The 286,031-nt window shown below is 41.2% G+C and overlaps 8 protein-coding genes and 1 long non-coding RNA gene across 20 annotated transcripts; 6 read left to right on the forward strand and 3 right to left on the reverse strand.

The window, feature by feature from the left end:
* Positions 1 to 12,254: 12,254 nt before the first annotated feature.
* On the forward strand, positions 12,255 to 93,725 carry PRTG (protogenin). Its single transcript, XM_074917239.1, has 20 exons — positions 12,255 to 12,327; positions 12,974 to 13,276; positions 45,357 to 45,501; positions 46,471 to 46,604; positions 46,919 to 47,056; positions 48,223 to 48,381; positions 48,966 to 49,125; positions 49,758 to 50,005; positions 53,859 to 54,023; positions 55,072 to 55,377; positions 56,589 to 56,777; positions 81,416 to 81,511; positions 82,046 to 82,232; positions 83,946 to 84,073; positions 84,827 to 84,997; positions 88,599 to 88,781; positions 89,965 to 90,085; positions 91,000 to 91,165; positions 92,125 to 92,229; positions 93,323 to 93,725. Exons 1-20 carry the CDS (start codon positions 12,255 to 12,257, stop codon positions 93,710 to 93,712), a joined length of 3,567 nt encoding a protein of 1,188 aa, XP_074773340.1. The 3' UTR covers positions 93,713 to 93,725.
* On the reverse strand, positions 75,325 to 109,344 carry LOC141965519 (uncharacterized). Of its 3 annotated transcripts, XR_012634469.1 has the most exons (8): positions 108,856 to 109,344; positions 102,425 to 102,786; positions 101,905 to 101,996; positions 96,989 to 97,133; positions 95,250 to 95,299; positions 85,939 to 86,117; positions 78,186 to 78,309; positions 75,325 to 76,430 (listed from the first exon to the last, which is right to left on the reverse strand). It is a non-coding gene; the product is annotated as an uncharacterized LOC141965519 (long non-coding RNA). The 3 variants fall into 3 exon arrangements; XR_012634468.1 differs by lacking the exons at positions 75,325 to 76,430; positions 78,186 to 78,309 and having other exon boundaries at positions 84,928 to 86,117; XR_012634470.1 differs by lacking the exons at positions 75,325 to 76,430; positions 78,186 to 78,309 and having other exon boundaries at positions 84,928 to 86,117; positions 108,850 to 109,344.
* Positions 109,345 to 110,118: 774 nt separating this feature from the next.
* Positions 110,119 to 120,589, forward strand: PYGO1 (pygopus family PHD finger 1). The gene is made up of 3 exons (XM_074917171.1): positions 110,119 to 110,235; positions 114,660 to 114,745; positions 116,509 to 120,589. The coding sequence occupies exons 1-3, from the start codon at positions 110,187 to 110,189 to the stop codon at positions 117,628 to 117,630; spliced, it is 1,257 nt and encodes a 418-aa protein (XP_074773272.1). The 5' UTR covers positions 110,119 to 110,186; the 3' UTR covers positions 117,631 to 120,589.
* A 6,324-nt stretch (positions 120,590 to 126,913) lies between these two features.
* On the forward strand, positions 126,914 to 135,091 carry DNAAF4 (dynein axonemal assembly factor 4). Of its 3 annotated transcripts, none has more exons than XM_074917208.1 (9): positions 126,914 to 127,045; positions 127,578 to 127,725; positions 128,054 to 128,187; positions 129,177 to 129,417; positions 130,133 to 130,278; positions 130,945 to 131,054; positions 131,741 to 131,894; positions 132,862 to 132,967; positions 134,289 to 135,091. In XM_074917208.1, exons 1-9 carry the CDS (start codon positions 126,923 to 126,925, stop codon positions 134,396 to 134,398), a joined length of 1,272 nt encoding a protein of 423 aa, XP_074773309.1. In that variant the 5' UTR covers positions 126,914 to 126,922; the 3' UTR covers positions 134,399 to 135,091. The 3 variants fall into 3 exon arrangements, with proteins under 3 accessions (XP_074773309.1, XP_074773310.1, XP_074773311.1); XM_074917209.1 differs by having other exon boundaries at positions 134,297 to 135,091; XM_074917210.1 differs by lacking the exon at positions 132,862 to 132,967.
* Positions 135,092 to 136,418: 1,327 nt separating this feature from the next.
* Positions 136,419 to 136,772, reverse strand: PIERCE2 (piercer of microtubule wall 2). The gene has a single exon (XM_074916695.1). It carries the CDS (start codon positions 136,770 to 136,772, stop codon positions 136,419 to 136,421), a length of 354 nt encoding a protein of 117 aa, XP_074772796.1.
* Positions 136,773 to 138,178: 1,406 nt separating this feature from the next.
* Positions 138,179 to 160,705, forward strand: CCPG1 (cell cycle progression 1). 2 transcript variants are annotated; one of them, XM_074916782.1, is made up of 10 exons: positions 138,179 to 138,350; positions 142,938 to 143,009; positions 146,899 to 147,013; positions 147,955 to 148,034; positions 148,222 to 148,429; positions 149,441 to 149,536; positions 152,141 to 152,395; positions 155,460 to 155,581; positions 156,635 to 158,037; positions 159,970 to 160,705. In XM_074916782.1, the coding sequence occupies exons 2-10, from the start codon at positions 142,950 to 142,952 to the stop codon at positions 160,145 to 160,147; spliced, it is 2,517 nt and encodes an 838-aa protein (XP_074772883.1). In that variant the 5' UTR covers positions 138,179 to 138,350; positions 142,938 to 142,949; the 3' UTR covers positions 160,148 to 160,705. The 2 variants fall into 2 exon arrangements, with proteins under 2 accessions (XP_074772883.1, XP_074772885.1); XM_074916784.1 differs by lacking the exon at positions 149,441 to 149,536 and having other exon boundaries at positions 138,181 to 138,350.
* A 143-nt stretch (positions 160,706 to 160,848) lies between these two features.
* On the reverse strand, positions 160,849 to 169,768 carry PIGB (phosphatidylinositol glycan anchor biosynthesis class B). The gene is made up of 12 exons (XM_074916785.1): positions 169,649 to 169,768; positions 169,189 to 169,568; positions 168,925 to 169,042; positions 168,250 to 168,354; positions 167,941 to 168,071; positions 167,209 to 167,349; positions 166,803 to 166,854; positions 166,171 to 166,382; positions 164,979 to 165,043; positions 162,588 to 162,798; positions 161,699 to 161,879; positions 160,849 to 161,126 (listed from the first exon to the last, which is right to left on the reverse strand). The coding sequence occupies exons 1-12, from the start codon at positions 169,757 to 169,759 to the stop codon at positions 160,995 to 160,997; spliced, it is 1,839 nt and encodes a 612-aa protein (XP_074772886.1). The 5' UTR covers positions 169,760 to 169,768; the 3' UTR covers positions 160,849 to 160,994.
* Positions 169,769 to 171,298: 1,530 nt separating this feature from the next.
* RAB27A (RAB27A, member RAS oncogene family) lies at positions 171,299 to 205,294 on the forward strand. 7 transcript variants are annotated; one of them, XM_074916787.1, is made up of 9 exons: positions 171,300 to 171,699; positions 182,950 to 183,067; positions 192,427 to 192,625; positions 194,798 to 194,850; positions 196,674 to 196,846; positions 198,506 to 198,591; positions 199,357 to 199,460; positions 200,212 to 200,335; positions 202,979 to 205,294. In XM_074916787.1, exons 5-9 carry the CDS (start codon positions 196,694 to 196,696, stop codon positions 203,175 to 203,177), a joined length of 666 nt encoding a protein of 221 aa, XP_074772888.1. In that variant the 5' UTR covers positions 171,300 to 171,699; positions 182,950 to 183,067; positions 192,427 to 192,625; positions 194,798 to 194,850; positions 196,674 to 196,693; the 3' UTR covers positions 203,178 to 205,294. The 7 variants fall into 7 exon arrangements, with proteins under 7 accessions (XP_074772893.1, XP_074772894.1, XP_074772888.1 ...); XM_074916789.1 differs by having other exon boundaries at positions 194,801 to 194,850; XM_074916792.1 differs by lacking the exons at positions 192,427 to 192,625; positions 194,798 to 194,850 and adding an exon at positions 194,721 to 194,755 and having other exon boundaries at positions 171,299 to 171,699.
* Positions 205,295 to 210,212: 4,918 nt separating this feature from the next.
* RSL24D1 (ribosomal L24 domain containing 1) lies at positions 210,213 to 216,985 on the forward strand. Its single transcript, XM_074916911.1, has 6 exons — positions 210,213 to 210,334; positions 212,586 to 212,699; positions 214,989 to 215,061; positions 215,770 to 215,833; positions 216,305 to 216,390; positions 216,579 to 216,985. Exons 1-6 carry the CDS (start codon positions 210,254 to 210,256, stop codon positions 216,650 to 216,652), a joined length of 492 nt encoding a protein of 163 aa, XP_074773012.1. The 5' UTR covers positions 210,213 to 210,253; the 3' UTR covers positions 216,653 to 216,985.
* The last annotated feature ends 69,046 nt before the right edge of the window (positions 216,986 to 286,031 follow it).

The raw sequence follows: 286,031 nt of genomic DNA on the forward strand, positions 1-286,031 counted from the left end.
TGACCATCTCTGTCACGCCGTAACTTCATTGCTCTTAACACCCAGCAGTGCCAGATGAAGGGTAAGGCAGAAAATTTTCCAGGTAGGTAAGAGCTAAACATACCAATCTGCTGAAAAAAAACAAAAATAGGGTTGACACTTGTATGAGATTTTGTGCATATCTAGTTTATAATTATAGATCTGTGAAGAAAATGTCTTTTAAGGGGAAACTCGAGCAAGATGCTAATTCTGGAGCAGGGAGTGGACCATGACATGAAGGAGAAGATGGCTGCAGCGGGAATAGTTTCACTTTTCTCAGCTTTAAAAACACTGCACTGAAAATCCCCGGGTGTCTGGTGGTTGTTTTGGGCTGCTCCGAGCCTGAGAGCTGTAAGCGAAACGCTTCCCTGCCACCGATTGTGGCTTCTGCAGGTAAATACTGACTCGCCCTCAAACAACCCTGAGACTGCCCCGCGTTTCACCTCCTGCCTCGCAGCGCGGGCCGCGGCCCTTCCCGCCCGCCGCCATGTCGCTGCCGCCTTCCCGCCGCGCCGCCAGGGGCCGCCGCTGCGCCGGGCCGGGGGCCGCTCCCCGCCAGCCCACCGCGCCCTGGCGGGAGCCTGGAAATTGTTCAGCGGCTTAACTTCTCTGGGGAAGGGAGACCACGGCGGTTCCATGGTTAATAAGCGTGGTGGTGACGTTTATTTGTGCATTGTTACCATTCGAGTGAATGGTGTTTCCTAACGAGTAAATACGGTGCTGTCAAAGTGAATTTCTTTAGCCTAAAAAAGGTAATATATATATACATTAACCTCAGCGAAGGCTTGCACTGTGAGCTGTTTATAATTAAAAGGTCTCCTTAAACTGCTATGGGTGAGGTTTTCTTAGATTTTCAATCCCTGTCAATAACCTGATTTCTGTTGACTGAAAGGGGTTTGGACTGGAATTGTGTCTTCAGAATTTCCCTTTCGCTCCAAAGGTGATGGTGTATGTGGAAATGCTTTGCAGTCTGGTGTTACAGAAGTGAGATTTTTGGGTGTAAACAAGAAGCATTCAACAATAACTTGGAGGTTTGGGGATGCGGGGGTTTCTCTTCACAATTCACTTAACTGACAGATTTTTAGGCTGAGTGTTATTTGCACCAAATCTTAGACTTCTCGAGGTGGTACAGGTGATCCGTCAGCATTCTTGTCATATCATGAGGCAGAGCTGTGGCTTAGTGGGAAGCTAAAATAATAATTTATTTTTAAGTGCCACTGAGGCTTCACTTGTGCTGCTCAAAGGATACATGACTTAAATTCTTTTTAATTACTATTAATAAGTCACATCTGTAGCATTATTTTTTACTAGAGACAGGGTTGAGTATTTAGGTATCAATTTATGCAAAATAGATTACTGTAGGCTACTCATTTTCCTTCTCTATCCTATTTTTCCTTCTCTAACCTCGTTGTTTCAGATGTAAACTTACTTTGCAAGCTGCCTATTACCTTGGTATTTGATTTGTTCTGTAAATCCATAGCATGGTTTGGTGCTACTCCACTAACAGACGGTGTCTTTACAAAAACATGCACGTGTCTCGCTGAAACCCACAGATGCCTCTGGCGTACTCTGTGTGGCCTGGATCAGCACAGATTTGCTTTTTTTCTTATGTACTTTTTTGGAGTGCGACCTCAGTGTTGCTTAGCAAATACACGATACTTTTATCAGTTCCCTAGAGTGGGATGATACCATGCTAAAACACGTATGAAGTAATTAAAACTGAATAAGTGTAGTTTTAAATACTGTTTTTGTTTTATTCATTTCTTGCATGGTCAAAAAGAACGTCAGTTGTTAGGGGACCAGGCTCTTCTGTCATTCTTCATGTTGTCTGTTGATTTGTGTTTTCCTTTCTGTTTCTCGTTAATTAGTTTGTTGTGGTGCTTTGGTTCTTCACACAGGATCTTATCAAATGGTTCTCTTTGCATGAGATTCTGCTTTTTTAGGGCAGTCTGTTTATTTTAATATCTCCCCTTTCTAACAAATGATTTCTTTAAAGGAATCAATGTGTAGCTCTTATGTGACCTGAGAGAAGCTCACTTGTTTATCTACAGTTAGACCAACACCAAGAATCCATGGCTCTGGTGCCATAGAAGCACCTTACTGGCATGTTTAAAAGGCAGCCAACACCGACCATCTTCCACTGTTAGAAATGGGAATGAAGCTAACAGCTGCTGTATTGCTCTGCTGCATCCCCAAATCCGTAGGAGATGCAAGCATAAGCTTTGGTGCTCTTAACACTAAATCATTTTTCTTTGAAGTGGGGACTTAATTGCTTTTTCTACGTGGAACATATATCATTAGCAGACTAATCAGAATACAAACAGCTTGCAAAGGGGATAATGAGGGACAACTTCCATGTAATTCTTGGTTTACATCCACGTGACTGTAGAAAAATGTTTTGTTTTGCTGAGCTGTCCTTAATTTGAGGTTTCTTGCTTAATGAGACTTCAAACAAATTCTGCGTTGTAGGTTTCAGGTTTTCATCCCAGAGAGAGGCTTGGGATTTCAGGGAGAGGGGAGGCAAAGCTGCTTGGAAAACCTGAACAGACATTAAGTAAGTGAGCATGCCTCTTGAGGAAAGACAGATAAGGCAGTCTTCCTAAATGTGACAGAATGTAAAACTTTCTGTTGAAATACACCACAGTCTAAAAACATACATCACGGTTTGTTTTTCTTAAGTCCTTTTGAGTTTAATTTAATGGAAAATGTTTTCATAATTGCCTGATAGCTTTTCTGATACTTTCTACAAGCTGAAATATTTCTGACTCGTGTTTTGTTTTGAGGGCTGGGAAGTATGACCTTTCGGAGGCTGTGAACACGTATGTCCTGCTATGCACTGCTGCTTGGGAGTATGCAAAATGCTAAAGGTTTAAATCAAATTGCCCTGAGGACTGCTTACTGACCTTTTGAATGCTAAGTTGTCGAAACCTTCAACTAGGCATCAACTAGAGAAGAACACTTAAGGCAGATCAATGGAAATAGAAAACAATGTGGTTCTGACTTGGGGTAGTTCCTAGTTAGTGAGAAACAGTTACCGTGCTGCAGGAGCTGCCCCAAACAAACCCACACTGCCGTGGAGTTGCTGTAACATGTAATAGTTGTTTTTCAGGGAAAACCTTTTATAATCTACTTAAGAAATTAGAACTTTTCATTAATTGCTAAATCCTGATATAGTTATCTGAGCAGGATGCTTCGTTGACTTCAAAGGGATTTTTGTCTACTTAAGGAATGCAGGGTCAGGCCCTTAACTAGTGATAACTTTCTTCAGTGGGTTGTCAGATATGACAAACTATGCCACTTTAATAGAGGTTACCCTGGACATACCATGCCATCCCTTTGTCCTGAAAACCTGCTTTCTTCCTTTGCGCAGGTAATAGAGTTTCTGGGTGGCTGCTATATTGAAAAACTTAGAAATTACTCTCTAGCTGAAGCTGTGGTTTCTGTGAATATACTTTCTTTACTTTGAATAGCTATAATATTATTTTCTAGTTATGATATATATTAAATTCAGTTGTGGAAAGTGTTTGGTGGAGTGGTGTCCCCCCTCATTCTGTGAATTGCTGCCCGGCAATTAGTCATCCATCCTTAACAGATTTATTCCTAATTAGTTGTTAATGCACTATTGCTAGCTGTAATGCAGAGTTTTAAGTAAACGCCTTCCTTTCTACGCAGTCTTAGAGAACTGGAGCAAAACCCAAGAGATTGAGCAGCTGTTAATTCGTATGTTGGTATATTACAGGCATCCTGTGCAAAAGGTATTAAGTAATCATGTATATCCTGTGTTGAGGACTCACAGAATAATTACTTCACAGGTCAGTAAAAAATAATTCTCTGTGTTTTGTCAGTGTTCCAACTGCTCTTCTCTTAATGTAATTTAAGGTCAAAATATAGTTGAGGTCTATTAACATGTAGCTAAAAATTATGCTTGTTCTCAACATAATTCATTTATACTGTTCTCCACACAGAGAATTCAAAGTCTGACTGTAAACCACTCAAAGATCAAACTTTCGCTTATATAAATGTCTACAGTTTTTTTAAAGATAGAGGTGAAGTTAAAATTTTTTGCATGCTTGCGTAAAACCTGAATTAGGAAAGCAAACAACACTTGAGTCACGTAAATACTTTTTTGAGCTGGAAGAAGTCTAGCTAAATTGATTCTTAAGGTGCAAACAGGCTGGATCAGTTAGGATCTCACTGTAAATTAATCCTAATCACGGTGTATCTAACTTGAAGGCTTGAAGTTGATGTGGGGCTGTAGGCTGGGCTGCAGCTGCAGCAGGATGGACTATGACAGGGAGCTGAGCCGCAGGATGTGACCCGGGGTATCTGCACGGGGGGTGTTAACAGGGAGGGGGCTGCAGCTCACTCAGGATGTCTTGGAAAGGGCGTTTGTCCATCTCTGCCCCTCCTGAAGCCGGGAGGAGTTTTAATACTCAGGGGAGGATTTGGACTGTTCTCTGCATGCTGAAGGTTTTCTCTTCTCTGGTTAGGCAAAGGCATCATGCGTTCAGGGCTGCAGCAGCTTGCTGGTGCTGGGTGCGATGCCCCCGTGGCATCAGCTGCTCCAGATGGGGTTTCCACTCAGTGACTTGCACTGGCCTGGTCCTTAGCTGAGCACGTTAGCCAGTTTAACTCACTAACTTGTCATAAAACTCCCCCACCTCTGTGACACATGTTTTTTTGTCCTAGTTACTTAGGATGAACATTTTGGTATATACACGGTATGTATTCCATGCATGTGTTATTTTCCCAATACAAGTTCTGTCATGTGCCAGCATTTGGCCACCGTGACCTTCTAGAGGTATCTGAACAAAACTGGCAGTAAAATGTTTAGCATTTAGCAGACATAATCCTGGGGTAATGGTTAGATACTGGAGAGCAGCACAGCTGAAGCCAAGTTCTACTGTCAGCAGCCTTAACTGATGGTTGCTCTCCTGCTGCACTATGCAGGCACACCTGTGTATGCTACATACTAAACTGCACCAGGGACTTGATTCCAGAAAAAAAATACTTGTATTTCTCCCCCCCCAAGTTATTTCCATCAGGATCAGTTCTCCAATTCGTCGCTTGGCCACACAAGCTCTACACCAGCCCCACGCAGGCACTGCAAGTTGCAGAGCACTGAGTTGCATCAGACAAACGGAGGGTGGCAGTGGGGGGGCTTCCAGCAGAGCCCCTCATCTCCAACTCCTGCGGACGGGGACCGCAGAGAGACCTGAGCCACGCGGGTAACAGTGTGGGGGGGAGAGGAATCGGGGTGGGCTCCCCTCTCCCCTGGCTGTGCAGGGCCTGAGATCCAGCCCTGCCTCCTGCAGGGGACAGACAGCTCGGCCACAGCCTCTAAACCACCAGAAATCCCAGCGGCTGCAGCCGCCCAGCTGAGATGAAATCCCAGTGACTGCAGCCGATGGGAGCAGTAATTTTGGCATCAAAAGCAATCACCCCTGTGCTGCCCAGCTTTTGGCTCCCTCCAGTTTGTTGTGTGTCTCCCCCCCCCCGGCTTGTCCTTTCACCAGGGTGTTGCCTTTAGCGGTTCAGGCCCAGTTCTTGGTTGGAGCCGTCCTGGTGTAAGTCACAGCTTCGCGTGGCCCTGCCAGCATCGCGGTGGCCATCCCCAGAGCCGTCCTGTGCGTGGGGGCCTCTGCAGGACCAGCCTGTGTGCGTGTGAGGGGGAGGAGGTGCTGGGAACATGCCTTGAAGGCTTCAAATCTGTTTATCTTCACACTCCTGAGAGGCGATCGCTCTCCCGTGACAGGGCAGAGCGCTGGAGGGAGCTGCGCTGGCAGCCAGGAGATAAACCTCTGGGGCACAGGCTGCTTTGGCCAAGTGGCCTCTCCCTGACCAGCAATTCCTTATGTCTCTGTGAGGTGAAATGGGACAAGAGCAGCAGGAAGCCTCCTCCAATCCTTCTTTCTAATAGTTCCTTGGGATAAATTGTAGATAAGAGGAGAGACTGCATTGTTAACAAGCTGAGAAGGCAAAGACAAAGGAAAGGACTGCAATCTTTCACAGCAAAAATAAATAGGTATCTGTAGCACGGTACGCTCAGCAGAATGTCCAACTGCTAGGCAGCCTCTGACTTGCTTTGTTTTTCATTTCTTTTATTTCCAGTAATTGTTTCTTGATTGCAAACATGTAGAGGAAAAGAGGCAGAAATGGTTTGGCTATTTCCTGTTCTAAGAGCAGAATGAAGGTAACTTATACAGGGATGAAAGGAGACCATATTTCATGCCTGTTGCTAAACAAATAGCTGCTGAACAGTGGGTTGTCATGATAAGCAAGAAAGACACTAACAAAAAGCTGCCTCTGTCTGGAAGGTTCAAGAAATTCCTTTGTAGATTCAAACATAGAAAGTGGTAACCTAGGAGATATTTTCTTTCTGTTTGGTTATTCTTGGTCTGATACTTATTGTATCGACCCAGTGTATTAACACTTTGATTTATGGACGATAACATCAGCGTACAGTACTGCAGCATTTCTAGAATTTTGTTTTGTTTTCTTACGGGGGAAAAGGTTGAGAGAAGGGACCATACTGAGCCAATTAAAAATTATGTACATTGCAAATGCAGTTTATGGGGCAGCTCTTCTCCACCTGCTGACCACTTCTGCTCCTTGCTGTGATGTCCACAAATGTATGAACCCTTAATGAAGTTATTCCGTGTGTTTCAGCGCACAGATTCCAGCTGTGGCTGCCTGTCTGCTGTCACTTGGGTCCCAAGCCAGCCGATCCCCAAGGGCTTGCCTCCCAGGAGTGCTGGGCACCCCTGGGGCCCGAGGGAGTCAATGATGTTCGTGGCTGTTTGGCAGACCCAAGTCAGGGCAGCCACTGTCCCATGCTATTGCCATACCCTTCAGCTGCATGTTGCAACCCTTGGTGTTTCACCGTTCATTTTACACCACAAAGAGCCAAGTTACGGAGATAAACCGGGAGAAAATAAGCTCTACTGAAAAAAAGGAAGAGTTTTCTGTCGAGTTCTGTGTCCGGAGGAGCTCACTGCAGGGAGAGGAGTGTCAGCTGTGGTATGAGGGCCAGAAGAGAGAGCGTGGAGCTGCAGTGAACCCAAACCCCACACCATAAGAGCTCTACACTACGTGTAAGGGAAAGAGCCCATCTGAGATCAGGTATGCCCTCAGGTGTGTACTCTCTGATTCTGTAGCTACAGCTGTGTGGTTTGTTAAAAGTACCCAGAAGACCTAATGGCTTGCATCTAGGAAACAGCAGAGTCTGACAAAAAAATAGGTATTTTTCACACCTTCCAGCAGCAGCAAACAGGCATGGGAGAGTGAGGAAATGCATTTTGCCAGATCCCTGTGAGGTTACGCCTCCAAACTGCCTGTGGTTATCTCCAGGAGCTGGGGAGGATGTTGGTGTGTTTCTTTTTCTCCGGCTGAAATTCATGACAGGATTCTCCTTCATTCTGGTGTGATGAGCCTTCAGGGGTGGTGGTAAACATCTGGAGGCTGCCCCCGGGGCACTGTGAAACAACCTGGCCGAGCTGCATCCACCAATTTGGGGCAGTAGAGCACTGTTGTGGAAGGTGGCTGGAAGGAAAAACAACAAAAAAAAATTTGCTAGCGTGGCAAATAATTGTACTCCTTCCTCTTTGGTGCGTGTTAGCTTATAACCAGATGAGATCTGTGTTAAAATCCCTTTGTCGAGAAGGTCTGGTTTTGCTGTACAGGAAGGCTCCCTAGAGAGACAGTTCATTAGCATCCCCAGGGCTCAGCCCAAGGTGTGTTTGCCCATCTGCTCCTGGAAGGAGTGAATCTCCTTTGAGAAGGCAATGGAGATGGTAACTCTACACAGGTTCAAAATGAAGCAAGAATCCACTAAGTGACTAAATGTGCTGAAAGTAAACATTTGCATGGTGGGTCTTAATAGAGTTAGCTTAACATACTGTAAATCTGTGAATACAGTCGTGATTGAGAAACAAGCGTCTGAACATGCCTACAGTGACACCAGATCAAAACCACTTGGACCAAGAACTGTAAAGGAAGAAGGGGCTTTCCTGAGAAGGTGGTTAATGACGAGCTGCCGGGGTGCAGCGTGGTGGCTGCCCAGCAGCTGGGTTTGGAGGGTTTTGAGGGCTCTGCTGCTGAAGGCAGAGCTGAGCCGGTGCAAATTGCCATAATTCCCCTGCAGTTAGTGGGGCTCCAGCAATTACCACTGCTCTCAGCCTGCCCTGAAAAATGACCACAGCTCTAATACTGCTGCAGCTGCGCTAAGCTGCCCACGGTGATTGTACCCTCTCCTCTGCCCGGGGTGCCTGCAGCTCCAGCTCTCCTCAGGCCAGGAGTGACACACGGCAGCGCCGGCGGTGACCGGCCGGCAGAGCCAGGGGATGAGCTGGGACCTGGCACTGGTTGCAGGGAAGAGTTGAGCCTGTGGGGCTGGGAGCAGTGGTGGGGTGCAGAGATGATTATATGTAGGCTTGAAAATAGATTTGGGCTCCAGGACCTTACACAGGCTTCAGCTAATTGAGGATAATGTTGTGATTGCACGTGGGGCAAGGGGGACCCTTAAACTGCTGTAAGCATCTCTCTCCCCCCACCTCCTGTTTCCCACCCACGGGTGCTCCTCCCTGGTCTTTTCTGTCCCACAATGTGATGGTGTCAGAGCAGAGCTGAGTGAAGGCAAACAGGGGGAATGGAGCATGTGGGCAAAGCCACTTTCCCACCTCTGAGCTGCTTCGGTCAGGCGGGACAGGGCAGCGTGTGGGCACCTGGCTTGGGCAGTCTGTGGCCACACCAAACACCATCTGTGCTGTCGTGACGGCTTTTCCAGACCACGGGGCTAAGAGAGTTAATGTGATGCTAATCTTTTTCTTAGATAGAGCTGAAATACTCAGTGCAAAACTGACCACAGACTGAACGGAGCTATTTCTGGTTTAAGCTGAAAGGTGTTTAAATGGTCTCACACCAGAAAAATCTTATTCTAACCTGAAAAGAAACTGCATTTGGGCTTGGGGCTGCAGAGATCTCATAAATACAGAGTTCACCTTGGAAAGCTCCAGTTACTGTTGAATTTTCAGCTTCCATTTTCCTGAGGCTGCGACGTTCCCTCCCAGAGAACAGTCCTGCCTGCTAGTTCCTTTTCTAGAGATGTTGATAAACACCATGGTCATGAGACTTCATTCACCTTTGTGAAGTGTGTATCTCTCCTTGCTGGTTCATAATGGGACCAAAATTCTGGATTTTATGGCCCCAGCCCAATTGAGGAGTCCTGGATGGACTGACAGCTGCCCCCACATGCAGAAGAGCAGTAGAGCAAAGCCCTGAGCTAGATCTGTTCAAGTCAATCTGATTTTTAAAAACTCTATTTTTCGGGGGGGGGGGGGGGGAACCCAACAAACTGGGCTTGCCAGGGCTGAGGCTGAAATGCAGCATAAGGTAAATCAGGTTATTTACAGACTGCAACCTGGACAACATGCTGTTATTCCAGCTGTTGGTAACACTTCAAAGAGAGCTCTTACTACTGACTTTGGTTTTAAGGCATTGAGGAGCTGACTGCTGAAGCATTACAAGTTATTATTTCTTTGAATGACGTGTGCAGCTTGTTTGCGTACCCAAAACCCAAGAGAAAGCGTAGAAAAGGGGTTTATATGGGTCTGAAAAGAACCGGGGAAGTTTGCATAGTTTCCCACATGTGCCAAAGATGCAGATGGAGTCAAGCAAAAAAGTCTGTGTTGGTGACAGAAGAAAAATTGCTGCCCTGCAGCAAAGTAGGCATAGCTTTATGTTGGCTGGCAATGTCTTGTGGTCATCCTGGACTGCTGTTCTGGCTTACTCAAGATAATGTTTTTGTGGGATGGTCAGCCAAGTAGATAACTCTGTTTATTGGCTCCATATTTACTAACATGCCATATTTGACAAAATTATGGCTGGCAGTGACTTTAAACTGTGGTTCAGTGGGTTTATCAGCTTGCAGTGAAGTATGAATTTAGGTATGTTATCACTAGTCTGCACTATCTCTAATCCAATTAATTACTGGAAAATGTGTTAAAATAAATGACTTCTGAGAAATTAAGGAGGGAGCGTTTATGCCCACCTAGTTATAGGACTGCTTAATTCTAGTAAGGAATTTAATATTTGTTTGGCTCAACAGAAATGTGGAAATGGAAATACTGGCGTTCGCAGCTGCCTAGACCCAGGCGCGAGGAGTGCTCCAGCGGGAAGCACTTTAAGTCATTTAAGACAACTCTTGCATTTGATCTCAAGAGTCAAAACCTCCTGCTGGCACAGCGTAGTCCAGGGAGACGGTAAAGCTGTTTCCCCGCCACAGCAGAACACAGCAGTGAGCACAGATGACACGGCTAATGGAAACCATCCCACAAGTAGGACTACAGCTTGCTCTCTCTTGGCTTTTTTTGTCCCCTGGTCCGCTAGGACCAGCTCCTGCTTCAAAAAGGGTTGGTGAATTGGGCAAGGACGTTTCCCTCCTGGGATGGGTGGCATAGTGTCCAGTGCTGGCAGTCAGCCCAGCCGCCCACTTGTGTTGTGCAAGTTTGTGCCGTGAGTTTGCCGCAAGAATGAATATGTTTATCCTTAATATTCAAAAATAATATTGCTTGTGATACGCTTTTTTCAGAGTTCACGCTTTTACGACTGGATCAGGTAAAACACTGAGGAAAACTCAAGAAGATTGGGTCAAGTGGATCCCATTGCTGCGTTTGCTCTTCTTTGGATGCTGAACTGGTGTGTGTGCAAAGTCACTGTGAAACTCCCTGCGTGCCTTTTGGGTAACTGGTTTGCACGTAAAGCAAATCTTTCCTAATTACCTTTCCTGAAAACTCGTGCAAAGATCAGAGCAGCCTGAATTCTCCTCCTTGTGTATTTTTGACAAGTAAGGATGGTGATATAGGTCAAACTAGGGCTTATGTTGTGTTTAGATAGCTCTGATTTTCCCCCTGAAGGTTTTCAGGGGAGTCACTGACTGAGGCTGTAGCCGGTCCGGGTGATGATGCAGCAGAAGGCACCAGGTTTGGCTGCCAGCTCCCGGCTCTGTGAGCTTTGCAGTGCTGGCAGGAACAAAAAGCAGTAAAAACTTGCCGGTCACTGAAGTCAGCAGCTCTCACAATGAATGCAAACAGGGAGCAAATCTGCTGAGTAAGAAGATGCCTTCCTACATCGTAACTTTAGAAACTAGAACTCTGAACAGACAAAAAAGAGCTTAGAAATCACTGGCTGCAAGCATGCAGCAAAATCATGGGTGAAGCTGAAAGCTTAACTAATAGTGGCAGCATTTGATTTGATGATGTCTCCCCTACAATGCATCCGCAGGGGGGTGAGAGCATGATTCTCAAGCCCCGTGTTTGGAGTTTTGGTTGCGCTGGGGCAAGCTCCATTTTGGACCCGAGGCAGACGGGAGCTGATGGCTGCTTTCTGCTGGGGCCAAGCGCAGGGCAGCGCCTCCTCGGTGGCCCAGCTCGGGACGGGGCTCGGCTGGTGCTGACACAAGGGCCTGTGTCTGACCCAGTCCCGTCCTCCCCATCCACACTGGGGGGGAGCCGGTTTCACCGGGGGCTGGGGGTAACCTCGGCGTTACCGCACCTGCCCCGGGCCCTCGGCGGCCACTGCGTGGGGCTGGGGCCGAGCCCTGCCCCCGCCGGCATGCCCCGGGTGGGCATCTCCAGTGCTGGCACAGACCCCGGCTTAGGCCGGCTCTGGCCAAGCGCACGTTTAGCAGATGCTGGCCACGCCGGGGGGGGCGGCACGGCCGGCAGCTCCTGCCCCGCTCGCAGGGGCTGTCCGCGCCGTTACCGGAGCCCCGGCAGAGCCTCCCGGCTCGGGGCCGTCCCGGTGGCGGCCGGCGTCGCCGCCGTCGGGGGCCGGCGCTGTCCGCGGGAGAGACCGCGGCTACGGGGCAGCGCCGGCGCTGACCTGGGCGGGGGGTCGAGCCCGCCCCCCGGCCCATCCCCCGGCCGTGGTCGGCACAGATGGCGCCGGAGCCCATCGCCCCTCGTGCGCGGGGCCGGCGGGCCCTGCCGCCTCCCGCCCCCCCCGGGTATTGTCCGCCGCGGCCCGCCCCGTCCAGCCGCGTCCCTCCCTCCTCCGCCCCCCGCCCGGCCCTGCCCCTCGCCCCTCTCCTCCCCAAAGGCCAATGGAGACGAGATGCGGCGAGTAGGGCCGGGACGGGCGCGCCGGGGCCGCTCCGTCCGCCCCCTGTCCCCTCCCCTCGCCCGCTGACCGCTCGGGGTGGCGGCGGCCGGCGGGGCATGCCAGCCGCCCAGCGCTAAATGGCGCCGCTCCGCCGCCGGGCGCTGCCGCCGCGGGCGCTGCTGCTGCGGGCGCTGCTGCTGCCGCTGCCAGGTGAGTCCGAGGGCCCCGCGGGCCCCGCCGCCCGCCCCGGCCGCGCTCCGCCGCACGTGGTTCCGTTCGTGCGGGCACCGGCGGGGCCGCCCGCGGGCACCGGGCGCTTTGTTCGCGGAGGGGCTCCCGCCCGCCCCGCCGGCAGGGGGCGCGCGCGGCGGGTACCGCTCTGCCGCCCCGCGGGACACCGGCGGCCGGTCGGGGGTGCGAGGGGCCGCGGCGGGCCGGAGGGGCGCCCGGCGGGGCGCCCGGCGCTCTCGCCTCACGATTTCCTGTAAAACCAGCCTTTTTACGGCGCGTCCCGCTCCGCTCCTGCGGCCGGGCTTGGTAAAACGAGCGAGCGGCTCCGCGGGCGGCGCTGCCCCGCTGGGGAACGGCCGCACCTGTGTGGGCGCCGCCCGCCCCGCGGGGCTCCCCCGGCGCCTCCGGGGCCGAGCCCTGGCCGCGGCCCGCGGGTGTCGAAGGCTCCGGAGCTCCCTGACACAGGACGCCCGGGGCTTCGCTCCCCTCGAAGTCAGGCCCGCAGCTTCCCCCGAGTCTGGGGCCCGCGATACCGATGGTTTTACCTGGGTTTAGCAGAATGACTGGCAAGTGCACTTGGTAACTCGAACGCTTATACTTATGGGCGAAATCTCTTCTCTCTTAGGGCTGTGGTGCTTTAGCGAACTGTTTTTTGTGAAGGAGCCTCAGGACGTTACGGTCTCAAGGAAGGACCCAGTGGTTTTAGACTGCCAGGCTCGTGGGGAAGCGCCTATAACTATCACATGGCTGAAAAACGGAGGCAAAGTATCTGAAAATGAACGGATCTACACTTTATCCAACGGCTCCTTATATATCAGTGAGGTGGAAGGGAAGAAAGGAGAGCTGTCTGATGAAGGATTTTACCAGTGCTTAGCTCTGAACAAATACGGGGCCATACTTAGTCAAAAAAGCCACCTCACACTAGCAAGTAAGTTCCAGCTCTTGTTTGTTAACCCGTTCCCGAGTTTGTGACAGCAATTCTCTGAGCAGCACACAACAACCTGTCGTTTAGACTGTGTACCTGGAAAGGCAAATTACAAAGTCAAAGAGCAAGTAAATCTCACAGAACCTTTGTTGCTTTTTTAAATGTTTAAAGATAACCAGCAAAACTTGTGCTGGCCCCTTTTGGAGTGCCTGATGGGGCGGGAGCAGCACAGCCACCTGTGAGAGCTCTTGGGCAGCGCTGCCTCCTGCGGGCGGCTCCTCTGGGGCACCGGAGCAGGCAGTGAGGCAGAGCTGTGCTGACAACCTGCTACACAAGCCCTGGGTCTTTTTTCTCAAGTGGTGTTCGGGCAGCCTTACAAGGGCTATCTACAAATCTGATAAAATAATTATTCCTCGTTCAATAACTTGATGTTGTGTTGTGCCATCCTGAGGCAGGGCAGAACCATAATCGAGGGAAGAGGGAAAAGGTTTTCTGGGTAACTGTGAGGGTTATATGACCAAGCCCTCGGTTTTCTGACGCCTGTGTTCAGTCAAGCAGATGTGGGTGCTGCCCCTTTTGGAACTGCTTCAGGGTCCTCTGGAACCGACCATCAGGGGCTGTTAAGTGGTTCCACTAGGAAGCGAGAGTTGTGTTTCCAGGCTGACTCCCTACTACTGGATGAATGGTGAAGGAAACGGTTGTGTGTAAGTGCCTTTATGGCTTTAGCAGTCTGACCCCCAGTGTGTGTTGCCCTCCGTTTTCCTAGAGCCTTTAAACGTATTGATGTGTCTGGAGAACTGTGCCAGTAGGCTGCTTCTGCAACACTATCATTTTTTGCTTCCCAAAAGTACATGGAGTCATTTCAAAGAAAGTATGGCAGAGAGTGTGCAGTTTGTGTAGTCTTCTCATGTTCCCTCCATAATAGGACTTAACTGATGAACTTAATCTAATAGGAAAAGGCTTCCTTTGACCTCTTCAACCCTTCTCTTAGCAGCAAGTTGCACAAAACTGTGGTGCTGGTACCTCTATAGAAACTGGGCATTACTTGTAATTGCAAGTTTCATGAAATTCAGTCTGGAACAAGTTAATACAATTGGTACACTAGCTACATAAAAAAAATACCTGAATGTTAACGTTTGTTAGTTTTTTTCCTATGTGCTTCTGGCCTGATTCTAAAAACTGTCCATAAGATACCCCGGGAAGGTGTGAAATACTTTGTTCAGTGAGCCAGAGCATTGGGCAGTTGAAAATCAGCCTGGAAGCTGGGGCTCCAAGTAAGTGATAAGTTTTTCACATGCTGTGAGAGGCTGATCTGTGAACTCTTGATTTCAGAAACCTGGCTACGTATTACTTTGCACTGTGGCATCTTGCTTACATACAGGATTAATAGACCAAGCAGTTCTGGGATACTTTTGATAAAATGGTGAAAAGGGAAGTGTTAATAGTGTTGACATTTAAATTCACATCATTAGGTTTCAGCGTGTCAGCACTGTTAATAAGCAGACTGAAGAAAACCTTTCTTAAGAGGACAGGAATTTTTTGTTGTTAACAAATACAAAGCAAAGTGGTGGGTGATGGATTCTGTGTGTGGGACTTGTGGAAAATTCAGGGCCATTTTAAATCTGAGACGTTGCAGGATGAACTCTGTGCTCAGAACTCCTGGAACAGTACAGAGCACTGCAGTATAGCACAGTAATACACTTGCATCTGGTTTTATTCAGACAGTAGTGAACTTTTATGAACGTTTCTTGCATGCACATTATTTCACCAAAAGGTGTTTTAATTAATTTATTTATTTTTTTAATAATGGAAGTTTTTCACCAAGAAAGAGTTGTGAACCGATAGATTGTATGCTGTGGAGTGAGACTCTTGTTTTGCAGCCCCCTTTTTTTTTTCTTTCTTTTTATTTTTTTTCCTCTTGCCTCCCCTGTAAGACTCTGACAAAAGGTTTCTTTTTCTTCTTTGAAAACTTGAAAGGTTTCCTATGGCAGTTGGAGAAAACTGGAAGAGATAGTGGATCCATAATGATCACAGTAGGTGTTGTTGACTTAGTGATTAAGTGGTTAACTAGTGGCCAAACATGAAGTTAGCCTATACAGCAGTCTCTTCTTATTAGTCATATTCCAATCTGACCAGTTTCAGAATGTCAGCTTTACCGTAAAGCTGTGAAATAAGGCAGTAATTCATATTGATATATTTTGAAGCCCATAAAACACGTGCAAAAATAGTTTTATATCTCATTTTTTACAGTTTTTCTGCCTGCTGTCATGAGTTGATTGAACTTTGCAGACGTTTTAAGTGAAATAAATTAAAGTCTTGCGGGCGGATTTTGTAGGTTTATAATTTTGTTTAGAAGCAGTTGTCGGTTGCTGCGAAAGCAAATTACCTTGTGGTCAGGGTACAGAAGGAACTATACATATTAAACAGGTGGAGAATAGGCATTAAATGGGCATTCTTTCTTTAGAGGAAAAAAGCAAATGCTCTCTTCAGTTGCTGGTAGCAGCAGGGTGCGAGGATGTTCTTTTACTTTGCCTAGTCAGAGCTTTTGCCAGTAAGCTTATCTTTTGCTTCAGAATTGTAATGTTTAGTGTTGCATTTGGAAATCAAAAACTTTAATCTGTCCGAGAGTTTAAGATTTGAACACACAAGGAGATCAGGTCTTGGTTTCTAAAGTTAGGAACTGGAAGCTGAAGGTTGCACTCTTGGCAAGAATTCCATTATTCATGTGCAAATTAAGAATTCACAGGGTTAAAAGGTTAGAAACTGGCCAGGATGAGGTTTACCCTTGTGATAAAGAGCAGATGACCCTCATTCATTGGCCAAAGCTTTCATGTAGCTCCTCTGCAAAGTTAGTGATTGCCATGAATTGTTCTTGAGGAATGCAGAAATTCAAATGTGAGCAGGCCTTTCCTTAAGTGTCACTATGGAGCCTTATCTCCCGAGCACATCAGAGTAGGTCTGCAGGGACAGGGTTCCTCCCCAGAGGCCCCAAGGCTTTGCTTTCCTGTTGTTCATCCATGCACAAAAGAATTTGACTGATTTAGGGCTTTTTTTTTTTTTTTTTTGGTGAAATCCCCCTACTTTTTGAGAGGAAACTGTGGGGCTGAGGTGTTGCTTAGGTAAAAATAAATATTAGTTCCAGTACATGCTTGTAGTTGCTTCCAAAGCAGGCTAATTGGCTGGGGGGGGGGGGGGGGGGGGGAGATGAGGAGGTTCCTGTGTGGTTCTTTGTGAGGCAACATGTGGGGGTAAAATGCTAACAGTAAAGAGAATGTCTTACTCAAAATTGAATTTACTGCTGCCACTGAGAGAGGTCTCTCTTAACGGAATATAAAAGGAGTGCAGACTGTGGAGAAAGTATAAGCACTTTTGGTACAACTCTGAATCAGCCAAAAATAAGATGAGTTTTTTGCCTTCCTGCATTTTAAAATGACGACTGTTTAATCACAGTTAACTAAGATTCTGTCTAAAAATAAAGCTAGGCATCCAGTAAGACAGTAATAAGAAAAATGGAGAAGGTGGCTCATGTTCTGAAGCAGGTAACGTGGGCTTTGGGCAGGGATTGGACAGGATGGTCATCGTTTATGTCCTTTTCACAAGAAGTGAAAATTGAAGTTGTAAGATGGTTGGATGGGCTATATACAGCTGGGCAGGAGCGTTCCTGAGTAACCCTTCCTCCTCTTGTAACTTGGCTGGATTGGTTTTAATGTTTGTGAATTACAGGAAATGTAAGCCCAATTCCTCGTGTACAGGTTTCTGCGTTTCACAAGAGTGAAAGGTGATGCAAGCAGAAGGTTTCTGGGAACGTGCTCCTGGAGGGAAGCTGCGTGTGCTGGGGCGCTGCGGCGTGGGAGACGTTTCACACAGAGCAGCCTGGGCTTTGGGGAAGGTTTGCAATTTTGCTTACCTGCTGTGGCAGTGATGTGACTTCTGGTCCCGCTGTCGTGCCAATAATTGGCAATGTTTATGTTTTGATATCCTAATAACATCTTTTGCTTTGCTTTTAAAGATTTGCACTTCAGAGTGCATCCAGCTGAGCCTCATTCTGTACTGTGACAATCACGCTTCCTTAGCAGCTCCAGCTGTTTGTTCCCACTTTTGCATTGTGCCCTTCCTTGTGTGGGCACAGCTGCATGTGTGGCTAAGTGAACAGGGAACTGATCTGGGTTAAAATAATGGAATTAAAACAAAAGGTGATGTTTAACCCAAATGAGTTCCCTGATGCAGTTTGTCACGGAGCCGCTCACGAGTGATTGCACTGGTGTAACTGAGAGGAACGACGTGGAGGTGGGAAGGCTTAGTGGGGGCAGAGGAAGGCTGCTGAAACTTAGACTGTCACAAAAATAAATGTTCATCAAACTATGGCCTTTATGGAACATGTGTGTAGGCAAAATTTTTGCTATTCTTCTGCTATTAAATTTTTTAAAAATCCATTTTAACATCTTGCTTTAAATCAAGTTATTTGGCGGCTGTGGTCTAATGATAACAGTTTTCATATTGTTTGGAATCTCTCATTTTGTGTATCTTCCAAATGCATGTAGAGCTCAAAGGTATGTTTAATTGTTATCAATAGTAACGGAGAGAGGAACAAATTCTGAGATAGAGGTGTGGGGGTTAGGGGGCAGAACTGTTTTTTGACTGTGGTGGAAGTGAAATGGCAAATGGCTAGACAATGGTCTTGTATGAAAAGAGAGAGCAAAGCCTTAATGCTGTAGAACTGGCGTGGTTACAGACACTTTGAGGAAGCTCTTCTTTTAGGCTTTTACAAGTGCTGCCTTATTGCTATTGCTTAGAGGAGTTGGTTGGAATGTCCCAAGAGGAGAATCCGTTTCTAAGCTGAGAGTGCACATGGCTGATCCTCGGTGCATTTCAATTCCAGGATTTAAGGCAGGAGGAGGATGTTTAATGTCTCAGTTGGCGACATCAATTGATAACAGTGAAGAAGAGCAGTAAGATTTTTGTTCTTTACCTGAGATACGCTGAAGAAATAAGAAAACTGGGAAATATTTTCCTTCTTAACTCTTTTTCTTGTAGGATTTTCCTCTAGAACTCCCCCAGACATCTTTCGACCAGAGCTTCTATAACACCTTTACAGAAGAAATTGTCAACATCCTTTTAAGACATAACTGCTGCGGGTTCTAGGGGGATTTTTTTGGCACTAGGGCATTCCCTGGTCCTTCAGCAGTGAGTGGTCTGTACTCTTCCACAGACTAAGGGATGGGCTTTTATATTGTTGCCAGGACAAGAAATGTATAAAACTTCACCTAGTGCACATGAACAGCGTTTGTTTCCACTGCCACATTACTGGAGCAGTGAGCTTTTTATGGGTTTCCTCAACACCTCAGTTTCAAATTTGTCAAGCATAATGCCACATTGAGGCATTTTATCCCCTTGCTTTTTCTTCCTAGGTAGTAAGGCCAAAGCTGTTACGGTTTTTACTAGTTTTTATCACCGTAACTTTATAATGTATAAAGTTTTTAACAGCTTTTTTTTTTTTTTTTTTATTTAAAGGCACGCTCAGCCCTATTGGCAGTGTACTCTGTAGCTAATAAAACCTTCACCTACGTGAGAAATGTTGAAGGAAAACAAGGTACCATGCTAGAGTTGTTCCAAGCTGTGACTAGAGGCACTCAGTTCTTACCTGGTGCAAGCTCTACGTGTGATATATGTGGTAAAATACTGAGATCTCTTCTCTACTTGCAAAGCAATGTATGGCAGGAAAGGATACTGTTCTGTTCTTGCAGTGTGGTGCTCCCCCCCCGCTGCTCCCTTTCTTCCCCCTCCCTCCCTCTCTGCATTTCTTGGTGTAGAAATTGTTGAAAGGGCATTCAGTAAGGCCCCCTTTTGTCAGCCAGCTCTGATTATCCTAAAGAAAAGGATCTCGCTCTGAGCAGTTGTTTGCCTAGAGACTTGTTGTCACGTCTTCACAATTTAACAGCTGTGGCTATTGATGGTGTGCAGAACAATTTAAGACAATGACAAAAGAGAATCTTGGAGGAAGAATTTAAAAGTTACTAAGCATTTTCCTACAGAAATATGGTAATTTCCATTGTTGGACAAATTTGTGCCTAGTTTTTGTGTGTTTTCCTCAGGATTCCATATTTTTCCAGATCTTATCTCCAAAACTGTGGACATAATCTTTTGCTGAGTTTTGCACTGGGCTTTTTTGTTGTTGTTGTTTCATCAATAGGCCCAGCTGTTAAATTGGGATTGATTACTTCCAGTCTTTATAACTGGTAATCACCACCTAAGTGAAAAAATAATCAACAATGTCAAGTCTCTACATTTTGTTGAGTAAGTGTGGGTTGTATGGTCAACGTTAGTTACTAGGGTCAACCTTTATGTAGCTTTTAAGCAGCAGTATTTTTAGCAGCATCTTACATTTTAAAGTCGATTGTTTCAACAATTAAGTTAGAGGTGAAAAAAAAAATCACACTAGATGATCTGTATTGGGAGTTAGAAATCCATCTGGCAGCCTTTCAAAACCTACATCTGTAGTAGAAGCATTTTTTTATTTGTATGAATGAAATTGTTACTTTTAATAGATGGAGGTAAAGAGCAGACATAGGAAGGAGATGGTTGTGAAACCACTGGAGGGTGGAGGTTTGTCTGTGACTTTATTAAATTATTGTAACTTCCTCTTCTCTGTTGTTTTTTTCTCTGTGTAAAAGTTTTTTGGGGAATTGGCCTTCCTAATGTATTAGGGGGAAATGTAAATAAGCAGTAATAGATTTTCTTTACCGCTTTTACTTTGTTTCATAACTCAACAATAATTCTGCTTAGGTTTTTTTCAGTGACACTGAATTTGATCTCCTTAGGTGAGTAGAAGTTTCACTTTGTGAACATGAATGCTCACAAAGCCAAAATAAACCAAGTGGCCTCTGGATAATGCAGTTACCATCTCAAGGTCCTGTTCCAAAGTGCTCGTTTCTCAGTGGCCCGTCTCTGGGCTCCTGGTAGGAGGTTTCTGACACATGAGTGCAGCTGCAGCTTAGAGGAGGAGGATCTAGCTATCATTCCCCCTTGATGCACATAGGGCTGCTGTGGACTCATGAAGGTCACTTAGATCCTCATTGTGATAACACAAAAATGACAGGACGTGCAATCTTTGTATTTTATGGGGTAAAGATTTCAGGGTTACCCAGTGGGTTTTGTGCCGCCGTTACACTCAACAGCTTTTATAACTCCCCTTGTGGTCAGGGTATTGCCTGAGTTTGGTGGATGGGAAAACTGTCTATTTTTCAGTCGTTAAGCTTGAGGAGTTATGTTTGCTTCTACCCTGAACACTTCATTGTAGCAATTGTGACAGTATTCAGTGAATACATTCTCATTTACTGATGTCACATCAGTCAAATGCAATGTGACAAATGAAATACTGAAAATGAACATGTTATAAAAGACCTAGGAATGCTGACAACAAGCTTTATACCCAAAGCTTTACCAGAATTTAATGATGAATTTGAGACAGATGTTGCACTGTACCAAGATACTCCTCTGCCATCTCTGGAAGGGTTACTGGGGAGGGAGAAAGTCAGCAAGGAGTGCAGCTATTTAATCTTCTGTAATCATGGTTCTGGGGTTTATACCTGTACAAACTGGTTTCCTCTTCTGACTAAAGTAGTAAGAATACACACTTATTCTCATACATTATTTGAAAATTATTTTATGAGGTTGTTTCTGCACATAGGTGAAGTTTTGAGGAAAGGAATGACTTTTGGAATATGAAATAGCTGGAAATGCACTGATTGCAAAGTTCTGGCAAAATTGAGAACAGACAAGAACTTCTGTTATAAAACTAGAAAACAGGTAGAAAACTCATTAAGTAGATTTTCCTGCAGTTACGGGCGTGGAGGCTTGTGAGGATCACAGAACACATGATGCACTCAGTCCCAGCTCCTAGAAACTGTCCATTCGGGGCAAGTTTACAGTTCTGTCCCAAACTGGTAGGCTTGCCTGAGTCACAGCTTTAGGGGGGACGCATAGCTCCAGGCTACACTGAGTGGTATATTGATGGCAAAGCAGCAAAACTTACTTCGCGCTAGTCCTCTAGCCTCAGAACTTGCTAAAATTGTGATTTTGAATTTAATAATAGCAACTATCTACCTTGTCTTAGAAGTATATGTAATGGAAATCTGCTCTTTAGCTCTGAGGTGCAGTGGTTCCATTTTGAAATGATTTGCAGACAAGAGACAGTTTTGAAAGAAATAATCACCTGATTGAGCAGGGGTGAGGGGTCCGTGAAAGTTATTACAAGCATTAAACGTCATCTGGTGTTCTTTTAATACATAGCTAGGGGGCAGTTAAACTAAGCCTTTACAGCTTGTGATGTGTATCTTGTGTATAGTGATGCATGAATGTTGGAAACTGGAGGGGATTTTTGTGAACAGAAGCAACTCTGTATCTTCAGATTTGATTTCTAGCATCTTCAGATAATAATCCTGTTCACTGATTCTTCTCATGTCAGTAGATGAGAATTTCTTATGCAAAATCTTCATGCCTTATCACTGGCAAATTGTTAGAACTATAAAAGTGGAAAAAATGTTGTTTTTTTAATAGATCATTGTGATTTTACCACATGTGTACTAGCTCATCTTTGGACACCCTGAGGGATACACATGACTCACTTTTAAAATCTTGCGTTACAGCAGAGAGCTTCCTGAATCTTCCAGTCAAGAGGGTTTGGGGTTTTTTGGGGGTTTTTGTTGGTTCTCCTTTGAGCCATTTCAGGTTAAAGACAAAACAAGATGAAATAGGATTGGAAAAATAACTTACCCCTCTATATCTCCTCAATCTTTGCAGCCTGAGTTTCTCATGCAAAGTATCAACAGTCAGCCTTCTGCTAAAACTGTAAAAGTCCTCTATCGGCCTCTTTACAGAGTGCAATGGTCAGGTTTTTTAAGCTGTATTGAGACACTTCGGGTACACAAGTGGAGAGGAAAAAGTATCAAATAGAGAAGCTTTTAATTTATTTGTAGATATGTTCCAGTATTCAATTTTTTTCATCATTTGTGTCCTCTCCCGTGTTGGCAATCTTTCTCATGTCAGGTGCAGACTGATTTTGCTGCACGGGGTCAGTTGGTTTTTTTTTCCCTTTTTCTCTTTATAAGTTGTCACATAGGTGCTATATCATTGTTTTGGATTTGCGAAACTGCCGCTGGCGACCCCCGCTTTCTTATTCCTGTCTGATGACTGGAAGGAGGTACTTTCCAGTGGAGCTTATTTTCACAGCTGTGGCAGAGGAGGGAAGTGTCATAAGATACTTTGAGGTCAGTTTTGACCCCAAATTTAGACGAGGTAAAAATGATTCAACAGAAGTGTAATATCTTGTCTCAAGTGGTTTGGCTGTCAGTTCAAAATCAGACAATAATTATGATTAAGAAAAAGCTGTTTTGATAGCTATTACAATGTACAATAAAACCACTTCAGTGTTATACAGTATTGGGTTTTGTTTTGCAGTTTGTTACAACTGGAAGTTATCAAATAAGCCATTATATTTTCAAAGAAACTTTAAAATTAATCTTAAGGTCTTCGTACGTGCAGAAGAGTTTTAAATAGGTTTTTTGCTTACTCCTGCTTGTACAGTCTTCAGTGTAATAATTGTTTAGGTAACTTATCAGAAAAATAACTAGTGTAAATTGTTAAATTACCATTTCACTGTCCACATCAAGATCTCTAGTAAACCTCTAATAACTGTAACACATGCCTTAGGCAGAGCTGTGCATTATGTATGTTCTTTGTAACGAGAATTCATTGACTTTATGAAGCCATTGACAGACATTTATAATTTTGTTCATTAAACTTGTCTGTGACATCCGGCACATTGATGTAACTGGAAATATTCTCTGGGAGTTGTGGCACGACTCTGTCATTTTGCCTGAGGAGAGAGAAACTTTGTACATAGCCTGTCCAAAATTACAAGGGTGAAACTTCCTTCCCCTACCCCCTCCCCAAAAGTGTAGGTGAGTATATGACTTTTTTTTCACCTTGCTTTTAATGCTTATTTATGCAAACAACCCCGTGCCTCACAGTTTGCAAGCAGATTTACCATTGATCTTCACTAGGGGTTGAAAGTGGACACTGCTTTTGTTAGTTCAGCCAGTCTGTGCCAGGAAGGCAGCTCAATTTCATCACGCGACCAAACTGTTGTAAAAATGATCATAGTGCAGATCCACAGTGCTCTGTGCACAGTGCCTCATGGAACAGGTACATGCAGATGCCTGGCCTGTGCTCTTAAAATTAGTGTTTCGTTTATTTAAGAAGTGGAGACATAATTGGGTATGGGGATTTTTTTGTTTTGTTTTTCTTTTTCATTAGTAGAATTTGCTGTTTATTCCAGTTACTAAATTTTATTCCCTCCCGCCAAAGGTGTGAACTTCAGAAAACATAAATATTGTTAGAAATAGTGGTTGGAATTGTTGGATATACTAAACACTAGACGAGATAAGCTTTGATACAGTATACAAGAATTAACTATGGAATTCTTGATAGCACTGGTGGGAGCTCTGTGACATTCCCATCACATGGCATTTAGTCCTTGTTTTTAATGGTCATCATCATTGCCTGATGTTGCTTATTGCTGATTCTCATAACATAGATGGTAGGTGACCAAAGGCTTTGTTGAAAGCCTTTATAATACATGTTGTAGAGCAATGCTTCATTTGGTCTTTTAAATTGCTGTGTTTGGAATGATGAACAATATCTCATTCGTTCTGCTCTTGAGCACCCAGTGTGGAAAAAAACATGCACTTTTAACACCTGCCCGTGTTTGATTCCCGTGGATAGCTACCTAATAATGGTAGAGGTTGTTAATAGGCTGTCTGCCCACCTGCTAGTGTTCCTATTGTGCTACCTGAATCCAACTGTATCGGGGATCTTCCAAACAGGAATGAACGTACTAACAAATTGTGGCATAACTGACAAAAATATTCGTTAATGGGTCAAAGATAACGTTCAGATTGTTAGACCTTCCAAAAACTGAATATCCAAAAATCCATTACATAAAATTTTTGTCTTTTGAGAGAAAGAGTAGAGCAGTTGGGTCTTTAAAATATATTGTGTCTCACTACATAATAGTTCACTGGATTAAATGAATTTATTGATTTCTGCTTCTTTACTGACACACATTTATGAGCAGTTTCTTTGGCACCATGGCCACATGTCAAAGGTCATAACTTTCCTTCACTGTGGAAGAATAAAAGCTTTCAGATGGTGAATCCCTGAAATCCATACAGTGCTTTATTCCCCCCCTTTCCCCCCCAACATAATTATTGCATTACTTTATTTGAGATAAACAATAATAATAAAAAATAGGCACTAAACCCCCTACGCTATCCGTTGTAAAATCACTGCAAGAAACTATTTCTCTGCACAGAAGGTGACATATCTAATCTGCTAATAGGTATCGGTACGAGATACGTGGTAGTGTGTTAGCCTCTTCTACGATCAGAGATTTTATTGAAAATGGTCAATTTTGAGAATATAAAATTTCTCAAGAAGGATTTTATTACCCTTCTGTTTAGAAACAGTATTTCTTCCCTTTTAGAGCCGTGGCAAAGGCATGCTACGCTTTGTGCACCAGAGGTGATACTAGAAGTAGATCCTACTGAGAGAATGAAGCACGTTCAAAATCTGTGCTTTGTGCTTAGATGAATGTTTATGTTGAGATGTTGACATTTTCTTTAATGCCCTTCATTAGTAGTAGCCTGTGGGATATTTGGTGTGTACTAGATATGAAAGTCCACTGACAACATGAAGCTACTAAAGAAGAAGCTGCAATGGGATATGAAGAGATTTAATCAATCCACTGCTGAGCAAAAAGAGAACAATAAATCATGCTTTAAAAACGTGGCTGATGCTAGTTCTGAAATTTTGGAAATGTAGATGCATTTACTGCCGTATCCCTTGTGCAGTCTGCGGTGCTCATCTGACTGATAGCCTGGCAGAAAAAATACTTTAAAAAAAAAACAAACCCCAGATAGTTACCTAACTAATGTGGTTAGCTGTGATGATTTGAACTGGCTTTCCGTGTTGTCTGACAAGTGCTAGAGCTAGCTGGAGGTAAGTAAGCAAGAGCAGTGGGGATTGGGGACTTTATGGGAAGAGTTTGTCTTCACTTTTTAGCGGCTACTAACTGGTAGATTAGCTCTGACCATCTCAGGAAACAGCACTGTGAAGGTAACTTCACTCAGGTGTTACTTAAAATTTAAAATCATCAACATGTTTGCACTAGGTAAGGTGGATAGGTTTGGATGGTTAGCAGGGCCTGGCTATAGTCCTCCTGGCAGGACTGTGTCTGGAGGAATAGCAGAGCCTAGAATTGTATCAGTGGGAAAAAGAATCAACATGATTTTCTAAGAAGACATAGAAAGTCTTCCTGCCACTCACCCCAAGAAAGAGAATTGGCTGCCAAACTTTATTTTTGCATAGTAGAGATGAAGCCTGTTGATGCTTTTAATCATGACTCTCACAAAAAATACCACCGGTAGACTTCTGCTATGTTGTTTTGTGGAAATTATGATCTTATTCTAAGGTGGCTGGTAGGGCTCTGCTGTTAAATTTACCGATTATTTATATTGCAGCACTGTAATTGCCTAGTTTGTGATTCTATAACCTTTTAGATAGAAATTTGTTATATCAGTATCCATCTCTTTGCTTTTAACTTCTTTTTTTTAATATAGTATCCTTCTGCAAGACTGTTTATCCTGTTACCTAGAACAAATCTAAGATGAAACTGCTTTTTCTGTATTTCTGTTTTTTACTAGGATAGCATGGGAATGTCTGGTTAGGGAACAGAGGCATGGGATTTGCTGGGGAAGTGGTCTTTGTGTCTGGAAGTATGAATATATTTGCAAATTTGCTCTGTAAGTTCTGAGGAATAATCTCAAACTTTTTTTTGCGTGTGTTCAGCACAGACTTACTCAGCTTGACTAGCTAGAGCTGCAGAAGATGCTGTTTGTGATGAGCATCTTGCTTGTGAACACTGAGCTGGGCTTTCCCTCTAAGCAGTCCTAGGCAGCTGTGGACTTGCCTTTTTTCCCTGTTCTCAATTAATGAGCAGCTAAAGTGTGATCTAACGCTGCCTGGAGAAACCAGCTGGCATTGAAAGCTGAATTAAGTGAAAACAGTGGTTTAATTACCTGGAGGGGAAGTGGGTGAGGTGGAGGTGTGAGTGGTCTCATGCGTCCAGAGGTCAGGAAGGGTAAGAGAAATGTGTCGGTGGGAAGCGGCTGGTACTAAGGAAAAGCTTGTGGAGTGAGGCCTCGGGTTGGCTTGGTTTGGAGATTGCCATGGGTACGGGTTGGGACTGGGAGAGGACTGAGGCCAAGACTGACTCAAGAGAGCGTGCCCACTGAAGCAGCTAATCTTTCGGGACACGGAATGTGGACCCAGGAGTCCTGGACTTCCCTTGGGAACTTCAGAAAGACCAAGAATAATCTCCCATTTGGGAGGTTTGGAGGATTTAAAGTGCCTCACTGCTTCAGCCAGACATGTAACCTAAGTCATCTTGTCCCTGCTTTCCATGGGAAGTCTGTGATGACGTGTTTCTTATGGTCTGGGTGTTTGGTACGAGGTTCTGAGGTTCGATCCGTTGGAGCTGCAGCAAGTTAGGGGAGCTGTGGTCGTAACACGTGGAGCCCTATAAAGATCAGTGTCTTATCTTGGGCACCTACATTTAGTGAATATATTGGGCCACTATCCAACTGTTTGTCCATGCCCAACAGTAAAATTAAAATAATAATAGAAAGGCATCTTGAGATGTTGCAAGAGTAGATGCATTAACATTTGTGAAGAACTGTAGTGCAGAGCCCTGTAGAGAAAGACCATAGGGAAGTTAATAACTCTGTCTTCAGGGCAGTGCTTAATAGAGTGTAATAAATAAGGAATGAGACCACACACTGAACAGAGAAGAGAAAACAAAATATTGAATAGATGCTCATTATGTGAGCACCATTCACTTGGTGCTGTGAATAGTGGGGAAGTGTGATTGTGCAGTTGGATTTGTTTCCGAAAGCATGTATATAAACAGGGCAAATCAGTTACATAAGCTTCATTTCTTCAGTTTCTGAACTTCTGAGCATTTGGGTTTGGAAATTTTCATATTGTGTGCATGGATGTACAGTGCTGTGTTAATGGGAGAGTTTAAGGGTTAGCTTCATTTATCTAATGACGTATGTAATGCAGCAAAAACCCCCAAAATGCTTGAAGGTATTATCAGAGTTTTATATAGGCAAGGTGTCAGGGAAAAAGGACTTGTAACAGAGGGGCACTGTGGCAACTTCTGAGACAAGTTTAATAAGTTTATCAGAACTTTTTGATTCAACCAAAACACAGGCTGGTGTCTAAGCATGTATTTAACACTAGCTTTAACTTATAATCCTCAGATAATTTTTTTTTATATATAAAGGTTTACTGATCAGTGAAGATACTCTAGAGGTCTGCAGCAACATTTATAAACCTGTTGGTGGTATTACTTATCGGAGCATAATCTGATTTGGGAAACCGTTTTAGCACAGTACTAACAAACCCCACACATCATTTATACTTTTGACTACAGTTTAAGCTTTTGTGTGGACAGGGCTTAGGTGAGTGCTTACCTATGTGCTCTCTGGTGTTTGTCAGTGCAACCTTTACTCTCTTTGTGACCTGACTGAGAGGAAATTTGGTTTATTGCTGGTGTATGGGAGAAGAGCTTTTTTGTGGCACGTGGTATGGGGTAGGTACCAAGGAGGACTGCAGGCTAGCACCTGTGTTAGCTCCTGTGGGTTGCACTTCTTCCTTCATCTGCTCTGTCTCTTCTCTCAAGTGGTTACTCCAGCACGTAGCCCGGAGTGCCACCTACTTGTTAGGCTACAGGTCTTACCATGAACCATAGAGCAGCTTTCTGGAGATACAGCCCAGTAGTCATGGCTAGAGAAAAGCCCTGATACTCTTTTTTTGTTCTCTTTTCCTGACGCATTTATGTAGAGAATCTCAAAGGCGGTGAAGTATTCGAGACCTCGTGCCTTCAGTGCAAGGTATGCACCCGCATCCTCTTGGGGATTTGGCCCTTTGGGTGCTGGGATCTTTCTCTGAGGATGTTTTTTACAGGCATGTTCAGAAGATGGAATTATGAGGAAATGTAAAGTGTTATTTGTACTTACTTTAATTGTTCCTTTCCTCACTATTTAGTTGCTGCCACGTTTGCCATTGTTCTGCGTTTACCTAAATAATGGTTGCCTGGCCTTTCACGAACTTGTGAGGAGGAAAGATGGTGACCACCTGAAACAATAATATCTGCGGCAGAATAGCCTGAGAACTTTAAATAACCAAAGGGGACGGTTTCCAAGGCAGCTAAGTGACCTTTGGATCCCAGAAGCAGGCTATTCATAGAGGCAGAGCCTTTGTCCTGCTTTGACCAGTGGTCAGTGAACTCTGGCAGGCCCCTCGGCTCACCATCTTGGCCCTAGACTAGCAGCTGGTGATTGATTCATTTAACTGTCCAGATTCACATTCTTCTGTCAAGGACTTGTCAAGGAAGAAAAAGGTTCTATGGAGGGCTATTCATTTTACTAAAAGGAAGGGGATGCATTATATGATTGAGTGGATTACTTTTGGGTCAGAAGAGTTCCTGCATTGCTCCGTTTTAATTCGGCCTTCAATCAAAGAAAGATTTAGTTTATCAGCGCAGTGTGGCCCTCATGAAGAGGGACAGATAATTCCATCAGTGCAATAGGGCTGGTTTGTTGGTTTTTTTGTTGTGTCCCGTACCCCCCTCCCGTTCTATGATTCATCCACCCCACCATTTTTTGTCAACAAATCCATAGATTTTTGTGATTAGTTGATATGATGGAGGGTTAAGAATATTATTCTCTGTTAATCTCACTCTTAGTTTTAATGTGTATGGTGTATGAACATTGCTGCTCCTGCTACCTCTCATATAATGGTGTTAAGCTATTTTACCTAAAGTAAAATATTAGTATGTTAGCTCTGGTTTAGATGTGGAGAAAACTGAGAAGATAATAAATTCTACAGGAACAAAGTAATAAATTTCTTTCCTACAGACGACACAGGCAGCTCCAAAGCTGGGGGTAGAACCTATCTACCCAGTCCCTGTTTTCACCTGATGAACAGAAGTTTGTTGTATAAACCCAGCATTTTCCAGATGCTCGAGTGCTATCTGTCCATTTGTCCCTTAGTTTAGAATCCCTTTTTTTAAACCAAGAGGAAGGTGTTTCCATACTTTATGAAACCTGAATCATGTTTTCAATGTTATAATTAATGTGTCCAAAACCCAACTTTGAATTGCACTAGAGAGGTGTGTTTCCTTTCATTGTGTTGCCAGGCTCTTCTGTCCACCTTGCCTTCGAGCTGGGCTGTGTTCCCTTAGCATTAGGATTTTTTTGCTGATCTTCTTGATGAAGTACTGAGGAAAGAACGTTGTTGCTTGCCTCCTTCCACTGGAAATAACAGGCATTAAAGAGCAGATCCTGCCAGTTAACCTCCTGCCTCCGTTTGACTGAACATGATGAGCTGCAGCAGATGAAATATGACCCTCCTGTTCCTTTACCCCACTCTCATAAGCTATGTGTTGTTTTGATTTGGCTTATTGAACGCATTATGAGGGATTTCTGATTGGCTTCAGGCCAAGGTCTTACACTTTTTGCAGATGGAAATATAAGTGTGTAATTTAGAAGAAAATACAGTGAGGCTTGGTCTGTTGTATTCTTTTCTCTCCCTCTTTTTGAGGGGAAAGGGAGCATTTTGTATTCGTTGAGATAAATGAGTGGCTTAACTATCTTAAGAGCACAGGAGAGGAAGGAAGTCTGAGATAATCTAACCTCGCTTAACTCTTCGGTTGTACACCTCTACGTATGTGTCACATCTGGGGTCAGTACCCCACCTGTTGAATTAGGCCTCCTCCTTTCATGGAAGCCTGGTGGTGTTCCTTTCATGGCTGCAGTCGCGTTTCCTGGGGATGAGGCCCCTTTCTCAGAGCTTGCTTGTTCCAAGCTGGAGCCTGGTGTCTGAGCTGGGGGTACCGGCTTCTCTGTGCTCCGGATAAAACTTCTTGGGGCGCCTTCCTGGTGGCTTTGATTCATGGCCTTGAGCTGGAGATCAAAAAGCATGGAAAAGGAATATGGACTGTCATTGTGTATTAGAGAATATAAGGGGTATTTCCTACTTAGAAGAACATGGTTATTTGCTTGCACTATGAGTGGGCAAACTGGAAATCAAACTATGGCCTCGCACCTAGGCAGTCAACAGCCATAGCAGGGAGACTTCCTCCCAAGACAAAATCTTTTGTTTTTTTCTGTTTGCCTTTGATATGAGAGCTTTTATGGTGCATTCAGAACGAATTTGTGGGATATTTTCCAGACACATAAGGGAGTGAGAGAAATATACTTGGGGAAAATATACAGGGATTTCTGTGACATCGAAGGCAATGTGATTTTTATCTGGAAGCCATACTTCTGATTTTTGTTATGTGAAAATTGCAGGAGTTGTTAACTCTTCCCCCTTCCCTACCCCCAGAAATGTTCAGATAAACATCTTAGAGGATTTAAGTAACTTCAGTAAATAAGCAGTACTGACAGTGCCTTTTGTTACTTGTTTCTTTGGGTGATGTTTGTTTCGGGTTTTCTCCCTGCTGCTCTCAAACTTTAAGGCATTCAGAACTTTCCTGTTAGTTAGTACCCTCTGGGGTGGGTCCTGCAGGAGCGGGGGGCATTTGGTGACAGGGAAATGAGCTGCAGGCGTTTGGCCCTTGAGAGTGGAGGCATCTCTTCTTTCCTTTCCCCCTGGGAATGCCGAAATGTTGACATTTGGAGAGGGGGCTGAAGGGCTTGAATTCCCAGCGCCTCTCCTCAGCGTTTTGCAGTGAAATTGTGTCTTTCATCCCAGGATGCTGGTTCTGAACTGCTGTAAGCGAAAAATGGAGAGTGCTCCTATCTCTCAGGGGTGGCACTCCTGGCAGTCTGAAGCCTTAGAGCCGCGCCGTATCAGCTTACGCTCACTCAGATGGGGATGGTGTCGGTTTGCCCCTGTATGAAATGAAAGCTCTTCCTCTGCCTGCCCCCAGATGTGAGGGAAGGCAGAGGTGCGGCAGAGGAATGCGGGGGGCCCTGCTCCCGTCCTGGGATGTGCTCTGCAGCGCTTGCTCTGATTGATGAGCTGGGCAGGGTGAGGTGAAGAGCGGGTATTGCATTCTGCTCAGGGTCTTGTTTTATTTTAGCCAGGAATAGCATTTATTTATTTTTAAAGGTACATGACTGCTAAATAGAGGTCTCACCCTTCTGCTGGCATCTGCAGTGAAATTCAGCGATCAGAATGGGGCGGCTTTAGCGCTTACAGTGCTGGAGGCTCTTGTTGCACAGTGCTGAAATTGTCTCTTCTGTGTTGTACTGAGTGATTATTATTACATTTCCATTGTTCTTTGTGGGGTTGTTCTGTGAGGAACCTTAATTATAGTAGTTGCTCTTTAATTTTCTATTTCTGTTTTCCTTCGTGGGGTGGTTGGGTTTTTTTGGATGACAAATCAGGATAATTGTGAAAGGATACGTCTTTTGTTGCATGATCCTGCTCGTGTTCTGATCCTTCTCTTGATGTCATAAAGTACAAAACTGTGCTGGATGTTCCCCATGCAACAGTTGGGCTATTAAGCAGAACTAATTCTTCACAGAATGGCAACAACTCCAAAGAAAGGCATCTGTAGGATTAAGCATAGATACTAGAAGGCAATCACTTGGCAAACTGCTGAAGGAAAGCAGTCTTTGCAAGGCAGAAAGTGGTGTGTTCTTTCTCCTGAATGCATGCAGCCACACAAGTAGAACAGCTTTGAAGCTGGTTAATGTGGCTTACTGTTGCCTTTTCTGTACGATTTCCTACATTTCTTGTCTGCAGAAGAGCAGAGGGGAGTTCCTTGATAAGTGCATTAGCATTTATTGTGCACTTCTGCGGCCACACACTGTTGCCTGGATGACAGATAGAGTGAGAAGGGAAAACCCCAGCTGGGAGGCCTTCAACAGTGAAAAGATCAAACCTCTCGTGCTTGTTTACATGATTCAGTGGGGTATGCCAGTTACACCATCAATAAACTGTTGGATAGATAGAACCACATATTTCTGAGCCTCAATCTTTTATTTCCTTTAAAACAGTGCTAGTGCTACCTCCTGAGGTGCTGTATATGCCTGGTTTCATTGGGAAGGGTGGTAGTGGTATATTTTTTGCCACTTAAGTGATTAAGGTGTTGTAAGGCAATATGTATGGTTGTGTGAATAGCTTACACGTAGCTGCAAGAGGTGGAAAGTGTTGGTGTTGCAATATCATTCTGCTTTACCAAGGTAAAACAGAAAGACTCGGGTGTATTGTTCTGGACTTTCTTCCTTCACAGGTTGGGAATTTTGATGCATGCCCCTGCATTACAGTTCTCCTGCATCATCATCTCAGCGTGGCTCTAAGAGCACCTGATGGGCCGGAGAACGAACAGTAAAATCAGGCACTTGTGTTGGTGGTATGTCAGTTAGGATCCTCCTGTTCATCTTCTTGAGCACACTGGTGCTGCCTGGGATCCCATTTATCGTCACATTTATGTTAATATGTCATTAATAACAAGGTGTCTGTCTGTTCTAGTGGTCTGAAGAAGTGAGGAAGAAATAGTACAGCCTAGCAGTCACTTTGTCAAATTGTACTTTTCTGTTCCTGCATCCATGTTTCTGCATTTAAGACTTTTTGAAGGGTGGCTCTCCACTTGTGAGGAGCCAGTTTTCCTTAACTGTTCTGATGGTTTTTCTTAACATACAGCAGACATGGTAATTATGAACTCTTTCCATGGCTAAGGTTAACACTTCCCAAAATTTATGGTGAACGTATGCGGCCTATTTAGCAAAAGGGAAGAACATCTTTCATAGAGTGCACTATATCCTGAGATGAAGTGATTTTATCCTTGTGGTGAAGTGATTTTTATCCTTGAAAAAATGATCAGAATCAAAGAGACTTCTAGTATATTGTGATGCTTGTTTTAATAAATTTTTAATTCACAGTTTTACCCCAGAAGGAAAGTTTAGCCAGCCAGCCACATGTTTAGAAGTTGAGTCTGGTGTGCCATTTGAAGTGTCCTGTGCCCAGAAAAACATCATTTACAGCACTAAAACTTCTGAGACAGTAGTTAAACGACAGTGGTGGGGTTTGCTTCTGCCTTCAGTGATGTCCATGTGTGTAGGAAGGGGTTACATCTCCAAAACTGCCTCACCAAAGGTTCCAGAAACACATTCCTCATTTGTTCATTTCTTCTGCTCTTTTTTCTCCGGAGCAGCCAAAGATGATACTCTGTCTTTGAGACACAGTCTCTAGACCTTGCACTTCTAAAGATCTTGCAAGAGGGGAAGAAGGTTTCGTTTTGTTTTGTTTTTAATGAAACAAAAAGAAATTTGGGAAAGTCAGGACAAGAAGGGAAAGGCTATTCTCAGTTCTTTCTGCAGGGGGAAAGTTTTTCCTTATCTTGTCAAGTTTCTTCTCCTTTCCTGTCAACTGACTTCAACATGCACCCTTTTGAGTCCTCTTCGCTTGACTTGCTGCACAAGGAAACTTGCTCACAGTAGTTTCTGTTCTGTATGTGGAGAAGAAAATACACTTTCCTACTTTCTGAGGATACTGTAAGAAAGAAGGAATAAGAGGACACTGTAGGAAAGAAAGAAGAAATGAGTACGGTTCTCTAAAAACCTAGTCCAGAATAGTTTACTTGACTTCCAAGTTTTCAGGAAGAGAAGATACAACATATGAAACTTCAGACTGGTATTAACTTTGAGAAGCGGATGGTGAAAGCTGTGCTGCCTCTCTGTGTGTTTCTGTGCGTCACCAGAAACACTTGTACGGAATCTAGACCCAACCCAGAGGGTGGAGAGTTTAGTGATCTTCGGTGGACTCCGACTTGGTTACTCCTGCACAGAGATTTTTAAGGTGATCATTTGTCAGCCACTGAATTAGGAGCTTTAAAGAAAGGATCAGGGGGACCTGAAAGTGTTAGAGGAAACAAATGAGATTGCAGCTGACATCTCCAAGGGAACTTTTGTTCGAGGGTGCTCAGGCTGTTGACCTCTTTGCTTCTCCATTTCATTGCCTTTAGATTATAGCATTCTTCAGTACCAGAAAAGCAGTAGCTAGTGACTAGGCATATGCTACCTTTTTATTTTTTTTTTTTTTTGGTAGGGGAAACAATCAAGGACATTGCTGTGGAAAGATTTTAATGCACAAAGAAACTGCTTTGCATTGTGTTTTAAAAGTGTGAGTTTTATATATGAAGCTAATGATTTATTTCCTTTTTTCCCTTCTTAGCAGAGATTGGAGAGTAATTCCTAGTGATTTGTGTCTTAGTTTGGAAATCATTGTCTAAAAATTACAATTCTTAAGTATCTGTCAGCAGGTTGGCAAGGATATGAGAGAGGAAAGGAAAAATTAAAACGTACTGTTGTTTCTTCCTTTTTCCATTCCTTTCTCTAGTGCGTGTCCCTCTCTTTGTTTAGTTTTAGTGATGGAAGTAAGTATATGGTAGGCTAGAAGGAAATGTTTTTGCAATAAGGTGACCGTAAGTTTTAGCAGAGCAGGCTGTGTCCCAGCTGTAATTGACTGCCCAAACCACAGTCAGCTCTGCAGAGGAGCTCACCCTTCAGCTTGGCAGTCAGGGTGCTGGGGAAGATTTGTCCAGAGCAGAGGTAATGAATTGGGAATAGCAGGAAGGGCAGATGGCTCAAATCCTCACTCATTACCTCATCTGGGGTCTCCTTGGTGGTTACAAGTGAAAACTTGCTGTAATTACTCCTATGTGCAGAGCAGTTTCTGGTCCCTCCAAAACTGAATATGTGATTTTGAGAGGCTCTCACAGGCTAATGCCTCAGAAGGATTTGCTCCTCGCCTGCAACCTGCCAATACTGTTCTGTGACCTGAAATGTGGGGATCACATGGTGTGACAGCCCAGTTTTGTCAGATTTCATGGCCAAACCTGGCTCATTCCGTGTGCTTACACGTCTCTCCCACTGTAGAAATGGGGTTTCTGATCTTGTTAGTTGTTTGCAATATTTGGACCTTCTTAAATTTTTTAATTGTTTAGGTTTGTGTTTTCAGTTGAAGTATTGGCATATTTTGCGCTCTATTAAAAAATAAAATGTTTAAAGATGAGTAAAACAAACCAAAGCAACTCCCCTTCCCTTCCAGTCTTCCTTCTTTCCTTCTTCCCGCCTTCTGATCCCAGCAAAGCAATATATGCCGGAGTTCTGGAGTAATACACATGTAGAGAATGGAGGAGGCACAGTATTTTTTCAATAAAGGGTCTTTTTATCTCTCTAAGGTAAGGCCCTGACTCAGAGCCTGTTGAAATCAAGGATAAGACCCCTACAGGTCAACAGCTTGGAAAAAATGAAGAAATATGTGTCAGCAGTCTTAAACACCTGGCTCTCAAACTCTCTGGATTTGTGAACATAAAGCGTGTGGATGCCAATAAACTATGGCAGTAGCTCCCAAAATACCCCATTTTGATAAAATCTATCCTTTGACTTAGGGAAAAAAAAAATATTAGGAAGGGAAGAGGAACCCAAGTTGTAGTGTTAAGCTAGTGGGTTCTCAAAACGCAGCTCTGTAATTTCCCACTCTTCAGGGTTTTCCAGAGCATCAGAATAATGATGATCACTGTGGAGTATGATTGCATTCTGTACAAGCTGTAATTCCAGTCCACCTTCTTCAAAATGTTAAAATGCCTGCTAGGGGCTTCTAAATGGCAAATGTTTTTTTTTTAAAAAATACAATCTTTGGAATAGACAGATTAATAGGTGTCCCATATCAATTATTGATAGTGTCAAATCAGTGCGGCAGCTTCAGTTTCATTTAACCTTGCTATTATTTAATTGCAATGATCTAAAATAATAGCCTGAGACTGGATTCCCTTTTCAATGAACCAAACTGTCATCTTCAAAACTGCTGCTATGCTGTTCATACTCTCGCAATCTAAGAATTTCTTCATATTGGTGAAGTCATACAGAAACATGTCTTTATCTTTTTGTTTTCATTTTAGGAAGAGAAATGATGTATTAGGTTTATCCTGGAAATATGTTTAACTCAAGAAATATCTGTGAAAATTCAGTGTAACCTGTTTCACAAATTGCATGCTGATAGGCTTGCTGCCGTTTCCAGCATACACAGCAGGCTGTGGGGTTTTTGTTTGGTGGGTTCCTGAACAATGCAGAGAGAGTATATTAAAAAAAGGGAGAATTATTTGCACTTCTGTGACTATTTTTCCTTTCAGCACAGACTATAGGAAACATGACTTTTTACCATACCCAGATTTACGTTTTTGTCTCAAACTAGAATTTTTCATGGAAAAAGTTTTGATGAATTTAAATGTAAACCTTTTGCTTAGTTGCTAAAGGGAAGGTTTTTCTTCCTCAGATTTAATTTCAGTAAATCAAGGTATAAACATTTCTTTTAAGGAAGTTTCACTGCCACTTGTAGTGATTATAGAGGCATTTTTCAAAACTGTTATTGAGAAAACCTTCTGATTTTTCTGGGGTGCTTGTATAGTTTTAGGGTGAAATGTGCAGTTAGATTTTTCAGTACAATTTTTATCTTACCAGCACAGAGGTTCTGTAGATAAATGGGCATTTTGTCTTGTGAAAAGGCTCTCTGCTAGCTGTTGACCTGCATGTTCTGATGTTTGTGGAGAAAGGTATTAACAAAGCATCTGAAAAGTACTGGAATAGTTCTGTATGTAGAAACACTAACTTAGGTGCTATCCAAGCCAGGCTTTATAGCAATGTGTGGAGAAAAAAATGACACCTGGCTATAAGGGCTTTTAAACTGACAGGATGCTGTGGTTTGAGTCCTTTTATTTATGTAACATTACTTTTTGTTTGATTCCATCTTTTTCTTCTTTTTTTTCTTCCTTAAAATATTTTTTCTGTTATGTAATATCTGAATTAGATATTTTTTAAAAAAATTTTTCATGTGCAACCTCTGGGTTTTCCAGAAGAAATATTTTTCAGATTGGGAAATTAAATGTCATACTTGCTAATGGCAAACCAGCGTGTTTCTGTCATGTAATCTTAGGTCTGTATCCTGTCTTCTGAGAGTGAGTTCTTAGTAACCAGCTTGATAAAACTAAAGGAGAGGCAGAAATCAAAGGTAAAATATGGAGCTGGAAAGCAAAACAGAAAGGTAAAATGAATGCCCTTCAACAGAGATGACCACATTTCCAGACAATTCAAGCGAATGCTGATTTTAAAGTCGTGTCTTAACAGTTTAATGTTAGTACCTCATTAAAATCCAGGGATTAATAGCAGCAATCTCCTTGTTGCACATTAAAAGGATTTAGTTTAATTTTGGATTAGAGGGTACAAGGTGCCATTCCAGCAAAGCTATTCCCAAGGTATCAGGGAGGTGAAGTGGGATGGCTTAAAGGCTGTGGTTTCTTTAACTGTCCCAGTTATACTGTATATGTACAAACACCCCCCCCATATGGATTTTAAACTTGTGATGAACTGGTTCAATAATCCTCCACAATGTATGTTATCTTTGGAAGTGAAATTGTCTGGAAAAGCTTGTTTGAAATGTTAAGAAAGGCAGTTATATGGTAGTCCTGCTGAATAATACATGCGTTAATGAAGAGAAACTTGAAAAGGATACTCACAAAAAAAAAAAAAAAAGGAACTTGAGGGAAGGAAAAATTCAGCTTCCTTGTTAATGGATTTAAGATTGTTGTAAACTGAGATACAGTCTTAGACATGCAGAAGACAGCATTTGCTTGTAATTGAGCAAATGCAGAAAAAAAATGCAGTCCCTGTGCCAAGAAATTCACAATTGAAGTAGGAAAAAAGAGACAATAAACAGGTTCAGATAGTTGACTGCAAGGAAATGATACCGGTCCATGTATTTGGTCTTAGTCTGGCAGCCTAACGGTTGCTGAATTTTTTGAGTGCATCGTGACACACTGAATTGTAAGGACAGGTTAGATCAAGAACCTTAAAGCAGTCCCTGCTAGAATTTAGAGTTCTCTGATGGTCACACTTTATATGAGCATATCTACTACTTTATAGTCATATTTAGTGGTAATTGAAGATGTTCAGAATCACTTGGGAGATTCGTGGTACTTTGGTGACTTCACTGGGAGGATATTATATTGCCTTTAACAATGCAAAGGTGATGTTTGTCTCCTGTGTAAGATGTAAGTTAAAATTTAAATCAGACCTGTAGCCACATTCTTAGTGAACCAGGAGCAGTATGTTCCCAACTCCTAGAGCAAAATACACGTCCTCTTAGATGACATTTACAGACTATGTGCTCCTGCATGAATTGCTGTATAAGCTGCTTCCTTAGCAGCTTACTAAAACCACGGTGTTTTAAATGCCTCAAGAGCTGTCATCTGCTGCATCCTGGAAATCCTATGTTATGAGACTTTACAGCTATCTGGAGAGATTTTCCTTGTGTGTTTAGGATTCCATACTTTAGTATGGAACTATGGTATGATGATTGGATGTTGTATGACAAAGTTGGCTTTAAGATTTTTTTTTTTAAATACTGATTTTAAATTGAAACACAACAGGTTATAACCTGCTTCATAATAAAAAAAATAGCAAGCAACCAAAAAAACCCAAACAGCCAGTAATATTTTACTTTGAAAGGTTTGGATTTCCCCACGCACTTTGTGTTTGTTCCCTTCCTTGGCATGGCTGTATTTCTAAAAAAAAGAAAAAAAAAAGAAAAAAAAGAAAAAAAAAAAAAAAAGGCAAGCACTCATTTATAGACAGACTGCAGCCTATACTAATTAAAGATATGGGTTTTTTGCATTGAACAGTTTGGATTTGTGTTGTTGTAAAACTTATCTCCAATTCAACTTGTTTGCAAACCCTGAATGTATTCTTTTAAATAAGTAGGCTGATGTTTTGTTTTTAAAAATCAGTCGGGCTATCCTCTTCCAATGCAGTTGGACAGCTGCTGAGGATTCAGAGGTTGCCTCTTGTACCTGTTGATCATCTTGTCTCCTTTTTCTCTGAAATCGGTTTATTGACTTACTTGCCTGGCGAAGGATGGAGCCGTGTCGGGATATTGATAACGCCACGGAACGCATCAGCTGTCCGAGGCGCTGCCTGGCAGGAGCGGTTCCAGGAGGGCTCCGACTCTTTCTTAGATACCCTTTGTTTGTGTCCTGGCTTCATTATCTTATCTCCACAGATTTTTAGGCCCCATCGATGTAGCATGTACTACACTGGTAAAGCTCTGAAGAGCAAAGAGTGGAAGAGAAGTGGGGGGGTGTGGAGGGAGACTGGCAAATGGAAAAATCTCTTCATACAAATCTACTCTGAATTGTCTTTTTGCCTGGGGAAAAAAACAAAACACTAACAGAGTCTGGATGTTTCTGAAGGACAAAATAATTTCCTTTGTGAAAAGGATCTTTACTGCAGCATTTGGTGTGAGGCAAGTGGCAGGAGCAGGGTAGGTAACAGCCCAGGCACCCCTTCTGCTGCAGTTATATCACCTCCCCGTGCCCTTGAGCAACCTCACCTGAACTTCACCCGTAGAGCTAAAGCCTCTTCCTGCTTTTACTGTTCTTACTGATGAAACAAGCCATGGCTCCTGTCCTCCCAATATCTCCTTTGTGTCAGACTGTCACTTCTCTTCAGTTTCCTTTCCCAGGGCTAATCACATCCCAGCTCTTTTAAGCTTTCCTTACAGGTCAGGTTCTTTTTTCTCCCCAAATCTCTCATTTTTATGCCTTGCATTTTAAAAATAATAATTCTAGGTCAAACAACACTTGATTAATTTTAAAGGGTGAATGTAAGAAATCACTGTGCTTGTGGTATCATACAGAGATCGCCCTTTCAGGGAAATCCCTTTTCACTTACAGTTATGAAAAACTTTACGCACATTGCCCTATTTTTATGACATTCACCTCTGAACTGTATGTACTAAGCAGAACTTGAGCTCTGAAATAGTTTATTTAATTTTTACTAGCATCTCCTGGGAAACTCAGCAAAGACCCACCAGCTCCAGCTCTGCATACTCCCAGCTGCTTCATCAGAAATGGGGAGGTGTATGTTGTAGCCTTGCTGCGTGTCTGGATCTGTTGGTACTCGTGTGAAGGTTATTTCCAATCCAGATCCAGACCAGTCTGTGCCATCTGAGTAGCAAATCATTTCAAAATATATGTCCACATAGCCAAAAGGCATGGCAGAACTCTGTTCATAATCTGTTTTAAGCCTCAAGCCTGCAAGGACTAAGGAATCGCACTAAACTCCAGGAAGATATGTGCCAGTTGGCTTTGGTACTAAAATCTAATACACATGTATATTTGTTGCATTTTTAAACACTGTTTCAGAGAGAGAGCACGTCACAAAACCTAGATCAAGAAGGGAAAATTCAGTATTAAGTTTGTCACGTTCTGCCCTGAAGTCCGCTTCTTTGGAAAAAGCCATTAGCTTTTCTTTAGCATACAAGTTTATTTTTCTCAAGTGAAGCCTCTTTACTTAAGAATTAAAAAAAAAAAAAAAGATTCTTGGTTTCCTATGAAGGGTTAGGGCTATTGTGTAATTCTCAATAGCATTAACAGGTAAGTTCTACAAATGGCATTATGCACTTCTGTTCTTTCCACCTGAGCAGTTCATCTATCTGAGTGGCCATTATCTCTTGAGAAACACTCAAGTGGTCGGTATCATGTGCTGGAGAGTTTCTCAATATTTGCTGCATTCTAGGTAGCTGAAACCCAATTCTGCTCCTGTGTCAGTTCAGGGAGTAGTTTCAGTTCAGGGGTTTTATTTTCCATTCTTTCGGTTTCTTTCGTTACACAGTTACAGTCCAGGCTTGGGCTAGTGTCAGCTGTGATGAGACCAGCAAGCTTTAACGATAATAAACATGTATGTTGTTGGAATTTCTTTTGCCTCTTAAGAAAGCTCATTCAGAAAATCATTTAATGACGCAAACATGTGAGTAGAAGGTGCAGCATGTAGGAAACAAGTCACCTGGACTTGTGTTTGAATGAGCTTCATGACTTAATTTCAGGAGTGAATGAAGTGGGTGCGTGTTGTGTTTCTTTTTTGTTGGTTTCTCTTTTTTTAAAGTGGGTGAGGGACTGACGCTATATTTGAACAAACAAACAAAAATGGTTGAGGAATGAGCTGCCGCAGTTGTATTTTTTCATACCTTAATAGTTAAATCTATGTAAGCCTGTTTAGGTACACGCAGTTGTGTTGCTTGCATGCGGGGCAGTATTCAGTCTGTGTGTGGTGCAGGAGACACCAGCAGTGTTTCTCCAGGGTTCAGTCAGCGTGTGACAGCAAGCAGGCATTTGGGTGTTGAGCCTGTGGATGCTGCCTCAGTGCTAAGTGAGGGAACTCGTACCATAACTGACCACTGATCTCTCTGCAGAGATAACTATTGGGCAGAACTGTGTGGTTTATGCCATCAAAGATATTCATACTTAAAAGTAACTATAAAACACGTGTTCCCATCACATAAATTGCAGGAATTTATAAAAGTAAATACAATTTCTAACCTATTGTGTTTTTTCCTCTGCAAGCACCGTTGGGTATCTTGCAAGCTGAAAAGAGTGGGAGCATCAGCTTCTCGGAGTAATATTAATTGTTTTCTTCTGGCTATAAATCTGGGAACAAAATGATTAAATAGATGGGAGAAGAGGGGTAAAACGCAAATAAAAAGGCACTTATGTTTATTGCGTTTTGCAGGGTTGTTTTCGGGAACAGCGTATGTCTCCTGAGACTTTGTTTCTTATCCATTTTATAGAGCTCTGGCCTCTTAACGGCACTGCTTTAATGACTTGTTCTTGGGGTTCTGAGTTGGTATCAGTGCTTGCCATGAAAACAAGCCTGTTACAAAGAGGTCAGGTTTCACGAGACAGCAATAGACTTGTAAAAACAGATTTTACTGGAACAAATAAAGTCAGAATTAAGAAGAAACCAGAGACTTGCGTAAAGAAACAAGACACAGAAGGAGCAAGTATTGAGCTAAACTGATAATGTATAAATTTAGATGGGAGATAGTGGGGATTTTTTTTGTTTCTAAAACCATATTTAGTGACATTAATGAGTTTTTCTGAAGATTTTATGCAGTTCTCTGCAGTTCTGACTTGCTATCTTTAGAGATTAGTTTTCTGAGGAAATGTGTTGTTCCTGCTCAGGTGGAAAAATGTTTTTTAGATACCAGCTTCAGTTAACAACTTGCATTGGATTTTCTAAATAGTATAGCTGAATTTGTTCTTGCTTGCTATGATGGTGACGACATTTTGTGTTTTGTGAAATACTAATTTTCCTCAATCTCTTTTGTAGTTCTTGAGAGTCTCATTTTTGTCTTTAATCTTCAGCTGTAACATACTGGATGTAAGGAAACAATTCTTTTTACATACATAAATTAAAACCAAATATTGTGTTTCTGTTGACTCACTCTGTCCCTTTAAATGATCGTACCAGCATAAGAAGACGCTGTGATTTTATAGTTCCTATGGAGATTAAACTTTTAAAAGCTTATCTTTGCTTTGATAAGATTGTGTCGTTACCTTTCTGCCTTGTTAAAATGGTCCTTTCTTACGCCACTGGCTGTGTGGTGCAGGCGATGGCTCTGAAATTCATGTTACCTTGATTTGTGGTGTTCTTATTATCTGTGCCTTTATTAGATTCCTAGAGATTTTATTTTGAAAGCTAAGCAGATTTGCCTAGTTTGCTACATCATATTTCCAGTGAATAAATGAATTAATAAATATAAATAAATGAATAAATAAATGAAGCCAGTAAAAAAAAAAAAACAAACAACTTTTCTGTTAGAAAAATCTGTTAAGAACAGCACTAGGGCAATACTCCGACTCCAGGTGAACATACGTTGTCTGTGTAGGGAGGAATTAGAAAGGGGAAGGAGGGAGGAGAGGAAGTAAGACAAGCGTGGATGCTTTATTTTTTTTTCTCCCCCCCTTCTGGGGTGAAAAACTACAGTGGAGTTGAACTACCTCAATTTCAGCAGAAAGCAAATCCAGAAAGTTCAGAGTTATGAGAACAACGTGGTGCATGTGCAGGTTATTTAACTTACACCGAGTCTTTCTGTTCTGTGAAGCTGAACTTCTGTAGGTAGACGAAGAACTATTAAGTCTTTTTTTCTTCTGATGATTTCTTAGCAATCAGAAGAAAGTCTGTTTGAGAACTGTTTTCGCATCTCCCCCCAGGAGGCTTTAAGACTGCTGTTGTAACATCTTCATACAAGTTGTGGGGTTTTTTTGTTTGTTTGTTTGTTCTTGAACCTGGTACTGTTAAAAAGTGAAAGGAAGAACAACAAGTGGAACGTAGGGTTAAATTCTGCTGGTGGAAGAGGCTAGTTCTGTCTGCGGGGAAGGTGGGCAGGGAAGAAGGCTGCAGAGGGTGCTGGGACGGGGGACCTGCTGCCCAAAGCGCCTGCCTGGTTGTAAAAGTCCGTACTGGGAGCATCTCTGCTCGCTCCCGGGAGTCCGAATCCTGTTTAAGGTGCCAGGCTTAGTTCCCAACGGCTGCAGTGGTCACGTCATGAGTCTGCAGCTGCTTTCGGGTGATCTTGCTGGACGAGGTGAGTTGGTTGCTTTGCTAATAGAACTCTTGGTCTGTTCACAAGGCTGCAACGCTTTCACGCTGCTGGTATGATTAGGAACGCTCGTTCCTGCAGTGCTGCTGCCACTACAGGAATGCAGTGCCAAAAAAGCATTTATTCTGGCCTAGGAAGGGAATAGGTATACTAGTAATGGGACTCTAAGTTATGTAGTTAGGGCCGTGTTAGGAGGTAATTTGTGTGTGGAGGGGAAAGCAAGCAGGTGCTGTCATGTTTCCTTCCCACTCCAGTATTAGTCTAGTGGTGCTGTGCAGTAGAATTAAAGTGATGGGGTGGAGGAGCGTTCGTTAGAACGCTTGGTGAGCATCAGTACTGTGTGTCCTCTGTGCAGACGGACGTTGTTGAGAACATGTTAAAGAGGGTGAAAAAACATTTTCCTTAATAAGTAAAATAGAGGAATTCTTTCAATATAAAACTTGAATGTTAAGAGATGGATACCTTATTAATATCGGTTTATGTATTGAAATCGTGTTTCTCTATAACTTATACAAGAGTAGAAATGTATTTGCAATCTGATTTTTTTTTTTTTTTTTTTTAAGTAAATGAGTACAGTTAAGTTCATGCAAAGATTGTTCCCTCTGCAGTTACAAGGGGTGGAAATGTGCTTGAAATTATTTGTGTTGCGAGTTATCCAAAAGGAAGAGTTGTTCTTTCTGTTAATTATGATGTAAGTAGCAGTAAATTAGCAATTAATTAGAGAATTTTGTATTGCTTTCCCTTTGGCATTTATTTTCTGAGCAAAGAAATCCAACTGCTGATTAATTTCTTAGGTGCCTGTTAGCTGGAAGGTATTTATTGACCTGCCACTTCAGTTGACTCAATTTTGTGAGCTCCTTAAGTTGTAAATGCACAAGATTATATTGGTGCTCTGTGCATCAGGCATGCGCTTGGTGACCCTCAGACTGCTGGGCTGGAAGTGTTCTTACGTTATTAAACTTATTTTGAGATCTTCTTTAGTTTTGATTTCTTTTTCTTATCAAACATGAACTTGTACAACTCTGCAAAGGCTTTTACTAAAGTGAGTATTATTAAAGGACTAAAATATGACTGTCAGGAACTGAATGTTTTGGAAATTTTCTATTGCAGTCAGATTTATTTTTTTTTTTCTGGAAGTGTAGTGGGGCCAGTCCCAAACTAGTTGAATTGTCATGAACCTCATTAGTTGAATTATTGATGCACTTTCCAGCTGCATGCCAGTCAGTTTGTATACTTAATTCTATTTGGGATTGTCATTTTCATGGAAGCATTTTGTTACTGAGTTAGGTTAAAGCAAAGTTATTTTAAGTAAACCTCCAACCAATGGCATTATACTGTTGAGGAAGGCTGACGGGGTAGTTAGTCCCATCTGTCCTTGCACGTAGAAAGGGGCACTGTTTGAAGCATTTCTGGGTATTTCTGCAGGTCGAGCTGTGACTGAAGTTTGGTTTAGACAGGAATTTTTCCTTGCTTTAGTCCTTTATTATTAAATACACCATTCTCTTATTTTTAGCCATTTCTGCATTTGAAGTCCAGCCGCTTTCAGCTGAGGTCCAAGAAGGTGGTGTAGCTCGTTTTGCCTGTAAAATAACAGCAAACCCTCCTGCCACTGTGACATGGGAAGTGAATCGAACAACTTTACCTCTAATCATGGACAGGTATGTAGAGTTACACATTTCAGAATGTCATTTATTTTCTATGATAATTTTGAGCCTGCTACAAGAAGAAACGATCAATACTTGCAGTGCCGTTACATAAGAAAAGGTTCCATGTGTATAGCATGTCAACTATTAAAGAGCCATTAATAGTTATTTTGTTAATTTTAAATAGGTGTTACGAGTGCAGACCAGAATCAGCCGCTCTTGTCTACACAGTAATCACTGCCCTGTGAGTCGTTATTGGTGGATTTTGTATGCGAGTCGTCCTCAGGAACAGGAGTTGCTGTGGGACACAGAATAGATGGTCTGTGGCCGTAGGAGTGGTCTGAACTAGGGGATTGCTTGCACAGAAGAATTAATGCTGAACCCGTTTTTCTTTAGAGGGCCAATAAAGAATTATATGTACAGAAAATTGAGTTAGAACACTTTATCCTAGGGAAATTCTGCGCAGGGAGAGTTTTCCCGAGTTAATTAACTTGTAACGTGCAGCCTGTTCCTGGCTAGATTCTTTTCCTGTCCAGAATTTTCCTTTCCATCCTTCTCAACATGTAACTGCTGTTGAACATGTCTAAGATACCTAGCATGCAAAGAAAGGTAAAAAGACAGACATTAAAACTGAAAGCAGAGGGGGGTTTCTGGGAGCTGTATACCAGTTACATCAATATATCAGAAACCGCTGCCAAAAATCAGCCAACCTGAGTAGTATGAATGTAGCAACTTCTGAGGGTGAGAAAGATCTGCTTGTCGAAAGTGAATTCCTTTGCTCTCATCGTGGTGCTGGGGGGAATCTCGCCTGTAGTTCAGAAATGCAGGGAGGTGAGTCATGTGTAGGGAATGTTTTTGAGTCTCCAGCCTGATGCTCTCGGGTCAGTGTAGCAATGCCTGTTTGTAAATCAAGTAGTTTATTCCACGGTGGCATTCACTGCCTGAACGTTCATCTACATTTCTTTTTTTTCGTTCCTGTGACAGGATAACTGCTCTGCCTACAGGAGTTCTTCAGATCTATGGTGTTGAGCAGAAGGATGCTGGCAATTATCGATGTGTGGCCACAACAATAGCCAGTAGACGTAAAAGCACTGAAGCAGTGCTGAGTGTTATTCCAGGTACTTGCCATGTGAGATTTTTTCAGTGGCATTATGTTACTTTTTACGCTGTAGCAAAACCACTTATATGCGTTGAAGAGCTGTACTCTCTTCTGAACCACTTGACCAAATAATAATTTTGCTTGCTTGTATCTTGCAGCTAAAATATTGTTCTGTGTAAGTTTCCATAGTTACTGAAATAAGGCTTTGGTGTAAATTTAATTCTAAGCATCCTTTAAAAAAAGGTAATGTTTTATTTAATATTTAATTGAGCTTTTAAAAATTTTTCTCACTTTCTTTGATATTTTTTTTTTTTTTTTTGGTAACCTCCAAAGCCTCAGACTTGAAGCCTTTTCACAAGCCATCTATAATAGCTGGTCCTCAAAACATTACGGCATCTCTTCATCAAACTGTCATACTGGAGTGTGTAGCCACAGGGAATCCAAAGCCAATCATCTCATGGAGCCGGTTAGGTAGGTCTTAAAATTACAGCATATGACCTTCAGCCTGTGGAGAGGAAGCGAATCTGGAAAGGAAGGATTTCAGCAATTAGGTTACCATTCTGAGGCTTCTTGTAGTCCGCAACGATGGGTAGATTAGGGTAGGGTAAGTGAAACACTTTCAGTTGTGTACTTCCATACTGCTGTTAAAAAGCCCTGAGGTTTTCTGAGGCGTTGGACTCCCCACTTCTGCCGTCAGTCCCGCGCTGCCGCCAGCACGGTGTGGGCAAAGTGCTGGCTAGGGGGGTGACCTTCAGGGATCTGTGCTGAGTAGAATCAGTGCTGAGTTAGGGCAGGTTGGAGTGGTTGCATCCTATGGAACAGTCCTGTAAATGTTTCTCCCTCTCTTCTTCTTAGAAGCACTCTGTGACCCTGAGTTAATGGGCCATTTGGACTGTGGATAGGTACAGTCATACCCCAAGTAGTCTGCCTGGAAGGGGAGAAGAGAGGCAATGCGATAAGAACAATAATATTCATCAATGCATCACATTTTTCTATGAAAACTATGTCTGTTTTTATTCTGACACATACCTAAATCTGAAAGTCAGGACTGTACCTGTAGAAGCAAATCATGAAAAGTTCTCCTATGTTTTTATTTCTTAAAGTGAGAGAAATAAACATATTTTTCCCAGTTGATTCGGTGGCTCTAATAGACAAACAAGTGAGAGAAAAGTTACCTAACAGTCACAGAGCATTTGCTCTGTGAAGTAGAAAGTAGAAGAAAATACACGGTCATCGAATATACTCATTTTATCCCCAGCATAATTCAGGAGGAGATGGATGGTCCCTGCTTGTAAGGGTGCTGTGAGTGTTGGTGGTGATGAACTGAATCATAATGCAAGGCAGCTGGGGAGGCTGACTGGGAAAATGGCATTAGTTTTTTAGCTGTGATGGTGAATTTCAGATAAACCACTTACCAGGTGGTGAGACCCAGCCCTCTGAATGGCCAGGTAACTAGAGTAAAGAGCAAAGCAAATGGAAAATGGAAACCTCTGGAAGTTCATCTGTGATTTTTCCTTTGCATCTTTTGACTTTTAAACTCTAATCTGTGCCATTAGTGCCTAGGGGACCCTATTTAGGTAAGTTATGTAGGTACACTGAGCAGCCTTTAACCACCCTTCTCCCACTCTCTCAAATAGACCATAAGTCCATTGACGTCTTCAATACCCGCGTCCTTGGAAATGGGAACCTCATGATCTCGGACGTGAAGGTGCAGCACGCGGGCGTCTACGTCTGCCGAGCCACAATTCCAGGCACACGAAACTTCACGGTAGCAATGGCAACTCTGACTGTGCTGGGTGAGCCTGCTTTGACTCCCACAGTGTGTGTTCATGTCTTGTGCCTGTTTTCAGCTGTGCTATGTACTGGGCTCAATTTTTATCTCAGACATAGTGCACCAAGGGCTACAGGGAGAGTGCAGAGATAAAACAGTTCACAGAACTGTGGCTGCCTCCTTCTGTCTGTTGACTTAGATGAGAAGTGTCAGATACTCAGTGTTGGAGTTACAGACTATCAGTTCATTTGCACCTGATGATACCCAGGTGCAATGTTTGCTCTGGGAAGACAGGCTTCCAACACAGAAAAGAGTCCCATAACAAAGTAGAAGGATGTAATGTGAGCAGTATGTTAGAGGCTGGAGTTTGATTTGTTTGATGCATAAATGCACGAACAAGAATGCGTAGAAATGTTGTTATCTGTGCAGATAATCTGTGTTTTTAAACAAATGTGCTTTGTTTACATGGAACGTGCCTTCTGCATGGGTATATGTGTGTTTGAGTGGCCTGAGGAGAGAGGTTTGTGTGTGGAAAATTCATTATTATTCTGACCTTGCTTTTGTGGGGGCTTGATTTTTTTTTTTTTTATTTCCCTTGTTACTTTGTAGCTCCACCTTCATTTGTGGAATGGCCGGAGAGTTTAACAAGACCTAGAGCTGGTACTGCTCGGTTTGCTTGTCAGGCAGAAGGAAATCCTGCTCCCAAAATTTCATGGTTAAAAAATGGGAGGAGAATACACTCTAATGGTAGAATAAAAATGTACAACAGGTAAGATTACAGTTGCTGTATGAGAGCTGTGCTAGTGATGTGCTACCAAAGGATGAAATTCCAGTAACTCAATATAGCCAAGCAAGTTAGAACTCAAGTAAACATGAAATTGAGCATTATGTGGACATTTTCTTGGCAGAAGGAATGCGGGTTAGTCAATACCTAACATCCTCAGCAAAGCTGTTGTGATCACTGCCTCACCTGGGGGGGGGAAACTGAAAGAGTTTTCACCACAGGGTTGCTCTAGTGTAGCAGAGACCAGAATCTTGCTAGTTGTGTGAGGCTCTGTTTCTTCTACTTCTGTAGAGTGAGCAGCTCATATTAAAGAGTTGGTTAAGAAATGGCAGCCCCACGGTTCCGTTCTTTGCAGGCAGGGAATAGATTTACGGGCTTGTTGTCACTGTGCCTGGCTTTGCAGACATAAATGTAAACGTGGCAGATTTTGAGGAACACTTCGAGTTGCTAAATTTCACAGCTGCGCATCCATTTCTCATAGAAGAGTTTGTGGGGCATGTCAGTTACACCAAACTCATGAAGCAGGGGCAAACGTAACTGTTTTTGCATTCTGTAGAGCCAAGTTCTTCCAAGATGTGAGCTTTTTTCCCCTCTTTTTTTCTTCCTTTTGGATTCAGTAAATTGGTGATTAACCAGATCATTCCTGAAGACGATGCCATTTATCAGTGCATGGCTGAGAATAGCCAGGGATCCATTCTCTCCAGGGCCAGGCTTACTGTAGTTATGTCAGAAGACAGACCCAGTGCACCTTACAATGTCCACGCCGAAACGATGTCGAGCTCAGCGATCCTGCTAGCCTGGGAAAGACCGCTGTATAATTCTGACAAAGTGATTGCGTACTCCGTGCATTACATGAAAGCAGAAGGTAAGCAGTTTGAGTTCAATACTATTTAACTACTTGTATGTGGTAAGAACTTGAATGTCCTTACAAAGACTGTCAGACCTGAATGGTGCCTAACCAGGGTTGGATCAGAGCTTACCAGCATATAAATACATATGGTAATCGATATGGTAATCGACAGGCATGCTTGGGAAAAAGGGCTTTTGCCACGTTATCTCTTTTGTGGGACTGAGTGTTCTTCCAGCTCACTCTTGTCTGACTGCTCCAATGAGCAGATTTTGAAGTTAGGAATGGACTTTAAAACCTGGGCCCTCCTTACTGCTGTCGGGGTTTCCCTCCGTCCTCAGTGGGAGCTTCTGCCTGCTCTCTTCTCCGTGTGTGCTTGGCAGGGAGGGACAGAGCATACAACAGAATCCTGGAGGCTTACAGACTCGACCTTTCACCACAGACAGCTCTTTAGTGTAGATCCCCAAATTCTTGTGACTTTACTGGCTTTCATATATTTTGGAGTAGAATAATTGATATTTTATTGGCTTGACTATCTTTTCTTGGAATGAGTATTGGCTGAATGGTGAAACCTGTTCTTTTTTCACCCCTTAGTCTCTTACAATGAGAAAAGTATACTCAGAACTCTAAAATATGCTTAAATAGACATGAACAGTTTATCCTAGTCTCCGAATTCTTATATAAAACAGAATGGATAGCTGGAATAAAAATGAGCAACTAGAGACTTTAAATTCCCTTTCTATTATGTAATTGCTTTAAGCTAAGGTCATCTTCAAGGTGGTAGAAAACAGGCATTTTTCAGAAAGGATTGCCAAATGACTTGAAAATTTGTTAGGTGCGTGGCTTAAACTAAGCTGCGATGTGGCTCTGTTTTCTAGGAATTATTTCTTTTTCCATTTCTATTCAGTAAGTAGTTTATTCAGGGACAGGACTGCAGATGCTCAGCTCTGTGTGGAATACCAGTATGCCATCTGCTAAGCAGAGGACAGGAAGGACAGCTTAATTACACTGAAACTAACACAGGAATAGCTGCCTTCGCTTTTGCAAGTGGGATATTTCAGTACACAAGAGAATTTTGTCTGAAGGAAGGAAGGAAAGAGTTGCGGGAAATTCCCCCCTACACTTCCAGTCACTGAGGTATTGTGCTCACGCCCCCCTCTTAAAGCTAATATGAATGAAGTCACACTAGGTAAGTTTTCTGGGTAATTGTATGTCCGGTGCCAGTACAGAGGGCAGAGACTGGGTAACTTCAAAGAAAACCAGAAAACTGTCCTTAGGGAAGTGTGTGTTTGTGCAGGAAATACTCTTGCACAGTAGTGAAAGGAGGTACCTTCTGAAACATGTTTTCTGCAGAATTGTTTTGCCATCCCTGCTTTATTTGCTTGCTTATCCAAAGGTTATATCTTGTGAAATGAGAAAAAAGAGAACAAATGCCAAACAAAACCAACCAACACACCAAAAAACTCTTGATTTATTTGAACTTGTGTTCTCAAATACCCATTTTTTCATCTTTCCAGCCTGTCTTGTGATATTGACTTTATTTAATACAATGCTATTGTGCATTAGTAAAGAAATCCACAGAGGGTGAGTGGGGAGGGCTGTATTAATTACAGTGCTGGGAATCAAAATGTAGGTGACCTGCCTGCAGTTTTTCTTTGGTAACATGATTGTATAGAACCAGAAGATCTACATCAGGACATAAACCCACTTTTGTCTTGTTTCATAGAAAAAAAATGTTGACTTCCAAAGGCTAGTAGACTGCATTTCTGTAAAAGAATTGCTTTCTGAGATATAGTCTATAAACCTTTGTGAGGATGTTGCCCATATATCAGAGGCATTATTAAAAACCTAGAAAATGCCTTTGTGAAAAAGTATCACATCAGCCATCCCTCCAATATAAATTTAGAGGCAACTATATTTAAAGAAATGCAAATCGAATATTAAAGAAAATCTTTTGATGACATTCACGCAATACCAGGCCATGGAGGTGCTAACCTAGACTGTTGACATTATCAGCACCTTATTTACTGTCTAAGAATTCTGGATAATTATCTATTAATTTAAATAGTTTGTATTAATGTATTGCTTTCATTATTCCTTTCAGCCTGTCTTTCCTCAGTCTGCCCTCACCCCCTGTTTCAGGCCTTATTGAAGATTCAAAATGGTCTCAGATGGATCTGACTTAACTAGAGCATATCTTACTTGCTTAAAGCTTCCCGTGTGTTACTTTTTACATTTACGTTCATAAATTGCTCTTTGAGTTAAGAACCACATTTGTAAGTGTGAGTAAAGAACATTTTATTGCAGAATTAAAACAGTGCTTGTTAAGTCTTCTGAGCTGTACTGATGCTTATGGTTCCATAAACTTTAAACAGAAAGGAAAACTGGATAATACACTAATTTGTAGAGTTTTTTTCTGTAGACTTCACAATGGTTTCTGTATTTGAATACAAAAGATACCATCACTCGTCGTTTCATTTCACAACTTGAGGATTCTGACATTTCACTGTAAAAAAGAAGTTCAGGTCCTCTTCCCTCTTTAAAAAAAAAAAAAAAAAAAAAAAAAAGTTAGTGTTTTAATCAAGTTAGTTGAAGAAACTAACAGGTGTTTTTTTGTATTTTTGGTTTTTGTTTCTTTAAGCAGAATATTTTACATTCAAATCAGGGTCATAGTAGCAAGAGGAATAAGGGTCTGATGAGCGTGCATGTTGGAGTGTGTTAATTCCTTGTTAGTGATTTAGAAAAGGCACAAAGGGAACACTGATTGTGGTGGAAGGCAAGCCTTGTTCTCTATTATGGCTGTTTCATTAGGGCCTCTGCATGAGGCCTAGCAATCCATTCAATGAGAGAACAAGTCCTTTTAATTTGAGCTCAAGGATCTTGTTTAGTAGGTCAGAAATCGTGCCTTGCAATTCCTAATTAACAGGCCATTAACTAGTCTGTTGTGAGATGCTCGTAATCTTGTCTAATTAAAATGCTATCAAGTTAATTCATAAATGTGGGAAAACTTAATGGTGGAATTTGCCTTTCGTTTTGTTTATAAATTCGGTTGTGAAGAGGAGGAGCTGGCTCTCACAGAGTTTTGATTAAGTTGACGTGCACTTGGTGTGAATTGTTCGTTAACACAGCAGCTTTCACCACACCTATTCCACTTTATACCCTTCCTCTATAGGGATAAAGCCCAACAAAGGCAAGGACTGCTGCATGTGTTGCTATGCATATTTTAACGTGAATTGCTGAGAATTTTTTTTTTTTAACAGCTAGCTAAGGAGCCAAACATTTTTTGAAGCTCATTCTGGTCTGTTCTTGTTGGCCTTTCTCCAAATTAAAGAAAAAAACCCGTGTCAATCAAATGTAATAGAATTCACAGGGCTAAAATGAGATCCTTTTGCTGAATAAATTCTTTCTGTTTATTTCTTTTGCTGGGGGGTGGTGTTTGTTTTGTTTTTGATGGAGTGGAGCCCTTGCATTCCTCGCAGTCTGCTATAGAAAGACTCTAAATAGGTTTTGAAAAAAACCTCCCTGACTCTAAACAAATAGATTTAGAAGCTCAGTATGAATGATAAGGCTATTAGAGCTTGTCTGTTGTGTTACTGTACATTGGGCACAGTTTGTTGTGACTAATTCTAAATAGGGTTTAGAATTGCATTCAGCATCCCTTATTCAGGAAAATCCTGAAACACCATAACCTACACCACGGCACGACACAGTTACTCCTGTGCATAAAAGAGCTTTTACTTATCAAGGTTGAAAAACTAGAGGTAGATTGGGGAAGAACGTGAAATAACTTTGTAAGATCTTAAAGCCAAGGTGCTGCAATGTTTAGGGATTGTTGGGAATTTTTGTTTGTCTAACCCTTGTTTTATGCCAGGTTTAAATAATGAAGAGTACCAAGTGGTCATTGGAAATGACACAACCCATTACATTATTGATGACTTGGAACCAGCCAGCAACTACACGTTCTATATCGTAGCTTATATGCCTCTGGGAGCCAGTCAGATGTCAGATCATGTGACTCAGCACACCCTTGAAGATGGTAAGACAAATACCCCTGATTTAGGTGAACATTTCTATTTGCACTGAACAGAATTGTCTAATCCAGTGCTGACGGCTCTTGGGGATCCCAAGTTTCCATTGACATCAGTGAGAATTCTGGATACGTGCAGTGTGAGACTGAGCCAGCTAATGAAAATGAGAATAAAATAACACTCTGACAGGGCAACGTTGCATGTTACATGGTGTCTTTTTCTACGTTGAAAGACGTTTCATTAAATCATATAAATAACTTTTCTAGATCTTCAAGACCTTTCCTCAGTATTGAGATGATAGCCTGGGATTTAGTCTCTATTGGCTCTTTCTTGGGCTTCTGAAACATGAATCAAACTGCACACCCGCTGCATCTTTGGCAAATTTTGGAGGAAAAAATGCAATAAATATTTGCTCTGCCAAAAAAACTTATGTTTTTTTGTTTATGGGTTTTTCTTGTCTGTGTGCTTGTTAGTAGAATCAGAATTTCATAAAAGACCCTACTGACTGACTTCTGTGCAGTGATTTAACTAATCCGAACATCACTGCAACAACAAGCTGTTCAGTAGAGTTCATTAGAACTGATTAATAAATTCTGACAGGGTTAAGCTTTGGCAGTATGGAACATGGCCAATTCCAGTTGTCTGCCTGCCTCTTTGCCAGGAGCTACTACACTCATTACGTGGTTGGTGGAAGAAATCATGCACTGAGGTCTTCAACAGTACAGGTTGTTTTCTAGGCTCTCGGTTTAAGCTGCTGCATCTAACCTTGACAGTCAGTTTGTCAGAACAGTGAGGTGCTGACTGCCTTTGATTACTGCTGGCAGCAATAAGAGAAGAGAACGTTGAGGGCCTTACAGAAAGGAGCTTGCTAAGGCTGTTCTGCATGCAGAAGGTGAGAAGTGTGAGCAGTGTCAAGTCATCCTTAAAATAAACAAGAACCTACAAAACTTCTTATTTACTCTTACATTACTGGCACCTCATCATAGGCTAAGGTGCCTCATGAGAATTTTCTGTCTCTTTTCCCTGAGCTCAAAAGCTCTGTCTTTTCCTTTTTAGTTCCCTTGAGAGCTCCTGAAATTAGTTTGACAAGCAGGAGTCCTACAGATATTCTCATCTCTTGGCTGCCAATTCCTGCAAAATACAGGAGAGGTCAGGTGGTCCTGTACCGGCTGTCCTTCCGCCTCAGCACGGAGACCAAAATCCAAGTCTTGGAGCTCCCAGGGACTTCAGATGAGTATCTCCTCGAAGGCCTGAGGCCCGACAGTGTGTACTTGGTTCGTATCACCGCTGCAACAAGGATTGGCTGGGGAGAGGCATCGTTGTGGACTTCCCACCGGACTCCCAAAGCTACAAGTGTGAAAGGTAATTCCCACCCTGCCAGCACCCTAGAGATGGGGGCAGTTCAAGGCTTCATCTTAAGGATATAATTTTTTCTGATAAGTAGTGCAAGGATGTGAAATAGTTTTTCTCATTACATGTTCTTGTTCTGGTGATCTAGAAAACAGTGTTGTAACCATGATTCTGTGCATAATCTGCAAAAACTTCTGATTCCTTTAATAAATTAAATGCAGTTAATACATAGTTTCAGGATCAAAAGTTGGAGAGGAACTAATCTGTCTTATGAAAGGCCTTACATGTGACAGGAGAAGGAAACGCTGATAGATCACTTTGGTGTCAATCTCTGATTGTTTCCACATGTTGATGTTCATATATTTGACATGGCGGCAGGAGACTTTAATTCGTGTTAGTGAGCTGCCCAGATACTTTAGCTTGTAGACTTGTTTCCAGTAATAACACGGTTTTCTTGTGTTCTATATAATTTGGATTAAAAAAACCACAAACAGTGACCCCAAACCCTGTTGTTGTTCAGTGTAAAATGCCCTTCTGCAAATTGGGACGTTACACATTAGCAGTGTGTTAAAGGATTTGAGCTGGTGCATGTATGTCTGTATTACAAACAAAACGCACATATGTTTTGAATATGCAAATTGAATTGATATTTGAAGTCTAATTTAAGTTGTTATAATTGAGCTTTGGATTACATTATTATTACTTAGTAATGTCATGCAGAAGAGCATTCAACTTTGCATGAGTAGCTTGAAATAGGTGTAGATTTGAATTTATAAGTTTATTTCTTAGCTGTAGTCCGCATCCGTCCACTTTGGATTTCACTGAGTTTTGACTGCTATAGCAAATCAGTAGCACTTGATGAAGTGTGATGTTGCTGTTAATCACGTTTGCTCTGGCTCACTTTAAAACAGGAGGTAATTTTATAACTACCTTTGGGTGTTTTTATTTGTCTTTGAAAATAGTGACCATATAATTTTAATTTATTTATTTATTAAGAGGTAGAATTAATATTTTATATTCTGATTTATCCTAAACTAAGTTGTTAGATTAGCTTATAGGGAGTCAGACATCATAATTAAGAAATAATTGAGGGTACCCAGATAAGCTAGAGTCAAAGTCTTGAGTTGACTTTGGATTGATGGGCACCCAGGTTTTGCATGAGAATTCATTGTTTCTAGAATACAAGAATATTACAAATATTACATATTTGTCTCTAAAACCAGCACCAAAGTCTCCTGAGCTGCGTTTGGAGCCAATGAACTGTACAACCATTACAGTACAGTGGCAGCAGGACTCTGAGGACACTGCAGCTATTCAGGGGTACAAGCTGTTTTACAAGGAGGAAGGCCAGCAGGAGAATGGACCAATTCTGTTGGATGCCAGTGATCTTGAGTATACTGTCAGTGGCTTAGGTGAGTATATAAAATATTTCTTAACTCTTCTGGAAGCAGCGAAATCAAAGGACATCTTAGAGAGCTGAAATCATTAGACCTGTAAGGCAACAGCATTAGGTTTGGCCATCTATGTTCCCACCAGTAAGCTTTGCAAGCTTGTGCTATGCTGCTGATAGAATAATCCTCTCAAAAGATGTGTTGCACAACACTTAGATTACCACATCTTGTAAACCTTGTGTAAGTTGGAAGAAGGACACCCAACTACTTATCACAAGATAAAGAACTTAGAGTTAGTAAGTACTGCTAGGAAATGATATGTCTTTTTAATATTCAGTTTAATACACAGTTTTTTCAGCTTTTGTGTGTTTGTGCCTGCTCTAGTAACAGCGAAAGATTAATACAAAATACCAAAGATGTTTCTCTGCTGTTTCTAGCCCATTTCTCTGTCCTTTGTAGCCTTTGTCACAGCTATACTGCACAACGAGCACTGTTTGCTTACTGTAGTAGCATGTAGCCCTCATGCATGTTATTATGCTGTTAGTTTTTTTAACGAATACTGTTAAATATTCGCAGGACTGAGCACAGAGATTGGGGCACAGTGCTTGCTGAGTCCCATTGGAGACTTTCCATTGATCACCTGACTCTTGTTTCCCCCTGCAGCTCTTGCCATGTGTACTAGTAAGATGTGTTGGTAGCATCCCTACCAACAGAAGGTAGAAGGTGCTTCTCTTACACGTGTAACTGAGAATTTCTTTCGGTTTATGATGTGATCTATAATGTAATCAGCACAAGTAATATAGGACTTGGCAGTGTTTGAAGTGTGTCGAGATAGTTTACTTAGGGCTAGTGTGGAGAATTAATCTTGACTAAATTATCAGAATTGACCTGCAGTCTTAACTAGGTCAGATGGCCTCTTGACCGTGCTCAGATATTCTCATCTGCTGCATACAGTTGAGGTACTATTTTAGGGGAGATTTGAGGGGAGCATTCTGGTCTGTTAAGTGGACAACTGACCATCTGTGACCATTTCTAGCCAGAGCATCTGGCAGCAGCTGACTGTTTAACAGATCTGTGAGACAAAAGAGCAGTGGGTTGAAAGGATGTGGTGTCTGTGTGTCCTAGGACATAAATGCTGCTTTTTTTTTGTGTGTGGTGGTCTTATTATGCAGTTACAAAGCGGTAATTTCGGACACATGCAAACTTATTAACTGTGTGATCCACATCATATGGATTTTCTCAGTACGTTTCTCCTCCACAGATTAAAATATTATTTTAGAGAATTATTTTAGAATGTCTATTATCTGTGTGGTTTTATTGTTTTTTTCTTTCCAGTAAGTGTGTAGACTGAGGAGAAAAAAAAAGCAAAGTGAGTTTAGGAAATTACAACTTTGACATGGTCATGTTGTTAACTGAATTACGAGAAGTGTGGGCATGGATGAATTCTTGTGCTTGAGTTAACCATTCAGTCACAGTGCACGTGAGATGGTGAGAATTTATTCCTTATCATAATTCTCAGTAAACATGGTGACTAAACCATGAAACATCCCATATAATCTGATTGCCATTGTTTATATTTTTCACATATGTGTAACTTCTGCTGCCATAGGTTAGATACACTGAAGAGTTGGGGTTTTTTTCCAATAACTTCAGTAGAAGTAATCTTTTAAATTTATTTTTAATGGGATGTATTGAGTTATTTGAAGAGTATATCAAATATGGGAAGTTTTCCCGTGTAAATTCCTTTAGTTGTTTCTTATTTTTGTTTGCTTTGTAGCATTTATGGAAAAATGCATTCATGGCTACAGCTACAAAAGACTCACTTGGCACAGGAAACTTGCCTAGGTCATGATTTTCCATTGCTAAGATGATTACATATGTTGAAGCTTGGAAAGTTCACGCAGACTTCTCATAGTGACAGTCCCTGTCTGGCTGCTGTATTTGCCCATTGAGAAGCTGCCTCTGAAATACTTGCACATGCTAAATTATTTCTTAGAAAACAGTACAAAACCAACCTTTCTCTGCCTGTGGCAGCTGCACGTGTGGAGAATATAGCAGGTAAAATTATATGCAGTATATAAAACCACAAAGACTGTAGCAATATCCACACGTTAAGAAGGGACTGACTTTTTATTTTTGTGAATAATCGGGATTATTTGGACCAGGTTATTTATGTATTTCAAATTTAAAATATTACTTATTGGGAAGTGGTCCTACCTGGTAGAATTTGAGATAAAACAAGGCAAGCCACCACTCTAGGTTTTGGGACTGTAGTAAACTGAATCTTCATGGACTGGACAGGGGCTTTGAGGACTAATGTTCTGTCATCCATTTGCCTCTCCTGAGGACACTAAACTACTGATTTATTGACAGCCTCTTTAAAATAAATGTCTTCATTATGAGCTACAGGAACTAGTAGAATCCTGCAAGTGTGAGATCTGAAGGGGAAAGGTGTGTTTTAAGATTTTTGGTTTCATATATGTCAGATAACATGGTCAAAATAAAAGATTATTCCCAATTTGGAAGAATATGCTAATAGTATTAGGTGCTTCACAGTGGCAAAGACGGAGTAGTTTCTCTTGCATTATCTGTTGCCACTGAAGTTATGTGGTTTCCAAACATTCCCTCTTCATATCTTAGTTTGTCATGACCTAAGGCTGCCCTGCCATTCCCCGTTCTCTTGCACAGTTACTCAACTGCAGGTAGACTTCTCGTGACGTTTGGAGCACGCCAGTACGGGTCTCCGTGGAACTGTCTGCAGATGGTACAACAGCCAACTGTGCAAAATCTGTGTATTTAAAGAAGATGGTTCCTTTACTCTGTGGCAATTGAAGTGCATTACAAAATCAGAATTCATAATACTCTCTAATCAAAGAGAACGTCAGCACTGTTGATTGCATTGATTGTTGATACCATTGATACAGCCACTGTAAATGATTGGCAGATGTCTTCAGGACTCTCCATGGAGGGACAAGCATGATAGGTAAAGCAGAATCAGCAGTGCTAGTATAAAATAGATACCAGTGACCATGAAATATAGTAATATGAATATTATGCGGTATGTTTTAATCTCTTGTTGGTTCCTATCTTGGTTTTTGATAACTGACCTCTCTTACTCCCGTGCAGGTCTACCCAGTTACTTCTGTGTATTTTTAAACTGGATTGTTTAGCACAATAGTTACCATGTGAATAGAATTAAACGATCTGATCAGAGTCAGGGCTGCCATTCTCAAAATAAATATCCACAGTTTCACACAGACATTTGTTTGTGTTAAAGGTCTTGGCACTTATTTTTCAATAGCAGGCCATTTCCTAGTCCTGTGCGAAATTCCATTATTACTTGAATTTGCCACAGGAGAGCAGACCCTTGGGTGCATACCGTGCATTTTTGCCTCTATTTTTAATTCCTCCTTTGCTTCCTCCTGTTCTAGAAAGTTTTCTGTAACGGAAAGTCTTTAATCGTGAGACTTGATGACTCTGCTGGTACGGGTTCTGTTTCTGTAATGTGTGTTCAGAAGTAGAAGTGAGTTTTGTTGGTGGAAGAGTTTGTTTGGGAACCTTCTTGCTCTGCAACGGAGAGGGAGATTGGGAAAGCTTGACAGTTTAAAACAAAGGGAGTGTCCACACCATCTTATCTTCCCCTTTAAATATCTTCAAATTATTTTTTTCAAAGAGTATTTTAAGCATGTGCGTATGCATCTCTACCTCAGTGTTGTTGGTACTCACTGGGTGGGCTGTTTGCCTGCCCCAGCTCGCTGTGGTTGCAACGGTGACTGGTAGGAAGGTAGAGCCTGTACAGCAAGGGCAGTGACTCAGAACCTGTTTCAAGCTTCTCTGGTTTATCGGAGCCAGAATCTTTTCATACCTAGGTTGTAATGCTAATGGGAATCTCATCCTGGAAGCTACATCTAGGGACAATAAAGTCAAATTCAACCTCTTGGTTAACAAACTCAAGAAAACATGATCAATTCTGATGCTGTAACAAGAACACTGTTCTTCAAGCTGCCTGGAAGTCTCCCTCTCCGAACTTTTTTTATTTTCAGTTCTCATCATGATAGTAATTAATTAAATGGATGCCGGGGGTAGGAGAACGAAGGCAACACGTTCTTGTGCCATTAACGCCTTCTATGCTTGGAGAGAGGAGGAAAGCAAGTGTTGGCAGTGCTAACTCATCCTTCCCTAGGGTGAACTGCTGCTGTCTGGGACCATCCCCTTGAGTGACAGTAGTTACAGGGAGGATTTCAGAAAGTTGCAGTTGAGTGACCAGGCTAGCGTAGGGTCACCCTGACTGCACAGCAAACCCCGAGGGGAGCTGGTTGTGCAGAGATGAGCTCACCTTAGGTGCTCTTTTGTTTCTGCTGCATACAAGGTGATATCGCAGTAAATAACCCTTTTCACCCAGACACCTTAGGCGATGGAAAAACTGGTCTGTTAGCTTTGGTGAAAATGCCTTGAGCCTGGGAGCCCTCATACCTTGGCCTTTCCCTGGTGAAGGCCCCTCCTGTGCTGGGAGCACTGGTGGCTCCCCAGGGCCTGGGGGGCTGCAGGGGATGGGCCAGAAGCTGCCAAGTGATTTGGTGGCCATGAAATGGAGTGTATCCGCTTTAACAACAACAAAAATTTTAAAAACCCTGTTTGGAGATTCCAGTGAGGCTTGGAGAGAGTGCAAGCTGTCTTCCTGGGAAAGCTGCTTCTGTGCTGATGAGGTCATCTAAGGTGTTTAACACCAAGGACATCACAACCCCTTGCTGCCTTTCCTGGTACTCCAGTTTTACATTACCAAGTGGCATTTTCCCCTGCCCCAACCTAGTTCTCTTGGAAAAAAAATCAGATTCAGTCAGACTCATATTTACTCATTTACTCCAAAAAGTTTGGTCTTATTCAGAAAAACTGCCCTGCCTGAAAGCTCTTCTATGTCCTACCTCTTTCCAGTTGCAGAGAGGAGAAATAAGGGAAAGTGCATTTCCCTGCCCTCCTCGACTTGGACAAAATTTCCAAGTGAAGAATCTGTCAAAGTCTAACTGACACAAAGACACATTTTGTGACCCTTCATAGCACTCTCCTCTGGGAAGGGGGTTTGTGTTGAAGAATTAGCCAGCTACCTACTACACTTAGCATTTCCCCAGAGTCTTGGCCTTCACTTGTTTCATTTCCCCTGGATCTATTTATATTGTGTTACAACCGTGATTATAGCTAAGCTTTAGTCCAGGGCAGCAAAGATGACAAGGCGATTCTACAGTCTATACAAATTGAATAAAGGTGTGTAAGAAGAGTCAATGCAAAGAATTTCTCCAGTTACACTGCCTGGTGCATGTCACCCAAGTGTCTCCAGTAATAATGCTGTAAAAGTGCTTTTGAAGTTTCGTAAAGCAGTTGGTATGATGGTCAGATATGACAGAGTGGTTTTGTTTGCACCACATTACAAGGAGATGTGCTAGAAAAATGTAAATTTTAACGACTCAATGACATCTTTGACATCTTTCTCATTAAGAACTGCAAATGCTGTAATATGGAGAACTACTCTAAGAGCATTCCATGTGCTAGTGTAGTTATTTCTGATAGCTGGGACTATCATTTCAGTTACCCCAGGTTTTGCTGGTGTCCAGATGTAGTCTTACGTACTTGTATCTGAAAATTCTGGGATACCCAAAAGAGTGTATGTGGGAGTTGACACTGCGTTTTGGTTATAAGTTACTATGGAGATTTAGCTTGGGATTCCCATAGAAATTCCAGGAGCCAGGCATTCCTACAGTTTCATGAAATGATGTGAAAGAAACACAGGTCATCTCCCCCAGCACTAAATTATTTTTTAATTTCATAATTAACTTCTCAAATGTCATTCAGTAAAATGTAATCTGGTGTTAGAGATAAACTTTATTTCTGCTCGAGGTATTTTATATCAGATCAGGGATTGACAGTTAATGGAATGTTGATTTGAACAAACTACAGCTCTTTAAAAAACAAAAAACCAAATCAGTTCTTAGTAAAGATCAACTTAAAACTCAGTTTTCTTGCTCGGAAAACCAGATGATAGCACTGTATGCTATATATGCTGTAGCTATTATATTTACATTGTTACTCAGTGAAAAGTGTCTGATAGCTCAGTCCGTGACCAGGACAAATATTATCATTTATTTCCACTGTTTACAGCTGGGTCAGTCTAGTGTTTACTCACGCTGATTACATCCTTATACTAAACCTCTTATCTGCCAATTCTCCTGATTGTGTGTAACAGGCTTGCTACTACTACTTATCAACTAAAACGTAAGGGATTTGCTGAGAGAGGGGAGAAGGAATTGGTCATATTGCATGGTAGTAAAACCAGAAGCCCTAGAAGTAGAGTGGGCATGTTTAAAAGCAACCTCTTCCTCAGCTGTGACCTTTCTCTTTCGCAGACATGGCAGTTTATATATATTTGTACTTAAACCCGAGCTCTTGCCTAGTCCTGGTATGATAGTGCAATTCTACTACATGTCAGTGAACAAGAGACACACATTCCTTACTTCAGTCATGAAAGGCAGACTGTCACCGCTCAAAATGAGCCTGTCTTCCAAATGTGGATGTGGCATATCTGCATAGAATTTTTTTTCCTTGTTTTTTTCTTTCAGGGTTTAAAAGGAGCAGGGAGAGAAACCCTTGCAGATTGAAAGGGAAAAGGGAAGGGGGATTTATTACTCTCTAACTTTTTTTATCTGGAAAATATCAAAGCAAATGCTGCTTTGACAAGCTTTCACCTCTTTTGTATAAGGAACCATCTTGCATTTTACAGTCTGTAAGTGTAAGTAGAGATCACACTGGGTTTTGTTCTGTTTAGTTGTTGGAATTTACATACTGTCACGTCATGTTTTGTTTCAAATGTGTCAGTGCTAGTGATTGCTCTAGATGTGTCTGTAGCAGAGAGCTCCTTTTAGATTCAGATTTGCTGTTCTTGCTTGTGCAAGAGCTAGGTTGGGTGGCAGAGGCAAGGGAGGAATCAGATCTCGGCCTTGTGCAGCGTTTCTGATTATGTACTTGTTGGTCCATGTGCAGCTCGGTGTGTACCAGGACTAGTAAGCAGGGAGCATCAGGAGGTTGCACAGCGCAAATATACTGACATGGAGTGACCAAACTGATTCACAGGCTCACCCGCTCGGTTCATGCCTCCCGTACGGAAGAAAAATACTACCCTGTTCAGATGAAAAATTGAATTGAATTCTTACTGAGCCCGGTGAAGCTCATGTTTAACTGTGTGGCCCTTTGTTGCAGCTTTCGGGCATGGCATCCCGTACAACAACTGTCTTTGGCTCAGCTTTAGTTAAGCACTTAGGACTGAGTGGGCTCACTAGATAAGTATGGGCTTGTTTGGAGCAGGCTTGCTGAGGAGAGGCCGGTTAACTCTCAGCTGCTGATGCTGCATACTATTATGCAGTTCAAGTGCCACGTCTGTAAAGATGCAGTGCCTGCCTTCCTGTGCACTTCTGCCATCATTTCTCTTGCACTGTGCAATAGTTCACAATTGTATCATAATTACATATTTTCACTTTTTGTTCTTAAAAAAAGATCAGTTTGTCATGTATTCTTTCTGACAGTATTGCCTCTATTGAAGAAATTGGATTTATCAAAACTTTTTTTAAATCGCATCACAGTTACTTCTGCCCATGGTGTTGTGTTTGTTGTGTTTGTGGGTTTTTTTTAATAAACGTTATTTTCATACAGTTAATTTGTAATGGAGAGCTTCAACTAATGTTTAATATATTTGTCAATTTAAAATTACATCATCAAGCCTCTCAATAGGTTTATTAGATTTTAATTTTTTATTAGATTTAGCCAGTAATCAACTTCAGTAGATGCTGGAATACTGAAATCTGTCACATCCCCATTAGCAGCACAACTGGTTTTGGTGTTGATTAAAATGTTACATATGACAGACACTTATTAAGATGAACCTCTAGGCTTTCTTTGAGTTAACTGCAGAGCCATGAAATGGCTCTAAAACTCATGGAAAATTAATAATTTGTATACATGCTAAGCATTTAATTTTAGGTCAGAAAGATGCATTCTTGCTCTCTTAGTTAAGATCTTTCAGAAACGGGTAGATTGTGTGTTGGAGGCATTGCCTAATATATTTTCATGTAACCTTCTTGAACATGCTCTCTGAACTGTTTCAGTTTAAACACATTTATCTGGGAAAATAGGCCTGACATCCTCATTTAAACATGCCTTCACTTCTGCAGTAATTCATTTTAATTTCCCAAGCTAGTGGCTCTTTAAAGGGGAAGGACGTGGTGAGGGAGGAGAGATACCCAAGTGAAGAATAAAGATTGAATACACTGGACTTCAAAAAACAAAACAGTGTGCTAAGACCAGTTAAGCCTGACTCTAAAGAGGTAGTGGGAGCTGTCAGGATGAGGGAAGTTGCATCATTTCATGGGACAATGCCTTGTAGCACTTTTAAAGGTAAAAATGTAAAGATGCAGACTTTACTAAGGCAAGAGGAGGGACGATGTTCTATGGGCCCACGGCAGCAGCACGGAGCGTTGTTGCCTGGTTTTGAGCGACTGTGCCCATAACTGATCACAGGCTGTTGCTTCTCTCAGCACATCAGACTGTCACAGCTCGAAGAACTGCAATCAGGGGTGCTGCAAAGCCTTGGGAATAGGAGGGGAGGGTTTTTTTGCACTCTGGCAAGAGAACTTGCAGCCTATTAAAGCAAACTACGTTGTCTTCAAAGTATTTAAAGGTAAAATTTTCAGTGGTGGGAAAGTGATTAGAATCTTGCAGGAAATGCTCTCTGCTGCTCTGCATTCTCGGGTAGAAATTCCACCATTTAAAGCTAAACCTGTGTGGGAATTCACTTGGGAAATTGTGTCATGTTGATTGAGTAACAGTTAGGATATGCAAATAGTGTTTCATTGTTCGTTTGCTGGAGCTGAAGGTTAAAATTTGCTTCATGAAGAGGGCATATTGATCACTCCTTACAGCAAGAAAATTGTAAATTATTTTAAATAAAAGCCCTTCAAGTTGCTCTTGAAATATTTCTAAGTATTACAATGAATAAGTAACAGTCTACATTTAAATAGCTATAATGTAAAAGTGACCAATAAATAAAGACTAATTTATTTGAATTGGAAATTAAGTTAAATGTGTAGCCCTGTTTAAAGAGAAAAAAAGAGCAAGCAGTTAACAGTGGCAGGAATGACCAGATAACTGCTCGAGCTTCTTAAATAAAACAATAAAATAAACCAAACCAAACAAAAAAAACCCCAACAGCTATGTACATTCCTGCTATACAAACCTTTTTAGATTTAAACAGAACTTTAAATACGGTGGTGGTTGTTTTGTTGGTTTTTTTTTCCCCCCCAAATGAGAGGATTTGTCTCTGGGAGACAGCATTATTTAATTTGCTATTTATTGGACTTCATTAGTAAAATACTTAAGTCCTGGATTGCAAAGAAACTGCTCCTTGGAGAAAGCTTAGAGAAAATTCCTGTTATAGGAAATTAAATCAACATTGTCCATTAATCATACTGCATGTCAACCCCCAGACCTCTCTTGATTGTTCTTGGTGAATGTGAGGAACCATTAGATGTGTGAGGTCCTTAAAGGTCTGAGTAAGTCAAAGGGGAAGAGTTTAAAAAAATGCCACCATTAGCACATGAAAGAGACTTCAGAGTGGACAGAAGAAAACATTTGCTGTACAGGGCTAGTTACATTTCTTAATTTTTTCCCCCCTTTTAAAAAATTTATTATATTCTTCCTTTGTTAAACAACAATCCAGATGTTGTAATCCAAATGTTAACTTAATTTCTCCCGAGGTTTTTTTCACTAACTTTTTTTGGGTCATGTTACCACTTGTGATAGTTGTATGGGAAAAGTAATAGTAGGGGCTCTTGCAAATTCTGTGTTAGTGATAAGTAAACACAGAAAGCTAAGCTAGTCTATATATAGCTATAGCTGGTTATATATTTGCCATGAAGGCACTATCGCTAACAGAAGCATTTTTCTACTTTGAGAAAAGATGCAATTGTGGAAAAGCCAGCGCTGTTGTTTTGGTGTGGGTTTTTTTGGTTTTGGGTATTTTATTTTTTTTTTCCCCCCCAGGCTGCCCGGAGTCACACTTTTGTGGCAAAAGAGGGAAGGGTACGCAGGAAGTGGGAAAAAACCCCAATCTTGTGTTGGAAGAAGCAGTTCTTGCTGTGAAACTTCTGTGATTTTTTTTTTTTTTTTTTTTTTCCAATCTGGGAAAAGAGTTTAATAGAAATAAGTTTTGCCTAGAAAGTGCATTTCAGCATTTGTACTCACTTTCGTGTTTTTACTGTTACCACAGCTGAATATTGTACCCCAACTCAAGCTGGTTATCTTACAAAACAAAAATAGTTGGTACTGCACGTGTTTCTAGAAGCTGGAACAGGGAAAGACATTCTTGATGCTGTTTGGTAGATCAGCTGCAGACTTGCATTTCCTGCCTCTTGTGTGCACCCAGTTGTGCATGCTGCAACGCAGTACAGCTGACACGTTTGTACGTCCAGACAAAGGAGGAGACGTAAAATATTGTATGCAAATACATCTTGAAAAAGTGGTCTGTATGTCAGATCCCAGGGCTTGTTTTTAAGGCAGCTGAACTGGAGGCGTGTAGAAGCAGCAGGGATAGGGGGAGAGAGGCAGATGGGTAGGTGTTGCACTGCTGTGCCTTGTGTCCATTTACCCATCAGTTCTCACTTCGTATACTTAAGGCGCAGGGAGGGATGAGCGCACAGCCTGTTGCCTAGCTCTGCATCTGCATGTCTGTATCTGCATGTGTGTACGGAAACTGTTGGGAGAAAACCAGGCTATCTTCTGGCTTCCTGATCCTCTCTGCCTTCGTCTAGTCCAGCACTTCTCCATCAGAAGCATACCTTTTAATATATTAGTCCTTTGCATTAGATTTTATTTTCATGATAGTTGTTAATATAGTTGGCATAACCTAGCTTTTTTTTTTTCTCTGTTCATTATCTTTTGGCCACCTTCTTTACTGCTTCTCGCCTGCTTTTATCTAATTTCTCTTAGTTCCCTCTCAGTTTCCACTTGTCTTGGAAAACCCATAGCTGTGGCACTTGCTAACAGTGATTTGTGCTGGAAAACTTTGCTGGGGTGGTTTGGGTGTACGAAGTCTCTGTGTGTTACCCAAGCAGAGCAGACAGGGAGCACGGGCTGTGGTTGGAAGAGTCCTCTCGTGGATGCAGCGATAATCCCCCTCTCCCTCGGGAGTGACAGCCAGGTCATGCTGCCAGGCCGGGCAGTGACATGCCTTCGGAAAAGCACCAAAGCCCGTCGGGGCGCAGGACAGAAGAGCGAGGTGACCCCCGTTGGCGTGGGGCTCCCTGGCGGAGGATCAGCCCCGGCAGGGTCGCCGGCCCCTGGCCGAGAGGCGTCTCGCCCTGGGCCCAGAGGCCTCGTCGCCCCGTGGGGCCCTGGAGCCCTCTGGCAGAGCTCCGCTTTGGCCAGGCCGATTTCCACTGTGTTATTTCTGCTCATGACACCCGCTGGGTGCTTCCCGCACCCTGTGACCGCTCCAGCGAGTTCCACGGGCGGGTGGATGTTCTCGGTCCCCCCCTACGAACCGGGGCCCGGAGCCGCCGGGCCTGCAGGGCCCTTCTCTGGAGCCGCTGGGCGCGGGCGGATCGAAGTGGGAGCGCTGAGCTGTCCGTTTCCAGCTTCGCGTCCAGACTTGGATAACAGCTCCCCCTTGAGGGAAACTTCTTGGATGAATGAATTCCCGACGGCTGTTGGACCGCGGGAGTGTTTGCGCGGAGGGGTGCGAGGATTTCGGGCGGCGCGGGGCTGAGCGGGGCCGGGCGCAGGGCAGGTGCCGCCAGGGGCTGCCCGCCTGCCTCGGCGTGTTCCGCGGCCCGAGTTCACCAGAGTGCGGCTCAGAAGCAGCAAAAGCCGGCGCTCCGGAGAGGAAACCGCGCCTGTGCTTGTGTACCCGTCCGTGCGGCTGGCTGCTGCTCCGCCCGAGCCTGCGGTGACACCGGGGTGTGCGGGGGCCGGGGCGCAGGACCGAGCCTGGGCCGCGGGGAGCAGGCTGGCCGCTGTCAGCACCAGCGCTGCCTAATGCCGCTTCAAAGCGCTCGTCAGACTGCCCGCTCGGTTTAGCGTTTGGAAACGGAATTAACGATGGGAAACCCTTTTCATTGCACAAAGGAAGACAGCTAGCTAAGAGTTAAGTAGCTCTGTGTTTATTTTACTTAAGTAATCAATCAGTCAGCCTGCTTTCCATTTTCTAAGTGTTGTATAAACTTCATATGCAGAGGAATTACATCAAGGTAATTTCGTTCTCCTTTTTTCAGTCAAGATACTAATATATAGCTTGATTTAAATCTTGAATGCATTAGGAAAGATGACAAAAATAACCTCGGTTATGAGTGATCTCTTGGTCCTTTACTCTGTACCTCTCAGTTCCTTAACACAATGCTTGACATGTATCCAGTGCTTGTTCCTCACAAAACTAACTAATTAAAAAATGCAGCAGGTATGGCAAAAGATTGAAATTACCACTGGTCTGGTAAAACACTTTTGACAACAACAGCGTTGTTTCCCATGAGAAGTGATTATTAAAAAAAAAAAAAAAAAGCTAAGGAAAAACATTTTGAAGGAAAGATTTAAGCCAGGCCGAATTCCAATGTGTATAATTATGGAAAATACACACGTAAAAAACGTTATTGGAAAAGGGGACACAATCTGTGAAATTCTATTCCAGATTCTGTGAAGTTGTAGTTTACTTTTCCGTGTTGTTATTGGTATTCTGTGCTATTCTAAGCATCCTTTAAAGTACAGTAGTGTTTACCTGTAGTAAATAGTCTTTACTTTAAAAACATGTTGTAACCCATTTCCAAGTGGGGGAAAAACATACTTTTGTCTTCACAAAACACCACAAAGTGTAAAAGAAATTGTAGATGCTGTGTCTACTATTTCTTTTCTACTAAAAGAGTGAAAGACTTTCAGAAGTTTCAGGAAGCCTGAAATCTTTCAAGCTACTCTTCTTCTTTAGATGCTTCTTGGTATAGACATTAAACAACACTTTTATAGAAGGGTGTTAGTACTCAGAACACAGTTCAGAGAATTACCCTGAGTAAAGGATTGGAGTTTCTGAGAATATTAGGTCCAAATTCAGACTGCACATGTTGGCTCCCTTTACACCACCTGCAAGATCTGTCTATGGTGCTTTCAAGAATACTGTTCAAGAAATTTGGTCTTAATTAAGTAGTCTTCAAATAAACCATTAACAACTATTTAACTAAAAGCAACAACAACATTAACTTGCACAGCTGAATTATCTTAGAAGAGCAGAGGCCTGGCCTGGAAAAGGATGAACACCAGATACCATTGAAATACAGTTTTAGGTGGAATCGGCGTGGAGATGAAAAGTTAGTATAATTTTTACAGAGAAGCAAATTCTCTTGGCCCTCTAGGTGGGTATTTGTACCAAATTTAAGCTTGCTAAAAGCATTCAAGAAGGAGTATAAGTATGTAGTATATCAGGCTTCATCGCCTGGTGACAAGCTGGCATTTACTGTGTTCTTTTAATAAACTTTACTGTGCAAATTCCTACCGCAGAACTTATTATGAATAGCTCATGCCAGTGTGCCATTAAATATCACAAGGGTGCATATGGGAGCCAAGGACGTTGTAGGGTCCCGGATACTTTTATTATCATTACAAATGGAAATTTTCTTAAGGGCATGTTTTAGAAGTCTGGGATGTGCTGTATGAAAACGTAAAGGCTAAAAATAACACTGCTGCGCCAAACCACTGAGGAGGTAGTTCAGCATAATCTAAATGTAATTAAAATTAATACCCTTGCTAAATGTCAAAGATAAGCAACCAGTCAGAGAGGCTGTAGAGAACTGAGGCATCTAAGAAGGTAGTGAGAGAAAAGTAACAGCCACGTTCACGTATGGAGAGAGATACTGCAGTGCATTTCGTGGCTGAGCGGGACCTGCTTCCTCCTGCCACCACACCTCTGATGGAATTACCTGCTGAGCTGAGCCATTCGAGTTGAACTCCTTACAAGTGCTATTAGTTGTCTTCCCTGCTTCCTCATTTGTTAACCTGTGTAACTGGAAAATGTTTAGAGTTATGTGCTGAGTTTTCAATGAATACTTTGCCTTAGACGTAGTGTACAAAGGAAGCTTGATGCCAGCCTTTTATTTTAAGCTTTTTAAATGCATCTGGATTTGACTTCAGCAAATGAAGTATGAGTTGTCATATTAGGAGCAGTAAATGTGTATCAGACTAACTGACAGTCCGACAAATGTGTCGATTTAGCAAATTCACTGTAAAACTTGTCAGTCTTCTAGGTTAACTTGCCCCTCCACCCTGTATTCAACAAATGAGTGCCGAATTTTGAGCTTCGTTAAGCAGTTGCTTTATTGACATCTGCAGAGTGTCTGTATGAGAACAGTTCAGTGCTCACACAAGTGCCTGCCAGCAAGGACACAGCGTGGATGGTGTGGGTCTGTCAGGGGCACCACCACAACCTGGTGTCTGACAAATAAAAGGGAGCGCTGTGGGAGCGGGAGCACACATGGCCCTTGACACCTGCAATAACACAATGTCCCCCTGAAGTTTGGGCCCTAATTATAGATGCAGCTGGGTATAGGCCATGCAGCCAATATTTGCCTTAAGAAAAATATAGTGGTGGTTTCTACTTGCATATATTTTGTTTGTTTTCCTGTCGTGACTGACTTGTTTTACATCTAGCAGTTTGAATGGGTTTGCGTGCAGTTCCTTGTCCTCTCAAGGAGGAGGGAGCCAGACTGACTGTTAGTTGCCCTACCTGAAACTTCTGCGTCTTGCAGTCATGCTTGCAACAGCACAACTCCTAAAGCTTGAGATCTGAGTCACCAGACCACAGATGTTTTTGCAATGAAACTGTGCACCTCTTAGAAAGTCACTGTGGAGCAAGTAATGATAGATAGTGTTTTCATTTTGCTGCACAAAAGGGTCAAAATGGCACGGGGAGTCCATGACAGACCAGCAGAAAATGTTGGTTCTGAAAGAAAATTTATTTCATAGCTTCAGGGGGAAGTTTGGGCGCTGTGAACAGATTGCCTTTGTCATTGTGTAAAAATGTTGCTTGTAAGGTGATGCTGGATGTCAGGCGGTCAGGGCATAGATGAGGCAGAGCTTGGTACCCAGCAAATGTGAAACCAAACTAGGTAGAGTGCTCGCTGCACTGTGTTCAGATGCATTTTCTGGAAGCATTCCTCTTAGTGTGGAGGTCAGGCAAATTGTCTAAACTCCCTTCCTACCTGCAACCCAGACATGTTGGGCTTTGCTGAGATGATCTTTCCAGTTTCTTCCATCTTACGGAAGAGAACCTTTCATAGCACACTCCTGTTTTGAGGAGTGCTTGTAGCAGAATTTGTGTGGGTTTTTTTTTCTTTTTTCTTTTTTTTTTCTGTTTTCCCCGACCCTCTGCTGTAATGTTTGATTCCCTGTTTTCTGTCCCTCGTGCATGGGTCAGTTGCTGTGTGCAAAGGGACCTGTTGTACGGGGTGGCACGTCCTGTTGGGGCCACTGCACGAATTCTCAGTAGACATATCTGTGTTAGTAACTGGGGTAATTAAGGCTCTGCTGGCTCCTTCGGACAGTGTTTCCCTCCCCCCTCGCCCTCCCTTTCTTCTTGCAGAGATGGCCTCTCTACATAATTCCATTAAAGTGATTGTGCTCCGAGGGGTGGACTGAGGGGCAGTGCTCTCATCTTTCAAAGCAGGACCAATGAGCTATGTGCTTTCCACTGGGCAGCAACAAAAGAAAAGGTCTCTCAGAAGAAAAGACAAGCACAAAAGATCAAAATTAGGTGTTTGTCCAGGCCTCTGGTATTGCTTTCAAGTTAGCTTTTGAGGGCTCACTTTGAAAACGGTGAGCCAGGCTAGTTAACATAAGGGTGTCTGCTACTTTTAGAGTGTGTTGTTAAAATAATATTGGAAGAGAGCTTTTTGCTTGTGCAATTTAACAGTTCTCTGAAGCGCAAGAGAAACAGGAACTGACTGCGGACACGGTGGTGATGTTCCCTGCCCCTGCGGAAATGGAGCAAACTTAAAATCCTTGAGATTTGCTTCACTTCTTTTAAAAAGATTAGAGACGTCTAGATGGTTCTCTCGTTTCTGTAGCCTTCAAAAGGCTGAAGTACTGTACGCTGGGAATTCATCCTGCCCTGCTCGCCCTCCCCCCACGCTTTTTTTTTTTTTGTATAAAGCTGCTATTGCTGCTGGTGGGCAGTAGTGAGGTGATGTTTTTACTGCAAGGGGGTGTGAGGTGTTGTTTGTCCTGGGGCCCTCTGAGGGGATAGTGCAAAGCTACAAAAGGGATACAGACCCTTTTCACATTTAGACAAATAAGCGAGAGCCATCCAAAGCCGCGGCAAGCCAGACCGTTCAGCTGGATCAATTCACATATGTCATACGTTCTAGTTTCTACCAAAATAAACTTTTACAATGTTGTACAAAGAACAAATTACTTAGTTTCTACTTCAGTTATTTGGTTTGCAAAGGAAAACATGAGTATCACAGGCAGTCTTTGTTCCATCGAACTGTTTAAAGTTACCTTTAGATTGAAAAAAGAAACCCCAAGATTTAAAACGTTGGCAATTTGCAACCTCTCAAATTTTTAATCTGGTATTAAAAGGTCGTTATTTAAAATGCATGATCAGTTGAAATTCCAACTCCTTTTAATAAAGAAGTCATTAAATATTCTTATCTGAAGCTAGTAATAATGCTTCAAAATTACATACCCAGAGCCTCGGCAAGATTTAAAAAGCCATAATAGAACAGGATTGCTAAACTGTGTGTGTTTGCCTAATCGTATGTACTCGAGCAAAGTAAAACAGCGTTTTGTAGAAAAGAGAAATAAAATCCAGTACTGAAAATCTGAGAGGGAATACCTGCTTTTGAGAGGAACAGACACGAATCTCTATCATCCTCCTTCCACTGCCCGGCTTTATGTTAGTGTTTGGCTTGATGCGCTTTTCTCTGTCCCTTTCGTCTAGTGTATTTGAAATGTATTTGCTTATGTTCCTAATAAGTTTCTGCTGTATTTACATTACTTTCCTTCAAAAGTACATTTTTAGGGATAGTATTTCTCAGTGCTCTTCCTTTCCCACCCTTCCCCCTTAATAATTCCCTTGGAGCTCTGTTGCTCGAAGCAGACTTTGGCTAGCCCCAGATTCGATGTCAAAGGCCACGACCCGATGTCAGAGCAGCCCATGCTGCTGGCCTCTTCTTTGAATAATTATCTGGAGTTTATTGTGTTGGAAGGGACGGGCTTGGGGGCAGCGCAGTCACCCTGGCAAACCAGACCAATGAGCTATCCAGCCGGACCACTACCCAACAATGGACCTGTAGGTAACACAAAAAATTCAGCAGCACAAAAGATTAAATTAAAAATGGACATTTGGCTGCAGAAGTTTTGTCCTTACAACAACCATTTTTTTCAGCCTTCTGAGTGTTGTGTGGTTTTGATACCTTTAATTGAAAGGGAAAAAGTATCATTTAAAATTTTGTATGTAAGCTAAAAAAACCCCTGAAATTTATTCCCAACTGTTAGAATTGCCATACTGGATGTAGCTTCAGAAGGTGTTTCTAGTCACTGAATGTGACACAGAACATCAAGCCATTGAACTTTTTGTTTTGTTTTTTTTTCTCTAGAAATTCTGCGCAATCTTAATTCTTTTAGAAACAAGAATAAAGCCCCTGATACTTTCATTTCTATCGATATTTTCCCTTCAAAGTGCCTAGAACAGGGATGTTCAAAACCGGTACGAAAGTATGTTCAATATTCAGACTTAATGAGTCAACAGTAAATGATAGTAAAACGTCCATTTTCTTTGGGCTTCCTTATCTTTTTCCTCTCCCCAAAGAGGACTTAAAAAGTCTGAAATCCAGATTGTGGAGTGCTGTCTCTTCTTATCAGGACTGAATGAAAGGCTGCTGGAGGTGGACTCGCTGTTCTGGAGGGGGGCGGTTGGGGGGGAAAGTTCTTTCATGGTCTGACCTTAGATTCTTTCTTAATTTTATCTAGCCCTGACCTGTTGGCTCTGCTCTGGCTCCTTTCAAGGCCTTCAGAGCCTCACAAACATGTAGCAGCTGAAGGAAACAATGACAGGGCTTTTAGGGGTTGCAATATTACACTCTCTTGTAACCTTGGCTAAGTAGCCTGTAAACAGATGCTTTCTGTGGAGCATTTGCCAGAAAGCCAAAATTTTGGCTGTGTTGCTATCAGCAAACATGGCTCTAACACTCTTGGTTTAGGACTCCTCACTCTGTGTTCAAATACAAGCTTCAGCTGAACAAAGTCACCCGGAGCATCTCCTGTGTACAGTGTGGTCCTGGAAACTGCTGGTACAGGTTTTATTCTTGTCTTTAATGCTATAAATTTACCTGGAATAGAGGAATCGTAGGAAGATGAATTATCAACATCTGAATGGGATAAATGCAGTTTGGTCTTCTGCAGAAAACTGCTTTGAAGGTAGTGTTAAAATGTAATCAGAACATTTGCATTTCTATCTATCCTTTTGAGAAGGGAGGGTGGAATTGTATATGGATTAGGATTTTTCATTGGCTGCGGTGTTAGTGTCACACTGCTTTAAGCTTAGAGGGTTTTAATTACGTAACAGAATGTTGTTGAGAATGGAATTTTTGTTCCGCTGTGAATATTGGAAGTGACTTTATTGTTCTTAGTAACTTTTCCTACAAGTTCAGTCTGTGCAATCTTGGTAATTTAAGAATTGAGACCGCAGCTGAGGAAGTACTTTTTAATGCAGCTGGGTGATTGGAAGCACATTGTTGTTTAACTGCTAATACAGACATTGAATCTTTGATGCCTCCGGTTTTCCCAGCTGGGCTCACTGGCAGTGCAGGAGGACGCCATCTGGCAGTAATGGGGTACAGCTCGACCAGATGGAACGAACCCACGGCAGCCCAGGAGATGTTCCTTCCTCTCCCCGTGTCACCCGCATTGCTAGGGAAGGGGCTTCAAAACAGAGACTACTGCCCCCCGCCCCCTTCCTCCAGTGACGGTGGGTGCTGCAGGAGCCATCCCAGCCAAACCCGCGTTTCAGGGGCCGGTGAGGGTCTGCACAAGCACCCTTCATTCTGGTGTGGAGTAATGCCAGATTGGTTTATAAGTTTGTGTGTATTTGCCTCAATGTTTCAGAAGAACTAAAGTTGAGACAGTAACTCAGTGGAATTCACCAACATACACTAAAACTAGTTGGGGCATGAGAAGACACCAACTCTTTTCCCTGCCACAGTGTATGCATTTACTAGACCGTTTATATTTTCCCAAGCTTTGAAAACTGGGTTCTGTACGTTTAACCCATGTTTAACTAATATACGTAATTTGAACATATTAAAATGTTAAGTTTTGGAAGAGAAAATGGGAAAATCTGAATATGAGTATTTCTGATCGACAGCTGATTTGTAGTAGCAATTTCTCCCCGTACTGAAAGAGTAGATTTATGTGGAGGCAAGGCTGATGGCAGTAGTAAAGAATACTAAATAATTTTGAGCTGGTGCGATAAAACGTGGATGTTCCGATGAACTGTAGGGCAGTAGAACTGCCAATAAATCCAGTCTCAATCTTCATGATAGTTTGCAGTTTCTCTCAGTTCCTTGAGCCAGCCAGCCAGGCAGCTGTGGTTCTCCCTCCATGCTGGGAAATGAAATGACTTGTCACACAAACAGTGTTGGAACATCTGAGTGCGCTGTAGTAATTTTTCTTGAAGAATCCGTTTTTACAGCTTTAACACCAGTAACTGCTGTGAGCTTCCTGTCTGCTTTCTGAGAAGCTGGACATAATCTCTGAGATTATATCTCAGGGATGTAATAAAACAGTAAAATACACAAGTAAACCATTGCCATCTGAACTCTAACCAAGCTTCAGCTACTGTAATGTTTAATGCTTTTTCCAAGTTACAATCCCTGTTTTAAATGATATTAATATTTTTGCTCATACTTGCAGTATTCAGCGTTGCCATAGTTTTATTATACGGTGTAGAAGCTATTCCTAGACTAGCAAAGCAGAGAAGGCTCCCCCATGTGTCCTGCTGCTGAAAGACCTCTCAGGGTTGAATCTGCAGGGCTCTCTGCAGATGTTTATGGGAGAGTGAGTGCCAGGATGTGGGATTTCAGAGCACTGTCACCAGGGAGCAGTGAGCTACCGACAAAAGCTGCCCTAGGAGAGTCCAGCTGATCCTACATAAATTGTAAACCAGTGATTTTTGAGACAGTATCTATTTTGATAATTTGAAATTAATCCATGTAAGGCCTATTTAGCTTTTTCCTACTCTTTATTGGAGTATTAATTACCAGAGGTGAACCTGTGCCTCTGGTTGGACTGTTACTCGTGTTTTTAATACTGGCAGGTTTTGGTTACATAAAGAGGAGGGGTGAGGCAGATCCATTTTAGTGTATGAAGCGATGCTGGCTTATCACATCCAGCCTCTAGTGTTGTTTAGGACAGTCTCTGTGTACTCCAGAGGCACTCTTGTAATAAAATTTATGAATTAGCTCTAGCATGTTTATGTCCCCATCACTGCTGGCCCTCTTGATTTGTACAGTGTCATTTTTGCATCCTTGCCACCAGCGGATTCAAGGAATAATAAAAATGCCTATTAAAAAGCTGTAGGTGCTGTGACACTTACTGTTCCAACGACCTAATGCTAGCAGCACTAAAAAACCCAACCCATATTCAACAGAAACAAATTAACTTTAAAAAATTCCGCCAGTTGTTAACCAGGCTACAGAACTGTTCCCGTTCACCTTAGGTCTGGGAACAAGCCTTCAACCACTACACAGAAATTTTGAAAATGCAGAGGTGAAATCTTGATGTGGATTTCACCTCTGCACTTGATGTGAAATCTTGATTTTATTTATTTTTTTTTTTTTACTTAAACTGTGTTGAAAGGGTTGAGTAGATCACTGCACTTAATTTGTTTCTGAGTAGCAGTGATCTGTGGAAAGATGGCATCACTTCTGGGCCTGTTATGAGCATGGCTGATGGCCTCAGGACTCACTTCTCTGCTTTCTGATCCTCTGAAGCCTCGTGTTGCTGTGCAGTGTCCATGGATGGAATACACTAAATTTGAGACTGTCGGCCCCCCAGGTGGCCATGCTATCCCCAATCTTTTATCAGTGATTTATGTGTAAACTATTCAGGATACTTACGCTGGTTAAAGATAAGAAAGCTCCCAAAGTTTGTTTTCTTTCTAAGGGTATGTCTGGCTTTGAATGTTTGATACACCTGATGAACTGCTAGATTAAAGTGTTTATGCCAAACTGGTGCTGGAATTGCCGTATAATAGGCCTGTAAATGAAACTAAAAATTGTTACAGATATTCTAAACAGAGGCTAGTTCAGACAAAAAAATATTTTCCACCACTTCATGAAGCAAGTAGTGTGCAGGTACCTGTTGGAAGTGGAGGCAGACCTTTGGCTGTTGTTTATCTTGTTTTGCCTGTGGTGAAGCTGTGTTCAGCACGGACCAGCGGCTCAGCAGAGGCTTTGGTCTTGGCTGATGTTACGCACATAACCTGTGAAGCAAGTTTCACATCAGTTTTTTTGCTGCCCAGTACACCGTCTTTAAAATTCTTTGATATTCTCCTTTTTAGATTACTACGACAGTGAGGCTTTGCTAGGCCAGCGCATCATGCAGCCCTCCTCAGTTGCTGCTTCAGTCACAGATACCAGCAGATGGTTTTTCAGCCACAGAAGCAGTAATATGTGACAGCTGAAAAATTCTGACATCGCTTTTGGATCGAACTGGTCTTCCTACCAGTTGAACCATGATGTCCTGAAGTGGAAACAACCTTGGTTATTAGATGGTAGAGGCTAGTTGAGAGACTTTAAACAGACTCTTCTACATAAAGATATTTATTTTGAAACTTGCATTATACGAGAGGAATGGTGTTCAACAGTGTGCTTTTTCTAAATGTAGAGCATTAAAGACACTTAAAAATAAGATTCAAATAATGTGTTTTTCTCAAAACTTGAATTTTTTTTGGTGGGAGTTACAGTTTTGCTTTTCTTCCACATCCCATTATTCTTCCTCTCCTCCCCAATCAAGTGTTAATGAGGAATTCAGGGTTAAAAAAAAAAAAAAAAAAAAAGAAGGCAGTGAGGATAAACAGACCTCACAGGCTCCTTATTCAGCTCAGCAGGGCACTAGACCTTAGCTATTCTTCATTTCACAGTGAAGATGATCAGTTCTGGGTGAGCACTTTCAAAGGGCACAGAGTTTTTGAAGGTGCTGGGCAGGATGATAAATGGTGGTGTCTGTCATCCCGGGCCCTGCGGAAGTGCAGCAGGGGTCTCTTCTGCAGGAGCTTGTAAAGAAAAAGATGGTCTGTGACACTTGGTTGGCTGCTGCCTGTTCGCGTGGAATCTGTTCAAGGGCCTCTTAAATAGTGCCCAAATGTAAGGGTTTTCCTCTCGGAATGGATGGGAGAATCGGTTATGATGGCAACCTCCAAAGCATAATCCTGATGAGATCGTGATGGCCTCTTTTTAAAATGTTGTCATTGTGTTTGAATGTTCCCGTTACACGCTAAATGTGTGTGTGTATGTAATCCCACCACAGGTCAAGCAGCCTGGGAAGGTACAGATTTCTGTTTCTCTGAGGTCTGTGCTGTAATTCACCTCAATAAGTCACCATAACTTGATTTTGGTGTGTTAGTATCACTTGGTGCGTTTGAATCTTTTTAGTTCCCGTGTCTTTTGTTTTTTACAAATTTTTAAGAGATTGCAATGATTTACATATAATATCTTACTCTATTTCTGAATTTTCAATATTAAAATTATTTTTTAATTGCATGCTTGAGGTTATTCTGTGTGTTTGTGTCCATCTCCTTTTCTCTGATTGCAGTTTGTTGGCTAGGAACAACTGACATCATCTGTTGCTAAAGTGATATTGTGAAGTGAAAAAAACCTCCAAAACAAATGAGAGTTTTGCTCTAGTTTAAAAAAAAAAAAAAAAATCACTTTTTGACATTTTAGTATTTTCATTGTCTACTTGTGATGTTAAAGCCTATTTGAAAAATGGGAATGGGCTGCTCTTGATTATTCTACCACTAGTGTTAAACACATCAAAGAAATACTTTAATCCAAATTTAAGAGCCTCTTTTTTTTTTTTTTTTTTCTCCACACGTATATTTAGATTTTGGTAAAATAGTCTTTTAAAAATAAACATACATAGAGATGTGGACTCTACCTAGCAATATCTCATTTAAAGCTGATGTTGGTAACGACAGCACAAAAAGATTGTACATTTCAAAATAAATACGAGAAGATTTTACAAATTTATTATTATGAAATGACTGTGTTGGCTTCAGGGAAACATCGAATCGAGAGCTGTACGAGTGCATTGCTGGTGCGGAGACTGCAGAGGGAGCCAGCGATCTGATGCAAACACAAGTCCTGTGTGTGGTGAAGAAATGTCAGGGATCTTTGTGTTGCTGATTATTTCACGGGAAAATCTGTCAAAATCTCCCTGTCAAATCTCAGCTAAATCGAGACAGGGAGAGCCTGTTTCGAGAAGGGATGATGTGGTATTGTAGGGCAAGGAGAAAAGAAATAAGATTGGCACAGTTCTGTAACATCTGAACCTTCTGAAACTCTTTAATAGAAAGAAATCGTTTCCTGACAGCAGAAGAGGAGGATGTCCTGGTACCTCCATCAGGCCTGGGGGGAGGTTTAGCTGAGCCCAGAGGAGCTTGCATGCACTAGAGCAAACGCTGCACCTCGCAGCCTGTCCCTGCACGGACGGGGTTTGTGGAACGCCATCGGGAGGGAGGGGTGTCTGTCCTGGCCTTTGCTCCCCTCACCACCCCACGGTACCCACGCCACCTCCACTTACAAAAAGCTTAAGGTCCCCTTCTAACTCTATAGTAATTTTTCACTCCCGTCAAGGCCAGTGTATCATTAACCGAATGAGAGAAGCAGCAAACTGCCATAAGGGTTCCCAGAGACGTGGCCAGAGAAGGGGGAACAGGGAGACCCTTCAAGCGAGGAACAGTGGCCCTCTAAGAATGCCAGAACCAGCTTTCAAGAAAACACATGGAAGCAGAAGTTGTTAGTCAAAAGCATTCTTAACAATCACTGTTGTTTCCCGGAGTATCTCCTCTCAGACCTGGAACCAAAACATTTCCAGTCTCTTTGCTGAGTCCTGTCTTCTTCCCTTTGCTCTGACTGTCCTGCTGCATTACAGCCTGCTTATCCAGAGATAAATGTTGGTTTCTGGGGACCTCATGCTGTTTGTTTTTACAAATCTTTATTAGAGACTGAAAGCACTTCCAATATGCTGAATCATACTATTAAATCTAGCTCTGTGGCTGTGAAGGGGTGATTTTTGTTACAGATAGAAACGGGATATTTATCCTACTCCCACTGATTTCTGTTACAGACTTCTGTTTCAGGCTGTCGGGAGATAAGTGACTGATTCTGGGCAGAGATTCAGGGAAATTTGCAGGGCTGGAGAAGAGACAGGCTTCCAGGCATCCAGCCTGTTCGTCAGTCTGCTGATTATAGCCGACAAGTTTTGAACCAAACTTGCAGGAGAATCAAGCTATGTCGCTATCTGTAGAAGTCTGAAAATCCTTATTTTTTCACTTGAGTCTAATTATTCCTTTTCTCTTTGTGCAGATCCTAGAAGAAAGTATCATGTAAGGCTGCTGGCGTATAACAGTATGGAAGAAGGTTATCAGGCAGACCAAACAGTCAGCACTCCAGGATGTGTCTGTAAGTGGTGTAGGTGCATGAAGAATTTGTTAAGAGCTGAGCTGTTTCAAGGACCCAGCAGCTCTGTGTTTTTAACCTATAAATATTCGATTAATTTGGTGTAAAACAGAGAACCAGAAAGATTATATCTGTGACAAATACTGTCCTAGTCATCCTGCAACTGTGGCAGTCTCCTGTGTTCGTGAACTGCAGCTGAGGAAACAAGATAGCTACCAAGCACGTTTTCCTCCCCTGTTGGATCGTCTGCATCATCTCACCAGTGATGTATCGTGTGTCTTAGGAGAGATTTGTCTCGCTCCCTTGTCTCTGTTTGTAGTTCTGACTAAACAAGTGGGACTACAGGAGCCGTATGTGACATGTATTGGGTTAGGAAGGATCTTTAAGAGCTTGAACCAGATTCCTGGGTCTGATACCAGGTAGTGCTGTGCAGAGGCAGATTTGAATCTAAACCTGTGGGCTCAGACCCGTCTCAATCTCACCAGTATCTGTATACAGTTCATTAAATAATTCGTGCTCCTTTTTTGTTTTAAACAGCTGTCCGTGATCGCATGGTGCCGCCGCCACCACCTCCTCACCACCTCTATGCCAAAGCTAATACTTCATCTTCCATCTACCTTCACTGGGGAAAGCCTGCCTTTACATCTGCACAAGTCATTAACTACACAATCCGCTGCAACCCCGTGGGGCTGCAGAACGCTTCTCTGGTTCTCTACCTTCAAACGTAAGTGCAGGGCTACTAATGAGTCTTGATTTCCTGTTTCCAGATCCTTCCCACTCAGTTGCTGCTCTTCCTGCCCTCTCTTAATAGCCTTTCACTGTAACAACTTTCATCTCCCTTAGAGGACTGTGTGTTCTGCCCAGTGGTTGCTAGTTCTCTTTCTTGGTTATTTAAGACGTGTTCATGGAACAGCTTAATTCTCTACCCGTCATCCTTGTGTTGGATCCCCGGACGAGCTCTTGAATTTTTAATGGCTTTTTAGCTGTTTTAATTTAATTTTATGTTCTTCTTCAACCAAACAAAATTGAATACTTATTTCATAGGTAGCTTGTCTGGGCAAAGATGGTACTTAGTCCAGTGTCTGATATTAAGACTGGAAACAAGAATTTTTTGAGTTTTGAGGGTCTGAGCATGTTATTGTGGGAATGCCACGTTCCTGGGTGTGTGGCACCCGGCCAGGAGGAAGCTGAGTGGGAACTGCAGCTTGCTTTTCAGAGAAGAAATGCATGAGCCACAGAATGGCAGAGCAGGGAAGAAGTTCTGCCTAGGCTTGGTGCCCAGCTCTCTGCCCAGGTGCTGTGGGAGGGAGCAGAAGACTTTGCTCCATTGTGACTGACTCTGCTGGGGGCCGTGGTGCTGCTGAGGGAATCCATGTGTGTGTAGCTCCCTCAGTACCTGGGGTTACCAAAGCCCTCTAAATAAGAAAAACACTATCTTAAAAGATAGTTTCCATCCTAATATGGATGGTTTTCACTTCAGAGAAGGCATCCCCTGCTGTATAACTCCTGACAACGATTAGACACAGTATAATCACCATATAAAATTCTTAGTGTGCAGTATGGAGCACAGCAGTGGCTGCTGCTCTTTGTGATAGGATGAGACTACTGCGAATGTTGGTGACTGCCTTTGCACTATGGAAGATTAAAATATTAAATGAGATTTAATAAAGCAGTATCTGTAGAGTAACACCATTTAAAATTGAGATTTAACCTCGATTTGGGTCTTAGCACCCAGAATTCACCCTGGTGTATATGAAAGATTTCCCTTCTTCTGCAGAACTAAAATGAAGCAGAATTTCTACAATTGACTTTGTGATCAGATAGTAAACTGCAATATTACAATTAATATAGCAAATTTTACAATTAATAAATTACCAAATATGACTACAAAATGATTAAGGAACATTCATATTCTACAGAGATCCCCTAAACATGAGGGGATAGGGGCTGTAAGTGGAAGTTGCAAACACAGCCTGTGTCTGTTCTGCGAACTGAGAAACAGATCCAGGAACAGCTGATGGAGCCAACAGCCTGTTCCTCCTCAGCTGTGATGCTGGTTGGAGTTTGTTACTCCAGCCTGAAGCATAGTGTCCCGTGAACAAATGTGAGGAGAGCTGAGTTTGGGATACCTGCTGGTGATGTGGGAAATCATATTGTTGGACTTGCTTGTGCATCAGCTGTCCAAACAACCTTTATAAAAACTTGAGCTCAAGTCAACTGACAGCAGGCAGTGTCCTCCAGAGAGCCCCAGGGTCAGTACAGTTACGTTTTCGGGGAGGTAGCGCAGAGGGACCACGTGTCTCAGCTTGAGCTGGTTTGTCTTCTGTTGAACCGACAGTGAGAATCTACTCACGGTGTCTATGAGATGCCATTTGCGTTTGGGATCTTGAAGTCAACTTGCTGCTGTTAAATTTATTTTATTCCTTCATCCATATAGGTCGGACACTCACATGTTAGTTCAAGGTCTTGAGCCAAAAACCATGTATGAATTTGCAGTTCGGCTGCATGTGGACCAGCTCTCCAGTCCCTGGAGCCCAGTAGTCTACCACACTACCCTTCCAGAAGGTAAGGCCTAGGAGAGGACCACATGGTTCTAAAAGAAAGCTCTGAAAACCAAATGGCCTGAAAAATTGGTTATTAATTTTAAACTGTCTGTAGGAGAGAGAAATACTCTCCTGTGAGATACTGATACTGCTTTTCTCAGTGAGAGAGAGAAAAATGCTGTCAGGAAAATACTTGTTTTGGAACTGTGAAATTCTTTTTCAAAATCTACCTAAAATCAGCAATGATTTTAATGGAGAAAGTGATATACCTTTAGCAACCACTAAATGGAAATAACTGGAATTTTTTTAAAAAAAAAGTATTGAAGAGGCCTGGCTGATTCATAGGCATTATGAAACATATTTTAAAAACCAGAAGTTTTAGAAACTAAGCATTTTACACAGCTACTACCCTAGCTGCTGGTTTACTTTTCTGTCAGCTTGATCAGTGAAAATCCAAAGCTTCAGTTCCATGGTCTCAGCATTGCAGGGTTTGTGATGTACCTCTTCACAGGGTAATGATGTGGGGTTTTGTCAGTAACTGTTCCCTTCTGGAGCTGAAGGAAAGATCCGGAATTTGCTTTTTCCAAATCTAAGCTATTGACCAGATCAGAGTTAACAGGAGAGTTTCTCTTGAGGAGCAGTGTGTGTTTGTTTATATGTTGTTTATCTGGGATGTAGCAGTAGCCATTAGGTCCGCACATCGGTTTCTTTCTGAGCAATTTAATTGCATGTAAATTAAGTTTAGCCTAATAGCATTGTGTTACTGTTCTCACAGCACCATCTGGCCCTCCAGTAGGAGTGAAGGTGACTTTGATAGAGGATGATACTGCTTTGGTTTCCTGGAAGCCACCTGATGGTCCTGAAACAGTTGTTACACGATACACCATCCTCTATGCATCCAGGAAGTCTTGGATTGCGGGGGAATGGCAAGTGTTGCACAGAGAAGGTAAACTAAAATCATAAACCTATGAACTGGGCAAACAGTGATGCTACTCATAAGATGCTTTGTTACTTTGAGCTACTTGGACTACAGTAAGAAAGAAATTCAAGTAAATGTTCACATAAAAGTTAGAATTATTCCCATGGTTGTGATGAAAATGCATTAAAAACCAATTAATCCTCAGAAGGTGAGGGGAGAGGGGTTGTCTGTTGCTTTGGAGCTCAGCATGTACATGCCAAAATGTCTCATAAACCCAATTACATCCATCTCAGTTCTGTTGCAACCGTGCTTGTGATGGTTTCATTGGGTAAATGCAGCCTGTCAAATCTGAAGTCTCTGAGATGCCTTATTCTCCAGAAATAAATTTATAAATATTGCTGTGTGGGTTTATATGTTTCTTCCAATCACTGCCAATCCAGTTAGCTCAGTTTGCTTAATGAACTTTCCCCTACTCCCAGTAAATTGCTCTGCAAATTCAATTGAACTCTCTGGCTCTATTCTACTGCTGAGCCCCAGCTAGCTAATCTAACAGTAACTCAGGTATGGTGATGTGAACTGCAGTCACATCTGGGTGATTAGATGTAGATACAGCCTAAATTTTTATAGGCACTTTCCAGAATAATACTATGATTTGAAGAGCTGCATCAAGAACAGATTTCTACTATAGCCAGAAAAAAAGAAAAAAGCATTTACTGTTTAGTTGGTATTCAAAATAGAGAGAGTTCAGAATAGATAATGATCTAATAATGTATGAAAGCAGAGAGAGAAGCTCAGTGTTCAGAGTAAAGTCATATACTTGAGCAGCTTATTTAAGAGGGTTGCCCAGGAAGAGTTACTGTTTTGTTGTTCTGTGTTGTTTCATGGCTGAAAGCTTAGCTGTTAGCAGAGAGTGAGGCTTTAAATTTTCTGTGGAGAAAATTCATAAAACTTGACGAGTATGCACTCACAGAGGACAAGTCGTTTCGCCATCAGAGTAAACTGGTTTAGTTCAAAGAATGTGGTTGTCCTTTGTGCTGCTCCTGAAGAGAGGATGCAGGGCCAACAGCCGTTTTGAAAGGTGGCAGTGCCTCTGTCTTTGCTGGAGCAGAATGGTATTCGCCAGGCTGGCCTCAAATGCAGGGGTCAGCTGTGAAGAGTGACAGCAAGATGACTATTAATCTTAAGCAAAATTTGTGAGAAATAGCTAGTCTCTGAAATATCAGTGAGGTCTAACTACAGGGGGAAGGCTGAGCCCATGTTTTTTCACTATTAAAATTGTTCAAAGAAACAGTGATATAAAGTTGTCCCATTAAATTGTTGAAATAAACAGTGATGTAAAGTTGCTGTATTAAAGGACCAATTTAATATTAGTTTTTACTTGATAAAAACCCCAGCAGATTTAAATCCACTGACAGCTTATATTTGAAGAATAAATCTTGTCGCTCTAGCGACGATACGCTGTATTTGTTGGTGCAGCAGAGTGGCTGAATTGCTGTCAGGTATATGCTTCAGCTCAGCCCCGGCTGTGAGACTGAGCAGCATCTCAAATAGTACTGTACCACAGACATTTCGCATGAGGGGGTGGCCATAACAGTAAACATTTTCATGTGCTCCCATACCGAAAGTGTTGGAGGGAACGAGCAAAAGGAGAGCTCCAAATCCCAGTGTGTTACTTTGTCCATCAATGTTCGAGTCACTAATTTTGTATTTTGACAGATATATATTGGGGTTTGAGGCACGGCACGGAATTTGGGCACCTTGACACGTTAGGACAATCTGTAATGCTCCTCTAAAAAATCCTCTCCTAAAGTAGAGATGAAAAAGTCTGTGAAAGAAAATTAGCGTATAGCTGTAAGATGAGGCAAATACTGTCATAGTCCCGTGACAGTCCTCTCCCAGGTAGTTTGAGGTAGAAGCAGGGTTTGGGTTTTTTAGTGCACTTATCCTGATAAGACCAGCTCACCCTTTACCCTAAATAGCATTGTTTTGTCTTGACACTAAACTTGCTCTGCAGCAGATTTGTGAAATCTTGACCCCATTCCTTTTGCATACCCCCAAAGACATGCCCCCCTACATAAAAAAAAATTAAAACCTACCACCAAAAAAAACCCAAACCCCAACCAACCCTACCCCCTGTAGAAGTCTAGCAGGGGCTTTAGTGAACATACGAACATTTCTAGCAATCCACCAACTCAAAACCCAAGCCCCTTTAGTTTGACAGAGCCGGTGTTAGGCATGGCACGGTTAGAAAATACAGCTGCAGTTTGTTGCTGATCCGTGATGTGGCTGTCGTCCAGCCACCTCCCCCCTTCTCCCTAGTTCTCTTCAAGTGGATCAGAAGTTACAGCCTTTACACACTTGGTGTGCAGTAAATCAGTACAAAGTGCTTACTGGCTTCAGCAGTGCAGCGGGTTTGAAGGGAGCTGGTGGGAAAGAGCCTGTAATATTGAAACGTGACCTTTCGCCCTTGCTGGTGCTAAATATTACAGCTCCTTTGGTTACAGATACCTCACATTTTACTTCAAATGCTTTCAGCTAATGGGTGTTTTTATGGAAGAGCTGAAATAGCTTTTGAAGTAGCTTCCCATTTGCCAAATGTATAATCTTTTCTGTCAACAAAACCACCTTATATTTTACACACCCCCGTGCTACTATAAATTCTGGCTTCTGAAACGGATTTGAAAGGTTGAAATTTAGACTTAAGTCTGAGAAAGTAAATGGAATATGTGAAAGAGAACAGGGGATAGATTTGGTCCTGTAACTGCCATTATTTAGGGAAAGTAAAGCGATATATTTCTGTGGTAGGAAGAAACACAGGCATTTTAGAAAGAAACTGGAATTTTAAGCAGCAGTGTGCAGTCCCTGGACAAGCAAAGCTCTCATTGACTTTAGGAGTTTTGCCTGTCTAAGGACAATGCAAGTGAATCCTATTTATGTTTTTAATCTGTTTTTCGTGCCTTCAAGAGACTTCAGGAAATGAATCCTTCACATGTGAGAGAGACTTTTTCTGTAATATTTTTAGTAGCACGGCTTAGATGCACAGTAATCAAGGAAGCCTGTGCAGGTCTAAATAGGGTTTAATTTTATTTTAAAAGCATGGTATAATGTACTCTTCCAAATTTGTCTTGTTCATTTTACCAACTAGACCTGAAATTTGATAAACTGAACCTGAATTATTTTGTTATGGCAATTTTCATTCACATTCATGGTACAGTGGATCTAGGAGAGGCACATAGATTAATATATGAGAGAGGTCTAACATTCTGCTTGCTCTGTCTGTAAGTCCAGTTAAGGCTTCAAGCATCTCCTCACAGATGTGATCACACGGAATGCAGCTAGCACTGCATTTAGGATTAGTAGGCTGTGTCTCGTAGCCAATACTTGTGGTTTTGAACTATACTGGCACTTCACAGTGTGCTGTGTCCAAGCAGTACGGAGAGAAAGGACAGAAGAGACAACCAGGCAGCCCCAGTGTTCATTCTGTACCCTGTACGTGCAGGTTAGAACCTGTGAAAGTGATCACAGTCCTCAGACAGGATTTGGAGGTGGTGTAGGTCCCAACGTTTAAATCTTACCCTGTTCCCACTGATTTTGTCTAACTGGAACTGTTTAACAAATCTTTTCATAGGAGCAATGACCATGGCTTTGCTGGAGAACCTCGTAGCAGGAAATGTCTACTTGGTCAAAATAGCAGCCTCCAATGAAGTGGGAGAAGGACCCTTCTCAAATGCAGTAGAACTCGCTGTCCTGCCAAAGGCAACGTCAGAGTCCAACCAGAGACCTAAACGCTTGGATTCGGGAGATTCCACAAGTCAGTACCATGTCTTGATTACTGCTGTCACAAGTGCCAGGGAGAAGGATCCCTGTTTGGTTTAGCTTGTAGCCTCTTTCTGGGCAGACCATTCTGCTTTATGTGCTAACAGGGTGGCATTTCCTTCTAAATGAAACCATTGTGGAATTTTTATCTCAGTTCAACTCAGAACTGGTTTGATTCTTTTGCTCAGAAGTTGGAAGTTTGCCTTTCAAAGGAGAGTACAGAACTGGTTTGAATTTTACATCAGTATCAGCTTTGCAGCTGGTCTTCTGGGGCACCTCTAAGTCCTTTATTTGGCTCGAGATACCAGTAGGACTGGGTCAGTTAGAGCCAGGCAGCCCCGCAGAGATGGGATGGCATCTCAGATACATCTGTTGGAATTTGCTGGTTCCAGGTATTCCAGCAACCCAAATGAACCTGTCAGTCAGTGATACACCAGCATATATTCTCTCCAGAGAAGTCAGCCTCACCTGCAGCTCTTTGGGGAACATGTGATGTGTTACCTTGCAGAAATTAAGGTAACATCAGTGTTTTCTCCATATAAGAACGGAAAACCACATTGTCTTTGTCTGATATAGAACAGGATTTATCTTGGTGACTTGTTACAGATTTTAGAGCTGTCTCAGGAGATGAGCTAGTAATTATTCAGGTACATGAGCCTTTTAACCTTTCCTTGTTGCTACACACTGGATTGTGATTAAAACATAGGGATTTTTTATTGCTCAGGCTTTCTCCCTTCCTGGAATTCAGTTATATTTTGGGCCTGAGTAAGCAAATAGTCATGCCCTCAGGATTAGGTTAATAGACATACGATGTTAGAGCGTAAACCAAAGTGAACCATCCTAGGTGAGAGTGCCTGGAATTCTCCAAGCCTTTTCCCTTTGTTGTCTAGCAGCACCCTGTAAGGAAGGGGTTGGAGAGAGCTGCTCCCTGTTGTAGGTCACTGAAGAGGCTCTGGTGTGGGGCAGTTCCTTCTTCCCCTCCCACACCAGCACTGCGTACACTCCTCTGTTTGGTCTACAAGTTCTGTTTTCAAAGTGTATGACAGAGAAAGTCTGGAAATCTCCTTGAAAGGAAGCATTTGTCTCTGGTTGTGACTGTAACCCTATTAAGCCCCAGCAGGGATCAGTGGGTAACTCTTTTCATTTACTGAGCCTTTCTGTACTCTTTCTTGCTATAGCTTATTCTGACTATTATCATCTGGACCAGAAATCAATGACTGGCATTGTTGTCGGGGTTTGCATAGCCTTGACCTGCATCCTTATCTGCATCCTGATCTTAATTTATCGCAGTAAAGCCAGGTATGTTTTTGTTCTTCATGGCTGAGCTCTTTCTCAATGCACTGATTCTTGGGATACGCCTTCTGCAAGAGTGCTAAGTCCCCTGGAGTCCTCTGTCTCTTCACCTGTTCCTGCCAGCAGTGGAAACAGAGCACTGTGTTGGTTCTTCCTACTTTACCTTCTCCAGTGAAAAGAAGGAAGAACCCATGGAGTGAGTCAGTGGTGCTGCGACAACTAAGTATGAGGCGTGTTTCCAAATAAACCCCCCTTTTGAGTTAGATAAGCATGCTGCTTTACATCATCTGCTCCTTCTGCTTAGCCCTCCAGCCTGCCCAGGCTTGGTTTGCAAGGCTTTACTGCTCTGGTGTTGCTGGACAAGAGGAACTCTGACATGAAGCAGTTCCACGATGCAGTTGCTCTGCAGTGGTGCAAGCCACTACCTGTCTGTCTTGTCATCAGCTGCTATGGGGCATAAACTGGCCCAGTGACCCTGCCCACAACTTTGGGATCAGAGCAAATATAAGTTACTTGAAACAATAAATTTAAAAACTATCTGAAAGTATATTTTAGTAGCAAGGACTTTTTAGCATACCTGCCGGAAAAAAATATGGATTTGGAGACAGTCTCTGTGTAGCATGGTAGAAAGGTCTTAGTATCATTAGTGGTTACTTCCTCCAAGTAATATTACTAATCATGATAATTCCTGTCTGCATATAAACTTGTAGCATACTGTGTATGATTAACTGGAGGCAGATGTTATTTTTATCACAAGCAATAAATTTAAATTCCATGAGAGTTAGGAGTATCATATAACTAAATGTAAATGCCAAGAATATACCAATATTACTTGATTAATAATAGCTTTGAAGTTTATCCTTGATTATTTTATATTTTCTTCCTGTGGATCAGTTTTATTTCTGCTTAACGTTGTGTAGGAAAACATCTGCTCCTAAACCTGGGCAGCAAAGCACTGACCAGCTGTCACACAACAGCATCTCATTAGCCAGTGCTAATGAGGTGGAGAAGAGTATTGAAGGAATTGCAGAGAATGAAGAATCCTTGTTGCCAATGATAGTGGGAAGCAGCTTCATTGATGCTAAGGTAACGGTGAGCTTTGCTCACTCCCAAACCAGAAATCTTTCTTTAGAATCCATTGCTGCAGCACCAGAGTCCTTACCAAAAGTAAAATAAATACACTACAAACCCACAGGAGGTTTTTTAATAGGACAAGCATGAGTTTGGCAATCCAGGGTCAGATTTTTAAGACTTGTCTTGAAGTTCAGCTAGAGATCTGATTCAGTACACTTGTCTCACACTGTACTCTGCAGATTGCAGAGTCTGGCTCTGGCCCAGCATCAGAGGGTGAAAGGCCCATGGACTTAGGGCTGCTCGGTGCCCTCTGCCAGTGCAGGGGGGAGAGCTGAGAGAGTCCTTGGCAGCCCCTCGTTCAGCAAGTGTGATCACTGAGCAGGTATTAAAGAAAACATTTTTCTGTATAGCTACTGGTAAAACAATGTTACATTTTATAAACTCCTATATGGTCAAATTATAAATTAATCTGGATTGCAGGATGCATCAGTGGATGTGTAGAATCTTACAGTGCAGGAGTTCGGTGACAAAATGTGGCAAAACCACACTGGCCTTACTCTCAGAGGCAGACATACTGATTCAGGGCTTGTTCTGTGCACGCCGCAAACCTGCACGAGCGGAGCTGCTCCCTGTGGGTGTGTGCCGGAGCTGGGAAACGGGAAGGGACCCCAGGATAGGCACAAATGGTCACGTTCAAAGTAGTGGAACAAGAGCAGTGGCTGGAGCATTTTGCTGTGTGTTTGCAGTATTGTAGCTGTTGGGTCTGGTCTGGGGGATTCCCAGATTTTGTGGGTCTGGTCTTGACTTATCTTGATTAGTAGATGAATACCAGACCACAAACACGTGACTGAGCACTAAGACTTCGTCTTCCTCTTCAGTATGCAGCTAATAGGTAGGAATAGAAAAATATTTTCAAATATCTTAGAAATTTAATTTGTTAAAATAAATGTCTGCGTCTCCCTCTGTTGTAGGGGGGATCTGATCTGATTATTAACAGCTACGGGCCTGTCACAAAGGCTAACTGCAAGAAGAGGTGGCTGTTCTTCCAAGATTCTAAGAAGGTGAAGACCGAGGAGGTAATTGGTCTAATGGACAGAGATGTGATATCCCGGGTTTACAAAGGAAGATAGGTAGCTTTCTATTTATGAAGAAGCATAATTAGTGATCTAAGTTTTAACTGGAGAGTTTCAGTGGTGTTGAGGTTGATGGTGTTTTACCCTGTGGTAAAGTCTTACGGACGTTTAATTTTCTGTCCCAAGTTGTCAGGTACTGTAACTCTTTACAGTTAACTGATTACTTTCATGCCTGTGCTCTTTACCTGTGAGCAAAAGGATTTCTGTGTACTGGGTCTGTGCAGAGCATCTGCAGAGACTTTGTATAAATATAAATACAAGCTAAATATGTATTTATAAATAAAAATAATACAAAAAACTTTAAACAATCCCCTCCTACTCTGGCAGCTAAAACTTTGTTTGCTGAAGAGAAACCAAAAGAGGGAGGTTAAATGATTTACCCAAATTACCAAAGAAATTGTAAATCTGAGTGGAACTGTCTGGCTTCTGAAAGTGTTGCTCTGGACACATTTGCTATTTGGATGAGAAAAGTAACAGTTTAAAACTGAAATGTTAAACCAAATCCTGAATATTATCATGCAAATTCACACCTATGGGGCATCTACTAATATTTATTGAATTGTAGCTTGTATTGTGCTCTTGTATGTTTAAGGAATAGTAAATCCTGATATCTGTGTTGCAAATTCATATTCTAAAGTAGTTCCAGAAGCAGGTGCCTATTTCTGATGCCACTGTAAGAGAAATATTTGCTACCACCCAAGGAGTAATGCCTAAAGAATATGCATGAAGGGATGGGAGAGAGTGCTACCGACTATGTTTTAAAAATACCATTCAGGTCTCTCCAGTGAAATCATTCTTGATTAGTCATGCTTAGCTAGAAGGGATTATTTCATCTATTCTGGAAGAGAAGAGTATGAGCAAGACTTGAGATTGATTCTTTTTAACCTCCTGTAGGACAGCTCAGATTGTTCTGAGCCAGGGCTGTTAGAGGCACTCCAGCAGAACAGGAGAGAGGAAGTGCAGTAAAAATGAAAATTATTGAAATGATCAGCTTTTCAGAGGCTGGACAAACTTTTTCTCTCTGCTCTTTGTGTAGCCTCAGAGGAGATTTGTCCAGGCGGTGTGTCTGTACCAGCCAGGCCCCAGGGTGCTGCTCGGAGAGGACGAGTGCCCCGGCGCTGCGGGCCGGCCGCCCAGCTTCCCGGGGCCGTTCCGAGCTGGTGCCGACACAGAGCACTCGGCCAACAGCGAGGGAAGCCACGAGACTGGGGACTCTGGAAGATTTTCTCACGAGTCCAACGATGAGATACATCTCTCCTCTGTGACAAGTGCCACCCCTCCCGCTGCCAGCCCTTTCGTAAGCAGTGACTTGGGTACGAGCAGGAGGAGCCCTGCCGTGAGTAACTGCACAGCGTCTCCTCTGCCGGCGGCTGCTGACCAGACTCCTACCTCACCTCGTCAGATACACTCTGCAGTGCAAAACTGACACCCTTAGGCCACGCCAGACATTCTCGCCGTGTATGTCTGTTCGAAGGACAATGAACAGGGAGCCAAAGGTTTATGTTGTGGAAAGCCTGACTAACCTAGCAGGTGATCCTGTATTTCTGTTGAATGTTTTTTTTTTTTTCTTTTTTCTTTTTTCTTTTTTTTGTTTGTTTTTAAAACTCACTCGTTTTGAATGTTCAGTGGTCAACAAATGTGAAAGGACAGTGAAGATTTCTGACTAAAGTTAAAAATATGTCACTGGAGCAAAGGGAAGGCTGTTGGCCCTTTTGCTGACTATCTACCTCAGTTTGCCGAGGGGTGAACTTTGAATGACAACTGCTTTACCTCATTTGTGTTCTAGTTGGTCTCAGCTATGGAACTGATAATACTTCCTAGTAGTGTTGTTTTATTTTGGGTTTCTTTGTTTGTTTTCAGTTGCGTGTAGAACGTGTGTGTGTGTATGTGTGCGTGCGCACGCGTGCGCTCAGTGATCAGGGAGTTGTATAGGTAGGTGAATAAGATTGTTTAGCTGAAGCTCTGTCTTTAAAAAGAAGGAAACCTCAGAGTATAAAACGTAATGATTTCATGTGGTTGACACAGAGGATGTTAACAACTGGGAAAACTGGAGTTGGTGCATCTGCCAACAGCCACATGAAATCTTTTGTTCCTCTTAATTTCTCACAGCCCCGGTAAGCCTAGGACAGTGCCTTTTCCCCAGAAACTTGTGCCAGCAACTGCTGACAGGATGTATGCTATATCCTTAGGGCTCTGGGACATGTTGGGTTCCCCACAGTGACAAATGTGCTCTTTTATTGACAGTTAATGCTAAAAAGCATTGCAAAATGAAGAAGTGTGCAGCATTTCCAAACAGTTTGGCTCAGTCATGGAATAGATAATGTTGAGTATTCCAGTATCACACTACTTCTTAGCAATGGTGCCTTGCATTATATAGTATGAAATTACTGATTTGCCTTATGCCTTTTTAGTATTCATGAAGTTGCTCTGGAGTACAGAAAGATGCCTTAAATGCTTCTTAGATGTTTTAGGTAAACAGTATCAGGAGTTTATCATTCATTTTTACCCAGGTTTGAGTGCTGATAAGCACTCCTAGCATCCTAGTGTGTCTCAGAGCTGTTGTTAGGATGCAGCCCTGCTCCTTGCCTTCACCTAGCGTGCTGTTAGCCAGGAATTTCAGCTCAGGGAGTGACTTTACCCACATGCCAATCTAAAACTCTGATTAGGCTACCATGAGAAATAAAAAAGCCAGAGCTTTAGTTGAAGAGTCTGTTGAAAGAGGTGAGTACTGCTACTGCCTTGAACCCATGCAATTCCTGTTTTATACTACCTCCTTTAAAAGTTACTCTAGTTTTTTGGGGTTTTTTTGTTGTTGTTTTTTCCTGTACTCAGGGAACAGTTTGTTACTTTTGAGCTGCCTCACGGAAACGTGGAGCAAACTGACAGGGTATCATGTTTTGTTTTTTAAAAGGAGAGAGGGAAGAGAGGGAGGAGGTTGGAATCATCCAATGTTATAAACTTGCCTGTATCTATATCCAGTCCTCTTCTCCACTCCTTCTCTTCTTCTGTTTTACTTTAAAAAAAAAAAAAAAAAAAAAAATTAGGCATATGTTTTGAAAAACAAATGTTTAAAATATAATGTTGTGAGAAAGCAACTATAGGAACTCCTGGCTCTATTTAAGTGTGTCAGAACTCCCACTGACTTTACTGGGGCCAAGGTATCACCCTTAAGGTAGTCCAGGCTGACTTTTGTATTGTTCCTCATGGATCAAAAGGTGGTCAGAAGTCATCAGTAAGCCCTACTGTTCTGTCTGCTTTGTGTTGGTGAATCAGCCTCTAGTTACTCTAGTTCCTTGCCTTGTAACTGTTTGCTAGTTCTGAACCAGACAGTACACATTCACCTTTTCATAACAGTGTCGATTCAAATGCTTTAAAAATAATCTTGTACCAAAGACTTGCTGTAGAAGAGAAGGAAGCCACATATTGTCCAAAAATAACTGAACTAGTTAAAAGCTATAGTTTTGAAGAGCTGAATACATTTTATTGTATAAGTAGTTACTAACAAAAAACAATAGGGCTTCTTGATTGTAGTAGTTGATTGCATAGATGAACTGTATGCTTCTACAATTTTAACTACCTTGTTGTTACAAGAGCCTTTAAAGAAAGTTATAATAATATCAGCAGATATCTCCAAAGACTTCCAAGTGTAATTTTTTTTCTCCAGCATGTAGTTGATCAACAATACAGTATTAAAAAAAAAAATATTTTTGAACAGTTTTTTATCTACTTGCTGAAGAAAAAGAAAACTTTTTCACCAAAGATTTATTTTTGGTTTTGTCAGGCAGAATGTTTAGTGTACAGCAGAATACTGTTTCTAGTTAAGTAAAGTGTGAATTAATCAAAACTAGATTAAGGATGTGTAACTGTAGCCTGAAGTTTCACACTTCATCTTTCAGAGTAGCCTCTTGTGTTAGTTTCATCCAGAAAGAGCTGATATGCAGATGGTAACTGTTTGCTTCTCCAAAGATTTGTTTGCTGTAAGTACTGATAATCTGATGTAATTTTATGACCCTCATTACAGGTAAATACTTTAAATCCTAAACTTTTTCTTCCAGAGACCGACTCTGTAGTTTAAAACATGGATAATTTGAGAGAAACGGACTTCATATAAAATGTATCAGTTTGATAGAAATGCTCTAACTTCACTAGCCAAAGAGTTGAAAATATTCAGTGTATTAGAGAGCAGTGCATCCAGAACACTATTTATTACGTAACATTTGTTAAGGTACTTTTTATCAGCAAATAAAGAAAACCAAAGATATTTAAGGTTACCTCAGCATATAGGCAAGCTTAGTTAGACATTAATTATTCTGTCTTTTTCTTTATTTTTATGTTAACCAAATATAATACGTTTCTCCAGAACCCAGTCTACATTCATGTGCTTCCCTTTGTCACATAGTCACGATACCTACAGAACAAAAAATATGTTCTCCTCAAAGTTGACAGCCTGTTACTAATATATCACAAGATTTTGGGAGAGAGAATTTGTCTTATGATTGAAAACTCCACCAACAAAAGCAAAGGAATCTCCAGAAGAATTGTGTAAAATGGATACTTTCTCCACTGAACTCAACAGCAGAATCCTTCACGATTGTAACAGCACAGAACAGGGCTCAAAGTTGAAATGCTTCATATCCTTGAAGTCAACACGTGTAATTATAGGTATGATATTAGAGACACAAATTTTCTTAAAAGTTTATACCTGTGGCTGTCTAAGGAAATCAGTTTTTCATATATAACTTTGTTTATTCCATTTTCCTAGAAAGAGCTGGCAGAACACAGCAGGCAGAATGGTTTTAGGTTTTCCAGTATTTTTTTTTCTTGGTTATGTCTGTAGAAACTGGGTCCTGGAGAAAAAAAAAATATCATTTTTTTAATTATGAATTTTACTAAATATGTTCTGAAAGATGAACATAAATGTGGAATTTAGTGTTACACTATGTCAGTTGATTTTGTTTAAGTGTATTAAGAACTAAGGAGCCATGGCTGGTGTAATGAGTGTATATGCAACCCTTGTACTTCAGAAAGGAAGCAAAAATGTTACAGTTGATGTGACTTGAAAAGCCTCAGAAGTTATAGAGGAAATCTTGAAACTGGCTCGCCATGCTAATTGTGTTTCCAGGTGAGGACTCTGTCCTTCAGTTGCAACAGAAATGCCTGTTCTGCAGGACCCGGATCCAAACCCAAATGCCCAACCTGCCCAGTTCCACTTGTGTATTTCCTCCATAATTAACAAATAAAAAGTATTCTCGTCTTTCAGGAGTTATCTAGGAGAACTGGGAATGTGTATAGTGTGTGGAACAGGTCCGATCAGTTGATATATTTTTTTTTTTTAATAGCTCTGCTTTTGTAAGAGAAACTTGAAAAATCTACATATATCTTTTAATAATTTCCTGTATTAGCTGTGCATTTTCTGTATAACTCACGAGATTTTAACAGGAAATGGTACCGAGAGGTTTCTTTATCTGTTTGTAATTATTCTTCCTAGTTCACTCCCCCTCTGGTTTTATTTCCTTGCTTTAGACTGTGAGCTAAATCTTGTTTGCCTTATTCGAAGCAGAGTCCTCATCCTGTTTATTTTAAGTTAATGGGAGAGTTAATTTTTATTTCGGTTTGCATGGTCTGGACAGACAAAATCAGTTTTTTTGTTGTTTGTTTGTTTTTTAAATCTTCACAGTATTATTATTTTCAAAGGACAGAATTCTTATGTGGTTAAAACTCCCATTGGCAAATAGATTTCTCTAAGATAACGTTATGATCCGTCAGAGGTCCACTGTAACTCTCCATGCATCCAGTCTTAGCCTGTAGTAAATAGTGAGTATTTCAAGGCAGTTTACCTCTTGCAAACTAAGTCAACTTGAGTGACTTAGCATTTGCTGCAACCTGAGTGTACACAAACATAGTTACCATGGACTGCTGGGTCTCAGTAACATGTTACTCTGAGCAAACTTGTAAGCCCAGAGACCAGGAGCTCTTGCTCATTTTGTTCATTATAGAATGAAATTAATGTAGGGGAAAGTCCGTCGCCTAACGTGGGAAATGTTGGTGGGTTTTATGGGGTGTTTAGCCAAAAATGCCATCCGATAGCAGCTGAAGAGAGAGCTGCACGGGTGTAACTGTGGTGGTATTTCACAGAAATCAATTTACTGAAGTTATTCTGGTAAAACTGAAAGCAGGATTACACCTAGTAGTTGCTGAAGAGGTAATTCTTAGCTTGAACAACTGTTACACACTTACTGGTTGCTGCAACTGCAGCTCTGCTAACAGCAAGCAGTTTTGAAAGCAGAGGAGTTTGACTGTCTGCAGGAAATACTGAGTGCCTTTCTACAATAACAAAAGCTAAAAGTAAGTTTTTTATGGAACTATATTCTGGAACACGTGTTTCAAAACATACTAGAGTACAAGTCCAAACCCAGATGGCTTTCTGTTAGTAAAGGCCCCTCTGAAAAGAACACAAATGCAATTTGGCTCAAAGGTGAGAAAGTTTATTTCTTTGGAATTACCTCTGGATTTACACTGAGACTGGTCCCAGTTGACTCAAACGGGACGTGCTTAAGGCTTTGCTGTGTTGGGCCCTCTGGTTGCACTGCGAGCTGCGCTCCTGGAGGTTTTCAGCATTTCGGGGTTGCAGATACCCACATCGCACCTGCCGGGTGTTTTCAGTGAAGACTGACTGTGTAGGAAAAGCTGACTTACACAAACATTGCTTTTTGATTGTTTGGCTTTTGGGTTTTTTTTCCAAGTTGTGAATGAATTGCCAGTGTAGGAGCCAGGTGTGTGTCTCATATTGTGGTGTTCTGGATCCTTTCACTCCCTGTGCCATTTTCTTCCAAGGGCAGCAGTGGCTGACTGGTTAATGGAGGATGGAGCTGAATTGTATTAATTTTATATTTGTCTCAGGGGATCAGCTCTATGAATTCCATTGCATGAGGGAAGCTAATGTTTGCCCTGATATGAATGTAACTTTTTAATGTCTTTTAAAAACTATTTTGTTTAATAATGTGGATTTGTTTTGTTTTGGTTTTTTTCCCTAGCATTCTAGTCAACGTTACCTAGTGTGTTGGTTCATTTTTCCCCTCCAGGGTTGTTTATATACTACCCCAAGGTCATGCCAAAAAGTAATAGAAGTTTAAATGCCAAATGTTTATGAAACTGCTGTCTAAATACTGATTGATTGCACAGTTAAAATAAAAGTTTTCCTTAGTAAAAGTGCGACTTGATAAATATTTTATTATCGGTGTCTGTGATGAGTGGCTCAAACCAAGGACAATACAAATACAGAGCCTTGTGGCAGGCTGAGTGGCTGGGGAGATGTTGGAACCTGAAGTCACAAAAAGAGGTAGAGGGTAGACTGCACATAGAACTTTATCATTTATGTACCTGGAATTATTTCCCACCTAAAAACTCCATCTGTGTCCCAGTACTGTCAAACACCCAAGCAAGATCTCAGTTTTGGTTTATTTTCATTGGGTGTGGAAGACATAGTTCTCAGCACAGTCGTTTTCAGAAGTCTGGCGAGCTGCTGCCAAAGCTGCAGTACTGAGGTTTTTTCTCAGCATTTTTACACCTGCCAACTGTTGAACCTGGTATTTCAACGTATGACAGAATTAAAAACGCAGTTGCCGTTGGTCAGAAGGCAAACTGCTATTTTTACAGAGGACTACGTCCTAGACAGAAGTCAGTCAAGTTAGATCAGTAAGGAAATTATGTTCTGCAGGGATTAAAAGGTTTCTGTTGCTAGCAGGTTGATTACTGATTGCCACTTGAAAGCAACTGGAAAGTTGGCCGGGTGGTTTAGAGGGTTGGGCACAGAGCTGGACACAGAGTAGTGGTGCCCATGCAAATCTTACACTGCTGGAAATGAAATCACAGTAATCAGTGGAATCTGAACTCCTGTAATACTTAGGTAGGTTTGACTTTGGCTTTTCATCTGTATTGTTCCCTAACAGACTGACACTGGATATACTTAATGGGAAAGAAAAGATATTTCATGGGTATTTCAAAGCTTTGAAATGACAGTTTTGGGAATTGAAGATTTGAAATAAATGTTCGCTAACTTTCTTCTGTGTCCAGGAAACGACAGTTTCTGAACACATTGATTTATACTTATTTTGACCCTCTCTGAGGCATGTGCCCTGTCACTTGGGGGTGCCCCTGAGAGGGACGGCGTGCTGGCTGCGCCCCTGGCAGACAGAGCTTTTCTGCTCTGGCGGGTCAGGCTGCCTGGATTCTACAGTGGAACCACGATGTCTTGCTTTCCTTTTGATTTCTCAGAAGACAAAGGAAATCCAAAAAGCCTCATCATGCTTCTTTATGAATCACAGCTGTTCTTACCTGCAGAGTCTGCTTATAGAACAGTTCTGCCTAGTTGGGTAGCTGATACATTTATCCCTGGGAGTATTAGAGCACCAGCTGTGGTGACTATTTATAAAACAAACTCTAATCCAAAATTCTTTATTCCTTATGTTCAAATATAGGAACACTGAAATACTGTTAATCAGAGGTAATTAAGAAAATGAGACCAATGCTGAAAAAAAAAAAATTTTAACAGAGTATGTGTAAAAAATGAATAAATCTTAAATATAGTAAATAAATTAAATTTTAAAAGACAACAAGGAATTTCAAATAGCTAGGGAGCAGACAGTCTTGGACTGTCCAGTGATATGAAAGCTCTGCCAGTGCAGTCCACCAGAAATGCTGTTCTTTCTCCAGGAAACTGGAGAAACGGCGGTTCCTGGTTGTGTTATTGCTGTACAGGTACATTTTACAGTCCAGAATCCTCATTCTCAATAGCAATAAATAAATAATAAAGCCCCATCTTTCAAGGAGTTATTATTTCAAAGGAAAGTTTTAAAGCAGCCCTGGTGTGTGAGGTGATGCTGTGCTGCCTGCCTGCAGTCTGCCCCCAGCCTGAGTGTCTGAGCTTCAGCGGGGAGCTCTGGGGGCCATTTACACTGAGCAGCCACAGGAACTGAAATGACAGCACTGCTGCTGCTTGCCTTAGTTCATCGGTGACATTCGTCTGCAGTCGTTGCTAACCTGTGGATAAAAGGACCAATGCCTTGGAATAGGAAGGTTTTCTTTCTGCCGTGCTTTGCAGGTTGCTTGGCCCCAGCCAGCGGGGCAGCGGGGAGTGAGGAGGGAAGGGTCTCTACCTGCAGTTGTGGCAACACATCAGGATCACGGGGTGTGAAACCTGCCTTGCACTGCAAGTGGGCAGCAGTTCTTTAGGGGTTAATTCCTCTCCCTGTAAATTTGCCATCTCTGTTCAGAAGCAGAGTTTGTGCCTGTATTTGGCTGCTGCTGCTGTGCAGAGCCACCCGTGTTACAGGAACTGCCTGCCCCAAGGTTTAAACCGGGAACGTGTGTCTCGAAAATCGGCCCAGTTCTCCACCAAGCATGGAGCTCTGGTGACTGCTGGTTTGGAATCTCCTTTGCACCGAAAGCCAGACTTTGCATTTTGTTATATATGAAAAAAGGCATCCGCCTTCCTTTCTTGCATTCCTTAAGTTATTTCCCTGAATATTTACAAGTAAGTCCAGCTGGGTTTTCTGTTTGGGGATGCATAAGCACTTGTTATCAGTAGGATTAACCTATGCCAGATCTTATTTCTAATACCTGTTGGCACTGCGCAGCCCAGCGTGTCTCCTCTTTTTCCTTCATCTGCAGTCACGGTCTCAGGACTGGTGTTGGAGAGTAGAGCATATCCCCTGTCAGTAAGAGAGAAGCTGTAAGTGCTAATGCTGTTGCTGTCTGTGTTTGTGTCCTCTTTCTATAATTAGTGTGTTAAGACATGGCTCTTTTCCTCCCCACACAGTGAAGAGGATGGAATTTGAACTCTCCTCTCTGCACATGCTAGAGCCCCAGGTAAACAAGCTCAGATTTGACAAAGAGATACTCTGTTGTTTCTACATGAAAGTGGAGTGTTATTTAAATCCCATAATTTAAATCCTATTTACACAGGAATGCACCATTAAGACACAGAGAAAATGCAAATAATTGAGAATCTAGCTGTGCCTCAGTGAAAGACAGACAATGCACAACTATCCCTAGCCCTTAGGATCTCCCTTGGCTGGCAGCAGAGACCTGGGGGCTGGCAAACGTCTGGCCAGCGCCTCTCTGAGACTCCTGCCCTTACTGTCAGGCATGAAGCTCCTCTTGGCCTGCAAGAACCAGCTGAGATGGTTTCGGGCAGGGCTGCGAAGTGTCTGAGTTCCTCGGGGTTTCTCTGGAGAGATGGCCCAAGCATCGCTGGGAGGTGACCAAAATCCAGGTGGGTCGGGGGGATGCTCCATGCTGTAACCATCTGCAGTTCTGAAGGATGAACATGAATTTCTGTGGGTGACTGAAGATATGTTTCCTATTGTACTGCTCCATGGGAAGTTTTAAATCAGTGCCCAAACCGCTGGATTCTGCTTTAGCTGGAAGTAGACTGGGCACTCCCCAGAGGTTGTGTTAATAGGATGGTTTTGAATTTCCTTTTATCTGCATGGCAATACACTGGGAAAAAAAAAAAGATTTTCATGAGTAAAGCAGCAGATTTCTGGCTATGCTGTCAGGCAGTTGCACCACATGAAAGCAGGAAAAACGTTGCTTGCCCTACAGCTCACCACAGCCTTTAACAATTTGCATTTTGGTGTGCTGGTCTAGGAAATTAACCCCTCTGGTTTGCTGAAAGCTGTCACCAGGGGATGAGTGATAGAGCTTAACACATGCTGCCTCCTCACTTTTTGCAGTTTACAGTCATATTAGCTTGAAACAATCCCACTGAACTACTTGCTCATAGGCTTCCCTATTTTAGGTCATACAACTGAAGTTGAAAGTAAGATCGTTTACAGCACAGAATGTTAAATTAAAAAAAAAAATTCATTTCCATTAAAAATGACATCATTCATGTTAGCAACCGTCATGCTTTGGAATAGATCCTGAATATTTAAAAGTCAGTAACAGCTTGCTCAGTCTCTACCAAATAAAACAATCTGGCTTTGCTTTACACAAAACCCACAGTCAAGGCAGAATGAATCCCCTGAGATCGAGATTTCCAACTTCAAAGGATAAGTTAACTCTAAGCTTGAGTTCTAAGTATTTCAATTAAAATTCTTCTGCAAAATCAAAAGCAAGACAATCTCTAGTTCATCATAGGGAAAAATTCTGATACTGGCTTTTACAACACTTTACAGAAAAATGACTATTAAAGAGGAAACCACCCTCTTATTTTTTATATGCTGCATCTCTAGCTTTGTAATCTACCTACAGTAAGATAAAATCAGAGAAAGGGGTCTGTGTTTTAGAAGCCACTGTAGCACAGCCTAGAATCACAGCCAAAAGCCAGGAGGCCACTTGTGCCGTTGTAAAGGCTCAGAGGTTTACCTGAGCCTGGACTACCGCTGAGCACTGGCTAGAGATAGGATAGGCACCCTGGCACCCAGCAGAGTGTGCCGGCTTGCCTCACAGCCTGTGATTTAGAAGTCGCGGGCCAAGCGACGAGGTTGCCATTTGTAGTTGGGTTGACTGGCAACAGCCTTTTAATAGGGGCGTTCCACGTGGTTTAGTGTTCAACAAGGTTTTAAGAGTTTGTGATGGTGTTTCTCTTCTGTAGCTCAGCTGGGCCAAAGCTTAGAGCCCAGCCCTGCAGTTGCAGATAACTAAATGACAGGATTCCCATCGGAACAGATGTACAGCACCCTAAAATGTCAGCCCCTAAATTTCAGATTTTGAATTGTACCCACCAGGCATTAAGCCATGTCAAGCAATTTAATCCAGTGTGGTGTTTGCAGACAGATAGTGCGTGTATTTTAAATAATTAGTTCCACATTCTTTTCTTGAAATCCTGTGAATTTTAGCTCGGGGATTAGGAAAGATGCTCTTGGATGTAATGGGTGATGCAGCATCTATGTAACTAGGTCACAGCGTACTTAGGCATGTTTAGTTATCTGTTCTCGTGTTCTTCCTCACTTCTGTTGCACAATAAACAAGAGAGGTAACCGAGTTTGATTCATTATCTGCTCTTAAAGGATAGCAGAATTGAGAGATTTCATAGTGCCGTCTTTTAACTGCATTTTCTAACGATGGGATGTTTGTGATTTCTTTCATTTTAATTTTTATTTTGCTGCTTTAGCTGCATTTTCCTTTCATAGTCTGTAAGCCCCGCAATTCAGACACTAGTTGGCTCCTGCTTCCCAGCAGATCTCCTATTACTCACAGTTACTTGTTCAAAACAGAGGTTTTGTAACAGCATTCCAGTAAATATTTTCCTTAAAAATTAAGACAAGCTATAGTTGCCAACAAAAAACTAAACAAAAAAAAAAAAAAAAAACCAACCCCAGCACATACTGTCATGTAGCAGTCCCTTTGTCTACTAACTACATGTCCTTGTTACTTGCTATTTGTGGAAATGCTTGGCAATTACTGCAAGTACACGAGGTTTTACTGCAAGAGGGTTTGTAACGTTATGGTGGCTGGCTGCCAGCTGCCCACCAAGCTGCTCTCTCACTCCCTCCACAGAACGGGGAGAAAATAAAATTTAAAAGCTTACGGTCAAGAAAACTAGAAAGGGCTCTTGAGGAAACTGAGTTAAGTGCAGGAATTAAATGCTTGCCTCTCTTTTCATCAGGTCATGATAAACAGGAAAATGTAAAGGATTAAAGATGATAATCCAGAAAGCGCAAGAAATTGCATTTCTTTCATTTCCCCACAGAGTGTCCCCATTTCACTATTCATTGCTCAACAGGCGACCACTTCTTGGAGTAGGTAGTAGACCTTTCTGCACTGAGGAGCCCACAAGTTTCTAAAACACGTATTTTTCCCTTTCTAAAATTTATTATCTTGATAATGTTAACATGGTAAACTGAAAGTTCCATTTTACTTATGCTAGAGGTAAAGGGGAAGGAAATTTTATGTTCCTTGGTGACTTGAAGATCAAATTAGGGTTTTTTAATGCATATATATATATATATACACTGGATTTGTACTTTGGTATATAAACAAACACAATAATTAAATTTAAGTTCCTAGATAATCAATGTCTGTCTTCGTATTTTAAATATCGAGGTAGAATACTTACTAATTCTTACATTTCTGCTATAAAATTTTGTAGTTTAAAACTGTGGGTAAATTGTACATTTTAACTTTAGAAGTCATGTGTGTTGTTGACAAGTTTCTCAGGGCACTAAAGTTTTTTTTCCTGAAATACTTGAGCGTGGCTATATTTTAAGTGTAAGTTGAAAAGGTAAGTGTGTGCTCAAAAAAATAAATCAATTAGTCTTGCTAAGAGTCAAAGCTGTCTAAGAGCTTGCTTTGAACTTAAAAAAAATTTGTTCCAGTATAGATATGACACCAGAATGCCCTTTGTACATATTTCTGAGACATATTTTGATCAGTCGCTAAGTTGTCTTGCGAAGCTTAGAAAACTGTGTTTCATCAGCCAATGATTTGCTATGTGATTACACAAAGGCAGGATCATTCTCAGGCTTTTTACTCGATTTCAAGATATATCATCCATCATATGGAAGAAAACTAAGGCAGTGGACTACAGAAAAAATCTTACATTCTTTCACAAACTAACTCGTAAAGCAACCTGTTCTGCACTTCTTCACTGCAAACAGTTTTGTATTCATTTCAGATTGAAGTTGAAAAATGAACAGACAATTAATTAGATTTTGGGTTGTACTTTATATTATGTGGATGAGTGGTTAATGCAGAAATTGAGATAGTCTTAATTTTTGTTGATTAAAAGCAGAAGTGGGCTTGGGAGACCTGGTTTACATCACCCTAACAGATGCAGCATTCACCAGTAGGCAAGCAATTTGCACTACACTAGCTCCAATGACTTGTGCTCACAGCTTCAGTTACAACCCCTGACTCTGGCACGGAGATGCTCTACATGTGATAGACCTAGCAGGGACCTGGCTAACACATTTTCCCAGAGCAGCACCAGCTGCATAACCAGCTAGACTAATAAGGCATAAACCCCCATCTCTGTGTAACTTATAAATGTGCACGTGTTTGGTTTTACTACCCTGAAAAAGGGAGATGTGGAGGAGGAGAACAAATGAGTGGGGGAAGAGGTGTAACTCCATCGTAACAACACCACCAGTGTTGGCTCAGGCCTGACAGAAACTCCCTCCAGCCTTGATAAATAGTCCTATTTATCAGAGTGGTATTGTGAAACATGTACAAGTTTGTAGAATGAGCACTTTGTTTTGTATAATGTGAAAAAGGGCCTTTAAGAAAAATTAATTACTGATTTTATTTTTTTCCCTCATAGCAGGTGGGGAAATCGAACCTACTGTTGCTGGAAGACTGTTAGGAGCTGAGGCTATCACAAGCCACATTTCTCTAAAGGTGCCTTTTCTCCAGCTCAACGCTTTCTGTCCAGGTGGGAGAGAGACTCCTGGCTGCTTGGCTTCTGTGTCCACGTGCCAGAAAACCTGTGGAGGTGCTGCCGTTCCTGTACAGACGCCCCGGGGGGGACGTAGCCCCCCTCCACACGAGCCTGTGGGACTCCCAGGTCCGTGTCCGCTGCACAGGGGTGCATTTCTCTCTTGCGGTGTAGGAAATGGTCTGTGATAAATCGATAAATCCCAGTAACTTGACAGGTTAAAGCTGTGTGTGCTTTATTTTAGAACATACATGGCTTACATGAGAGGAACTTCTATATTTTCCCCTGGTACTGGAAGTGGCAGAGTTACAGAGTTCAGTCAGCTTTTAGCTTTTTTCCTTCTGATGTCATGCTTCTCTTTTCTTTCCTAATTTTATTCCTCTGGTCTGAAATCTTGGCTTCCATAAAATCAAACAGAACAAGTCTTCTGCTTTTTCCTTTTTTGAATTCTTTAAAACTCAGTAAATTTCTCCGAGGTGTTTATATTTTTTCCATTAGTGCATCTGCATATGTTTGTATGTTGTCAAAAGGAGCTTCTGTGCTCCCCTCTGCTCCTGAGATACGCAGCAGTAGATACAAGTGAAAGATGCCGTAAAAACCCTTTAAATGTTAATGCTCTGTTGTGGATCCGTGTCTCGCCGATATTTCTCTCCTGATAATGTAATGCAGTGTTGAATGTTCAGACACTGTGACGACGATTGGTGAAAGAACTTCCTCTGCCTGCTGGTAGTTGGTACAGAAAGGCCCTTGCAGTAGCCTTCTTTTTAACCTGAATTCAGAAGGAACCTAGCAGTTACCAAAAACAGCTGGTCTATACTTCCTAGCTGTTTTAGGGCTGATATGTTAGATGTGATATGTCAGATTGAAGTTACTGTTACCTCACCAAAGCCTTTCAACAGTGAGGATGAGTTATAAAGTATTAAGTAGTATTTGTTCACAACTGAGCACTCTGGCAGGGAGCAAGAGCTTTCTGAGGGGTTGGTTACTGTTAAAAAGAAGAAAATTCTTTCAGAACAATAGAATCATTACACCTCAAAAGAACCTCGGGAGGTCTTAACTTTGAGTCCAAGGTCCTGCACAAAGCAAGGTGAATGCTGAACTTGGGCCAGGCGATTCTGGGCTTTCCTCCGTTGGGTCTTCAAAACCTCCCAGGATGGAGGTTCTACAATTTCTTTAGTCTCTTGTCCCAGTGCTTGCTTAGCCGCAAAGCAATTTTTTCCCCCTTCCTCATAGCCAGTTGGAACCTTGTTTCAAATTACGGCCACCGAGTCTCATTTTCCTGTTACGCACTTCAGTTAAGAGCCTGCCACTCTTCTTGGTAACCTCCACTTAGGTGTTGGAAGGATGCTGCTAGGTGCCCCTAAGCTTTCCTAACCTTCTGAGAGGAAGAAATGCTGGAGTAATTTTAAGGACAACCAACGCGCAGCAAGGCTATCGGGTGGTGAATGGGGTGTGATAAGGAGAACTTTCATAGACTTTTGGGGAATATTTGAGATGCTGATGTAAGCACCCGAGCAAGTGAATTGTTTTCCCTTCAGACACTGTGTCAGCCGTTTCCAGTGGAGGTTTATAAGTGTGAAGTCAATCCAAAGGATTCTCGCGGACCACTCGCTAAAGACCCGAGTACAAGTTAAAGCTGAATTTGGATGAACAGCAAAACAGACATAATTTTTTGCAACTAGAGCACTGGGTTAAATCTGAATTCCCTGCTTGCATTTCTGATGCAGACAATCTCCCCCTAGGAACCTTTATAGACTCAGTGACATCAATCTGCGCATCCATAATTACAGTCTACATGCTATTACAAGGCAGCCTTCCACAAAAGCTCACGCAGTCCTGGGAGAATCCTCCAGGCCTACAGCAAGCTCCATCACAGAAAATGCAAATCTCTTCACAGATAAGACACGTCTTCTTCCAAATATAGACTAGCTTACACCCACCTTGCTAATAACAGGCAATACTTCAGCAAGATTACACAAAATTAGCCAGCCGATCCCACAAGAATATTGGCAATACGCAATCCTTCAAAGTACGTGCATTTGGGGATTGCTGCAAAGTATGAGACTGTGGACAAATAAAAACGATGTCTAGGGACGGGCAGAAATCGACATAAAATATTGAATTACTTTCTCCATTTTATTTAGTCAGACATGCAAAATGATAAAGGAAAACCATAGTCATACCAATACCTTAACCTTTATACGAGCGTCGCTTTTTCCCTCAGAGTGTTCCAAATGCTGGAAAAGCACCAGCTGTCCACCTGACGAGAAGGTACGTAAAGAAACAGCACTGCTAGGTCCTGTGAAATAAGGTACACGAGCAAACCCATCCTTTAGGGCTGGGCATCTGAATCCCAGTCGAGGGAGGATAAATCCTCGTCCAAGAGAGTTATTTTTAATATAGTTGGTTAGCAGTTTCGATCAAGGATGGGGGTTCCATCTGTAACGCCTCTGAAATGCCGCCACTTCAGGAGATGGAAAGCGGCCGCAGAGGAGTTTCCGCACCGGGCTGTTCCACAGTGACTTCGCCTCTCCTCCGGGCTGGGAAGGGTTCCCCCCGCCGCGGGCCACCGGGCGGGCCCAGCGCCTCCTCCGCGGCGCCCCGAGGCCGGAGGGCGGTCCCCGGGCGGAGGGAGCCCCTCCTGGGAGCGGCGCCGCGCACCGACCCACCTGCGCGGCCGCGGGGCCCGGCGCCGGGGCAGAGGCCGGGCGGGGCGCGCGGGCCCGGAGCTGCCGGCGGGAGGCGGGAAGCGCGCGGCGCCCTGTGGCGGCGGAGGGGGGGGCGCGGGGGACGGCCCGCCGGGGCTGCGGCCACCCGCCCGAGGGACCCGCCGCCGCCTCGTCAGGGCAGCGCCCGCTCCTGCCCCCCCGCGCCCTCACGGCACTAACGGGCCCGGCCCGTGCCCGGCGGCCGCAGGCCCGCGGCGGAGGGTGGCGGCGCCCGCCGAGCCCGCCCCGGCGCCTTTGTTCCGAGCGGCAGCCCCGAGCGGGCCGGGGGAGGGCCGCGCCCCGCCGCGCTGATGGCGGGAGCGCGGGGAGCCCCGCGCAGCGCCCCGCCGCCGCCGCGGCCCCTGGGGGCCCGGGAACCGGCCGGCGGCCGCGGCCCGGCGCGGTGAGCGGCGCTGGTGGCCGGCGGGGGCGCTGTGCGGGGCCGCGGGGCCTGGCAGCCCCGGCGGCGGGCGCCGAGCGAGGCGGGCGCGGGCAGCCCGCGGGGGCCCTGCCCGGCGCGGCCCGGCGCTCCGCCGAGCCCCGCGCAGCTCCCGGGTAGCGGCCGCCCGTCGGCCGGGGCCCGCCTCGCCCGGCCGCCGCCGCGGGCCGCCGCGGAGCCCTCCCGCGCCCAAACTTTGCAAAGTCTGGCGGCTCCGCCGCTGGGGCGGCGGCGGCGGCTACGGCAGCAGCGGGCGGGGGCGGCGGCGGAGGAGGCGGGGGCGGAGGGGGCGGGGTGCGGGCCGGCGACGGCGGCAGCAGCATCAAAGAGCCCCGATTCCTGCCGCCCTGGGAGCCATGCGCCGCGGTCTGTAATGTCAGCGGAACAGGAGAAGGACCCCATCGCGCTGAAGAGATCCCGAGGTACGGGCCGGGCCGGGGGGACGGCAGCTGCTGGGGCCTAACTCCCGCGAGGGATGGCCGGCGGCGCCGCGGGGTGCGCGCACCCCCCCCGGACCCGGCCGCCGGGCTCCCCGCCGGGCCCCGGGCCGGGCCGCCCCCGCCGCGGGCCCTCCCTGCGGCCGCCGGCGGCGGGGCCGGGCGGCGGGGGGGGGCCGCGCTAAGTTTGCGCGGTGGGGCCCGGCCGGGCCCCGCGGGCTCCCCCGCAGCCTCCGGGCCTTGCAAATGCAAAACTCGGGGCTCGCTCCGCGCGGAGATGTGACCCGCGGGCGGAGGCGCGCGGGTGCGTGGGTCTGTCTCTCGTGTTCTCGGGCCGTGGTGCCCATTAGTATGCGGCGTGCATCCTGCTGGTGCACGGGAATACGTCGGCAGTGCCACATGTCCGAGTTAGTGTTGATGCAGAGCCCATAAATTACACCGGAGTGCTCGCTCTTCTACCCCGGGGCTTGCGCTTGATTCCGGCTGGGGGGTTGTTTTTCGCTTTTCGGGGAAGGAAAGCCTTCTCGAAACGCTAATTCAGTGTCAGTCGCGCGGTTGCAGGGCTCTAGCGAGGGCTGAAGTGTGCGTTGCTTTGAAAGGGGTAAGGAGCAGGGTACGAGCACGGGGCGTCCTCTGACTTCAGCTGGGCGACTGACTTTAATGGCAGTAGCACGTCGGTCTGCGCAGCGGTGCCTGTGTCCTCAGCCCTTAAAAACAGAAATGCGTTTCTGAACGAAACCGTGAAAGCCGGTAGGGTGACCGAGTTGGGTGAAAATCATGGCAAAATGGTAAGATCTGCAATCCATCACTTCTCGTTTCCTCGCCTCCTGTTTTGCCCCGGAATTCTATTGTTCTTGATGTTTTAAGCTTTTCTGTGGTTGGGTAAGTGAGGAAAGGTGTGGATTCCGCTATGCATGTTGCCATTGATTTACAGTTTGCTTCTCTAAAACTGCTCTAGTAACAGCTGGGTTGCAGTCTTGAGAACGAGAGACTGAAAATATGCAGCAGTGTTACAAAAGAGGCTGGGATTCATTAGACCCCTTCACTCAAGCCCTGATTCTGCAAATGTTTAAGCACATGCAGTGTGCATATCTGAGTTACCCACCGAGTTCCACGCAATTACCACTTCATATCAAAACTGTTTACAGTATCAGGGCCACAGAATAGGCTTACCAAATCCGGTTGAAATTAGACTCTTTCTAGGTTTCTGCCTAGAATTGAAAAGTTTATTCGGTCATTTATGTTTCTTGGGAAAACATTCGGAGATAACTGAGTCTCACTGTTTAAAAAGACTCTGGCATCCATCCTGTAAAAACCTAGACAGAGGTTTGTCAGTGAGTATGGAAATACTCCATGGTGTATTTGCCGTATATTAAGTATGATATAAATTACATGCAAAATCATAACCTCTTAATATGTAAGCAAAACTCCAAGTTGCAGTTCTCCTGACCAACGCTGCAAATGTCTCTCTTGCGTATGTATGAAGCAAAAAAGAATATGGGACTGACGACTTCTCCTTTTCCCAAGTGGAAATGGCCGAAAAAAATTTTATCCTTTTTAAAATAAAGGAATAGTTATCAGATATGTATTTGTGTCTCTAGATCCATCACATATTTATGATGTCCCATCAAAAGGATTGTATTTTTTCCTGGAAAATTAGTCTCGGACTATAAAATAATTTTTTGCATCCTCAGTGCAGTGTTCCCAAATGCTCAGTACACCTTTTAATGAAAGTCTGTGTGGTAGGTACCAAAAGTGACTTTCCGGGAAGTTTATTTTGGCTGCATGAAAATGATCCTTATTCACGCTTTTTTGGAGGTATGCTAGGACTAACATTCTGTTTCCTTTCATGTATAAATTAAATCATTATAAAATCCATAGGGAAAATAGAAATTCGTAGGGCTAAACTAAATCATTGGCCTCACACAGTGAGAACTGAAAATACAAAAGCTTTGTACCTCTCCAGATGTAGGACTCGGTTCTGCAAACCTGGGCGTGTGAACAGCTTCAGCCACGTAATTCATTCATGTAAAAATCGGTGGCACTTGCTACCGGAATTCTAATATTCATATGCTGATGTTTTTGAAGAATGATGACCTAGAGAGGGAATTTATACATAATTTTATAAAGTTTTAACTTATGCTGCCGTAAAACAGCATTCGCATGCGATCCTCACTGTTCTACTCAATCCGAGATTTACTAATACCTGTGCTGCTAGTTGTTGAATTTATTAAAAGAAATGTAGATACTTGTAATGTTTTACTACCAGTGGTTAATGCCATTTATGTATTAAGAGTACAGGACTATGACCAGGAGTGTATTTTATGTGTTTGTGGAGAATGGTGTTCACAGTACAAACTCCCACTGAATTTATGCTAAACATATAGGAGTGCTGGAGAGGAAGCTAGTCGAAAGCATGGGGACAGTTCTGAGTAAATAGTTTATCAAGAAGATAATTTATAGGGTTGGAATTTAAGGGAGATTTGTCATCGTTTTTTTTTTTATGTAAAACGTTATGCTGTGATTATTTAGTGTCTACATTAACGCAGTGGCTGTGCTTCATAGCACACTAAGCATATGAAGGATTTTATATTCAAAATCAAGGCAAAAAGGACTCTCCTCTTCAAGGGTAATCCCCACATACTCTGGTGGTGGGTTATACCGTGATACGCATGAGCTTAGTTTGAGAACGTGCTCGTGACTTCAGGCCCTAGTCTTTGAAATTCAGACTTCAAATTTGATAGATGTTGATTTCGGATGTCCGTGTATCTTCCTTCCGTGTAGTGAAAAATGAAATTAAATTTCAACAGCGACAGCTGAAGCCAAAAGGAACTTACTAAATCAGAGGCAGAACTGAATTCTTACTTGAGGTGGGACTGATAAATTCCCTGCAACCTCAGAAAAGGGAGGGCAGAGGAAGGAAGTGCTAGGAGTGAAAATTTGTCAGGCCTCCTTTGGTCAGGAGTATTTGAAATAACTGTTGGATATTTCAGTCTCTATACGGTAGGTCTACTTCCCCGTGAGAAGAAATGTTGTGTTACTTTACTGAACAGTCCTAAAGCTGGTTTAGCTGTCTGCAGGGAATATTGCCTAACGTGGAGCGGTGAGATGTCGTGCGTTATGCTGCTTTGCATAGTACTGCTGATCGCTCACACTTCAGGCTGCCTTTGGCAATAACGACAAAGCTCTGTGTTCAGCTGTATGCCTGCCTCTTGGTAAAGTTTGACTTGTGTCCTGAATATGGTTTTTAAACAAATAACAGTAAAATTTTTAGGTTGGATTGCCCACTTCTTACTGTTCTTTACTGTAACTATATATATATATATATATATATTTTAAAGAGCAAATGAGCTATTAACTTAATGGGCCTGGGAAAAAATGAATTAACATATTCTTAATGTAACGATGTTGGTATCTTAACAGGTGTTGCTCTCATATCGCCCAAAAGTGATTTTCATGCTTCAGCTCGGGGTTTTCTTTGTATTCCCATATGATGTCAAATCCACTTGAGCCCCATGAAGGCAGACTGACTGGAATAATGTGCTAGAATTTTTTTTCTTTTTTTTTTTGTCTGTGGTCTAACTAGAGTTTTAAAAACGAAAGCCACAGTTTATCCAACTTTCAGAGCTCATCCCAGTGTTATGAAAGGTGGAGAATTCCAGGTGAAGTACAGATACCTCTTGCTATTGCTCAGAGTCAAATCTGATTGAGTGATCAATGAAAGTAACATTCTTTACTTCTTTTTGTGCCAGGGTGGCCATGCTCAATTATTTTGTGAGTTTTCTGCAGAGCAGAGCAGGTTCACTTGGAGCCCTTCTCACTTTTGGCAGATGGATCTTTGTTTGATCAAGTCTTGCATTTAGTGAAACTTAGATCTGATAAAGTGGAGATCTGTTCTGCACAGCATGGCAGGTTTTCAGTGGTTTTCGTTGGTGCATCTTTTACTGTTTGCTTTTTCCTTCATGGTGTATTGTAATGTACTGTTGTATATTGGTGCAGGGAGTTTGATAATTGCTGTGTCTCTGAGTTAAATGGGAGGTGAATCCTAGGCGTGGTTTTAAGCAATTCTTGTGCAAGTTTCATGCATTATGCAAACAAGAAATACTTCTAACTGCTGAAGTGGAGATGTTAAGAACCAAGGGGCAGATAAACATAGAATAAATGGAAACGTTTATCCCAACTGTAACGAGCATGAATTGGACATTAAAGTGGTAATAGAGTAAGATGGCTGTTTACGGGCTATGCTGGCTTTCACCTCCAGATGTTTGCTCCTTAAGGACTTGCAATGTAAGGCACCAGAATTAATGCAAGTTCAGTATTTGTTACATAGATAATAAGTTGCAGAGGCAAACCTAAAATACAGCCTGTAAGAAAACTAATGCAGTGTTGCACTGATTGAAATTTTGTAGGTGGTGACAGTGGATTGGATGGGTTAGGAGGACCAGGAGTGCAACTTGGAAGCCCCGATAAGAAAAAGCGCAAAGCAAATACACAGGTAAATTCCCTTTGGTTCTTTTGATTTCCTAATAAATAGTGTACTCGGATGTTGTTTGCTGGTACGACTGTCTCACGTTGTTCAGAATTTCAGTCTATCCTCACAAATAGCAGTTACATACAAAATATTTCGGCTGTACTGTGAAGTTTAAATCTTCATACTACTAGTTATTCTCACTGAAGTTATTTTAATCTCTGTAGGTTGCCAAAGACCTATAAAGAGAGGAGCACACTGAGACTGCAACAACTTGTATTTTACCATCTGGATTTGATTCTGAGACAGACTTTCTTTTAATGACTTTGTAGCCATTGGTAGAATCTGTACAGCATGAGTAGTTGCCATGAGACTACTTTTCTTCTTACTTTTATTCCTGTACGTGTAGGTTTGTAGGCTAATGGATCTGTACAGTTTGTTAATGCTTTGACCAAACTCTTGGCATATTCCCCAAGTGATTTTTCAAGCAAAAGCTATGAGGCAGGTTCGGCTCCTTTCCAGTGAATCCCTGCAATTTGGCATTTCTGTACAGCTTCTGTTTCCAGAAAAGGAAGCCTGAATACAAAACATGTAAAGCAATTAGATATCTGTAGCGCAGAATTTTCCTTTGTGTGTTTGTTCAGCTTTGAGTGAGAGTATCTGTTAATTTGGTGCTGCCCAGTGAGAGTAATTTTATTTATGTAGGTCAAACAATCACTTTCTGTTAGACCTATCCAGGTTCCATTGAGATGTGGATCTCTTTTCTTAATTTTTGCTGGTTTTGTGTTAAAGCAGTCATGGTGAAACCTGCTCTGAGAAAGAATTGGTTAATTTAAGGGTTTCAGACCTCTCTCCTGGTAGAGCTTTCCTTATGTTCTAGAACAGTGATAACTGTACTGTAGAGGGCATGCAGATTAGTTTTCTCTTCTTTTCTTACCAGGTTCACAACTTGCAGCACAGCAGAAATTTTTTTTGGGGGAAAAAAAAAAAGTTAAGTCTGACTTTATTAGTATTTAGGAGGAAATGCTTTCTGTGAGCACAGTTAGCTTGAGGGTGAACCAGCTAGATGTTCCCCACAGGCTAGTCTAAAATGAAATTCAATTGTATAGCTGCTCTGATGACATTTGAACAGCCTCTGGGCTCCATTAAACACTTGATTATGCTCTGCAACCAGAAATCCTTGTATTTTATACCTACTGACTGTGCTTTGCAGACTGCTGCGAGCACTGAATGCTCTTAAGAGACACCTCTGGTACGCAGAATATAGAAATTTCCTATATGCAGACTCCTATATTCTTTTTTAGGGTTATAGTAACACTAGGTTTGTATATTTTCATAGAAGTGGGCTGTCTTAAGAGATGTATATTCAGTAAAATGAACCCAAAACAAAACTAAGGAAATGCTTCAAATCTGCTCTTCAACATTTGGAAGTATTTTGTGCATGTGTTTAAGTGACACGTGACTTTCTGTATTGTTGCTTTTCTTATCTAAAAGATTAAGAAATAGAAGTCACACATCAAGCAGTGTTTTTCAGAAGCATGGTTGTGCAACTACACAATATTTAAAACACTGTGATTACTATAAATCACCATGTTATCTGGAACTCAAACTCCTCTCTTGCCTCTGTACTGAAATTTCAGACAGCCTGGCAGGGTACAGTGGGTGAGCTTTACACAACAGCTGAACTGTTCTTTTAGCAATAGTGCTGCTAATCCAGGACCTTTGTGGTTGGCCTGTCTTGCAGGGAAATACTAAAACTAATTTAAATGTTGTATTTAAAATATTTTTAGGGATCGTCATTTCCTCCTCCATCTGAATATGCTCCACCGCCGAATCCAAGCTCTGACCACCTTGTAGCTGCAAATCCATTTGATGACAACTATAACACTGTGTCTTACAAACCACTTCCTTCAGGAAATCCATATTTTAGTAATCCTGGTTATCCTGGCTTTGGAGGCTATAACACTTTCAGAATGCCACCTCACATGCTGCCCAGAGTGTCCTCGCCATATGGTGGTTCTTACTCCCTCAGAAACCAACCACATCCCCTTCCTCAGAACCCTGTGGGAATGGGTTTTAGTCGACCCCACTCTTTCACCTTCGGTCCACATGATAACCCAGGTTTTGGGAATCAACCACCTTACAGCAGTGGTCAGATAAATCAAAATGTCAATATGCCTGGTCAGCATTTCAGACCAAATCCCGGTGAGAACTTTGGCCATTCTGGTCAGATACCTCACCCAGATGTGCCGTCTAACTTTGGTCCTGGCAACAATCCAAATTTCCCAAATTCTCAGCTAGAGTCAAACCATTCTTTTGTTCCCCCACCAAACACTTACACCCAGACAAAATCGTCAGCACAAAAGCAAGACTTTAGTCAAGGTGCAAGCAAACCGTCTAGCCAGAACACTGCTGCTCATCAGCATCATCACAGGACAGAGGACATTGTGAGTCAAGGTAACAGTGACCTAAAAAATGTTACTCGAAACAATGTGGTAAATCAGGATAATAGCCATTCTAATAGTGCTGATAACACTAACGCTGGCCATTCAAATGGGACTCAGAGTAAGTCCCGCCAGCCTCGAGGTACTGCTGAAGGATGCAACTCTGAAAAGAGCAGCAAAACACCCCTTCATCCCAGTCGTCACGGCCACTCGTCCTCTGAACCCGTCTATCCGTGTGGAATTTGCACGCACGAAGTTAACGATGACCAGGATGCCATCCTGTGCGAAGCCTCTTGTCAAAAATGGTTTCATCGGATCTGTACAGGCATGACTGAGTCAGCTTACGGCCTCCTCACAGCGGAAGCATCGGCAGTGTGGGGCTGCGATACCTGCATGGCTGACAAAGATGTCCAGCTCATGCGTACCAGAGAGGCTGCAGGACCACCTGCCTTGAACACGGATGGCTAACACCGTGGATTGGTCGTAGGGCTTCAAACACTCGCTGTGAAGATTTGGTTACAAATTGGGTACTTCACTTTCTGCAGACAATCAGTTGTGTTTGACTGCTGTCATCGTTTTTTCTCTTTTGATTCATAAACTTCCATCTCATAAACTTCTTTTGTACTCTTAGTTTTATGGGTGCAAATATTTTTACTTTTTTGTTTCTGATTAAACTGACAACTAGTCAGAAGTAGGATGTGCATTGACAATTTTATTGACTGAAAAATTGTGCCTGTATGTAATTTGCTAGTGTTCATGTGTTTAACTAACACTAGCATACAGTGCTTGGTTTTAATGGTACTATATTTGCAAGCACTCGTTACATTTTATTTTTTTGGGGGGTGAATGTCCATTACTGATGTTCTTGCTATCCTTTCTTTGAACATAGTGGGGATGACATGGAGGAATGTGCAGTACTAATAGTTTTCATTTTAGGGAAAATAGGGAGAATTTCCTATGTGCTTTTTCCTTATTTCGAATTAAAATATTAACACACTATTCAAAAGTCGATGACTTCATGCTTAGTAACAGAATGAAACCCACTAACTCCTAAACATTTGTATTTCCCTGAAAAGGCAATGATCTTTTTTGACTTCTCAGCAAATACTTGCTGAAGACTCTTTCTAGGTCTTGCAGTATTTGGAAATAGTTACAAAATATGATTACATTGGAAAAAGAACACATCAAGGTTATGAAATCCAGTGCTTTAAATCTAGAGAATACCAAAACTAAGGTTGCACGTGTAACCTTAATCCATTTATCTTAAGCACATACATTAGGGTACAGTCTGCATCTGTCACGGTTGTGCAGTCGTGCACCTCTCTCATCCTTTCTCACTGATGGTTCTAGGCTCCTGCCTCAGTGCTGCCTGAGAATTGTGAATTAACTAGTGCAGGGAAGGTCCTGCCCATCTTCTAGGGCTTCCAGCTAGAGCCTGCTCGGTCATCCTGAGCTTACACAGTCCACTCGGCATGAAGGAGAGTGCAAGGCAATCGAGCGTGCTCAGCACGGGCTCTGAACTGCAAGATAGTTTGGCCAGCAAAGTCTTAAAACTGAATTCCCACTGCTGCCTCAGCTGGTCTTGCAGAGGGGGTGAAGGAAAATACGGCTTTCACATCAGGTGACTAGCTCACATCAGGAGCAAGTAAACAGGAGTTTAGCCGCTTTGCGAAACTTGATGTTCTGCTGACAAGTATGAATGGCATTAGAGCTTCGTGTGTGATGCTAAGAATTCAGGTTCAATATGGGTAATTTGATCTTATTCTTGATCTCAAAAATGCCCCCCCTCTTTTTTTTTTTTTAATGTGGGGAAACATCTAGCCTTGAAGACTTCAGCCTTAGCAGTGTGATAAAGTTGCGTATGCAACTGAACATGAATGTTTCCTTAGAGAGGAGTGTTGTTTTAACTTAATAAAAGGTGACACTGCAATAACAGCCTCTGCTTGTAATACCACTCTGCTGGAAACTTAGTTTTTGTACAGTCAGCAATTAAATCATGTCAAGCATTACAGGTACTAGTCACATTCCTTAACGTGATAAACGGTTCAGGTCTGTAGTGCTGAGTGATGTAGGAGCCTGTATAGGATCCAGTCAGCTCTATAAAGAGGTAGTTTTTATGGTAAGCTATGCCAGTGAGTCAAAGTAAGGCCTGTTTGCTAGTTCACCGTTGTGTTTGAATTTAAATGGGCTCTACTGTGGTATTTTCTTGGAAGACACTGTGCAGATCTACATAACTGTCCTTGTTTTATTTTAAAAGTGAAAAGTTTTATACTTTTACTCGAGAAGTGTAGTATTGCCCTCCTTTCTTGTCTTGCCTCTCATCAGGAAAAAGGAAATTATGTCTAAAGTGTAAAAGACACAGTTCGTATCTTGAGGATTTCCTGTATGGAGGTGTAAAGAAAGTGTAAGGTAGATCCAGGGCTTCTGTTTTCATCACTGTTTGCTTTATTTAGTACAGAGACTAAACTTAAATCTTGTTTTGTTAGAAGAGTAATATTTAAAAACAAAGAACAAAAATACCACCAAGCCACAGCCTCTGTTAGATTTATTCTTCTGTAGTTTTCTGAATGGCTGACCAACTGTTAGAACTTGCCTTTGATATCTATAGCAGAAATTGAACCAAACCTTGTTTAGATGGATTTGTCCCTCTGTGAATCAGTTTAACCTCTGCAAAAATTTGCGCCGTGAAGGCAGTGGAGCTGGTTCAGACCTACAGCAATGTAAATTAAAAAACTTTGCTTGGTGAAAATTCATCGAAAGCTCCAATTACGGTGTTACCCAAGCGTGCTGTTCACAGGACCTTTCTCACTCCCACACCCCATCCCTCTTGTGAGAAGATGTTTGGGGCATTTGTTCTCAGAAGTCCAATTAATGTTTTAACATTTTAGAGCAGACGTATTTAAAATAGCCATCTCTTCCTCAACCCTACATGAGGTGTTTTCTGTATTAGCTAGCAAGACGTTAGAGTTTAAATATAGTGTTCTTACAGACTTAAAATCAACTGGAGTATCATTTTGTAAGGCCTTAAATTGTGTATTTGTGAAACTTACTCTAACAATCTATTTTGTAAACCGGTACTATGCTGGGTTTGTAACCCAGGAAATTTTCTGCGTTTGTTAACCAACAAATACAAGACATTAGCAAATGCCAATTGTATAAAATAAAAATAAATTGACAACAAACCCAACCTTGTTATCACGCTGATTGTAGAGATACAACTGATTAGGATCTCCAAACGTCATCCAGTCAATATGCTTGCCCTACTGATATGCTCTTGGCATACCTGGACTCTATCTGGAGAGGGTTTGTTTTTCTCTGCATGTGTTGACTAGTAGTAGTTCAAGTATGCACAGGAAAAACAACAATCATGTTTTGTTAGTAAGGTATTAGGAAAATGTCAGCTGCTTAGAATTAGAAATTAGTTATAGGAGGGTGGGTGGGAGGGAGGGCTGGTTAGAATAGGCGAGGTTTTTTGTAATACTCTACATGAAACAATTTGTATTGAACTATCATGTGCTTCTTTCATTACTAGTGATTTAGACTGTACTGGTGCTGCACACCAAAAATATCGCAAAGATTTTGTAAATCTTACAAACCTTAACATTTTTGTGGGAAACGCCTGTGTCCTTTTTAAACAGCTCCTTGTCATGGTCAGAAATGCAGCCTATATTGCCCAAAATATATATTTTTTTTTTTTCCCATCCCCCTCCACTGCTGAAATAAATAGGTACTGGCTGGGTTGAACTCTTCTTAATACTTAGGGGGGTTTTGCTAGAGACCAGTTTTAAATGAGAAATTGTGTAATTTGCTCTTTAAAAGACTTGTTCTATTGGTGTTAGGGTAAGTGACACTGTTGCATATATAGGCTAGAGGGTAGATAACAAAAGTCCTGTTTCTGGCTTTTTTTGCTCATCCCTTCTAAAACTTGAGACAGGCAGGTTAACTGTTTGTGCCTCAGTTTCTTTTAGAAGATAGGACTAATGCTTACTTCTCCGGGGTGTTTAGAGGCCTAGTTATTATTTGAGATCTTCAGATGAAAGACTAGAGGAGAGTAATAAAGTTTGCTCTATTTGAAACAAGAATATAATTTTGGGGGCTGCTCAAAGAAGAATATACTTTGTGACCTCTGAAGTTTTTGGTCTAAGAAGCAGTTTTGTAATCACCCTTTTCAGGCTTAACTTCAAGCATGTGAGAATTCACAAGTCAGTGGAACTGCATGCACACAGCCAAGAACGTTTCAAAGTGTTTGCAGTTCGGGCCGATGATATTTGCAAGCGAAATGCTTTTTATGGTTTGAGATTTTTACAAAATCAATAGTGTACAAATGTAGCACCTTTTTAACCTTTGTCTTTATTCCAACTTCATACGATAACGCATCTGCATTCAATAGATCCCTTTCATTTTATAAATAAACATTGCCTGGCGGTAAAAGTATTTGGTGTAATGTTTTTAAAAAAGGACTCATGCTTCTTATCATGTTGTATGTGACTTAAATGACTGTTTCATATTAAAACTAATCTTTCCTTATGTACTGCTTAAATATACCTGTTTTGGGATATCAGTTCAGTACTTTTTATACAATCTTGAATGTGTTCCACATTGGTGACATGTATTTTTGCAGCAACTTTTTTGTTTCGATTTTAAATTAGAGCATGTCTGAAGTAATACATGCATTAGTGCTGTGGTGTGTGGCAAAGTTAATGTACGTAATTCAAATTGGAAAAAGGTTTCCAGACTTTGTCCAACGTTAACCCTGTGGCTGGGGATTAAATTACTATGTAATACAAATTATTTCATATCACGATGTGTTTTAAGCTACTCTATGAAGTATGTGAAACATTATTGTTTATGGATTGGTAGCTTGCGTGGTATCTTGCATAGAATGAGGTATGATAGATGGTAGCAATTCATGGTAATTAAAACCGACTACCTTTCAGAACACGCAGCACTTCTGTGCATTGTCATCTCGTTGCCATAACTGTTAGTATGAATTTCTTAATATTATCCACTGACAAATGGGTGAACATTTGGTAATAAGCTCACGGGTGTGAAAATTCTATTCTAACGCTCTACTTGGTTTACAAAACGTGTAATTTTTTTATCTATTGGATGTGATTAGATATATGCAGGAGGATGTAGAACTGGATGTATTTTAAAGTTATTCTGCAATTACTAATTTTTTTTCTGAAGCTTTCTATATTAGAATAGACTGTTCCTTAAAATTGGAAAATTAAGTGTACTTAGCAGAACTCTTAAGGCAATATAACTCTCCTACACTACATCGTGAGTTATGCACATTCACTTCTTTGTATAGAACTCTGATTTCTTGTTGGCTTATGCTTTATATGGAAATAAAGGGTCCCTTTAGCGCCCTAGTGTTGTGTCATCAGTTCTGAGGTAATTAATTCTCAATGATGTTCAGCCCCTTAGAGGTGCTGCCTGTAGCTTAAAGTATTCAATGTCACCCTTGGCTTCCTGGATCAGAAATGGCTTATCCCAGCATCACAGGGGATACCTATTTTTGTAATGTTTGCCATGTGTGATTAGTTTTCCTTTTCATGTTCAAACAAACTGTCTGTCTCAAAATAATTTTTGATCCAACCTCACCTTTTTACTCGGAGGTTTGTGCACTGTAATTCAGCAGTTGCTGTATTGGAGACAGTTTGGGATTGGAGTCATGAGAGGTGGTGTGTCTATTCGTAGACACTCATCTCCTCTTCTAAAGGATGGTCTAAATTTGAACCTCCATATAACTTAAGGAGGGCAAGCTTTTAATACGCTATTTTTATTTTTTTTTCCTTTCTTGCTATTTTTTTCTGAAATGTGAAACAATATGGAGTTGTTGAGGGATTTTTACTTAAAAGACAGTCTCTCCTCCAAGCTTTTGTATATGGCCTTTAGAGCAGACACTCTGTTCTTTAGGGCCTTCTGACTTGGAATTTTTTTCTCCACATTCTCCTCCTTTCAGTGTTAAAGGTAATTTGAAGAAGATAAGTTACCAATCTACTGCCATCCAAACAGTGCAAAATATAAAATGATCAAGATTGTTGACATTTAGGGTTTTTGTTAAAAATGATGTGATATTTTACCTTTTAGAAGAACATATATCAGAATCTGATTCAATTGTTCTTGGAAAATGTATATGGTAGATTTTGTCCAGCACTGTATGTAACTTTGTTGCTTTCTGTTGTCTGGTTTCAGTTTCTTTTAAAATAAAGATAATTTTTGTGGGGAAGTTGCCTGCTGATTTTATGAAGATGATGTAATGCCTAGATTAACTCTTCTCATGTTTTGCCTGTGAGTAAGCATTTGGATTAGGCATAATCCAGCAAGAAACAGTATGAGGTTGTACTGGTCAGAAAAGACAGCTCCTGCCTCTCTTGGAGAGGTCTGCTGTTCTGTAGAGACATTAATCTGAAGTCACTTCAAAGCAGATTAGAAGAGGTCTTGCACCATAAACCCCATTTATTTCTCACAGGATGGGAGGGAAGGCTCAGGCACCATTTGACTGAATAGATTCTTTAGAGCTTTCTGCACTTGGGAAGAGATCATGCAAAGAATTACTTATTCTAATTTATAAAATCATTACTAAACTATTCCTGTTTGTTGAAATGCATATCAAACACATATCAAATCAGTACGTTACCAAGAACGTTGGTGGCGTGGTCCCAAGCCACACGTGCAGAACAGTTCATTGGAATAAACTGCATCTCATAAAATGTTCCTGCTCTTCTTAAAAAATATGGAGAGATGAGAGAAATGAGAGAAAATTTAGAAAGGATGGGAGAAAAAAAAGTTATTAAAGATAAGAAAATGTAAACTATTTAAAGGAATTTTTTTCCCCCTTATATTGAAGCCTCTGAAGCCATTAGAAGTGAAATAACCCCTGGAAGAGACGTATGTATGTATGTGCTGGCAACTGGAAGGTCCAAAGTATTAGTAGCAGCATTGACAGGAATATAAATCTCCATCCTTCATAGCACAGGAGGTGGGATTTTAAAGTTTTCCAAGGAAAATTGTATCTCCTTTCACTACACAGTTTCTTGCACTTTTGACTGATAATTTAGTGCCAACAGAAGAAAGAACCTGAATAGACCTCTCTTGGTTACTTGGTTGTTTGTCCAAGTAAGCTAGCAATGTGGAAGGTGTACGACATAGGTGGTGTTTCTGCAGACACACAACAATACAAGGCTTTTAAGGTTGATTCAAGACCTTGGTCGGTCCTTTTTGTGTCCTTTAGCAACTAAATCTGCAACTTTGACTTAGAAATGTGTTAGTGACATTTGCTGTGTCTTCCACGAGTGAAATACAGAGCTTTGCATTGGAGATCTAACTTCGAAGTAAATAAGACTGACTTTTTTTGTTAAAATATTGGAGCTATTCTGTGTAACTTGAGAACACCAAATACAGGTAACTGTAGGTATGACCTGTCTTGTAATGTGTGTATACGTAGTCTGGTCTTTCTGGCAGGAGTAAATAATATGCTGCTTCATTTCAGTATATTCTCTGTGATTAAGCTGAAAATGACACCTGGATGACCAAGGCAGGCGACCAGCACACAACAAATCTCAGACTTTTACTGTCTGTGAATGAGCTCTCCAGAACTGAAGGATGTGTTCTGAGTGACTACAGCTGCCTTGTGGAGTGGTGGGAGATAGATTTTGAGTTACTATCACATTATAATCTTTCTATTGGAACACCCTATTCAACAAAACACGATCCCCTCCAACTCCCAACTCTTCCATTACTTCATCGAGGAAGCAGGCAAATAGGGTTTTGACTCCTGTGTGCAGTTTTGGCCTCTCCATTTTTAATGTAGTAGAACTGGGAAAGCTTCGGAGGTCAGCAAGGAAAATAAAGCTATCAAAGAATATAAAAGGTTATATTCTATAAAAGAATATAAAAACCCGAATGGCACAGAAGGGATGTTTAGAACTTCCTTGTTTCATCCTCGTCTGCGCTTGCCTGAAGTTTGTCTTGCAACAGAGACAACTAAGATATTAAATAAGGGGTTAAAACAAACAGGAGGAGTTTTGTTCTCACGGGGAGAATCTTTCCTCAGCTTTTATTTACTTATTTATTTTCTCTTACAGTTTTTTAGACTGATAGCAGTCTGTTTATGGAGACATCAAGGTTTAAGTTTAGGCTCAGAACTGTAAAGCACAGAAGTCTCATCTGCTGTTGCTGCAGCTGACAGCAAGGCTCCTTATGCCATGGTGCACATCTACCGTGGCTGAAAATATATATCATGCAAGGTTTAAAAAAAATTTTAAAATCACATGTGCCAAAAATACCTAAAGCAGTTTGACTTCCAGTGAAATCTCTTTCCTCTTGTGCTTTTGAATGCTCTTGGAATGAGGAATTCAGTTCTCAGATTCCAGTCCATGCAAGCATTCATCAGATGATACTGATGTGGGTGAGCGAGGGTGGAGAATAACCCAGAAATCATATTAATTACAATGGGTTTCTTGCTCTGAAAAAGTTTTAAACCTCTGTGTTATCTACTTTTATATATATATTAAGGGTAACCCACTACCATTTGAACACTGCTTTGGAATATAGATAATAGAACGTAAATATTAAATATTCGGCAATACATGTAAGAAATCTTAACTAATGTGTGCAACGTTAAGATCAGTTTTTCTTGGTCGTATTTTAAAAGAAAGAAAAGAGGGAGAACTGGACTTGTTGTTTCTGGATTTTTTCCAAATAATTCTAAGTAATTGTACCCTTTTGAGAAACATACCTGAATGTTTATCCAAATGTGTTTGGCTTGCCTGCAACCCCCATTCCCCAGCAGCAGTTAGTTTCTATAGAGCAGACTTTATTTTGGCAGTTAGTGTGTTAGTGTTTGAGGAAGGTTGAGTAACAATGTGCAAATTACCTCCTGAGTGTTTGGCAAAGACGGTAAAACAGACAATACTGCGAGGCAATAGCATGGAGCTGCCGGTGTGACCTAATTATTTTTAGATGACATCTGGAAGCTTGAGTGTATTGCTAAATCAGTCCTCAGCTTTTAACAGTTTTAACCAGAAGTCGTCAAGCTAATAGCAGTTTGTCTCTATGGAAATGTATTTGGAGAATAAGAGCTGCATTCCTTCCCACTCCGCTTGGGTGTGAGTGACGAACACCAGAACCGTGCCTTCCCTTCGCTGGATGGTGGTAAGTCAGCCAGCCAGGACCTGCAGGAGGGTTTCTCTGAAGTTTTAGAAAGCCAGCAGCACTACGCGTTAGCTTAACTTCCTGCGCTCTGGGGCAGTTTGTGTCGCTTTAACCTCCGTTCAGGCCTCGCGGGAGAGCGCCTCACCCCCTGCCTCAGGCAGCCTGCGCCGCTCCGCCGCGGCCGGGGGCCTGCACCCCGCGTTCCTCGCCCCTCGGGCGGCGGGGCAGCCCTGGGTGCGCGCTGGGCTCGGTACCGGCCGGGCTCCGCACCGGGCCGGCGGCAGGCTCGCCGGGAGGCCGCCGCTCCCCCGCCGCGCCGCGGATCGCGCTGCTGTGGCCGCGTTCCGCGGCGGCGAAGGGGGCCCGCGGCCTGCCGGGGACTCGGCTCCGGCACCGCGGCGCCGGGCAGAGGGCGAGGGCGGGCGGCCCGCGGCCCAAGCTCCCAGCGTGCCCCGCGGCCCGCCCCGCGCCATTGGCCAGGGCACCTTCCGGCGGCAGCGCGGGGAGGGGCTTGACCCGGAAGTGCTCTCGGAGGCACCCGGAAGCTCCCCTGCCCCTAGCAACGGCGGCGGGGCGCCCGTAGCAACAGGCCGCAGCCATGCCGGTGTGGCTGCGGGAGTACAGCTGGCGGCAGACCGCCGCCGCCGTGTACCTCTCGCTGCCGTTGCGCGGCGTCCGGGCCACCTCCGCCAGCATCTTCTGCACGGACCAGTACTTGAAGGTGTCTCACGTCGTGCGGTATCGCCGCCAGGAGATGTGTTGTGCCCGTGGGCCTGGGGCTTGGTGATACTTTATAGCTCTGTTAAGGAGCACCCGCTCAATACACCATGGCAGCGCTGTCAAGTTTATAATCTTTTATATTAATCTGTAACCTCCCTTTATATGCTGCAGGCTGTTAAACATCCCACTAGGGTTAATGGCTTCACTACTTTATTATTCTCCGTACTAATGCTCTTGCTACTCAATAGGTGACAACTGCCCGTTCTCTACAAGTGGCCTGAATTAAACACATCTGCTTATATTATGAATAATTGTTCTAAATTTGAGGTCCACGGCTTCTGCTGCAGTGCTGAAGAACCAACTTTCTCAATCTCTTTTATCTAGTCTAATAAAATACATCAACTCCATATGGGATCCTAAGCAAAATAATTTTGTCAATAGCATGTGTTTCTTGAGTATTTGGAATATTTTGAATAAATTGAGATTTAATTAAGAATTGTAAATATTAGTACAAATCAATTATATTTTTATAGGTAAGCATCCCTCCCTTTTTATTTGAAGCCATTTTATATGCTCCTATTGATGACACAAATAGCACAGCAAAGATTGGAAATGGAATCGTTTTCTTCACTTTGTATAAAAAAGAAGTGGCTATGTGGGATTCCCTGACACTACCAAATGGTAAGTTCTGTGCCAAAACCTTACAATAAGCAATGTGAAACTTCTGCTGCTAGATGTCTGCTAAGTTAAACCTTGTTGGTTGTTGTTAAAAACAGAAAGTATATGAAAACAAAGAACATTACTGGCTAGTGCACACAAACCAAAACAATGTTTATTGTCAAAGTTACATTTTGTATGTAAGCAAATTTAAATTTCTTTAGAGATGTGCTTGCTAACAGACTGATTTGTGGAATTTGAACTATGTTGCGTTTTCCTAGACAAGGTAGCAAAAGGAATCCTTTTTTTTATGAGTATGGTACATAACAGTAGTTTTTGTGTGGTTTTTAAGCTAACAAGGAGAAACTGCAGTATCTAAGAGAGAATGCTGTTCTAAAAGCCCATGAAAAGGCAAAAGAGGAGACAGAAGCAAAAAAAGTTACAAAACAGGAACACAAAAAATATGCTTTGGAGGCCACAATGAAGGTAAGATGAGAAGGAACTCTGCAAGACCTGTAAACAATTACCAACTAATATGACAGCTGCTTGCTTAAGTGTACCTTAAAAAAATATGAACAGTACTCATTTTTATTACAGTAGTGGAGAACCGTGTTATTTCTTTGTGCTTAAAGCATATCTATTACCAAATATGAAAATGATACAGAAAAAATTCTTAGACGTTGCCCCGTTTTCCGTTAGTAATACGAGTGAAAGCTTTCGGAGAGGAGCTCAGATTTTTGTCAGTTGGAAGGAGACTATGGTAATGTGGTAAAACTGTCATCTTTTGGAGCCTTTGCATCAGCAAAAGTATTTAGTCATTTAGCACTGTCAAAAATACTGATTAATAATTATTCTTTAATATATTTTATAACAGACTTGCTATTGATTGTCTTTTGTGTGTATCTTTGTCATTCTGCATTTTATGCATATTTTAAGGTACATTCTTCAAAATGTTTATGTATATAAAAACTCTGGTCACTTCATTTGTGTTTAAAAGGATTTTGTAAGGTGTACAATGACATTTTAAGATTGCATGTACAGTTTGGACTGAAATGAAGTGCAATTAGTGACTTTCTTAGTAGCAACGCTGTACCTATTCTACCTGTGGAATAACCTCAAAGACAAGAGGCAAAATAAGAAAAAGTGTATTAAAATGAAGCCATATATTTTACATTTCTATATGTTCCGGAGATCTGCATTGGAATATGGCTAGAATTTTCATTGTTTATAAGTAAAGTTTATTTATGAATGTTTCTGGATCATACCTTAGTAAAACAGTTAAAAGATACGACTTTCAAAAGCTAATCAGAAATCTTTACTCTCCCAATCTTTTTAAAGCATCTTTCACAACTCTGCTTGTACAGTCACACTAATTATGATGTTATGCCTGGTATACGAAACCGGGAAAGTAATGGTGACTTAGTCATCTTCCTGTTGTCAGATGTTACATATCTCACAGTTTATCATTCAAACAGTTAGAAGAAGCAGAAAGAAAAAGAATTGAAGATCTGAAAGAAAAGGAGCGGCAGAAGGTCACTAAGGAGTTGGAGTTATGGAAAAAACAGCAAAATGATGCTGAGAAACAAAAGGGGGTACAGAGAGACGAGGAACTACCTCATGAAGTAGAGAAATTAAAGGCGAAGAAAAAGGAAAAAGTGAACAAAACCATGACTCCGAATGAAGGAGTTTCTAAGGCTGGACTCAAACCTACCAAAGGTTGTATTATTGAAATATATTTTATGCTTCTTTAAAGTATGGGTGTAACTTTATTCCTAGATGTTTCTAATTCATCTTTTATCTTTGTCTCTCTCTACTGAACTAATTCTTTTAGTGTGCAGTTATTCTCAGACAATTTATTGAGCTAAAGCATGTGAGTTCTTAGCTCTCGTTTAAGTCTTTGGCAGTACAAGGGCAGGTTTGTTCTAAGCTTTAGAGAAGTAAACCAGAAAGCCTTTCTGACAGTGTGAGAGTGCAGTTCATGTTACCCCAAGTTACATAACTGCTGGTTTTCGTAGAAATACACACTCTCTCTATCCCATGTCTTGGCCCCACAGAGAGCCAATTCAGGAAACTAAACCAACAGAAAATATTTCATTTTTGTTTTGTTTGTGTGTTTGGTGAGGTTAGTTTTAGTTCTTGCGGTTGCCCTGTCAGAGAATGATATAAATAACAGAGATAGTGGTGTGAGAGGAGTTTAAGTTTGTTTGTGACAGATAATGCAGCTAGTAAATAGATGGCACGGGACAGCAAGAACAAACGTTCTTTGACACTTCCCTTCAAAAGAACAAGCCTAAACCTTTCTCAAGCTATTAGAGGTTTAATTCTAATGTGCAGAATTTCTAAATTAGGTGTACTTTGGACTTAGGTAGAAAACCAGAAAAACCTTTTTTGCTTCATTTTTCATTTCCAGTACTCCCAATTCTTTTTATAGGTCATGGTTCCTGTAGTATCTTTTCAGAAAATTTAAAGGAAGAACAGTTACCAGCTCCTCGATCTGCTGCCACAATTAAAATCAACTTTACATCACGAGTTTTTCCTACAGCTCTGCGAGAATCTCGCGTTGCAGAAGAGGAGGAGGTAAGGTTTGCTCTCTGGTTTAGTATGATACTTCTGCTGTCTTCTAAGATGGCAAATTATTTACTGTGAATTCAGTAAGTTGACAAAAATGTTACCTGTGCCCAGAAATGTTACCTGTGCAATATTCTTATCTTCCAAGGGATGCAGTCTTATTTACATAAGATTTACACACACCCTTCTATATAAAAATTATTTTCACCAAGCATGTGATTATGCAGATTAATAAATAGCATGTTCCTTTTTTGGGGGAAGCAAAAAAAAAAAAAAAAAAAAAAAGGCAGCAATATTATTTGAATTCCTTGAAGTAGAAAATTTGAAATGTCTTTACTCTTATATTTCAGATTCTTTAAGTTCGGTCTTCTTAAAAAGAAGCTGACAGTTAGGTCTTTTGAGCTCTATTAAATGAGCATAAAGAGTTTAGAAATTCCAAAACAAGCAAACAAAAATGTATTAGTGATGCAGTAACCTTACTTCTCACATAGTAATAAAATATGTGGGGAAACTTGAAAGTTTTTCATATCTGACATTATTAAATATTTCTCTCTGCACACAATATGTGGCAAATACAATTCTTTTGGTAGGAGTGAGTGAAGAGATGAAAGCAAAATCCTTTTTTGGATTTGAATTTTTCTTCAGAAATAATACTTACACGTTGTATATCTACAGTGGCTACGTAAACAAGCAGAAGCTCGAAGAACAATAAGTGCTGATTTGTCTGAGCTGGAAGATTTAAAAGAAGAGGAGAAGAATCCAGATTGGTTAAAGGACAAAGGAAAGTAAGTTAGATTCCATTTGAAGGTGTATTTGAAATTAAATGTTAGTTATATGGTGTATGTCTATTGTTTAGTTTTGATATTTTGTGTTTACCTGAGGTACAGATGGTGAATGTCTATGTAGTAGAGAATTTGTTGACAGCTTATGGGGTTTGAATCTGATAAAGTAATGAGATGCAACTGCTGAGGCTCATGATGGACAAAATAATTTGAAAATATAATGCATCATTTTCTCTGAGGATAGTTAAGTCAATGCAATATTATACTTAGGTGGATTTCCTTGAATTTGCACTTTTTATTAAGAGGTTAAACATCTGTCTAAAACTTCAGGAATTTGATAAAAATATTGGTATGTTTATATAGCTATGTTATATAGAAAGGTTTGATCAGGCAATCATAATCAGAGACAGAGCTTTCAGAATTAGTCCTGTGTCTGCATAGATGTGGCTGCCTCTTACTGTTCTTCATTGCTTTTAAGCAGTGACTATTTTTATTGTGTGTGCTCTGTCAGCATTAAGTCTGACTTCCAGCTGTATTATTCTCAGCAAGGGCTATAAATGGCCATTTCCAAGGAAAAGCTCCTAAACCTTCAAATTTTTGAAAAGAAATTGTTAACAATAATTAGGTATTTATTTTGTGATTTATCACCTTGTTTAAAGTGCATGTCTCGCTTTTTGTTTTATACTTAGCAAAATGTTTGCAACGGGAAACTATCTTGCAGCTGTAAATGCATATAACCTCGCGGTGAGACTAAACAATAAACTCCCCCTACTGTATCTCAACCGTGCTGCTTGCCACCTTCAGCTCAGAAATTTACATAAAGCTATCGAAGATTCCTCTAAGGTATAAGTATTTCACTTCTCTGCCTGTCAGCTTAGACATGATTGTGACGTATTACTGTGATGCGTCTGCTTCAAGCAGATCTCTAAATACTTACTAGTGCAATTCCAAATTTTTAAATTCAAAATTGATGTAATGAAGTCATGGTGAAATGTTAAAAATTGGCAGTGATTAATTAATGAACTTTCAGAAATTTAAAACAAAGCAACAAAAAACCCCCTAAACCATGCTTCCAGACATTTGGGACGAATGGCCCTAAGTCCATGCAGTACGTGTTTCTATAAACCTGAAAAGAAAGACAACTTTGAGCAGGAAAGAAAAGAACATATACACAGATACCTTTTGTATTATGTTGTGGTGTTCATTTGGTGGGAAGGAAAAAGGTGGTGGTGATGGGGAGGATACCTTAAAAAAAGAAGGGCTTTATCATCTTGATGTTTTAGGAGCCATTATTTGTGCAATGAGAGAAGAGCTATCTCAAATGGCACCTGAAATAATTTGGAGAAAGTTTTCCCAGAGTTGTTATTTTTTGAACTAATAAGTACTTGGGGCTTGAAACTTGTTTTTTCTTTTCTTTTTTTTTTTTTCCCTAGTAATTACTACTACAACACGTGCTTTTTTTTAGGCTGCCTTTTTTTTTTTTTTTTTTTTTTTGGTAACATGCTGTGGAATATCATGTATGAAAATAAAATACATTACTTGACTGTAATAAACATTTAACACAGTATTTGTCAGTTTTTAGCCATGGCAATGAAACTGTATTTATCAAACTGTGGGGTGACAAATCTTAATGACTAGATTCACAAGCCATATAGCTAAATTTGAATAGTTATTTTCTATTTCTCTTTGAATAGTTATTATGTTACTGCATAATAATAGGAATTAGGGGAGAGCAGTGTGTGTAAATGAGAAGAAAACAAAATTATGGAAAATCTACCTCTAAATATTTTGGGTGTTTTCATTTGTAAAGGCACTAGAACTGCTGACACCACCTGTTCGTGATAATGAGAATGCCCGAGTGAAAGCGTATGTGAGACGTGGAACAGCGTTTTGTCAGCTGGAATTATACGCTGAAGGTGAGACCTTGGTTTTGTGAAAACAGGCACATGGATTTATAGTGACATTCAGGTAATTCTGTTTAGCACAATGAGAGTGCTCACACCTTTAATTTTTCAAGAGGGACGTTAAAGGAGGCCTGGACAACCTATGTTTCTTTTGTTACAAGCCTTCGTACCACATTCCCTAGTTTTTAAATTTAATTTACTGGCTAATTGCAATTCCACTTGAAAAAATCTTTACAAGTTTTAAGAAAAATGATTACTCCTAATTTAAGGAGTTTTTCTATTGAGGAAAAGGCTTCAGTGAATTGTGTATCCTCTGTTTGGTCTGTTGGGTCAGTCCTTCTTGTGTGTAGTGGCCCCCGGCAGCTTGGTGGCCACAGAAGGTTTCAGTGAGGAATGAATGAGAGGTTGGAGATGCGATATTCACACTGGGAAGCGTTCCAATGCAGGATGCAAACTGATAGGAAACTAGGTTGCCCTAGTTTTTCTGTTCATGAAGCAATGTTTTATTGGTTTTGAGATTATATTTACAGTCTTTTCAACTGTGGAACACATTAACATGAAATACTTCTCAATTTGCTTGTGAAGTGCTTAGTAATGTGTCTTTGTAAAAGGATTTATGAAACCCGTATTGATGAGCAAAATGTTTCATCAAGTACATGTGATTTGTGTGAAAATAGCTGAATTAACAGGGTCCCTACTGAGTTCTCTGAGAGTACCAGTTCAGTTTTGTAAGGCAAATTTACAAGTGAAAGTCAATAATAGAAAGTGAAGAATATAAAAAATGTCAGTGTTGAAATGCGAAGCTTTTCTCATGGGTTACCTTTTTCTACCTATGAATCATTCCCTTACAGCTTCATTTGCACTTGGAAACCTTATAAAAAACACAATTAAACAAGATTTTATTTTACTTCCTGTATTCATGGTTTGTCTTTTTTCTCCCCAAGCTCCACTATTCACAATTCATGTCTTTTTTTTTCCTTGTTTTCATGCCCTTTCATTGTTACTCAATTTTACTCGTCTGCAGAACACTTTAGAACACTCCCCCATTCACATGTGCATGTATATGTGTATATATGTGTTTTCATGTTTCAATACCTGAAAATGTTTATGCAGTACAGCGTTTCCACTAAAACGTTTTGTTAAGTAATGTAAACAAAATATAAATTTATCTACTGACAAAGCCTAATGTAATTCTGATTCCGTCTTGCTCAACAGCAAAACTCAAGATCAATACATTGTGTGTGTGACTAGGGAGCAGTTATTTCCAGTTAGTTGCTAAAGAGGATGCTCTTGCATTATTGATTGACCTTCTTATTAAATGTATCTATATTAGGTCTCCAGGATTATGAAGCAGCTCTCAAGATTGATCCTAAAAATAAAACTATAGAAAAAGATGCTGAGAAGATTCGACACCTAATTCAAGGAACAGCACAAGAATCTTAATAAAAAAGAAAAAAAAAAAGCAACTTTTTGACAGGGACACCTTTTGAGGGCATCAGAAAGAATCTTAGTTCTCTTCAGTATGTTCTTAACTAGACATTTTTCTGTTTCACTCGGAACACCTACAGAACTGATAAAAGGTTGGATATATGAATTACTATTTTGGAAAGCATAGTGTTATAGCAAATACCATTAGATATATTTCATATCATTTTGATACGAAGTGGTCATATTTTTGCTTTCTGTGATATATTGGTGGGCTGAATATTAAAACATGCTTTTGGTACTTGATTTAAAGTTATTCATAACTAAATTAAATATTTGTTTGGAAGTATTTACTGAATCTAGACAGTTGGTTTTCAGACAACTTTGGTAGCTCCATATAGTCAGTTCCTGTCAACTTCTTGTTTTTCTGTTCTGCACCAAAGCGGAATGAATTGTGTTTCATTATGGTTTTATGCTTTCCTCTTTTCTTATTGTTCACAGTATTTGGCACATCTAAAAGTAAGTGAATTTAGATACTGTAATTCAGGCATCAAAATTGGGAAACCTCCACCTATTAGCATAGAGGTAGATGTTACGTACTGCAGAACATTTTTTTTAACATTAAGGAATATACGCTGAATGTTTCCAGACTATTTTGAAACATTTGTTTGGGCAGACCAAACAAAGGAATTGGAAAAATTATAAACCTGTAGTGTTGTATCATAATGGTAAATTAATCCTGTGATAAATAGTCCTATAGATGAATATCACTTCTTCCATCCTACTACAATTAGTACTCTTGCAGTGCAGTGCTGTAATAGCATATTCTATAAATCAAAACCATTGTTATTTATATGAGAATAGATATTTTTCTTGAGCTGGTGTTTTAATTGGATTGAGAGAAGTGTATCATCAAATACACACTTTCTGGAGCACCCCCCTGTGAGGACAGGCTGGGAGAGTTGGGGGGTTCAGCTGGAGAAGAGAAGGCTCCGGGGAGACCTTAGAGCGGCCCCCAGGGCTGAAAGGGGCTGCGGGAACGGGGGGAGGGACTCTGGATAAGGGGGTGTAGGGATAGGATGAGGGGGAACGGGTTTACATTAAAAGAGAGTAGATTAAGAATAAATCTAAGGAAGAAATCCTTCCCTGTGAGGGGGTGAGGCCCTGGCCCAGGTTGCCCAGAGCAGCTGTGGCTGCCCCCTCCCCGGCAGGGTTCAAGGCCAGGTTGGACGGGGCTTTGGGCAACCTGGGCTGGTGGAAGGTGGCCTGCCCGGGGCAGGGGGTGGGACTGGATGGGCTTTAAGGTCTTTTCCAACCCAAACCAGTCTGTGATGCCATGAAATGGGCTACATCCTTTTTGATACATCTTACTCAACACTGGTGCTGTTAGTTTTCTTCAGGGTAGCTAGCACGGGGCTGTGGTTTGTGCTGGAGACAGTGTTATAAGCCGGGGAGGGGCGAGTTCCTGCTGAGCAGGGCTCACACAGCTCAGGGCCTTTGCTGCTGCTCCCCCTCCCCACCAGCGAGGAGCTGGGGGGGACACAGCCGGGACAGCTGCCCCCAGGGATGTTCCAGACCCTGTGGCCTCACGCTCAGCACACGGAGCTGGGGAAGGAGGAGGAAGGGGGGTGCTGGCAGTGACGGCGTTTGTCTGCCCCAGTCACCGCTCCGTGGGACGGAGCCCGGCTCTCCTGGGGTGCCTCAACCCCTGCCTGCCATGGGAAGGGCTCAGGGAGTTCTGGGTTTGCTCTGCCTGTGTGCGTGGCTTTTGCTTCCCCTGTGAAACTGTCTTCATCTCAGCCCAGGAGTTTTCTGCCTTTTACCCTTCAGATTCTCTTCCCCATCCCACTGTGGGGGGAGTGAGTGAGCAGCTGTGGGGGGCTTCATTGCCAGCTGGGGTTCAACCCTGACAACACATCAAAATCAAAATAAATCAGATATTGACAGTTATTCCCAGAATGACTGAAATAACAGATTTATTTTCTTAAAGCTAGGTGTCTCATCTAAGTCTATGGAAAAAAAAGATGGAGATGTATTTTTAGAGAGTATGCTGGAAATTGGGGTAGTCGTATACCCTACTTCTGTCAATGGCAGTGTTTAAATAACTGTCTTGAAAGGATGCACAAGTCAGCATGTGTTTTGAAAAGGTTTGATCCACTGGATGATAAATACAGGGTACCATCTGCGAGATGGGTGGTATAGCACCATATTCACTTGAAGTTGTTTTGAACAGTAAAACCTGAGGCTTTGTCAAAGAACCGTTGGTCCTGAGTGTTTTGGGGTCCAGCATACAGGAGAACACCGGGTTGCCAGGGTTTGTGCAGAGAGGCAGATGAGGAGATTGGTTCTGCTCAGTGTTCGGACTTGATGGCAGTTCCTTGGCAGAAGTCATCTTCTTTCCCTATTAGGAGACATTTTAATTCAGCCTTTCAAATAACAGGGCAAAGCACTTCAAATCTGTTAAATGTTTGTGGTCAGAGCAAATGTTGCTCAAGATGTGTATTGAAATACAGGCACGGTGGAGAGTGAGGAACTTAACACTGCTGACTTTTGACCTTATTTAGTAAACTGTTGGCAGTGATAAATTAGTCCATTGACTATGAAGTAGTAGCAAAAATTTGAAATTTGCATCAACTTCTGCATTAGTGATAATCTTGAGCATGGAAAATATCTTAATATGTGTGGTAGAAATAGTATGGATAATAAAAATATGAATGAGAGTAAGAATCGAGTGAGGTTTTAGGGATAGTTTGTTTTGGTTTTGAATTTTCTAATATACAGAAATATGTATGCTAAAATAGAGCCCTAAAGAAACGTCCAAATGACTGTACGTCTTCACTCATGCTTGCATGCATGAGTTTACTTTTTTTTTTTTCCTCTGTAGGGAGTGAATTAACACATGACAGATAGTTCTTAGTCCCTTTGTGGGAAGTGCTCTAACGCAGCGTTGGTGAGTGTGCAGTAAAACTGCCCTGCATAGGGCACCTCCCTTAGTTTTCCTGAGCAAGCCATTCAAAACCTGCTGGTCTTCAGAGGTGCCGTGAAATCTTTTTTCTTTGTACCTCAGTCACGCAAGAGATGAAGAAAACGTTCAAGCTGCTAGCTTAGGTAAAACTCACGTAAGAAATTCTGACTTTTCCTTTATTAATGAGGCCTGTTGTTGTCTCCCACTTAGTTTTTGACCAGTATTAGAGCACTGGTGGGGCCTGACTCTCTGGGCTTTAGGCTCGGCTCAGTTTGCATCGTGCCGCGGGGGGGATGTGGGTGGGAGGCTCCGGGGACAGCACGGCTTCTCCGGGGGCAGCGCGGCCGCGGGCGCCCGATTCCAAGCCTCTGCTGTTGGGAAACTTTCCAAATTCATTAATTCACAGTCATCAGAGTTTTCCCACCTGTCCAAAGCCAGAAAGATCAAATACTTCTAGTCTCCGTCTGCTGTGGTGGTTTTTGTTTTGTGGGGTTTTTTTGTTTTGTGGGTTTCTTCGGTGAGGCTGCTTTGTGGTTTTCCCGTTGTGGTTTTTTCCCCCTTTCCCTTAGCACTGTCGGCGCGTAAGGGCGCGCGTCCCCTCCCCGGGGGTGTCCCCTTGCCTGGCTCTCCTGCAGGCGCCTCGCGGCTCCCTCCCGCGGGGCCACCGCTGGCACCGGCCGCTCCGCGGGCGCGTCTCCGCGCTCAGCTCCGCGGGCGCGGCCGGGCGCTGTGCCGGTGGCGGCGGCGCGGTTGCCATGGCAGCGGGGGCGGGCCCGCCGCCGCGGGGCCCCCTGGGCGCTGTAGTGGCGGCGGCGGGGGCCCGGGCCGCGGCCTGCGCTCGGCCTGCGCTCGCCAGAGGGCTGCGGGGCGCCGCCGCCCTGCGCAGGCGCGGCCCGGCCCGGGCGGGTCGGCCCGGGTCGGGGTTGTTTTTGACGGCGTCACTGGCGGCCGCGGTCCGTGGTGTGCCCCGGTCCGCACCGCGCCCCGCGCCGGGGCCGCGCTCAGGTGAGGCGGCGGGAGCGGCCCGCGGGGGAGCTGCCGCCTCCCGGCCCGGCCGCGCTGCGCAGGCTCCCGCGGAGCGCGGCGGCCGGCGGGGCGCGGGGGCTGCCTGGGGCGGGGGGCGCCCGCCGGGGCCGCGGCCGGGGCCGGGGCCGGGGCCGGGGCGGCCGCTCGCTCTTGGCCGCAGGGCGCGAGTAACCGGCGCGGTGCGGGGCGGCCGCGCGGGCCGGAGGGGCGGCAGTGCCCGCTGTGCCGGCCCTGGCCTTTGCCAACTTCCTCCTCTGTCATCATCTGCCTCTCCGGCTGATGCAAGGTGCTCCGCTCATCGCGGGTGTCGTGCCTTTAACTGTTCCGGTACCGGGCCGGGGTCTGTGGCGGGGGGGGGAGCCGCGGGTGCCCTGCCGTGGGTTTGCCTGGAGAAGGTAGCGAGGGGATGGTCTGTATGGGTGGCTAAGGATGTTCACGAAGAAGAATGTTACTTTGGGAAAAAAATTACACCGCTCAGTAGAAATAATAGTTTTGCATGGAAACCCTGACGTACGGTACCACTGTAACGTGTTTTTGTTGCTGCTGTGCGACTGCTGTAGAAGAGAACCGTGAGTTTTTACTTGGAACGACAACACAACAAACTCTGACGAACGCCGGGTTCTGTCTGTGCCTTGTTACTCATCTTGTTCTGTGTCAACACTTACTGAGTTGGTTTTTTTAGCCTGGGAGATCCTCTTTGAAGACAGAAGAACTCAGGGGTTTGTTTAGACTGGAATGGCTATTCTTTCTGAGACTGGTATTTATTCTTCTTCACCAGTGGATAAATAGGATGTAATACCAAGTTATTCCGTATAAAAATGAGATACCACATTGCGTATGACTGTAAACTTCTACACCTTCTGCTTCTGGTTTGCATTTCACTAAGGTTAGGAAAGTAGTTCACACTCCTGGTTCCCTTACCCCTCCTCCCCCCAGCTCCCCCAACAACAATATGTAGAGGTTGAACTCTGAATATAATGGGTATTTATTTTGTCTAGATAGCAATTTAAAAGGTGATGTCACTGAGACTGTAGGACATTTGCAGGCAGATCAGCTTTGCGGTTCGAACTGGGGTACAGAACAACTTGAGCTGTAACTTTTATTGTCACTATTTTTCAAAAGAATTTAGTGAGGAGCTGAGTGAGTGAAGCTGTGCATATGGCGTGGGGTGGGGTTTTTTTGAAATTTATCTTCTGGCTTGGCCTGACATACAGGAGATGTGGAATACTCTACTGGATCCCCCAGTTATCCTTGCTGTTACTGGGCTAGAACCCATTAGCATCATCTTGATTAGTTAGGAAGTTTGCAGGCTTCATGTCTGTGTAATTCCTGCCCAAAGCTACTTTTTAAAATTCTTTTAAAATAGCTTGCATTTAGAAAGACAGTGCTCACTGTCTGCAGCACCTTTGGGTGGGTGGGAAAAGCATACTAGTTCTTAGTCATTCTTTGTCATTTGGTGGTGGAGGATACAAGCTGGTGAAGACTTTGAGTTGGTCAGTTTAGCCGTTGGGCTCGATTAGTCTGCTGTATTTCAGTTTCCTTAAGAGACTGGATTTGACCTTAGATTTACTTATGACTAGGTGTGTTTTATTAGTCTTTTACAGAAATAAGCTGTTTACCCTAGGTGTTGATTGAAGTTTATGAGCACTGTAGTTAGGTATTTTTTAATTAAGGTTTTTAGGCTGTTTTGTTCTTTTAGCACTAACTAATTACAATTAATATAATGCTTTGCTTTTGATAGCTGCGTTACTCAGATATGTTTGCTGAATGTGCTTGTAGGAATTTGGTGACCCTAGAGGTGACCTTCAACCTGATGCCATGTTCTCTGTCACTTGATAAATTTAGTGGTTCAACCTGTAAATCTCAATGATTTTTTAATTAATTCTTCTTTATTCTTTTTCTTGATACTAAAAACTTCCCTATTTTGGAGATTGGTTACCTGTATTCAGTTAAATATGCAGTGTTATAATGTAAAATAATCTGGTTAAACACAAGAAATAACTTTTAATTCAAGGCCAGCAACTAATAGCAAATGATTGAAAGTGATTGTTTGTTTGCTTGTTGGTCTGGGTTTTTTTAAAATATTTTTCGATTATGCAGATACCCACATAGTTGGGTCCTGAAGCTTTCAGTTAGGAAGGGGAGACAGACGTGTAATGCTCCGTGGAACCCAAGGCCATGGTTAGGTGTTCAGTGCAATTGGTTTTATGCAGTGCTCGATCACCTGTCAGTCTGTGATCTGGATGGAGAGGGAGAATACATCAGCATTTATGTTGATTTTGCTGGGGCCCAGAATGAAATGCTGATTTAGCTAGAGGAAAACAGACCTTACAATCTCCAGTACTGTCTGCTGTTAAAACTTGCCCTTGCAAAATTTTAAAATGCGCTTGTATCAACAGGTTGGGGTTTTTTTTCATGTATTAAAGGATTTTAGTTATGTGATTTCACTGTTCTTAATCTAGCACTGAGATGCACTAAAGCAGGAATTGCCGTGTTATGAAATCACAGCCTGAATTTCCACAGTGGAGATCAGACTTACCAGTAAGGACTGGGTAGCCCTGTATTTGCCCCAGTGTTTGGGGTTACACAAAAGGTTTGGTTTTCAGTGACAGTAAAGTGGTATTCCTATGATTGCTCTGTTTGCTGAACTGTAGAATAATTAAATGGGAATGTTTTCATACTGAAGAGAATTCTTAAACGATAATTTCAGATTACCAGTACAGTTTTTGAAATACAGCCAGCGATGTGTCTGATAGGTGGCAAGTTCTGGTCCTGGTAGTTGCCTTCCTCTGGAAGGAATGCTGCTGCTGAATGCCTGGTCAAGTTCCAAATAATTTAATGACAGCAAGCAGATGTTATCATCTTATGAGAATTTGGGAACTCCTTCTTTGCCATTTGGGCATTCGTTATTTTGATCATTGAAGAAGTATAATTTAAAAAAAAAAACCCAACGTGATTTTGATGATTGAATACAGTATGATTAAAAAAAACCCACTCAAACCAAATGACCCCAAAACAAAATACCCCCTGCCTGATGTTCTCTAGCTGAGATTCCAGGAGGAGCACTAATGAAGGAGGAAAGAATTTAAAGGAAAATGGCAACCATATTCAAAGTAGGGCTTTATAATAGATGGCAATCCACAGTTTTTCTCTGTGAGTTTGATACCCAAGTTGATTGTTAGTGAATATTTTTGCTTTATAATGTCACCATTGCCTTTTTTACAGAGTAACCCCAAATGTATTAGTTAAAGTTGAAGAGGAAAAAGTGTTATATTAGAAAAACAGGATGACTTACCGTAAGGCAGAGATAGGAGATAAATGTTTCCTCTATTTTGCAAGAAACCTGAATGGAATGAGAAGTTTTTTTTGTGTTTTGCTGTGCAAATTTCTAGCCACACTGACATGTTTAGATGTTCTAATTCAAGGTTTGCGTATATTTTCTGTGTTAACAAACTGGGAGTAAAGGCAGGATTGATAATAAAGTAGAGAGTAAATAAATTTGAACAAATAGGTGCTTTTCTCTGTGTTCTTACTGGAAGTAACAAAGTGTGGGAAATAAAGCAGATGTCTGAAGTTCTCAGAACTCTTTGCTTTGCCAGGATCATTGTCATTTTATTAAGCCTTATTGAACCATGATTGCTTTTGTTGTTCTATTACATTGGATGCATAATGTAACACACAACTGATTGGAAGTTATTCTGGTTTTCAAAAGTTTTTTTTTTTTCCCCAAGATAAACCTGTAGTAAATTTTTATTTAACAATTTGATACATTTTTATTTTAAGGAACGAGGAATGCATTAAATTTCTTTTTAAAGTCTTTCTGTTAGTTAAGAACTTTAAAAAATAATCTGAATGTGTAACAATAATGAATTCTCTGTATTCCTGGTACAGGAGAAAGAATAAGCAGACAGCTGCAGCCAGACGGCTTTGTGAAAATAACTACCAAAGTCATCCCCTACTATTGTAACAATTTGTACTTCAGGTTTTTTCATTCTGTTTTTGTACTCTCCAGGTACTCTCTCAATTCACTTCAGAATCGGTATATTTGAGAGTATTTGAAAGGAGTGAAAGAAACACAAAACTTTGTTTTGTCCAGTAGTTAAAGAGAATTACTTCCAAAAGAGCCTAATTTGTGTTTTTTCAAAAAATACTGTGGTGTTTTTCTTGACTTCCTTGTCATGTATCTGTTCAGAAATGGCTTCATCTACTGAAACGTGTCTTAAACAATGGTGCTGCAGACAAATTTTAAATCTGATTATTGATTTATTGGCTAGCTGCATGCGTTTAGCTAGTCTAAGAGCTTTTTGGCTGCCTAAAATAGGTAGGTACCTAGCAAAGCCATATTTGCTTCAAGTATAAAAAAGATAATATGAACTATGTACAAAAGAATATATTTTCTTTCTAAGCTTTTATTCTATCTTCTTTTTTTTCTTTTTTAATTCCAGAATAACAGTTTTGAGTTAATGTAGTGTTCTGTAACATCATGGAGTTTTATGTTTATTGTTTTTCAAGGGAATAGTGAAATTGCATATCTTGCACGTTAAAAGAACCTACTTTTACTTGCAGCGTGCTTTGAAAATGTCTGAAAATTCCAGTGACAGTGATTCATCTTGTGGCTGGACTGTCATCAACCATGAGGTACCCAATCTCAAATTAATAAAGTTCTTTCAGTTTAAGACTAGCCATATGCAGTAAAATATTATTTCAACTTTGTGGGTTTTTTGTGTATGTTGCATTTCAACAGAGAATATAAAAGAGAGAAATAAGAAAGCATAAAAGTACTGTTTAAAAATATGTATCCTTTACTATAGCTGACATAAATTTTGTTATTTAAAAATGATTTTTTTCTGCAAAGGTCTTACTTTGAAGAACTGATAGAATTTTAGTGAGATACTGTCCTCTGTGCCATCTTTCCTGAAAACATTGACATTCTATGTAATTTTTCTGTTGTTGCTAATGTATTTCTTCTTTACCCTGCCCAGTTCCCTGTCCCCGTCCCCCAAGGTTGGGAATAATGGGCAGGAAAAATTTATCATGCAAAAGGGAATGATTCCATGATTTTTCCATCTTTTCTACCTCTAAGCTAGCTTCAGCAGTTCCTGTTTAGGAACAGCCCTCTGTTCTTACATTGTCTTCCTTACTATGAAAAAATAGGATAGAGACAAGTTTATGCTCAATGATGAGAATATTAGAATCCAAATAGAATATTAGAATAAAGTTAAAATTAGAATATTCAATTGATGTGTGGAGCTCAACCAAATTTGTATGGCTTCAGCTGTGCTTCTGTCCATCTTTTGATCTCTGCCATAGCTTCATTTATTAGGCATACTTTTATTTGGAATGAAATGCTAGAATTCCCTCGTTCTTTGATCAAGTCATGTGGTATAGCTATTTGCAAAGTCACTGTTATGTCTGTGTAGCCCTGGTTTAATTTGTGTGTTTGTGTTTCCTGTCTTCTGATGTTTGACTAGTTGTGTAAAGTGACAATGGATTTATTAAAGCAAAAGTAATTTTTAGTTCCTAGAAGAATAAAGCTTGAGACAAAAGAAAAATGAAGCAATGAAAGGTCTGTTGGGATGGGATTTGTTGTTGCCTAGGTGTCTGTGGGGTCGATGTCTGAATCTGGTATTGGTTTCTAAGCTTTCATTGTACAGATTAAATCAGTGCAGTCAATGGAGTCCAGACAGTGGTAATTCTTACGTGAAGGTCAACACTTAGATTTGATCAAATGACTCGCTTGTATTGATTGTACAGGTGCCTTCAAGAGTTTGCTCAGGTGTAGACAGGACAGGAGGGATCAGCTGTTTCTCCTTCACTGCACACTCTCCTATTTGCTGATTATAATGAAAATCTTGGTAATCCCAAAGGCAAGCCATGACAAGTTTGTGATTGTGCTCAAGTTTTGAAAGCTCAGTTCAATTTCAAAAGGGCAAGAGATATGGTTTGTGGCTTATAAATGTTGGGGCCATGGTTTCAATTTCTGTTGGCAGCAAGGTGGTATTTAAGAGATGGTTAAAACTTCTCTTCCTTCTTTTGGGTTGGATGACAAGCTGGGAATCCTGTCACCAAAAGAGAAACAGAAAACTCACTCCAGTCCTCAAGAGCAAGTGGGATGGGGTACGAGAGTGCACAGGCTTCTAATAAAAGTGAAAGGATTGGCTACAACAGTTGGGTTACTCAGCTGTGAATCGCAGGCTTTATTTTCATACTTGGAATGGTTATTTTACACTGTAACTGAAAATGAATTATGCAGTCTAAATTAACACAGTACAAGATTATAAGAAGGCAGGAATTTGTCCAGCCAAATCAGAATGGATTTCTACGGTGTAGAGATTTTTCTGTTCCCAGTTACTCCCCGATTAAAAGAAATAAAATCATTCACTTTGGGGTCAGAAAACACAGGTATTTTAAGAATTCCCAATATTGGTGTTCTCCTGGCAAGACAGCTTTGATTCTGGGCATGAAGAAAGTATAATGAGTGGGGTAGCTCATACCCTTCACATGCTTGTTATCCAGGGAGGGGGTGACATGTGGACTACTGTATGCTTTGGGAAAAGAATCTGGAAAAGATTTAGGAAAGGGGTAGAGCTTAAGGATCAGACACATTTGGAATACTGTAGTATTGCTTTCTTGCATATTACTGTGACTTGTGTTGATGACGACACAACAGAATCAGTTTCTGGCTTTGTTTTGCCATTTACAAAGGCATTGGGTTAAGAGGGGAAGAAATGGCAGTTGGGTCGGTGGTGACTGCAGAGAACTGGGTTATCTAAGCTGAATTTAATGTCTGCTTTGAACAGAGCACTGATGCTGTGTGATGTTGGACTACTTTTAAGAAAGGACTTGCTAATTTTTGTAGGAGTGTAGTGAGGAGACACTCTCCTTTCTCAGCCTCTTTGCTGCTGCTGAAATGGAAGGTGATAGAGGTGTAGCCACAGGTGCTGTGAATTGGAGAGTTCAGACATCAACGCCAGGCTGCCTGTGTTTAAAAAAGGATGGCTTACCTCGGACTCAGCTAGCCCAGCGTCTTGGTATTTTAGCTAAAATTTTAATCTGTTTTAAGCAATATTCCTGGTGTTTGCCTTGTTGGGAAGCCTGGGCAATCTAAATTGTTGGGGTTTTTGTTTCTTGTGAAGAAGAAAAAGTAATGGTTCTGTTATGCCAGAGAACAATTGTCACATAATAAATCGGTATACCTATCTATAAAACCCAACCAAGCCAAAAAAACCTCATTAATTTTGTGTTTTCTTTCCCAAGATTTCACTCAGGTTTTAAGTCACTTATAATTGAGTGGTGAATTTCTGCAAAAACATTTGAGATTAAAATGGTGATACTTTTGTAGTCAAAAAACCCACCCCCAATTGTCATTGTCAAATTGTCATTGTCAAATGACTAAAGCAGTTAATTTTTGCAGCCTTTTAAAAAGGAACATAACTTTCTAATGTGATGGTAGAATGTATCTTACGCAACTCTTGTTGAGGTATCTGATCTTCCTGAAGACAGTCTTCTCTTAAAAACAAAACCATGCATGTTTGCCTGAGTCCTGAAATGAGGCATCTAGGGAAACCGATCTGGAAGTATTACTACTACTGTAATTTCACACCTGCTGTTGCAGAAATAACTATCTCTGTTTACAAAAACAGCTCAAGTTATTTATGGATCAGAGTGACTTTGTATTTTTCAGTTATGTTTTGCATGTTTATAGTTTTCTAGTAACCTTACTTGTGTTCCATTAGTTCTTGTAAACAAAAATTACAATATGAAGATTGAATATTTAGAATTGTCAACCATATTGCTTGTCTTTAGTGCCCTGCAGCCTCTGAGTCTTGTTTAGCTTCAGTTCCTCTTTGGCTCTGAGGTTGTTGCTGACTGGCAGCTGACTAATAACTAAGTCTCCTTTCTGGATTACAGAAAGAAAACCAATTTGAAGACTGTATAAATATTTGTTTTCCTAGTGTTGGAGATATACTTTTAGAACAGCCGTTCAACTTTGCGGACAGGAATGGAGTTGAAGCAGAGCTGTGCATATTTTTTCCTGGCAGTAGTAGCACTTATTAGCCTTCATGGTGGTATGAAGTTCTGTTTTGGGGCAGGTGTGTGTATTTACATACAACACATGGACATGTGTGCAAGAACTAGAAGCCATATTCAGAACTCATTTAACAACCTTCTCTGTTCCTCTGTTTAATAAATAGGTCTAATAAAGCTAATAGAAAATAGTTATTTAAAATATTTAGCATAATTGTTAACTGATGCCTGAATCACCTCTTTTTTTACTTAGAATTGTCGTCCTCTGCCTTTTTTCAATGGCAGTCATAAGTATGACACACTAACAGTCGTTTCCCTCTAGCTAATTACTTGATATTTCTCTTGCTTTTCTTTGCTTAAATTCTTCTTCAGTTCTAAAGGTTATTATTATTCTCTCCTGTTTTTATTATGAATGTTCTGTTTTCTTGTAACCCTTTCCTTCTCCTTTATTGCTGGAAACCCCAGTAACTGTAATGTTCATTCAAAACTCTAACTCCAGGGTTCTGACATAGAGACAGTGACTTCAGAAAATGGAAGCACAAATGATAACCATGAGTTTGTTTCAGAAGAATACATTTCGTTGCAAGAAGAGGAGCAACCAATTGATTTGCAAGGTAAGATGTTAAAAGAGGAGCAGTTCCATAAAACAGGTAGGTATCTGGTGTGGCATTTTTACAAAATCCGGTGTTTTTAATAGAGTTTGTATACTCTGTAGGCCTCTGTCAAAGTACTTGCTTCATCAGTATTGGAATATGGAAAATACTCAGTCATCAACTTCATTAAAGTATTTTTTCTTGAAATAGATGAAATTAGGAGAATGTCTTCAATTTTATAAAATACTGCATTGGTGTTGCTGGAAGATAGTGTATGGAAGTGCTATTGATAAAAGAAATATTCCTTGATAGTGTCCTAAGTCAAGTAAGAGTAATTTGCGAGGAATCATCAGTGCTTATAGACCTGAAAATAACATCGTGGCACTGTGAACATTTCTTGAGTTGGAAGTATAAGTCTGGTACATATTAATCTAATGAAAATCCACTTATTTTAATTACTAGATTTAATATTCAGTTTGTAAATACTGGTGTGAAGAACACAGACGTGACAGGTTCAGTGTGCAGTGGACTAAATTTGGGCTTGGCCATGTTTCCAAATTCATAACCTCTCCTGTAGAAACAGGACTAGACACTCAAACTCCAGTGAAAATATTTGAATTATCCTAGTGTACAAATGTACTGTGCTATCTACAGTACAGTTGTTGGGTTTTATCTAACTGTGATTTTCACTTGCAGGTTACTTGCATTATGATCAATGTGAGCGTTTGAATTTCAGTATCTTCCAAAACATCGTCTTACGTAATGACCAATGGGATTCTGGTGTGTGTTAGAGAGATTAAAAATGAGATTTAGTGTATTCTTAGAAAACCTTCCCTGATATGAGTAGATAATAGAAATGTCACAGTCATATATATTTCAATATTATATAGGAGTGGGCATAATTTGTGGTTACTGGCTTTAATCCCATGTTTGTTTGTTTTTTTCTGTTTTTATTTATATAGCTCAGTGCAACAACGATGGAGAGATACCAGTGGTAGATAATACTCTCTCTGCTTTTGTGGAAACTCGGGCAGTTCCAGAGGTAAATTATGTTACGTTATTCAGAAGCTTCTATAAGCCCCATCAGACAATGCCAGGCAATGTTTTGAAGGCATTAAAAGAAAGATACTGATTTTTCCTTTTTTTTTTTTAGCCAAGAATTCTTTCTAATTTTAAATTACTTTATATTGTATGTGTCTGAATAACTTGTACATTGTCCATTTCCCTAGGTAAATAAAGAAAAAATCCCTGATGATGGGTCCTGCATTGGAACTGTTAGTGATGATTCTGACATCGTTACACTTGAAGCTCCAAAACCAGATGAAACTCAAAGTCAGGAGGAAGCTCCAGCTGATGGTGAAGAAGCTCAGAGTTCAGAGGATTTTAACATGGGCTCCTCCTCTAGCAGTCAATATGCATTTTCCCATCTAGAAACTGGTAAGAGTGATAAATTACTAAGCAACTGTGTGCAAAAATGTCACCAGAAAAAAACCAAACCAAAAAGAAATCTTTGCTGAAGGAACCTTCTTTGTGTGGAGAGGGAAAAATATGGTCTTGTTGGATACATATCCAAGTATTGGCAGTCTCTAGGACAACTCTGGTTGCCCTAATTCTAAAACTTTGTCCAAATATATGTTTGCAATCTTTTCATTTGAAAGAGTGCTTTTCCATTAAGTGTTCACTATTTTAAATAGAAAGTAAATTTCTTCTAGTGTATTTTGGAGAATTAAAATTACTTTTAGTTCATAGAACAACTGTAGGTTTTCTCTTGGCAATTTTTTTGGCTTTTGTAAGTTGGCATAAATAAGTAGCAACTGGGAGAAAATTTATTTTTGTGGCCATGAGGACTGATTAGCAGCACGATTACAAAAACTTTTTGCTTACCTTCATAGACACATGGGGAAAAAAAAGATGTTTCTTTTATTTTTAAGATACTCCCAGAACTTGTCAGAAATATGCTAATGCATGATATTCAGGAGGAAGGATATGAATATCTGGCCAGTTAAAACAAGCCCCCAACAAACCTAAACAAAGCCCCCTTACTCTTCTCTAGTTCTCTAGTCTTCGTTGTAATTCTCTTTGGCTGCTTATTTGTAATCTTTACTGTACTCTTTATTCTCTAACACTTTTGTGTTACTGATTTTTACCTTTCAAAGTGAGTTAATTACAAGAGCAGGATTTTTCTTAAAATACTGTTTTATCTTGGGAGTAAAGCATCGTTAACTGTTCATGTATCTGTATAGTATCTGTTGGAGTCCGAAGGTGACAGCTTACCATCTAATTATGACCGGTGGTGATTCATAACAAAGCTGTTGCTTTCTTTAAGTCTTCTGGATGACTTGAATTAATTTTTAATTTAAAATTTAGTTGACTTTCTTTTTTCTTTTAGGGCTGAGTTCTAAAAATGCTTTTTTTTTTTTTCCCCCCTCATGTTTTTGTACACAAAAGTCAGTTGGCTGGAGAAGCTGAGGAAGATCCCTGGTTGTGTAAGGGGATGGGGAAATGAGGTGAAAGAGCATGTGTCTCGCAGTCTTCCTTTCCAAGGTGGTGTGATTAAATTTGATCAGCTTTCGTAAAGCTGATTTCTTATGGCTTGCATGGAGTGTTCTTAAAGTTATCGGTAGCAATCTGACTTGATCTTATAGTAGTGATATTCCAAACAGATGCTGAAAGCCAGTCCTCACTGAAGAATTCAGCTAAGGTTTTATCTGGAAAATGTTAAACTTACATTTTAAAATTTGAAATGGTCATCAGTAAGCTTTGTGATACATTTTAATACGTGTGCTTGACTGTTTAAATTAACGGTACTTGTTGGATTCCAAATCTATGTGTGACTGGCAAAAAGAATTTCTTCCTCCTGACTTGAGCGGATTTCAGCCTGGTCTTCAGTGCTGTGCATTTAATTGAACAAGTATTACAGAAAATGTCTGGACTGCTTTTGCATTTATTTCAAATGCCAGAGTTTTAGCAGTCAGAATTTTCATGCCACTTTTTGGCAGTGGAATTCTTTGCCATCCACTTCTTGTCAAGTTTTCTATTGTGTTGGAAAAGGATGAGCTTCTGATTTTCCTAATGTAGAACGTTTTAGTATCTACAAGGATGTGCTGCCACTTTTACTCAAAAACCAATTCCTGCATAGGCCGTCTTCACCATGCAGACTGAAATGTTTTAATATTGCTTCGTGAATGAAGTTCCCCAGCAGAAGCGTGCATATACCGAAGTAAAGTGCATCTAGGCTTGAGTCATGTCTGTGCAGAAATGTCAAAGCAAATCACGTCCTTAACTGACGTTGTCACTTCATCTGGCTTCTAGTGTAGATCTGCCATTCAGAATCGTAGCAGAAGCTAGAATTTTGGACTGCTGCTGTGGTCACACTTCTTACACTCCTTTTCATCCTGTGGATGTTAGAGAACAGCTTTGTACTGGGTTCTTACTGCAGCTGCAAGGCAGTGTCATTCTTGCCTGCAAGTGTAATGCTGTTGACAGCTTGCCAGTGCGTGCTTATGAATGGCTTTAAGTGTCTTACAGTTTTTTTTCCTCTTTCTGTTTGTCCATTTATTTTTTTTCTTTCCTATTCTTTGATGTCCAGTTTATATCAAAGAATTTCCCACTTGGCTAGAAGTAGCTTGTTCCTTAACCACTTTTGTATTTTGTATGTGTAAGCTTTTTTGGTTGTTGAAAAAACACTAGAAAACACAAGTAAGTGATAATAACACCTGTCTCAAGTGTGTCCTGTATAATCCTTTATGATGTCTGACCTCCGCGTTCTGGTGAAAATACCTCTCGCCTGACTAATTTCTGAATGCTTGTCTTTATTCTCCAGGACTGGGGAAGAGTGCATCTGCTTAAATGACTGATCCTAAAATAGTGTCCTTTTCTGCCAAGATATAGAAATTAATTTAAGAATCTACATGTCAAGTAGCTGTTGAAGTGATTTGTCTGATATTGCAATGTCTGCTTGGTCAGCCTGGTTTGACTAATTGACTAAAATGGATTTTTTTTTTTTTTTTTTTTTTAGTAAGAGGGGAAGTTATCTTTCATGATCTGACATGCTGCTTGTCCATGCAGTCAGAAATTAGACATATTCCAGTTACTAATTGTTAATCTTTTCTGGGGTTGATGCAATCACTTCTATTAAGTTGGAATTTATTTTAAGTGAAGAATCTTAATTGGTAATGCCTTTTCTAGATAATGGCTGGCACTGCTTGACATTTGTACTGCTGATAGCAACAAGCCATTACAACTCTGTTGTTACTTTCCCAGTTAGAACATCTGTGCTTGGGCTGTAGGGACACGAACATGCAAATGGTATCGTAAATGCCGTTTTACAAAAATGCTATAAAAGATGTTTTTTATGGTTAGAATTTGTTCTCATCTTGAATCTTGGCCAGTCCAGTCTTCCAAAAGATCAGTCAGGTAACAGAAGTGTTTTGGAGCGTTAGGGAGGGACAAACACAGAAGTACCCGAGGGGTTCTTCTCCTGTGCAGCAGTGGTTGAAAATGGATTTTTTGAAAGGTGCATAAAGATATTAATAGGTTGTATATGGGAGATATGAAAAGTAAACAAAATTACATATGGAATATCTAAAGCTTTGCATTGCACATTTATAATACCTACATTAATGGAACTTGTGTAGATCACAGAGTGAAGTTTTTTGCGAGAATGCAGTAAAACCATGTCTGTCTTTTAGGAGACTTTCTTTTTGCAAGCCTTTATGTTGCTCTTTTATTAATAAACAGTTCAGTCTCAGTATCTGTAGGAGAGGGAGAACCGAATCCTTAACCTTTCTACTTCACAATAATTTGCAGAGGCAGTACATGCAGGTGCTTTAAGAGGCAGAATTATCTGAAAGAAACATTTCCTAGTGAGCGAATAAGATATGGGGAAGTGCCATAGTGTTTTGGTGATCATTTCTTGATTACCTTTTCCTTTTAAAAAATTAAATTTTAACTTTGGAGATCAAGCATTCCTTGCATAATATCCAGCATAAACTATCACATCGAGAATTTTAATTTTGTTTTATTAATGTTCTCTTAAGTTAAATACTGAATATGTTTTGCATAAATACGATGGATTTTGGTACTCAATTTGATTTTTTTAAAGCAACAATTAATGCATTTTAAAGGCTGTTCTGTGTTGGTGTTCAGTTTTTTCATCTCAGGCTAGCAATGATGAGTCAAGTAGTGATGAAACTAGTGATCAGTCCAGTCCTACAGTACGGAAGCGTCGGGCTAAGAAGAGGCTGATCTCCAGCTCGGAGGCTGAGGGTGGGTCACCTGCTGAACCAGAATCTGAACCTCCCAGAGAGGAGCAGCACAAACGCCAGTTCAGTAGTGGCCTTAACAGATGCATCGTACTAGCTTTGGTGATTGCCATCAGCATGGGCTTTGGACACTTCTATGGTGAGTTTATAGAAAACAAAATACATAGCATTAAAATGGTATTTGTTATGGAAGATGTTATTGTGACTCTAAATTTTTTCTTGTTCTCTACTAACAATCTAAACAGCAGAACTCATTCCAGATCTAAATCTACGTAGTGCAATCCTGATCTTCTAAGATGCGTGTGTTGTGGTAAAAATTATAGAGGATGTGTATTTTTAATAGTAATTTTCACTAAGTAGTTTTAGTTTTATATGAAAATGTGCCTTTGTAAGACGACTTGTGGTTCAGTTTGAGACTGGGAATATGATTCTAATCGGATTTAATTTTTGACTAATTGTTGGGGGTTTAAATTTTGCCATTTATTTTGAGATTTATACTAATTTTTATTTGACCCTGATTATTTTTTTTTGTTGTTGTTCTTAGGGAAACCTGAAGGTAAGTCATGAGTGATGATGTATTGTGGATGCTGTGTTTGCATTCAGATTTATGCTTTAAATTGTGTGTATGTGTACACACGCATCCATATATGTATGCATAATTATATTAATTAATAAATCAAGTCTTAAGAATTACTAGTGTATGTGGGATTACCCTAATCTGGTTGTATAAAATACTTTTTATTTATCAGCTGCAGCTAGTAGTAGCCAATGTAAAATCTGGTTGATATATATATTGGCATGCTCGGAGCAGAGAGGTGCACGATGTTTAGACCAGTCTTTGATAGTGCTTTGTGGTGGTAACTTGAGGTTTCAGTTCTGTTAATCTTTTTACTGTGTTTAAGTTGGGGTTAATGATAAGTATTCTACTTTTAAAGAACTTTTGAGGTCTGTGTACGAGACATATTTTGGAAATGTACTCAGGGTCATATTTTTATTAAGGGATTCACTTTGACTTGTTCTCTCAGAAGTACAGTTGAATCTGTACTTCTAAATTAAAATTGTCATTGCTGGTGACAGTGGTGACAGCATTCTCAGCAGAAACAAAGCTACTCTTGTGTGGCTTCACGTTTTGCCTCTTAAAGTGAAAGTTCTTCATGGTTGTAACTAATCTTTCTACCACTAGAAAGGAGATCAAACCCTGCTTTCCATATGCCTGGGTTTTTTTGCTTTGTTCTGCCTTTTTTTCCCTGTCTTTGTTGTTGTTTGTTTGTTTAAACGCAAACTTGCAAAGAGAAGTCCATCTCCATAGAGGACTACTTATGCTATTTTTTTTTTTTTTTGATTCAGATTGGAATGAATGTTGTCCACAGCAGTCTTGTAATGCTAGGCTAATTGTCACTGGAAAGGGTTACTTCTTACGAAATTACTTTTTTTGGGGGGGTCAATATCAGGATATTGTGTTTTCCCTTTAGACAGAGCTCCAGGACCTCTTTAAGACTTCTAAAGATGTAGAAAGCAACTAGGATTAGGTTTTAATCAACCCCTGTATCCTAACCAGTATTAAACTGAGTGAGCTGGCTTTATGATGCTCTAGGAAGGAGATCTGAAAGAGGGCAAGCTTTCCAGGAGAACAGGTAATTGGAGAAGCCCAAGTTAGGAAGTCCTTGCCAGCAGAATGTCTGTTGTTACAGACATTCAGGTATCTTTTCTTTAACCAGAATCTGCAGAAGGGGGTATTGATGTAGTGCCAGGGATTTGGATAGATTACTTAAAGAATCTGGAGGATGCTGTGCCTGGAAACGCAACTAATGACTGAGAAATGGTGCTTCATTACGTGGATTTTCAGTGTGTTTGCTAGCCTTTCTGTGTAGCTAAATGTAATTTTTCCTTACTGTATCTAAATTATGATTCTTGGTAGGGAAGCAGTTTTAAGTGTTCTTCTGTACTTCAGGTTCCTCATGAATCCTTTACACTAACAGATGATTTTTCAGATGCAGTGTTCAGATCCTTAGGTTCAATGGACTTCTTCAAAAGTATCAATAAATATATATAAATATGAAAACAGATTTACTGTCGGTATATTTAAATTCACTTATGCAAGGATCTGTGCTTCCAATAAGTTTATTAGGGCTGTGCAAACTTAAAATCACTGCTGTGAAAGCCTTGCTTTCCCTTAGCTGAACTGAACTATCGAGGCTCAACTTGGTTTAATTGAGCACTGTCTTGGTTTTAAGTTCATACTTGACGATACATTAAATAGAAATTAAGAAATTAATAACAAATTCCTCAGTGTAATAGTATTTCTAGAATTTCTTCTGTTTAATAATACATCTGTCCTGCCTTTAAAATACAGAAATAGAACTCTGCCTATGCTGCCTTGGTTTTGAAAGCAACACCTAAAACTTGCCGTTGCTATCTGCTGTGAAGTCAGTCCAAGAGAATCTTAAAAGCGGAGAAATAAAAACTACATCAGTGTTAGGATTTACAGAACGTGTATAAGTAGGGAAGTACCAGTAAAGAAGTTTTACTTGATTAAAAAAATGGGTGTCTAGTACAATGGAGATACTTTATTCAGAGGATGTGTCTCAGCCTTTATCTAACAATTGAAAGGATGTTTGCTGCCTCTTCAGCGTTTGCTGGTGGATAAGAATGACAAGATAGGGCCTGCAAATACTTGCTGCTTTGTGAGCAGGGTGTAGTAATTGTGTTTCTGCATGGAAGTTTACATACTGTACTAATATCCTCTTATTCATGTAACTTTATTTAACAATAGAAGTTGTAGTTCTGAAATAGATAATGCATGGGCTAACGGTCTCCCTTACAGGATCTGAACTGGCTTGCACGCTACTAAAAAGAATGACAAAGTCATCACACGTATCCTTTCCTGCATAACTTATTTCTATGTAGTGTTCCAAAATTCCCTCATTGGTTATAGTCCAATAAGAGACAGTGTCTATAGCAAATTTTGGGGTCTGTTTGAGAAATTGCTTATCACTGGCAGAAACCAAACTTGCTTGTAGCAATCTGGTTCTGTAATCTTTATTTTGTTACGGCTAAACGGTTACCAGTCAGTACTGGACAGAAATTGCAAGTTGGGAATGCTTTTGAATTTGCAGGGAAAACGAAGATGATGTTTAGGTTCATCTGTTCCTGTAACTACTATGTAAGTCAGACTATCAAAAGAAAGTTTTTTATCTTTGTAGGTACAATACAGATCCAGAAACGTCAGCAGCTGGTGACAAAGATGCGTGAATTAAAAGATATGAAAGATGACCTTTACCAGTGCCAACAAGAGCAAGGAGATAAAGTCTATCATAAAGTGGGGGTAGGTAGGAGTTTAGCTGGAAGTCATTTGGTTGTTCTGTCATTATGGGTGTAACTTACACAAAGTGAAATTCATTTATCACACAAATCCTTTTACATTTTTTTCTTTAAGTTCTGTCTGAGAATTTAATTCTTCTTTCCCATGAATTCCTGATCAAGATTTCGTATTTTGATCAAATTTGTTGCTGGAATGTGTTTAAACATGCTGGTTTTATGTGTGTATAGTCCAGGAGTTACGTGGACACAGAGGTGGTCTCTTTTCCTGTGACATAATGCCAGGTTGTCATTAATGAAGACAGCTGAAGTAGAACATGCTGGTAAAAACCTGTTATAGGTTAAACATACAGATGTTACGAATTTGCTTTCTAAATTGTCAACAGTTACTAATTTTTTTAATGCTTGTACTTTTAGTTTGTTACTGTTAGATCATTCAGAGAGAACATTAGGGAGTGCTTTGTGTGTGGCTTTATGTGTGCATGTCTTTAGGGTTTCTTTTAAGTTTTATGTTGCTGATAGCAGCATTTATACATAATTCAATATGTTTAGTTCTAGAGTTTGTCAAGGATGCCAAGAGACTGGGGAGATCCTTTTGTGTTAAGATATAGTCACACAAACACGTATTTTCAGCAACAGATTTGGTTCAAAATCAGTTCCTGAATTTCTGCCCCAACTGTTGAATGTCCTTACTTCTACTAATGTATTTCATTTTGTAATCTGTAAACCCAGTTTGCTGAATGTAAATCAGCAGAAATCATGCCCATTTTTATTTTCTTTTAAGATGTTACAGTTCATGTACTTGGTTTACTATCGTTCAGCTAGCTTAACCAGTACACACGAGAGGTGATGACCTCTGGCTGGAAGAGGGAGCCTCTCACATGGTCTTTGTTGCCAAGAAAGTGTTGTGTGTATCTGAGATAAACAAACTAGCTCTATTTTTGCATCTTGCTGCAACATGTGTCACTGCATCCAGGATGACAGGGAAGCTTTGTTGTAGGTGAAACTGTAACAATTCTAATGGTAGTATTTTTGCTTGTTTTCTTTTTGTTTGTATTAGTCACTCAAGGGGGATGTTGCCACATGTTTGACCTCTACTGAGGTGGAGAAGAAATCCTTTGAATCTCAAAAAAACAGTCTTGCTGCAGAAAATCAGCACTTAAGAGAATCTTTAGAGAAGGAAGAGAAAGCTTTGGCCTCACTTCAGGAAGAATTAAGGAAGCTAAGACAACAAATCAGAAACTTAGAAGATAAAGGTACTAGCACTGAGTCTATTGTAATGGAAAATCAGAAACTAAGGGAACATTTGGAAGAGGAAAAGCAAAGAAATCACAACTTTCTTAGGCAAAAGGAAACACTCTTTGCAGAGGCACAGATGTTAAGGAGAGAACTGGACAAAGAACGTCATGTTACAGAAGCTCTAAAAAAAGAACTGGAACAGTTAAGTTCTCGTCAAACAGCTGACAGTGCTAATGATGATGATACATTAAGAGGAAATCAAGAAATAGAAACTCTGCGAGGAAGACTAGTAGAACTGGAAAAAAAGCTAAACTTTGAGCAACAACGCTCTGACCTATGGGAGAAGCTGTATGTTGAAGCAAAAGACCAAACTGAAAAACAAGAAATTAATGAAAAGGGACAAAAGAAAGGTGCTAAAGGGCAAAGTAAGACCAAAAAGAAATCAAAGGAATCATTTTTCGGTTCAGTGAAGGAAACTTTTGATGCTATGAAGAATTCCACAAAAGAGTTTGTAAGACACCATAAAGAAAAGATTAAGCAGGCTAAAGAAGCAGTAAAAGAAAACCTGAAAAAATTTTCTGATTCTGTAAAGTCTACATTCAGACACTTCAAAGATACCACAAAAACCATCTTTGATGAAAAGGAGAAGTCAAATGATAAAAGACATGAGGCAAACAAGAAAGCTCGAACTTTTTACCGAGAACATAACTCCTACGAGAATCTGAAGCACACGCACTACAGGGGACCTAATGTGGCAAAAGAATTCAGAGATGGAAGAAAACACCAGTTTACAGCATTTGAAAAAGATACAGATTCACCAAAATGTCCCAATGATCCTTTGTGTAATCGAAGACATCAGTTTGTCCTAAAGGGCTGCTCTGGTATTTTTGAATGTGCTCACCAAGAATTCATTAGCCTTTTTAACCGAGTGTCAGATCCTATCAGGGTGGATGAGTTTAGTCGGCTAATGAAAAAGTATTTGCAACAAGTTGTACATAACTTCCATCACTGGAGAGAACTAGAAAATTTCATCAATAAGTTTTTTCATAATGGGGTATTTATACATGACCAGATGCTGTTCACTGATTTTGTTAATGATGTCAAGGATTACCTGGAAGATATGAAGGAATACCAAAATAATAACGAAAAAGTGTTTGAGGATTTGGACAAATACATCTATAGATACTACTTTCATTATGATAATTCACCTCAATATGGACCCAGGTTTGTTTCCATGTTTCCTGAACTTGTTAACACAATGAAGTAGTCTGTAAAGACAACTACTGTTCTTGTTTGAACAGGTGCTTATAGATATAGATATAGATATATATATATATATACACACACACACAGAGGCTAGAAGACTTTCTGAAGGACTCAGTGGAAATACTATAGAGGTGTGTATATATATATAAAATAGATATATAATACTAGAAATACAAAGTGGACCTGTAGTACCTTATATATAAATTCTGTGTGTGTGGGGGATCATAGTTTGGGAGGCTCTACAGATCCAATGTATGCAATGTAATATTTCTACTGAGTTCTTTAGAAAACTGGGTAACTGCAGGTAGGATTACTTTAGGGTGAGCAGCTCTGATTGCCCATCAGATGGAATGAATAACTGTCTCAGAAGAAGCATTACCTAGGACTTCCTCGTTGTCCTTACCTGAACGAGAAGGGTTTGGAGCACGTTTGAGCAGTCTGAGCCCTGTTGTGGCAGGTCTGTTCCCTCTGGCTTCTCAGGAACTTCCCTAGGCTCGTAGCTTGGTGTGCTAGTGCGTTGGTCTGTATGCCCAGAGCAGAGATGCTCAAGTGGTGGGCCTTAGTTCAGATCCCGACCCTGACTAAACCTGGTTCAGACATGCTTACCAAGGTCTTTGCCATGAATTGCTTCCTATGTTGTTTCCTGTACCTAACGGTATTCTTGGGGCTTCTGCAGAGCAGTTGTGGTGTGCTGCCTGCCTGGCCCACGGGGGCTAGGTGTGGTGAACTGTTTCTACCACATAAGACTTTGATGAACAAAAATGAAGCAAGCAGCCTTTAACGTGTGAAACTTGCTCTTTCTGGAACACTTCTGTATTTATTTTATGTGGCTTTTAATGTTGCTATTACAAGATCTGCAATATAGTCTCTTGGGCTAATGCTTATTCTGATCAGGTAAGGAAAAAATGTGCTATATTAACGAATTCATAATACACAAGAAGTTGTCCTCGTAGCCGTGATAGAACTTTTCCCTGTGCTGGTATTCAGTGCAAAGCATCTTTAGATCAAGGTGCAGTTCTTCAGTCAGGTTTCTCTTTTGGACTTTATTTCATGCATTTTATATTGCAGCAGGAGGTCTGAACACTTAACTACTTTGGGGTTACAAAATACCGTGTGAGGTAGTATTTTCTTTTATTACAGGTTGAACCATGAGGATGATACTCCTGTTATCAGTTAGCAAGGAGCCTTTTTAATGTGTAGGTTTGGCAAACACCTAAGTTTTTATTTATAGTTCAAATACTTCTTACTAAATGAACTTTAATTTAAATTTAATTTTTGAGTGCTTTAATTCAGTTTGCAGAAAGAGAATTTGAAATTCATTTACTGGTAGTATTATACAGAAGTTAGTATGATACTGAGGATGAAAATAGCCTGAGCTTAGCAGAAGGCAGGGTACACTAGTCATATGGTAACAGCATGTAGTATGATGGGACTGTTTGCATCAAAAACTGCAACAGGTGAGCAAGTGTTTTGTCAGAGCCCCCTCTCTGTGTAAATGGATTGTGTATGAAAACTTCTAAGTGCCCATGTTTGCACAAAGAATTTCCTAGTGGTCTGCAAAGTTTTATTTTTATAGAATAACTGAAAAACAGGTTGAGGCCTACCTCAGGCATCATAGCAGGGATAATCAGACAGCCTGTTTTCTTGGCTTTATTCTAAAAAGAACTTTGGGCAACCAGTTAGAAGGGATTTCTTTTAAATATACCATCTTATCGATGATTTAAATACACCTCTTTTGCTTACAAGAGAAAGGACTACTTAATACAAATTCTGTTTTCAGTCCAGCTCAGGATGTTAAAAGCTGTTCTTCTCAATGTAGTTGTGTTTCAGAATGCTTTTAGAAAGATGCTTTCATAAGAGTAGTAATAAGCTTTTGTTTACTCCTTGCAGTCGACCTAAAAGGCCTTTTACACAAACTGAAAATTCCAGATATGAAAGACCAGCTCAGAAGTACCACCACCGTACTAAAAGAGAAGGTAAATGGCATAAACACGGTCGCACCAATGGAAGACACATGGCAAATCTTGAAATAGAATTGGGGCAATTACCCTTTGATCCAAAATATTGAGTAATTTATGGTAAAAATAAGATTAGAGTTCACATTCTCTCCAGAAACTGATTGTTTTTCAACAAAGCAGCAAGATGCAAGTTTTTTCCTCTAAATAATTTGATTTTTACACATCTTTGTTAAAAGGCAGAAGTCAAGCTTTCTAATTTGCATATTCTGTACTGTTGCTTTACCTGTTCTTTGGAATTGATTGTAGTTTGGGTGCCAGCACTATTGTTGCAGAAACTAGGCATGGAATGACCTGTATATGAAAAATATGCTTAATTGCATTCCATTAGTATAGTTCAAGCTTGAGTCATGCATAATGTACCAATAATTAACTCCAATGTTTGATATACTAACTTCATCTCATCCTTCAGAAAATAGGTCTACGTTATGGTAATGTTAGTGTTTTGTAATCTTATACTTGCTTCTTGTCTTTGGGGGGGTTCAAGAGCCTGTTAATTGTGAAGAATTTGCTGTGCTGCATTCTAATCAGCTTGCTGATTCAAGCACTTGAAATGTCTTGCATATCTGCATATTGTAGAAAAAAATAAAGAGACATTGTGGGTAAAAGTCTTTATTTGTAAAACCTAGTATAGCTGTACAGTTCTATAAAAATGGTCTAGGCTTGTCCAGTTTCTTACTGTTTAAGCAGTCATATGGTAAGTTTGGTCTTGCTGATGTTTTCTAGTGTTGTAAGGTAGGTCAGCATCCCCACCCTGCCACACTGCTGCTGAAGTTGCCTGAAGTGTTCCCAGACAGCCAGTGGCTGCCTCATCAGACCTCCCCAGTTTCAGACTCACTACACTCTCCTGTCTGCAGTACAAAACTGACCTCATTAGGTCTTAAGTCTAGAAACTGATCTTCAGTTATGAATCATTTCAGTTCCTTTCCTGTAGACATAGATGTGGCTTCCAACTCGTCCTTGAGGTACGTGAGTATGAAAGACAGTAGCTGTTTTCTCATAGCCCTTTGAGGCTAGAAATGATGATATTTCCTGTAAATGAACATACATGAGTTTCCAGTTAGAAAGTGCAGTTGAGAGCATCAAAACAGTGTTCTAAAGTCTTCTGAAAACTATCAATTCAACTGTCCCCTCGAAGTTTTATCCTTTATTTTAGGAAAGACTGCTAGAAAGAGGTACCTATGCTGTTTGATCCTGTCCAGTGTGGATGTTCACCAGACACCGCTGTTTTGGGTACATGGACTTCATAAAAGAATTGAGGGGGAAAGATACTCTTGACTGCAGGCATGTCAGTGTTGCTTACTTAAAAGTGTATGGTTCTGGGAATGGACCACAACATCTGTTTAAATGTGGCTCGAGGAGAATTCCATGGAAGATTACTTTATGGCATGTAGATAGAACTCACACACGGGGAGAGGGCATCTGTTAAGTGTGTATCACTTGACTGGTATCTCTGCTGTGTTATGGACTAGAGAGTTCAGTTCTAATTTGTGTTTTAAAAAGCTGTGAACAGCAGTCTTCAAAAGTCTTACCTATAACTCTCCCCTAACTTATTTTGTGACTTGACCTCAAAACTGCTTAGTTTCATCTTGCAGTTACCATACCTGTTCTAGCACACTGAAGAAGATCAGGTGACTGGGTAATAACGTATCATTGTAAAATTCCTTATTAAGCCAGCCAAGTGGATTAGAGTAAAATACATCTGCTTCATCAATATAGCTCTCATTTCCAGTTAGGTCTGGGGGACACTGAAGGAATCTCATTTTCAGAGGACAGTGAACATGACTGGGGGGAAAAAAACAAACACACACTTCAGGATAAACTGAGCAGTATCCAAGACTTGAAATGACTCATCACTCAAAACCAAAATTGAATATTGGGTTTTCTCCCCCAGAGTCTTATTTTTTTCCCTTTTGTTACTTCATGTGAAAGCAAAAGTAGAACAAGTGGATTCAGCTCCAAACCGCTCTGTGGTGTCAGCTGTTCACAGAAAGCAGATTTATGCATAACAGCAGTTTCTTAAAAAGGTACTTCTCCATATCAGCTTCATGGTTTATATCTGCTTATATGTTTTGTTTACGTGCCAGGATCTATTGCAAACTTTTGGGAATAGTGACCTTAGTCATTTTATAATTACATTTCTTTACTCTCTAGCAGCAGAAGTAAAGGTAAAATGAATAGTTTGACTGTAACAATCAGTCTTCAGTTTTGCTACAAAAGTTGCCACAGTGAAGCACTATGACTTTCAGAAGTCCTTACTGCTTATCCTCATACAAAGTTATTTTACAAAAACTGAATAAAGCTTAGATGCTGAACTTTATTCTGTGGTATAAGCATTTGACTTATTTTCCTGTTTATTCTGTATTAACTGTATGAAAAATCCAAACTCTTCCTGTAATGTTTATCCATCTCAATTTGTTAAGCTTAGGGAAAAAAAAAATCTTCATTTATGCTCAAGTGTATGGAATATAGTACACTTAACTATTTTAATACCTGTAAAATGGAGTGGAGTGGCACGGCATCATGATGAAGACAAAAGCTTGTGACTGGTCAGAGTTACTGCAGAGTTGCTGTATGTGACTCATAACATCAAGAGCACCTCGCTGGTGAATCAAGCCTGTATACAGGGCTGGGAGTAAGTTGGATAAAAGCAGGAAACTTGCTGCAGATTTCTTCCATGCTTTCAGGTGTTTCAAAGAATATCCTATAGAAACATTTGAGTGAGTTCTAGAGATAAGCAGATACCAACAGTTCCACACAGCAGCTTAGAAAGTACCGTAAGTCACTGGAAAACCATTACTGACTTGGTAACGGCACCTTGCTTTGAGGTATTTTCATAGTGTTGTTTTAGTCTTTACTCTTTGCATGGAAATTCAAAACTTAGGCTTTGCCCTTATTAAATCTTAGATTTAACAGTGTAAATGTTAAGCCCAACACCTATCTTTTGAGGTACAGAAGTACAATTACAAAGCCAATGCTTTGTCTTTTTAGGGCTTAATTTTATTTGCTTGTGGGGAAAACCAGTCCGTTGGGCAGATCAGTGGTGTGTTGGTGACTTACTGACGTGTTCTGATTCACCCCTGTCCAAGCAGAGCCAGAATAAACGGTAGATGTGCCCTGGAAGGGCTGTGGTATGCTTTTTCCCCAACGTGCCGAAAGCTGCAGCGTTCCCTTGTTCATTTTTGAGCTACTATCCTTGGAAACGCTTACTCCTCCATCTTTTCCCATCTCTGCTCCTTCCCCCCAACTTTTCTTGAAGGAGCTAATAACAGCAAGAGGCATTTCTCCTGGTGGGAGGTAGCTGTATAAACCCGTTTCTCACAACCACAACTTAGATGAACGTGGCACAGGATGTTGCAGCCAGTCTGGAAACCCTTATTAAGTCACGTGTTTGTCAGTATTAGGAGATAAAAATATTTTACGCAGCCAAGCTCTGTGACCACGGTTACTGAATCACAAGAAACAAGTTAAATAGGCCTGTTTCACAAGTTGTGTTGGTATTCAGTTGGTCTGTTCTGACAAATTGCAGATCTTCATCTCAGATGAAAACAAAGTCTACTAATTAGTCTGTGGTTTAAGCACAAGTGGAAACATTCTATTACAGGCTTTTCTTTTACTGCTTTTGTGAAATGCTCTTACCTTTAAGTGTGCTTGGAAATTACTTTGAAATTCATGTGGGGTTTTTTTCTGCTTTTATTTATAATGTTTTGAGCAATTTAAAGACCTCTTTGTAACCACTGAATTTTCAGAAATAACTTTTGTCATTTTTTTCTTTACTAAAGTATCCAAACAGATGATAATTAGCTCTTGATAAGTTGCCTAATGACCTCATTCCCTTAAGAAAGTTGAGGGATATTAACAAGTAGTGGTCTGGCATTTTTCTGCATGTGAGGTAGAACTGTTCACCTTAGATCTAGATCTGCTATCGAATCAAGTCAAGACTTATATCTCTGATCTCAGCGAGAGCAAAATTATTGAAGTAAGATTTACTTCTGTTTAGACTAGCAAAATGGGTTAAAGAAAATTGTTCATCGATTCATCTGTTTTTGAATTTGTATTTAAGCTAAAGCTGTACAGCTTCATGTTTTGAAGTTCTAATCTTTCTAACTTTTCAGCATATTAGACTTTACATTGTGATTTTTACTGTTCGTATAGATCCACTGCTGTTGTTAACACCTAATTTTGTGAAATATAAACCACTTCCTTATTAGGCTGTATTGTGTATTTATAAGAAAAAAAACCAAACACAAACCAAGAAAAAATACAAAGGAGTACTTTACTAGAAAGTTTTAAAGTATCAGGAAATTCTTTTTTAGCAAAGGCCATGCGCTTTCCCATTTAAACTGTGGAGAGATTCTCTTAAAAATTAAAGTTAACCACGTTAGTTTAGGGACCTTATTCGTGTTTTAACAAATTCACCTTACTATGCCTGAAGGAAGAAGCTATAACTGCCTACAACTTCTGTGGGAAGTAGCCTCCAGGTAGCGGTTGATCCAGAGCACACAGAAAACTAGCATCACCTCCTTAACTCAAAGGCATCTGTCAGGAATAGCCAAGAGAACTGGGTGGAAAAATACTACAAAGGAGCCAAGGAACAAAATTTGGGGTAAGGGTGGCATTGCTAAAAAATTAGGAGTCACTGAGGCAATTTTAGTATTTTTGGCAGGAAGTACTTCCAGCCCTGCTAAGGATTCTCCATCTGTGTTTCAGTCACTTGCTGTTCCTCATCTTCCCCCCACCCCTTCTTTTTTTCCTAACTGTAAGAAAAGGTTAGGCTAGTTCTAAGAATCCTTTGTCAAATACCTACATTGACTTTTAACAGTCTCTCTTTAGATAAAAATCATATACAGGGAAGGTTGCAAGACATTTGAAATGACTGCTTACCACAGAAAACCATGCAAAACGGCAGTATGGGGTAGATGAACCTGAATTCTTTGTGACTCAGCATGCTGTAAGAAAACAGAATACAGCAAGGAAGTTAAATGCATCAGTTCTGTTGACAAAATGTGTTTTAGCGCATGAAGGACTGGAAGAGAAGCACTTGCATGTACTAAAAAGCTTCTGGCATTGAAGCAGTTTAGAGTAAAAGTCCAAATAGCTGCTTTTTAAGAACCTAATGAGTACATTCAAGTTAAGATTATTTGGTCTGTTTAAACCAAGCACTAATAAAAGTACCTAGCTACTACTCTAGTGATTAAGTGGTCTGATTCTATGACTACTAGACAGAACTTAGCTAGTACTTCACCAATTTGCCTTCTATAATAAAACACAATAAAAAGCGTGGATGAGAAGCTAAGACTCAAGTACACAATGTTAAGTAACATTCACCTCTATTAATACGACTTTACACAATTTCCCATGCCAATTTTAGGGCCTTTTTTGGAGATTGCTGCAAGGCTGGTGTCATGGAAACCAAACAGGTTTTTAAAAGACTAAGGGAGATAAAAAAGGCCTAAAACTAATAGAGCTACATCCAGTTTTGAGCTGGACTGAAACAAGAGATGGCATTTGTGGCCTTGCTACCATTTGCTGTATCTTGTCTAAAAGTCTCACGTTTAATCTACAGTTAATTCTGATGCTTTAGAAACACCTTACCTTTTCTTCTGCTTCTCAAATTGAAATAAGACATACTGTCGTGTGATAAATATGTCAATGGAGAAAGTTTTAGAGGCCTAAGGGCCTCCCATCTTACTGGGGATGTACTGAAGAACCAAATACATTTTTGTTAACAAGCATCTAGTAAACACAGTTTTCTAACTACTACTGTTGTTGCTTAAACACCTGTTGGGTGATTTGAGTGTGCATTTTTCTTATTTTCCATTGAAAGTTATGCTGAATTATTCTATTCCTTAGGGGTCTAATAAATTCTAATAATACATGTTTGGTAACGATACAAGTGTATTACAATAGTTTCTAGAATTTTATGTATAATTGACTGCATTTCTTGGCGTGTTTGAATAGTTTAAAGTTTTCTATCGCTGCACCTGAATACTGTGCTTTTTTGTTCTAGATAGGATATGAGCTCTGAAAAGAACACAACCAGTGAAAGAGAGTAGTTACACTTAGGAAAAATTACCTGTATACCAACACTGTCCAAATCACTGCCACTAGGAGGATGCGGTACCTTTTTGCGGCCAACACACAGCCATGAATAAAGAAAGGCAGATGGGTACCCAAGATGACTGGTAGTCCCTGAGTGAAGTACCAGTGCCAAGGATGGGATCCGTAAAATGTTCCCAAATTCTGCAGCACGTTGAATTTCAGGAAGTTCAGCTGAACCAGTACCCACTGGGAGATTTGGGGGGAGCAGAAAGTTAAATACAAATCCAAAGTGAAAACCAACAGCTAAACTGAATTACAGTTATCACTGGCCTTAAAAGATAGTGCCTTTTCATTCATACTTACGTTTTTTTAACTCAGACTTGTCAGAGACTTCCTATATTTAGCAATTAAACACAGTAGTGTTTTGTGGTTTGCTGATAACTATTGATTTATTGAGAGCTGAGCACACTGATTTTAAGTAACTGTCATTGAAAGTAACTGAGAAATCAGTGTTTGAGGAGTTTTTATGGCTGAGGATCTATTTGGAGATCACAGGCCTAACACAGTTGCAGAAATAATGGAAGTTAGAGACAACTGAAACATCCGTCCATGTTAAAACGCTAAAACCCAACCTTTTTCGTATAAGTCAAGTTTAAAACAACTTACCTCACCAAAAAACATGCGGTCAATTATTAAAGAGGTTCCTACCGTGACCAGTCTGCAAAAATGGAAAGTTGGTTGCACTGATGTTGCCTGAATTGCTTTTGTATCAGATTCTACTGTTCTCTAAATAGCTGTGAGGATTCCCTGATTCCTAGTCTTTTTGTGAGATTATCCATAGTTATGACCATTTTACAGTTGCCATTACTTGGTATCCTTGGCACAATCCCAGACAAAGCTGGAACGCTGTTCAGGTCTCACCCTTATGAAACCTCTCCTAGTGCTTTCTTTTAGCATATACATTCATTTAAAGGCAGCATGCCCCTTATTTAAACTTTTGCAAAAGGACCATAAAAATCAATCTTAAGATACAGCTGTGCACAGTTATAGTTTAAATTTAGTAAGAACTTACCCAATTGGAATGCAGTTGTATAGGATGAGGTCTGCTTTCCTCTGTTCTTGCAAAAAATGGCTGCAGACCAAAGGTATCCATGGGATAACAGCAGTAGGACGAATAACAATTGCAAGTGCTACCAAAGCTAAATATTTGCAACTAGAATGAGGGAACATAAGAAAACCAGAAGTTTTTTAAAAGGTTTGGTCAGTTCTTTTGCAGACATTGACATTTCAACAGTGTAAGTGCTGTCATGTCTCTGATGTTTTTCATATTGTAGGTAACTTTGATTCTCGGTGCAGATACTCTGTTTTGCTTGGGAGGCTGCCAACTGTCTACTAGCTTTATTAGCAGTGGAGTTGCTAACTAGAAGCACGTACTTGCTTTAAAATAGATAGCCGGTAAAGAAAGTTGTGACCACAAATTCACCTGTATCTGAACCCAAACAAGCTTTTGCTAATCTTTTCCCAAGTTACTACAAATTTCAGTCCTTTACATTAAAAGTTTCCCATAAAGTGATGCTTTGTGCAAGGGAATTAGAGAATAGTAATTTTACATGCCAGCTATAGTGTTTTTAGAGGAAATACCATGCTTCCTGTTCATTCCATGATCTAGAGCTCTTGCTGCATGAATGAGGTAGTTTTGGTTGCCTTCTATTTTAAGACACAAGTTAGCATTTTCAACAGCATCAGTAGATTGGTGTTATCCCAAGCCAAATATTATCAGTACTGTTAATAGAAAGTTTCTCACCTGCTCCCCATCTTGGAACCTTTTATTGGATAGTAGGAAAGAGCAAAAATGGTAAGAAGAGTTTCCATGGTGTTTGTTAGAGTTCTGGTACAGGAATACCACGTAAACCAGGAACACAGCTGGCAGAAGTACTGAAAATAATTACAAACAACAGGATGCACAGGAAGAAACGGCAGGAACAAATTCTGTAGTTTTAAATGAAGGTGACAGTTCTTCAAGGTGTGACTTACTGTCATTTTGCTGTCGTTTGCACTGCAAGCAACAGTGTTTATTAACATGCATAAAATTTTTTTAAAGGCTGAGACTCACCACACACTTTGCTGTTTCTGCATTCTCGAGGTGTTGCACTAAGGAGTAAAGCTTCACATCAGCAAAAGCTGCCAGCACTGCCTGGCCAAGTCTAGGGACCCATATCTGTGTAAGCAGAGAAAATTTTACTTGCAGCAAACCTGTTACACTCTGAGTTTGAAGAGAAGAATTAGTGAGTGACTGTTCAGATGTGAAAGTAGTGAATTAGTGAATATTCTCTATAGCTTTTAATGTGTTGTGGTTTTTTTTAAATAGTAAAGTCCTTTGGTGGGACTAGTATCTCTGCCAAAACAAAGTCTAAAGTTCGGCTGGAAGTGTTCAGAAATTGAAAGAATTCTTTGCCATTCATCTCTAGTAGAAGTCAGAAGGGGCTGTTTGTACTGTTCAGTAATAATACACATTATTAAACACTCTGGAAAACTGAACCGCCGAGCAGTTATGATGCAGTGGTGAACAATATCAGTACGAGCCTCAAGGACATTGGTGGAGGCCAGGAATAATCCTCTGCGGTACTGCGGCTGGAGATCTTCGGATGAGTTCTGTGCGCCTGTGGAACCCTCCAGCCAGGTCTCTGTGCTCCTACATCTCAAGGCTTTATACTTTACCTGGCCAATGACAAGAATACGCTGTTCTAACTGAATTTTAGTAGCAGAGGTGGTTTTTGATTATACTCACCAGCAGCCGAACATCATCCTGGGCCAGGAGCTGTAAAGCTTTGTAGATGCTTGCAAAGATCAGGGGGTAGGAATAGCCCCTTAGGCCGCTCGTCCATTCCCACGTTAGGTGGCCATAATTATTAACGTTAAGGATAAATCATGAGCGACTGAAACAAAAAGCTGCGTTCGGGCCGCGTTGCTGTCCGAGCAGCGCGGGTTCGGCTGCCGGCCAAGCTCCCCCCTGGCCGCTGGGGCGGGGCAGCCCCGGGAAACGGGAGGATATCTGAAGACCATGCGATGCGCCACCTCCAGCGACTGCCAGTACTCGTCCGGGACGAAGCTGGTCCGGACGAGGGCGCAGTTCAGCGCCCGCAGCGCCAGCGTCAGCGCCAGCAGCGGCGCGGGCCCGCCGGGGCGGGAGCGTGTGTCCGCCACGGGGCCCTCCCCGGGCCGCCCCGCCGCCCCGTCCCGCTTACCGGCGCCTCGCTGCCCGCCGGCCCCGGGCGGCCCCGGCCGCCGCCTGCCCCCCGGCCCGCCGGCCGCCTCCATCCGCCGGGGCGGGCCCGCCGCCGCCATTTCCTTCCGGTGCTCCGGCGGGCGGGAGGCGCGAGCTCCGCCCTGTCCCAGCGCTGCCGGGGCCGGGGTCGCCGCCCGCTCTGCCGCCTCCCCGCCCGCTCTGCCGCCTCCCCGCCCGCTCTGCCGCCTCCCCGCCCGCTCTGCCGCCTCCCCGCCCGCTCTGCCGCCTCCCCGCCCGCTCTGCCGCCTCCCCGCCCGGGGGCGAAGGCGCCGCCGAGGAGCGCGGAGAGGCCGCGGCGCCTCACGCGCGTGTCCGCGGTAGCGCCGTCTGCCGCCATGTGGGGGCGGCTGCCGCTGCCTCAGGTGGCGCTGGCCGTGGCGCTCGGCGTGGTCAGCGGCATCTACATCTACCGGCCCGTGTTCCTGCCGCCCCGGCAGCCCCCCGAGAGCACGGCGGGGCCCGCGGCAGACGCCGCGCCGGAGAAGGGGCCCTGAGGGAGCCGTTGGAGCCGCGGCGCTGCCCTGGCGCCTCTCCCCGGGCCCGCCGGGCCCCCCGCGCCGCCGCCGCCGCTGGAAATGGCGCCCGAGCCGCTGAGGGAGCCGGAGCCTTCGTCGCCTGCCGGGGAGGGTCCCCCCTGCGCCGGCCCCGAGCGGCCCCCTCGGCAGCCGGGCCCTGCCCTGGAGCCATCCGCCGGCCCGAGGTGTCACCGTGTGCGTTTGGTACCAGCCCGTAGGGACGCGAATGTTGAAATACGAATAAAATTCTGAATGTTGGAAGGTACGTCTGCACCGCTGAGTTTAAATAACCGCCGGGGAAGCGGAGAGAGAGCCGCAGCTGTACGGTTACGCGTGCCGGTTTGTCTCTGGATTGCCTCTGATCTGATCCTCCGAGAGATAAATACCGTTTTCACCTACTTGTCACAGTTTGAGTCCTTAATACTTCGGTGCTGTGGGGAATGCGGTTGTGCTGGTGGCCGAGAGGGGAAGTGCACCCAGCTTTGGTGTCCCCGCCTTACATCCATACACACACACACACACACCCCCCGTGTTCCCACACACGCATCTTCCATTCCCGACAGAGCCCAGAGTGGCTTTAGCAGATAAATGTGGCGAAGTGCTTCGGCGTGTAGCTCGGTAGGTCGGCATTAATCTTGCAATAGGTGTGGATCAGCCTGGCAAAGAGAATCTGAGACTCAGGGAAACTAGATCTGTAGATATTTCAAGATTTAAAAAAAATAAAACTAAAACCTGCGGGTCTCGGGAGGAATCTTGTGTCAGATTCTGGTTTTAACACTTGAGTCTGCGGACTGCGTGAGGGGAGAAATCCTTTCCCTGGATGTGCTTTTATTTAAAGCCAGGAATGATGTGACAGCTGGAGGCAGTGGGTGGTCTTGGCAGAAGGCGAGGTGAGCACGGAGTGGAAGGTGGACTGGGGGGTGCAGTTGAGCCCGTGATGACTCTGGTTTGGGCCTGAGGAAACGCCACAAGTCTGTGATGAGGGCAGAGGCAGAAGAGCTACTGCGGTGACTCCAGTAGCTTCCTTTGATTACAAGACCGTTCCATATTGAAAAGGTTATTTTTGAAAAGGCGTAACTGAAGTCTAGTAGGCACTTCCTTTGTAAGCATAATTGCTGGAAGTTTGTCCGTAAAGGTGGCAGTTGATTTTGAGAAGTCTCACGAAAGGGGATGCCCGAACTGATGCAGACGGGAGGGGATTGATGCAACAGCTTCAGCCTGGTTGCTGAACTCTCGAGACTGCTGGATTTCAAGTGTGCTTTCTGAGCAGCTGCCGAGAGCAGGGGAAGGGCTTCCCTCTGCTGAGGGGAGGCAGCCAGCAGGCGGCAGAAAAAACTCACTTAATCTGCAGCGATGGACATGAACCTGGCACCACGGATTTTCTCTTCAAAACCCGTTTCGCCTCTCGTGCATTGTCATTAAACGGCGGGTGATCTTCCAGCAAAGTGAGGAGGACAAGCAGGCTGAGGGGCCAGCTGCTCCCTTAAAAATGCCCGTCGGGATTTGAGTAAAATCCCATCGTTGCGGTACGGGGCAGCCCGCTCAGCCTGCCCGGCCCGAGGGGGGATGGAGCCGAGCCGGGGCGGCGCTGCCCAGCCCAGCCCAGCCCGGCCCGGCCCGGCCCAGCCGTTCCCGCCCCTACCTCGGGCCTTACGGGAAGTGATGTTGCCTTGACGGAAAGGGCACGCTTGCAGCCCGACGAAGGGCAGGTGCGGAGCGGCGCGGCGCTGCGGGAGCCCCGGTGGCCGTGTGAGGCGAGCAGGTAGGGGGGCGGCGAGCCGGGCTGCGGCTGGCGGGGGCTCGGCGCGCTCGCCGCCCCGTCCCCTCCCAAGGGGCAGCTGCAGGGCGGGCTCCAGAGAAACGCTTCCGCTGCAAAAGGAGTTAATAAATAACCGCTGGACCAGTGGTTTGGGCAGGAGCTCGAAATCCTGGGGAGAAAAATGGGGATTTCCGTGTGCCGCGGGCACGCGAGTCCGAAGCAGCGGGAGCGCCCCCGGCCCGCCGCTCCGCTCCGCTCCACCGACGAGGGGTCGTAATGGGGGGCGGGGGGCTCGCTCGTGAGGGTGAAGGAACAAGTGTGAAGCCTCGGCCCCTCGGCCGCCCCTGCCCCGGCTTCCCTTCCCCGCGGCTGCCCCGAGCACCGCCGCGCCGGCGGCCCCGCTCGGGCCTGGCCCGGAGCAGCTGGAGGACCTGCAGGCTTCCCACGGCTCGAGCCCTGCGTTTGTAACGTAAAAAAAAGACAAGTGGGTGTCAGATAGTGCGTGTGATTTTAAAAAAAAAGCCTTAAAAAAGGGTAAATTGTCGAGGGGAGCAATACAAGTGTGCTTTATCTGTTTAGCCCGGACTTAGGTCTTGTGTTGGAGTATCAGCAGATCCTGTGGCTTCCCCCTGAACACGGCGTGTTTGGCTGGCACAGTTCTTGCTGAGAGGGTTCAGGAGGTCTCTTCAACCTCATTTGCAGTGCTTGGGCTCAACGAACACTTGGATCATCTTGGATCTAAAGAAAGCTAAATCCATCAGAAAAATGTCTTGGTTTTTCTAGCTCTGTAAGTGACTAGATTATATTAATATATAAGTGGGTTTTTTTTTTATGGTGTTAGCAAAGTATAAAGGACATGCCTAGAACTGTCAAAACCACCCAGCTTTAATTTTTATCTCTCCTTAGAGATGAATCGGGTGTATTTTGAGCTGTCTGATCATATGGCTCCCCAAAAACTTAACCTAATGATTCGTGCTTATGAGCTTTTCATCAGGATTTGTGTGTTTTCTGCTGAGTGTTACTGGTGTTTCTTTGTACTTACAGTTTTTATCGAAACTCTACAAAATGCATTAGTGGCACTAATCAGTTTCTAAAATCTATTGTCTGCTTTTTCTTGGAAATTTATTCTTATGTAGACTTGTCTTCTGAGCCCTTGTTTCTTTTCATAGACTTATACTACTTTTGTGACTGTTCCAACTATTTTCCAGCCAGGGAAAAGCATATAGTACAATATGCATTTCAAACGTTGTATATAATTGTAGGAATAGCATTTGTGATGCTAAATGGATGTCTCAAAAGCATGGTTAAAAAGATGGAAAAAAGAACAGCATGTTCCTGTATGTCTAGTTCAGGGTTCTAATTTTACGTCTACTTCATCTCTTGCACAAAGGAGTTCTGGGTGGGGGGAATGTGCAACAACTTAAGACTGTTTTATTTTTACAGTTAATGAAATTTCTCATCGCAACCAGATCTCTAAAACTAGCAAGTTTTGTTTTCATCTCTGTCATTAAACATGGGAACACATTATTTTATCACTTGACTACACATTTCCTTTCAAAGAGAAGATTGCTGAGATAAAAGAATTTTTAAGTAGTTTTTGGCGTTTACAGAAGCAAGTATTATGAGCAGTAATGCCTGTTTGTCTTCTCTGGATTCTTGTTTTTTCTGTTACTGCCGGGTGTCCCCTGTGCTGGCACAATGACAGTGAGTAGTCTGTCAGTTTTCAGCATAACCCTGGAACTGCAGATCAACACCATTAGAAGAGCAGTCTGTCGTAGTCGGCAGAGGGCTAGCAGGAATTTCCTTTAGACAAAATTGGAACTAGAGATGGAATATAAAGAATTACAACTCTTTTTCCCGTGTTAATGTCTCAGCAAATAATTATAACAAGGTGCATTTAGAATGTGTTAAGCTTATGATTCAATCGGTTAATCATCAGATGCTCTCTTCTGATTAAGGCTGTGTTACTGTACTCCCCTGCACATGTGATCTGGTCCCGCAGATGGTTAAGTTTGATCTTCAGTAATTTCAGAGGGTTACTTACATATCTATATCCAGGCACTGCTGGGCTGGGCATGTCAACTGCTCAAGGACTTGCTTTCTCTCCTCTTGTCTTGCAGATACCACTTGTGCTGAAGATAATATCATGTTTACAGATCTGACCTCAAACATGGCTGAAAACTTGCTTAAATACAACACAGTTTAAGAAATACTTATCTAAAAGGCAGCTTTTTATACCATAAACAGAATTTTCTTTTTTTTTTTTCTTCTGTTCATACAACAATATTCCCAATCAGACTTCCAATGGGAATGGCATCTGGTTATGAGATTTCATTTCCTCATTTCTTTTTTGGTTGTCTTAGTCTGAAAACTGCACCCCTCTCAGGAGGCAGGGCTAACTTTAAGCAAGTTAAATCACATGAGATCATACCCTTTTATCTCCAGTGGAGGTAAAACCATAGTGAATGAGAAGTCCTAGCTCCTGATTTTTCTCCTGGAGCGTCCTTATATTGTTTTGTTTTCATACATAATACAAGAGAATTTACTTTTGATTATTGTAATTAGTAGTCCCAACACCTGTGATTTATTTTCCAATCTAGTAAACTTTGAAGATTGAATTATGGCATATAGATTAAAATATGACATTTAACCAGCATAATTTTTTCCTGTGATGTTGCTGTGGCTTCAAGGGGTTGAAAATACTCTGATAGAGGTATGACAGTTTTGCATAGTACTGGGCGTTGGAATCCTTTTCATGTACTGGCCAGCGCTTTGGAGCTGACCTGACAAGTTCTTCAGTGTTTTAAACTACTGCAGGGGAAAAAAAAAAAAGCAAATGTCCTTGCTTTTAGGGCTCTGAAGATAATATCAAGATGTAAACCAATGCAGTGATATTTTCCTGAGTTTGCAAATCTGTTTGCTATAGCTGTTGCCTTTCTCGCTGATGCTTTCACTGATGAGAAATGGGTAAGACTCAACCATGTTAGATAAAAACACTTTTGGAAGCCAATGTGAAGACTGGTACTAAGGGAGGAAAGGAACAGAAAGCAGCAATGGAGATAGAAGCTTAGTAGGAGGAGTACAGCTTTTCTAGAAATTTAGAAATTGTGGTTCCAGCAGTGGGAAAAAAGGACATGAGCAGTGCTTTTAAATTAAAAGTTAAATTTTTGGGCACTTGCAAATAGTGTTTTGAAAGTCACTCTGCGCTTCTGCCGTGATTATTTGTGTAAAAGAGTTATGTGAATGAAAGGACTGTAAGGAGTATACCCAACTGAAATATTTTATATGCAAATAAAACACTGGGTGGGTATAAGGACAAGTGCTACACAAATCGAGTAGCTGATTCCAGATTAACTTTGGAGTTTGTGTTTGCAGTTTTGCGGCTGGCCATCTTGCTGCTTGTGTGTACAGCCATCAGCTGAAAAGGTGATAAAAGGGTAAAGGAATAAATAGCAGAAGAGTTGAATATTGCTCAAGATTCAAATTTTTTCCTTTCAGGTAAGCTGAGCTCCATGGTTAGAAGTGATCCCTTTTATTAGACCAACTTAATTTGTTGGAAAGGGTAGCTGAGCTTTCAGGTATGTAAACCTCTTTCAGGTTTGAATTGAGAACAGCAGAATGCAAAATGAAGTTGAAAACAATTTTTATAGTGCTTCTGTTAGGCATATGAACCCATGAGGCAGCAGATGTCACTACGAGGTGCTGAAGGCTCTCTCCGTTAGTACCACTGTTTTAAAGGCATCCTCCCGTTTCTCGTTAAACACGTCAGAATGGCAGAGCTTTCACAGCGGCTCTACAGCCATGACAGCGAGCAGCATGTGCTCTCCCAAGTCAGTGAAGTTTCATTCTGAGGGCCTGTCTCATTATTTTTATAACTGCTGGATATTTCATTTTGCTCTCTGAGTCAAAGAACTATAAGGAAAAAGGTTGCTCTATGAACTGAAAAGGAAGAAAAAAATTCTTTCCAGTAACATCCTTGGGGAATGGGAATAATTGAACTAGACTGAAGGCTGCTATTAGTGATAAGGTCTAATAAAGCGTGTATGTTGGGGAGGAGGAAAAGAAAAGCTGATTCATTTTTATGATAAGAAATGTCAGCTTTCTGGTTTTCTTGTGTGTCTCTGCCAGTCTTGCAAGTATAATGTTTCATATTAGTAGTTGCTGAGGGAAATGACATTCCTTGTGGAAATCCCTGCTGATAATTGCATAATTAACATGGAGTGTGATGCATTTTGAAAACTTCAGGCTATCACTCAAAGCTAACAGCTGTGGGAGCTGCTTATGCTGTTAAACTGTTTTATGGGAGGTTTGCATGAGGGCTGAGTTGCTGTTACAGTTACTGCCAATGGGTGGTGTTTTCCAACGCTGCTTTGAAGCCCAGCTAACACTCAGAACGTGAATTATAGCAAAAAAGTAGGATAGTTGATTTGGGGTATTATTGGTAATTGCAGACGTTAATCAGAATTCCCCACACACATTTCTTTGGTTCCAAACCAGCCTTCATGCATTTGTGAATGTGACCCAAAATACAGGTACTGGGTGAGGTTCTAGACCTGGTAGTGTCCATCTGCAACAGAGTGCTTCTCATGCGTGTGTGTAACAGCACATGCTTCTCTGACTTCCTCCTCTAACAGTGATTTAACTTGACAGGCCTTTTCTGCTGGGGCATGAACTGTCTGGCTCTATTTAATTTTTCCATATTTTTCCTTGCATGAGACTGGTGTCAGGGTAGACATCTCTGTACCGAGGTGGTGATACCCAAGTTTGAAGACTATACTGTCTGTATTTGACTGTATTTCTTTTGAATTTGATAGCAAAACTCCCATCATTTTAGTTTGGATAAATGTAGCCCTAAGTCAGAGTTGTTAAAGTAGTTTTTTCAATGTTCTTTAGCCATGAAGTAGAAGAGGTGACTATAAATCCTTCTTTGATAGTTTTCTAGAGTTGTCAGTTTGGGTATAGTACCCGGTGCAAGGACAGGGCCTGAGATCCTGCCGTGTGTCAGTAGAAGCTGGAGAGCAGGCTTTGGAGGACCTCTGAAAACAGTGTGCTGCAAAAGTAGAATCATGCTTTCTAGTAGGCTTAAAACAAAAACAAAACGCAAAAGAAAAAAAAATTTTAACTGTTAATACAGTGAAACTCAACTTTTTATTTTTAATAATAGATATGCTTTAATTTGCTTTTAAATAGAAAAAATCTTTAAATCCAAATTGAAAGTAAATGTAAAATCGAATGATTGTCACAGTATGTGCTGCAGGTGCTCTGGAGCAGTGCTTGTATAACTTGGTCAGCTAGTGGGTGCCCCTTACAGAACTGAGACCCAGGCAGCTTGCAGTAGGGGTGTGCGTCGGACTCTCCTTTAGCCAGCTGCCAATTTTTCACAAAGTATATAGGAGCTTCCTATCTTTGTGGCTTCTTCCCCTCTGAATGAGGGGGGGAAACTGATGAGGGCATTAAAACTGATGAACAGATTCAGATGTTGGGGGAGAAGGCAGAAATGGCAGAAATTCAGTGCCTCCGCCCCTCTCTCTAGTAAGCTTTGTTGCCGTAGGAAACCAGGCTAAGAGGCATGTCCTCATTTCAGTTTTGTTTTCTGCATTGCTGATTTGGAGCTTTGCTCCAAGAAGTCCTTATGGCATTTGTAATTTCTGGTGTTGTGTGTTGAGCCTTAGGGATTTTTTCCTTCAGCCTGGCGTCCTGAGGGATCACGAGGAATGGGAGCAGTAACATTTTTCATAATTGGGAGTCTCACAGGGAGTGGAATAGGGCCAACAGAACTGAGAGACCTACTTTGGTAATGTGCTCCAGAATCACTGCCTTTACAAGCCCACCCAGTCCTCTAGCTCACTCTGAAGGAAATAAGATCAACCAGTCAGGTTAGTTATACTTAACTTAGGGAGTCACTGACTAAATGTGAAAATGAAGGAGCTCTAATGTTAATGGTGTTTGTGGTTTAAGAAATGGTAGAGGAGAAGAATAGGCATCACAGGTGTTTAGTTAGGTTTCATGTGCTTCACTGCATGGAAGATCAAACAGTACTGTAGGATAAAAGAAATACTTTGCTGTAGCTCGGAAGAGGCATACTTCTGCATCTATCAAATACTGCTAAGGACTAACCTTTTAATTTTTCCTCCTGAGATCAGATTTAAAGTGTGAAAGACACTGTTGTCAGTTTGAGGAAAATGAAGAACCACTTGCCTTATTAAGAAGATTTACAAAAGATGTGAACAGGGTCGTCTTGTGCTGGAAAGAAAACCCAGCTGTGTCCAAATTGGAACTCTGCTGAGATAAGTTTTCAAAAGCAGTATCTTTTACTTGGCAATGACATACTTGATCAGGTAGTGCAAAGAACAAATGCTTATTGGTTAAGCTTAAGCATGAATAAAAAACCAAAACCAATTTTCAAAACTGTATTAATATAGGATTGTGAAACATTGACAATCCTTCCTGAGGAAGCTGCAGTGCCCACGTTCCTTTACACTGGTACAGCAGCTTCCTGTGAAGCCACTATGTTTTTTAATTAAAAAAACCCACCTAGTCATCAACCCTTTTAATACATAGATAAAGGTCATTGATCTGCAATGAGGTTTGTAACTCTTCAGACTGAAGACAGAGACAGGGGATTATTAGTGTGCTTGTACAGCTTCTTCCCAAAGTGCAGGGACGCTTCTGCCTGCGTGTTCTAGGTGCTCTGTTCGTGCCACAAGCACTCACTTCATAAGTTTTACAAAATGTGGAACCAACGTAAGTCTCACAGAAGAGCTGTAGCATGTCAAGTAATTCATCTTTAGGTTAAATATTCCTCTTTTAAGTAAAGATGATGTAATCTGAGTAATGTGAATATTGCCAAAATATCATTTCCTACATGCAAAAGGATGAAATTTCTTAATTCGGTCAAAATGAATAATCATGTTTGTTCTTACACTAATACATTTTATTGCTGGTTTAAGTACACACTTTTTATTCACCATTTCTTGGTGTCTTAACACCTTGTACATGGATACTGTATTTTCTTCTATTATTTTCTTTCTAATATTGCAGAACTGTAATAAGAGAGAATTCCTGATTCAGAAATTAATTTTTTTTTTTTTCTTTCCCTTTTCATTCAGATCTGAAGCAAGCACTTACACTCTTGGCTTTGCCTCAGGATAAGCTGTGCCTACACTGACATTAATAGAAAGTGATGTGGAGGCAGTAAACTTGTAGTTCAACAGAACTGAGAAATCAATTCATTTGCTTGTTTGGGATCTTTTACTAGTCTTCTCGGAGATGCTAACAGGTTCTTCAAATACAACCAAATTTTATTTCAGGAAAAAATCTTTTGATGTTTTTCCTGTGAGAAAGATGACAGAGTTTGGTCTAAAGTTTTCCAAAGTGCTGATGTTAAGTGCCCCATTGCTGGGAAGGTTTTCTGTCTTTAGGAAGCACGAAGTTCCATGAAAATAAAACTGACGCTTTTAATTTGTCAATTATTTTAGTGTTAACATTTTTTATTCTTGAAGAGACCCTGATAACTCTTGGAAGTTAATCATCTAGAGCCTGTCTTGGAGTGGGGACTATTTTTAAGAAGCTCTTTTCTGTGTAAAACGCTACTGACCTTAAAGGTACCGATGCTTTATCTCTTGCAGTGCTAAAAGAAAGCTCTGTCACCATGACTAGAAACTGCCTAGGTTAGCTTATAGTTGAAAGAACAAAACATGAAAGTTTTGTTTTAATCTGTGGTATTACTAAATATTTAGCAAATGTGCTGTTTAGGTAGCAGGAAGGCCTGCCTGACCTACTTTCAGTTTAATCACTGAAGGGGTATTTAATGGTTTTGATGCTGGCAAAGTTCAGCTGTTACATTTCTGGTGTGCAAGCTGATCATCTGAGCCTGGGTTGTCAGTGGTGGTGGTTTGGTTTGTTTTTTTTTTTTTTTTTAAAGAATATTGGTGAGTGGAAAGCAGAAAAAAATCTGTAGAAAGGATTTTGTCTCCTCCCTTCAGGTCTTTTTAGTTCTGTGTTGAGATACTAGCATGTTGCTGCATTTCTGGACTGTTGCAGCAGTAAGTAGCCACCTCATTCACATGACAATGGGTCAATTTTCCTTCGCGGTGCATCCCATCAGCCCGTCTAATTTTTTCCAGTGTCTTTTTGTGTGCAGCTGACTTTCTTCCTGGGAAACAACTGTAGTTCTGTTTTACAGTTGTAGGAATCTGCCTGTACCAATTAATACAGTCATATTTTTCCTATTTACTTTTTTCTCATCTCTTCTTTTTGTATTTTGTAGATTGTTTCTTTCACTGTGAAATAATTGCTGGATAGCACATGCTCCGGCTCTTCTTGAAGTTTGCCACTATATGCGAAACAGTTCATGGGCAGCATGTCTCAGTGGCTGCCTTTTCCCCTCTTGTATTTTTTAAGTTTCCTCTTTGATTGCCAGTTAGAGGTTTTGTGGCACAGACAAGATTTGTGACAAGATTTGACTTTGAAAACAGAGATGAGTTATTCTGTGGTATTACCTGAAATGGACTGTTGCTAGATGCTTTTCTTCCTCTATTTCCGTCTCCAGTGGCAGATGTCTTAATTCCTGCAAGAACCATGGTTAGACAGGTAACAATCCAGCATTTTCTTCTAGGGGAAACACCTGCTACAGGGCAGTTCAGACACTTGAGGCTTTTCTCAAGAGCATGGAATGTGTGAAGGCAAATACTCTGATGCTTGGTGATGAAGAATGCTCCACACTGTCCGCTGTGTTTGACTCTCCTCAAATTTCCTAGGCCTGTGTAGCATGGATCATTTTTACAAGAAGGCCATAAATTCCATGCACTCAGGTCATCTTGTTCATACAACCTGTTCATAAAACTTGTTTGTAAAATCGACGGGAAGATTTAGTAACTAAATAGCTGATCATTCCTTTGTAGAGCTGTAGCTTCAAAACTACACAGTTTCAAAGCACAGTTTCAGGACTTGACTGATGTAATTTTGATCCCCTGTGTAAACTTAGAAAATGTCCAAGCTCTTACATCCCCCTAAGATTCAGACGGCAGCAAGAGGAAGGCTTACCTTGGGCTGGCTGCAGCGGTTCCTGTTCCAGCTGCTGCCGTAGCGTTTGCAGGCGCTTCCTGCCGCTGAAGTAGGGTTGGCTCGGCTCTTTGTGCAACATTTGCTGAGACTGGAAACGTCTTTGTTTAAAAACGGAGACTTTAAAAACCCAACACTGGTGTCCACCCAGTTTGTAAACTGAGGCCCTCTGTTTTGGTACTAACTCTGCAGTTTGAAATCAGTATAACGTCACCCTCAGAAAATAAGCTTTGTTTCAGCTGTACCTTCCTAGCAAAGTCTTCCTGTTTCAGATAAAACCCTTTCCTGGAAGGGGGAAGGGAAAATTAGTTGGCATTCCTCACAAGTTGGTAGGAGGAAAGTTAAGCAGCGTCGTTTTGTCCTGAAATCAAAAGCTGAGGTCTGGGAATTATTTATTAATTGTTTTCCCCTTAAAGATGGCAAAAATCTTACTGTGTGGAAGAGTTTGAACTCGGTTTCCATTGCTGGTTGAGACTTCCAGACAGGGAGTTTGCGTAGCCACCCCCCAGGGCTGTTTGCAACATGGCAGAAGAGTTGTTGCTTTGTCTGTCAACACTCCTTATCCTGTTCCTCCTTCTGCGCTCTGGAGCAGTTACCAGAAATTCTTGGGTGCTTGTGGTCAGAGTATTTCTTCACAGTAAGCAAATGTGCTGGTATTGATCAGGAAAGCGGTAAAGGTTAAAAATGTTCACGCTGCTGAAAATTGAACACAAACTTTTTTATTGTATGTGGAAGCAAAAAAGGGACTTCTGTGTTCTTCTGAAACAGTGAAATTTATGGAAGATGGGGATGAGCCAAGAATGGGTAGAGTTTTAAAAATTATAACCAGTAGAACATGTCAAAGAAATTGATTTTAGCTAAATCTGGAAAACTGCTGAGGCAGGACATAAAAAAGTGTTCTGCCACAGATAGCTGTTTGCCATGCCAGCTCAGTATAACAGAACTTAGATCATCACTGGGAAGAGTGGAATAAAAATCGCCTTGATTCACAGGAAAGGAGGCGAGATAGTTGAGCATTGAAACAAGTTAATTAATGAGCTTGCGGAGTTGACTTCGTTCCTGGTAGGTGAATGCATTAAGGATATGTTAAATGCTGTAGCAGGCTGTCTGCAGCACTTCTAAATGGTAGGACTGGAGAGTGGGCTTAGAAACCTTAATTTGCTTTCTTACTTCTCTGCTCTTGAAACACTGTGAGGAAAGAAACGGAGACAAGAAAGGGTTGTGCACGGCGGCCCGTCCTCTGTAGAAGCTCACATGTGCTGGATCTTGCATGGTGAGCGCGTTGTTCACAGGTGTTAGCTCTGTAAGGCAGGGGGGTGTGTGAGAGGGGCCGGGGCGCCTCGTGGCTGCAGGTGCCTGCGTGGTTCCTCTCGCATCCCTTGGGCCCAGCGCAGGGACCTCTGTCCGGCGAGTGCCTTGGCACGGACACGTGGCTCTTGCCCGCTGGGTGTCTGTGTTGGTAGGCCCCGGGGAATGGGCTGGTTGGTGAGGAACAGTTGGTTTACGTGGTAAAGCGGTAACTTTATTTCCTTGAAATTATTTAAATGTTTTAAAACGTTTGCATGCGTCTCGGGGTTGGCCGGGGGGACAGGCTCACTTGCAGACCTAGTTGCAGTGGTTCAGAAAGTTTCTGGCAGCATCTGAACTGTGGTCTTCTGCTGGAGCTCGTGGCTGGACGTGGGTGCCCACAGAGCCCTGCAGTACTGGTGCCCTCCCAGATCCTCCCAGCTCCTCCTCACGTGGTCTCACTCTGGTGTCGCTGCCAATTTTGTTATCAGTAACTTTTTCTGCCACCTGTAAAGGCATAAAATAAAACCAGGCTCAAAATGCAAATTATCCATTAACTTTTGGGAGCTTTTAGTACTCGCTGTGTTTCATTATAGTAGACTACTGTGTTTGCTGTATTTTATTTTATTTTTTTGTAACTGCAACTTCCTTTCCTTATGACAAGAAGGAGGAGGCTCAGTATTTGTTACCTGGTTTAGAGAGATCTAGCTATGTTGCTTAGTTTTAAAGGGAGGAAAAGAGATCACTTGATCGGTCAGCAAGACCACATGACAAGCAGCTGAATGTAATTATGTGGGTAGGGTGGTTGTGTGGGGCTGGCAGCTCTGCATGCGTGTGAATTTTGGAGTTGTTATTCTGAACTACGCTGTTTTTATTTTCTTTCTCTGCTGATACTACCTGCAGATGAGAAATGGCTCTTGTTGCGTGACTATGGTATTCAAGAGATCTGAACTGTGCCAGGAAACTCCTCACTGAAGTACCCTTGGGAAACTACAGGTCCATTTGCAGGTGTTAAACATAGGTATGTAAACACTTTCTCTTTTTTATTTGTTTTCATAAGATTTATTCCGTTGTTTTCCTTGAGCTCACAGTTGTTGTATGCCAACTGCTCCTCTGTTAAGAGCTGCTGTACTTTTGACAAATGTAATGTAATGTAATGACTGAATGAAAAAATGTAATGACTGAAATACTTTGATTTTGGGAGACAGTTTGGTATTGATGCATCCTCATGTTCTAGAGGGAAAAGGAAACTTAAAACTGGGAATTAATCTGGCTTATGTAAAACATAGGCTTTGGGTTTAAATGACAAAACTGCAGCTCTTTGGTATGTCTTTGGTCTTTGCTTTTCACAAAGGGATCAGCCAGATTTAAAGATAAACCTGGGCAAGTTAATAAGATTAAAAGAAATGACTGCAGTGACCAGTGTGGGTTCAGTAGCCATAAGATGCCCTTTCTGGTCCCAAGTCATCAGCCTACATTTTCTTCTGTGTTAAGTCAAACTTGTTCTACAGTTGGAAGGTGGAATTGGAGCTTTGATAATGAAGTGTACTGCGCAAATAACATTTCATAACACAGAACAAAGTAACTCAATGTTTTTAAATGTTGTACTGCTTGAACCTTTTCCCCCTCTATTTATTCCTGTGTTCTCATTGACATATAAAGGTAAATTTTACTTAATAAAACAGTCCTTTAGAATGGTGGTTTTTTTAGCTGGGTTCCGCACCAACATGTTTATTCTCATGCATACTAAATGTATTGATGATGAAAGGAATAAAAATGGTGTGTTGCACAGCCTGTTATTTTTGATTATCAAAAGCAATTGCACTGGAAGGAACCATGAGAGTTCATCTATTTCACATTGCTTGTTCAATCATATAGTAATGGTTTCAGTCTGTAATTATGGTAAAGGCAGTACGGGGGTGGGCTGTTATTACTGTGGTTTGTATCTTCTCTGGGAGAAACTCAAACTGTATTTGCCCGTCTGACTAGGTCATTCGTTGCCACCCCAAGCGTGAATTTGTAATCAGGCAATCCCATCTAGACCATGTGTTTGACAGACAGTGTTTTTCTAATCATGAACCAAAACTCCAGCTTGGAGTTTGGCTCCAGATCACCAAGGAGGGGTTGTTCAGAGAACAGAAGACAGTATTCTCCTCTATGTCTGTGGGAATGTCACAAGGCTTTCCCAGGGTTTTAATTATTGTCTAGCACTGAGTATTTTAAGATGATTTTTCTAGTCCCGATCATCACCCCTTGACTTGTGTTTATGAGAATGAAGTGACAAATTCATAAACACAGTTAAATAAATATGATTTCTTGCTGTTTCCTTACAGACATCCTCAGTGTATGAATAACTGGGAGGAAGGGTTTTTGTAAACACTGATGCTTGACTTGGTACCTTTTTTTCTGTGCTGGATGGGTTGGCTGTCATAGTTGCTTCATTGTAATTTACTGTTATATAATGCTTTTCAATTACTGCATGGCTTGTGCATTTTGAATGTGTGTTACAGAAACAGTTTCTAGCACATTTTAGGGTAGTGATTTCTAATAGTCTTAGTTATTTGAGGATTAAATTTTGATATTGTTGGGATTATGTTGTATAGAGCAAAACAGTATTCTAGCACATGGTGCTGCCCCCCTTTCCCTCACCATACTCCAAGTGGGTTTCAGTATATTTGATATTTTCTAGCCTGTCTTTCATTTACAGCACTATCTTAAACAAAGAATCCTTAGTAATTAAGCTTGGTAAAGACAAACTAGGAGTCTAATTCAGCTGGAATTCTTTAAATATGCCACTAAGAGTGGCTTCAAAGAGAAATTGTAATTTCTTTTGCCTCTAAAAAAAAAAAGAAAAAATATCAATAAAAATTCTGAAGCTATACAAAATTAATGAATGAATTCCTGGAAAAAGGCATGGAACGTATCCTAGTGGAATGAGGGAAATAATCGCTAGTCAAAGGAGAAAAAAGGAGTAAAGGAGAAAAGTTTAAGGAGAAAAAGTAGTAACTTTCTTTGGTCTAAAATGTTTGACTTTATAACTAGGAAATAATATGGCTGCTACTTCTGAATTTTGTTTAAATACTGTGTCATAGGCATAAAGTTTCTTTACAAAAATTCAGGTTTTGATTCATTATGGTGCAACTGTTAGTGTAAACTGAAGCAGACCGAGATGTTGGTGAGGTGGGAGTTCTTTGGGAGTGAGCGGATTGGTGTATGTTAGCTCCACTGTAGCTACTGCAGCTGTACTGATTAGCACTGAGATTTTCTTTTTTCACATACTGAATTTGTTTTTACTAGAGTGTCTTAATTGGATTTTTATTTCCTTGTATAGGAAATCATATGCACTGGTTTAAAATCAAACCGAACACTGCAAGCCAAAGTCAGTCTCTTAATAGAAGATTAAACAACAGCACCTACTTTAATGAGTCTTTTCAAATAGAAACTCTTGTTAGACAGTACTGTTGCATACTCCCAGTTTCTTGTGACTTGTGCACAGAAGTGTACAGCTGAATAGATTCTTTCATACCTACTTACTCTTTCTATCATATCTACTTTATATCCTGTTGATCATTTCAGAGGTTGGATGCCTTTCTGAGTCATAATGCAGAACATAAACAATTGCAAATCGTTATATGAAGTTGGTTTGTCAGTTTGCGTGAGCTTTTTGGATTCTTCATAAATATGCAAAGTTTTATACTTAGTGTTAAATTAAAAAAACACAGTCCGAATCCTCTGTGGTCTGAAAACTACATAGGCGTTTCCTTGACACAGTTTTCTGCGGCGAACTTGCGCTGCTTGGCTCAATTAGAGCAGTCTGACTGGCAACTTATTTTCTTAGAATAACTGTATATTTTTTTCTGGAACTTGGGTATGGAGGTGGTTGTTCTGTAAGCTCAATGCTGCTGAGTCGTTTATTAGCTATAGCATAAACATTCTGAAAAATAACTTTAATTGAAGACTTCTGGGGGGAGTGGTAGGAAATTGCCTACTGTAGGTCAGTTAAAGTAAAAGTTGAGGACACTGTATGTCTGCATGAAATGTTGCGAAAGAATTCTGCAGGAAGGCATCTGCAGCATGCAAAGCTGGCAACAGCTGTCAGGTTGCAGCCAGCGGTTGCTCTACAGCCATCTTGGGCCCTCCCTCCGTCAGGGAATAACTAAAATGAAGAGTATGGGCAAACTGTGGCATTAGACTGATTCTTTTTGCTTTCCTTGCAGGGCTCACGCATACCTCCATGGCAAGAATTAGTGTAAGGAATTCGAGTTTGCCGTGCCATTTATTTTGCTGTATATTTATTTTGCTGTATATCAAGATCTATCTATAATTCACGCTGTAATACGGGATTCTGATCAGAGCAGTAAGATAAATAGTGTTGGCAACTCAGGTTGAAAAACAGCAGGCTTTTGAATGGAAGCTTTGTGTTGTGCGGTTCAGCCTGCTTAATCAGTGCTTCTTTTGAATTATCCCTTCCCTGAGGCTCTAGAAAAGAAGCTGTGCTAGGATACGAATTGAAGCAAATATTTTGCCAAGGCAGCGTCTGAATATTTTGGCAGGCTGCAGAGCCTCAATAGAAACTTTGGACAGAGTTAGTACATGCTGCCGTTCTGGAGCTGTTCAAGTGAAAGATTTGTTGACTTGTTGAAAGTATGGGCTTATTTTTTAATTCTTGCGGCGAAAAAACCCCAACCTGTAGTTTTGGCTTTGCTTTGTTAGAAGAGTTGAAGAGTGGTAATTTTGAGCCACAAGCGTGCTCCGAAATGACTGTCTCTTGCTGTCACAGATCAAGATTTCTGCTTTGCTGTCGCACATTAGTAATTTCCTGAAGAGAACAGGTCATGGCCTATTGAATACAACCTGGCTCTATTGCAGGCAGAAGTGGTGTTTCATTATGTAATGGACAAGTTAAATTATACCTGGAGTCTTCTCAGCAAGGTATTTCTCACCTTTTCATAGCATTTATGAAACATGGAAGCATCACCCAGACATGTTTACGAAAAATCCTGCCCAGTACTGGCTGAGAATATCTCTCTCAGACTGTAGCTATTACAGACTCTGAAATCAAAGGCTCGGTTCCTTTCTGAGACCTTTTAAGAGTAGATTATTCGCAACTGACCCATCTCTCGATTTCTTTGAAGTGTCGTGCTGCCAGCCTGCAATGTTCTGACTGTCTCCACGTTGCAGTGGTTGCCAGCATGATCTGGAATAGGCCCAGTGAGCTGGGCACCTGCAAGGATGCTTCTGTCAAAATTTTATGATTTTTAAAAGTTTGGGAGGAGTGAGTGACAGCTGTGAGCCTCAGTTCTATCAGTCTAGATATATCCTTCCATCTTTGTCCATGTACGCCACTTCCCTGCTTAGCATTTCTGACTGTTCCTTGCACTTCAAGTCCAAGCACATTGGATTTGAGATTAAGGAGTAGAAGGAAGAACCTTTTCTAGTTACTGGACAGGGATTTTGTCAACTGACAGTTTCCCTTGCTTTCCCTCAGATAACTGTACGTTTGCCCTTTTTGGTGGATCCATTTAAAAAACGCTTCTGATTAAATATTTCCACAAATAACTTACTATTCCTAATGTCATGCCTGCTATTCATAGATAATAGAGATTTTCTAGCTCACTGGAAATGGATATTGATTAGTTGTTCAGTCAATAACTTTCATAGCCAGCAAGTTTTCCGAGGAACAGGATGTTTTCCCTGGTGGCTGGAAGTGGGATCTGACACACCGGTCCTGCTCCAGAAGGCCACGATGCCTTGTGGTTAGCTCTTTCCATTTGGCAGGTGTAGACAGGCTAATTTCTGATGAGCTTGAACATCTTTGGATATTTCAATGTCATCTAAGTAATGAGAAAACTTTTAACTTCCCAAGGAATAAATAGCCAGAACCAAACGTAGGAAGTGCTGTATATACTGTATTTCCCTGTTCGTTATTGCTGAACTAAATCAAGTAACTTGCATAAAAAATAAGGACAAGGTTATAGAAAAGCTGTAATGCTAAAGAATGACCGAAGCTGCAAAAAAAAAAAAGTAAGGTTTGTTGCATCTTCCAATCAAGTTAGCAAGGAACAGAGTTTACCTCCTAGGAAAACCAAGAGAAGCAGATATTTCCCAATCCAAAGGATGAAAAGGTGGATTGAATTCTGCACTGAAATTCTTTCTTGCCTCACCCCTTTTTACGCCTGCCCACATCGTGTTAGATGAACGATACAGTTTTATAGTCCCATTTGTATCATATATAACAGTGACTAAGAGGTATCTTCAGGCTGTCTGCTGCCTGACCTTCTCCACAGACTTTCAATTGACCTAATCATGATAATTTATTTTTGCCAGATTATTTCCCTCTAATGCAGCATGTATCTTGTATCCTTCCTTGTGACCTTTTGGAGAATCATCATCTGTATTCCAGGTATCTGTCCTACAAAACAAGGTGGAAGGCAGCTGACAACTTTCTTGCCCTGGAGGAGAAAAAGAAGCTGCAAATATTTTCTTCTGACTGTTTGCAGTGTGTGCTCTAACAGGCTCAGAGCCTGGCCTGACTAATGTGCATTGCAGCCTACTGAATCGCCCACACAGGCAGAGCATAAAAATACAATACTTTCTTTAGCAGAAGTACACGCACATGTTTTTCCTGTGTCTTCATTCATATTCTAACTGCACATATTAAATTGCTTGCTTTTCAGTTTTTAGGTTTTTTGCCTTTTCTTAGTCCTTTTATTCTGCTTTTTCATGTGTCTGCTTATTCTAGCTGTCTACCAGAAATTTTTTGTTATCTACAGGAAAACCAAACCATTCCTTAAGGAAATGCACAATTCTTATGATCCTGTGTGATTCTTATTATCTTCTCTTTTATCTTTCAGAGGCTATTTCTCTTTTCCCTTACCCTTCTGGAGTTGTAAGTGTTGCTGAATGAGTGGGTGGGCAAACTTCTGGGTATTTCCCTCCTTCCATGAATGCCACCAGCTTTGTGGGTAAAATTCTGGTGGCTGCTGTGTTGACTGAAAGACTTGGAAACTCTGTAAATCTCTGTAAGACTGTCATTCCTAATCCCTTGATACTGTCGAGCAGGGACGGCGTAGTGATGTGTTACAAACGTGAAGGTTAGGCTGTGGGTAAGCTATGGGCTGGGTCCTAAGGCGGTCAGAATTGTCACATCAAGGAAGGATGCTGGGCATTGCTCTGAATTTCCTGTTTAGAAGTTAGTGAAAAAGCATAGCACATTCACTTGTAAGGTATTGTAACTTCATGTATTTATTAGAGAAACAGTTGAATGGCTGAGGAGGGAATAAGTAGCATGGAGCCGTTTTAAAAATAAACAGAAAACCTTTGCTTTATTTTTCCCAGACTACTCTGAAGTTTATTCACATGGTACAGATGTTTGCTTCACTTACACAATTTGAAAGCAACTTCTGATGAGAGTTCAAAGAGGTAACTTGGGAGGCAAAAGCGCTCGTTCCCAGGAAGGGGCAGGTCCTCTGAGAGTTAAACCATTTTCATCAGATACCATTGCAAATCTTTATTTATCTACAGTATTTTCTTAACCATGAAGCATGAAAATGTTAGTAACTGATGAGGGAACAGAGATGGTGCTGTGCTTTTTGCAGAGAAATTGAAACTGCGTGGAGATCCTTCCATACGGATGATGTTAGAGCATCACCTGCCACATTCCTAGTTTTGTTTTCCATTTTTTTCCAGTTCCATGCTGCTTTCCATTCCTTTATGTAACTGAGCCATTCTTTGAAATTCAGCCTCCTTTTGCTGGTTTGGTTATGCTGAAATGCAGATGTAGTTGCAAAACTAACTGTTGTTTCCTTTTCTGGCTTCTCCATTCCCAGTTTCCCCTGGCTTTCTAGAAATGAAATCCAGAATCTGCTGTTCCCTTGCCTGGCCTGCTGTGCAAGGTTCTTGCCACATCTGCAGACCTGTGTTGCTTCACTTATCCTTTTTGTGCCCCCTTTCTGGGTATGATTTTATGCCAGCATCCCCCGTTGTAACATTCTCAGAGTGCTTTGTGTGCCTGTCAATTTTTGCTGTGCAAATTCTGCAGTTCTAGCAATGCTGACAGCTGAGGAAGTGTCGTAGAGCACCTGCAGCTGATAGAGGTGACATCAGCATTTGGAAGCTAAAGCCTCGCAGCCTTTTTTTTTTTTTTTTTTGCAGGCTCCTATATGTATCCTGAGCACCTTTAAAGTGACTTAGATCCTTCCAAGAAAGAGACGATCCTTAGTCATTGATCCTACAATTCTTTATAATTCCTCTATAGCTGAAACTAAAAAGTTCACAATGGTAAAATGTCAAGTAAAGCAATTGAGAGTAACCAAAAGATAAATGCTCAGAGCAGCTGAATCTCCTCCTCTGATCTCCTTCTTTTTATGTTACAGAAAAGTCCCAGAAGTTGCATGAAGTGTCATTTTGGCCAAAATTAAAGAAAGATGGGTCATGTATTTTCCTAAGAAAAAAGTAGTGTAGCTCAGAGTATTTCATTGCAGTGCTTATTTATTAACTCTCTTCCCCCAGCGTAGCAGTTACTTGAGTTTATAAAAAATTGTTGTAGTAACTTGTTTATATTACATTTATACATATCTGGCAGCTTTTAGCCAAAAGCACTTCAAATAAAGTTTTGACTAAGCAGGAACATTTTTTAACTCTCTGTCCCTTTTTTCGACAGAGCTGGCAGGCGTGTGATGGTGACCAGTTCTGCAAGCACCAAGGTGCTGCTGAAGCCTTAGAGCAGGGTGAGGCCGTTCACTACGCTTCACCCACGCTAGGCAAGAATGTGGTTCTTGCTTTGCTGGGGTGTGATGGGAGTGCTGGTATGACAGCACTAGGGAACTTACTTCTTTGAGGTCCAGATCACTTTCTCAGTGCTTCTGCTGTAACTGCTGTAACAGCTATTGCAGTTAGGTCTGTGTAGCACCCAAATGAGCTTTTTTATTAGGAGTTTACTTGCACTTGCAGAATGACTAAACCTGTACAAACGCATTATTCCCTTGTATTTACACGTTGTCCATCAAGAGACCTGCAGTATCTTCCTTTTCTGTCTGTGTGGGGTTTGGACTCTTCTTCCCCCAATGCCTATGTCAACACTTTTTAATCATGCAGCCTCACTTGCTTTTCAAGGATAAAGCCAGAATGTGGAATCCTTCATTTGCAAACCATTTTTGAACTCTATATAGCATTGACATTTTCATGGTGTATTTAAAAATATGGCTCTATTATATATGAATACAGCGGAACCTTCTTAAGTAGACTGCAACTTTTTTGCCTGTTGTGCAGTGCTCTTGCTGTGACAGGTGCCAGGAGATGTCAGCCCTTCACTGTGCTTGCTCTGTCCCTTGAGGGCTGGATCTCCATCGCAGGAGGAATATGCAGCCTTCACTGCTACCTCTAGGACGGAGCCTAGTGAATGTCCCACTAGCCAGGGGGGTCTGTTTTCCCAAGCAGAGAAGGCAAGGCCAAGACACAACTCGTCTGTCTCTGTCTGTCAGATCTACCTGAAAGCTGAGTGACACTTCCAGAAGGTGGACCCTGTTAAAAGCTGTAACCCTTGAGTGTCTGCTGTCCATCCCCAAAAGGACGACGTGATGAAATCCTGTGGTATCTTAAAATATGAATTAATTATTGGTCTAATAGCTGTATTTTGGCAAACTTGAATTAGCATCCCTCTTTAATTGTGTGGTATGGTACCATGTTAGTCACTGGCTTTATGGCTGGCTAGACTGCAGGTCTGGGATGCTGAGGTGACGTCTGAGTTATACAGAGAGTCATTTCGCTTGGTATGAGGGGGAAGAGTGAGTTGAGTCAAACAAATGGTTTTGTTTGCGTAGTTTCATACAGATCGTGGCTTTGTTGCTCTTGGGAGGGCTGGCTAGGTGGTATAGTGTGGGGAGGACAATCCCCCCCGCCCCAAAGCTGCTTCTCTGCAAAATGGGGCAGTGTTGCAGGTGTGGTCTGAAGTCATGTCACATGTAATAATACCTTATGTTCCAGTCTTTGCCAAAGAATAATTTTTCTCTTCTTTAGCAATCTGTGGTAAAGATGGCTTTGACTGTGGTACCCATGGGGCAACGCAGTGTCCTCCAGTCTGTACAAGAGAGAAAGAAAGAAAACAGCAGTTTGCATTAGAGACTGCTGTATCCTCCTCAAAGCAGAGAGAGAAGAATGTAAAGCTGTGAATGGAACGGAACAGCTGTGATCCATATACTCCATCGTTAATACATTTTTGCATGAAAACACTTGTTAGGAACAATGTAATTGTGTTAGGGCGTGTGGGTGATTTGGCAGATACTTTAGATCTCCTCCTGGGTAGGTCATGCACAAATCTCTTCTGAAATGCTGTTTGCCTCTAGGAATAAATGGGCTGTGATCTGTGTAATCTCTTCCCAGCCATGCTGTCAGGCAGCACCCTCCTTAAACACGGAGACAGGAGGCACACCTCTTTATCTCTGAGCACCCATCAACATGAATGCAAACAGGTGACACGTAAGCCTCTTGGCTGTGTGCTAAAAAGGTGGTGCTAGAAAAATACTCCTGCTGGAAGTACTATCTCCAGTGTGGCCTAACTGTTCCTTTAGCAGTGTTTGGGGTAAGTGGTATACTTACTTTAAATTGATGTGCTTGAGGACTGTCTGATTAAGAGCATGTTCAGATTTCCTGAATTTTACACTCTCTGTGTGTGTGTACACATTTTGATTTGCAGCTCAGTGTTGGTTGGTTTTTTTGTGGTTTTTTTTTGGCTTGTGTTTTCATTTATTCACCTCTTTGTGCCTTCTTCCTTCCTCTTTCTTTCTCCCCTCCATCAGTTCTGTAGCAGCACAGGAGTTGCATGTTTTGTGCAAGGCCAGTTAAGAAAGGGTGTTTCCTGTCCCCATGCTGCACAGGGGAAACCCTGCATGCCAAGCCAATTTTCTTCATTTATACAGGAGCAACACTGCCATAGTCTTGACTGTTTTATCACACAATAGGGTTGTGATATCTGTGTCCTGGAGACAAAAATATGAGCCTGTTAACATTGATGCCTGTTAATGTGAAAGTACCTTGGACTAGTAAATGCACAGAACAAGAGCAGCACTTGCTTTGCAGAGCATCCCTTCTTGGCAAGCTCTACAGGCTCAGCTTAAGTGATGGCTGTGGGATTCCTGTCAGCAATGGAAAAGGCCCGTGGAGTTTCCCAGCACTTGCTCGTAGCCCCTGTCCATCCGCATGCTAGGCGAAGTGCAAAGCCAGAGCTGACTGGGATTTAAGGAGGGGTTTACAAAAGGCAAAACCCTGGTGGGCTTGATCTGGAGCCTAAAACTGTGTCCATCAGGGAATTTTTTCATCCAATGTGTTCTTACTCTTAGAAGCAAGATTTGGGAATGATCATTCTAAAATTAATTAGATTTCTTTTTTCTTTTGGTGACCTGATGAATTCTAATCGTATCATCAATTTTTTTCTGATTCTTTCTTTTCTACCTCCCACTCTCCTGATACATGAAGTTTAAAATGTGGAAGGAAGGACTGGAAGGTGGGAAGCTATTAAGCCTAATTTTAAAAAAAGCAAAATTGGAAGGAAAAAATGGAATGGGTTTTTAGTAACAGGGCCCTGACTTTTAAAACTCCACAGCAGTTTCTGCTATGAATATACATTGCTGTGAATATATTCTTATTTCTGTTATGTGGAGTTGGATGCGTCTGGGCACTAGGACTGCAGGGCTCAGAGGCAGAGGGTGGAGATCACTTTTTAAATATTTGTACAGGGAGGAGGACAAGGCCTGAAACTGCTATGAAAATAGTTCTTTGCATGTCTCCAAGGATAGGTTAACTGTGCAGGGTTTCACAGGAACCACTCCCTGGAGATATTTGAATAATAGATTGACATTATGGGGTGCAGTGAAAGGTGTGTGCATTTCAAAACCCTAAGGAGAAATTTCCTTCTCAAGCAGAGCCTTTAGAAGGCATTTTTATGGCCTCCCTGTGAAGGACTCCTAGTCCTCTGTTTGCAAACTGTATTTGTTACCAGGCTTATGGAGAATTGAGGTTTAAGCGGTCGGAATGATGTGGATCATTTGTCCAAACAGATACTCTACAGATCAGATATGACACTAGCAATGACTTTAGGTTTTACTTCCCCAAGGTCTTACCTTGACCTTTCTGTTTTAACCAGAGCTTTCACCCAGCTCTGGCCAGTGGAAGAGTGGAGCTGAACCATCACAGTTCCTTACAGCTCCAGGTAAGAGCTGTAGTGCCTGTTCTTCTTCTGTAAGGTCTCGCACAGGGCACGTGATAAATTAGCTTTCTTACAACGTAAATTAGCAGTGATTAGGTGACACTATCATTTGTATCTGTTATTAAAGTATGTTCTAGGTATCTATAGCTAGCTAACAAAATACCAACAAAACAAGGCAAATACTTCTGTAGAGGTGGATAGCGTAGTAAAAGACATGAGGCTAGCTTGTCTTTGTATAAAATACTGGCCCTAAGATTTGCATTTAAGCCTTTCAAAGCAACAATTTATGTAGGAGTATTGAAGCTAAAAGAACTTGTACTTGAGCATAGGGGGAGCCTACTCAGCCCTTTGCCCTTGGAGAACATCTGGGGGTGAAAGAAACACTATATACAAGATGGACATCTAAATCAAATCCAGTCTTTAGTAAACACCTCCTTGTTTGTGTCTTAAAATATTTTTCCTTTTCTTCCAGTGCATTTCAGTGAAATGACTTTGTAGAGCTACAAGGTAGGCAGTCTGATTTTACTTTTTTTTTTTTTCCTTCCCCAGCAGGAGAGAGGATTTAAAAAAACAAAACAAAACCACCCAGACCCATCTTGCTGGTATGTATGAGTGTGTCTGATGGATCGGGGCTTTTAATTTCTTTTAAAAATGTTCTTACGTCAGTGTGGCTGCCTGTTGAACTCGCTTACATGAATGTGCTGTTCTTTCAGACCCGTGTGGTGGTTGTAGGCCTGCAGCTGTGGTGTATTTATGTAAAAAACTCACTGGTAACTATTTCTGTGGGGGTTTTTGTTTCAATCTTTTACTCTATTGCAAAACTTTGTATTGAAACACAACAGGGGCAAGCGAATGAGCTGGCTGTGGTGGTGTAGTGAGTGTGAACTCTGTCACCTAAAACCCCTTTCCTCCAAGGTTTTACTGTCATTGATGGCATAATGTAAAATATCCCTTGTCTGGGGAAGGGGAGACTTCAAAACTGGAAATGGCAAAAAAAAGAATCAGATGCTTTCCACTGACTTTTCAGTTGGAGAGTATCTGGGTATAAATCTGACCATAGCCTGTGTTAGATTGTGGTTAAGTCCAGTCATGGCCAAGTCACAGTTCTGTCTTTTAACCAAGAGCAGTATTAACATCAAGTTGAAGCTTTAAAGATTGTTATGGTTTTAGCTTCATGGTGGTGATTGACATTCACATACTGGGGATAGGGAGTTTGTTCCAAACCTCAAGCTGTGAGTTGATATTCAAGAAGTGAATTGGTGAATTGATGCAAACTACTGAGGTTTGACTTGAATAATCTTATCTAGTTTAAGCAACAAATAGTTCCAAAGATACTTATTTACAGTTGAAACGGCAGGTTTTACTTTTTGTATTTCATTTCAACATCTATCTTATTTTTTGTATTTCAGTATCTATTTCCCTCCTTCATAAGAGGCAATTCAATGCCAGTTTTACGTTGCTTTTCGAATGGCTATTTTAGGCTTATCTTTTCATGTTCATGTCTTTGAACACAACAGAAGGCAGCTCTCTACTGTTTGTTTTGGGGGAAGAGAGGCTCAGTAGCTACTCAACAGAAAAGTACTAGTGCACTTACATCAGTCTTTCTAGTATTTATGAAATTTGTCAGGGACTTTTGTTATACGTTGTAGCTGTTCCTGCACTTTGATCAGACTATATCTCATGGGTATTTTTTTAAAGGCACAAAAAGGATAGAGAGAAATTTCTTGCATGTGTATGGGCCACAGGAAAACAGGTGTGTTGTCTAATGGCAATTCAGGATCAAGATTTAGTTTAAATGATTAACTAGCATCATGATAAAAACTTTTTACAATTTTGAAAATTGGTCGTCTAAACAAAACAACAAAAACCCCAACAACAAAATGTGTTGCTTGGTTATTTTTTCTCCCCATGTGAAAAAACTTTTTCAGGACTGAAAAATAACTATTACAATAGAAAATGATTGTCATTTTTATTTAAATATAGTGGACAGTCTCCAAAATAATTTTTTTGCATATGTTAATAATGTCCCAGTGAATGTGAGGTCAGAACTGCATTGCTGGTGTGTTGACATAAATTTTGCCAGCTTCCATGCAGATTAAACACAGTTCTGCAGTTTATGTTCCAGATGTCTTGAATACTTTGACCTTGATTTTCAGTCTTTCCTGAAGAAGTTAAAATTGTGTTGCCTTCTGCTTCTAGTAAGAGGAATGTAGTAAAATTAATGATGCACTTTTTCAGGTACAGTTGAATCTGATATTGATAATTGGCATAATTGAGAGTTTCAGGTGAAACCAGTGTAGAAGAGTACAGAACTGGTCCCACTGCTGGATGCTTTGTAGTTAGTGATTTGTATTTTAACCACTTGTCAAAAGAAGCCTGGGCAGAGTTGTTGTACTAACTAATCCTTTTTGCTTTGCTTTTTAAGGTGTCTCCTGAATTATCACTATGTCTGATGGAGACTATGATTACCTCATAAAATTTCTAGCACTTGGTGATTCTGGAGTAGGAAAGACCAGCCTTCTTTACCAATATACGGATGGCAAATTTAATTCCAAATTCATCACAACGGTGGGCATTGACTTTCGGGAAAAGAGAGTGGTGAGTTTTCACAAAGAGTGTGCTGCTTTAAAATGGCATCTGTCTTGGTGATGGCTAGAATCTGTTTTTTAAAAATGTGACCTGCCAATCCTTACGTGTAGGCATGCAGTCAGTAGTTACTGTGCACTTAATCCTGTGGCGAGGAAGAGATCTCGTTTTTCCTGGTTATTTTTGTTGTTGTGTGTTGTCCCCCCCACTTCACCCGAAGTTAAAGAAGAGCTGATTCTAAGCAACTACTTCCTTACTGCTCGGCAAATATTGATGAGTGTATCTACTTTGTGAGTTGTGCACATAGTACCTGGAGTAGGATTTTTATTGTTGAACTCTGATCAAGGATTGGACCGTAGTAAAAATGTTTTGAACTGAAATGGCTAGTGAACAAAGACTGCAATGTTGATTTTAAAACTGTTTTAAAACGTGAATGAAGTTGCATAGCATGATACGTGGAGCTGATCTGGCTTCGCTATCAGCGAAGAATTGTGAAGAAATAAGGTAGGTGGGTTTGGGGATTGTTAACCCCTGAATTGTTACTAAACTAGACAAACGCGCAAAGCTGCATTATGATAACCAATTGGATGCTAGTCCTTACTGTACCGAGAAATTGAGTTGGTGTGAGGTTGAGTTTTGGGGTTTTTTTCATTCTTATGTACAAGTATTAAATGCCTTTCAGTGTAGTCTGTTGATTTCCCAAGTGCCCATAAATGTGGATGGTGTAATGGGCATTGTGCAGGCTGGCTTTTGATGGACGACATGCACCACAGTAGTGTGAGGAGTAAATATCTTAATGAATGTGAAACTGGTCTCTTGAATGTTAGTATTCGTCCGGTGGGATAGTGAACATGGTGGGTTAACTTGATCAGCATATTTGATAACTCAGGATAAGATTGAGGTTTCACAACCTGATTTATATAATCCACAAATTCAGCAGATTTTTGTGTCTCTAAAGATATGTTTGTCACTCTGGGGATCTTGGGTACAACAACAGTTGAAGGTGAAGATGACAACCTGATGTGGAGTGTTTTAAACGGGAAATGAGTCTATTTTTATCTGATCCTTACAAGGCTAACAGATGCCCTTATTTATATTTTCATGCTGAATAAACTTCTCAGCTTTTATCGTTATCATCCACTTTCTGCTTTTGAAGCTGTGATATGATAAGATCTACCCTCAGCTCTTTGTCAGCAATCTTTTGGCAGCTAAGAAGAGATGTCATTATAAGTATATTCTGTTTTGCTAACAGCGTTCTGTTAGAAGGGCAAATATCCTGCCAGATTGCATGATTTTATTATTGCTTTCTTATAATTACATTTTAATTTGAACACGATACAAGTTAATCACAAAAAATAGAAAATTAAAATACTAAAATTAAGCTTGTCTAATGAAACTTAATGGCCACTCTAAATATCTGTTTGGAGTCCCTGGTCTATTGGATAATGTTTTTCCAGTTTCACTTTTCCCCTTATTTTTAAATATTCAATTGGATGAAAAATTAAACTGCAACCCATATTACTTTTGCCTTATAAAACAGAAGGGTTGAGTTGTAGTTGGGATCTTTTCATCAGCAATGCTAGTTTTGCTGCATTGAATGACTTTATCCGTTATTTTGTGTTCTGTAGAGGCTGGACTGCTAACGCTGTCTTGCCAATTTACCTTTTACAGGTGTATAGACCCAATGGGCCAGATGGCATTGGTGGCAGAGGACAGAGGATACACCTCCAGCTCTGGGACACCGCAGGGCAGGAAAGGTATGTTCCACCACCCCCCCAGCAAGTAAGGCAGTTGCCATCAAGCTCCATGCAAATGGAACCAAGTACATTAATTCCCTTTATTGATTGTTACATTTTAATTGTATGTCTCAAGAAGGGAAAGTGCACTTACTTCAACTTCACCAGTGATGGAAACCTTCCTATGAATAGCCATTAAATTACAACTGTAATTTACAGATGTAGACCATTAAGACTGTAATTATTGCTTTTTGTCTTTTGGAAACTCTCAGTTTATTCTTTTGTGGTCCATGCATATAGTGCTTTTAAAGCTTTTGGGGTTTTTTTCCTCCCCGTTTTTCCTTAAATTTCTGTAAATATGTTGAGGTCTTGGGAAAGTGAAATCACCTCAAAGGATTCTTTTCTATTTGTTTATCAAAAGACCAGCATCCTGGTGGTTGATAGTCAAAATCAAGAACTGATGTGCATAGGGGGCAAATTTCTGTTCAAAGATTGAACTTCATTCTTATTTTAATTTCTGAATCTCGATCAAGTCATGCTTTATAGTAGAAGACTTTAAAGCTCTCACGCTCGAGTGAACTGTCTCCTTGACTTCTTCAGCCCTTGATCAGCCCATAGTAATGTCAGCAATTCCTGTTATGCAGCCCCTACATCAGCAAAACATTTATGATAGTATTTCATTCTAGTTAACTCAGTCTCAAGTTACCTCAGTTTTACGACTATATGCAATTATATTTTCAAAGTAACTTGTCAGATGAGCCAACTAATTTCACTTTGCTGGTCCAGGTTCCGTAGCTTGACAACGGCTTTCTTCAGAGACGCCATGGGATTTCTTCTACTATTTGATCTGACAAATGAGCAAAGCTTTCTGAACGTCAGGAACTGGATAAGTATGGCTTTTCTTTACTTTTTTTTTTTTTCTTTCTTTCTCCCATGGGTGGGAAGAGGGCTGTGTTTGTAAATATGGAGTCTCACTGAGAATAGAACTGAAATGACTTGTTTTATAGCTTTCTCCGTAAAAGAAAGTAAATGTTGCATTCATAATTGTTATAGCTGGTAGTGGTGGCTTCTAGTGTTCTACCTGAAATTCAGCTTTGCTACTGAACTTGAATCTTAGCCTACATAAAAGCAAGCTGAGAGAACATCATATCCCTGGCTCTGGTGGTGATCTTCAGTAATTTGTGTGAAAGCCTATGCAACACTCTCTTCTGACTCATCTGAAGCTTTGTCAGCAAAACTTAGGGGAAGGCAGATGTTACTAGGCTGGTACATCTAGGTGAAGGAGTTCCCAAACTGCATCATCTGTCAGGAGAGGGAAGTATATCTTCTACTGGCAGCTCACTGAAGATGTGTGGTGAGCGTAACTCAAGCTACAGAGACACAGCTTCTGTTTTTACTTTGTCAGGCTTCTGCTCCCCCGACTCGTTCTCTGGCTTTTTCACTGGGGACATGGTCGTGGCTGTCCACCTGTTCTCAGTGTCATAGCAGAAGTCCTGAGAGATAACAGAGACCGTACCTGTTTTCTATCTTTCACAGAGTCATTTTCCTGACGGGCTTTGTGACCCTGAAATGTGGTAGTGTTCTTACTAAGCTTTGTGTGTGACAGTAAGTTGTAACCCCTGTTCATGTTGTTGCTGTTAGGTCAGCTACAAATGCATGCATATTGTGAAAACCCTGACATTGTATTATGTGGAAACAAGAGTGATCTGGAAGACCAAAGAATGGTGAAAGAAGAAGAGGCTAAGGAACTTGCAGAAAAATATGGGTAAGTAACTTCCTTCCAGTTATTGCTGTGTTTAAAGCAGAATGAAGTGTCTGTAATGGCTTTTCTGTATACTGAAAGGTTATTGTGTGAGCATTTTAGAATGCTTAACTGGGCAGCATCTTTTTTTCTGTCAGAGATTAATGATTTGTGCATTGCCTAAAAATTCATACTTAGTATTGGAATAATGTTGCACTAGAGACTGGTTAATCATCATCTTTCCTTGGCAATGAACAAAATAAATTTTCACAGACATTCTGGAAAAGAGACAGAATTTAGCTGGAGAGGCAGATGAATGATGGGGGTCTAATTCTTTACTCTTGCCTGTGCTGAGGCTTTCTGTGGGGCACAGAAAACCCAGGTCTCTTACAAAGTGAAATCCAAAAGAGCATTTGGTGAGGTGATGAGTGTCACATCAGACTTTAGGGTATTATTGTGTGGTATTATTTCTGGTTTCCCTCATTTGTAAGCTGATTTGTTTTACAGAAGTTTGTTGTAGGGCAGCCTACAACCTGTCTCTGGCATGGCCATGGAAACATGTGGCCTCAGTTTCTTTGAGAGCTGTGGGACCCATCCACCATTGTCCAGAGTCTGCGCAGGGAGTGCTGGGTTCCTGCAGAACAGCACTTCTGGTCCAGACCACAGTTCCCCAGTTCTCTGCCCCCTCCCCATTCGATCTTCCCCCAGCTGTTGAAGCAGTTTTGTTAGGACTTTGCCTTCGGGGAATTCACAGTGGCAGCCTCAGAGGCGTCAGCTGTGTTTTCGTGCAGGTGTCTGGGCTCTCGCAGGCTCCCAGGGAGTCTGAAAACTGAGTCAGGGCAGCAGACAGACAGCGTAGCCTTGCCCTTCCCCTTCCCGGCGGCCACCAGTCAATGTGTCCCTAAAGGAACTGTGTGAAATCTTTATTCCTATCAGACACTAGTTAATCCCATAGTACTCTTACACCCCTTTAACTCTTCAGTGGGTCTCATCTCTGGATTCCATTTGCATTTCAGTGGGGATCAGAAGTGCACTTCTGAAGCAAATCTGATCTATTTATTGTAGTTGATTCACATAGTGGAGCAGCTTTCTAGCATGTGAACTGGATTCCCTCTCAACTGAAGAGTAAACTAGACGATGTGCTCCAGCCAGTAATCTGCATTCAGTCCTGGGGAAAAGCAAAGCCCATAAAACCTGCACAGTGTGAACACGAGGCCCTCAGTGCTGACTGCCGTGTTCTGCAGGTCTAGTCCTGTTGTGCTGTGCTGTTTCTTATCACATAGTCACAAATTAGCTTTCCTTGACCTCAAGGAATCATTGGAGGCAAATCAGAAGCAATCTGTCTATTAGAGACAAACTGGTTTAGTGCAGTATCACCTTCTTTCTTTTTCCTTCTCCTGTGTAAATGCTTGTGTGAAGTCCGTGTCACAGAGACAACAGCAAGTGCATATGGTAGCTGCTTGTGAAGGAGCAAAAACTTCTAAACAGCAGCAGATGGCATGTGGTCATTTCTTAGAAGATCAGAAAGAGATCTCTGCATGTGACTTCTGGAAATAATCTATGAAATATTTATCTTTGTGGCTGAAAATATTAACTTAATTTAGGAATAGAGATCTACAAGTCAAAGTAATAGATCCCGTTCAGTCTATAGGTGGTTACAAAGTCCTCTGCCCTGTAGAGGTGAGACAGGATAGCTGGTAGGAGTCACTTCCTCCTGAGGGGAAGCAAGATAAATCCTCCTGGAGTGAAGAGTGTGAGAAGGTGCATATCCTCTTTCTGTGAAAAGGCCTTGTACTGCGAAGTGTTGCATTTTTAAAATGATTGCAGGAGACCTACACACTGAGAGACAGTAAGTTAATGTTTTGACAGCTCACTGAATCTTGCCAGTTAAGTAAGAAATCTTCAAATGCTGAAGTGACTGTATCAGTCCCTTGGGGAGTAGCACTCATGTAGCACCACCCGTGGAGAGCACCGAGCACAGAAGGTCGAAGCCTTCAGACCCACCACTGAAACGTCCTGATCCACAACAATAATGAAAACTAGCAATGTATTTTCAATGCCAGGGTGCCCAGAAACTATTGTTAATAAAGACACAGGTAGTCTGAGTGTTGAGATTATGGGTTTTCTAATTTTTTTTTTTCATGTAAGAGTTTATAGTTGAGGTGTCAGCAGAAGAAACACTTTTGTAGTGATAAAGGCACCACATTAGGAGTCTTTACTGCCTTGCCTGCAGGGGAACATCCAACGTATTCTCTCTCTTGTAACAACTCCCTTGATGATGTAGGTAGAAGTAAAGGAGAAGACTTATGCACACAAGGCCGTATAAAGTAATTGCATCTCTCGTAGGGAACAGAGCTGAAAGAACTGGATCTCTGGAGCATAGCTTTGGGAACTCCTACTGACCAGTGCCTCTGTAAATTGTGGACTCCATGATGGAAATTAAAGCTTATGCTTCTGCCCTACTTACAGAGTCAGCCATTTCATCAATTTCTTTTGCATTCCAGACCACTGACTACTTAGTGTCTTTCTGCTGTGGAGTAGCAGTAACAGCATTTGTGTGATTTTTTTTTTTTTTTTTTTTAAGAACATGACAATAACCGTGTATTGGTTTTTCTCCTGTGAATATAAACTCTGTGATGTAAGCTTGTGGTTTTTTGTCTTCTGCAGAATACCCTATTTTGAAACCAGCGCAGCTAATGGGAATAATGTCAGCAAAGCCATTGAAACTCTGCTTGACCTCATTATGAAGCGCATGGAACGGTGTGTGGATAAATCCTGGATCCCAGAAGGGGTGGTGCGCTCCAATGGGCACAGCTCTACAGAACAGCTGAACGAGGAGCAAGAAAAAGGCAAATGTGGCTGTTAACTCAGTTACAGCCAACTTTCATGTATATGATATAGTACAGTTGCAGCTTAACTGTTTAACTTATGGACAAATCACACTGTGTTGTTATTTAATGAGCTGTGTTAATTCTTGATACTAATTTTTTGGTTTTTTCCTCTCAAACAACATTGACCTTTGCTTGCAAGGCATGCAGTTTTAGTGATAGGACAGAGGTTTAATTTGGTATAGCACTGGATATTCCTTTCAGTCTCTGCTTTGGACGGGAGGGAAGGAGAGGAATTTTCTTTACCGAATTTAGAAACATCCCTCTGTATGGGCCTTCTGAATTGACGGATTTTCAACCGCTCTCTGAAGACTGTTATCTACACAGACTAGGCATGTAGATTAGGTACTGTGATAGCTCTTGGTCTCTACTAACAGCAAGCTTAGCAACATGGTTCTTGGTTTTGAACAGAATTACTTAATCTTTTCATCAATCAATAACAGTCTTAAAGAGCAAATCCCATGTTTTCCACAAAAACCTGCAAGTGGCTTTTCCTTGCTCTCTCAAACCATCAGTTTTTAGTGATGAAAACCAAAAGCAAGCTATTCTGTATAGAACAAAAAACTAGAGAAGCACAGGAGTGCATATGTAGAGCACTTTGGGTATGTCATGAAATTGAACATGTAAACTACAACTGTACTATATAAAATATATTCAGCGCAGCCTATGAGACCTGGCATCATTTGAATTTCTGGAACACGCGTGTACATATAGTTAGATGTGAATGGCATAACTGTACCTCTGTTACGTTTCTTTTCACCACTCATGTTTTAACAGGAATGGAGAGCAACCTAGTTGTCAGCAAAATTTCATCAGAGCTAGTGCTTTGCACTGAATTTGTTTTACCAAACACATATTTGGAATGTTTCTTCAAATTTGGATTGAAAAATGAGTTATGATTGTCTTCTGGTGAGATGCAGCTAAGATACCAGTTCTATAAATCTATAATGCTCACTTTATTCTGCCAGCCTTAGTGTCCCGTACGTCTTGGTTATCATATATTCATTTATGTCTTGTTAATATCTTTTAGGTTGTCTTTAAACAAGAGTAGAGTTGCTTCTGCTTCCCCTTGCCCCCATCACATAAATGTCAATTTTCATTTCAGTGGATCGTGTTACTTTTTGATCATTTGTATTTATTCATACAACCTAAGGAACAATCAGTATTTTTGGGGTCATTTTCCAGACTGATTTATAAGATGTGCCTGCTAAAGTGTTTCCTACCCTGGCAGAGGTTATATAACTGTAAAGTATTGCCAATTAAAAGTCATAAGATGCCAAATAGAGTCTTGTTACAGACTTTCCACAGCAGTTTGTTTACAAAACTCCAAAGCTATTACTCCTTTAGAAATTATGTATTTATTTAATTAAACATTCTAACTACTGCAATTTCAAGCAAGCATTGATACCAGTTGTGAACATGAACTGCAGCATAACAAATTTTTTGAAGGACCAAAAATGTTTCTAGAATAGGAGCTAATAAAAAAAAAAGTAGCTTCTGATTATATTAATAATACAAGTGTTAAAACTTGGTTCTTAAAATATTTTACAAAGTAATGCATTGTTCTTTAACAAACACAACATGTAAATATTAGATTTTTATCACAGCCTACACAGAATGTTTTAAAAGTGCAATATAATTTGGCTGCTCTAGGGCTAGCACAGAGATGAAAGCAATTTATATTGAATAAATACAGGAGTGTTTTTCTGCTATACAACACCAAGACTGTAAAATGCTTGTGGACCCGAGTTACTGTAGTTTCACTCAGAGTGCCTTCTGAAGTTACCATCATGTTGCTGACCAGTAGAGTATCAAACTCTACTGTAGGACACAATACTTTTCAATGTACTTCAGTGCCCGAATTTCTTTTAATGTAACTCTGCTTTTCAGAGGGTTGCAGTGGGACTGTGTCATGCATTAACTTTAATGGGAGTTTTTGTGCTTACAGCTCCATCTAGTTCCTGAAAATATTAAGGATTATTGCAATCAACTACTGAGCTAAGTGACTACTGAAATGGTGTAAAAATATTTTCTTTTGAATACTTATGTTTAAATTGGATATTTGGATATTAAATATTAAATACTGAAACTGTCATATATTTGTCATGCATATTATACGTAACTGTTTCCTGTATAAAGAGTGTCTACTTAAAATTGCTTTGATGTCAGCCTTTGAAATGTGCCATAAGATTTATCTGTTTGAATTATTCTGTGACAACTTTTGTTCCCTTTTTAACTCTCATGACCAATCATGATAAATGTTTCTTGACAGTGAATTACACTATTCTCACTAGTCTAGCACTGGGGTTTTTTTAAAAAAAAAAAAACAAACAAACAAAAACACAACCAAAGAATTCTTATGTGATAAGAAACTGTTATTTCAAGAAAAGTTGTTCCCATACAGTGTCAGATTAAAATGTTGATCTGTGATGGAACAAAGTTGTAGAAAGGATTTCCATTATGATGACTTATCTCTGGATTTCTTTTTAGTATAAAATAGTTAAACATTCCTGATCTGAACCTCGTCAGCATTTGTTGAACTGAATTGTAACATTTCCTGTTGTCCTGATTCAGTGTCAGTCTGTGTCCTTCTGCACTGTCCCTATGTGTTGTGATTTTTATTTTTTTTTTTTTTTTTTTTTTTAGTTCGAATGCATCTTAAGTTCTCTTCTGTGGCCTAGGTACTTCTTGATTTTCCCCTCTTGCACCTCAGCTGGAGGGCTGATGCATCCTGGGTGATGCCAGAAGGAGCTCAAACCGTAGAAGAAAATAGAGGCAGCACTTCTGTATTCATAAGATATTTGCAAAGCCGCTAACGTGCACGTGTAGCTTGTTCAGAACAAAAGGAATCAAGCAGTACATTTTGTAAAATCTATTGCTCTACAAAGGTAAGGAGCCTAATTTTTCAGAATAGCTGATTCCACCAGGAGCAGTGTAGTTAGCAGGTAGGTTATGATATGCTGGAGGACACAGCTGCTCTTCAGAGGTTCCTTGACAGGCAAGAGAAATGAACGGAACTAAACCTCATTAACAAGGGCAGGTGTGACTGAGTATTCCATCTAGGTTGGAATAACCCTGTGCAGTAGTACTGCCTCAGAAAACATTTTGCAGAAAAGGGCATGGGCATCCTCTTCAAACGCAGGTTGACCAGGAACCAGAAGTGTGCCCTTGTGGCAAAGGCAGCCAACTGCATCTTGGCCTGTATTCGTAAAATGAAGCCGGCAGGTTTGAGGAAGTAAGTCTTCCCTTACATTCAGTAGTTCTAAGACCTGTGTCCTGTTTTGAACGCCCCAGTAGAAGACAGACATTGACATAGTGGCGTGAGTCCAGCAGATGTCACTAAGATGAGAGGGCTGGAGCACAAGGGGTAGGGGGAGAGAGAACTGGGCTTGCTTAGCTTTAAGAAGAGAAAGCTAAGGGAGACTTTTCTGCTGTCTTGAACCGTCTAATGGGAGGGTATGCAGAAGATGGAGCCAGACCCAGCTCAGAGGGCACAGGGATAGCAAAGAGACAACAGAGAAAAGTTTGTGTATAGAAAATTGTGATTATATATTAGGAAAAAAAATTGTCACTGTACAGGTAGTCAGGAGCTGAGGAAGGTTATGGAATCTCCATCCTTGAAGACACTAAAAACTCAACTGGATGTGGCCCTGAGCCACCTGGTGTTAATTTGTCCTGCTTTGAGCAGGACTTCAGTCTAGATAACCTCTGGAAGTGTCTTCCAACCAAAATGATTATATGCTCTGGGAACCTGATCCTACAAGTGCGCGTGCCTGACAGTTCATTTATATGGCTGGATATGAAAGTTCTTTTACTTCCGTTAGAGAACTTGGACAGTATGTAAATATTTGCAGACCAGAGCTTTGCTGAGTTTCAGATACTGAGTTGAGATGTTTGGTGAAACAATTCTTGCTGTGGTGATTTCTGTCAAAAAATCAAATAAACAAGCCAGTCAGTTTGCTGCAAAACCTCTTTCAGTGAGGCAGTTTTCCAGGAGGATACCTAATTCTGTCTGTGAATAACTGTTAATGGAGTAGAAGTACATACTCTTTTTTGATCATTAATCTGGGTTCTGGCTCCAGCAACCTTCAGTCTATATTGCCTTTTAGGTCATGAATAAGCACTTCCAAGTCCACAACATAACGGTTTATACTTGAAGAGATTAGTGCCTTGATATGAAAAAAGGAGGGAGGGGGAAAAAACCCATCCAATTGTAAATGCTTGTAGTATCACTGTGCTCTCACATCCCATCTGTCTGCTGGAGGCGTTGGTGACAGTCTGTAATCCACAGTGTTCAGATTGTAGAAGCCACCAAAGACTTCACAGTACAGTACTCTGCCAGGAAAAAGCTGTCTTCAGTGAAATAAATACAGCCCATGGGGAAAAAAGTCACATGGGCAGGAAACTCAAAGCAATCAAACCAAAAAAGGATTGCAGTTGCCTGTGCCAAAGCACAGCAGCCCCAGACCTAAGCAGACCTGTTTGCTATTTGGTTTTGCCTCTAGCTGAAAACTCAGTGTCTTCGTAGCTTCCCTCATAAAATGGTTTTGTGTAGGTGTCTGTGCTGTTCCCTTCACCAGCTGCGTCCCACCCTCTGCCACAGGCACATGCCTGAGTCAGCCTGGGGCTGTTCCCTCGGCTGGGGCTGAGCGCTGCTCCCCACTCATGTGCTCTAGTTCTGTCTTCTGCAGTAGGATGTGGCTGAGGTCTGGTGTTCAAAAAGATTGGAGACAAGTTCTGTGCTGATAAGGTTAGTGAGTCTATTTGTGATAAAGCTTTTTTTTTTCTTTTTCCTTCTGTCTTTCTTTCTTAATGCAGCCTGCTTTTGTTGTTCTAGAAACCAGAAAGCAAAGGCTGCCCTAAAGGCACATGCAATTCAACACATGGATTTTTCATCAAATACCCAGATAATTTATTTTAAATGGAGAAGTAGGAATTGTGATGGTAAAGCCTCACAGGGTGAGGAAAAATTCAGACTCTTGAGCTGAGACAGCAGCCTAAGATTGAAGAACAGAGGGAAGACCCTCTTCAATTCCAAATAATTTAGGAAGGTAGAGGGCCTAGCATTTAGGTCCTTTCACAACAAACACGTAACTCTGTAGGAGAGAGAAGGAGGAGTAATAGGTTTCTCAGAGTCATGTGTGCAGAGCTTTAGACTGTACTTCAAATTTTGCTTTAAAAAATAACGCCTGTAGAAGACTTGTATCTTCCAAATCTGGAAACTGAGCAGAAAGTGATTTCCCTGAATTCTAGAGAAAATCATCTGTAGATTTAAACATCTGTGTCTGACTCCCTTTCCTTTCCTTGGGTTAGTCTCTCTATCCTTATGTTAATACTGAGCCATTTCAGCTTCATTTTTCACAGTTAGAACAAAATTTTGCATTTGTAATGCGAAGGCAGATCACAAAATCTTTTAATTTGTATTTAATTTCCATACTAAAATATGTATGTTTCAGGGAAGTAGAGAGTTGTTTGGGAAAGTGAAGAGACAGCTTACTTTTGAAGACAGTATTGTCTAATTGTTTTTTTTTTTTTTTTTTTAATACTTTAATGAGCAGGACTTATCTCTCAGCTTTCACCAGGATTCTTTCTGGTTAAATCAAAGGAGGGACCTTGCTCTTGATACAGCGTGCTGCAGTTAGGTGCATGTGCCTGAGGGGTGTACCTGGTGAGTGTAGTGTCTTTGTGGTTTTTGGTGTATTAGTGCTTTTGTAGATACTCTTCTCACCCTTTCCCCCCTAGTAATCTGTTTGTGTATTGATTTAGAAATTGTGGCTCCTATCAGCCAATAAATGGACTTTTCTTACAGCTCAAAGAAAGCACAGCAGTGAGAATTTCCACACACACTACAGTCTCAGCATTGTTCACGTGATGGCTTCTGGCCCAGTTTCTCATTTTTGGAGCAATAATCTCTTCCACATTTTATATACAACTTATTTTAAGAGATCTTGCTAAGGCATGGAGGTCATCCCATGGTCCTCCTTGTATTTCATGACAGTTAAAGCCTGCCAAAAGAAATGAAGACCAGTTTGAAAAGCGTAGGCTGCTCTACTACTCAGAGCTAAAAGCAAACCATAATCCCCGAATTGAAAAGGACACATTTTTCCAGAGTCTTCGGGAGAAAACGTGGCCTGGAATGTCCTTGTTTTGGGGAGGTGAAGGGTCAGTCCTGTTGTGCTGTAAAGGGGTTTATGTTGAACAGGAGCTGTCTTTCCTCTTTCCCTCTCAGTCTGGCAGAAGCCGCCTCAATCTGGTCTCCAGCCACGCTCAGCAAAACCAGCCCTTTGTTTTCCGGGGAGGCTTTACGGGATCCGCCTTACAGGACTCCTGGGGGTTATCACTTGATTTTGGATTCTGGCTGCCTCACAGGGTGGGTCGCCCAGGTGCCGAGAGCGTGGGACAGAGGAGCAGTACTGCTCTGGTGTTGCAAGGCTGCTCCCTGTGGCGCGAGGAGAGGCTCCCACGGCCCGCAAGACAACTGCAAGTGCCGTTTTCCAGTGAGTAACCTGTGAGGACACACCCACACTGTGTTGTACCTCCTGGTGCAACATGAGCAGTTTGGGGCCCTGGGGCTGGGCCGGCCGCGGGCTCTCTTGTGGCATCACCAGACACCCAGCGGCTTTTCTAGTTTTATTAGAACTATTTATTAGAAAAAGTGGGGTTTCTAATACCCAGTATGCTGCTGCCTCAGTAGCGATGCGACGTGCAACGCTCCGCGGGGCGCTGTGCCCGCGCCGGCCGAGGAAGCGGCTCAGGGCTGTCACGGCTGGCTGTCGCCCTGCCACCTCCCGCCGGGCCGCCCGGGCCGCGGACCCCGCGCCAGCACTGGCCCGTCGCCAGGTCGGGGCTATCCGGGCCCCGGCGCCCAGCGGCCGCCTTTCACGACGGCCGTAAAACGCTGCGGGGGAAGCGCGAGGCCTGGGCGGGGCGCGTCTGCGCATGCGCCTGCTCCCGCCGCGCTTTGCGGCGCCGCGGCCGGCAGGGGGCGCCCCGGCACTTCCGGTCAGCTGAGCGCGTCCTTCCGGCGGGGCCCGCGGCGCGGCGGGCCGCGGCCATGCGCATCGAGAAGTGCTACTTCTGCTCGGGGCCCATCTACCCGGGCCACGGCGTCATGTTCGTGCGCAACGACTGCAAGGTACGGCCCGCCGAGCGGAGGGCGCCGGCCGCGGCGCTGCCCGGGGCCTGCTGCCCCTCGTAGCCTGCCCGGCCGGGCCTGGCCCGGCGGGGGTGTGTGTGGTTCCCCTTGTGCACGTGGGGGCCCCAAGGCTCTCCCCTCCACATGCACGCTCGGTGTCCGCTTCTCCCGCCGTTCGGTTACGGACGTTGCTGAGGCCCGTGGGGCTTCCCCGGGGTGGCTGTCCCCGTCCCGGGCTGGGCTGCGGCTCTTTACGCGCCTGCGGAGCTTCGCTCGGGCCGCGGCGGCGGGCAGCAGTTCCCGTGTCGTCCCGTCTCAGCCCGCGGCGGCTGGGAGCCGGCGCACCCTCCGCGCCGGCGGCCGTGGGGGCCTTGGGGCACTGTCAGCCACCGCGCAGATCCGTTTGTTGCGGGGCGGCCGTTACGTGGAGTGACACTGTGATTTGGTCGCTGTCGTGGCTGTCGGGAAGAGTGTGGGCTGAATTACTTGTTTTCAGTTTTCACTAGAAAATTGTGTGCTTTACAGAGCAGTACACAGCCCTCATCCGTTAATTTTCTGCTTTTGGTGAAGTGGAGGCTTCAGGTTAATAGCAGGTGATTCTGAAACTTTGAACAATCCAAGATACAGGCACTGTATGCTAAAGCTAATGGTTTATGCCCCTCTTGGTACTCTGCTAAAAAACGTAACTCAGGTATCTGATGAGACTTACCCAGTTGAGGCTGTCACAACAGGATGTTCGTAGCACTTTGGGCTTTGCATTATGGTGACAGTTTTGTATGTAAAACGTTTATAGTTTCCCAACCTCTGCTGTGTTCCTTCTCTCTCCTGTCGGGCATTGGAGACCTCACTGTGAAACGAAGCTTACACAGATAGCTTCCTTCCCGTGCTCGGGTATCTAAACAAATACTGGCTCGACTGTATTGCTCATCTGAGTCACAGCTTTTGGGAATTTAGATGTAGATTGACACAGTTCCATTGATTCAAAAATGGCCACAAGGTGTATGTGTTTTTTAAAAAAAGCACAGTGGCAGGTTAGTTTTGAACAGATCATCTATGAAAAAGCAAAAGAGAATGGCAGATTTGTCTTAATTCAAGTGAAAAAATGTGGTAGAGGAATGTAAAAAAAATATTTGAAGATTATTACCTTTACTAGAGATTTCTGTTAGTTTTCTTTACAAGTGACTGTTCGATGGGAAGGAGAGTACTGTTGAAGAAAAATAGGATTTTCAAAATGAATAACAAATCTAATTTTGAGTATTCCTAAGTAAAGTTTCAGCTCTGCGTTGGGTACTGGGCAGCCCAGGGTAGTTCAAACTGATGCACAAAATTAGGGAAAATTAAAAACTTCAAATAGTGATACAGTTATCTGTCACCCCCCCCACCACCACCCCTTTAACTGACTGCCATCTTGCTGCGTACACTTTTTGACTGGAAAACGTCTGTGGCATTTGGGACAATTTGGGATAGAGGGTCTTTAGCTTGACTGTTACATAATTTCAATCCTAATAAAAAGGAAATTTCGGGTATGGATGCTGAAGTTTCTTTTATGGATCTTTAATGGGCCTGACAACATCACCTGCGTGAACATAAGGTGCCTCCGTGGCCAGCAGTGGCAGGTGCCTCAAGTGAGTTTAGCATTCTGTAGAACATGTAGAAAAATGAGGCTAAAAAAAGTAAGTTAGAATGTTTGCCATATGCTTTAACAGCTTTCAGTAAATTCAGCCCAGGACGTTACTGATGTGCTTAGGCCTCCTGCTGCAGGGTAATCTTTAGGGCTTAAAGCTACATTCCCCAAGATAGACTTTTGTGTGTGTGTGTGTATTGCATTAAAAAACTGTATATGAGGTGTGAGGAGGATTCTTTGTTGTTGTTAGGCTGACACTGTATCTAAGAAGTGCTGATAAGTGTTGAAAATTGTTTATTCATAGTACAGGTTTGGTTTTACGGTTATTTTTGCAGATGATAATTCTCACACCTCTGGTATATTTTATTTATAATCAGCTTAATTGTAAGTATTTGTGCATGTCCCTGAGCTGTGAAAATGACTTGATAATGGAAAAATAACAATAGTGCTTGAAATTATTTCCGTTAATAGATATATTTGAATTTAAAATATTTATCTTTGAAAGAGGAATGTAATTTTCAGTGAGCAGTGTTGTTACAGAAACTTCAGTGTTTGATATCACACTTACAGTGGGGCGGGAATAACGTGATTTGACTGTAAAGTTTCTCCCTTTCTGCCTTCTTTAAGGTATTTAGATTCTGCAAATCAAAATGCCACAGAAACTTTAAAAAGAAGCGAAATCCCAGAAAGATGAGATGGACCAAAGCATTCCGGAAAGCAGCTGGCAAAGAATTGACAGTGGTAAGAAGTTGAACTGATTCACACTTTACCTTAGCTCACTAAAATGGCAGAAATCCAGCTTCTTCCAGGGGCTTAGGTTAGCTTAATGTGTTATCATTTAATTAGATGAGCATTAGGGATGGAATAAGTGGAGAAAAGAGGGATGTGGAAAAAGATGTGAGAATTTTCTTGAGAGTGAGCGATTCATTTCACTTGCCTATAACTTGGAACTTCCTTTTCCAGCTTCAGTGTGGAAGCCAGTGTATCAGGTGTCTACGTCAGTAATACGTGGGGGTTCCCAAGTCCAAGGCATTTTTTTTCCATCTGTAAATCTCCTCTTTGTACATACCCATTTGGTAGTTGTATTTCTGCACAGTCTGGGTTACCAGGTACCCCAGGAAGTCTTTCAGTGTAGATACCCTCTGAAGCATACAACGTGCAGGAAAAGTCCTTGCATAGATAGGAACGTTTCAAAACCAGTGTATGAGATCTTAAAACAATTTCAGGACAAAGTTACTTCAGTGGCAAAAATACTAAACACTCATATTTGGTGGGACAATCCTTTAATAATTCAAGAATTACTGTGACTTCATTACCTGTTTTTTGACAGAATACTAACAGTTTAGTAAGTATTTTGACACAGTGATTTGCTGCCTTCTGTGGATATTCCAAGGAAAAGAATGTGATTTGATTTTTTTAACGTGACTCCGAGAGGCCGTGATTAATGAGCATATTCTGTAGCTGTATTTCTTGCTTTCAAGTTGTTTCTGGCTAAGTTGAATTACCTTTTTGAAAAGATCTTAATTTGAAATTCCTTTATACATGTCAAAGTAGGTGACAATATGCTCTGGTTTTGAGATGTATCTCTGCATGTTAAGAATTAAACCAACATATAACCATGCTGCTTTGTTGTAGTTTGGTTGGTATCCCTTGTTTCATAAACCAGCTGGGGGGAGCATGTCTGAAAAGGCTTGTGACAGTGGGAAATACTGTCGTTTGTAAGGTGATAGGTCTTGCTGCTTTAAACAGGTACATTGGATAGAGGTTAAGTATATTCCCTTGTTTTCCTGGGTTTTGAGGGTTTTTTGTTAAAAAAAAAAAAAAGGACATAACCTTGCCAGTTGGTTGTTCACAAGGTGTTTCTGAAGGACTGTCTTACTCTCTCAATCAGAATGACTGAGGAGTTGGTCGTTCTGTTCCCTCGTGTTTGGAATTGAAAAGATCCTTTGGGCCAGTATGAGACACTGTGGTTTATCTCTGTGAATGTGGAAGGCCACAGCATTTTAAGCATCTGTACTCTTAGGAGACTTCTCTTCTCTGTTTGTGGTGTGTTCTCACGATACAAAACAATTCTGTATATTATAAATACATAAGAGCTAAACCAGTTTAGGATAAACTGCAGTGAATTGGTGTGGTGCTGTGTCACACTTGGCAAAAAAAACCATTTTAGCTAATTTTTAATTAAAAAAAAATAAAATGGCATGTAGGTGTTAGCATATGGTCTGCTCTACAGCTTGTATTTTTGATATTTTGGCTTGATGCTATCCCTCGGTGAGAACTAACATTTGTGTGCCAATGGCACATGGCTTGTGAGTATGTGTGTGCTGTTTCTTGCTATTCTGTGTAGCTTCTCTCATTGGAGCTGACTTTATCTCAAGTGAAGATTAGCAGCTGGTCAGACAAAGTTGTTATAAAGCCAAGTATGCCTAGCCAAAAGAAAAAAAAATCAGAAAAACACTTTTCCATCTTAAACTCTCGGGAAAAAAAAAAAACAAAAAAACACCAACAACAAAAAAATGCCCAGCTGCCCCAAACACCATCAATTGAAATATTTTGCCATTTGCAATGATTTTATATTGTTTCAGTATTCTTATACTGTTGAGGTTTTTTGAACCTTTTCAAATTACAGGCTGTTGAGTAGAACTTATTTGGCCTGCATTAAATGCTTTTGACTCTACACGTTTTCAATTTTGCCTTCCATCTGTCTAGTCCGCTCGTATTTCCTACTCCACATTGGTCTTCTCTGTTCCTTTTGTCTTGCTAAAAAGAAAATAGCTGAGGGAGATGTTTTGGTAAATAGTTCTCTTCAGACAAACCACCATGGCTTCTGACACTTTGAGGCCAAACACTCCACTCTATTTCCTTCTAGTTTAGTAATCTCCAAAGGTTGTTGAAGTGTAGGAACTGAGGTTCTGAAAGGGGACAAAAAAATCCTGTAAAATATTGTTCTATGAGTGAGTGCTATAGTAAGAATGTATTGATCTAAATAGGCTTCTGTATATAATCTGTATTTACTTTTTCTTAATATAGGATAATTCGTTTGAGTTTGAAAAACGTAGAAATGAGCCAGTGAAATACCAGAGAGAGCTGTGGAACAAGACTGGTGAGTCATTTTTAGAAAAAACAAAATATGAACTATGGGGAGTGAACTGTTACTCCAAGGTCTTCTGAAAACACGTTCACATAGAGTACTGATGCTTTATAGTGATTGTGTTTGAAACTGCTGGAATCATGACCAAATCCTGATGTGTGTGGGAGGTTTGAGTTGTGGAGTTTCACTTGATTGTATTTTCTTGGAGAAACTCGTTAGAAGATGAGGTACTTCGTTCCTCTATTTTGAATGAGGGGTTCTCCAGCTTTTCAAGAGGCTCCCAGTGTAAGCCTTTTGTACTGATGCAGTTGTTTCTTTGCTCCCACTCATTCCACTTCAGTTTGTTTAATAAATCGATTGCTATAAAATGATAGAGTTACTTAAGTCACGAATGAATGCCGTAAAGGAGAAGGTGGTACCTTGCATCTGATTTCAGGTAGAGTAAGAGTCTTTTATAGTCATGGTTAATTGTAGAAAATCTGTGTAGGCACAAAAGTGGGAGCATAAATAAGCTTGAAAATACAATTCGTCATGGCTGGTACACAGAATATTCCCCTACCGTGCTCTTTGAAGAAGGAATAGTTTCCTCTCTATAGTAGAAGAGTTGCCTCTGATACAGAGGTATTATGGAATACTGATAGTGTTGCTCTTCAAAATGGCATTTTATTTTTCAACTGTAGGTATGTAAGCACTTTTAAAACAATTTCTGCTTTGTTTCAGTTGATGCAATGAAGAGAGTGGAGGAAATAAAGAAAAAACGCCAAGCTAGATATATTATGAACAGGTGAGGAGAAGTATTTGTATTACGGGAGCTCTTGCAAATCTGTATTAGACAGTCAGTCTTTCTAGAGAGACGAGGATCAGAAGTTTTAAATGGTTATTTGATTTGTACATACAAACTCATCCAAGCGATGGGGTAAAATAGTTTGAGTGGGCTCTACTGTACTACCAAACTACTACGCTCTTATTGTCTGTCCAATGAAATGTAACTCTTGGACACTCAGTTATATTTCCTTGTTTGTAATATGGAGTCTCAGGTTTAAACAAATTTCTGGTAAGAGTTGATATAGTGCTGGCTGTTTTCTTGGTTTTGTATCCAGTATATGCTTGAATTGGCATTCAAATATTTTTACCTTTATTTCTTCATCATCATAGTTATTTACAGTTTACATAACTTTAAAGATGTATGATGCATTAAAATTAAACAGGTATCTCCTCTTTGAAGGTAATTAAATTTAATTTTCCTTTTCCCCAGATTAAAAAAGAGCAAAGAGTTGCAGAAGGCAGAAGACATCAAAGAAGTCAAACAGAATATCCACCTTCTTCGTGCTCCACATGCAGGTAAGAACCTGCTTAGCGATAACTTGTTAGTGATAAATACTTGTAAGCTTGATGGGTTTACTCCTAAACAAATCTTTAAGCAATATATTTAGGCTGTTTCGCCTAGAATGGACACATACTGTTCAAAGAAGAACAGTTATTTGGGTTTAGAGTGACATCTTGATTTTAATTTTTTCTTTGCATTGAAGGTACACCAAAACAGCTGGAGGACAGAATGGTGCAGAAGCTACAAGAGGATGTGGCTATGGAAGAAGACTCTTAAAGTGCTTTTATTTTCTATTTATATCTCCTCAGCAGTTAACAGTTCCCTGCTGCCTCACCTGACATCGTTCAGAACAGAGTTTACACTTGAAGAAAAATACATTTTAATGAATAGTGGCCCTTTGCAGTTTGAATGATTTTTGGTTTTATAAAAAATAATGTGATGGATACTAATTTGGGCAGTACTTAAAATTATATAATTTGAGAAAACCACGTCAACAGAATGGAGAATAAGTCATATTGCTTGAGATACTGTGTGCTCCTTGCAAAGTTATACTTTCTTTCTGAATAACTTTCCCCTGATAATGCCAGGAATAAAAGATCTTGTCTGTGAGCTTTTCTTATTTTGGCTGTTATTTTGTAGTGGTAAAAGCAGATATAAATCTATCTTAATGCCTACAAAGTGGGGCAGGATATATTATTTTTCATCAGTCCAGTGCAGCTCAGACTTACTTTCACTCGTCACTGGGAAAAAGGTTCAGTTTGTTACGAATGCCTGAAGTGTTTGTTTTATCTCCTCTTTAGTCAGCTTCCCCAGGATTACGGGGCAGTTGACACCTAAGCCTGGCAGAGCTAACAGTGATGTAGGACCTACTGCTGTTTGGAAAATAGTAATGATGATAGCATCCAGTCTGAAGTTGGACCTGCCATCCTCCTGACCTACTGAAATTCAAATCTGGCATGTAATCAGGCTGACTGAGATGCTCAGTAAATCCTGCTTTGGACTGTTTTTACCAAATGCTCAGGATTATTTTGATAGAAAAGGAGATTGTGTTAAAGCGTACGTATTTGCATATTGTGGTGGTATTTATTTTTATTCAGTGTGTCATCAGTACTGAGATAAATGCTCTGCTTTTTTAAACTGTCAGCAGTTTGTCTACAACAGTGTGATCAGAGAAGCCTTTCAAAGGTATTTAAAATAGTTTTTACTTTCTTGTCAGTACTAGTCCTGAAAAACAGTAATTTGTACTTCTGCTCCAAACTTGAATACGTGCTATATCAAGCACTGGAAAACTTCCTCATACCTGGAAAACACCTACATGTGTTTTGTGTAGTTCAGGAAAGAGTTGTATTTGAACATATGGAAAGGGACAGTGGGGAGCATATGAAATAAACAGACATTGTACTCAGTTTTTCATCTCTCTATAAATTTTGTTTAGATGTTTGGAAAACTGATGTATTTTAGTGCGATAAACATAACTGAGTACTAGTAATAAAAATAGGTAATTCATATTTTAATGATATTAAAATTTTGCTATATTTAAAATTTGCTGATAAGGTGGTAGCTGATAAGTATTTTAGAGGTACAATATTAATATTTCATGAGTAGACTGTAATACAAATAACATCTCAAAAGCATATGGTAAGTTGGCCAGAAAGCACATGTCAGAGGGGTGAAATAACTAAGATGTGGCAGTATAATTCTTGGACATGGTGAAAGGAAACTTTCACAGAATGTTAATACGTGTATGTGTGACTATTCAAGTTAATATTTCAGCTTAGGAAATGTGTTTTTTGCGTGGCCTGTTTTACCATAGCATTTGAGGTATTTAATCCTTGAAGTGGGATACTTCTACCTAAAAATCTTAGTACAGATTTTTTTTTTTTAATCTGACTTTTAAAGATAGGATGTTCATTGAGTACAAAGTTTTAATTTTCTCCAAAACTAGTAAAGTAAATGTATGGAAAGCAGAGAAAGGTGATGAATCCCATTGGGTATTATGTAGTATTTATATATAATCTTTTATTTCATGTGAGTTTTTTAGCATTAAATAATTTATATTACATAATATCTGTAGGGTTTTTGTCCACATATCTCTAAATGAACTGCAGTACTTGTGTTCTGTATAAAGTATGAGGTTGTTGACCCTTTCCTGTGAAGGTCTGTAAGTGAAAGTAGTCATCGTGCAGCAGCTGAGAAGAGCCATTTGGGAAGTACACTACAACCATGAATATCCTGCCCGTTGTATGAGTTGCTTAACCTGTGTGCCTTGTTACAGCCTGTGTAGTAGTATAATTGCAAGCAAGGGCTTTGAAAGTTTAATACTGAAGTTGTCCATCATTGTGCAGGTGTGCTGTTTCCCTGAGAAGCAGACTTGTAGCCTGCTGTGTGTACCTTGTGAGTATGTAGGAGGTAGCGGAGTTTAAAAATTCGTCATGAGTAACATGCTTACAGCACCTGTTCTGAAGGTGCCCTTGGGATTTTATTTTATTATTTAAAAAAAAAAATTGCTCTGGTGTCCTGTTGTCCGTGTCATGTGGAGCACGATGCTGCTGCTGACAGCACGTGGTGAGAGGGGAACAACTGCAGCTGAAGAGCAACATGGGGCTGGTGACTCTGCATCCTGCACGTCTCTGCATAACCCGCTGCGTGCAGAGACCTTCCTGAGGAGCTGCTCAGCTGCGGGGAGCTGGTGGCTTCTCTTTTTCCTTCTTTTAGGGGGCTGACAGTCAAACCACATTTCTAATAGGAATTGTTCTTACTCAAAAGACATTTTGGTGAAGAGCATTTATTTTCTTTGCTTGCTTAGGATGAAAATTTTTAAGCCAAAGCTGATTGAAAATTCCTTTAGACTTTGGGTTTTGTTTGTAAGACTGGGAGAGAAGATGTCTAGCTGAGCAGTATTCTGGTGGGCCTGGAGCAATACTGCCAAATATCAGGAAGTAACCACATTCCACTCGAACAGCTCTAGCTCAGATGCTGGCTGGCAGAGGAGTGCAGTGATGTGCAAAGGGAGCCCTTGGCCACCTTCTGCCCAGGCGGCGGAGCAGTACCCAGCCCTCTGGGGAGGCAGGACCTGCCAGCACTTCCCTCGTAGCAAGTTGGAGAGGTGGCAGTTACGGGCAGCACACTGCTGCTCCTCTCTGTGTCACACATCTGATCCTGATCCCGTCTGTGTTGAGATCTAGTGCGAGTGGAGCACAAAGTGCTCTCAGTACGGTCTGTTACAAATGATGATGATGTCCATTTGATTCAATATTTAGTAAAAAAAAAATTGTATGAGTAACTGGTAGTGCTTAATTCCATTATACAATCTATCTCGCTTGGCATTTATTATCAACCAGCTCTTCCTGTTTCATGTTTGTACTTGATGCTGTCGGGAGCCTTCAGAACAAAGTACGATGTGCTTGGTCAGAACAAATGTGATACTCTAATTTTAAGAAATGCTCTTTAGTTTCAGTCGCCGTCATCTTTTCTTACAAAACAAAAACAGATGTATGGTTTTATTTTTTTACAGACTGACTGCAAAAGGTGGAAACGTGGATTTTAATAGTGATTTCTGAAGTGACTTTTTCTCGTATTTCCCTCTTTTTAAGCCATCACAGTGATTTCAAGTTAAAACGCTGGCTTTGTTTTCAGGAGAAGGTTACCCTCATACGTTTTGGCTGCTGCCTCACTTGTGCTGCAGATCCCTGAGCAGGCCTGCGGCCCTGGAAGGTTACAGCACTGCCCTGAGTCCCCAGAGATGCCTTTTAGATCTTTTTATCAAGTTTCACTCTTTTTCGGTATGTAATTGTCTTCATAACCCAACACCTGACTGCTCAGGAGTGGTGTGTGGGGAACTGTCTCTGGCGCATCTGGGGGCCTGGGGCCTGGGGCCTGTGCCGAGCGGCGCCATTTTAGAGCGGCGCCATCTTAGAATAACGTTGCTTTAGGTTTTGTGGGGTGCTAAGTCAGGGAGGGCGGGAAAGGAGTATTTGTTTCTGTATATTGAGTTGTGAATCAAACGTGTCTGTCGCCAGAGGTGGAGGAGCAGTGATGCGGCAGCACCAAGCGAGCTGCTGGGGAGGCGGCGGGCAGGGCCGCACGGTGCTTGTTCCTGAGGTGGAACAGCCCTGGAGCCCTGCGGAGCGCTCGGGTGTTCTCCTCGGGCCTGCACTTCTGCTGAGGTAATTTCTATGGTTTTATACAGAGTAAGACCTGGAGATAGGGTTTTTTGCCTGTGGTTGTGGTTTGTTTTTACAAATTTTACAAATTGCTTGTTGCTTTGGTTGTCTGTGGAGTCTCATTTCCTTGTTAGATTTTGATCCTGTGTGAATGACTGAAAAGTGGTGGGTGATGGTGGGGTTTTTTGTTTTGCTTGTTTGTTTTAAGAAAAAAAGCAAAAAACTTCAGTCTTTCCTTTGCAAGTGTTAGCTAATAGAATGTGGAAAAAGTAGAAATTACTGCTTTTGGTGTAATCAAATCGTGATGAACTGGTGCAGATTTTCTTCACAGGAAATCGGGCCTTCCCATATTTTTGAAAGATCTGACTTCTTAGTCTGAGATATTCTTGAGATAGTCTTCTTCCTTAGAGTAACAGCACAATGGAGCCCAGAACATGTACAAGATCTGTCCTTTTGCCACACAAAGAAACATAAATCAGTTCAATATGTTGACATGGTCACATGTGTCAGTGGCTGGAAAAGCAATATAGACAGTTGCTAATGGGTCGAAAGGCTTATGTCCCAGGAGATGATATTTCAACCTCCAGGCTGTTCAATTCCTCAATTACTGTTCTGGCCTCAAAAATTCAATCTCCTTCACCAGCCTAACTTATTTATGGGTTGCACTGAACTGCGACCAGGGAGAACAGAAAGCTGAAATAAATCAACTACTGCTAAAATTGTTTAAGTCTGCTTGTTGTCTTTCTATTTTTAGATCTCAATTTTAAAAAGGCCTTATGCAGAGAAATGCCTTAGATTTTATTTTCTAATATCACTAATTATGTTAGTCCTTGGTGGTTGCTAAATAAAAGGAAGGGGTTTTTTCTTAATTGTGACCCAGCTGACCTGATGATAGCCATAGTGTTTTGGACAAGCAGCTTTACTTGAGGCTGAATAGGAACAAATGAGGATTTGTGGAGGTAGCTGAGTTGGAAGACATTCTTTGATGGGTTGGTTGGTTTGTTTCTTCTCTTCCCCCTTCCTGTAGTTTTTTAATATTATATTTAGTCTGGTAAACTCACTCTTGTTTCTTAAACTGCTGTTGTTTCACCTTTAAAGTGTACTCAGAGAACATTTTATCTCATATATATATATATATATGGCAGTAAAGGCATGTACTGAGTAAAGGGGGATATCAGCTTTACCCCTACAAGCAGCGTGATTTATTAATATTGTTTCAGTAAAGGGAGCTGACTCCGGAATGGAGATAGATGTATTGTTTATAAGGCAATAATACTGTCCATCTGTAACTTGTCACCTGGAATAGGCAGGGGTCTCTGCATAACTGAACAGAAATTCTTGTTTATAGTTATATAAGCTGTTTTCTGTAAGGCTCCACTGTGCACTAAACTTACTGATTAAGAGAATTGCTTTGGTAATCCACTTTGACTGAAGTGATTCCTGAGTGGAGAATTTGAGAGGTTTATTAGTACTTCACAAAATAAAAAGCCGTCAGAAATTCTCTTTTTGCATTGGTTACAGTATCTCTGAGCAAGGTGTTGCCAAAGGTAATATTTTCATTCCTTCAGCCTCACTGCAGAGATTGGCTATAAAAAGCATTACTGGCAAGGTGAGTGGTGGAAAGACTGAAGTGTTTTCTCATACAGCAAGCATTGCCTGTCATTCCCAGCACTGAGCAAGTTCAGATTGCACTTCAAATCCCCATGTATTCGGGCTTTACATATTCCCTGACACAAAACTCAGGTACAGGATATTAAAGGCCATACAGGTTTATCGTGATTCATAAAGGTGGCAGACCTGAGCCCAGCAGTCTTCAGACTCAGCCTTTTCTTCTAACAAGCCTAACAAACTGATGGTGGGCTTGGAAGTCAGAAAGAACCAGCCAGGCTGGCCCCTGGGCTGCTTCTGCCTTCTCTGGTTGGTTGATTGTGCTTGGCTACTGGTGGAAAGTCGTTCAAGTTTAATTTGATTAGCTCTACTTGGCTTGTGAATGATCTCTGGTGGAGAAAACCCTTCTTTTGTAATAGAAGATACAGATATCATAATGAGATCCGAATTAATGTGTGATATTTAGGAAGAAATAGTATTTATCCTTGAATTAGGAATAAATTTAGAATTATGTATGCACAAAGCATGTTCTAATCCGGATTTCTTTAGGGGTGCTACTGCCTGGGATGCCTCATACAGAGGATCTCCAGGATATCTGGGGAATACTGTGATGCTGCTTTTAAAGAACTTCTGCTTTTTCTTCATAGATGTCTACCTCCATGTCTAGTGTTGGCTTGGGAGGAGATTGTGTGCCAGGTTTTGTCAGTGGTGCTGTCAGAAAGCTGTGAAACAAAGGTGACAGGAAGCATTCTTTTCACAGCTGATGTAGGTTCATTTGTTTTGAAGGGGAAGGAGATGGCTCTCTGAAAATTGCTTTTACTGGCAATTGCTTTTACTGGCTGCTGAAGGCTTTCTACAGCAGATACACAAAATCTAGGTTCTGCTTAAAAACATACAGTTATGAACACAGGTGGCATTCTTAGGTCAAACTAAAGGTGCTTGAGCAAGGTAAAAACCTGTAGGCCTCTAATTATCCACTTCCCCTGTTGATAGGAAAATAGTGTCTGCAGGCAGCAATATTGCAAACTTTTCCAGTGATCATCACGGTCTGCACTTCACTCAGTTCAATTTGTTTTCTTATGGTATCATATGTAATGATCTACATGAACGTGGTCAAATGAGGAACATCTAAACTGTACCCTCCCTGTTTTCTAAGGATATGCCAACTTTTGCTGAACTACTCTGTAGTTTTTCTGGCAGTCATTTAAATCTGCCTTAATTACATGAGTTTCATCTGTTTGTTCAAAATTTGTTAATAGTTTTTCACTTTTCATGACAATTGTGTTGGGTCCAGTTTTGGAAACCTTTAAAGCCTTTAGACTGAGAAGAGAGCAGCTTTAATGCTGGTTACCTGAATGCGTCAGACATCATGGTTAGGAGTTTGCTTTTACAAGAAGTGAGAGAGACAACATTATAAAAAAATAAACAGAAGAACTGCAAAGGGATTAAATTCTGTCAAAACACATCTCAACAGATGGGCATCTGCTGCTCTTAACGAGCCAGGAATATCACCTTGAATGCTCTTTGTCCATGAGAACTGTGACTTGGAAATGTGTGGTGCTGTTGTCTTAAATGCTTGAGTACAGTTAATCATAGATGCAAGGAAGTGTTAATTGGTATGGAGCTTTATGAATCACCTTTTTAGAATTCTGACATCCTAAATACAGCTTGCTGTTTCCATTCCCACATGTTCCATGCAGTAGCTGAGTGGTGAGTAGACAGCTACGAGTCAGCAGACCTGAATTTTATTCCTGACTGCTTGCCTCACTAATTTCATTTCAGTTGCTCAGCTTTTCTAAGTCCTCTCTAAAATGGTCTACCTGATCCCAAGGAGTACATTCCCTCTTTTCCAACTTTTCTATGCATAGTAAGGGACTTTCCCCAGCAATTAAGTTTATCTTGGAAGCCTACAGAACATTTTTTGTGTCATTTCAATCTTACTTTCCTAGCTGTGAAACAGAGTGCCTTACTTTCTTCCTTTCCACCTTTTTTTTTTTTTTTCTTTTTGTTAGGTTTGTGTCACTGACTGGGGCCTCTAGGGCCAGGTTCAGTCATGAGACAGTTTTACTGGTTGCTGTAGAAGTCAGATGGGACTGTTAATGTGTGTGCCTGATAGAAATCAGTATAATACAAATTGGACATGGTGCTGTTCAGAAATTATTCCATTGGTCTGACTCCAAACACCTGACTAGGAATAAAGAAGCTCCCATGCAAACAAGTAGTTGACTGTTGTTTTACTTGGTGAATGCCCAGGGCCTGGGACATCTTACTTATTTCTGCTTCTTCTGCTGAAGTTGAATAATTGGAAATACTAGTAGTTCTTATATCTAGTAACACTGCATTCTATATGATTTTTCCCTTAGGCCTTGTTTCAGAAACTCTCTCTGCTTATGTAACTTGGAAATCCTAATAGACCAGCATAAGTCTAGTAAGCAACCAAATTTATCACTGGAATCTCTGTTTATTTTCACAAGGGATACAGGACAGAAGAGCTGAAATATTTCTAAATTATTCACAGAGGATATGTGAATATGTGTGTTTTGTGATTCCAGGGTTGCAGACTTTATGATTTATAGCATGAAATGTAATCCAGTATTTTAAAATGTAATTTAACACTTTTTTCCTTAACCCTTAAGCTTGTGAAGGATGTATCTCAGCCAAGTGTAAATGCCTTAAAGAAGTAGTCTTATTCAGTCTGCAGACAAGCAAAGCAGATAAATAAAAGGCGAGAGGGATTTTTGCTATTCTGAATCCTGTTTTAATTCTGGAACTTGGGTTAATCAAAATCAAAACTGGCAACTCTTTAGGTTGTTTGTCACAGCAGCATTTGATTTCATCTCACTGTCCAAAAATCACACTTGCTGCCTGACAACCCTGAAGGTTTTTAAGCTGAAGTTGCTGATGATCAGAATCTTTCTGGCATATTGAAAATTCAGAGAAGGGCAAATTCAGCATTCAAATAAAGAATATATGGGTTGCTATACTAACTATATCATGTACTTTCACAAATAATTCTTAAAATTCCTCATCTTCTCTTTAAAACAAAAGCCACATTAATTGGTGTCAGAAAACATTAGACAATTATGAGGGAGAACAAAGCTCTTGGCTGAAATCAGATTTGTATGGCCTGTGTTTTAGAAATTTGATCTGGTTGAGCCATTGCAGCCTGAAGGAAACAAGTATCTGTCTTGAAAACTTGATGATGGGATCCCAGATAATCAGTAACCTAGGGCGTACTCCTAAGGATGCAGAAAATGCAGTCAGAAAAGCTTTCATTTCTTGGACAATAAAAACTTGAAATGAGTCTCGACATCCAGTCATTAGTATTCAAAGCCCTATCCAGTCACGGGAATGTCTCTCTGCTCTTCTTTCCTCAGTGTTATAGTTATTAGATGGTAAGAATTTGATACAGAAGCCAGAACCTGAAGGTGTTCAGTGTATTGTGATTTAGCTGCCTGGCAAAAGATCTTGCTTTGGCAGTTCCCAGACTGATCTTGTGAAGTATTCCTGAGGGAAGGAGGTTTCTTTCCAGAATTGTCCTCCTTTGGTGCCACCATCTGTCTCTATACAGTCATTTGGGCAAAAATATAAATTACAAACAGGAAATTGCCTCATTGCCAGATTAGCTGCAGAATATGCACTGACGGTCTGCTCAGGAGGATTTAGTACCAGGAGTCTTTGCTAGGGATAAAACACTATATCATATTTTCCCTTCCTGTTGGCATTGGATTATAAACTAAATCCTGCTCGTTGTTACTTTCAGAAGTAGTCCCAAAGGATTTTGGTGGGATTAATTGCATATGAAAGCAAGCAGGATTTGGCTTTCTGTGTCCTTTGAAAATGAAATATAGGTAAACATTATCAAAAGCTTGAACTTACTGATGCTAGTTCAGCTTGCCTTGTGATCGGAATCTTTCCTGCTGAGTACTTATTTAAAGATGCTCATGTAACTTCAGAAAAATCACTTAAAGTTCTGAAATGGAAAAGGAGAAAAATCTCTGTGTGTAGGACCTAAATTCAGCAAAGACTTGAAATAACTGCTCAAGTCCCTCTTCCTCCCTGAAGTTAAGCACATACTTAGGGGCTTTGTTGAATTGGGGATTTAACAAAGAACTCTTCTCCTTTGTGTCACCAGATACACGTTTATTTTTTTCTGTAGTTTTTCCTCTGTAATATCTAAAGCTTCTGCTGGGGAGCGGATGCAAAACACCTTTATGATACACTGGGGATAATTCCCTGAAAAAGCTTTTGTTCTATGGATTTAGAGTTTGCAGAACCAATTTTAATTCTGGGGATAGTGTGGGTGGATGTAGGGATGAAGAGCTCCAAAAAGTAGAAGTTGATACCCAATGAACTTCAGACAGCTATAGCATCAACTGTCTTAGATTTTATGCAATGGGGGAGTGGAATAAGTTCTGTCAAAAGAGACTGAAACTTTTTTTTTTACTCCTGGTTTAATTCCAGCCAGCAATTAAGAACCACAAAGCTGCTTCTCACTCCCCCCACCCAGTGGGATGGGGGAGGGAATCAGGAAAAAAAAGGTGACTGACGGGTTGAGATAAAGACAGTTTAATAAAACAGAAAAGAAGGGGGGGAAAAAAATGGAATATATGAAACAAGTTGTACAGAATACAATTGCTCACCACCTGCTGACCAGTGCCCAGCCAATCTGAGAGCCGTGGTGTCTCCCGATGAACTCCTCCCAGTTTATATACTGGCCATGCCCTCACTTGGTGTGGAATACCCCTTTGGCTTGTTCGGGTCAGCTGTCCTTGCTGTATGCACTCCCAGCCTCTGCTGACAGGGCAGTACGAGAAGCTAAAAAGTCCTTGACTTAGTATAAACGCTGCTTAGCAACAACTAAACGTCAGTGTGGTAGCAGCACTATTCTCATCTTGAATCCAAATCACAGCACTATACCAGCTACTAGGAAGAAAATTAACTTTATTCCAGCCAAAACCAGGACACCCTCTAATCTTTTGTAATCCATTTTCATGGCTTTTCAGTGAGGCTATTTCACCTGCCTCAGTCTTTGACCTTTTTGAGGTTGCCAATTTGTAATTAAGGATTGATTTTTGAATGCTCTGTGGAATCTGTTTCAATTACAAATTCAGCAGTTTGAGTTTACAGGACTCTAGAAGAGTCCTTTGGGGAAGGTTGGCTTTCTGGGGGAGGCAACAGAAGGAATCTGCGTGTCCAAGTGCCCTGGGAGCGCAGAGCACATGGGAGCAGGGAGATCAGGGAAGGTATAATGTAATTTACCCAAATCCTTCAGAGTGCATGGCCCTAAGAGGAGAGCCAGAGTGGCCCGGTTAATTCCAGTACCTCAGGCGCAGCCATCAGTTTTCTGAAACTAATTTGAAGATCCTGATGCTCAGTAGTAATCTTGGTGGAATCAGTGGGCTTGTGTGGAGGCTGAGCCACGGAGCCGGGAGGAAGCACTGTCTGATACCTTGGGCACTGGCACTGCAGGGTTCCTGAGCAGTGGGGGTTCCTTGCTGCTGTTATTTTTCTATCTAAAGTTAAAGATAAATATTTTGCAAGTTTATCTTGGATGTGTTGTGCCTTGGGCTAGAAGCAGCAAACTGGATCTGAGGGCATGTGTTATTCCAGACAGACTGCCTCTGCAGCAGCTTTTGTGTAGGCTGTGTAACAGAGCAACAGCTGTCAATGAACCAGTTTCTCTTGTAGTTTCTTTCTGCCCTGCAGCTGTTTGCTCCGGCCATCACCATTGCCCTTCACAGCTTCCCCTGCAGCTCCCTCCATACCTGTCCTCTGTCTCCTTGCATGGTGGTGTCTGAGCCTTCCTTAGTCCATAGGCTCTGTTATGATAAACATGTCTTGGGAAATAATAACACACGACCAACATTTCAGCTGCATTTTGAAAGCTCCATTTAAGAAGTGTTCAAGTGAACCCCAAGTCCGTGATTCCTGACCTGCATTTTTTATTCCAGTGAAGCATATTAACTTCCTGAATGGACTAAAATGACCTAAAATGGCATGATGTAGCTTTCCCTTAGGGCAAGGACACAGTGCTCTACTTGTCTGTATCTCTACTTGGTTACCTTGCATATATTGGCAGCCCAGAAGTCTTCATGGGGGCATAGGTAATAAATCCTACACGATAACTTTCTTACTGTTGTTGCATGATCTGCATGATTTAATGCCACTCTCAGATGGTGGCAGCAGCAGAAAACACTAGGCCCCAAGAGCTAGATGTGAAATAATTGCTGTGGTGCTCTTTGCCTCTAACTCCAGACAGAGGGGAGACCTGATACATGGTCCAAGTGCTGAAATGTGGAATGCATTTTTCATGTTTTTATGGGAATCTTTCACATTGTGTTTAGGTATTTGTCCATCACGATATACTAGTTGTTTATTAAAGAAGTTCAAGAACCAAAGGCATAATTTCATGCAGGTTGATATGAAGGAAGTACCATCAGTGTTTGTGAGACGCTTGAATTTTAAACACTTTTGACTAAAAGTTAACAAACTCGTAAGAGAAGAAATTCTTGACCTTGCTTTTCACATCCATTTTTGAGCATTTCATTTGATTTATCCTGATTTGATCTCACATGTTCCCTTTGTTTCAGCCTGTTTTTTCTGAATACTGGTAGCGATAGATGAAGACAGAAGATCTTACTACTTAATCTTCTTACACATGCTTTCAATTTTAGCAAAGCAGCAAGGTGCAAAATCAGAGCATGTTTAAAACAGTTTCAGTCACCACTTTCCGTTGTGGTACGTTACCTCTATTAGAGACAGCTGATGAAACATACAGCATAGCTACTTGAGTGAAATCTATGTACATCTTTTAATTCTTAGTCCCTCACTGTTTAGTATGAAGAGCTATTTTATTGGTTAATATTGCTTTGCAGCATCATTAGTAGGGAAATGAGAAACATAAAGAGGTTCCACAGGTATTGCAACATACCACAGAAGCAAGCTTGTTATTTTTATCCCTCAACAAATTACGCCCACTCCCTACTGTATGAGATGCATTTAATTTATTTTTTCATCTATGTCTTATTGATCCCACAGTCGTCATGCTTTTCATTTTGTTTATTAGCAAATCTGCCCCAGTCTGATCTTGTGGCATCACATTTAGATTTTGAACTGCGTCATTGTCTTGCCATCTGTTAAAGCCCTATGTCTGCTGGGCACTGTTGTGAGAGTGCTGCCAATTGCTACCCAAATCAGAGAAGGTAACAGATTTTTAATTATGCAGACAGGATGGGAGTGGTGGGGGACTGAACAGTGAGTGATTATTGCTCGGACAGTGGTTCTGTCTCTCAAACAGCCTGCTAACAGCGTGCAGTCTACTACAAGTGGCTAATGGGCGTGCGTAACTGCTCTTTGGAGATAAGCTGAGGGAAGTAGACTTCCTGGGGGGGGGCTGTGATTGATGGGTGCCCAGCTGTGTGAGAAAAGTGGGCACAGAATTAATCAAATCATAAGTTTGGTAGCTGGAAGAAGCTGAAAGCTTCCTGTAATCTGCCTTCTCACTTAATGCATGCTGAATCTCGAGCTTCTTGCTTTGATAAATGAGAAGGCCCGTATAAGTAATTGTTTCCTCTATTTTCCATTGATTAGTATTAGGATGGGCCACTTTGGAACTGAAAATGAAGAGACTAGGTGTATGTAACCTCTGCCTGTTGGATGCGTACAGTCTTCAGACCATTTTGTACCAACAGGTTGCTGGGTGCTTGCTCAGCCAGTCTCCACATGCAGATCTCCATTTCATCAAAGGAGACAGGAGGGAAGAGGCCCCACCAGCTCAAACCAGGTCTGCTATTTGCTGGGACAAATATCCCCATAGCTTATAACAGGAAGTTGTTCTGCTCTATTCTCCTTTCGTGTCTTTACGAGTGTACTTGGAGAGAAAAAGGGATTAAGAACCTCTATGGCAGCACTAAACTGAAGATCAAAGACCAGAGCCTATTTGCAGGGGTTGTGACTGTATAATTAACGGCTGTTCTGGAGGTGGACTATGGGGGACTTACTTTGAATTACTGTGGGCAAACTGGGTGTCGAATTAATTTATTTAGGATATAAGAAAGAGGGGATGCCATCTCTAGGCAACAAGGCTGCCTGCAAGCAGTCGGCACTGGGGCTGTGTCCTCTGAGAACACTAACGCTGCCTGCTGTCAGCACCCTAGGGCTGGGACACGGCTGGGGCCTTAAATTGCAGGCAGGTGATACCCCCCCCACCATACACTGCGGTTGGGGAAGAGGGGTTGCTCTGCTTCTGGCTCTTGGAGCATGACTATTACTCAGTTGGGGCTGACATTACAGCAAGAAGTTAGATTTATGGGCTGGAACCATTCACAAGCCCTAAACTGTCCTTGCTAGTGTTTTTCATTTCAGCCCTGGCTCCCCTAACTGGAGTGTTTTTAACCAGGGGTTTCTTCTCCTAAAGAATTTGCACTTGTACCCTGATAACGTGGAAGAAATTTAGAAAATGGCAAGAAAGTCTGAGTTTTTCAGATCGTTACTGAATCAGCTAGTGTGCAGCTGAATGCATCTTTGCAATGTTTTTGAGATAAGCTTGCTAATTCCTAGTGAAAGCACCATTCTTGGCTGATCCAAGGGTAGCTTGTTGGAGAAACTTCAGTATAATTAGGGGTGTTGATTATTTGGGGGCTTTGTTTGGTTTTTGATGCAGGACAGATATGTTTTTCAGCATGGTACCCCTTGGAAAGGCATTGCAAATGCAAGCTTCTGAGTCAGCAAAGAGCCATCCAGGTTAGGAATTAGAATGAACAGTACAAATTGTTTTGACAAAAACAAATTAATCTATAAATGTACCTGTTTAAGCTAATAAATCTTTTCATAAGTATTCATGCCATGTCCTGGTGAGATGCAAGTAAATACCTTTGTTGTTGAAGAAAAAATAGAGGAAAATTTGTGCAACTATTAGTGATGCACAGTATAAACACTTTAGGTTAAATGAGGGTGGGGGAGGAGAATTCAAGGGTGTTTTGAAATAATTTGTAATTCTGATGAATTGTGATTTGTAGCCAAAATAAGTGGTGTACATGTAGAATGGGGAAGTCTAAATGTCATGGGATAATATGCCAGGTATCACTGACAGCCTTGTCTGTACTTCCATCTGTGTTGCTAATGTGAATAAGTTTCAAACGATCTGTCTTCAGGAGATTTCACTCCCCTGTACTGTGGCCTGTACATGATGATACTGGGGCTTAGACATTTGTGTCTTCATAACTAATTAGACCCTTCTCAGGGTGAGCTTGGGTGGGCCAGAAATTCAGTTATCTCCTAAGTTCCCCAGGCCAATACTGAGGGAAGATTGTGTGCAGAGCAGAAAATGGTGCTTGTTAGTATTTGCTGACTAAAACCTGTAACGAACGTAACTTGGTTATTTTAATGTATTACTGTTATGTTCCCTTGTATATGGAAGGCCAGCATATGGTGAATGTTTTTTTGCCAGGAATCTCTGATTTAAAAATTGAAGAAAAATGCTCAATCTCCTCCCTAGATATATCCAGTATTAATATTACTGTCACAGCATACTCATCCAAGCTATGAACATATTAATGATATGCTTTTATATATCAGTAAAACTTGTCTATGTTTGTGAGTGTGCTCCCTATGAACCTCACTCATTCTTGCTGTGTAATCTTGAGCTTTGTATCCCAAACTTCAAAAATAGACACAGAATTAGAGCTTTCAGCTCATGTTGGTGCTTTGTTAGACCACGACTGGTAGTGAGTTGCTACAAAAGCACATCACCCACTTACATAAAGCTTTTTCCCTGGACGATCAGAGGCCTCTGTTCTTAGGTCCGTGTGTGTAGCGCTGCTGGACTGCCCGCCCTTCCAGGGCCCCCCCAGTGCAGGGGCCAGCCCCAGCTGGGTGTCCTGGGCGTTGCTTTTACCTGCCCTGCTGGGTGATGCCTGGTAGGTTTGCTCAGTACCAAGCTCTTCAGAGCTGCCTTCAGATGTTAAAATGCTGAAGTGCAAAGTTTACCAAAGGGATAGGCAAACAAAGCAAGCGTGGCAGAAAGGGCATTGATGGATGGTGCTGGTGGAAAAAGAAATGATGCATTTCTTTTGGCTGACACAGCAGGGACAACTTGGATGTAAGTCACGGACACTGAAAGTAATGAGGTGATTTTTTTTTTCTTGTTGGGATCCTGTATATCCCCATGACAGTGACAGAAAGAAGATCACAAAATCTTTATAATCAAGAGGAGCTTGTAGTAGAAGAAAAATACAGTTTGTATAGAATTTTAATTAGTCAAGGGTAATAACAACCTTTAAGAAAAAAGCTTAAGATGTCAACACATTTCTAGAGCTAAGCCAGGATTCATTTACTTTTTTTCTTTTAACAACATCTTTTTAATTTGAACAGCCAAAAGCTATTTTGGAGCAAATCCAAGGAAATAAACCTTGTACAATAAGTAGGTGTTATAAAACATCAGCATTCTAGTGACTGCAAAAATATCATTAGTATTGAATCATGTGACAGTGTAATAAAGGAGGTCTTTTTAAAAACAAAATTCCGAACATATGGTCTCTCACTAGTTACAATCTGAATTTTAAAGTTGAAATATTTAATACACAATTGTAGAGATAATGACTATGCTTGTCCTCATTAATGTCCTTATTTGAAAAAATAAGAGTGGATAATAAGTGTAAGTAGGTATCTAGACAGCAGGGTCAGTAATAAGACTAACGATAGCCATCTGGTAATGACTGGGAGCTATACTTGGAGAAATTAAACAGAGAAGCAATGGCTTCTAATTACACAGCTAAAAAAAGCCCTGGCTGGTTGTTTACAATACACTGCTGCAAGTATGTTGTAGCTAGGGCATGAGAAGAGATAACCAGTCCTCTGATAGATAGGAACTGGGAGTGTGCAATAAAGAAATACCACTCATATTGATATTTTGCCTTTAGTGATGCCTGGTTTCATATGCTCTGCAAAATCTTCCATTGACCCTGGGAATTCTGCCCACATAAGGAGTGATCTTACCTGCCAAGGAGGCAAGTAGCTAGAGAAAAAAGCAATTTATCCTGTGTCTTGAGAGAAAATATTGATGTAACTTGATGGTAAATATGGAAAATGTGAACAAGTAGTCTTTGGGAGCTTGATCCTGCTGGCCAAAACTGTTCAGTGTCACCCCCTCATGACTATATTGGTGGGTGATTTGCTTGCCTAAAGGTGAGGCTTAGCAAAGTTTCTTTAGTTTTAATATTGCTGCAGCTGCAAATGAGGCCTAAAAATGTTGACACCATGTCTCTGAGTTTTGAGGGGGAAAAATTAGTATTTTTAGCTTTTAGCATTACATTTCTAAGGACTAGGGAGTAGACCATATGATTAATATTCAGAAAAGGTACTGGCTTGTGTCAAGTTGTCAGTTACAAGCATATCAGCCAAAAATCAGCTGCAGGGAAAACCTTGATAAAAATAATAGAGGTTTATCAAAGAAAAGTGCAATTTCACTAGAAACACACATTGGTTGACTGGTGGTTTTGATTAAAAAGGTAGTGTGATTGCTGGTGGATCTTCTCTAGGACAGATCAATCCCTCTCATTTATCTTGCCTGAGAAAAAGATGCCCATAGTCTTGTTGAAGGAAGGGTAAAATCAAAAGCACAACCAGAAGAATATAAAGGGAGAGGAATGAGCATTTTCATGGAGGGGGTTTGAAAGTGATGGAAACTTCACTTCTGTGGGAAATTTCATGTACAAACTGTCTTATTCTCATGTATAGCTGAGATACAGTTTTAAGGCCAGTTTGATTGCAGGGTAGAACAGTATTGCCATGTATTTAGGAAGATGGTTGCATCTTTTGTGCAGTGATGCAGCTCTGTTGAAGCAAATCTATATTTCATCGCATGCTTTTGTTTTGCTTTTCCCTGGGTTAAAGTTAAGACACTTTATAGCAGAATTCCTTTACTGATTTGCAAATCTCATTAGAGCAAGAGGATAAATGTCAGCAGTAGGAAAAAATGAAAGATTGGCCTTGATGCCAAGAGACAGCTGCTTGTCTGCACTCAACTTGTTTGTGACAAAAAAAGTCAGGCAGGTGAAATCCCCAGTGAGGCACCTACATGTCACTTCACAAATTATTTCCTGGATATCTCCCCAAGGATTCGCACCCTAACCCTGTACAAACACCCCAACAGAAGCGAAAAAATGCACTAGACTTAATTCCACTGTCTCCAGACTATGCCTATAGACTCATACCATTCCCCATTTCTCATGTAGACTTCTACATGATGAATGTTCCCCAAGTTTCCCTGCTTTTCATGTTCTCAGCAGTTATTAGAACAAGTGGCTCTCCTTGATGAGTGTGCCTGTCGTCTGCCTTTTGATGGATCACATGCCTGGTGTTATTGTTAGCACATGTTTGGTGGTGACACTCGCAAGAATTAACTGGTGTAAACTAGATTTGAAACAAAGGCGCCTGTACTCATCAACACCAGAAAGCATATGTTCCGTTAGCTCTAGATTTGTAATGAATCTGTTGTAGTTCCCCCGCTGATGTAAACTCTATGTTACAGAATGCCTTATTTCTGTTAATTGGCTCATATGATAAGCTATTAGCAGCTAGTAATTTGGAGAAAAAATTGCTTGTTTTTATTGCGAGTGAAATCTGTAGCCTTTGTTTTGAAAGTGACATTTACTGTTTCCCCTGTTATCTACCACAGTGGCAACCATTCTGATACTGCCCCTTGTTCTTGTATCTTCATCCAACTCACTGTTTCACCAGCATGTCTGTGATGTCATCTGACACGTGCAAATTCTCCTCCGCCAGCACCGCAGTAAGAGAGCTGGTGGCCCTGGGTAAACTTGCCCCCAAACGTGTATGCTGCTTTTGCAGGGCGTGCAGCTCTTACCCCTCTGGAGGGTGGCTCCTGCCATGGTTGATCACTCAGCACTTCTGATGTGTTGGTCTTCTTGTTCCTCTCTTTCTTCACCACACTCCTGGTTTCCTGCTCCAACAAAATGAAAAACCTCTCTGGTCTGTGTGCTTGGCAGTTGGATTTTTTTTTATTCCTGGAATTTTTCCTCCTTCTGTTTTGGTGTGCGGGTCTCTGGCTGCCGTGATTAGAGTGTCAATGTCTGAAACAATCTTGGATGGGTTCTTGCAGAGCTTGTAGTGTGCAGATGATGAATTGAGGTACAGAGGAGAGTGACAGGGTCACAGAGGATTAATTAGCAGAACTAGGAACTAAGTTGTGTTTTAGCCATGAGGCCATTTTGCTCACTATATCAAAGAATAAGTTTAATTTTCATAGTAATATTTTTAAAATTTTTTTGAATGATTTTTGGAGTTTGACCTGAATTCAGAGGTATGTGTCCACTTCTTTTGACAGCAGTGATGATTTTGAGGGTAGGTTTGTTCTCTGGGCCTGTTTCACACCAGGGATTTCACTGACTGCTGTCCCAAAAGACCAGGAGAGGGAACCTGGGATAGGGATGAGCAACAGCCAGAATGGAAACGGTGGTAGGAGCTGCTTATGCTAGAGCTGCCACTGAAAGAAATGTAATCATGTTCAGCACCTATGCAGTAACAGGACCTTCCCTTCTGTTCCTTTTAAAACAATAATTAATCTCCTAAACTCTTTGCAAAAGAAATTTTTGTTTTCTGAAATTTGAGACCTCTTAATACAGCTTTCTTTCTGAAAAAATATTTGCCTTGTTCTCCAGCCGTTGCAAAGGTTCTCTTCCCACTACACACAGGAATGAGGGAAATTAGTGTGTGTGTAAGTCTGTGGAATGAAGGAGTCTCAGGCTCCATTTTGCAGTTCTCCCTCAGCTTGTTTCCACAGCTTGCAGTTTCCTGTTCCCTCTGCCACCTGTGATGGCTGCAGTCTCAGGCTACCAAACTGCCAAAACCAGTTCAGCTTTGTAAGCAATTATTCTGCAAATAAACTGGCTGCAAATGAAATCGGGAACCTTTTCCGACTCATCCTCTTTGTTGATGAAGTCACTTTTCTTTTCAAGTCCCCATCCTTGTCTTCCATGTTCTTTTCTTTGCTACTCTTCTATTTCTTCCCTTTTTTTCCCATTATTATTTGTACAAGTTCCAATTTTCCTGTTTCGTTTCTGAATTCTTCCCCTATTTATTCACTTTTCTCCTCCATCACTGGAGAGCCATCTCCTTTCTTTGTCTAGGATACCTTCTACTGATCTGTCCCTACCAAGTGGCAGACTGTTCATGACTTTTGTTATGGCCAGGAACTATGTATGGCATACAGTTAGTCTCAGCTTCCTTTCTGTCTCCTCTGTTGCCTCTGATGGTTTAGTTCCTGCAGCATAGCTGTTTACTGAACACAGTGTGGCTGGGAGGATGGTTTTTCTCCTAGACTGAAAGATGCATCAGGCAAATGTCACACCAGATGGGTGTTGCCAGAGGGACGTATAGGTACACACCACTGTTTCAACACCCTGATGCATTACGGCATTATTGTCAACTGAAGCAGCTGCTAAAGGATTTCAAAATCTGGCATGCAGATTGCAGCTTGTATAATGTATCATCTCTATTTGTGAAAGTGCAAATGGCAGACACTGATGGTTACAGCATAAGAACATCACAGATAACTGCGTTAGACTTCCAGGGTCTAGCAGAATTGGGCTGCAGTGAGAAGGTCTCCTTCCAGCTGAGCTGTGCTGTTCTTGCATTTCCAGTGTTGGGGGACATGAAAGATGTGCCTGCTGGCACCCACCTCAAACCTTTCTGGCCACTACCCTGTGGGGCTGGCTACTGTCCAGAAACAGCCATCTTGAAAAATCGATAGTTGATTAGAAAGAAATTTATTATTGTAACCTACAGCAGGTTTTGTTTTGTTTTTCCTGTTGATGAACCAACACAGAAATGAACCAATGGCCAAGTACCACAGGAACTACAGAATAGGACTGGTTTTGATTTTGTCACTGTGGCAGCCCAGGGTGGGTATGAGACATCAGGGCAATGGAATCCTGTAGACAGATGTTTCTGGAGGGGCATAGAGCTGACTCTTATTCATGGGTGAATAGCCTCAGCTGCAGGTGGGTGGGTTACGCTGTTGGAGATCCCTGGCTTAACACTGCGTGGATCCAGTTTGGCTCTGGTGGGATCAGTCAGCTGTGGCCCTGCATTGCTGGGATTTGGCTGTGCAGCTCCCGTGGCAGGTTTGAGCTAAGTGAACCGGTCAGATGCGAGTGATTTAGTTTCATGCCCAGTGTCAGCCCTGCTGGATGCAGGCTGGCTCAGTGCCCAGCTGGTGCTGGATGGATGCATTCGTACGGGGGGGATGCTCTGCGGCACAGAGTGCCAGCAGGGCCCGGCTGATGTCAGTGCTGGGGCTGTGCTGGGGGAGGTCTGCAGAGCCAGTGGGGCCCCAGGTGTGGGACGCGCGCCTGCTTCTCTCGTGCTGCCCGAGCATCCCGCAGGCTGGCACTACACTGCTGCTGGTGCTTCTCCTCTCACCCCGCGTGGGGGCTAGCCATTGCTCAAGGCCCTGTAAGTCCTTAACGGCGCAAGGGTTTATGTGACAGCCCCTTTGGAGCAGGCTGGAGCAGGTGCAGAAGGAATTGCAAGGCTCATCAGAGAACAGAGAATATATATGGTGAGGAAGCTTTGGTTGGCTCAGGACAGCAAAGCCTGAGAACAGATGTGTTACTACATAAATATGCCTAAAGAACAAACTCCAGGGAAAGAGTTTTGCAAGATAAACTTTGGCACAACTAACGGGCATAAACTGGCAGTGAATACATTTGGATTGGAAGTAAAGTTCCTAACTGTCAGCAAAACAGAACTCTTGGACAATGTATCTATAGCAGAAGCAAAAGGGGAGTTGAAGAGTAACACTTTTAGTTTAAGAAAGGATTATCTGAAGCAAGAGTTGATATCAGGAACGACCTTGGACCTGGGCACTTTATTTGCAAACTATCCAGGTTCATTTTTGTGAGCTCAGACTGGGTAAATGTAATAATACTAGAGGGAGAAGGAAGCAACAAGTAACCATGCAACAACAATTTGTACTGTTAGCGTAATGATTTTTCTTTGTGATGTAGTGAATATAGAAAAAATCCAGGCAGAATAATTAAACACCTTCTTAAAGATGAACTTCAAAATTAGAATGTCATTCAAAAATATAGAAACACTTCCAATTTTCTATTCTGAATTTGTGATGCTTTGTGAGGCTGGGTGGTCAGTCAATTGTCTGGTGATTGTGCAGAATGTCTTGGAAAAATACAGGTGATCTGATCTGGCTGAGCAATAACACAGCTGAGAAACAGTTCTTCGGATGGTGTTGGTTATGCTGCAAACCATGACTGGCTAAAGCCTCTTCCAACCAAGGGGCACCTGTACTCCTGTGATCCCGGGGATGTCACTGTTATGACCAGTCTTAATAAAGAAGCAGCATTAAAATACCATTGCCACAGCAGCTAAAATTGCTCAGGCAAGGAGGGAAGACATTTTGCTGTGATTACTTTTATAACAGCCTGCTGGTGACATTCTTGGAATTAGTGGGAGGAAATAGATACTCTGTAAGTTGTCTATGGGAAAGACTTTTGTTTTCTCATAACCAAATAATAGAATCAAGCATGTGAGGCTACTGCAGACCATTGCCGCTGTACTAATACCTAACTCTTCTCACTTGTGTCACTCCTGGTTTTAGTCATTTGATGAATTCTCTATCTTGCAAATTTTTAATTTTCTTACTTGTTTTCTTGTCAAATCAAGAGTTTATTTTCCTCTCACAAATTTCTTGCTGATGTTTATTAAATGCTCAGCTTAAGCTACCTACCTTTAACTTGGTATTCAGAAATCTAAGCTTCCTTAATTTCTGATAACTTTTAATGTATTGTGAAAATGACTACATATGGAACTAAAGTGACAGGAGTAACACAGGAACTAAAGCCATTTTCTACTGAAAGCTGAATAAAATGCAAGAGTCCCATCAAATTCTGACTGTTGTCACCACAAGAGACAACATTATGATGCAAGACAGGCTCTTCAAGATTTAAGCTCTCCTATTTTGTAAAATGCAAACTTTGAAGTTGTTATTGTTGTATGGAAGCTATTAACAATTAATGTATGTCTATCCCTTCTTTCTAGTTAGTACACAAGAAATCTGCAGAGAGAATTACTTGCCTGATTAAAATATGGTAGTTTTTTTTTTTTAATTTTGGAGGAGAATGTGCAATTTTCATTAGCCCTTTTTCACTGACTGGTGAGAGACCTGCTTTTTAATCTGTTGAAAAACCTTGAAGATTAGCTGTGGCATTTAAAATTAAATGAAAATATTAAATGTTTTTAGTTAGATGTAAAGTCTTGGTGTAGACTTAGGTATTTTCATCTAAGAAGTATTCAAATCTGGATTTTCTGGCTGTCTTCTCGTTCAAAGAGCTAGGAGCCTGCATACTGGCTGAGCTCTGGATTTGTTGCTTTTTTTCCTCTTCAGTGTTGTGACTGTGTTGTCCATGATAACACTCTAAAGAATATTTTATTTATATTCTAAAAACTGTTCTCATTAAGTCAGGAGACTATGTTAATCGGTACGCATTACACCCAAAATCGAGGGTTTATGAACCAACTTTTCACAAGTAGAGTATAAATTGTGTTCAGCTGCCTGGGGAAGACAGGCTAGTGGCTTTTCTCTGTGCTAGTGATCTTACTATTGAAAATAGATTTACCTTTGCTTACAACTTGGGTTTAACTTGTAATTAGAGCTGCAGAAGGAAATCTGGTTTTTTAGATTAAAGTTTTGTAAGACAATATTGTGAGCTTCTGAAAAAAGATATTTAAATAAGCTGCTCATGAGTCTACTGGCCTTAGGTAGGATAAATAACACTTGAAGTTAAACCATTCATGATCCTTTAAAGCATTTCTAAAACTACAGTTAGTATGAAATTGCTACATTTGCTAAAATAATTGAAGTAAATTACTACCCTAAGTATGGCCTTTATAGGCCTGCCTATATGTAAGCTTGCTTTAATTTATTTCATTTAGTTGAAACTCCTTTGTTCGATACTCTCATTTTCAGTTAAATATAAGCATATTTCTAACTGACTTCTAAAATCAAATTGCACCAGAATTAAATTCAACTCTTTTGAACCTTTTATACCGAAATAATCAACTTGATTTAAAAATAATTACACTTACTTTAGAATAATGTGACTCGTTTTGTGGACAAGCCATTAGCCTAAATAATCAGTCATATTCAGGCTCAGAGGTGGTTACTGGTGAACAGTACATGCAAAATATTACTTTGTGCCAGGGCAAAACAGATTTTCATCAATAACTGCAAAAATACTGTTTCTCAAGAGGGCACTTGGATTTGCTTTCCTGTCAGTGGATGCTGTCAGCATCCAACTACAGAGTCAGGCTACAAAATATGGTCTTTAGTGTATCTAGAAGACGACATAGACTCCTAAGAGTCATCCACTGGTTTTGGTTGGAAACTGCAGCAGTTGCTTTATGCTGGCATTTGTGGGATTCCTCTATTTCAAGTACTCAGTGCCTGGAGACATTCATCTCTTGGCTCCTTGAGGCACAGAAGTGTTATGAATAACTGTGGCATATGAGAGCCCAGAATGGCAGGACAGGATTCCGGGAGTGAGTTATCTATTTTCTGTCCCCTTAGAGCTGTAGACACAAGCAAGCTGTCACTTATTTCGTCTCGCTTTTCTGAGTTACTGTGATTTGCTTTTTGTATTTGCATGTCAACTGCTGCCTGACTGCCTGTTGCATTCTGGCACAGAGAAGAAACTGTGATTCAATTTACCTAAAGTGTAATTTCAGAGATCAGCTTTTTATGGTTGTCCCTATCCACATCCAGATTCAACAGGCACATGTGAGGCACCAAATCTCCATATACACAAAAAAAATTGCAAGACTTCAGCCTGGGTTTTCCTTCACTTGGGAAATTGTAGAAGTGAGATCCACTCTGCCTTAGTGTGGATTATAGGATCATTATTCCTGTAAATACTGAGCTTAACTAAGGTTCCACAATGTCCATATTCACTAGTGGATAAGATGCAACTACTGTCCTTTGCTGCTGTGCTGCTTTGTGGTCATTAGTTTGGTGGATTTTAATAACTGTGGTGTCGTTCGTGTGTCCCTGCTGTACTCCTTGCAGAGGCTGCTCACCAAAGCTCACTGTGCTCAAGCATATGACAAGAATCTTCTCCTTCTCCCTACTTAGTATTTCTATAATCTCTGATACCATAACTTCCTTTACTCTTCTTGATTTAATCTCCTTGTAATAGCCACCTCTGCCCTCCCCATTCTAGCCATGCCCCTCACTCTATCCAGTGAACATATTTGCTCCCTGCCACCATGATACCAATTTCCTGGCACGCTGCTGTTCTCTGGGTGCTCAGTGCTGGTGGAAAGTCATCTTCTCTTTCCCTGTTACATGGGAATGGTAATACTCATCTTGCTCTCAAGGAGACACAACTGGATTTTTTGGTATGTCAGGATGCCTCAGTGAAAACTGGCCTGACTGTGGTAAAAGCTTGTGTTAAACGTGTGATACAGGTGTGTGAATGCTGACTGTTGTGTTCCTCTGTCAGGCCCTGCTTGTTTTGAGAAAGTGTTGAGCTCTTGTCTGTTGTGAGGAGGAGCAAGGAGAAGGGCAATACTGGGGGGCAGGCTCAGTCAGTGCTCTGACCCGCAGCTCACCTGGCTTCACCCAGGGTCTGTAGAGAGTGCAGGCCACAGGGAACAGCAACACCCCTGTCCTAGCTGTGAGCAGCAGCACTGGGGCTGTGCATCTCCATGCTCAAGTAACAACGCAAAAATCGTCAAAGATGCGTACAAAAAAAATTATATAAATCTGCAGTTCTACCAGAATACTGGATATTTCCCTGATTATCAGCGGTGAAAGTAATTTCCAAATGGATTTGGGTCTGTTTTCTAACACATTGCTAATTCCTGGTCAACTTCTCTACTTGGAACCCAAATAATGTAATTTTTTGGCTGCTGCCCGATCACCCATTTTGGAATTCCTCCTGTGACCAGGAACTTGGCTGGGGATATTAGTCGGCTGCAGTGGAGTAATTGACTTTGAGAGGTTCACTTGGTATGTTACAGGCTGTGCTCCTAATTATAGACACACACTTGTGGGAACATCATCATACAATTCCCTGAGGTGTATCTGGATTGCTGTGGCCAGATTTTGCAAGCTAGAGGGTAAGATATTGGGTTTTCTTTAACATTAAATTATGCAGTGAAAGCCAGGGACCTGAGGCCACATGGCTCAATACATGCTCTGCCAACAAAATAATGAAAGCCTGCTTTGAAGTAAAGCAGGAAAATCTGCCTTCCCTATCAACATCAACCTGGGCATCAGAACGGTTGTTGAATTCTTGAATCTTACTCCTTGTTACAAGGCAGGAGTCCCTGGAGGATATTACCCCTGCAGTAAACCGTAACCACAGGAGACAGCTGCTACCCTGAAATAACCTGGTGAAGGCTCCATTGCCAGGAAGCAGCAATGGCACCACAGAAGGAAGGCTGAACTGTGTCAGTGTTTCATTTATGTAATGGGTAACCTGCTGCTTAATGAATATCTGAAATCAAAACACGCCATTTCATACAGATAGGTTTTGAGTGAAACATCACTCATTTTTCTACCGTAATGCAGCGTGTAATCCTGCTCCTCAGCAGCAGCACTGCAGGCATGTCACTCTGTGTCACCTGTTTATTTTGCTGTTGGAGCTGAATCCTCTTAGAGCTGCAGTCAAGGAGCGGGTCTCTGCTGCAGCCCCCCTCTCAAGGGGACACACCACATGACCAGTGTATCCTCTCACATGAGCTGGCGATTTGCTTCTCGTGCCTTGCTTCCTGACATCATTTTATCCAGTGGGACAATGAGGCTGATTCTGCTTTTTCTTAACAAATCTATTTTTCTTTTTTTTATTTTATTTTTTATTTTTTTTCCCCCCGGCTTTGTGTAGCAGAGTGCTATTATCCCTCTGATTTAATCTTGGGGGAGATGGCAGTCATGGACATGACTTACCCTTCTCATGCTGATGCTGGCTGTGTGAGGGCAGCCATCAGAAGAGTGTTACAGTTCTCACAACCCACTCTTGAGTGATTCTCTGTCCTCTTAAAAGACAATGAATAGTCAGATTGTGGCTTCCATAGTGGTCAGTGATAACCTTCTGGCGTATCTCAGAGTCTTGGGGCATTGGCATCTTTTAGACTTTTATGCTCAGCGCAGTTTGCAGCACCCAGGTGGTGATGAGATCTACAGGGATAACAACAAATATCCAGTCTCCTGCCTTTCAGATTTCTTGCATGTTCTTCCCATCACATTAGCAAAGGCAAGGGAGAGAAACCAGGGGTTGCTAGAGACCCAGGATTGCTGGGGGCATTAAGCATTTTGTGAAAAGGTAGAAAAATCACAAATTTCCTCTTAGGAGAAAGAGCTATTGCATATTAGGAAAAAAAATCTAGATGGATAAAATATTAATGGAATGTTGCTCCTATTAGTGTTGAAACTGTCTAAAGGCTGCATATTAATAAAGGACAGTATTTCCTTTAATCTTGTCTGCAAAGGCAGAGTCTGCTGGTATTCTTGGGAGGTTATAAACAGATTCACCAGGTTTGCTTTTGGAGCACTGCCACTTGGGTTATTAACTCCATTTCGCTCTGCGGCTTGTCAGGGTGTCTTTGTTTTGTTTGTGGTTACATCTGATGAGCTTGCAGATACTTGCTGGGCATTAGCAGACTTTTCTTGAGAATATACGCTTAACTAGCAGTTACATATTTTCTATGCTTTCATTCAATTCCATCACTTAAGTGGCAAATAATTTAAAACTGCATATTATAATCTATTGTAATTCCAAATTTTTTAGATAAATCAACAGCATTATTATTACTTTTAAAAGAGGCTATTTCTATTTAGTTTATCTTCATTTCAGATTACAGTATTTACAGTGTTAGTTCAAAGATTAGCAGTCAGAATTTTACGATAAAAATTCAATTTATTTTTTTTCATCGGGAAGATACTGCAACACATCTACTTCCCGGAGTTGTAATATAAGATGAAAACCTGAAGAGGGCACTGTATTGTCTTAGATGAACTGGAAAGACTTCAGACAATGAGGATGTAGGATTTTCAGGCTTCTGCATTTTGGCAAAATCAGAAAATATTTTTTTATATATGTAGTAAAAGGTTGGACCAGGTGATGCTTGAGGTCCCTTCCAATCTGATATTATACGATTCTATGATAAATGGAGTTACAGATTGGAGTAAGGGTGACAATCTCTGTTTCTTCTCTCTTTGAGATGAAAGGGCATAAACCAGAAATAGCATGCCATGTTTTCACTGTAATTCTTGCCCTCATTTTTCTTTCTTCATCAGTGATTGTCTGTACATTTCAACTGTGCAAGTGCTACAGAAATTAATATTTTAATTTAATAGGGTAAATCCTGAAACTGCAATGTGTCAGTACAGGAGATCTGAAAAACACTAATAAAAAGTGTGCAAAATTCACTTCCATCTAAAGTAGGGCTCAGATTTCAGATACGAGCTCTCCCTCCCCATCAGGAGGTTAGTGCAATACAGTTCTTCTGTAGAAGGTGATTTATGAATGGAAATTTCTGTTGATTGTGGTCTTCTAGAGAATAAAAATTGCTCAACTCTGTTTATACAGACTTGTCTTCCACTGTGTGCTTGCAAAGTGGATTTAAGTTAAGTTTTATTGATTTTAAAATGCAGCCCACAAGTTACAGCATATATTTTCAAGTCTTCTTGACATCTTTGTTTAGATTAAGGGTTTTTCTGAGCGCCAGCTGATGCCTCAGCATTGCAACAGTCTGTCTTGTTTTTTCTTCTGTGGATAATTTTACTAGAATTTGCTTTCATTTTCACTGTTGTTTAGATCTGTGCCTGAAATACAGTCATGACTTCTAGGTATTATTGCATGCTCAAACTGGTTTCAGTCCCTTCACACACACCATTTAAAAAAGGGCTTGTTGCTTTAAAATGATTTCTTTTTTGAGAGCTCAACTACAAAACAGTCCTCAGAACTGGCCCTTGTTACAAAGTGATGCCTTGTAGAGAACAGTGAACAACGACAGACTTCCACAGCTTGTGAAGTGCTCAGCTAAAAAGATACAGATTATATTTATCTTGAGTCTTCTACTTTTTCATGTTTTGAACAGTCTTCTAGTTTTGTATTTGGGGGATATTGTGTGATAATGTGGGATGGGTATTCCGAAGGGTCTGCACCTGGCCACCTAGTATTTCCACTGCAGTTTAGCAGTTTTTTCTACCTGGAAAATCAGGCAGAGGTAGTGCCCTACAGAAAAGAAAAAAAAAAAAAAAAAAAAGGATACTGAGAGGAATTATGTAATCTTGATTCAGATCTTGCTTTAGAAGAGATTACAAATGATCTTCACCTTTCAGACTTGTGGCCAGATTTTCATCCTTTGTTTCTTTTGCCCCAATCTGACAACCCCTCCTTGTGTGCAAGAGAAAAGCTGATACTTGCCATGTGGTCAGACCTTCCTGCAACTCAGCATTTAAAAACCCCTTCTGTCCTTACGCATTTCTGTCAAGGGGACTCAAGACAGGTGAACAGATTCCTGTTCCTTCATAAAGTAGAATTATACAGACACCAAGGAAACTTATTTGGCAGAGGATAGCTCCTGTTCGGCTGCGGGGGTTTGCTGGGCTGGCACTTCCTCGTGAAGGGCAGTTTGCTCTTCTGGCTGGACCTGCAAGTTGGTGCCTGAAAATTGTATTAGAAAACATGTTGATCAATGTATGGCAGAGAAATGGAGCCACCTGTATCTGACTGCATTTACTGAACAGCAAGGAGACTCAATACCAAATCTGTAGTTTGCTTCTCTGCTTCCATGCCCACTGGTACTTGGGTTGGGACTTCAGTGTTTTCCTTAGTGCCCCATGGCTAGGCCTCTCAGAAGAGGGGGTAATGGTCACAGTAATCAGATCTGAAAAACTGAAAAATCAGGTTTTGCTTGTGATGTAAAATTATGTTAGCGATCTGTTCTTGATCTGTAGAATTACTTTAAAGCAGGGTAAGCTGTAAAGTCATGGAAAAGGCTAAAAGTCCTGGCAGTACCCAAACGTCCTTTTGGCACTGCAGAGGAAGCAGGTATGACAGCAAAGAAAATGCAAAAAATCCTGTAGTTGTTTGTTCCTGCCTGTGAAGCTTGTCTCCTTGATGCCTGCCTTATGTTTCTAAGTTCCTGCTAGGTATTGTAAGAGGGAGAGGTATTAGCAGCTCTGCAGAATGGTGACTAAGAACTCTGCACAACTTTATATTTCCCCTGCAAAAGAGCACATTTAGTTCCCATCCCATAGAAGGCAAGGCAATACTAAAGCACTTGGAGAAGATAGATTTGTTCAGATCACTCAGAAGACGACCCAGAGCTTTCAATAGCCCTTTCTTGAAAGCCATGACTGACTATTGCCTGAGAGTAATTATTCTCTGAGAGCTGAATGGCAATAATCTGTATTTGGTTTTGCCTTGTGCAAAGTCTGGAGAGTATGTCACCCTGATACTAGGGTGAGTGGGGAATTGGGAAAAAAAAAAAAAAAATCAGTTGCTGTGGTTTGCTATCCTGGCTGAAAAAGGTAGCACAGATATTAAAGATTAAATTAACTGGACACCCTATTCTGCTCTTGGCCCTCTCAAGTCAAGGCTCAGGTGTGCTCCTATTTATGAACATTCTTTTCCTTGAACTGGGAATTGTGCATACACACTGTGATTAAAATGGAGATGCACAGGCAAGTTTTAAGAGCTTAGAAAGAAAGTATTTGCGTTTTTTCCAAAACTGCTCTTGCACACTTTCTAATTAACCTTTCCTACACCAAATAAACAGGGATATAGGTAGCCCATGCCAGTGCCCCAGATCTAGCATCAGTTGAGGACTCCTTTAAACCTTAGCAAAGTCTCTGCCTACCTCCCTCTTCCCTGAGGCCCTACTCCAGGTGAAGGGCAGTCAGGTGCCCTGTGGTACGGACAGCCTCCCTCTGCAGTGTTCTTGGCTGAATGTAGAAACAGAAAAGGTCTTTGCCATAGGTCTTTCTAAAAATAATCACATATACAAATAATTTAACTTGCTAATGAGCAGCTGTCTCTGGAGTCCACCACAGTGGTGTATTAATGAAGTCCACAATACTATAGATTACATCAAGGATGAGCAATTTGTCTAAATGAAACTGTCCAGAAAGATTGTATGAGCAGGATCTAATCTCTTTGGTCAGAACTAGGCCATGTCACAGTCATGAACACCTCTTAACTGTAATAAAACCTGCCACAGAATCTGTAATGATCACAGATACTCTGGATTGCTGACCTTGTCTGAGACACCAAAGTTTGTAAAGTCAGAACCCTGAGCTGTTCCCATGCTGTATCTGTTTTGCATCTGATATGGGAATTCTGAAACAAGATTATTTCCCCTTCCTCTTTTTTTTTTTTTTTTTTAAATTTCAGCCCCTAAAAACCACATCTGAAACTTTTTATGCTATGTTGCAGCCTGAAGACAATTTCTGTCGTGTAGTTATAAACCTCTGTAAATAGATTTCTCTACAGAACTAGCTGACATATTCGTAGCTGGAGCACTGCAAATACTGCTCCTGCTATGTAGGAATGGGGCTACTGTGCATTCATCATTATGTATATGTTAAAGTAAAAAGTAAAGTTAATGTCTGTTTGGGTGTATTGATTTATGTAGCTGACTACATGGCAATTTAAAGCAGATTAGAAGGAGAACATGTTTGTGTCTGCTGATTCACGTGGGAGACTGTCTCAGCAAACAGTGATTATTATTTCACTGAAAAGACTTCTAATATAGTAAATTTTACCTAGTGACAATATAATGTGACTCTCTGAAATAGCAAACTGCATAAAAACCTGTTGGGAATATTGACAGCATAGCACCAAATTAGAGGTGTATGCAGTAGCCTGTCAACTATTTTTCTGTTAACTGACATATAAAGAAATGCAGAGCAACCAAATTCTTTAGGACTGGTTTGCTGCCGTTTGTTTGCATTTTCCTCGCATTGCCCTTAAACTAGCTGAGTGTGTAACCAGGGATCACATTTTCTTCTAGCAACAGGAAAATATTGAGCTTGTTACAATGATGCTTTAAATATTATTTTATCTCCCCGAGCTTTGGCTCATTTAGTTTTGTCTGAGGCCATAATCACAAATTAGAAATCTTTATCTTTAAATGCACGCTTCTGACTCCCTCCTTGTGCGTTTGCTTGTTCTGTCACTCCAAATGTTCTGACTGGTAATCGTATCTGGAGGGTATAGAAAGAAACTATATTCGTCCAATATTTTCATATAGTTTGGTTAAGACTGATTCAACAAAAATATTCACAATTTGTTTTACTATTTTCAAGTTGATCTGATGACAGTGTCCCTGCCAGTCCTTCCATGGACTCTGTGATGTGTAGTGTGCTTTATAAAACACCACGTGTAGGCTGGTGCTGGTCTGACCGTTGAGCCAAAACTAAGAGGAACTGGAACTTCACTTTCAACTTGAAAAATAGAACCAAGAAAAACTTCATTTTCCAGAAGTTTTAGTCACGTTTTAAACCAAGCATTTTATTAAGGATTTTTGTTCTAGTCATATGTCTTGAAATCAAACTACTTCAATAAATTTCCTTATAACTGCAATAGCTGACATTTCAATTACTCCTTTTCATTCTTTGAGGAAAGTGCCTCAGTTTGAAGACTGGAAATTATCTCAAATAGTAAAACTATTTGAAGCCATTTACATTGTGGCTGTGTTGTTTCTAGGGACTAAACTGAAACACAGTCTGATCAAGGATGCACAAATATTTTGGGATATATATATATATATATATATATATATATATATAAAAAGAAAAGCCTCAATGGTGGTACTTAGACATTACCGATGTGTTGTAAATGGGGATTAAAGGTAGAAAACATTCTAGTTTTAAGTAGTTTAGTCATTTGTGCATGTTGACAGAGGGTATCAGAAAATGACTGTTTAAACAGTTCTGTTGTAATGGCCCGTGTCTCCGGTCTGGTCCTCGCCCACCTCTGCTCATTCCTCTCACAGCTGACAGAAGATAAGCTCTGAGGCTGTGGAGGCTCGCTGCGCCTTCTCTTGGGGAAGAGGTGGCTTCAGAGACTGCAGAGCGGGTGAAGTCGGCATGGTAGGGAGCTGCGTGTCTGCACCTGGTGCAAGGCACCTGCAAGGAAGAGCAGGAAGCAACCTGCCAGGTCTGGACGAGGACAGACAGAACTGCCTGGGGACCAAAGGGAACCGCGCACAGTCTGCTGGAGCTGAGACTGGTGAAGTGAAAAGCTTGGAAACAAAGACAACTTGCCAGGGTAGGGGACAGGAGCAGTCTTGTCTGCAAATCTTGTCTATGTCTTCTCTTCAGAGTCGAATTCCATCTGTTAGTATAAGGGTCTTCTGGGTTTTTATTTTTCTTTTTTCCTTTTTTGAAGGTCCAACCAGATCCAGCAGAAAGGTCTGTCCGGCTTGATCTCTTCTCAGACTTCTATTGCCAAATGCCCAGCACAGATTGTTACTGCTGCATTTACAAAGCAGAGACAGTCTGGCAGGACTGGTAACTGGTGCATCCGACATGTTTTACTGTGGAGAAGTTTCCACATTCTATTTTCTAGTGTATGACATCCTTGAGATTTTATATCCATAAAATATAGAAAAGGGAAACCTCCGTCTTGGGGTCTTGTAGCTTTGGTGGTTTGTTTATTTTTTTTTTAAACCCTTAAGAAGTGAAAACGAGCAGATACTTTTGCATATAATTTTCTATCTCCTCTCAATACAAGTTCCAAATTTTTTCTTTCATCAATCTTAACACTATTATACTGAAGTTTTCTTCAGTGATCTGTAGTGTTCAATGTATTTTATTCTGAAAGATACTGAATTGAAAGGCCAATCATGTGAACAGTGTCAGAGTCTTTGAGAGACTCAGTTGTCTAACATATTTAATCTATGGTGGTATATGTATCTCTTAAATTTTACTGTACCAAGGGCAAAACAGTTTCTATCAAGGTAAGTAGAATCTCTGTGTAGTTTATTATGAATATTATTACATTTCCTGATGCTTATAAGTCTTTTCACTGGAGAGAAAAGGATTTTGTCTTACATTGAAATTCATGTTGAAAAAAGAATTTACAATGGTGATCTTGGGAAGTGCACCAAGAGTAACCTTATAAAAGGTATTTGAGGATGGAAACAACAGTAAGAAATGATCTCCTGAGAATGGGCTGCTTTGCTGATAGCTGCTGTCCCAAATCCTGTGCTAGGGAGGTGTCAGCTTTTTGGAGAAGACAAAAGGGCTGGCATTTTATTCATTACAGCTATAGTAATAGTTAGCTAATGAGTATTTCTCTCTATTTTATAATATAAAAGGATGCATTCAGGGCTACAGTTTGTTTTTACACTTCTGTTGTGCAAATCAACCACTTTTGTAAAGTTTGGCTACTATCTGGTGCAGGCCGGCTCATGTTATTAGAAGAAATCTCCTCCCTGTAACTGAGTGTGATTTGGTAGGTGTAGGAAAAAACTTCTACTCGCTCATACCAAAACTTCTCAAAATCACACAAAATGTTAGGCTGTTCGCTTACCTTCCTTCCCTTCCTTTCTGTGGCTGCATTTTAAAAGATTGAAGGTGTTTCTGAGGTCTATACATTCATCACTTGGATTTCCACACAACCCAAAATTATTCAAGACTGACAACAGTCACATGCATCTCCAGTAATCTTTCCACCTCCAGGAAATATTAAAGACGGTAACAGAGCTTTGGATTCAGGAGGAAAGCTTTTCTGAAACCATACAGGTCTTAATCTGAAGAGAATGAAGCTTATATCTCTATTTTATTTTTAAAATAATATATAATGGGGAATGACATTAAACCCCAGAGTTTTATGGACAGTGAGATCTGGCTAAATAACCTTCTGAGATTTTTTTTTTTCCGTGTTTCTGTTATGATATTAAAAGAAAGTTCAGAGGCTGTGCTGCACATTCTTAGAAGTTTCTGACATTTTCTCAAGTGAACTTCTATTTTTCCAATTTAATGCATAGAAAATTCATTAAATACTTTTTCCAATATCTACTTTTTAGTTCAGTTTATAATCAGAGTAGGGAAGCTAACACCACATAATCTGTAATTTCTCAGTAGACACCAGCAAGTTCTCTCCAGTCTGGCACTTCTTTCTAGCCCAGTGCTTGGGAAACTCTTTTTCAACTTGCTCAAAGGGCATCTGAGAACAATTCCACATAAAACATAATACAAGCATAGAAAGTTGGCATGTCAATCACCTAAGTAAGTCTTTTTTGTTCACTTCCCAGTAAACTCCAATTGCTTTCTGTGTAACAATTTTTAGGGACAATGTTCAACTCAGCTGAAGTTTTCTCTCAATTTTATGCCATTCTCCTACTACAACCTTTGGTTCCCTCTAAATAATGTCTCATTCCACTGTTACTCTAAGGGATTGAAGTAATGAGTCATGGCAGGAAAGAGCCTAAACTGGTTCTGGAATTCATTTGGCCTATGAAAAATGGGGATTTGGCCAGTGGTGCAGTAATTATAACATCTCCTCAGGCTTTTGAATAGCTGCAGACAGACATGTTTTATATTGCCTGGAAGGCAGGCAATCAGTGAATCAGTCTTCTGATGAAGCATTGGAAATAACTATTGACTAATACTTAGTTTTTCTTAGGTGCTTTTCCTCTAGCTGGGCATTGTATGCATGAAAGGGAGATTAGTCTGGTTGGATAAACATCCTCACTGATTGAAGTATTTTGCACTTTATGTTAGTAACAGTGCATTGTAGTCTGCTCCTATGTGAATGGCTGCAGCAGTCCAGCAGTCTAACTAAAGGAGAGATACAGACACTCAAACAGTTTATAGAATTTTTCCTTTGGTCATCCGTAGTTTCAGTGTGTTGTGACACGTTTGTTCACATTTTGTTAAATGCTGAAGTCTTAAACCTTGAGCTCTTTCTAGATCTCTCCATCTCCATCATCCCCCCCTGCCCCTTTTGCCAAAGAGGAAACTTTATGCTAGGCAAGGAAGTTTTATATTTTCCCTTAAAAACAGAGATTTTTTTTGGGGGGTGTGGTGTGTGGTGTGTGTGAGATGTCCTTTACTCTGTAGCTGTTCTGAGCTCCAATGAAAATAAGTTTTCTACTCCAGAAAAAGTGTTTTATCACAAACACTCTTCACTTAATTTGCACTCCAGGGATTTCTTAATGCTCAGTTACAATACAAATTGCACTTATTAGTTTGCAATTTTGCCAAATTACTTCAGTTACAAATAATCTGACTTTAAGCAATCTTGTGGGACTCCATAACCCAAACAAATAAAACCAGTTAGGAATTTAAAATTATTTTTCTAGTGAAGCAGAAGATAAAAGTAAACGGAACCAAATAAGATGTTATATGTTTTGGATTAATTGGATGACAGACAAGAGAGAGCTTTTTTCCCCACCCCAAACACTTCAGATTTAAATTCTGAAACAATGCTCTACAAAATTTTTCAAGCTTATAAGAGTCTCGGAAATGTAGCTAGCGGCAGTTATTAATGCACAGTATTAACGCTGTGTACTCTGGTATGATTTGTGCTTTGAAACTCAGCTTTGGCAGGGGGTTGATTTTGAATGAAAGGTTCCAGAAAGTCATAATTTAAAAAATATTAACTATCTGACGTTATTCTTGTTTAAATGTACAGATTCCTTGCTGACGATTGTAAGCTGATAGAAAAACTCAGGGAAAAGTCAGTGTTTGTGACAGATGCCCGGTCAATATTTTAGTGTCGTTTTCTGCATGCTCAGAGCAGCTCCTGGGATTGCAATTCACACAGCCCTCGGCTTCAACTCCCCAACAGCACCAATAGGGGAAAGAGTGGGTGCTCACAGCAAGTAACAATTAGCGGCGTGGCTCTGGGCCAGGCTAACTTAAACAAATCCAATAGTTTTCTGTGACCTACTGCAGCACTGCGTTCTCTTTCGGTAATTTGCCTTGTTTTCTGGCTTCCATCAATATCACCTTACAGCAGTAAGGCCAATTCCTTTATGTCTACCCCGTTAGTCTGGCTGTCATCTTCCATCTAACTCTTTTTCTGGCTGCAAACTATTCTCACCAGTTTGTAACTGATACACTAAAAGGGCTATATTTTGGGAGAGTGAGGGTCAAGAAGAAAGAACTTTGTTGGGAACAAATAAAAATTAAAAATGGACATATTGACAAAGTTGATCTTTGGATTCAGATATAAAGTACAGAGAAATGCAGTAAATTTCGTCTTCCTTATTTATTATGATTAAATAGCTATTAAAAAACAGAATTTAAATTATATTTCATTACTGAAAGTGAGAGAAGCCTAATAATAAAATAGAAAAGCCTTCTTTTATGCTGAAGCAATAGTGCTTGCCAATAAACTGATGTTTAAGCAAGTGATGTGTCTTAGACCTCAACCCTTTCTGTTGCTACTTCTGACGTTTTTGATGAATTCATATTGTGTGTTTCTGAGATGATAATGAGATTCAACTTCTAGAAGTATTGGGAAAATACTAAGCTTTGTAAACTGATTCCTCACCACCAGATGAAAAACTAGCTAAGTGAAAATGTATGCCATAAAGCTTCAAGTGGCTGGATTCAGAGAATGTTTAACGTGTTTTTGCAATTAAGCTGGGAGTTATTTTCATGAAACTGCTATTGGGTAATTGATGGCTCTTCCATGAGAAGTAAGATGACAGTGTAGGTGCTCTATAAATCATTAAAATTAATGTTTGTCTCGCACTATTATAATAGCACTGTTCTTGATTAAATCATCTGGGCTCTGCTCTCGCTGCTGGAGAAATCTTGGTGCTGATGTTGGTGAGGCTGTCAGCATCTCATTCACAGAACAAACAACCTGGCTACTCTCAAAGGGTTTGCAGTTCTTACAATGAAAATAGCCCTTTCAACATAAATCAATATCCCAAAGTCACGGAAAGTCTGTAGCAAGGCAAATAAATAGTTGCACTAGAATCTCCTTAGGTCCTCTTTATACATTTTGCGCAATAACTAAAGCACTATAAACATTAGCAGCTTCAGAAATAAATGAGATAGTAAGTGGCTCAGTTAATGTAGTTATCTAATTAGGTTGGGTATAAAAGCATGCTTTAATCTCCCTAATTATCTACCTATTGGAGGAAGAACAGCTAATAAAATGGTGTTTTTTTCCAGAAGAATACCAATGCAAGACCCTCCTTTCCTGGAAAAATCCTTCTTGGAAAAGCAACTACTCAGCTGTGTGGGTGTGGAACAAATTTAGTATTCAAAGGGCAACTTATGCAAACTGGGATAATTGCATTTGCATGAAGGTACGCATGTTCATGCTGGAATAGCTGTTCCTTATTTTTGTTTGATTTTTGTTTTTCCCCTGTTTCTGACATTTTAGGGGACTTTATCCTTGTTATATGTGTCGATGTGATTTAAAGTAAGTATCCCAGAAAAAAAAAAAGCACATTGATGTTAGCCCTGCTTTAAGCAAAAAAGTGAAGTAAACCTACAGAGCTTCGTTCTGAAATACATTATTTTTTAACAAAAAAATAGATTCCCAAAGGCTTTTCCTTGAATTTAGCAGGAATTGAATATTATCAGGGCTTATGTTTGTAGGGAAGTATTTAAATATTCTTCAGTTTAGATTTTTTGCAAGATGTACAGGAATGCAGAATACCAGCTGCCTGTGTATCTCATCAGTGCAGGAAGGCATATACTGAGCCTGAAGAACTGGGTGAAAGCAACTATTTGTGCCGTGATGAGCAGGGTAGCAATGAAACCCAGTGGAAGAGGGAGCCACTCTGATAGTAAATTCATTTAGAAATCTCTTCTGTTACAGTTTAAAGTACTTTTCTTTTAATCAGCCAGTCACTCCTGAAAATGATTTAGGAATTCTGTAAGCTGCTGCAGCCATCCTGAATACTCTCTTCTGGTTGCATCCTGATTCCCTGCTCTGCACAGTCAGATGCTTAATTTCCTCTAGCTAGTCAGAATCTTACTTAAAGTAGATTGAAGTTAACATATACATTGTATGTGCAGTAAACCATGCCCTAAATCTTGTGACAGTAATAAACCACGTTTGTTTACGGGGGAAAAGCTCTAATTTCTTTCTCTGAATTAAATCCTCTTCTCTCCCTTCCTCTTCTCTCAGTTGTGTTTTTTCCCTCTCGTCTTACTGGAAAAGAGTCTCTTTTCCATGAAATAAAATATTTAGAAATCACTATATGAAACATCAGCACTTCTCATTTTCTCTGGTTGCTTTTGACAGTGATTAATGAAGTCCTGACAGTAGCTAATTAGGCTGTAAACATGTATTCTAATTGTAAACATGTGTCTAGTTGAGGACATGAATGATATTCTTGAGATGACCTCTTCCCTTGACTGCTTATGTTGGAGCTCTGGGCTTTAACGTAACGAGAGCTAGAAGCATTACTGAAGGCACCTGGATACTCACCACGATCTTCACTGGCTCTTCTGAATGTGTATTTCCATTAAAATAACAACAACAATAATAATATAAAAGATGGGGACCCCCTGATGGCTGCCCTCCTTGCAGAGATGATGCCCTGGGCATCTCGGCTCAGGGTGGCACTTCCAGGCTGCTGGTTTTGTTGCAGGAAACTGGGAAATGCTCTGGAGAGCTGGGACAGATGGGATGGCAAGGAGGCAGGCAAGCGGGCAGGAAGCCAGAAAGCTTCAGTCATTGGAGCTGACTGAACTGATTGCCCTTGCAGAATTTTGCTGGATTGACATTTTTCTGATGGAAAATTTTTGTCTATGTCTGTTGGGGAACAGTACTGCTTTTGAACAAAGAACACCTGCCCTGCCAGGCTGGATTTGTCACCTCGCTTTCTGTGCCCCTTGGAGTAAGGCTGCAGGGCCAGGGTAGGTGGCTTCCGTGGGGCAGCGTGGTGCTCCCTGACATGGCCTCTGCAGCAAAGGGTCTTCGCTGAGTCCGCTCAGAAACTGGGGTAGTCACAGCATTTCCCGACTATAAAATCTAGAACTACTCTCACTCAGTTCTTAGACTAGACTAGAGACAGACTGGTTTATTGGTCCATTTTGTTGAGCTCATGTTTTCTGATTCCACTCTGAAAATGCCTGAACTATAGGACCAGATTTAAAGGAACAAAAGATTTTTTCCTGCAGTCTCACAGTACCCTGTGAGTATGTGTGTACATTTAAAAGTCCCTAAAAACACCCAGCTTGGTTCTGTTTTGCAAGTATCCAAAAGGAATTGTATCTACTGGTACTCTCTGTGATGATGTTGCCAGCATTAATGAAGCCACCTCTTGCCCTGTGGGGACTTGTATCCCATTTCTCAGAAAAGTTTCTTCCATTTATTTATCTATTTATTTATTTATTTTTAGCAGATCTAGTTATAGCAGCTGTCTTGCTTCCTTTGCCTTGCCTTTTAAGCATGGAATTTCGATTACATCCTTGTCACCTCTGAAGTATGGAAAGTCATTTACAGTATTGTTGACATGTCAGTTATAATGCCTTCCCTTCTGCTCTTCAGAAAGACTACCAAAGGGGATTGTATTTGAGGGAGAGCAAGTTTTTTTGATGATCACTTTTAATATAGGCAGATGAACAGAATTTTAAAATCAACTTTACTGTTTGACCCCAGGGGAAAAAGGAACAATATATACCATGATGATTGAATGTAACCAAACTTCATATACTTTGTTGTTGATTTTGTCTCTCTCTCCTTAATTTAATAAGAGCTTTGCATATTCATGTGAGGAAACTTACTGACAATATATTGGTTTCTGCAAATTTTCCAGTGAAAATTATTTTTTCTTGGTCATAGTTTACTTTACCTCAGGCCATTTTCCAAGTTTTCTAATTGAAATTGTGTTATTAACCAGATGAATATATTTTTATATGTTTTCTAACTTCTTCGGCAGTACTTACTAACTGATAGACTCAACCTAACAGAAAAAAATAGATTTAAAACTTCGCTTGAACAAAGCAGAAGGCAGCTAGCATGTTAGGAGAGTCTCCCCTGCTCATTTCTCAACCGTTTGTGCTCCAAACACCACACCAGGCTGTACGACCCACTGGCATGCCAAAGCGGGCAGCTCATCCATATGGGCCCAGCTAGCAGACGCAGTATGCATCAGAAACATTGGATTTACTGCCCGTGCACAGATCACCTGTGCCACATATTCACAGCAGGTTCCTGGGTCAGGTTCTATTCTGGGGGATATGCAAAGGGCTGAGTTTGGACATGAGGTGCAACTCTGAAGTTTATAGGTTTTTAAGCCTTTTTTTCTAATAAAGATTTTCTGCTCCAGTCCATCTGAGATTTGATTTATAATTTAGTTATGTCTTAATCACTGGACAGAAAATCTGCAATATTTGCTTTCACATATGTTGTCACTGCTGCAGAGCCTGAAATAACAGAAAGGGAAATCTAGCCTAAGTAGTAAAATGGAAAACTTTGGAGAATGCTTGGTGCTAATACAAGTAGTGTTACAGTAGAATGAGGCATTTGCTGCCTTCCAAATAATAGGAAAAGGTCAAATGAACAGTGATTGTCAGTAGACAATTCTCTGCTTGTTTTCATTTGGAAAGATTGTCTCTCTTCTGATGGATCAAAGAAAAAACCCAGTGTCTTCACGCTAACAGCTAATAGAAAACAAGGAAGCAACAGAAAATAAAGTTGCCGAACTTTGTCCCTTTGGACTCAAGGATCACTGAGTCATGCAAGGAGACACTGAAGCAGCAGAATGCAGAAATTCTCTAGAGGAAAAACAAAACCACAGAGATTTACTTTTCTCCCATTCGCAAGGTCAACACACCCACTCTCCTTTCCTGCTTCAGTGTAATTTATCCATGAGAGCTGCTTGGTCAGGTGCAGTGAAACAAAGCAGCATTAGCTGCAGTGCTATGAAAATATGTTTGCTTATGGAAACATGCGTTTGTTGTGAGTAAATGCAATGTTGTCATGATCTGAGCCCAGGGGTAACCGAGCGCCACCTCCACACAGCTGGTCACTCATCCCTCCTCAACCAGTGCTGGGAAGGGAAAAATGAATCAGAAGGCTCAGGAGTGGAGATAAGGATGGGGAGGGGTCATTCACCCATTAACAGTCACAGGCAAAAGACAGGTTCATTAGGTGTAGGCAAAAGGACGTCACTAATTGAAAACACTAACGGTAATGACAACAAACAGAATGGGACAGTGAGCAGCATTACCATATCTTAAAAACATCTCCCCCCACCCCTCCTTCCTCCCGGGCTCAGTTTTGTTCCCTCTCTCTCTATCTCCTCCCATGGCACCGGGGCAGAGGCTGGGGGATGCAGTCAGTGTGCTGCTGCTTCTTCCTCCAGGGTGGGGGAAGCATTCTTCTGCATTCTTCCCCTGCTCCCCGTGGCACCCCTCTCAGGGGAGACAGTCCTCCACGGACCCTCCACTGTGTCTCCCACACGGGCTGCACTCCTCTTGAGATGCTCCGGCAGGGGCCCCCTCCACATGTTGCAGTCCTCCCAGCACCCAGCTGCAGCGGTGGGGGCTGCTTCTTCCCACAGAGTCCCTGGGGTCCTCCCCAGGCCGCAGGTGAATCTCTGCCCCTCTGGTGACCTCCATGGGTGGCAGGGGGGTGGCCCTGCCATCTCACCATGGGATACAGAGGGGGGGTGTCTCTGCTCTGGTGCACCTCCCTCCCTTTCTCCTCCTTCCTTCCACTGACCTCGGTGTTGGCATAGGTGTCCTTGCAACTGGCCTCAAAATCCCCCCACTCACTCTCAGGTTTCTCAAATACGTTATCGCAGAGCCGCAGCCACCATTGCCAATCGGCCCAGCCTTGGCGGGAGGTGGGTCTGACGTGGAACCAGGGGAGCTTTGAGAAGCTTCTCCCGGGGGCTACCGCTGTACCCCGCTCCCCCATTACCAAAAAGCCCTGCCACACAAACGCAGCACAAACATAAACTGGCATAGCAGAATTGTTGCAATTGAGACTGGAGGCTGTATTGCTTTCTGTGCCAGAATGCCTTTTATACAGCTTTTGTTAATTCCTCTATAAAATGTGGCCTGTACAGAAATGGCTCTTGTATTTTTTCTTTTTCACCATGGCATGTTTTCAGCTGCCCTTGCAGGTCTGGTCTCTTCCCTGGGCTACAGCTACAAGAGGTGCAGAGAGAAAATTCAGCGTTTCTAGTGGCATTTTAGCAGGGAGAGATGACGCCTTCACTGGGTGACTTGGGAATGTGCTGGTTCACAAAGGGCTATAGAGCCAGAAATAATATTTTGCAGGTGCGAGGATGTCAGAACTGCATTTATGGTGTGGTACTTTGCTTTGTTCAGGATGGTGGGGGAAGGCGATCTGTCAGCCCTGTCACGGCCCCTTGCTGAAGGGTGAGCAGAGACCGCGTTTGTGCAGGGCACTTGGGGAAGGAGCCTTGGTGAGAGGCGCTGGAAACCTGCAGCAGGAGAGCAGCCCTGAGTCAGTCCTATGGCTGCGAGAGAGGATACCTCCACAGGGGCCCCTCATGGGCCTGAGGAGTTAGTTGTAAATCAGGAAGAACTGAAAATCGCTGTATTAGAAAGTGATGAGCAGTTGGAAGAAGCACTGTGCAAGGACATGGCAGGAATGGAAAAAGAGGTTTGTTGTCAGGTCATTTAATTTTAATCTGTCCATCCCAGCAGGTCTGTATTTTCTTGCTTTAAAAGGTTACCTTGGTCTAGTTTTCCATATGTTTCATTTTAATGAAACCTGTCTTTGCAGATTGGAAGCCTTTGGTGCCTTTTGGCTTTGAAGTGGTGAAGCAGTTCCACGCTGAGGTACTGGCCAGTTCAGGTCTTGTAATATATAGCAATCAGAGGAGAATAATATATATTCTAACATGTCCAGCAATTTAGAAATTTACTCTTGACAAAGGAAGGATAAAGAAGAAAAGCAACTTCTGGTAAAAAGCCCCAAACAGCCAAAATATCTAACACATTTCTAATTTAGTTCTTCACGCATAAAACTGGTAGGAGTATTGCAGACAGTCTTTTTGTTCCAGTTCAGAAAAATAAGTAGTAGCACAATGTAAGAGATCTCAGGGGCGAAAAAAATCATAGAAACAGCTTTGGCATATGTAATTTTCTTTTCTGAAAGTTAAATATGTCTAAACACTATAACAGAGATAGTCAGTGAACACAGACTGTCAGATTACAGAAGTGTTTTCCTGTAATCCTCCTATCCCAGGTGAAATAAGCAGGCCCAGCATCCAGTTTACATGTTCCCCTCCTCCAAAGCAGATTCCTCACTTCCTTCTTGGGCTTCATAAATATGCAAGGCTATGAATCGAAACAGAGAAGCGCTGTCTCTGCAGAAAATATATGATTTTTTTTCAAGCTATGGCTATGATCCTCAGGGCATTGTCAGTGTCACAGGATTTGGGTTTGTGCTGAGATTACTTGGCTGTTTTGTTTTCCTGTTCTCATTCCATTTCATAAGAAACTCAAATGTCTTTCAAAATAGTTATCTTCACAGCTGTGTGATTTTAATTTGGAACTGAAAAGCAAAGTAACTGTTGGGTGTGATGCTGGCATCAAATACTTCAATTTTACCTCTGTGCACTTACATTTTAAACTTAGAACATTCCCTCCTGGATAATACACATTAACGTCCATGGTCTTCTGGTTAAGACCAAAGATAAATTTATCCCCTTCATATCAGAACTGTTTTGACTAGTTATGTTACCCATGGACATATATTTAACCTCTTAGCATGGCATGAAAAGGCATGCCAATTACTTTTTCGAAACACCTACTTTAGTTTTCTTGAGTGCCTGTTAGAGCCTTCAGCTTTGCTTTGCATTTGAATAAATGTTATAAAAGTGGGAAGAATGTTGATGACATTGAACATTTTAGCCCCAGGGTTTGACACTCTAAATCTGGCTAAAATCTAAACTCTTTAATGTTTCTTTATCCATACTGACAAAAAAAAAAAGTAGTGTGAAATTCCAAATGCTCACTGAAATGCAGCAGCACAGTGATTTCCTCGCTTTAGCTATGATCCTTTGTGTTTCCCAGGCTGTTTAACTAAAAGAATTTTTGTCTCTCCTATAGTATTTTTCAGGCTAGTGATTGAGAACCTTTTGGAGAAACTGTGTAACACAACAGGAGGTTATTCAGATCCTATCTCTGCTATATTTTTTGAGTTCTATGGTTACAATTAATGACAGGTTTGGGGAAGGCTGGTAGCTGCTTTGTAGTTTTTCCTTCTAGCAAGACCTGCAGTGTCAAGCACCACATGCCACTATCCTAATCACAGGGGCACGCTGCTGCAGAGCTGTTCTTATCATGTTTTCCTCCCGAGCTCCCATTCTAATAAGGAAAGTGCCAAGTGCCAGATTTCTCTATTGTAAACTAATGATTTCTGATTTGACAAGCAGAGATGAAAGTCAAATGTTTTTCAGGCAGCAAGGGAGTTTGATACCCTGCTTTGTTTGACATTACTGAGGCGTTTTGCTGGTCATGTTTCAGCATATTAACTAGTCTAATGTGAAGAGTTTTGGTGTAAATCTGGAGAAACATTTGTTTGTTTAGACCTGGGTCTTGGGCTAGTCATGGGAGTGCCTGGCCCAACTGGGAAATGGGGATCATTATGCTCAGCCCTAGAGAAGTGCTCTGAGTTCTTTGGGTGGAAAGTGTTGTGGTTAATACAAAGATCTGCATTAGTCCCACCGAGGGATACTCTTGCACAAAACATATTGAGTCTCGATCAGCACATGTCTCTGACCGCAAGTTGATAACCAGGTGTTTTGTGGCATCAATCCTTTCTTATTACTGGTCAGGTATATTGAATTTACTAGGTAAAACCAGGCGGTTTTAAACTAAAAAATGGAATTCAGTATGGTGAAATCTACATTCTTCTTTCTGCAAACTGTAGCTTTTACCTGTAATAGGTGGATGGATACACAGCACAGATTTTCATAGCATAAAGCTTGGTAGTAATAACCACTTTAAATACATTAACAGTATTACGGTGCAGGGCTTTTTAAAATGGAAGTTGTTATTGTCACATAAGCCTCTGGTGTTTTATGACAACAAATTTGAAGAAAATTATAATAAACCAAGTCCTTATAAAAATTGAAAGTGCTAGCAGAACTTAATTACGGGCAGAGGGCAGCAGGAAGAAAACTGACTGTCAGATGAATAGCTCCCCTAAAGGTTTTAATTTTTAATTATAGATTAAAGAAAGCCTTTGCCGAGTTGCCTAAGATCAATATGAAATACAGATCATCCATCCACACTGCAGTGCACTAGTGGCATAGTTATAAATATTCAAAAAAGAAAATGAAAGTAATATAAACAGCCCTATTTTCCAAAGACATTTACTTCAACTTGTAATACTTTTATATGCTGTGGCATGCTGCAGACTGTTCAGAGACAGTGGCCATGTTTCAAAGGTCTACAAGTATGCGACAGAAAAAATATGTAATTAGGGATTGCGTATATTCATCATGACTGAATTTTCCCCCACGGTTCCTTCTGGTGGATTTTTGCCCGGCAGGTGAGCGAGCTGCATCGTTATATAACGGCGTTTTCCGAATGCAGAGTGTCTGGCGCAGCGCTGGGAGCGCAGTTCATGTCACTGCAAGAGTCAGACTTCTAGTCTGAACTATGGCACTTTATTGCTTTGCTTAATTTTTGCTCAAATTTAGTTGCTAAATGACTGACCTTTATCCCCTCTGAGACTGTTATCCTGAATTTATTAAATTAATAATTAATGTCTTAAATGACGATGTTTAACATAGGCAACCACCATGCTATTCTATATGAAAGAATGGAATCAGATTTCATGAACCATTGATACTTTTTGTGTTCTGAATAACGCTGAAACAGATAGGTTTCTTTTAGTTTCATACTTAGGTAGGCATATTGCCTTTTTTTTTTAATACCCTCTGTTTTGACAAGTGAGGCAGAATTACCTCCATTGACAATTTTCAGAACTAAACCAGCTGTAATCAAGGGAGACACCCTGGTGAGCTGGCTGCATGGCTGATGTGAGCTCTGCTCACACTGTCGCCAGGAAGATTTGCTCTTAACTCCTAGTGCTGCAAGCTGCCTCGCTTTGTTATTCAGAGTCACATAGATGCTCACATGATAACTTTTCTTTTATGAAAGCCAAAAGGATGTGAAGTTACAGAGATGGGAATGAAGAACATGTACTGCAGGAGCTGTTTGCTGCAGATGCCAAAGATAATTAAAGGGCCTTCACTGAACCTGGTTGTGGAGGTATCTACTTCATGTGTAATTTATTAGTTGCAATTATCTTTATAAGTCAAATTAACAAGAATACACCAATGTTCTTTTAGTTACTCATCACTCTGTCAGTACTGTTGGTCAGTGCCATGGAAATACTGTCTTTTATTCTTTTTGCACAGCAGGCTGCAATGTCAAAGACAGAAACAAACTGATGACTGAGGCAGACTGTACCTTTGAATAGTATTTTGGTTGAAAGAAACTCAAAACCTGTGTAAGGCAACGGAAGAAAATAGCTTCTGGTGACAAAATCCTTGAGTGAGACTGTCTTAGAACACAAGAAGTCATGTGCTGATGTGTGGGAATGGGGTGGATGGTGCTGTCTTCAGCTTGGGGAGTCAGCAGGGAGAACAGGACAGGAAATGAGGTGAGTAGCACACCCAGACTGCTGAGCTTACAGGTAGGTAATGAATTCTCTCAGGTGCTCCTTTTTGGTGACCTCCTCTCCCCCCGATCTCTTATTAAGGAAGGTAGATACTAGAAATCCAGTGAAAGGTAGCAGTTGTACGCCTTTCCGCATGGCAGCCCAGAGAGAAATGTGGAGTAAGGGTCCTTGTGTTTTACTGTGTAGCAACTTCAGGCATCAAAAATGTGAAAGCTTCTTTGCACTCTCTACCAGCACATGGAGCTGTGAAGAGAGGGACTTTAACTGCAAAAATGGTTTAAGACAGCTATTTTGACAGGTTTCTTGGTGTTGCTCTTCAGCTATTAATATTCTCTGAGAGAGAATGTCCAGAATCCTTCATCTTTCAACAATGGGAATGAAAAACTTTGCACAATAATTCTGGTTTAGCAGCCACACATTGTTTGTGAGCTCTTTCCCTCTTGCCTGCAGTTAGCAGAAGCAAGTATCTGGGTTGTTACGATTCTGCCTGCAGTGTTATTCACTTGATGTTGCTGTCTAAGAGCACCAAAGGTGGGGGGCTGTGGGACATATTTAACCCAGGCAGGAAGTTTCAAGAAATCCCAAGATGATTTCAGCCCTGGTTGTCATAGAAAAATTTTGTCTGATGTTTTGTTGCAGTGAAAGAAGTGAAGTTAAAAGGTGAAAAGCTAAGACGCAAACAGTGGATGCAGCTGGCAGAAGCATCCTGGTCACCAGCCAAAGCATCAGACTGCAGTAGATACAGACTGACATTTCAAGGGAAACATACTGTCTCTAGCATTAGATCACCCCAAAGTGTGTATTCAAGAAGGAACATAAAATTATTTAAGGATTTTTTCCTTGTATCTGTTTGTAACTGTATACATCTGAGAAAATAGTAAGTCCAGGAGGACACTTGAAAAATAATGTGTGACTGTATAGAGACTCCTGAGCTGTGGATTGCAAACACTGTCTCTGTGCATGTGTGTGTGTTTCCCAGGCTGCTGGGAGGGTGACGGAGCCCTGCTGTGTGCTGTGCAGGTCTGGGCTTCACTGCCTTTGGTCAAAAGGCCTTGCCAGAACACTCTGCTATTGAGATACCTGCGACACAAAGCTACTCGTGGTTAAGCAGTATTATTGCTTCTAACTCCAGTGCCCCCTACGAATGGCCTTTCTGTCTTCTTGTTCTGGCTCACGTTTTGTATGCATACTATTGTAGAATATACATTATCCCAAATATTTTAGAAATTAATGTACTGTATCAATATTTTAAAGAGCTCTGAAGACTTTGAATGTCATAGTGAGAGGAGGCACAGTTTGAAAATTAAGGCTTAGGAGGCAGGAGTTGGAAGAGGTTTGGGCTCTCTGCCCATTTTGGTCACAGATGTGCTGCATGACCTTGGCCAGCCGTGTAGAACCGCCTCAAGCTCAGACTTTCTTGTGCTGGGAGTAGTTCTGATGACTGCAGAGAGGCTACATACTGCGAGACACTGTACAAAGCAGTAGAGTGTGATCTTTAATATTTTTACCATATTTTTGTCTATAAAACCTTTATTTCCTTCACAGAGGAGCTATAGATTAACCAAACATCTCATATTGGTAAGTGTAAGGGTGTTAAAGGGGTTACTGCTCTGTGGGGAAGGTGACTTCCAGATCTTAGCAGAAGTGTTTCAGGAGTAAAGTGTTTTTCATCAAATCTAAGCAACTCCAAATTTCCCATCTGCAAATTAAAATCTTACAGTGAAATCTAGCAGCACATGGGGATTTTCCAAGCCCTGTCTGTAGTGGGGCCAAAGGGCAAAGCAGAATTCCATGCTAAGTCCTGGAGTTCTCGTTCTGCTCGCAGGGTTTTGTGTGGCAAATATTATTTTATTACATTTAGCATTAAAACCCAATCAAACCCACAACTGTGGTAAATATAATTGTGTCCAAACTTGCATGTATTTTCGTTGTAGTTATGTCTGGAAGAGTTTGGAGTTTCGATTCTCTCTGTACCAGTAACGAGGACAGTCTCTGTACCTGGATTTTTAAAGCAGCCATATGAAGGAGGCTGGAAGGATGGACAGAGCAAATACAAATCTCCAAACAGTGATAGGAAGGCATAAGACTTCAAGAAAAAAACCTGCTCTGTAACAACTATATTTGCTGTTTCCAGCCTATAACCAGCCTCCTTAGGTTACACGTAATTTCAGGTCACCTGTTAACATTGGTTAAAAGATTACTTCCTTACCTGCGATCCCATTGAAAGCATCACGGGCAGGAACTGACCTGAAGCTTGACCCTTTCTCCCTCTGCTTTGGAGCCTAACTCCTCCAGTCCTTCTTCCTATGTCTTCCTGCTCTGGGAATTACACTTCAAAGATTTCAGATGCCTCGTTTTCCTCATGGCTTCTTTCATCAGCAATTTCAAGTCCTGCTTCTCTGGACTGAACTATTAGGAGTAAATTTAACCCATTGCTTTAATGGAGATCACTTGAGGGTGACTGAGAGCACCTTTTGGTTTCGCTGGCACCCCATGAGCCACCTGTAGTGAAGAACCAGAGCAGGTTATGCATCAACAGACATTATGGCCTTTCAACTAGTGAGAGCGATACAAAGCAATAAAGCTTGATTTTGATCTTGAATTCAATGTATAGAAGCCTGTACCTCCACAGAAAGCAAAGATACTGAACGAAGAAAAAGTGGTAGGGATTTTGTACAAAGAACAGGAAGATGTTTCAAAGTCAAAGGGGAATTTAAGCTGTTGGAGAGTAAGTGCAAAAATTGGAGCTGGGCCAGCGTGCAAGGACTGCTGTCCCTGACTTTTACTAATGGCTCTATGAAATCTTAATGATGAGAAAATGTCAAGGCCTCAGGCTTTACTCCTTGGGCAGAATGTCATCTCTTGTATGTATTCCCTGAGGTCTTGTTGGGCTGTTTACTCTCCCAGTAAAAGGAACTTTTTCTGTGAATCACTAGCATAAACCCACGTAACACCTCTGGTTTTGTGGAAGGTCTCCCGTTCAGATTATTTCACTACTTGAAATCATAGATATCAAAAAATTGTACAAAAAATATATGTGAATTTAAAAGCCTTGAAAATTGAAGAAATATAGGAATTGACTTCATTATAAAGTAGCCTTAAAACATTTTTGCAGAAAGCTTAACTCCTTGTGGCACTCTCTAGAGTGAACGTGGGTCTGTAAACTGTCATCCTGCTGTATTTGTTCATCAGCTGAGAGGGGAAGCCAGATCTGAATTTTCTATTGTATCTTCTACCAGTAGACTTGATATGCAGTCTTACGGTAAAAAAGGTCATCATCCATCAGCCTGTATGGTCCTAGGGGGAAAAACTTGATTTCTGAAGAATGCTAGAAACAATCTTTAAAGAATTTTGAAGTGTATAGATTTTTATTTACCTCAGGGATTTGGAGATGTAAAATTAAACTACAGAACATCTCAAACATTTGCAGTAACTTTTGTCAAGATTAAGCTGTCAGCTACAGTTTTGTCCAGAGCTTTAAGAGAAAATACAGATCTCATTTACCTTCTGTAACATTTATAGGTTTTTTTACGAAGAAGCATGTCAGGTGTTGTAACTCCCTCATGTATTCAACCTGCAGAGCACATACAAATTTAAATAAAAGTAATAGAGGTTAGGATGTGGCTGATGTTGTTTGAACTGCTTAATACCTATTGCCAGAGAATCAGGACAGTTTTACAGGCAAATTCTGATCTATCATCTCCTCACAGACTACTGTCACAATATTAATGGCAGAAGTGCAATGCTATATTGGGTGAACTGTGATTCACATCATGAGTCTTGCCTGATGTATCGGTGACTTCCAACCTTTATCCACTTGTGGACCACTTACATTTTTAAAGTGAAAATTTGGTTTCTTGTATTGTGGGTTGAAATCTACTGATAACAGGCTTTCTGCTCTTAGTTACATATTGCAGACCTTTTATAAGTACTGCAGAGCCCCTGCCGGGGGTCTACAGACCAGGATTAAACCCTTAGGTTTAGAGCAACCTCTGTTAGATGGATGCCATCCTTGGCTGAATGGACAGGAATGTTTAACAGCCGTTTGTGTGAGCGTGCAGCATTAATGGATTCATAAACGAATGAGGGAATCGGTAAGTGAATCCTCACTCAACTTTTTCAAGCTAAATCCGTAAGCGTCCTCATCCTCATATCGGTTCTCTCCACTCAGTATCACCTACAGTGCACATTTCTGACTTCTGCTCCCAGACTGTTCCCAACATTTGCGATTGATGTCTCCTTCGTGCTGCAAATGTTGAATAAGCTTTCCACTAAAAAGATGACTGTGTGTATAGTTTTATAGTAGGGATGTGTTTTGATGGCTAACTTTGCAAGAGTTACACTTTATAGCTCTGTGCATAAACATTTGGAAATAACTTTACTCCTCTGTCTTTAAGCTCTTATTCAAGAATATTGCATTGTTACTTTTTATTGTGCTGAAGTCAGAAAACAGATCAGGCAGTGCTTGCAGTAGAAAACACTGGTTATTTCAAGGTTTTGTATGTACCAAATTTTTTAAAGTAGTACACTTGCATTTGTAAGCTATGGCTTTCAGGTCTTTTTCTCACTCAAGATCCTCTTGCAAGAGCTGGAGGGAAAGTGATTTTCACTAATTTCTCTATGCACTTCAGGATCTATGTATGCACTTGTATGTTTAAAATGTTTTTTTCCTAGAAAACAAAGTAGGGGACGTTTTAAAAAAATCTGTGTACACTAATAGTCATTAATGAATATATTTAAATTTAAAATATTACAGGAGAGTGTTGAATTTCTGACCCCAAACAGGGTCAGAAAGATAGGATATAAATTGTGTAGCAGGGTGGAAAAAGAGCAAAGGTGGAGGAACTGTATGAGGCTGTGTACAGTAGGTATATATGTAACCTATAATTTGTAAGCTGCATGTGGAGCACTAGTTATTGATTAACAAAAGGGAGATGTAGAATTTAACTGGAAAGTTTTACTGAGATTTTTTGCATACGTTAGAAAAAAAAAAAAAAAGAATATAAATGAGAGAAGAGAGTACATCCAAAAACTACAGACATAATTGTCATTTGGCTGCCCTGAGAGGGAACATTGGCAAGAATGAGACAGAAAGGTCAGAGAAAGAATAATTGGAAATATCTATTTATAGCCACTACTGCATACCTCCTAGGTGTTTCAGCATATGAAAACTAAACCAGGAGATGTTAGTGCAGGTAAGAAAGGTCAGGAAGATAGTAATTGCTGAATGGCCTTATCTGGATCTTTGTTGAATTGTTGGGGAGGGAAAACCATTTCTGTATGTGGAGCAAATAGCTGTAGGAAACAGAAAATATTCAGTTAAAGACATTATATACTTTTAATAATATTAGTTTTTGCTCCTGCATGAAAATGTTTTGAATATGTAGGAGGAAAGTATTGTAAGTCCATAGCCTGTTTGCAGAGCAGGACTACTGAAAACTCTTCGCTCCCAGTGGAGGTTGTTAATGAACATATGGGAGTGAAAATTACTCTGATAAAATCTCAGTTTTATGCTCTGGGTTAAGGGCATGAAACCTATAGTGATTACAAATGAAAGATCTTCACTGAAGGTATTACTGTAAGTTATACATTAATGAACAAAGCAAAGACAACTTCCCATTATTCTCAGAATAAAAGAAAGTTGATTTACAGCTATCAGTAAAGCATGGGCAGAGATCTAATGCAGCCCCTCTGCGGGAAGGGCTGCTGCCCTCAGCTAGCTCTAGGCCGCTTGGCACAGCGATGACCTTGTCCACGTGGGTGAGCTGAAAGAGGTTCTGAACTTTGAGAGGCTGGCTAGGCATGCTTGAAGCGGGCCATCTTTCTTTGTTATTGCGGTGATTCCACATTGTTTTGATCATTGCTCAGAGTCACTGAACTTTAAAATAGCATTGCTTTGCTGAGCTCTTCTGACTAATGAGCTTGTCTGTCTGTAGGAGGTACCAAGCTCATTGCTATTCATTGCAACAAAAAGCTTATTTAAGCTCTCCCCTACCTACCTGCCCGCCCCCATGATAGTACTATGGCAGTCTTAAAAGCAGAATTCCAGTCCTCACACTAGACTTTTCTGTTAGAACTGCAAGTACCATCAAACACTCATTGTCGGTCAGGTGCTTTTTGAAAGGAATAGAACTGTACCCATCATTGTGGACTTTTGGTATCCCAATTACCTGTAAGCAATTTGAGTCAAAGACCTTGTGTTTGAGTTTTGTCTTTTGAATTGATCTCTTCCAGTTTAAGAACAGTACTAAGAGCTGAACTGGAAAATCTCACTAAAACTTAGAAATAATGGTTGAAGGCATTCAATCTTTTCATGACCATTGGTTAGGATTTCCGTTTGTGTCCACACTGTCTGACTGTGATCACACTACTGACAGAAATGGGAAAAAGAAGCAGAGAGGAGACAAACATTTGTTGTTTAGTTATCCATTTCATGGGTGTGAAGTCTGAAGAGTCAATAAACCAAACTGTTGAACTGACAAACCAGTTTGTGTCATTGGTGATATGGCACATAAGGACATTTTTTAACTGATACATAAATCTGCAAAATAACCTTTGAACACTCCCCCATCCCCACAAATTTGCTAGAGGTAAGCATCTGAGCAGTTGCAGAGGGGCCTCTGTCTGCCAGCACCTAGCAGTCTGCGGTCACTGTAACTGCAGCAGATTCTGCCTCTTTGAATGTTTGTGTCTTTCTCATGGTGATTTTTTCAGGTAGATTTTTTTCCCCCTCTTTAATCTAGGGGAGAAGAATAGATTAGTTTATATCTTCATGATCAGTCTGACTGAAAAAAAAAATTAATTTTCTAATATATTTTCAGTGATACTTTAAAGCTTTTCAGAATCATAACCGTACATTTTTTTCTGTGAGAATTAATTCAAGTAATCCAAGAATTTTCAGCCTGTGTAGTACTATGTGCATAAAATCTATTTTATGAATTCAGAAAATCTGTGAACTCAGATGATCTTCCTTGAATTTTCTTTTGCTTTATTTCATTGATATGCACTCTTTAAGTGAAAGAACAAAGTTATGAGCTGTTATCTGTTGCTATCACATGAATTTTTTTTTAGTATATCCCAAATAACCCCACTGTAAGTTTATTGAATTATCTCTTTAATAATGTTTGATTTATGAAAAAAAGAGACAAGGCTGAAGTATCTGATAAAGCCTTTGAGCAAATTAAGATTAGTTTAACTAATTGGCTTCGATGGAGTCAGATTAGCAGCTAATATAAGGCACTTTTAATTTCATCTGTGCCACTGGCATTAGCTTCCAGCGCTGGAGACAGTAAGAAACTACAAGTCAAACATAATTGCAAGAATTTATCTGGTTTATCTGGAGTTTCCAGACCACCTTTAGTTGTTTTTCCAACTTCCTGGTTCAGGAATCTTGTACCAATAACTAACGAACCAGAATTTTCAGCTGCATGAAATGTTACCAATTTGTTGATTCATCAAAACTGATTCAGTATAATTTCTGTTTATCTTGCTGTGAACATGGACATGGATTTTTACATCCATCTCAATATCTGATTGTTGTAGTAGTTCCTGTCTGGGACTCATGAATAACAATAATGAGAACCATAGTCCACGTGAGAGAAATTCATGATGCATATACATAAGTTTTTTGGACCATTTTCTTCTATAATAAAACTCAGAAAGTCTAAGTAGTGTGGCATCATGATATAAGAGGTATGGCAAGGACAGGCTGTGAAATGTGCTGCTTTATACAAAGTTTCTTGTCAAGGGTGCAGTACTACTGAAATAGATGTTATTTATGTTTCATATTTATATTTTAGGTTTTTATTGTCAGGTTATATACAAAAACCAGTTTTGTCTTTCCAAATAGATTTTGCTTTTTGTACTTTGCTCATTTTTCCTTGAAATGGCTTTTCTTTCTGTGTTGGAAATGATAGAATAAAAATGTTTGCATGGAGCAAGTCATTTGAAGAAACGTAAACTGTACTAAAATTAAATTTAATTCAAGCTCCATCTGATGAACCACTGAAAGTCTAGGGCATCAGGTGATGCTGGAATGTTTAGGAGGAAAACTGCAGTCCATGTGGGAACCTTTAACATTAGTAAAGAGCGCTGAATTACAGAAAGGCAACCGAGAGGGGTGGAGGCTGGAAGACAGAGAATTCCGCAGTGTTGTCCTATTTATATTTTTGTTTTATATGGGTTGAGATGTACAAATCTAAATGTCTTCTGGTGAATTTAATTAAATATGAGAATTGTCTCAAAACTGACAGTGGCAGAAATGTCCCAAGGAAAAGATCAGATATTGAACTATGGGATCTTCCCAAAAGTATTTCACACAGGCTCGTAGGAGCTAATGAGGACCCAGGGAAGCATGACTGCAAGCAATGCAAAAACTTGTCATCTCCATTTATTAGTGTGGTGATAACTTTGAGTGTCCAGTTCACACGGAGAAAATGTTGAAGTATGGCCTATTAGCGATATAGAAGACACGTCTTCTGAACAACAAAGCTGTTTCTTGTGCAGAACTGCACGGTATCGTTTATCCATTGATAAAGGAAAGTGCGTTTGGTGTCACATTAGCTATGTCCCACACAGATCCAGTTCATTGTTTTCTTTGTCTTCTGCTATGTGAAAATTTCTGTCCTTATGTTATACTTTGTGTGCCTCCAAATTTCTTCTCCTGGCAGATGACCTCTGCTCTTATAAATGAATTTGTTGGGTAGAAAAGCACCAGGTGTTTTCCAGAGATTCTGCTGCTTTTCTGTTGTGGCTTTTTACTTATCACTTCAGTAGTGAGGAGGAAAACAATTAGGCTGTAATCTTCCTTCTGTAGACCCTGTTTTAATCTACCGAATATATTTCATCTTTGTGATCTTTGGTTACTTTAGAGCTCCCAATATATTACTTGCTACCAGGTTGGGTCACTCGGTTGGCCATCTCAGAGTTTATTACGGTTATTCTGTGTTATTCAATTTTCTTCTTTCCCTTTCAGGATTGGCTAATGCACCAATAATGACCTGCATTCTTGATGACTTCCTGAACTGAATTACACCATACAAATAATTTTGATCAATATGATTCTGTCATAAAACGCTTGGTGCACTGAATAACATTTAAAAATATTTTCTCACTATCATTGAATAAAACTCTCATGTCTCTCTGCCATTTAACATTTAATGACAAAGTGAATTAATTGGATAACTAAACTCCTTTAAAGCAGAGTATATTTGACATTGGTTGACACTGGTTATGAAAATCAAATATTAAACAGGCTCTGGAAAGCACTGAAACAAAGGCAGGAATGGCCATAATTCATTCCTCAGTGACAATATTTTGGATCTTGTTCTTCTAAAACATCGGAGATCTATTGAATTATCAAGATCTAGATAACAAAACAAATGGAAAACTGTCAAATGAGTGAAAAGTATTTTCACTCTTATTCACTGGAACATGATAACTGATGTAGTTAAAAGGAGAAATCGACATTCCTACCAGTAGCTGGACATAAAGCTATGTATTTTGTTCTGTTCTAGCCTCTACAAATGAAGAACCTAATGGCAGGAAAAAGCCTCTTCCCCGTAGGGGCTAAATTAAAATACAGAAAACAAATCGTCTTTGAAGATGTTCTGATCATGAATCACTGAATATTTAAGTCATAGAAAGGCTAAGGCAAAGCTATAGCTTTTATCTGTTGAAAAATGTCATGTTAAAGGCAAAGCAATTTGAGGAATGATTGTTGGCATCAGTATTTTTACTTCACAAGGTGAGAAATTGGAAGACAGAAAGAGGAGAACAAACCTAATAGCTGCATTAAACCAAATGGTATCTTCAGGGTGGTGTGATAATATACAGGGTGTTGCGATATTTTTCTCTTTTTGCAACAACATTTTAAAGACTTTTTTTTTTTTTTTTTTCCCAGGGTGAAATCAGTTTCTTTATTGTTGTGTTCCTGACAGCACCACAATAGAAAGGTATGTTCTCTCACTTAGCCAAATAGCCTGATTCATGAGTAATTCTCTTTAGGTTAGAATTCTGTCACTTATAGATATTGACAACATAAAATGTTTTATTTCTTTGTATATGGAAGCTTGTGATTCCCATAACTCTGCTAAGGGTAAAGAAAGGATCACCATGCATTTGAGGTAAGATAAAATTTTTAGCAATTTACAATAGCAATTTGAAAACAATTTTTTTCTCTTTAAAGAAGACTGCCTAGGCAGAAATTCTCTCTGCCCTATTCCTGCTTTTTCTATTGCTATGTGTTTATGCAGTGTTATAATCATGTGAATCATCTGCAGGTAAGGTCTCCTGGCTGTGCATGGGACCCAGTGGTTCCCACACCTGTGAGCTTCCCAAGAAAAAAACCACCTTCCCTTCGGGGCACTCCTGTGCTCAAAGGGAAAAGCAGCACTTTGTGCCTTTTTGTGAGAACACCGTGTGTGAGTGTTGATGGTCCGCCCAGTCCAGGGTTTGTTCTTTGTCAGTGGCAGCAGGAGATGCGGTTTAGGGAGACATCAATGGATTTGTTAATATGGAGAGAGAGAACCAAACCCAACAAGGCTGAGAGAATAGTGGATATTATGAAATGTAATTCTTGTCAAAACTGATTTAGGAAAAGCAGACAATAATTGAGATAAATGACTATGCTCCATTGCATCTCTTCCTCCTCCCCTTCCCCCCCAGCACTACAGGGATATATGCATGTGCTTTTGCTTTTTTTAGTGTTGGCTCTTTGTCAAGGTTACCATTACTTGACTTTCTGATGTTATGCTGTAAAGCTCTAGTCAAATTCCTTTGATGGCGTGTCTGGAATACAAGGCATGGCTTCTAGGGCTTCTCTAGAAACAGGCACTGACTGGCTGGAAGCGACCACATGCATTTCAATAAATGCAGTCATCTGAGTGGGCTCGAGTTCATGTGATTGCAATGAGAAATAAATTTCTGCAATGTGCTGGTTTTGGCTGGGGTAGAGTTAGTTTTCTTCAGGGTAGCTAGCACGGGGCTGTGGTTTGTGCTGGAGACAGTGTTATAAGCCAGGGAGGGGCGAGTTCCTGCTGAGCAGGGCTCACACAGCTCAGGGCCTTTGCTGCTGCTCCCCCTCCCCACCAGCGAGGAGCTGGGGGGGACACAGCCGGGACAGCTGCCCCCAGGGATGTTCCAGACCCTGTGGCCTCACGCTCAGCACACGGAGCTGGGGAAGGAGGAGGAAGGGGGGTGCTGGCAGTGACGGCGTTTGTCTGCCCCAGTCACCGCTCCGTGGGACGGAGCCCGGCTCTCCTGGGGTGCCTCAACCCCTGCCTGCCATGGGAAGGGCTCAGGGAGTTCTGGGTTTGCTCTGCCTGTGTGCGTGGCTTTTGCTTCCCCTGTGAAACTGTCTTCATCTCAGCCCAGGAGTTTTCTCCCTTTTACCCTTCAGATTCTCTTCCCCATCCTACTGTGGGGGGAGTGAGTGAGCAGCTGTGGGGGGCTTCATTGCCAGATGGGGTTCAACCCTGACATGCAGGCAGCAGCCAGAGACTCTCTATAGCCGGTGGGAATGTTGGGAAAGTTTGTATTGAAGAATGTAACTTTTTCTTGCTTAAGTTTCAAGTGGGTTTGTTTTCTGTAAAGGATCTCTTTCAATGTCAATTCATTAATGTTATGAGACTTGGCTTAGAGATGTCTGAGCAAACCCAGGAAATTGTAACTGCTGGCATCTGAGGAGTTGTCCCTTAATGTGGTCTCCAGGCTGGTTACAGTGGTCAGTTTGTGCCCCCGGGGCACGAAGGCAGATGGGACTGAGCTGCCCATGATGCTGATTCCCTGGAGTGGGATGCCCTTGGTAGAGAAGAAGTCAGTGTTACAGGCAACCCTCTTCTTCCCCTGGAGTGAAGAGGTAGCTCTGAGATGGTTCTGTGAACATGTACCCGTTCAGAATTCTGAGCACTTGTTTGAATAGCTAAGAAACCCAGAAGTGTCTGGTAGAAACACAGCTAAATTTCTGAAAAGAAATTTTTTAGATTCTTCTTCAAGGAGAAGATTGTAAAGATTTATCTACCAAAATGCAAATTTAATTGACTACTCAACAATGCCAGATTTGGGCTCTGGTTCAGCATTGCCTATGTGAGTAACTTTCATAGGGCCAGTTACTGAAGTATGTTTTAAGAACTGAAGCCTTGGAAATTGAAGTCCATCGCTTAAATGCAAAAATAAATGCATCATAGTCTTATAAAATAACTTGGAAGAGCAGCAGGTTGATTTTACTCTGTAATACTGGCAGGGCACAAGGGGGAAACTATCTGTTACTATTTCCGAGCATCCTCAAGAAGCTGAGTCAGTCCTGTTAGGAGATGCATGCCTGCAGCTGGAAAACGGTCCTTGTGGCTGGGCACCTGCCTCCTGGTGCTTCCCTTCCCCTTTAGCCGCAGCGTAGACCTGTGCTTTCTCCAGTTTGTGGCTCCTTTGCGAAGAGAGCAAAAGAAATGTTCCTGGGTGCTGCAGAAGGCAAGCGGCCAAAGGTGAAGTCTGGAGGTGTGTCTCCCTCCTTGCTGGCCATGCCCGTGCATCCCTTGCACCCAGCGCCCGCCGCAGAGCCCAGCTGGGGCCCTTCCCCTGGCCCTGGGGCTGCGAGCCGAGGGCTGGCCAGTGCCGCTCGGCCCCTGGCGGCCGGTGTGGCTGGTGGGCTGTGCGTTGGCCCCTGCCGCACTGCACCTGCTCCCCAGCACGTTATCCAGAGAGGGCTCTGTCCTTCAGGCCTGGAGAGGATACCTGGTTTCAGTCCATCCTTAGTGCTAAATGACTTTGGCAGCAAAGTTTATTTACATTTCATAATTGCTTTAAAGTCTCATTACAGCAGACACATGCTACTTGCCGTCACATTTAAGGTTGCAAAATAGTTTCCATAGCAACAGCTGTCTCTGCACACCATAATTTTGTAGAGCGTTTCACTATTGGCTAAAAAAAAAATCCACAATTGCTTTTTGTCCAAGGTTTCATTTTTCCATCAATCAATTCTGAATTAATTTGAGGTGAAAGAACATATTATTTCCTATTAGGAAAAAAAAAAAATCCCCTCTCCCATTTTCTTCTGTGAGAAACTTACAAAAATGGGCAGGCTGGGGACTACTGGTATTGTTTGGGCTGAGAAAAAAGGTTGGCTTTAATTAAAGTAAAATAATACCATGGGTGCATGTGGCAGTGATTTGGTTTTGACCATTTGATTATAATATTGTGTGTCTGTCCTTTTACTTGACTTGCTTGCCGGTTTTAAATACTTAAACATTTTTAAAAAGTAATAGCTATCTATCTTAAAGCTTAGCGCTTTTTTTGGCACTTACTGTGGTTTGAATCTTAGCTATCCAAAGAGTAAAAATAACCCTGTGTTTTAAGACTCCATCCCTTTCCTATTAATGTACGTGTAGCATTGTTCGAATCAGCCAAAGCTAAAGCCATGCTGGGAAGATCTGGAACCTCTGGCTTTGAATTTATCCATTCGGACTTGAATCAGACCCATGACTTGCTGCTTTAAATGTTTTTATCTTAAAATTACCAAACTGATTTTCTTCAGACTTAGCCTTGTGCTGACTCCTGAAGGAGCCTACAAAGCAAATCTGATTTGAAGAAAAATGCCATTTTAGTTCTAAAGTTCTTTGTGTTTAACAAAATGAGTTGTAAACTGATCCAATCTTAGTAATGCAGTTTCAGAGCTCATTGTCTCCATGTTAACCATTGCCTCTTAATTTTATCATTCTTGGATTTCTTCAGTTTCTCAAGATTTATGAAAGCTCTTTGTATTTTCTTTCTGGAATATTCTGCATGGTCTGCTTTGTTCAGTGTGGTAGATTTTACTAAATATAAATCCTATTTAGAGCATTTGAAGGATTTCAATCGTGGGCATGTATAAAGACACAAATTTTGGGGCGACCAAAATGTCTTAGGAGTCCAGAGGTATCGATGTTCCTTTTAGCCATATATATTAAAGTGGAAGTGCGTGGTCAGCTCTCAGATCTGTTGGCAGTTTCCTGTGTATCACTTTTGTGTCCGCAGCAGCTACAACAGAATTTCAGGCCTCCCATTGCACGTTCTGGTTCTGTGCGTGGTACTTCAAATGCACAGCGTCCAGCTTGACCCCAGCTGCCTCTCACCCAACAAATTACAGCCCAGAAATACTCTTTTTTCTTGAAAAATGGAGTGCAGGTTAATTGCACATTTACATCTTGAAAAACGGAAGGAAATGATGATAATATGTTCAAATTACTTTTATTTTTTGTGTATATATGTTACAACAATATTCAGTAATCTCTGGATATCAGTTTTACTGATACGATGAAATAATTTCCTATTCAAACTAAATATCTATGTATCAGTTTTTATACCACCACACTTTCTGTGTGAGGGGAAGAGTCGATGGAAATTACTTAGGTATAAGTAAAAAATTCAATGCATTTTATTACAGACTGAAAGTGTGTTATTAAAATAAACAGTGGAAAAAGTCTGAATGGTAAAGCTGGCAATGTTAATGTGATGTGACCGTATTTTTTTCATTTAACATTAAAATTTATAGCGTCGCAATTTGAATGTATTCAAAATAATAGGCTGTAGAACTTGAGCTGCAAGTCTGAGATGGATTCAATGCATTTGAAAGCTGTTAAAATAATGATACGAGGTTTTTGGAAGGAAGTATCTTTTCTAACATTCTTGTCATCTGGGAACAAATTTGCTCCTAAGAGCACCAAAACACATACTTAAATAGACAAGCGGTCCAAATCTTATTTGAATAAATATCATCTTGCTGTTATCACGTTGTAATGGGATTAATGAATGGTATATTTTAGACAGTTACATTACAGAGGAAATACCTATTTTCCCCATTTGCATTAATGTATTTTCTAGAGTATCACAGACATATACTTAGTTCTATTAAAATTCAACCCTTTCCACAATTTTGAACTATACCCCTTTAAATTGGTAGTTCAGGTGCAGATTAGCAGGAAAAGGCTACTTTACATTCAGTTTTTCACCCTTCTTTGCATCCTCATCCATCAAGTTCAGACCTTCTGGGTTTTTATCACAATTTTTATTGAAGTGTTAATGTATAATATGAGGGTGCAGAAAGACTAAAAAAATGTGGAGGGAGAAAAACTCACAGGCATCTAAAATAACATTTAGCGTAACTGAAAAGGGGACATGGATCTCTTGCTGCTTAGGTTCAGATGCTGGCTTTTAGCAGTTGATAATATTCCTAAACATCTGCTGAATGTGGTTATTTCTTGAGCCTGGTGGGCTATAATTTTTCCATTATAGCTGAGATCCTGGCCTGTTCTATAACAGTGACATAGCCTGATGCTGCAAATGATGTGGCAATATTAAACTATCTTTACTCTTGGTGTTTGAATAACACAGGCAGGTCAATAAAACAGATGAAAGTTGAGGTTTACAAAGACAGATTGGCTGGAAAGGCAAAACGGTCTGTGTTTCATATTCAACAATAGGCAGAGTGTTCCTATGAATATGCATATCCAGGGATGCCTTTGTTAAGGAGAGTGGATGTCAAATTAAGTAGCAAACCAACACATTTTTTCTGCAAAAGAAGTAATTTTCCTGGGTGCATAGACGGCTTCTGCAATTTCCTTTAGTGTTTTATCATTACTATATTTTTGTGTAGTGTATTTCCAAACAACATCATTTTATAACATGATTTCTCTTGGAATGACTGTCTATTAATGGTTGGGATTTGACATTAGTGTTTGATGTCGTGGTACCATCTTCTGACAAAAGCTTTTTGAGGAATGAGAATGACTTCTGTATTTTTGGGGGGTCTTTTTGGTTTTTGTTTGTTTTTTTTTTTTTTAAATAACATTTTTCATATGGTCAGAAAAACCACATTCTCTTAATTTTAAAGCCAGTCAACATGCTGACCTGAGCATTTGCTATCTACATATAGCTCACTTCCAGTATTTTGGACAAACTTTCATCCCTTGATCCAGCCCTTGTGTGGTCCTAAAGAGCCGGATAACTGCTGGAAATAGGCAGAAGGAGTCTCCCCACTTCGGGACAGATCTGTGGCAGGGGCATAGCTAATACAACCACCTCAATGCCACCTTCTTTTATGTTCTTGATGTATTGGGTTTCGTTTTGTTTATGAGTGCCTGCCATGGTATGGGAAGAGGAGATGTTGTGAAGTTTATTCACCTTATGTTTTGTTGGCAAAAGCCAGTCAAAGACTGATGTGAATCTAGTGCATATCTGAAACAGCCTTGGAATTGCTCTAATTGTAAATTAGAGCAGGAACAAGTCAAATTGAGCTTCTCCAGGAGTGAGAAGAATGAAAATGGCTGTAATAATATTATTCCTAACTCCCTAAAATCTTCTAATGAACATTTGAGGACCTTGCCTTAGGCTGCTGAAGTTAGAGACTGGATTACAGTAGAACACTGTTATATTGGTTAAGTGCAACTAATATCCACAGAAGAAAAAAAACCCACAACAAGAAAAATGTTTTCAGTCAGGGGACTGTCATTTTTTTCTTCAGTAGAAAAGTGAGTTGACATACAAAGCATTTTGCCATGGAACTCACTATAGCAATTGAAGAAATACTGTTTTCATTTCACACTGTCCTATGGAAAGCTTTGGATCTTTTTTATATCTCTGTTAAAAACACTGCAGAATTTTTGGCAGTGAGTGCATGGAGTCACTGTTCAGTCTGTGAATAGAGGCTGTCTGAAGAAAGGAGGCAGGCCTCCTGCTCAATCACTGGAGGATTTAGAGTTGGATTTTATTCTAGTAAGGCATGCTGTGAGCTACACTGGTGGTCTGCCCTTACCTATACACTGAGAGATCTCTTAAACAAGTTTTAAAAATACGACATATATTCTTTTCAATACTCCACGTGGAAACTTTACATTTTAAGTCAAGTTCCTCAAAGAAGCCCAAGTGGGCTGTGCTGGCACAGCTGACTTTATCAAACTGCTATGCACCTTTCCAAAAAGAGAACAGATTGTTTTCACAGGACCAGCTTGCTAGGAAAACATCACATTATATTTTGGTTTTTAACTGGCATTGATGATTGAATCTGTCTTGCCAGTTACAGGTTTCTTGTTCTAGGCTTTGCATAAGGCTGACCAGTTCCCAGTTCCCCAGACACCATTTTACTGCTTGCAAACACTGCAATAATGCTGGGAATTTTTTCTACTTGAGGATTTCTTTAGATTTTTAGGTTTGTTAAAAAATTACCAGTAGTTCAGAGAGCTTTTCAGCTAATTATCTGGGCCTGTTTATTCAAAACTTAAATTTTTCCAGATGCTGCCTTACATCTTTTGTTACAGGTTCTGCAATTCTCTTTTGTTCACAGTCAGGTAAGATGAAAATATATTTTATATTTTAGTGCTCTGTTTTAAACATAGCACAAAGAATTATGAAACATATCTTCCTTTTATGAATAGATATTTGGTTGTACTACCTGTATAACACACTGAGAGTATGCCTCGCTTGGTTCTTTTTTTCAGAATTTGTATTTAAGTGTATGTTCTTGATGTCTGTGACCCCACTGGCTCTTTGATTGATTCCTTCAGTGCCTATTATCAGCCACTTGCATTATATCTTGGAGTATGGATGTTAACCTTTTGCTTTGTACCTTTCTTTTTATACTAGTATGTTTTATTGATGATTAAACTGCAGTTCTGTTTTGTTGCTCTTGTTTTTAAATACGCTGCATTTTTCAGCTTTGTGGAAGTGTGGGTTGCTGGCATCCGGTAGGATTTTTGCCAGTGTTTTCAATTTGAAATGTAGTATTCTTAGCAGGGATGTTTTTGCTATTACACATGCATAGGATGTAAAAGAAGAAAAAGGTTTTGGGGGATGGATACTTTATAATTCTTGTTGTCTTTATTTTTACACTTTTTTTTCCTAAGGAAAGAAGTTACAAAGTACATTGGATATAGCATTAAATAAAAAAAAAATGCAAAGAGAGACAAAACCAAACAGAGACAACTTCCATATTAAAAAAATCTCTGAAAAATGGGCTGATTATACAAAAAAGGTTTTATTTGGAAGGAAAAGAGTGAAGTCAAGATTCTTTTTCTTTTTTTTAAATTTATTTTAAGTTTCAACTTCCAAGCTGAGCACAGAAGTCATGCAAATGAGGGAAAGGTGAGTGAAGCAATTGAGTCTTTTGAAAGTGAAACAGTATGTCTCATCTTAGAATCAGGAGGGAATTCAATGAACTATTTAATATAGACTCTCTTTCAAGTTTATTAAATAGGGCTTCTCAGTTTCTGAACTTGCGTGTTTCATTGCTGAGAGTTGCTCTTTCAAAATGCGCTTATAAAGACTCAAATGAAAACAAACCTGGTCGGTAGAAACTTTTCAAATGTAATATTCTTCTATAACTCAATGCAGTTCAGTAATAGAATGGCGTGTTTGCAATAGGCTCATGAAAATAATTATTTGTTTTTTGAAAGCTAGTGTGGGATAGCTGAAATAAGGAGAGCTTGGGCTCTTTGTTTGGAGTAGATATTATCCTTGAGAAATAAAAGCATAAGGAATGCCATCTGGCCCATGAAAATATGCCCCTGAAATGATTACGGTATTAAAGAAAATAGTCTACTAACATTTAGAAGTGTAATGAATATCATTGCTATCACTTTAAATAGAGTGGTAAACCTGAGGATTCTCCATTGAGAGAAGAACAAAACTCTTCTATGTCATTTATGGCCCCTGGTCACCAATTTAGATAAACTCCTCAGCTGATGCAAGACTGTTAGCAATGCAAAGCTGGTGCTGAATTACCATTCCAGCTTTCCTTGTGATGGGAATGTGTGTCTGCAGCTGCAAATGTAAAACCTCCTACAGATTTTCAGTGTTCCATTCCTTAGATATTAGCTGGTGTTTCTCTTGGCACTTAAAGAACTGTGTATTCATCTCTGGAGATACCAAAATATTGACTGTGACAGCAATGCACAGATCACAAGCTGTACAAAATGAATTTGTGTCACATCACGTGTAGAGCCTCATAACCATACTGATCATTTCCAGCCATGGAAAGCTTTTATGCTCTAATGTGAACAAGAAATGCCTGGATGCTTTGGAAGAGGTTAGAAAATAGTTATTGTTTTTCAGTGCAAGGTTTGAACCATTTTCTGCCATTTACATTACTGACAAAGTAATTTCAGCCGTGCGTACAGAAAACATGGGAAACAAAACCATTCTCTCTGATTAATACTGGACAGTGGGCAAATGAGTGAAGTTCCTGTTTTCAGATATGACCTTCGTTTTTAGTTCCTCCACGCTTTACAGGTATCTAATATTAGCCATTTGCTTTTTCTGAAATCAAGAGGATTGAAGGCCTGCTTCTTCTATTAACTACTACTTAAAGGACACTCTAGATTTGTAGAAAAAAAACCACCCTTGGAAAATCAAGTCATGAAATTTGAGACATTTTTGAAATATGAGTTTTAATTTCTTGCACTTTAATGTCCCCATCTGTACAGTGGCCATCTCAGCTGGGTGGTGAGGAGGCTTGTCAGCTCAGCAGTAAGCTGGAAGGGAGTCATTAGTACTTTTCTGAGACTGCACCATCAAAACTCAGGAGAGGCAAAGTCCCTGGTAATTCCCTTTCCCCCATGGAGCTCTATCGGGGGAAAGACTGAATTTCTGTTGCCCTTCAATAGACTCGCCTCTAAATCTCACTGATACTGGGCCCTGTGGAGAAGCTCTGAATCTCTGTGGCAAAATTTCAATGATCTGAACACGAAATAGGCACTGAATTTTACATAATGTTCTCCTTGAGCTTTGATAAAGCACTGAGCCTGCACAAAAGGTGAAATTGTTTAGCTGAGCATCATGAGCAAGCCTGTTTCTGAATAAAACTTTCTCTTTTCTCCCCAGTTAAAACTTTGTAGAGATTTTGCTTGTAAGCATGAAAGGCACCTTGTCCGCACACCAGAGCAGCTCACAATCATTTGCTGGAAACTGCAGAGCGAGGCAGATTGTTGTGCAATACTGGCCAGCTTCCAGTGCATTGCCTTCAGTGCACCTGTGCTGCAGGTAGAAGCGACCCATTCTCTTATGCAGTTGTTTTAATTTATATGAAACTCCATTTATGAAAGATAAGGTTTTCAAACCCTTGATTGATCGGTCTCAGATCTCTCAGAAGTATTATGTTCTTGGTAATGTATCTGCTCAAAGCCTCACAATAATATTTACAGCGGTTTTTTATCTTTAATAGTTTCTGATTGACAGATTTGAATTTTTCATGGATAAAATAGTCTTAATTTCAAATTTCTGAACTTTACAAGGTATGCTAGGAAACCACACAGGGAAAATCTTCCACTTCTAAACCAGGATTAAGATAGAAAAGGTAAAACAAACCTAAAACCAATTTGATCTTTTTATCTAAGTAATGTTCTGACTAATTTATTTATCTTATTCTGTTTGAAAGAAGACTCTGATAAATAGAAAAAAAATTTGAATTTAACAGTAAAAGCAGTTGTATTCCTTTATATTGCTTGTTTGACCCTGTGTTATTGCCTGCAAAATCATAACAATAACGAGCAATACCGAGGGCAGTTTTGCACATGTTTACCCTCTTATGTTCAGTATCAAGTACATTTATGTTTAGTATATCCATACCTTGGGCTTATATAAGATAACCTCCCTCCTCCCCATACACTTGCAGGTGACTCTGAGCGTTGTTCCTCACAAAACTCCTTGCTTAGTCATCATTAGTGGGGTGGTTTATTATTTTCCTCCTAAAATTCATGAACCTTGCACTGCTGAGAACAGATGTGCTGCAACTGGGATACAAATGGAAAGATTATCTGCTTGATCCTGCTTATGCATGTTGGGGTAAATGAGCTCTAGCGGGGTGGTGAAGCTGTACTTGCCAAGTCTGACTGTAGCTGGAGATGCAAACCAGATAATTAGAGACATGATAATTAGAGATGTGAAAGCCCCTCCAGCAGAGGGACACAATTAAGTGGTTGTGCCTTTGGGCTCTCAGTAAGGGAACTGGGCTCATTGAAAGCGCACTGTGTTTTAATAACATCTGATTTCATACAACCAGAAAAAGCTCTTTGCCCATCATGGAATCGAATGCTGTAATTCCTATTCTGGGGAAGACAATGCTGAACTTCAGCTATGTGTTTGGATCAAAATCTGATACCATCTATCCGATCTTAAAGCTTGGTTAGCGTACCCAGTACCAGCAGCAAATCTACTGTTATTACTGCAGTTACTCATTTTTTATGTTTCCATGACATTAATTTTGGGAACAATATAATGTGGAAACAGAGACACTGTAAGTGGTCTGAGGTCATAATGGTGATACCAGTTAGTAAAAACAGTCAGATTTTTTAATACTGCATTTTATAGGCAGTTAAAGATGCTTCCAAACAGTTTCACAGATAAATATGATTCTCTTTTTTAATAACCTATGGGCCTCTGAAAAGGAATGACAACAGTGTGGTTGTTCTACGAGTGTATTTCTAGGGCAAAGTATAGGGACATAGTCATACAGCATTGTTGTACACAGAAACAACAACACTATGTTCTGATTTGCTTCTGAGCTGTTCTTCCCCCAGCTCAGATGTGAATGGAGGAAACTAAACCACCATTTTTAAAGGATTATTTCTGATTTGGATGAGCAAAAAACCTTTTTTTTAAAAAAAAAATTTAGGACTGTAGTTCAAAGGTAATGACTAATTAAAAAAAAATTTACGATGGCTCAGTGTCTGGTTTATTCCCTCTGTGATTATCAGCATATGGAGAGGTCATTTCTGAGTTTAGGCAGGAAATTTTGTATCCAGTGAAATCTACATGGAGCTTTGCAATTTATAAGTAGAAAAAAACCGAAAGGAAAGCAAGGAGAGCATCCTCATACAAGAAATCTGTCCCAAGGAGAGATCTCTGTTGCCAAGTAAGGTGGTGAAAGTGTGACACCAGTTGCAACTTAAGTAATTACGAAGAAAATATTACAAATGACAGAAACAATTGAACGTGACCTTCTGCTTAGACTGCCAGTCACATTTGTGTAAGGGTACTAAAAATGGGCAAAAGGCGGCCTGAATTAAAGGGATGGCATTAGCGAGCAATTGCAGTAGTCAGTTCTCTTATACAAAACAGGTACTGTAGGGGGACAAAGACCTACCAAAGAGTGAATACTTGCAGGCTAATTTGATGCTTTAGAAACATCTTTTCTTTTTTCTTCTTTTGCATATCTTTCTCATCCCAAATCTTAGTCAAAAAAGACATTTTCTAGATGTTTTTCTTCATTTCTGC

This window comes from Athene noctua, chromosome 13 (assembly GCF_965140245.1).
Source record: "Athene noctua chromosome 13, bAthNoc1.hap1.1, whole genome shotgun sequence".
In the NCBI taxonomy this organism is placed as follows: domain Eukaryota; kingdom Metazoa; phylum Chordata; class Aves; order Strigiformes; family Strigidae; genus Athene; species Athene noctua.

Excerpts from the sequence above, each read along its gene's own strand:
- CCPG1 (XM_074916782.1), top strand. The coding sequence starts at position 142,950 with ATGTCTGAAAATTCCAGTGACAGTGATTCATCTTGTGGCTGGACTGTC. Across the intron at positions 147,014-147,954 it reads GCAACCAATTGATTTGCAAG|CTCAGTGCAACAACGATGGA; the intron begins GTAAGATGTTAA and ends TTATTTATATAG. Across the intron at positions 155,582-156,634 it reads AAGTCTATCATAAAGTGGGG|TCACTCAAGGGGGATGTTGC; the intron begins GTAGGTAGGAGT and ends TGTTTGTATTAG.
- RAB27A (XM_074916792.1), top strand. The coding sequence starts at position 196,694 with ATGTCTGATGGAGACTATGATTACCTCATAAAATTTCTAGCACTTGGT. Across the intron at positions 196,847-198,505 it reads ACTTTCGGGAAAAGAGAGTG|GTGTATAGACCCAATGGGCC; the intron begins GTGAGTTTTCAC and ends TACCTTTTACAG. Across the intron at positions 198,592-199,356 it reads GACACCGCAGGGCAGGAAAG|GTTCCGTAGCTTGACAACGG; the intron begins GTATGTTCCACC and ends TTGCTGGTCCAG.
- RSL24D1 (XM_074916911.1), top strand. The coding sequence starts at position 210,254 with ATGCGCATCGAGAAGTGCTACTTCTGCTCGGGGCCCATCTACCCGGGC. Across the intron at positions 210,335-212,585 it reads TCGTGCGCAACGACTGCAAG|GTATTTAGATTCTGCAAATC; the intron begins GTACGGCCCGCC and ends GCCTTCTTTAAG. Across the intron at positions 215,062-215,769 it reads AGAGCTGTGGAACAAGACTG|TTGATGCAATGAAGAGAGTG; the intron begins GTGAGTCATTTT and ends GCTTTGTTTCAG.
- DNAAF4 (XM_074917208.1), top strand. The coding sequence starts at position 126,923 with ATGCCGGTGTGGCTGCGGGAGTACAGCTGGCGGCAGACCGCCGCCGCC. Across the intron at positions 127,046-127,577 it reads GCACGGACCAGTACTTGAAG|GTAAGCATCCCTCCCTTTTT; the intron begins GTGTCTCACGTC and ends ATATTTTTATAG. Across the intron at positions 131,895-132,861 it reads CTATCGAAGATTCCTCTAAG|GCACTAGAACTGCTGACACC; the intron begins GTATAAGTATTT and ends TCATTTGTAAAG.
- PIGB (XM_074916785.1), bottom strand. The coding sequence starts at position 169,759 with ATGGCGGCAGACGGCGCTACCGCGGACACGCGCGTGAGGCGCCGCGGC. Across the intron at positions 168,355-168,924 it reads AGGATGATGTTCGGCTGCTG|ATATGGGTCCCTAGACTTGG; the intron begins GTGAGTATAATC and ends CTGCTTACACAG. Across the intron at positions 162,799-164,978 it reads GTTTTGCATGGTTTTCTGTG|GATATTCTTTGAAACACCTG; the intron begins GTAAGCAGTCAT and ends ATGTTTCTATAG.
- PYGO1 (XM_074917171.1), top strand. The coding sequence starts at position 110,187 with ATGTCAGCGGAACAGGAGAAGGACCCCATCGCGCTGAAGAGATCCCGA. Across the intron at positions 110,236-114,659 it reads CGCGCTGAAGAGATCCCGAG|GTGGTGACAGTGGATTGGAT; the intron begins GTACGGGCCGGG and ends GAAATTTTGTAG. Across the intron at positions 114,746-116,508 it reads AGCGCAAAGCAAATACACAG|GGATCGTCATTTCCTCCTCC; the intron begins GTAAATTCCCTT and ends AAATATTTTTAG.
- PRTG (XM_074917239.1), top strand. The coding sequence starts at position 12,255 with ATGGCGCCGCTCCGCCGCCGGGCGCTGCCGCCGCGGGCGCTGCTGCTG. Across the intron at positions 82,233-83,945 it reads CTGGTTCTCTACCTTCAAAC|GTCGGACACTCACATGTTAG; the intron begins GTAAGTGCAGGG and ends TCATCCATATAG. Across the intron at positions 90,086-90,999 it reads ATTTATCGCAGTAAAGCCAG|GAAAACATCTGCTCCTAAAC; the intron begins GTATGTTTTTGT and ends AACGTTGTGTAG.
- PIERCE2 (XM_074916695.1), bottom strand. The coding sequence starts at position 136,772 with ATGACTTCTGCCAAGGAACTGCCATCAAGTCCGAACACTGAGCAGAAC.